The 233,625-nt window shown below is 37.2% G+C and overlaps 20 protein-coding genes, 1 long non-coding RNA gene and 2 pseudogenes across 28 annotated transcripts; 14 read left to right on the forward strand and 9 right to left on the reverse strand.

Moving 5' to 3' along the window:
• Positions 1-1,561: 1,561 nt before the first annotated feature.
• On the reverse strand, positions 1,562-8,376 carry LOC132156521 (CD276 antigen-like). Its single transcript, XM_059565489.1, has 4 exons — positions 8,306-8,376; positions 7,545-7,892; positions 7,026-7,301; positions 1,562-1,679 (listed from the first exon to the last, which is right to left on the reverse strand). The coding sequence occupies exons 1-4, from the start codon at positions 8,358-8,360 to the stop codon at positions 1,570-1,572; spliced, it is 789 nt and encodes a 262-aa protein (XP_059421472.1). The 5' UTR covers positions 8,361-8,376; the 3' UTR covers positions 1,562-1,569.
• An 881-nt stretch (positions 8,377-9,257) lies between these two features.
• On the forward strand, positions 9,258-10,219 carry si:dkey-71p21.13 (CD276 antigen). Its single transcript, XM_059566941.1, has 3 exons — positions 9,258-9,356; positions 9,485-9,832; positions 9,933-10,219. Exons 2-3 carry the CDS (start codon positions 9,493-9,495, stop codon positions 10,217-10,219), a joined length of 627 nt encoding a protein of 208 aa, XP_059422924.1. The 5' UTR covers positions 9,258-9,356; positions 9,485-9,492.
• A 3,839-nt stretch (positions 10,220-14,058) lies between these two features.
• Positions 14,059-15,465, forward strand: tmem234 (transmembrane protein 234). The gene is made up of 4 exons (XM_059565987.1): positions 14,059-14,241; positions 14,340-14,406; positions 14,952-15,044; positions 15,129-15,465. Exons 1-4 carry the CDS (start codon positions 14,074-14,076, stop codon positions 15,233-15,235), a joined length of 435 nt encoding a protein of 144 aa, XP_059421970.1. The 5' UTR covers positions 14,059-14,073; the 3' UTR covers positions 15,236-15,465.
• A 92-nt stretch (positions 15,466-15,557) lies between these two features.
• Positions 15,558-28,653, reverse strand: LOC132156912 (doublecortin domain-containing protein 2B-like). Of its 4 annotated transcripts, none has more exons than XM_059565989.1 (14): positions 27,797-28,653; positions 27,480-27,570; positions 27,084-27,282; positions 26,315-26,372; positions 19,202-19,272; positions 18,989-19,120; positions 18,724-18,873; positions 18,227-18,266; positions 17,847-17,906; positions 17,443-17,620; positions 17,225-17,334; positions 17,079-17,150; positions 16,826-17,002; positions 15,558-16,640 (listed from the first exon to the last, which is right to left on the reverse strand). In XM_059565989.1, the coding sequence occupies exons 2-14, from the start codon at positions 27,559-27,561 to the stop codon at positions 16,545-16,547; spliced, it is 1,425 nt and encodes a 474-aa protein (XP_059421972.1). In that variant the 5' UTR covers positions 27,562-27,570; positions 27,797-28,653; the 3' UTR covers positions 15,558-16,544. The 4 variants fall into 4 exon arrangements, with proteins under 4 accessions (XP_059421972.1, XP_059421974.1, XP_059421973.1 ...); XM_059565991.1 differs by having other exon boundaries at positions 17,847-17,885; positions 27,480-27,590; positions 27,625-28,653; XM_059565990.1 differs by having other exon boundaries at positions 17,847-17,897; positions 27,480-27,590; positions 27,625-28,653.
• A 1,145-nt stretch (positions 28,654-29,798) lies between these two features.
• On the reverse strand, positions 29,799-31,306 carry LOC132156523 (IQ domain-containing protein C-like). The gene is made up of 5 exons (XM_059565490.1): positions 31,249-31,306; positions 30,779-30,922; positions 30,339-30,624; positions 30,117-30,238; positions 29,799-30,012 (listed from the first exon to the last, which is right to left on the reverse strand). The coding sequence occupies exons 1-5, from the start codon at positions 31,288-31,290 to the stop codon at positions 29,974-29,976; spliced, it is 633 nt and encodes a 210-aa protein (XP_059421473.1). The 5' UTR covers positions 31,291-31,306; the 3' UTR covers positions 29,799-29,973.
• A 468-nt stretch (positions 31,307-31,774) lies between these two features.
• On the reverse strand, positions 31,775-38,350 carry LOC132156913 (coiled-coil domain-containing protein 28B-like). The gene is made up of 6 exons (XM_059565992.1): positions 38,159-38,350; positions 36,422-36,674; positions 36,124-36,296; positions 35,405-35,559; positions 33,892-33,914; positions 31,775-33,380 (listed from the first exon to the last, which is right to left on the reverse strand). Exons 2-6 carry the CDS (start codon positions 36,655-36,657, stop codon positions 33,326-33,328), a joined length of 642 nt encoding a protein of 213 aa, XP_059421975.1. The 5' UTR covers positions 36,658-36,674; positions 38,159-38,350; the 3' UTR covers positions 31,775-33,325.
• Positions 38,351-39,076: 726 nt separating this feature from the next.
• Positions 39,077-43,292, reverse strand: LOC132156914 (transmembrane protein 39B-like). Its single transcript, XM_059565993.1, has 8 exons — positions 43,110-43,292; positions 42,784-43,003; positions 42,610-42,693; positions 42,363-42,517; positions 40,988-41,330; positions 40,244-40,431; positions 39,574-39,694; positions 39,077-39,446 (listed from the first exon to the last, which is right to left on the reverse strand). Exons 1-8 carry the CDS (start codon positions 43,238-43,240, stop codon positions 39,213-39,215), a joined length of 1,476 nt encoding a protein of 491 aa, XP_059421976.1. The 5' UTR covers positions 43,241-43,292; the 3' UTR covers positions 39,077-39,212.
• A 2,658-nt stretch (positions 43,293-45,950) lies between these two features.
• On the forward strand, positions 45,951-49,106 carry LOC132156915 (uncharacterized). The gene is made up of 3 exons (XR_009437506.1): positions 45,951-46,214; positions 46,484-46,544; positions 47,250-49,106. It is a non-coding gene; the product is annotated as an uncharacterized LOC132156915 (long non-coding RNA).
• A 3,911-nt stretch (positions 49,107-53,017) lies between these two features.
• Positions 53,018-56,655, forward strand: LOC132156917 (nucleolar and spindle-associated protein 1-like). The gene is made up of 12 exons (XM_059565995.1): positions 53,018-53,211; positions 53,524-53,589; positions 53,676-53,816; positions 53,949-54,138; positions 54,288-54,371; positions 54,522-54,634; positions 55,091-55,141; positions 55,259-55,422; positions 55,598-55,758; positions 55,870-55,992; positions 56,094-56,199; positions 56,479-56,655. The coding sequence occupies exons 1-12, from the start codon at positions 53,137-53,139 to the stop codon at positions 56,564-56,566; spliced, it is 1,362 nt and encodes a 453-aa protein (XP_059421978.1). The 5' UTR covers positions 53,018-53,136; the 3' UTR covers positions 56,567-56,655.
• Positions 56,656-56,832: 177 nt separating this feature from the next.
• Positions 56,833-60,281, reverse strand: LOC132157578 (complex I intermediate-associated protein 30, mitochondrial-like; annotated as a pseudogene).
• Positions 60,282-60,505: 224 nt separating this feature from the next.
• On the forward strand, positions 60,506-72,155 carry LOC132156918 (RNA polymerase-associated protein RTF1 homolog). Its single transcript, XM_059565996.1, has 18 exons — positions 60,506-60,665; positions 62,612-62,722; positions 66,536-66,686; positions 66,788-66,992; positions 67,456-67,573; positions 67,663-67,774; positions 67,911-68,052; positions 68,431-68,608; positions 68,746-68,828; positions 68,910-68,997; positions 69,086-69,193; positions 69,316-69,393; positions 69,506-69,627; positions 70,003-70,060; positions 70,151-70,228; positions 70,304-70,402; positions 70,489-70,603; positions 71,080-72,155. Exons 1-18 carry the CDS (start codon positions 60,582-60,584, stop codon positions 71,184-71,186), a joined length of 2,037 nt encoding a protein of 678 aa, XP_059421979.1. The 5' UTR covers positions 60,506-60,581; the 3' UTR covers positions 71,187-72,155.
• Positions 72,156-72,911: 756 nt separating this feature from the next.
• On the forward strand, positions 72,912-80,257 carry LOC132156919 (golgin subfamily A member 5). 2 transcript variants are annotated; one of them, XM_059565997.1, is made up of 13 exons: positions 72,912-73,079; positions 73,712-74,365; positions 75,163-75,378; positions 76,820-77,039; positions 77,152-77,275; positions 77,369-77,572; positions 77,655-77,822; positions 78,309-78,437; positions 78,607-78,705; positions 78,825-79,047; positions 79,340-79,445; positions 79,543-79,606; positions 79,724-80,257. In XM_059565997.1, the coding sequence occupies exons 2-13, from the start codon at positions 73,723-73,725 to the stop codon at positions 79,802-79,804; spliced, it is 2,277 nt and encodes a 758-aa protein (XP_059421980.1). In that variant the 5' UTR covers positions 72,912-73,079; positions 73,712-73,722; the 3' UTR covers positions 79,805-80,257. The 2 variants fall into 2 exon arrangements, with proteins under 2 accessions (XP_059421980.1, XP_059421981.1); XM_059565998.1 differs by having other exon boundaries at positions 75,190-75,378.
• A 616-nt stretch (positions 80,258-80,873) lies between these two features.
• Positions 80,874-100,482, forward strand: LOC132156920 (thyroid receptor-interacting protein 11-like). The gene is made up of 22 exons (XM_059565999.1): positions 80,874-81,448; positions 83,677-83,753; positions 84,024-84,134; positions 84,244-84,549; positions 84,642-84,713; positions 84,818-84,983; positions 85,133-85,471; positions 85,589-85,629; positions 85,846-85,941; positions 86,162-86,368; positions 86,487-89,222; positions 89,382-89,663; positions 90,734-90,874; positions 91,040-91,233; positions 92,205-92,368; positions 92,583-92,686; positions 92,787-92,886; positions 95,757-95,838; positions 95,957-96,071; positions 98,021-98,143; positions 98,228-98,366; positions 99,137-100,482. Exons 1-22 carry the CDS (start codon positions 81,310-81,312, stop codon positions 99,358-99,360), a joined length of 5,958 nt encoding a protein of 1,985 aa, XP_059421982.1. The 5' UTR covers positions 80,874-81,309; the 3' UTR covers positions 99,361-100,482.
• Positions 100,483-103,807: 3,325 nt separating this feature from the next.
• LOC132156921 (fibulin-5-like) lies at positions 103,808-114,663 on the forward strand. The gene is made up of 11 exons (XM_059566000.1): positions 103,808-104,309; positions 105,267-105,321; positions 105,562-105,610; positions 105,704-106,024; positions 110,293-110,415; positions 111,548-111,664; positions 111,760-111,876; positions 112,025-112,147; positions 112,657-112,783; positions 112,902-113,097; positions 113,772-114,663. Exons 1-11 carry the CDS (start codon positions 104,266-104,268, stop codon positions 113,931-113,933), a joined length of 1,434 nt encoding a protein of 477 aa, XP_059421983.1. The 5' UTR covers positions 103,808-104,265; the 3' UTR covers positions 113,934-114,663.
• Positions 114,664-114,944: 281 nt separating this feature from the next.
• LOC132156524 (tandem C2 domains nuclear protein-like) lies at positions 114,945-123,483 on the forward strand. Its single transcript, XM_059565491.1, has 12 exons — positions 114,945-115,060; positions 115,652-115,727; positions 115,858-116,052; positions 116,184-116,354; positions 116,798-116,871; positions 117,605-117,680; positions 118,317-118,423; positions 118,969-119,085; positions 119,820-120,011; positions 121,361-121,475; positions 121,663-121,862; positions 122,317-123,483. Exons 1-12 carry the CDS (start codon positions 114,995-114,997, stop codon positions 122,425-122,427), a joined length of 1,500 nt encoding a protein of 499 aa, XP_059421474.1. The 5' UTR covers positions 114,945-114,994; the 3' UTR covers positions 122,428-123,483.
• A 2,078-nt stretch (positions 123,484-125,561) lies between these two features.
• On the forward strand, positions 125,562-129,169 carry LOC132156525 (pleckstrin-2-like). Its single transcript, XM_059565492.1, has 9 exons — positions 125,562-125,660; positions 125,763-125,927; positions 126,468-126,658; positions 126,736-126,827; positions 127,615-127,802; positions 127,913-128,014; positions 128,097-128,180; positions 128,271-128,349; positions 128,604-129,169. The coding sequence occupies exons 1-9, from the start codon at positions 125,604-125,606 to the stop codon at positions 128,729-128,731; spliced, it is 1,086 nt and encodes a 361-aa protein (XP_059421475.1). The 5' UTR covers positions 125,562-125,603; the 3' UTR covers positions 128,732-129,169.
• An 817-nt stretch (positions 129,170-129,986) lies between these two features.
• Positions 129,987-134,205, reverse strand: LOC132156526 (galectin-related protein B-like; annotated as a pseudogene).
• Positions 134,206-135,977: 1,772 nt separating this feature from the next.
• Positions 135,978-159,144, forward strand: LOC132156922 (zinc finger FYVE domain-containing protein 26-like). Of its 4 annotated transcripts, none has more exons than XM_059566001.1 (40): positions 135,978-136,271; positions 136,532-136,607; positions 136,720-136,800; positions 137,755-138,244; positions 138,871-138,995; positions 139,217-139,381; positions 140,050-140,138; positions 140,734-140,867; positions 140,942-141,133; positions 141,632-142,222; positions 142,595-142,765; positions 142,843-142,994; positions 143,268-143,511; positions 144,047-144,310; positions 144,383-144,493; positions 144,586-144,756; positions 145,560-145,796; positions 145,895-146,000; positions 146,076-146,911; positions 147,616-147,812; positions 148,152-148,256; positions 148,793-148,915; positions 149,140-149,313; positions 149,407-149,656; positions 149,799-149,891; positions 150,016-150,185; positions 150,331-150,464; positions 151,403-151,431; positions 151,543-151,676; positions 151,807-152,027; positions 152,640-152,787; positions 152,983-153,192; positions 153,309-153,524; positions 154,136-154,333; positions 154,410-154,606; positions 154,837-154,996; positions 156,237-156,296; positions 156,385-156,567; positions 157,949-157,999; positions 158,090-159,144. In XM_059566001.1, exons 1-40 carry the CDS (start codon positions 136,081-136,083, stop codon positions 158,276-158,278), a joined length of 7,668 nt encoding a protein of 2,555 aa, XP_059421984.1. In that variant the 5' UTR covers positions 135,978-136,080; the 3' UTR covers positions 158,279-159,144. The 4 variants fall into 4 exon arrangements, with proteins under 4 accessions (XP_059421984.1, XP_059421986.1, XP_059421985.1 ...); XM_059566003.1 differs by having other exon boundaries at positions 145,563-145,796; XM_059566002.1 differs by having other exon boundaries at positions 140,945-141,133.
• A 631-nt stretch (positions 159,145-159,775) lies between these two features.
• On the reverse strand, positions 159,776-165,323 carry LOC132156924 (retinol dehydrogenase 11-like). Its single transcript, XM_059566005.1, has 7 exons — positions 165,073-165,323; positions 162,413-162,531; positions 161,810-161,965; positions 161,624-161,728; positions 161,163-161,372; positions 160,883-161,072; positions 159,776-160,268 (listed from the first exon to the last, which is right to left on the reverse strand). Exons 1-7 carry the CDS (start codon positions 165,150-165,152, stop codon positions 160,166-160,168), a joined length of 963 nt encoding a protein of 320 aa, XP_059421988.1. The 5' UTR covers positions 165,153-165,323; the 3' UTR covers positions 159,776-160,165.
• Positions 165,324-165,873: 550 nt separating this feature from the next.
• Positions 165,874-172,774, forward strand: LOC132156925 (vesicle transport through interaction with t-SNAREs homolog 1B-like). Its single transcript, XM_059566006.1, has 6 exons — positions 165,874-166,179; positions 167,503-167,561; positions 168,519-168,710; positions 171,560-171,733; positions 171,863-171,924; positions 172,029-172,774. The coding sequence occupies exons 1-6, from the start codon at positions 166,083-166,085 to the stop codon at positions 172,123-172,125; spliced, it is 681 nt and encodes a 226-aa protein (XP_059421989.1). The 5' UTR covers positions 165,874-166,082; the 3' UTR covers positions 172,126-172,774.
• Positions 172,775-177,003: 4,229 nt separating this feature from the next.
• LOC132156931 (arginase-2, mitochondrial-like) lies at positions 177,004-183,658 on the reverse strand. Its single transcript, XM_059566015.1, has 8 exons — positions 183,243-183,658; positions 183,078-183,150; positions 179,705-179,879; positions 179,152-179,311; positions 178,882-178,976; positions 178,464-178,568; positions 178,039-178,175; positions 177,004-177,958 (listed from the first exon to the last, which is right to left on the reverse strand). The coding sequence occupies exons 1-8, from the start codon at positions 183,351-183,353 to the stop codon at positions 177,771-177,773; spliced, it is 1,044 nt and encodes a 347-aa protein (XP_059421998.1). The 5' UTR covers positions 183,354-183,658; the 3' UTR covers positions 177,004-177,770.
• On the forward strand, positions 182,039-200,262 carry rbm25a (RNA binding motif protein 25a). Its single transcript, XM_059566013.1, has 18 exons — positions 182,039-182,059; positions 186,990-187,098; positions 187,185-187,234; positions 187,565-187,738; positions 188,179-188,236; positions 189,649-189,809; positions 190,906-191,094; positions 191,302-191,385; positions 194,680-194,915; positions 195,656-195,767; positions 196,067-196,156; positions 196,650-196,723; positions 196,953-197,103; positions 197,176-197,551; positions 198,278-198,585; positions 198,723-198,821; positions 198,903-198,950; positions 199,423-200,262. Exons 1-18 carry the CDS (start codon positions 182,054-182,056, stop codon positions 199,513-199,515), a joined length of 2,418 nt encoding a protein of 805 aa, XP_059421996.1. The 5' UTR covers positions 182,039-182,053; the 3' UTR covers positions 199,516-200,262.
• Positions 200,263-201,312: 1,050 nt separating this feature from the next.
• LOC132156527 (potassium voltage-gated channel subfamily F member 1-like) lies at positions 201,313-203,745 on the forward strand. The gene has a single exon (XM_059565493.1). It carries the CDS (start codon positions 201,801-201,803, stop codon positions 203,250-203,252), a length of 1,452 nt encoding a protein of 483 aa, XP_059421476.1. The 5' UTR covers positions 201,313-201,800; the 3' UTR covers positions 203,253-203,745.
• The last annotated feature ends 29,880 nt before the right edge of the window (positions 203,746-233,625 follow it).

Genomic DNA, 233,625 nt, shown 5'->3' on the forward strand with positions numbered 1-233,625 from the left:
CAGTCAAAGCAAGTCTCCTTTGTTTATATATCACTTTTAACAATAAATATTGTAACAAAGCAACTGAACAGCATTTCACCATTGAATTCAGTGATGTCATCATCCAGCTCAGTTCAGTTTAAATAGCATCTGTGCAATCCGAAATTGGTACAGAGAACCGTGGGTTTTCACTGGTATTGGTACCGAATACTGAAAAGCCGTTGGTCATACTGGACCCGACTCTGGTGGTCCCAAGTCTAGTGGTCTGATGGTCCCAGAGATTACTGAGCAGCCTGCTCTTCTTGTCTCACCCATGATCCTGGCCCTACATGCTCCACGCAGGCTCCTTGCTTTGCCGGGTCCAACCCTGGTCCTTGTCCTGCCAGCCCCACCTAAGCTCTCTTCTTTGCTGTCCCCACTTAAACTTCCTGCCTTGTTGGCCCAGGAGCCTGCCTCAGAACCCACTCCAGTCCAGGAACCCTCAAAGTCCACTCGTGAACTCACTCCAGTCCGGGACCCTTTAGAGTTCACTCAAGAGCTCGCTCCAGTCTGGGAGCCTTCAGTGTTCATTTATGAATCCGCTCTAGGCCAGGAGCTTTGAGAGTCCATTCCAGAGCCAGCTCCTTTTTTTTTTTTTACTATTAACTACTGCAATAAACATGATTGTGAACTGTATGAGTTATTACTGTGCAATTTACTTTGGTCAACAAACAAGAAGGGGCTTAGACAATCATTGGTTATGCCATCTATTCATTACAAATCCAACCCAAACATCACTGCCTACATACCAACCGTTGCACTCTGTTTTTACACCTTTGACAAATAAGCATCATTCTTAGAGTATTCTAGAAATGTTAACTGTTGACTGTTTAAGAGATTTTTCCTTGGGCCATCGGTGTTGACACAGCAACCACAGAACAATACAATTCTCTGTTCTCTAGGTGCTTGTTCACTGGCAATAAATAGGGAAGAGACTGCAGTGATAACAGCATAGGCAACAGCTTTGATGAACTGTTCATTAAGTAAGCTAGTACACTCCCTAAGCATAATATATCATGGACTGCAAATAATATTTGTGTGTATTTAAGGGTTTATGAGGATGATAAAAAGGCTAAAAGTCCCACAAGTTTTCATTGTTTTTTTTCATTCACATTCAATATTGTGTCTTACAAAAAAATATAGTCCTGTAATCTCTTTCTAGGCATCTCAGTGCAAATCAGCATTTTTAGGAACAGCTGACTCAGCACACGAATAAAATTCCATGACGGCATTTGATTATCATCTTCCTTTATATCCTGGCTTACTCAAAAAAGGATGTTTTGTTGATAAATTTAAAGTATGAGATCTAGACACAACTGACTTCCACTGTACGGTCAAAAAGGTCTTATTTTGTGTTTCCGAAGAAAGTCAGCCGTACGTTTGAAACAGCAGTATGGCAAGTAAATAATCATATAATCTGAACATTAGAACAATAAGCATCAGCTCCTTTTTTTCTTCTTTGCCCTAAACAATGCCAGAAGTTTATTTTGGAGTAATTATGGTTTAACGTGCCATGAAATACCATAATAATGACGACAAGAGATTGGAGGATCATAGGTAGGTCTTTATTTGTTTTCTTAATAGTACAAACATTACAACAAAAAGAATGACACTCAGTATTGAGAGAATAATGATTGCAGTGCTTCCATCTCCATCCTCATCTGAAATTAAAAAAGATGCATTTTTTAGATAAAAGTTGTACATGCAAGCTTTCATAAATCCTACCTCAAGCCATAACTATTGTTAAACTGAGATTAGATAATTTAACTTCTAATTGAAATAAAGCTTCAGAATCGTAATACCTGAAAACTACAAAAGAAAACTGAAGACCCTGCAGAGACATGTAGGATATTCAAAAACAGGCCACAACCAGCTTGTGTATTGAACAAAAAAAATCACCCTTTAGTAGCAAGTGAGTTTTATTATTCTCTAGTCCTGAGTATCCAGGAGTGGAAACTACATTCACACAGAGGCAGCAATATATTTCATGGATATAATTTATTAAGTCCAAAAAAAACAAAAAACAATATTCAGTAAAATTTTTTATATTTTTGGTTGATTTTCTTTTATGGAAGTAAAATAATGACTTATGTCTTTGAAACAAAAAAGCATGCTGAATAGCACTATCTGAAAAAATAATGCATTGAATTAACAGTACTTGCATTTTAATGCCTTGTATTTCCAGGGCTTGCATCTTTAGGTCCTGAAATTTAATAAAGTTGTTCGTTTAAGCTGTGAATAATTCAATTAAAAATATTTCACACACTTTTTTATAATTAAAAAAATCAATAATTCATATTCACGTTCCAGAATTCACTTCCAAAATATTAAATCGGTTTAAAAATACGTTGTATAATATTCAGGTAAAGACAGGCAAATTTCGGTCCATTTTATTTCACTTTCCAAATTTGCTTCCACAAATTCAGTGGTTAAAATTCGGCAGATAATTCGCCCTTTCACATCCGGGAGCTGCAGGAAAAGCAGTAGAGCACAGAGGCATGATCTCCATCTGCTGTCAGTCGCTCACCAGCAGGTGGTGCAAGCGGCTTCTGATGAAGACCAAAGCAACAGGTGGATTAAGTAATACAGTTACAAAAACTGATCTGCAGAAATTAAGCAAGCGCTAAGCAGAAGTTTTGATTATCGGGGCATGTGGAAAAGCTGATTGTGCATATGTTTATTTCAACATCTTTGCTGTTACCAAGTAAGCAGCATTCAAAGGAGATTATAATGGTGTTTTACCCAACGCTGAAGTACAGAACTAACATTACATCTAAGGAAGACATATATTGCTTTCGGTTGTTTAGTTTCCGTAACTTTGTGTCATGGCTCGTGCGTCGCTGTGCTGTAATACTGGGGATCCCCTCACGTCACACTCCAGGATTCCCCAATGACGAGTAACGCTTCTCAATCAATTAATACTGTGATATAAGACCTCAGATCTCAGAATACATTTTATTGATGATTATGCAAACTATATAGACAGTTAAGCAGATGTAAAATATGAACGAACGCTCAAGGTTTCACGCGGTTTCCCTCAGAAATCTGTTAAAGAAAAGAAAACACATTACGTGGCTCAGCGCACTAACAGTGACAGCGATTAAAAGACAAAACTCACATCTAACTGATGATGCAAACTATATAGAGACAGATGAGGATATGAACGCAAGTTAAGGAACAAGAAAAACTGCATGTTATATATATATATATATATATATATATATAAACATTAACGTCTCTTATTGCCTCAAGATATTAAATTCGGCATCTAATTAATACATTACTGTATATTTTATACATTTAAGCAGATGAGCCTCACAAACCACAAAGTTTCACCAAATTTAACCTTTTTTTTTTCGTAAAAAGAAAACCAAGCGCAGTAGTTTTATGTTTGATATTTGCCTAAGATCCTTTAGGGACCGTCTGCAAATATACCTCAAAACGAAACGTAGTACAATAATATATTCAAATGAATCAGTTTACAGTAAATTAATAATTTACTCAAACTGACTAAATATATATGGCCAATAACTTATTTCTCTTTATAAGGACACTACACAAATATTTTTTAAAGGAAAAATTACAATACTTAAAAAAACTTTTTTTTTAAATGGGGGTTTTCGTGTTCAAAATGTTGTATGTTACTAGTATGTTGCTAGTGACCAGACTGACTTGCTACAGTTGAAATTTTGCCAATATCTTCCTCACTGTATATACAGTATATAATAACTCATAAGAAATTACTGTAATTCACATAATTTTTATTTTATTTTATTATGTTCCAAAGGTTGTAGTACATTCTTAGTGACTAGACTGACATACTATAGGTAAATTTCTGCTAACACCTCCCTTGCTGTACATAAAGTACATCAATATTTTATAATACAACATTTGGAACATGAAAAATCCCTTTTGGGGTCTTACGGATTTTGTTTTGGTTTAAATAATTGTGAATGGCACATACACTATAAGGCAGATATTAGCAATTTACATGAACTACGTAACTAACAACATACTAGTCGACCTGTGAAACATGAAAAAATCCCTTTGGGTAAATTTTTTTTTTTTTTTTTTTAAGAAATTTTTGTACTGTACGTAATGTAAGGGAGATATTGGATAAATCTAACCTGTAGTAAGTCAGTCTTGTATCTAGCAATGTACTACAACTGTTGGAACATGAAAACCCTTTCCAGGGATCTTTAATATGTAAATAATTGTATACTGTAAATATATGAAGGGAGGTATTGGCAAAATCTCACCTGTAGAAAATCACTATGAGAAATACAAGATTAAGAATTTGACAGTGTGTTATTTAAAATTGTAATTAAAACACATTGGACCTTTTAACCCAGTCAGTGGAATTGTCAGACGGTCCCTTGGGTGCGGTAGCACGTCAGTAATTTCTTCAGTTTAAATTTTCAGAATTAATATACCTAGATTGTTTTAACTCATTTTTTTATGTTAATATAAATTGGTTGCATATTGTTAAAACTAATCATGGTATTGATATCTTTGTGGGACTGTCGACTTTATAAATCAGTGGTAATGGAAATCAATTATAAAGAAAATGCAGCGCATTGGATTCTTTTTGACCCAATTTGATTGCTTGTATATAGTTTGCATAATCATCAATAAAATGTATTCTGAGATCTGAGGTCTTATATCACAGTATTAATTGATTGAGAAGCGTTACTCGTCATTGGGGAATCCTGGAGTGTGACGTGAGGGGATCCCCAGTATTACACCACAGCGATGCACGAGCCATGACACAAAGTTACGGAAACTAAACAACCGAAAGCAATATATGTCTTCCTTAGATGTAATGTTAGTTCTGTACTTCAGCGTTGGGTAAAACACCATTATAATCTCCTTTGAATGCTGCTTACTTGGTAACAGCAAAGATGTTGAAATAAACATATGCACAATCAGCTTTTCCACATGCCCCGATAATCAAAACTTCTGCTTAGCACTTGCTTAATTTCTGCAGATCAGTTTTTGTAACTGTATTACTTAATCCACCTGTTGCTTTGGTCTTCATCAGAAGCCGCTTGCACCACCTGCTGGTGAGCGACTGACAGCAGATGGAGATCATGCCTCTGTGCTCTACTGCTTTTCCTGCAGCTCCCGGATGTGAAAGGGCGAATTATCTGCCGAATTTTAACCACTGAATTTGTGGAAGCGAATTTGGAAAGTGAAATAAAATGGACCGAAATTTGCCTGTCGAATATTATACATCGTATTTTTTAACCGATTTAATATTTTGGAAGTGAATTCTGGAACGTGAATATGAATTATTGATTTTTTAATTATGAAAAGGTGTCTGAAATATTTTGAATTGAAATATTCACAGCTTAAATGAACAACTATATAAAATTTCAGGACCTAACAATGCAAGCCCTGGAAATTCAAGGCATTAAAATGCAAGTACTGTTAATGCAATGCATTATTTTTCAGTTAGTGCTATTCAGCATGCTTTTTTGTTTCAAAGACATAAGTCATTATTTTACTTCCATATTCTTTGCATTCAAATTAGTGACACAACATAACCTAAATGTCAGTTACTGCACAAACTAGGCTTTCAAACCAATCTAGTTGTATGACTTGTGTAAAAAAAATAATTCACTGTAACCTGATGCCAATGGGGTTTTTTTTCCAATCACAATCCAGCATCACCTTCCTCGTGTTAGCTGTAGCAGTAATTATACATGATATCTTTTTTAGAAAATTAAGCTTGGGCTAACCACTATGCAACTTTATGATTTTTTTTCTTCTTTTTATTACTGCCTTTGTCTTGTTACAAAAGAAATGGGTTAAAAAAAGTTAGTCAGTTCATCTCCTCAAAGTGTGGTTGTCTTTTTAAGAAAATGATTAAGGCAACAGATATAAGTTAGTTTTTTTATGTCACCAGTTCCTTTATGATCTTTTATTTTTGTAATTGTAAGCCAATGAGCCTGCTTTTCAGTTTCAGTTGTAATGTGGTATAAGGATGAATTAACCAGCAAAACTGGTTAAAAACCATGGTTATTCTTTTCCTCCGAGAAGAATATTTTTCTATTGACATACAATGGACTATTAATCTTATGATTATAAGCATAGCCTCATGCACACAAGCATGTAGAATCTGTGCCTGCAGAGAACTGTATTCAGAATTGAATTTACAATAATAAAACTTCCAGCTGCATTTAGCTACTTAAGTAATTTTACATAGTTTCCATTCAGTCATATAGCACATATTCAGTGTCATTTTCACAGGCTTTGAACATCTAATTCTATACAGCATGCATTCATTATAGACAAACCATGATTTCAATGGATGTTATACTTATATTTTCATGGTGTATGGATTTGAATTTTAACCATTTTACATTGCTTACCCCATTTAATATAAAATTCCTTCTGACAACTTAGAAGTAGAACTTTTATCAGCCAAAAACTGTAATCATTTTATGCATTTTGTCTGTTCGTTTACATGACAACAGAATTTTGGGACTGAAAATCCACATTTTAGAAAATTTGTTGTTTATGTATAAGTTATTGTTTCCATGTAAACACCCAATAAATTAATCTTTGAAAACAGTGATGTTATGTGCGTGTGTAGAACGTGTTAGATATGCAGCATGTGTCGATTTTAAAAAGGCAAGTGCGAACAAACACATAACAGACACAACAATGGCGGAGTATCTGGTGCTGTTGTTGGCACGCAATAGTTTGCTAATGCTTATTCAGCAAGGTGTGGATTTACTTCACCAATATTACAACCAACAACGAAGATGCATCATATACAACATATAATCATCATTTCCCTACAGGTACAACTGGACAGGTCATTTCCCTACAGGTACAACAGGTACAAGCAGCGCCAACTGCTGTCCTGGCATAATCATTTTGAAAATGTTGTCCTGTATACATTAAACTTTTAAAAAACGCAAGGAAAAACCGTTTCCGTTTTTGACTACATAATTGTCGTGTAAATATAGCCTTAGTTCAGGATGAAAGAAGGTCTTTACCATAGCTGAGGAACACCAATCTCTGCAGGTTCTGGTTCAGGAGGTGGTTTTTTAGTGTTAATGTGACATTAACCACTGGCTTCTGGACCACATAGCTGCTTTTTATGTAAAAAAGTCCATCTTCTGTCTTGTCTTGGATCTCCAGGTGATAGCTGAGGTTCTGGTTGTGTTCTTCCAGCCAGATTACCTCAGGTTTGGGGAAACCCTCTGTTTCAAACTGCATCGTCACAGCAGTGGAGTTCACATGAATGTTGAACCTGGGCTCTGAATAAAGGGCTGAAACACACACACACACATTCAGAGAGTGACTAAATACAGTAGTAAATATCATGCAGTGACATGGCATTACACAACTCTGTACTGAATAAGCTGTCTGTGTTTGATGCTTTATTTTGTGCGCCATCGGCTGATATTTGTATGGAAGACTATATATGATTAATTAAGCTACAATCATTTCAAGTTATAATAATATAAAAAGCTTTTTAAAAATATTCTGTTTATTTCAAGTTTATAACATACCTCCGTAGTCCAGTTCTATCAGTGCTTTTCCAGTCCCTTTAGCATTGCTCACTTGACACAGGTACCGGCCTGCATCCTTTAGTCCAACTGGATGCATTCTTAGAGAGGCATTTCCTTTACCAAGCTCAGAAATATACAATGAGGTCCGATTGTGATATTCTGGACTCTGTCGGTCCAATTGGTCCTGTTGATAATAGTAACTATGAACAACTTGTGAGTCTTCCTGTCGTTGCCAGGTAACCACCAGACTGGACAGGTCAGGATCAGGTGTGAACTCACAGCCCAGTACAGCTGGACGACCTCGGATTGCCAGCAAACACCTTTGAGGAACATTCAGCGTAAAAGGGGCTAGAAAGATGTGATTATGCAGTTTAATAGATGTTCATTAACAGCAGTCTTTTAATTCAAACATGTCACATCCTATATATATTTTTTTTTTCTTTTTAGAGTTAACTGTAAACATCACAACATTTGCACAATAACTACAACATAACATCCCTGTCGTTACTTTTAGGAAAAGCTGTAAAACCCACGTGAAAAATAAAATATAATAGGCTAATAGATTTGCTTCCCTCTTAAAAAAAGAACACGCGATGAATGTGTTTCGGCACCTATACCACAATGAAAAAAAAACGTATTAACTGTATAAAATTACTAATGTAAGTGATTGTAATAATTATATTATAAATTATGCATAAAACCTTTAAATTATATATATATCCACTTCTATCATAAAAAGCATGAAGCATGTTTCGCCTTACCCACACTGATGATCCAGGCGCAACACAAAGAAACATCTCTGAGACTCAGACCCATGAATGGACAAGTTTTTAGCTGTAGTAGCTATAATGGCGTTTGGTCATACAGGTCAAGCGTGAAATGCCAACGTAAACTGGTTTATAAATGCTGATAACCTGTTTCAGGAAATGTTTCGATGTAACGTGCAGCAGGATTAAAAAAAAGTAACATAGGAAAGATAGCCACGTGCTGCACTTTCACTCCAGGCGCGTGTCAGGTGTGCTCGTTATGTCCTCTAGTGGTGAAATGAATGTAGCGTCACGTCCAGGTGATTTCTAACCACGTAAAATTACCCACCCTAGGAGTTGTTTATACTTTCACTTAGCTTTCACAACAGTCTTTAAACGACCTTTAACAAAAGTACGTGAAGTCTAATTTCATTCTCCATATACACAGCTCTGTGTCTTAGATATGGTAAGGCTAAAGTGTTTATTATTTATATTATTCTTTTTTTTAAATTCTGGTTCCTTAAGCATTTACGTATAATTGTTATGAATGAGTTTCATAATCTGTGGAAACCAGTTTCCGTATAGTTTGTCGAATACAAATGTGTGTGGCTGTGGAGGTATGAAATTAAGTGAAATCATATGGCTGTGAGCATTGTTTTTTATAATGTCTATTTTGTTTAATTTTTCTTAATAGTCTTTCCCCCATTATTATAATTTATTATTTAAAACATGATGACTGCAAATATACTAAATCAGAGAGGGAAGAACTGAATACAATTGCAATCTGTAACTAATGCAAATTTGCGAGACGGATACATTTGACATTTTTGCCATTTTCAGATGTGTTAACGTGACAGTGCCTTCGGTGTTTACATTTAACCATGTGACAAAACACATGACCATGACGTTGCTAAAGCCTGTTGAGTGACTGGAACTGATAGAACCTTGATTTGGAGTATTCTTAAAGTGTTATTTTGATTGTGGGTACTAAGCTTCTACCACATGTTCTCTTTTTCTCTGTATTTGTAGAAGACACTCCTATTTTGCATTTTAGCCAAAAGTGCAGGTAAGATCATCAAAGTTTTTACCTCTTACATATACAGATGAACATCTATAATACAATACAATATAATACATCTATAAATGTTGCTTTGCATATTTTTTTCATGTTAAACTTTTAATCTTCTCCTTTAGCATCTTTTATGGTAAGCACACCAAGTGATCACTTGATTGCAGTCAAGGGTCATCCAGCTGTGCTAGGCTGTCATTTTACACCGCACCCTGACCTCTCCAGCCTGAATATAGTGTGGCAACGCCAGGAGGACTCACAAGTCGTGCACAGATTCTATTATGAACAGAACCAGCTTGACCATCAAAGTCCAGAATACCACAACCGGACCTCATTGTATATTTCAGAGCTTGGTAAAGGGAATGCCTCTCTCAGAATAGATGGAGTTGGACTGAAGGATGTGGGTTGGTACCTGTGTAAAGTGAACAACATCAATGGGGCAGAAAAAGCCAAAATAAAACTTGACTATGGAGGTATGCATGATTTGTTAACACTCACTGTAATTTTTGTATAATGTTATAATGAAGCAAAATGAATAACTGTTGAACAGCCAGTCTCATATGTATTTTTCAGCCTTTTACTCTGAACCAAGGTTGAGCATTCATGTGAACTCCACCACAATAGCAGTGCAGTTTGAGACAGAGGGATTCCCTAAACCTGAGGTGATCTGGCTGGATGAATATGGTCAGAGTCTCATTCATCACCTGGAGCTCCATGAGCAGACAGAAGATGGACTTTATTTAGTTAGGAGCAGATATGAGGCCCAAAAGCCAGTAGTTAATGTCACATTTACACTGAAGAACCACCTCCTGAACCAGAACCTTGAGAGACCTGTGATATATGGTAAAGACCTTTCATAAAGACAGAGTATGGTAAAGACATAGTTTCATGTGTCTCGAAATTTGTGAATTGCATAAAGAAAAGGAATTGGTTTTGGTGTCTGGTCCAAACACTTCTTTGGATCCCAAAAGCAAATAAGAAAAGGTGCTAATGTGCACTCAAGGTGTACTACCAAAAATCATGATCATAAACTTTACTCTATATACTGAAATATTAGTTGACCAGACAGTGATTCTCTATAGTATATATAGTCTGTGTATAACAACAACAGAAGTCTACAAAGTGTCCCCATTTGGATTGTAAATGTGGGTTTGTGTGTAGGGTTAGAGTGTGGGTTACTGTTAGGTTATAATATTTATAACTATAGCTGCAAATAAGATAAGCAATTAGAATTTAGATAGCTATATAGAATTTAGATTGTGTGTGTGTTTGTGTATGTGTATGTTGACAGGTTTAACTGTATTTGTGAGGTCCAAAACTCCCTCACTTTTCAAAAATGTCCTCATTATGTACAGGTGCATCTCAAATTAGAATGTCATGGAAAAGTTCATTTATTTCAGTAATTCAACTCAAATTGTGAAACTCGTGTATTAAAGTTATAGTTTATAATGTATAGTTTAAGTCCTTAGTTCTTTTAATAGTGATGATTTTGGCTCACAATTAACAAAAACTCATCAATTAGAATATGGTGACATGCCAATCAGCTAATCAACTCAAAACACCTGCAAATGTTTCCTAAGCCTTCAAAAAGCTCATAGCTAAAGTTGCTTGAAGTCCAGTGTTAAGTTTCCACAGTCTGTGGTGATTTGGGGTGCAATGTCATCTGCTGGTGTTGGTCCATTTTGTTTTTTGAAAACCACAGTCACTGCACCCATTTAGAGCTTTTGAAGATGCTGATTTCATTTTCTAGCAGGATTTGGCACCTGCCCACACTGCCAAAAGCACCAAAAGTTAGTTAAATAACCATGGTGTTGGTGTGCTTGACTGGTCTAGTTTAAACTTGCCGCATGCTCGCAATTGCTGTGTTCACTGAAGCTTTGCGTTCAAATATTTCAACTCAAATCGATATCTCTTGTCTGATTATTTACTTATGTGGCAAGTAGCCATGTAATAAGCGGCATTGCATCGGGTTTCTGATCACCCTGTCAGGGGTTATTCTGCGATAACAACCGGCTGGATGTACATTATCCCTTACTTAACAATTTAAATTAATTCAGCATATTAATATGTTGTACCATGTGGACTCTGATTGGATTTAAGATATCTCCAAATACATTCTCACTAGTTCTTAATGAGGTTAAAGATGTTTCCAAATGAACAAGGAGTGGTATATATTCTGTTTTTGATATTATCTTTTTATTTCTTATTAGTAATTATTGCAATAGCATAGTACTTATTTTTTAAATACTAGTACATATTCATTAGATTATAAACTATTACCTGTTTAATAGATACTAGTAGTTATTCATTAGGTACTAGTACTTATTTACTAGACATTTGTATCTTTTTTAATTACTACTAGTAACAATTCTAATCTTACTAGTCAGATCTGCTTTTAGTCCAAATGGCTACAGTAGAGTTAAATTAAATAATTTACTAGTAAAAAAAATTACTAGTAACATTGAATAAGTATTAGTATCAATTTAATAGATAATGAGATAGATCTCATGGATAAGTAGTATCTAATGATTAAGTACTAGTAACTTTACAAAAGCATAAACACACAGTAGTTACCAAAGGTGGGTAGTAACGAGTTACATTTACTTCGTTACATTTACTTGAGTAATTTTTTGGGGTAACTAATACTTTTCGGAGTACATTTAAAGATGGGTACTTTATACTCTTACTTGAGTAAATATTGGGGGAAATATCTGTACTTTTACTTCGTTACTGTGGGCGAGGCTCCTCTCGTTATACTTTATCTTAATGCAATAAATGTTATAAATGCTTCAGTTTATTCCAAACGCGCCGTCTACTTTTCTCTGGGCAATGAACGATGCCCATTCGCGAATGATTCATTCTTTTGAGTCAATTCTGTTCAAAGGCTTGATCAAACCAATTGGCAAACGAGTGAATTGGTTCATGAATCAGTTTGAATGAGTCGTTCAGTTCCCTGCCGCGCGTGCTGAGCGTCTGAAGTGGTTCACTCGGAGTTGTAACGTTTAAGAACATCAGCAGCGTTGAAAACGTGGCTGGAACTGCACTGAATTGAAAGCAAATCTGCAAAGGCTATTATTTGCTAGCGATGGAGATCCTTATTAGATGAACACCGCGTGTGCTGTCTACTGTTCAACAGGTAATAACTTGGGCTACATTCGATTACATTACACGATACCACTGTGACATTAGTTTGTTGTATGTGTGTGGCTTATAACAGAGGGGAGTCATGTTGAATGCAGCTTCCAAAAGACAAAAAATAGCCGATTAAGATTTTATTAATTGTAATACAGTTACACCGCTGCGAGTACGATCAGCAAGTCCAGCTGCTAAATTCAGATCTGTGATTGCTTGCTGGCGCTGAGCCAGAGATAGATGCGTTCTTACAGCGCTGCACATTATAACCAATCACACATGATTCTTTTTGAGCTTATTAAAGCATTGGCCAATCAGAGGTGTTCCGAGGAGTCATCGCTAAAATGCCGGTGCTTCCTTCACTCGCTCCTGACTGAATACCTCTTTCTGGCGAAATGGCGAATTCTCTCGTCAGAAACAACAAAGTGCAGATGTGTGTATGAATCTTTAATTAAGATATTGATTTCACAGTGTTAACAGTTTCAGTGATTTTAATGGGAGTTTCTGAGAGTGATTGAAATCTAGACTGTCAGTGAAAATGATCTTTAATAATGTAAATGTTATTTGCTCTCTTTCAGAACAATGAAAGATTAGTAGCAATATTTATATCACATTAACTTTCAATGTTAAATTCACATTTAATATGAAGTCAGTCGTATTAAAAATATGTTATGGCATGACACCTAAATCTGTTACTTAAGTAAACAGACAGGGTTTTATAATAAATTACATAAATTGAAGTAAAGGCTGATGAAATATATACATTTATACACGCACACATACATTACATACATTTTATCTATATATCTAAATAAAAATAGGCTCAGTATATATGACCCAATGTAACTAGTAACTAACTACTTAAGTAGATTTTTTATCCGATACTCTTTTACTCTTACTCAAGTAACTATTCAAGACTAGTACTTTTACTTTTACTTGAGTAAATATTTCTAGAAGTACTTTTACTTTTACTTGAGTTCAGTTTTTGGGTACTCTACCCACCTCTGGTAGTTACTAAATAAGTACAAGTACTTAATGGAAAAGATACAAGTATCTAAAAAATAAATACTAGTGACGTTAAATTATATACTAGTGCAATATATAGATTCAATGTTAAAACGGCTTGCCATAATCTGAGTTAGTTATCAACAGGAAGAAGAAACTGTTCGTCAAAGGAAGCGGTAGTTTACAGGAGGAGAAATCGAAATGGTGTCAACAAGTAAGACTGTTGTGTATTTTTCTGAGTATTTGAAAGGTTTTGGCAGTGTTGACTACAACTGTGTCTAACTAAACTAATAATTGAGTTCACCTCCACACACAGTGCTGAAGATAAATTACAGTCATTGAAAAAGCTGCAAGTGGTGCTTTGCTCGCGTGTCTGGACAAATCAATAACTTTACATCTTAAAAACAAGACTGAATTTGTGTGCTTTTTCTCAGCTGTGTATCGAGTAAACATAAAATAATAATTACAATAATTACGATATCAACTGATCTTCATAGTTTAATGTAGACGCTTCATATCGCTTTAAAAATGTAATTGATTGTTGTTTTAAATGTGTGTAATATAAATTTCTGCCATAATGATGTTCTCTGTAGGTGAAGTGTTTTGTCTGTTGTTGGTCGCGATATTATGGGGAGGCACAAACCCATTCCTGAAAAGAGGCACAGAGGGCATTGAAGGGGTTCAGAAAGACAACAAACTCCTCCAGTTTCTGGCTGAGGTCAAATTCTTGTTTCTCAATATCAAGGTGTGTTTTTATAATTGTTTTATTCGCACATAATAAGTGCTTGTGATAAATGTAGTGTGTGTAATTATAGTTATTTGATCTATTTATTTTTAATATAGTATTTGATCCCATTTCTGTTGAACCAAAGTGGATCATTAGTGTTCTACTTCACTCTTGCTTCTACAGGTGAGAAGTTTATTTTTCTTCACAAGTTTCTGTGTAATTACTATATATGTTCTTATTAGCATAGTATCATATATTTACTGTTTTGACAGTAAATATTAGGCTGAAGCTGGATTTATGCAGTACATACACAGTATACTGTGCACAATACTCAGGTCTTCTGCATGTATGAAATATCTAGATGACATATTACACTGGCAAAAATGAGCAGTATAAAACAGACTAAACTTTTACACACTAAACTTTTTTAAATTAGCCTGCTAAATGATAACATTTTGAGTGACTAGTCGCTAAGATCTAAGATTGGTTGACAATTTCCAAATTAAACACAACAGTGTGAAATGTCTTTATTTAAACTGTAGGAGGCAAATGCTTGCTTTGTATTATTCATTTAGTAAGCTGGTATTCTATTTCAAGCATAACCACTGTGTGTGCAGTCATGAAAAAAGTTTAATTCAAAATATTAAGGAACGTTTAAACTCTTTGTGAGCACACACACATATTAGCCAATACTACTGTTGAATTTTGAAGTGCTGTTTGTTTTGTAGATCTGTCTCTAGCTGTACCCATGGTGAACTCCCTCACATTTCTGTTCACGTTATTAATGGGTAAATTACTTGGAGAAGAGTTTGGAGGAAAAGGTAAGTAGCTTCTGTGCTAGTAACATCACTTTCTCTCTATGTAGCTACACAGGTCTTTGACTCTCTGTGTCTCTGCTCATGTAGGAGCTGTGTTGGGTATGTTACTCATCATGTCTGGAGTGACTGTGTGTGTACTGAGTTCTGTCTCTGAGACAGATGGCGCAGGAGCCCGCAACACAAGCGATCTTTGAAATGTGCCACTGGACTGCGAGGTGAAGGAGGACCATGGATCTGCTCCAGCCATGTGATCATACCTCACACACACATATTCTTTTGACACAATATCTGTGCTGCTCCAATTTCAGTATGTGCCGTGAACTTGTGCTAAGAGGGGGTGATGGATGACTTTATATCTCTACTTGAACCATGTTGATGAAATCCAAATGTTTTGCACTTTAAATGCAACTGTGAAAAGAGTAACTTTTAAGTGTATGTTGATTATACTTATACTAATAGTATATATTGTATTATTAACTGATATTTATATGGATTCGTATTAATAATGTTAAAGTGCCCAGTGTTTAAATACATTTATTTTAAATGTCTTTTACATTCAGAAGTCTTATGTTAAACAGAAGAAATAAAAAAAATAAAAACACTTCTCAGTGAATCTCTGCATGCTGTAAGATCACTGTTACTTTTCAAGGGTACATTATTTTAAATGCTATTCATTCAACAACATTATACCAATTTCATAGTGAACTCCATATTCAGAGAATGTGTGTGGATTGTAAAGGTGTGTCTCTGTCTCCTGCATCATCTTCAGTCTGGAGAGGTCGCTCAGTATCCCTGTCTGTCTGTTCCTCATGGGAACCCCCAGTCTGACACACAGGTGAGCGTGGTTTCACCAAGTAACACATGTTCCTGGATCAACATTCCAATCAACCAATCAAAATTGAGAACTTTTCAGGAAATATCTGTTTGAGGCTTAAAATCAGAGTTAGGTGCTTCTACGCCTTTGTTAATCAGCTATCATTTCCAACTGATTTAAGGAATAAATTATGGGTAAGGTTAGGTTTAGGGGTAGGGCTTGGGTTAAGTCTATATTTTTGCACAATAATGTTGATCCAGGATCATCAAAAGATGTTGATCCAGGAACATGTCTTACTTGGCAAAATCACGGTGACCCTGACACACACACACACACACACACACACACAGAGCAACAAACATTGTGTTTAGATGGTTAATATTTACACTTTTATTAATTTTAACTAAACTAAATATGTCTCCCACATTTAATTTTACTATTTGTAATAGTTCCATCACTGAGGCAGTACAAAAAAGATCTATGTAACTTATCTCCCCCTAAATGGTACATATTTAGTGCCTTTTAAAAAGGTACCAGAACAGTGACAGTTTGGTACATTTTTTTTTAGAGTGTACCATTACATCAGGCTTTTAGTTTAAATGACACTATACAAGGCAAAATAAATTTCAAAACACTACCGCATCATTTGCATGTATGATTAAATGCATTAACTATATTGTTTTTAAAACTTATAAACTGACAGGTTCTTGCTGTGTTACTTCACTTTGTGGAGAATGTTTAGAGACTTTGGGTGATGAAGATCTGGAATGCCTTGACAATGACTCCTAATTTTAAAACAGAAAGAAAAGTCTTTTTACTGTACACAGATGACAGGCCAGAAAAACAATCTGAATGAGTTGATAGTATATTATGTATTCTAAAACATATATATAAACACACACACACACACTTTAAACTGAATCTAAGCTTAAGTGAAACACAAATAAGATATCAATGCTCTAGGTCTTACAGCATCATGTTTGTTTGTATCATGCTGAGACTCTTTGCTGGATGTGTATCCCTGCTGTTCTTCTCTCTGTGGAGCTGACGTGTCGTCCCACGTCTCCCTCTCAGACACTATGAACTCTTTCTCTCCATTCTCACTGGAGAGATCAGATGATGGCCTGTGCAGTTCAGCTGAATCCCTCTTTAATACAACAAACAGTGAGTTAATTCATGATCAAGTCATCATTACTTTCAATTCGTGTATTTCACACACTCACGTGATTTATATTGGTTGTATCAAACAGATCCCTTTCAAGAAGCTCCTCATCCTCTACAACTTCTGCTTCTCTCTGAAATTATAAACATTTTTCAGAAGACCAGATGAGATGAGATGAGATGAGACAAAAGAAGACGAGAGGTGTACCTGGTCAATGTGAAGCTCTACAGCTGTGTTTTCATCCTCTGCGACCTCCTCAGCACCTCGAACCTCCTCCCTCATCCTGCTCTCAGAGGCCTTAAACACACTGGGCTCATCTAACACAAACAATATCACACAAGAAAGAATGCAATAGTTTAATTAAAAAAAAAAAAAAACATTTTAGACACAGTATGAGATACTATTTTTATTTATTCAGGATCCACCTATTGCAGCTCTAGGACGGGGTCTGTTTGTGGGAGGATGTCTGCGGACTCTCACTGGTCTGGCATAGAAAACAGAGTGCTCTTCTCTTTCTCCTCTCCTTCCTCTCCTTTTAACCGGCTGAGGGGAGCTCTCTCGCTCCAATTCATCTCCTGTAGACTTCACACGCCTGCCTTCCCTCTGAAAGCAGACAGCATTTATACAAGATGCTTACAGGATGACTGTGATCATGACATTAACAATATAGTGGGTCAATGATGTGAAGGCTTTGATCTGAGGCAGGAAAACTATATATATAAAAAAATATATAAATATGTATAAAAAAATAGTAAAAAAAATTATAGTATAAACAAGCAGAAATATATACACACACCGCATATATACACACACATATAAATAACAATACCTCAGGTGAATTCATGAGGGTGGAGTCACTCTGGCTGTCCTGAGGAAACATCTTTTTACTCTGAGTTGGATAGTCATGACAGAATATTAAAGAACTTCAATAGAACAATTTGTCTCATAGAAATGTATTTTCCTAACACATTCAAATTAAATATACAGTGGAGTCCATAAGATTGAGACCACATTAAAAACTCTAAAAGTAAAAATCTGCTTTAGACCTGGAAATAAAGTTTTGAACTAAAAAAAAAATCAAAACCTTTTTGTACACTTTTTACTCAAATTAATGTGGTAATTTTTATGATTTGTTATGTTTTTAGTTAAAAAGCTAATCATTTTCTCATATGCATTTCAACTCCATTGTATATTGGATATAAAAAGTACCTCGATTCTTCTCTGTAATCCTCTGTCACCTGCATCATATCTACAGTGAAGACAGACAGGTCTTGTTTTATTTGTATGTACACTACCATTCAAAAGTTGGGAGTCTGTAAGAATTTTTTATGTTTCTGAAAATAGTATTTTATGCTCGCAGAGGCTAGATTTATTTGCTATACAGTAAAACAGTAATATTTCAATATATTATTACAATTCAAAACAACTCTTTTCTATTTGAATGTATTTTAAAATGTAATTTATTCCTGTGATGGCAAGCTGAATTTTCATTATTTCAGTCTTCAGTGCCCCCGATCCTAAAGAAATCATTTCTATAAGTCTTTAAAGAAAAATTTCTTATTGTTATCTATGTTGAAATTGGTTGTGCTGCTTTTGTGGAAACTGTGATATATTGTTCAGGGTTCTTTGATGGATAGAAAGTTCAAAAGAACTATTAGAAATAATAAAAGCATTCATTTCAGACCCCCAAAATTTGCATAACTTACTGTCTATTCCAACTGTTGCCTGTTGCTTTATTCATCAGTATCTCTACATATGGAAGTTTCTTGAACCTCTCTGTTCCCACAGCTACATAGCTTTGCCCGCTCTCCAGCTCCTCTGTGGAGGTCACTGTGAAACCCTCCAGAGTGCAAAGCCTGAGAGGTGAAAGGTGAATTGATTGTGGAAATGAAAAAAACCTTAAACAATGTGTGAGGAAATAAATATGATATGCTTCATAAGCTCAAACAAACTGCATTTGTGACTGAATACCTGCGCACGGCTCCTGTGCGAAGTATGGCTTTTTCAGAAATGAGGCTCAGAATCTGCTCTAGATTTTTCTGCATGTGGCGGTGAATGATCAGGCGCATGGCAGGACTGAGGATGTCTCCATTCCGGAATACACTTTGTGAATGTGAAAAGGAGAATGAAGTTTGGATCGCTTGTGAAAGGAGAAGAAAAACATTTAAATATCTGAGTTCTTACTGTATGATGAATGGCAGAGTGATGGTCTTCCTCCATTTTGCAGACACATTAGGCCTGACAAGCGGTTTATCCTGTGAAAAGAGTTCCATATTATTAATTAGCAATTTATTATATCAATTACAATCAGAATACTTGAATCTGATTAGTCAATCACAGCATTTCTAAGGTCATATGTTTTTATATAATGAAAGTTAAACTGTATAATTGGCCATTTTCTAAGGAAACTAATTTCCCTCAAAGCTTCATGTCTCTCCTATCACTTTGCGTTTGCGGCCTCTTTATTGTCACATAATAAAATAACTGGAAATCAATATTTCAGGACCATTTATTTATTTAACAAAGAGCTGTGTAATAAGCAGGTTAATGTGCAGCCAGGGATTTTCCATCAGCATAAATAAAAGATGCAGTGTGTGTTGATGCTGACTCGGTGTCCCCTGTTTCAAGGCTATTATCAACAGGGGCGTCATGCATTCATGATTTTTGAGGGGGCAGATTTTTTTTGGGGGGGGGGGGGGGGGGGGGTCGGGGGTATAAGTCATTCTACGAAAGCACTGTATAACTGATATAGGCTTATTTTTTTTATTATTATTTTTCCTTTTTATTCAAAACAATTCCAAACATGCTTAATATATCAGGAAATATCTAGTTTCTCAAATATGTGTAGATAAACGCGTTTTGCACCTTTATAGATTGCTATTTGATCAATATATGGAAATGTAGTGTAATCTATTAACTACACATAAAAACCTGACTTTTTTCTTAAGTGTCATATCATGCCATAAAATATTTTTAATATGACTGAATTTGCATTTAATGTAAATTTTAATAACAATATTGTAAGATACTTATTTTAACACTTTCATTTTACAGAGAGTAAAGAACATTTACATTATCAAAAAACATTTTCATTCATTCTAGCCAGAGTTCAGGCACTCTCAAAAACTCCCATTAAAATCACTGAAGCATTTTACATTATGAAACTAATATCTTACTTACATTCGTACGCACATCTGCACTTTTTGTTGTTTCTGATGAGAGAATTCGCTAAATAATTCAGTCAGCGAGCAAGTGAACAAAACATCTCGGTTACGTATGTAACCTTGGTTCCCTGAATAGGGAACGAGATGCTGCGGTGACGTCACCACGTATGGGAACACCTTCGGTGTGACGAATGTCTGAAGCCCTATACCATCCCGCCAATCCTATTGGCCAAATAGCGCGTGGCACCGCCCAGCATGCGTAGGCATATATATACCTGGTGCCGCGCGCCATTTACCTCAGATTTCATGACGAGAAGAGAAGAAAGCTATCAAGGTACGGCACGGCCAGAACCGCAGCATCTCGTTCCCTATTCAGGGAACCAAGGTTACATACGTAACCGAGATGTTCCCTTTCATAGGTCACTTCGATGCTGCGGTGACGTCACCACGTATGGGAACGCTATACCATCACGCCTGACGTACCTGATAGCTTGGATCCAAGGAAGCATCTGCTCAAGCGGAGAGAACCCGGGAGCCAGGAGCCATCCTCACCTCCAGACTGTAAGACCTGATAAAAGTGCTCGGTGAGGACCAGCCTGCCGCAGCACAGATATCATTCATAGAAGATCCACTGAGAAAGGCTTAAGAAGAAGCCACTGTTCTCGTGGAATGACCTTTTACTCCTAAGGGCGAAGCGAGCCCGCGCGCCTCATAGGCCAAGGAAATAGCCTCCACCAGCCAATGGGACATGCGCTGTTTCGTAACTGCATGGCCCTTATTCTTATGTCCAAAACAGACAAACAGCTGGTCAGACTCACGCCATGGGGCAGTGCGATCCACATAAGTCTTCAACGCCCTCACAGGGCAAAGACTTAGATCTCCAGACTCTGTCGCAGCAGGAGAAAAGGCCTCCAGGACCACCTGCTGAAATGAAAAGGATTAGACGCGACCCTAGGAACATAATTAGGCCTAGGTCGCAACAACACTTTCACAGAGCCTGGTGCAAACTCCATGCACGAGGGTGAGACAGAGAGAGCCTGTAAATCCCCAACTCTTTTAAGGGAGGATAAAGCCATGAGAAGAAGTGTCTTCAGAGACAGGAGCTTATCCGATACAGTTTCCAGGGGCTCAAACGGATGCCCTGACAAACCCAGTAACACAATGGATAAATCCCATGAAGGAACTCGCACAGGGCGGAAAGGCCTCAACAGTCGCGCACCCTGTATAAAGCGAGAAACCAGTGGATGACGACCCACTGAAACACCACCTATATGCTCATGGTGAGCTGAGATAGCTGCCACATAAACCTTCAGGGTGGCTGGTGTCAATCCCTCCGAAAAACGGTCTTGAAGAAACTCCAGTACTGAAGCCACAGGGCAGTAAACTGGATCCACATCATGAGTTTCACACCATGTCATAAACAGTTTCCACTTGAAAGCATATAAGCGTCTCGTAGAAACTGCTCTAGAGTTCAGTATAGTCTCGGTAGTTTCAGCAGAAAGACCGGGACATATCAACTCACTCCGCTCAGAGGCCACGCCCACAGGTTCCACAGATCTGGCCTGGGATGCCAGATCCGTCCCTGTGCTTGCGATAATAAATCCCATCTGAGGGGAATCTCCACCGGAGAGCCCGCTAACAGATTGATGAGATCCGCAAACCACGGCTGTGTGTGCCATCGCGGAGCCACCAGCAACAGCTGTCCCACTCTGTCCCGCCGTATTCTGCATAATACCGCTGGGACCAGCCGAATCGGAGGAAACGCATACAAGCTGGTCCTGGGCCAGCTGTGAGCTAGCGCATCCAGACCCAGGGGTGATGGAGGGCTTAGGGAGAACCATAGCGGGCAATGCGTAGTCGTGCTCGACGCGAATAAATCCACTTCCGCTTCCCCGAAAATATGCCATAGGTGATTCACCGTTTGGGGGTGTAATCTCCATTCCCCTTGTTCCAGAGTCTGCCTGGATAATAAATCCGCTCCGAAGTTCAGTCGTCCGGGGATGTGAACAGCCCGGATCGACAGAAATTTGTCGTGAGACCAAAGAAGAATCCGCCTCGCCAGTCTGCACAGAGGGCGAGAACGTAATCCTCCCTGATGGTTCAGATAAGCCACGACCGCAGTGTTGTCCGTTCTGAGAAGCACATGACGGCCGGTCAGTAGACTCGAAAAATACTGGAGAGCCAGAAAAACCGCCAGTAATTCCAATTTGTTTATGTGCCAGCTGCGTTGTGCCGCTGTCCACACTCCGTGGGCTGGGCGCCCCTGACAAACAGCTCCCCACCCGGTCAAAGACGCGTCTGTCGTGACAGTCTCTCGGGAAGCGCAAATTCCCAGCCGAACCCCGGTGAGGAGAAATTCGGCTGATGTCCATTGTTTTAACGACATCACACACCTCCGCGTCACCGAGATCGTTCGATGCGGAGAACAACGGGGTGAAATATTCTGTCGTTTCGTCCACTACTGAAACAGGCGCATGTAAAGCAAACCCAGATGAATCACGGGAAGCGCCGCCGCCATTAGACCTAGTAGTCTGAGGCACAGTCTCACTGTCACTGTGTGACCCGCCCTGAAGTGCTGAACGCATGACGTAATCGACTGAGCGCGCGGGACAGAAAGCTTTGCTGTCATCGCGCGAGAGTCCAAATCTACTCCCAGAAAGGTAATCCGTTGAGAGGGGATTAATACACTTTTCTGGAAGTTTGTGCGTAAACCCAGGCTGTGTAAATGATTTAGCACAATATCTCGATGAGAGTGTGCTTGAGTCTGAGATTGCGCTAACACCAGCCAGTCGTCCAGATAGTTTAACACACGGACGCCCCGGAGCCGCAACGGGGCCAGAGCTGCGTCCATGCATTTTGAGAATGTACGGGGAGCTAGCGCTAAGCCAAAGGGAAGAACGCGGTACTGATACGCTTTGCCCTCCAAAGCGAATCTGAGGAACTTCCGGTGTCTCTCGATGATCTGAATATGAAAATAAGCATCCTTCAGATCGATCGTGACAAACCAGTCGTTTGGTTGAATCTGAGACAAAATAGATTTTACCGTCAACATCTTGAATTTGCTCGACCTGAGTGCAAGATTTAGACGGCGTAAATCCAGAATGGGTCGTAATCCGCCGTCCTTTTTTGGTACCACAAAATAACGGCTGTAAAACCCTGACTCCATCTGAGAGGGGTGTACTTCTTCTATAGCCCCTTTGCTCAGTAGAGCTAACATTTCCTGTCTCAGCACCGCCATGTCCATCGGTTTCATCACCGTGGAGAGAATTCCACGGAAAGGGGGCGGGCCTTTCCGAAACTGAATGGTGTATCCGTGACAAATTGTGCGTAACACCCATTGAGAAATGCCGGGCAAGCGTTCCCACGCGGCCCGAAACAATATTAGCGTTTTTTTTTTTTTTTTGTTGTGTATAATCCTGAAGCGTATCCACGGCAGGATTTAATCCAACAAGATAAACATTGGGCCACGCTGCTAGCGAGAACGCGGCAGCTGTGTGAGCCGTCATACACTGGCCATCTTTGCCAGCCTCCGCGCCGTCCCTCAAACTCTGAAGGCTGGATTGTGCAGAGTGTCTGAGGGGGCGCGCGAATGAGAGCTCAGTTCAATGACGCTCGAGGTGCCTTTGCTGCGAGACAGTCAATGTTAGAGAACATGAAGGAAACGCATGCATCAAACTCGCTGCGTTTCGTTGTGTATAATCCTGAAGCGTATCCACGGCAGGATTTAATCCAACAAGATGAACATCGGGCCACGCCGCTAGCGAGAACGCGGCGGCTGTGTGAACCGTATACACTGGCCATCTTTGCCAGCCTCCGCGCCGTCCCTCAAACTCTAAAGACTGGATTGTGCAGAGTGTCTGAGGGGGCGCGCGAATGATAGCTCCGTTCAATGACGCTCGAGGTGCCTTTGCTGCGAGACAGTCAATGTTAGAGAACATGAAGGAAACGCATGCATCAAACTCGCTGCGTTTCGTTGTGTATAATCCTGAAGCGTATCCACGGCAGGATTTAATCCAACAAGATGAACATCGGGCCACGCCGCTAGCGAGAACGCGGCGGCTGTGTGAACCGTATACACTGGCCATCTTTGCCAGCCTCCGCGCCGTCCCTCAAACTCTAAAGACTGGATTGTGCAGAGTGTCTGAGGGGGCGCGCGAATGATAGCTCAGTTAAATGACGCTCGAGAAGCCTTTGCTGCGAGACAGTCAAATGTTAGTGTGTGGAAACTGCAGTGAGAGGCTTAGATGTGCATTAGCAGTCCAACAGCGCTCTCTGGAGGCGGGCACAGTCCTAAGCAAACATGAAGGAAAAACGCATGCGTCACATTCGCTGCGTTTCGTTGTGTATAATCCTGAAGCGTTTCCACGGCAGGATTTAATCCAACAAGATAAACATCGGGCCACGCCGCTAGCGAGAACGCGGTGGCTGTGTGAACCGTCATACGCTGGCCATCTTTGCCAGCCTCCGCGCCGTCCCTCAAACTCTGAAGACTGGATTGTGCAGAGTGTCTGAGGGGGCGCGCGAATGATAGCTCAGTTCAATGACGCTCGAGGTGCCCTTGCTGCGAGACAGTCAAAGTTAGAGTATGGGGACTGCAGTGAGAGGGTAGATGTGCATTAGCAGTCTAACAGCACTCTCAGTGAAGGGCATAGTCCCTGGCATATTAACATGAAGAAAAGCGTGTGCGTCAAACTCGCTGCGTTTCGTTGTATATAATCCTGAAGCGTATCCACGGCAGGATTCAATCCAACAAGATAACATCGGGCCAAGCCGCTAGCGAAAACGCGGCGGCTGTGTGAGCCGTAATCCACCATTTGAAGAGCAAAAACTGTTGATTAACGCGCTCGAGTGGGGGAGAGCGAGCACATGGAACTCCAGTGCATCACTGTATTCATATTCAAGCCGCACATATCGCCCCTAACCAACACCTCGTGCGGGGCCTCGGCGACCGCAGAAGCGAAACGGTGGGGGTTAGACGCGAGGCGACTTAAGAAATACACTCCAGAGCGCGGATACTTCCTAATGGCGTTAGTGCACAGGGGAAGTGTATGCATATTTTACTGTAGCCATAGGCTATCAAGGAGAGAACCTGTAGAGAGGCTGCAACGAACCTCTCATAAGTGCCTCCTCGTGATAACCCATCATACGGCTCCTACCTTTCGTTGACTCATCGCGTCCGCGGAGAGGAGTATACTGCTCGTAGATGATCGCTGAGAACGCGAGATAATAGGGCACAGAAGATTCGCTTCGTACTGAAGGAATGAAATCTGAGGTAAATGGCGCGCGGCACCAGGTATATATATGCCTACGCATGCTGGGCGGTGCCACGCGCTATTTGGCCAATAGGATTGGCGGGATGGTATAGGGCTTCAGACATTCGTCACACCGAAGGTGTTCCCATACGTGGTGACGTCACCGCAGCATCGAAGTGACCTATGAAAGGGAACACTGCGTTTCAGTGATGACTCTTTTGGACGTCTCTGATTGGCCATTGCATCCATAAGCGCAACAGAATAGTTTCTGATTGGTTATCATGAAGCGTTGAATGAACGCGTCTGTCTCTGGCTCAGCGCCAGCTTTTCTTCTGACCTTTCTTCTGTCAGATTTGAATTTAGCAGCTGATGCTGTGCACTGAACGATCTAATCACATCGCTGTGATTGTATCAAATATATAAAAAATATTCTGCAATTTTTTTTTTCGTTTGGAAGCTGCATTTAAAATCCACTTGGTTCAGAAATCTGAGGGGGCACGTGCCCCCTCACTTCGAATGGGCACGACGCCTCTGATTATCAACAGTGGTTTTAGCAGCTCTGTGTGCACCATTAAGGGGTCAGGCACTTAAACTTGCCCTAACAAGCTTTCTAATATGATAACACTAGCAGTGTGTCTCCCCTGGCCTTCTATTGTTGGAAGGGACAATAACATCCCTCACTTCCTCTGCATGACACACTTCAGCTAAGCATCCACAGCAACAACACAACATAACAAACAAGACACAATGACTGTATCTTTTATGATTTTTGATGCCTGAATTTAAAGAATACCATGATTTACAGATTAATTGCACATATCTGCAATTAACCTGAATAATAAAACAAAATCACAAATAAACAATAACTCTCACATGTATACCTGGGCTGGATACATAACTCTGCACAGTGGACCTTTCTTCTGTCCAGCAGTCAGATAACTAAAAATATACAGAAAAGACAAGCAAAAATATGATGCATCTTTAGCCATCATCACAATATTAACCCTTCTCAACCAGAGAAATTCTGCTTTCCATTTTCTCTATGTTAACACCTCTCTAAAATGCCATTTCTATAAGAGGGGATTTAATTTAAGGGCATTTACATTAAATAAACTGGTATGTAGTTAATGTATGTAATTATTAAAGCATTAAATGTGGAACTGATCTTATACATCTACTAAAAATAATTCTGAGACCAATTGGATACAAAAATTTCATAAAATTAGTACCATTTTTTTTGTAGAAGCCACGTGACAGTGTTATTTTAGGATTATTTATCTACTGTTATAACATTTATTAATATTTTTGATATAAGAATATATTAGCTAGATTTTTTTAGTTTTTGATTTTATTTTTGTAAAAAAAAAATAGCTTTTAGTAAATTTAGCACTACAACTTTATTTAATCATATTTGTATCAGTGAACTGCAATTTCAAATTTTTCTAGTTTTTTTTAAATTTTACATTTTTAATCCTATACTTTTATTTTAATTTCTGAAATAAATAAATAAATAAATATATATATATTTTTTTTTACAATAGCAACACTGACTCATATAATGTTAAGCGTGGCTGAAGTATCCAAACACTGGGGCCACTGATTCTCAGCATAAAGATCACATTTTCTCATTATGTATGAATTGACACTTACTCTAGTTTCTTAAAGCGTTCAAACCCTGCGGCCACATACTGTGCCCCTTGCTGTAGGTCACTAAGGTCAGCGACCCGATGACCATAGCGTGGTGTATAGAGAGTTCGAACAGCTAACGGAGCTCCGATACTGAGAGTGATGTCATTAAGAAACGCATCAATGTTGGAGAGTTGCCTCTGGTTTACCACAAATCTCCTTCCTGATTCAGAAAGACATTCACAAAGAGACATTAAATAAGACACATGAAGTTTCATTTCAGACATATACAAGAGAGCTGTGAAAGTGATGAAATAAAATATATGTTGCAATATATATAATTAGGCAATACAGTAAGATGTTTAAGCCTTGTGTGTGCAACAAAACAACCAACCAAACTGTTTGAGATCAAGATCTAACCTGAAAAGAAGGGGTCTCCATTTCTGTAGACCTTCACTCTCTTGACTGGAGGCAGGTGACTAGTGACACCAGTGGACGCCATCACCCAAAACTAGACACATTAACACACACCTGTAAAAAATAAAACACTGAGAGCAACTCCTACATAAGATAACTTACTTATGTCATCAAAATTTAACCATAATAAGTGTTAATAACACTGTAAAAGTTCAAATCCAAACCTCATTCACACATTAACTGCACAAAAATTCACTTACAGCTCAGAGAAGCATTCACAGGTGTATGCAAGTCCATACACACTTAAAAAAAATACTTACAGAGACAGCGTTTGTAATCCAGTTAATCACCTGGAGAAAAACTCTTAAGTGCTGATTATTTTTCAGTGTATATGTTTTATATTAAAGACTCAAACACCTCCCTCTCTCTCTCACGCACACTGGAGTGTTTTCTGGTTGCCATGGCAGTGTTACTAACTATGGCCAAAGACTTTGCTATGGAGGCGGCCTTTGTGGAGTTTTACAATCAGCAACGCCACCAGAGAGACAGAGACGAGTGTTAGAGAGGGCAGCAAATATACTTAAAATGATTCATCTAGACAATTTCACCCCTATTTCTTGAGAAATGAAAATTAATCCCTTTATTCAGCTTGAATAGGCTAAATAAAAAGGTTTTGAAAATCCGACATTCAAAACGAAAACTTGAAGGTGTTTGTTTGAAGAGGCTGTTCATGTCTTTAGTGAAGTATGCCCCTTATCCTTACCCACAGACAACAGAAACATTTAACACAGGGACATGAAGACCCTGTGGAGCGATAAAGAAGAAAAACAACCCTTATCATTATCATTAAATATAAAACAGCAAGTCAGAAATCTTGTGACATTGTTTAATCAAAAGCTGTCACTAGCTACATTTAACCCATTTAATCCCACCGGTCACAATAGTGACCATAAAACGTTTTCATTGATAAATCTCTAAAAAACCTTACTGACTGATGTTTCAGTGCACTTTCTACAAAAATAAAGGGTCTCAATTTAATATGTGCAGTTTCACATGGTTAGTGCACATTGTCACATGACCAGAGCAGATGACTGCATCAAAACTCCAAAACAAAAGACTAATAAAGTATGTTGACTTAAAGATTATTGACTTAAAGACATTATCTTTAAGGTGTCTAGTATTAATATATGAATTCACATATATTAATTTCTGTTGAGTGTGGTCATAGAATGGTGACTGGTGGGATAACAGCGAACTAGGTATATGCGTATAAATCCAAATGCAGTTGTTAGTGGAAATTACACTAAAATGTTGCAATGACAAATTAAAAGTTCAAATGTTAATAATAATAATAATAAAAAAAGGGTTTACAATATTGATGTTGTAATATTGGTAGCACTAATATACAAATTTGATATATGTTAGAAAAAAGTATTTTTTTAAATTATGTTGCTGTCTGTATTTTTTTTATCCCAGTATTCTTATAAATGTTGTATACATTTTTTTAATGCATAACAGTTACCTTAGAATGTAATCAAACATTTTAAAATAGCTGGGCTAAGATATATAACAATTTTTTTTTAATTTTTTTTATTGCAGAAATATGTTAATTCAGTATACACATTATCCCACAATTATGACCGACCATAAAACATTTTCAAAGAATTTTCAAAAAATAATTATTGATCATTTCAAAGTGTGACACATCACTTGGATATATTCACGTCTGGGGAAAAAAATCGGTATTAAACAGGATAAGTTTGTTCTAATGTAACTGAACAGGGATTCCTGTAATTCAATTATAATATAATTTTGTGGATTGTATGTTGTCAAGATTAATTAATTTTATTTGAATATCTTTCACAACTGTTTCAAAGCAGCCTAACAGACATGTTTATAATATCTATAGTTTTGATATACTGTATTGTGCAACGATATAAATAAACTATAAATTATAAATTGTGCATATTAAAGATAGGGTCAAAATACTGATTATTTAGCCCACCCATAAACTGTAATTAATTGGAAGACTTGCCATAATACTACTTACATATAACATATTGTTCTTAGTAATCGATATATTTAACACCCTGGTGTGCAAGCCAAATGCAGCTCTAGCAAGGCAAGAAAAATACTGGATTTAGAAAAATGGAGGAAAAAAAACTTTGAAAGAATCTAGGCAACACTAAGAGGTAATTTCTCATGTGGTTATACAGTTCAAATATAATGACATTGGCTGAACTGTGAGATTAAGTTTTGGGAGTCTTTGTGATCCATTCAGGATTGAACAGTATGTTTTTTTGTGAAACAGAAAAATGTATGTGCATGTGCATATATTTATTTCTGAAATACCGTACATACAAAAATAAAAATCTTGTTTAACACAAACCTGTGGACTACACAAGCTCATAAATAAATACAATTTACAACAATTCTCAAACATTATGTGCTGTAAATGATAGAATAATAATAATACAGCTTCAGAACTGGTCCAGTATCAGTGTGGCACATCCATTCTCTGTTTAAGTGTAAGATACTAAAAAAGAAGCAGAGCAGAACACGTTTAAAGACTAAAACACACAGAGAGAAATAGATACATACATATAAACATTAATGTTAAAAATATTAAAGTTCTCTCACTTTCTTTCTGCTACTGATGGCTTGTTGGATCCACAGCAACTCCATGGCTAAAGTGCTCCTCTGCTGCTTCAGAGAGTCAGGAGTATGTGCGGTCTCTTTAAAAACTGAATGCAAATTTGGTCCTGCCAAACAAAACACAAACACATAAGTGTCTCAAAAAAGTCCCGTCTGTTTTTAAAAACCTCTGTATCCTATTTGTGTCAAAATCTCTTCTAAAAGCACCTGTCTGAAATAAGCCACCGAGGCTGACATCTGAATTCACGATACTGCAAAGTGCAGTAGAATCGTCCATCAGGTTTCTTATGACCACATTCTGTCCTCTCTCCACAGATGTGGAAGTGTCTCTGCTGGCTGTTTCAGTAGCTTCGTCTTTCTCTGGGACCTGGATTTCAGACTGTGAGAGAGATTTCTCACTGCCATCATTCTCTGTCTTCTGTTCCCTCCCTGAATCACCCAGAAGGTCATGGGACCGAAACCTGGACCGTTCATACTGCAGCAATAGGCTTTCCTGTAGATTACATCATCATCATTTAACAAAGACATCTAAAAAAAAAAATGTCTAAGTGATAATGGAACTTTAAAGCATACTTTCTACTAGTAACAAATAAACAGCCTATGATGTTTTAAAATAATGAGATATGGACAATGACAGAGATGCTCACAGTGTCAGTGAAGTGAGGTCTGGGAATGATGTTTCCTCTCCACTGCAGGTGATCCAATCCTCCATCGGTCTCTTGCACTATCTCTTCAAACTGAGTCTGAACCAAACTCAGACCTTTCCTCATCACAGAACCACGACATTGAGCCTGGAGAGGACGCAATATTGGTTTAAACTAGTCTCTAGTCATGTTGATTATAAAGCACAAATATAACAGAAGTGTTGACAAATCAAATTTCATAGTAATCTATTAAACTGAAAAAAAAAATCGATTAAAGAAAATCAGATAAACACCAACAATTTTATAAACAACTGAAAACAATGAACTTGGGTGACTGTAAAGTTTAAACAAACATAAACGGTCAACGTACCCAGGTTCTTTTACGACACAGGGCAAGTAAATTTGCTTATAAAATACTTACAAAAATACATGCACACTTGAGGGTCTCCAATGATAATAAAAAAAACAAATACCTGAAATCGAGTTAACGTCTGTATCCATTTCTGTTCGTTCATAGCGCCGCTCTGTTTGAAGGGTTGACGCACTGTATGTTTCTTCTCCTATAAACAGGTCGAGCAACAGATTCGCCTAAAGCTCAGTACTGCCACCCGCTGTTTGAAAGAGAAATGCTGTATTTCCAGGACAAATTGGTGAAAATAGAGGTAAATAATAAAACAACAAACACTAGTGAGTTTGAGTGCATCGCCATGTCTCTTGATGCTTCTAAACTTCTAACCTAACAAGGAAACAAACAAAAAAAATATTTAAAAAAATATTATTTCAGGTTTCTTCATGTTTCCTTTGTCCAACCAAAATGCTTTAAATAAATCAATACTTATTTTCCTATCATTACGTTTAATCTTTTGCAATATCCTTTTAATTATTTGTAACTTTTGTTTATGAAAAAGGGACGATAAACATTTTTCCCAACTTCTGTGACTTTTTTTCAACAAACTGCTATGTCCCATAATTGCACAAAAATTCCAAAGTCAAAGTGAGTGAATTGTTGCATTAAGTTTTATTAAAGCACACAAAAATAGATTATAAATAGATGGTTTATATGCATTCTTAAACAAACCAAAACATGGATGAAAAGCAAAGCAAATGTTTTCTTTTTGAAATATTTGAAAGCCATTTTTTTAAATGACTGTCAATGCTTTAGACTCAGGCAGTGAGGGAAGAGGAACCGGCCTGTACATGCTGATGCAGGATCAGAATTTGCCATGAATCATTCTGAAATACATTTTAATAGACCTCCCCTCAAGGCAAAAGTACTGACTGTTGAAATATTCGGAGGTAGGCGTAGCAGAGGTCGGCTGTAAAGTGGTATTACTGCATCATGAAATATAAAAATTTAAACTGGTGTAGATAATTAGCTTTTGCTCAAACCTGTCCATATGTTGTACTGATGGTTTATCACTGAAACTGGTGTAAAATGGGAAGACTGGCTTTTATAGGGACATTAGTGAGGATGTACTATGTATCTTGGACTGTCACCATTTTTTTCCTTCAGTACTTTTGTCCTACATCCACTGTGGCTTGTATTAGTTGTTACTGTACTCTATGCTTTTGTGCTTTGGGGTAGAGACTGCAAATCTACAAGGTTTAAATGCAGTCTTGTGCTCCAAATAATTGAAGAAATTATATAATAAACTAATTTATAATTCTAGAATTACCTACTGGATGTCAACCTGAAATTTGAAATGCCTGACTCCATTATGATTTTGCTTAAGTTTATGCAAAGATAACACACAAATATTGTACATTTCCATCAGTGCCATCAAGAATAACAAACAATTTCTATCATAATTGTTCCTAGATCAACATTAAATAGCAATTTAAAACTCTAGTTTACAAACAATGTATATAACATATTATTTTAAATAAGTGTATGTCTATTTTAATGTACAAACATCTACAAAAAGATCCAGTTCCATCATTTAGAGAGTCTCATGAAAACCGTACAGTGAAACAATCTAGACACTGAGAAGAGGCACTAATTTCAAACAGTCCTGAGTGAGTTTATAGCTACTCCACAGCCATTTACAACATCTTCCCAGAGAACACAGATGAACTAAAAATCAATTATGTTATGATGATTGACTGACAACGTAAATTTTCATCTCATCTTCTCAACTTCTGACATTGTTGATCTAAAATTCTAGATCTCAATTATTTTTTACCTGTGATGAATGAACCTTTGAAATCAACTTATGTAATCCCTAAAGTAAGAATAATTATTATTTATCCAGATAAACCAATTGAACACTGTAACAAAGAGGATGCCATTTAGCATTCAGAATCAAAAGTGGAAAGATAAAAATTTAAAGGATAAGATCAAAACATTTGAAAAACAAGAAGTGCCCTTTTTGCAGTTGAATTTCATTCACATGGAGAACGTGCTTTGATGCTGCTGCCATCCCTTAGCATTGCATTAGACACTGATCACGATGATGGTGCTTCATTAACTTGCAGTTGAGTTGTAGCCATGGCATCTTGGATTTTGGTCGGCACAGTGATTTGATGGTCAGCTGGGTTTGGTTTCCCGCTTCAGGTGCTGGAGGTCTTGGGTAAATCTGGATTTTCCGCTAGGTGGAGTTTCTGTCTGGATAAACTGCATTAAGGAGATATGCGCTGCTAATGTACATCTAATGTACAAGCTCTGGAGCTCCTACCTACTACATATAAAAATTCTGACTTCAGCTTTCTTCCTGCACATATACTGGATATATCCATTAGGCTTCCATTAGGACACAACTGATCTTAGAATAATCTCAGCTAAGATGTTTGGAGAAACACAATCCCTGGTTGTCCTGAAACTAAAACTAAATGCTTAGCTGAGAGCAGTGAGAGCTTTCAGTGTAACACAAATATTTTCTGGATCTTGTGAAAACACCAAATAACCTTTTTCACATAACATTAAATTGACCAGAGTTGATTAATTTGAAAGATCTGTTAAAGTCAATAAATATTGTATTTTATTAGCATAAAATTGAACTTAATTATTATTTTTTCGTTAACATCTTAATGACTCCAAACACTTTGGGGGGTTATTGTCAAAGGTAAAGTAAAATGTCATGTTTTTAACACATGCATTCCGTAAAATGGAAGGATACATTGAGGTGCTCAATTCTTCCAGCTAAGAGGAGAAAAAACAGATTCATTAACAAAAAATCAATATAATCGCTGATGCTTTAAAAAGACCTATCTATTACTGCTGAGCTGACAGAATCAGTATACTGAAGCGACAGACTTCAAACAATGGGTTCTTCTGGAATTCAGCATGTATGTTAACAAAAACTGAGATTGTTTGTGTTTGTGAACAGATTGTCAATTTTCAAAAATTATAAACTGCACTGCAGAAATGCTTTTCCTTACACCATTCTCTTACAGTATACTAATTTAATATATACTAAATTGTTTATTTTTGTTTTATAGGCGTTTTTAAGACTAGCTGTCTATCACCTATCTTCTGTGAATTCCTGGACACTAATTTTACAATAAATGTATTTTACCCCCAAAAAGGAATTAATATTTATTAAGATCATATTTGAATCCTAATTTTAATTATTGTTGTACGATAATATCTAAATAAATATCATATTTATATAACATTAACATTGTTATAAATAAATATGCATTATTAAAAAAAATCATGGTAGTATCTGTAGTGCTGCCTTTAATTAATGCTGATTTTAAAAATACTGTAATACAGTAAGGATAATCAATAATCAATAACATGAATAATGATATTTAAAAAAATATGACACTAAGATGCATAATGTAGTATGGCGAAGCCGGGGGTATGTTTAGTTTTCCTAAAAATACTTTCACAATACAAAGTCTTAATAGTCCTAACATAAGCTGTATGGAAATGTGGGGTAAAACATGACCTTGCTTAAGATTTACCTATTCACTCTGTTATACTAAGTGAACCACCCATAATGAAATTCACACACACACACACACACACACACACACACTATAATCTGCTGGGCTCTCTACCACCGAGCTGACAGCTAGAAGGGAAATACTATCAATAGCAACTGTCCAGCCCTTCACAGACTGATAAAAAAAATACAGTCAGACAGCGACACTTGGATTTGGATGATAATACAAGATTCAGCCACAGGCCTGTATTCAGATACAGGGTATCACTGTCTAGTCCTTTTTATATGTGCGTGAGAGAGTCACAGTGCTTGAATAGCGGAGAGAGAACAAGTAGACTGGTGTTTCATATCCATTAGATCCAGACTCTAGTAATGTGTGTGCCTACTGTAATATAAATTTGATATATACTTGTGGAAAAATGAACATCTGTGGTTTAAGGTTCAGTAAGAATACTCACAAGATTAGGGCTGCATGATTTGGGATAAAAATGTTATTAAAATCGCAATTAAAATAGGATTTTTAAAAAAAAGTTCCAGGTTTGCTGTGCTTGTTTATAGGGCTGCACAGTTTGGTCAAAAATGCAGTGATTATATATCCAACTGACAAAAAAAAAAACTTTAAATTGCAGCCTTTGTGATTTGATAACACACTAAGCCATATCACAATTCAGCTTTATTTAGATTAATTCTGCAACCCAACAAGAGATGCATTATTAAAGAAAATTAAAATATATCTTACATTAGAAAGCAGGTGTTCTAGATTGCGGTCTGAAGCGTTTTTTCTCTGGTCTTCAGACAGCTCCTCCACATGACTGTCCAGACTGAAATGCAGCCGGGCCAGACGTTCCTGCATCTCTCTCACATGCTCTAGTTGCTCAAAGGAGCACACCTTACCTGCAAACACACAGTGTATTACACATGGAAACTGAGAAAGTACATTCCTCAACTTCTGACATCTGACTCAACTCGCTGATGAATTACCATATTTTTCGGACTATAAGTCGCACCTGAGTATTAGTCGCATCAGTCCAAAAATACGTCATGATGAGGAAAAAAACATATATAAGTCGCACTGGACTATAAGTCTCATTTATTTAGAACCAAGAACCAAGAGAAAACAATACCCCACTACAGCCGCGAGAGGGCTGAGGGCCCTCTGGCGGCTGTAGACGGTAATGTTTTCTCTTGGTTCATTTCTTTTAGTTCATTTCTCTTGGTTCATGTCAAATTAATTTTGACAAATAAGTCGCACCTGACTATAAGTCGCAGGACCAGCCAAACTATGAAAAAAGTGCGACTTATAGTCCGGAAAATACGGTAGGTGTTGTAAAGGTGCCACCCTTACACACCTTTGCATTCCTTAAAAATTGACCTGATAACCTCACCAGTAAAGACAGCAAAACAATTCTAATGACAGCCCAAACTACTAAGGCTTTTGAATAAAACCCTAGTACATACCAAAAGCCTGTAGTTTCCCAGAGTGAAAGTCATTGAGCAGGTTGAGCAATCCTCCCTCCATCTCTCTCACATCAGAGACGTCGGTGAGGAAAGAGTGCTGGAGTGGTGAGGAGGACTGGGACACGCGGCTGGGTCCAGCAGGCTGAGGAGCTCTGGGTTTCTCTCTGTGAGGCCTACAAATGGAAACAGAATCACTGTTGGTCAGTTGTATGTGGCACAATTTGGAAATATCAATTACTAACTCAAACCACATTAGCATCTATGATATGTCATTTGAAGAACACACACACACACAAACCTTGTGTTTTTGTGGGGAACCACAGGAACAGCGAGAGCTTCTTTAGACGGACCCATTGCCCCCACCGATCTCTTGAACTTGCCCCTGGGTTTTGGGGAGGGGGGCTGGGGTAAACCCAATGAGAATGTGGTGCTTTTACTCGCTGGTAGAACGGAGAGCTTTCGAGGGTTTATTGGTGGAGGAGGGGGCTGGGGAAGGGACACTTTGGGACTCCTTTTCTTCCTCTTGTCTTCCATGAGGGCAGTGGCACTTTCTAAGACACAAAGACAAGAGCTCTCTCAACTACTGAGATGTGTAAAAAAAACAACATGAGATGATCCTAAACAAGTGGAATATATAGTGTGTAATTTATTTCAATAGGCACCACATGAAATTGCTAATATTTTATTATATTAGTGTTACCCAAACACTGCCATTATTGTAAAGCAATCTACTTTAATGGGAAAAGTTTAGGCTCTTTGGCTATGGTGGGAAGTCAACCAGGAGCATAATAATAAGGGCCCCTACAGAGACTAAATAATGTGTGGCACTAAATGTGAAGGTTTGTCTCATGCTTCAGTCCAGTTGGTATCACTGCACTAAAGTCAATTTCAGCTTTGTTGCTGAGACAGATTTCGATCATTACAGCCGGTCAGTGAGAGCCAGTGCTAAACATTTACAAGACAGTCAGCAATTATTAATATCTGACCTTAAGCTGCTAATAAAAAAAAAATGTCTGACTGCATGAATCTATGTTAACAATATCAGATAACATGCTTAATAAATTTAACTGGTTACCAAGACATGCTTTCTTATTATCCTATTTAAAAACGAGCTTGATACGAACACCACCAAATTTTATGGATAAAGTAAGCCTCTCTGTTATTTTCCGGTTTGTTTATTCTGCTGCTCTATTTCTCACCCTGTGTAAAGAAATTATCAAGCTGCGCTCCAGTGCTGAAATATTTTTAGATGCTTCAGATCTCTCTGGGACTCTTGGGTGCCTGCTGTCCATCCGCCAGGGTTACAACAATATATGTCTACCATCAGGGTATTTTTAATGTTTATTATTTTATTGCAACAATATATATATATATATATATATATATATATATATATATATATATATATATATATATATATATATATATATATATATATATATATATAAATTGCTGCAATTTAAAAAAAAATACCTTTAACTACATGCCTATTGTTTAAGTCCTTACAAGTTGGGAAAAAAACTATAATTTAATTTTCGAGCAAATGTTCTTGCCCACTAATAACTCCAATGGAAGAAGTAACATAAATTATATTTTATTATTATATATAAACCCTGCATACTATAAATGTGCATCGTAGATATTTTTATATTATTGATTGTGTATAATAGCCTTTCCTGTAAAAGATCGTTCATTACCAGTAATCTCTAAACAATCTGGGTCTATCATAGTGCTTTTAGATACAAAAACAAATCACCCGAAACTCTCCATTTTAATTAATGCACTATTTTACAAAAATATTTTAGCGTCGTCCTGTATTATAATATATTGCTAGACTATTTGTTTGTTTTCTCTCTCTCTCTCTCTGCGGTTGTAGACTCTTAGCGTGTGACATGATGTGGTTATCAGTGCAAGATCTAATGCATTTTTCATTTGGCGAAGAGGGTTTTAAATTGAATGAAAGGGATTTACACAGGATGCACCGTGAGGCACGATGCGCACATCTTCATATCGATGAACAAAACGATTTACTCACCGGCTCGAGGACAAGGATGAGGCTCTTTGAGCTTTCCAACGAAAATTTAAGGCGCCCGTGTTGGTTTTTCCATTTCAGTAACTAATGATTTATACGCGGTCCGTTTTAACAACAGATACCAAGTGCTTGCCGTTTGCAGCGTTAGCTCTCGTTTCTCCTACGAGCCTTCCCGACCGACTAGTACTATGGTGAAGCTTCGTTATTAATATTAATAAGACACGCTTTTGCTATTGGCCGGCATTAAAAAAGTGTCCCGGCCATCTAATTAATATTCAAGAGTCAAGCCTCACCGATTGGTATGCTTCTGAGTGACGTAAAAACATCAACATTAATATCCATGAGCTGAACCTTCGCCATAATAAAGAGCGTAATCACAAGACGCGAGCTGAGATCCAGTTTAAGGAACCTCACACTAATTAAAACATCAGCCACACAGCTAGCGGTTTATATAGCGGCTTTTAATAAAACATTACATAACGTTACACCACAAAAACGAAATAGATTTGTAAATACCATAGAGAGTAAAAGTAAATACCAGGATTCATAACGGTCAACCGTTGACCGAAATCTTTACCTTTGAGATGTTTGTCGCCATCTAGAGGCTGTTATGGTAACTTACAGTAACATAAGAAATAAATTTCACATCGAAATCAAAAACCAAGGTGTTAGCATCAATATGTTAGTCTTAAAGGTTATATATAAGGCAGTGTGCTCCAAAACAATTACAAAATTCGCATTTAGAAGATATAATCATTCAAAGCTTGCAGTTAATCTCTTTTGCCAAAAACCCAGCCACCGGAACACACAACAAGGAGCAAGGCTAGTGTTTACTTGTTTTAAATAGTATTTGATTCAAAATAAAGAAAAACCATTTTCTTTGACTAGGTCCTTTAAAAGAAAACTTCAGAGAAACAGCCATAGTACAAAAATATGATTCCTTTTTATTTCATGGCAAGTCAGAACACAGAGAGAAATGCACTTGTAGAAAAAATAAAAACAGCTCTCATGCATGTTTTCTGCTCATTTGTGATGACTGACAATAATTTATCCTTGTCTAACTGACTTTCTGATTGGAGGCACTGGCTAAATACGAATACGCTTTTCCCAAAACGATTCTGTCTCTGAGTAGTTTGTAAAAGGCATAATAATTACTGAATAATATTAGCGCTAATGATATCATCTGATGCCATTTCTCTGAACACATGAGTGAATATAGCTGGTAGAATATCATTGCACCTTCCAGGATTATAAGAATGTTTAATATTCGAAGAGGTTTGTTGAAGAAAAACTGTTAAAAGAAAGGGAAAAAAGAAGGGAACAGTGGTTATTGCGATAACATTCCCATTAATATATTATTAACCCCTTGTAACAATGTTTCTAAAATCTTCAAATGTTCATCTACAGCTTATACTTACATAAAAACGATAATGTGAGACATCTGAGGGAACTGCTACGTTATAATGGCCCATGGCCTTATAAACATTTTTACTGTGCTTGACCAAAACTCCTTGTGGCCACGTGTACTCTTCTGTCCATCTGCAGGAAACAGAAAAAGCAAGCTATTACACCTTACAAAAAAATCAAAAAATGTCATAAAATCATTACATTTGCTTAAAAGCAATGTATTTTGACACAATTTAAGAATAATATTTCATGCAAAAAAACTAATAAAAATAAATGTCATTTAGCAAAAACAGGTTAAAATAATAATGGGACAGAAATCTGTTCTAGTTGTGATTTTTGAAAACCAATGCAAGTATGAAAAATATCATGCTTAAAAATGGCGTGGCTTCAATTTTATTTAACATGCTATAAATAAATCTGTTGTTGACAGCTACACCCAAGATCAAATAAACATGTTGAAACATGCAACACAATGCAGGTATTTTAAGGCTAAGCACCCATCAGATTGTGAACAAGAATTTAAATTAGGTTCTTTTGTAAATGCATTTGGAATTATTCAGCACCTGCTATATTTACATTTTAGCAGTAAAAATAATATTATCCAAAACCCAGCAAAGACGCACACAAAAACCTAACACAACCTAAACTTATGCCAATTCTATAACCCCAGGTCAGACGTACATGTGTTGGAGGACGTTTGAGCAGAGGGAAGGATCGACCTTCTGCCAGCAGCCCAGGTGAGCGGCAGCTTTGTGGAGCAGGTCGCAGTAGCGGGGAGGTAACAGGTGCCGCATCAGAATGACAGAAGTACTGACGGAAACCAGGATGAACAGCTCACAGGACCAGCGTTTATCTACATATTGTGTGCTCTAAACACAAACAGAAAAATTAAGAAAGAGCCATATGCATGTAAAACAATTGACAATGACATTGTCAATGACATCTGATCAAAAGTCACTGTGAAACTATTTATGTTACAAAAGATTTATTTCAAATAAATGCTGATTTAAAACCTGATTTAACATTATTGTTTACATTAAAATATAAAACGAATTGACTGTTAATACTGACTGACATTTCAACACAGATAATATAAAGAAATGTTTCATGAGCACCAAATCAGCATAATAATAAAACAATCTATCACACAAACTCCCTCCAGAGGAATTTTAACAAAACCCATGACGCCGAAACCAAAGTTTTGCATTGAGGGCAGATACAAAGCCATACAAATAATATCTGGGAAAATTTTTTGCGTAAGCTGGTTTAAACACCAAGAATGATTTTTGCCTACAACCAGTCTGATCTCAATTTATCGACTCATTACACATGAATCACCTGTTCCTCATCAAATAAAACCTGTTCTCTTAGTCCACACACTGCATGCGCGTTCATGCCCAAAAGACCACTTGTTGATGCACTCACCTTGACAAACCAAACAGGCACGAACGCCACATAGTAGGCACTGAGCATGGAGCTAACCAACACCTCCTTCATCCTCCAGTTGAAGTCCATCTTCAGGTACTCCACTTCTTTGCGGATGAGGTCAGGAGAGAGACAGCAGGCGTGGGTGGGCATGGGCTGAACACTGTACAGCTGACTGGTGTGCTGCTTCCATGTTTCTTTCAGGACGGACAGATAGTCCCGTCCCCCACGGCCCAATGCAGCACTGCTCACCTCTTTAGAACTCATGCTGCCGAATGGGGACATGGATCCAGTCCTCCGGAAATCACAGCTGAGTCGGAAGAAAGGGATGTACATTCCAAACCTGAGGGGGAAAGATACATATTACAATATAATACAATTGAATTAGTTACAGATATAATATTTGACTTAAAAATTCTGAATGGATGACAAATCTATTTTAAAATAATTGCACATTTATGCACATATAAACCAGCCAAAACATCAAAGCACAATATTTATCTATCTATCCATCCTATAGACCATAAGATCAAAATAATATCATATTATCAGTAGCAAGTCAACCATCATGACCCATCATACATGCATTATAAAAGCAGTAAAGGTGCATTCACATTAGCAAAATTTCATGGGCAAAATCCAATATTCATATCTCACACAGAAGTCACTTTCAGACCAACCAGCTTTCTTTAGGCCAACATGGCAACTTTGTGCAACCGACTTGAACCTGATGCAAAATCTGTGAGGGAAATCTTTCACCTTCACAAGAAATTCAAGTTCATGTGGATTCCTGTTGAAATTAGGGTCGTTTAAACATCGATATCGCGATGTACGAATGCACGATAGTCATATCGCAGGATGTGCGATGTAGGCTGTCGTAGTTGATCCGTTATTTATTAACTGTACGGGCCAGCTGCTCCCCGGCCCTTGACGAATGCGATTAGCGGATTAATTGCACATCTTAACCGTCATAGAGTGAAAGTTTATTTGCATGTGTTTTTAAGTCCTGTCAGTTTAACAGAGCAGAGAGAGAGAGAGCGCGAGAGAGAGAGAGAGAGAGAGAGAGAGGGAGAGAGGGATATCCCTCGCGCATATTAATCAATTGACACGATGGTGTCGATGTTTAAATCATTTAAAATGAGAATGTAAGTGTGCTCACCCCAATTTTGTTTGTAAGAAAAAATTAGCTTAGATTTCATATTGCAATATATATCGCAGAAAAATAAAATATCGCAATGTCATTTTTTTCCAATATCGTGCAGCCCTAGTTGAAATGACTGGATTTCACCCACGAAATCTCACAAAACAGTGGTAAAAATGACAACACCTGCAAACATTCAAATCCACGGCAGCGGATGTGTAGATTATTACTCACGGATAGCAGAGGAAGAGCAGGCTGAGTACAGAATACGTCTTGAAAAGATAAATAAGTGAACGACACAGACTCCATCCTGCAAGAGTCAGAACGGCAAAACGTGCCGTCACTAGGAAGACAGAATGCGGGAAAGACAACTTCCCACTTTGTGATGCCTTTGGAGCAAAGAAAAGGAAAAGAATGCACAACGTATTAATTTTTAACGCTATTAAAATGGAATGAAGAGCTAGGAGATAATGCACATTACCTCTTTTACAATGGCAGCAATTAGCCTGCGAGCAAGCACTATGACGGTGAACACCAACATATTATAATCAATGAGGTGGAAGTTCTGCAGAGACAAAAGCAATTCATTTGTGAACGAAATGAACACTGGAAGCTTCTGTGGAGTTTAATTTAAGACTTACGACATGTGACTCACTAGAGAGGTGTGTGAAGGTGGGTGCGATGGGGGGTACCACCACACAGTTTTGTAGATGTTGACGTAATGCACAAACAGAGCTATTAGATGGCACACAAACAGGTAGAGCTCAAACAGGACTTTCCGGTCCAGGGAGAGTTCTGGAATCTTACAGTGCTTCAGTGGCACCACCGTCTGAGTGGCCAGCGGAGGGCTGGAGATTCCCGTCCCGGATCCATTCCTGATGACCACACAGCATGTTATTTGAAACATTGGCGGTGGATGTCATCATAACAACAGAACATTAGTTCATTATAGTGTACCGTTTTGGTCAAACGTGCCCCCACCTGGTTCGTGATCTCACACCTGTCACGGGTGAGCTGGTGGAGTGGTTACTGTTGCCAATAGAACCTGTCTCACTGCTCAGCGGAGAACGACAATATGTTGTTCTATTCGCTCCTCTTCTTCCTCCGGCCATTCTAGATCCACTCTTCCCCCTCTCAATTTTTTTGCACTTCTAGTTGGTTACACTTTAGATACATGCAGGAAAACAAATAACACCAAGTTCCAAACACACTATAAGAATGAATATTGACAAAACATTTTATCTTATGTAGCCTATAAAAAAAATCACTGCTGATGGAGGGTTTTGTATTAAATACACTATGCTAATATTGAAATACAGGAATTTCATGAAATATTACAGTTTAATTTTTGTATGTATTTTCTAATATAAAATGTAATTTTTTCCTGTGATGGCAAAGCCAGATGTTCAGTAGCCATTAGTCTAGTCTTCAGTGTCATATGATTCTTCAGAAATTACTCGAATTTGTTGCTCCAAAAAACATTTGTTGAAAACAGTTGTGCTATGAATAGGAATAGTTTACCCCAATATTAAAATTGTCATCTTTTACCCCCCCCCCCCCCTCCCCTCATGTCGTTCTAAACCTGTATAAGTATCTTTTCTATGTTGAACACAAAAGAAGATATTTTGATAATTTTTTAAGAACCAAACAGTGGGGACCATCAACTGTTTGATTACCAGAATTCTACAAAATATCTTATTTCATGTCCAACAAACTCATACAAGTTTGGAAAGACATGAGGGAGAGAAAATTATGACAATTTATATTTTTGGGAGAACTATCCCTTTTATAGGTTTGTGAAAACTGTGATTTACAGACTTTTAGAAAGTAAAAAAAAAAAAAAAAAGATTATTGGAAATGTAAGTCTGCTGAAGCAGTGTAAATGTTTTTACTATCACTTTTGTTCATTTAATGCATACATAATATATCAACATACACTTTTTTTTCCAATGCTAGTGTATAATGCATTATTCAAGACTATACTTAGTGTATGCTTTTATATCAGGAGATTTATTACCAAATATTACATTTATGCATTTAGCACACGCTTTTATCCAAAGCGACTATTGCATTCTACCAGTATGTGTGTTCCCTGGGAATCGAACCCACAAATTTTTGCGCTGCTAACACAATGCTCTAGGCTTGCCAATGCACGTGCCACAAAGTTGGTCTCACTATAACAAGCATAAAAAAATTGTGTTATGGTTAGTTTGTATCCTGCTTAAGACAGGGAATAATCTTTCCTGGTCGCTGTGGTGTTTTGCAGCCAAGCTTTTATTGATAGACAACTTTTGCGGAAGCGTTGCTGTTAAATATATAGGTTGAAAGACGTAGTTTTTTTTTTCATTCAGAAACCAAATTGCCGTAAAATGCAACAGTTTCTCGGATCTGGTTGAATCTTAACGCCCATAAAAAACAAATGCATGCTTGTTTATAAGACTGCGGCCTAGCACTGTTGCATCTGCACATAATCTAATTTCAAGAAATCGAAGAAAATCTCTTACCCTTTCAAACGCGGAGTATAGTCCAAAAAAGGTAATTGTGAGATTTAGTTTGAAACGCACTCAATACTTAAATACACACCTAATTACTTGGGATGTAAAGGGTTTTGTTTAATATCTGACAGTAATCGAGGAGAGCTCATTCTGTTGATGTTGTCCCGCAGACGCACGCATGCGCAGAGTGTAGGGGGAGGAGGCAAGTGTGCGTGCTTGTGTGTGTGTGTGTGTGTGTGTGTGTGTGTGTGACAAGAGAGTGAGATCAAAGCACATCATGTGACCAAGCCTCAGGCACATACATTACACAAAACCGGTTTGGAATGGTTAATGCATTCCGTGCTATATGCACATTCATTTAACTTATTTTATTGCATAAAACAGACTAGCTCTGAGTTTAGCCTTAACAGTAGGGTACTATTTTTATTATATTCCTAGTGCAATAAATCTATTGACAGGTTTCTAAATATTTATTTAGTTTAGCTATTTGCATTCCATGCGTTGTATATAACTTATACATTAATTTATTAAATAAATCAATAACATGCCAAATAAACAAATCTCCCTCCACCTGTGTCAGTCTCCTGTTTGATTAAATAGCCTCAAGCTATATATGTGAATATATTCTTATATAAATTGTAGCTAAAGTCCATACACTATTATTTAAAAGTTTAGGGTCAGTACCACTGATCTATAATAGAGAACATATATAGATCAGTGGTCAGTACTATTTTTTTTTAATTATGATATAATATTATTTATTAAGCAAGAACACAATTGATCAAAAGTCATCCACAACGTTTAGAAAAACTGTTTCAAATAAATGCCGTTCTTTTAAATGTATTTATAAAAATAAATTATATATTGATACAAAAATGCTGAAAGAATATTAACCAGCTCAACAGTTTTCAAATTATTAAAAATAATAAAAAACGTTTCTTGAGCACCAAATAAACGTATTAGAATAATTTCCATCACAGTTGTTTTATTTTGTAATCATATTTCACAATATTACTATTTTAACTGTATTTTTGATTAGATAAACCCAACCTTGGTGAGCATAAGTCACTTCAAGCTATCGAGACTTTCAATATCTGGAAGTTTTCCTAAATATTAACGAACTAAATATTAAGTATGTGAATTATTCATGCTTTTTCACGTATCTTCTTATTGTGTTTTTTTATTTGATTTGAGTTTTCTTTTTCTACCTTTTTCTGGGTCTTGGTTGTCATTTATAATGCTGCTGTTTATTATTTATTCGTATATACCAGTAGCCTATAAAAATCTCTCTTCACCTGTAGACCGGAGTCTGTAATTGTCCCAGAGGGCGGGTCTTGTTCGCCTGAAGGATCGCACGGCTGCCCAATCAGAGCGCAGACACCGATGCGCGCCGGAAGAGCGCTGCAGTAGCAGCAGAACACACGGGACCGAAATGGCGTAGCGCGCAGTCCTCCGCCGCAGCAGCGAAGCGGGGCCAGGCTCACTGAACATCTCAGAGCCTGACCAGTCGTACTCGACTGACGAGTATGATGGAGGTGACTTTTAGTTCCAGTTCACTCGCTTCGAAACCAGCACGAGATTACCGGAGACGGTAAGTGCACGACGAGTGTTGACCTGCACTACAGGAGCTTGTCTTTGTCTAATCTTTGTGTTGCAGTTTCGCATGCCAGCACTTGCGTCACTCGGTAGATGGTCATGCATTGTGTAGGAGAAGAGATGCATATTATTTGGTTGTCTATTCATTTTCATTGTTCTTTCAAGCACTTTGTCCTTTCCTTTCATAAGTGCTTTAGAACTAATAACTATATTGTTAAACGAGAATGCAGAGCTTAATTAACCTGCTTTGTCTTCTCAAAACAGTGCCCTTCATATGTCATATCAAGAAGAGAAAGGAACAGTGATGAAATGAACTCATGACCCGGTAGGTAAGTTTGTGAAGCAAAAATAATACAAGATAACTTACTTCCTTGTAGTAGGGCTGGGTATTGACACTGATTTAACAAATTAATTTGATTCGGATTCACCATCTCTTTATTCGATTCTGATCTCAATTCATTTGGGTATATCAGGTACAGTACATTTTATGTACTAATGTTGTAAACTCCAGGTAACCCTGTCATTTAGTACATTTCGATAATATTAAAGGTTAAATGAACAAATCCAAAGTTTTAAGTTAAATTGCTGTTTATTTTTTGCTATAATAACCAACACCAACTCAAATTTTTTATTTGATTTATAGAATATAAGTTAAAACACTTCAATAAAATGTAGGTTGATTTATACAAACATTTAAATTGCTTGTAGTACATTCAAGTTGTACTGTTTCTTTCCATGTTTAATATTAAAGATTGTCAAAATAGTATTTATTGTTTGAATTTTGTGACAATATTGTCATGATTTGAAAGCTAATACTGTTAGGGCCTATTGTGATTATTGGATGGAAGGTGTGCTACAAATAATGTTGAGTGAAGTTTTGTTCGCACATCAACAAAATAGCATAAACTAAAAGATTGATTGAAAAACTGAAATTGGTTTATCAAAATGAAAATTTATTAAAATCAACATTGTCATCCCAGCCCTACCTCCTTGCCTTCTCTGATCTTTTTCATATGTCCATTCTGTGCAGATGAGACCGTCATGCCATTGTTCTTCGAACTACTCCCCATCCTGTTAAGTTGACATTCCTCCAGCATTATTCAAGGGAAATGTTTGTTCAGCATACCAATTGTCATTGGTCTATGAACATATCATCTCTGCACTTTGGAGACAACAACTGAAGTAGTTTTTATCCATGAAAGGACCAAAGCTCTTCATGTCCAAAAAAAGTAACACAATTGTGCCACAGTACAGAGCCATCCTCTGGTCATATTTGTTACAAATAAAGTCCAGTCTAGTATTTATATGGTTGCAGGTTGTGTGTAAAAAAAAAAAAAAAAAAAGTTACCATGGAAATAGTGGAAGCGCACTTGCTTTGCAGGTAATACAAATGCACATTTCAAAACTAAATCATGCAAACAAGATGAAGTAGCTTCATCCAACAGTTTTATTATCTGCAGATTAAGTGCCTAGACACGTCTTTTTTTAAAAAGCTCCCGTCTCCCGATTGTCTGTTTTCATGGCTTAGCTTTAAAACTACCAGTAAAGCACTATTTGGTCATTTATTTAATAAATGTCTTGAAAATGGCTGAAAATTTATTTTCTGAGGCGACAAACTGTAGACAGATAGCTGTTCTCTTAATTCAGAACTCATATTGGTGCTTTTGCAAAACCATGAACCATGCTTTCATGTTTTCTATGTACTGACAAACTGAGACAGACAGTGGCACACTGACCTGAGCATAAGCTTTATAAATTCCACAGTTAAACATTTCTAGTGGGGGTGGGGTGCTGATGAAATGCAGGACATAATGAAATATAGTTATTTTACTACCTCAGAAGTTACCACAGCTCAGACCCACACAGCGAGCACTCCGATCAAACTATACTCGCATGCTTTCCTCACAGTAATGTAAATCGAGTCATTGTCTGTCAGATGCTTTGGAAATCATTTGGAAGAGTGAGCTTCTTTCTTTTCACTTCATTTATGTTATTTTATTAATGGGATTGGGAATATCACACAAATCATATAGAGACCTGTATGGTCAGACTCAGTCAGCCAAAAGTTTGGAATAATTATGTTTTTAACTATTGTGTCCTGAAGGACCATGTTATACTGAAGAGTGCAGCAATATATGCTGAAAATTTAGCTCTGCCATTACAAAAATAAATTACATTTTGAAATATAGAAAAAGGTATCAAATTAACAATATTTTACATTACTGTTTTAAATGTATTTTTAATCAAATAAATGTAGCCTTTGTGAGCATAAAATCGTAAAACCAAAACCATAAAAATTTTGTAAAAAAATCTGAATTATTCCAAAGGTTTGGCCCTCAGTATCTATTTGTCCTACATGTTTTCCAAGAGAATAAATTAGAGTGAAATAAACGTGTCATTTTCATCTAGCAAAGTTCTCATTGTTATCATCCTTATTAGGCTTGAAGGCAGGCAGTAGAATGGTTAAATGTTAGACCCTGGTCACAATGTTTTTAAATTGTTGTTAATAGTTTAGTATGTGTTAATGTATCATCTCAAACAGATTATGGCATGTTGGTCACAGCCTTTGCTCAGTCCTCAGCAACAGTGCACTGTGAACATAGGAATTTTACTTCATCTGTGTTGAGAAAATGTACCCAATTTTTGTTTAGTTTTCACAGTAGTTTCTATCATATGGATTGGTAGAAATAAGAGTGTCATGTACAGAGTATGAATTTTCATGAAAAAAAAAAAAAGAGTAGTGAGGCCTCAGTGTGGGAAATGTGCAATATTTGTTTCTTTCCTTTGTCGTTTTGAGATGAATTTGTATATTGTACAAACAAGTGACAAGTTGTTCGCAAAAACAACAAAATCACCAATGTCTTCCATTAAATGATGTATAGTTTCATCCGCTTGCTTTAGGGTGGCGGGATTTGTAGTGCCAGCATAAACATGGCCATGCATGTACGGTAGCGATGCTTGCTGAGTTTAATAGTCATAGTGACATTCAATATATGCTATAATAAAGTCGTTTAGAAAATAAAATAGGCAGATAATGATTTAGTAGCCACCATGGATGCAGCATCTACATCTTGATCGGTTTGATTAAGAGGCGACTAGGCGAGTCATTTTCACTCATGCTGAGTTTGTTCATTTTAGTTTTTCATCGACAAACACAGTTGTTTATTAACAGGTAATCACTATTAGTTAATAATAATGTGTTGTAGCATGCTGAGGATTAGAAAAATGGCGGTTGATATTGATGTGCGGCTAGCCATGTTGAAATACATATATATGTTTCATAAGCACTGTGTGAGTTTGTCCTAGTTGGTACTGTGCAAAATTAAGTTGACTGATAAAAACGAAAGTCCCTAACGGCAGAAAATTTTGCTTGGTGGCTTTTAAGAAGTGAAGCGTTTCATTTCATACCTGTTTCAAGATGATTCCTTATGGGAATAATTGATCCTGAAACGTTATTTGGTCTGTAATAATCGGACACAAAGAAGACTAAAGTATTCTCGTCCTGATTAGAAAGAGTAACCTAGAACTGTGTTTGTATTCATACCTCAAATATTGCATTCTCCATCAGGTAATGTTGTTTTTTAGACTAGAGCTGTGGGTAGATTATTCCTAGTAGCAGAAACTCTAGATTTTAAAGTAACCTAGTATATTAAGTGGCATAAAGCAATTATCAAAACATTGTAATGTAGATAAATACCTCAGTGACTGGAATGCAAACTATATTTTTAAATATACTCAAAGATATGCAAGCCATGAGGTGTATTCAGTTCAACGTTTAGAAGCAATAACCGGTTTATGCATGAATTATAGTGTCAGAATAGTTCAGTGGTGTTTTTGTGATTTGTGAAATAGAAATCTGTAGCATATTTGTGACAGTGGTAAGCATTTTATCCAGAATATTCCAATGATCATATTTGGTAGCACAGAACTAGCTGTTAACAGCCCCATTATTCGTTGACACCAAATAAATGTGAAGGTAGCACCAAGGGTCTGACAAATAATCTTTTATTTTGGACCAGTGGAAGAAAGTTGATAGGTAGTAAATATATATATATATGCATACACACACACACTCAGGGCTTATGCCCTTCTACTGACCTTGCATGTTTACATACAAACCATTGTGGAACGCACATAAGCTGTATGTACATTTACATCTTATTTTCATTAACAGCAATATGAGCAGTGTTCTGGTAGCAGTTTGTGACACTCTGATGATTCATTTTCTTAGTGAATCCTGAGTGAACAATATACCACAATACATTCACAAAATGAAAAAGATCCATTGGGAATAAACTAGTATTTTTTTTTATAAGAATGCAAAAAACATTTGTTGATGCATGGCAGAAGTGGATGAAAAATAATAATGTGCTGCATGCACAATTAAGCTTTGCTTGAACATATTTATGCAGAAATGTGGTAAATCTGTGAGTGGACTAATCTTGTGACTTTCTTTTCAAATGCATGAAATCCCAAAGGTTTAGCGCTGCTGTAAATTATTCACAGATGTATCAATTAAAAATGTTACTTTTTTGGATTTGAGTATTGTATAATTAAAATGTAACAAGTCTGTGATTCAAGGGGCAAGATACAGTACGTTTTAGCAAAACTAACAATTGTGAGTTTAAATGAAATAAAATTACAAGTTCAATGCAAATAGTGCAGAACATAAGTTTATATGCTTTGATGACATAATTTGCATTGCTGATTTTGCCTCTGAATGTAAAACTCTATGCTTAGTCTGACCTATGCACTACAGATGCGCCCCGCATGATTTTGTACAAAACAATTATAAAGTTTTAGCAATAAAAAAGCAGCATGGTGCCAATCATAAACATGTGTTGTGTTTTCTCTCTTCAGTGTTATACTTCATCTGGTAGTGTAAGAGATTAGATCAGTCATTTTTCTTAAATAATACAATAATATATACTTTTATTTACTGTTATACTATTCCTTTCTCTGCACATAATGTAAATAAAGAAATACAATAACCAATATAGTTAGTACTTCACTCATTTTAACCATTTCCAAAAAATGACATTGTAATTCAATACATAATACAAAAATATAAATACACACTATTTCAGCAGTTATAACAAAGCCGCTAAATATTCCATGCCTGGCACTGCTTTAGCTTACATTGCGTGTGCACAATTTTTCCATCATTCCTTCCAGAATCTTAAATTTAAATCTTAAAACCTGCTTCAGCTTAGCTTCTAAATCCTGCTCCAGCTAGAAAGAGGAGAAAAGGAATTCTCAATGTTTTACCCAAGTGAGTTGAGTAGCTGTAAAGGCAACTTATAATATAAATGAATAAAATATAATGTTGATCCCCTTCTGGAAAATAAATGGTAATTATTTATTGGCATAAGTACTCACCTCTTTAATATTTTTGTCCATGAGTCTGTGTTTGAAATTGATTTTGGAGGCTTTAACACATGCACCACTTCTTAGCATGTAGCTAAAAAGTAAACCATTGGTCAAATAAAAAAAAAAATCTGATTTAAGAATCCATTAAAAGAGTTAAATAAATGGTTCAGCCAAAAATAGAAATGTACATAAATTAACATTTATTCACTCTGAGGCCATCCAGGTAGTAGATGATTTTGTTTCTTCATCAGAAAAGATTGTGAATAATTTAACATTACATCACTTGCTTACCAGTGGATCATTAGCAGTGAATAGGTGCCGGCATGATGACATTCCAAACAACTGACAAAAGCATATCACAATAATTCACAAGTAATCCAAATGGCTCCAGTCACAAAAACATGCAGTTTTACATTTCACAGACATTAACTGGTGGACTGGAGTCGTGTGGATTACTTTTAAATTATGATGATGTTTTTATCCGCTGTTTGGACTCTCCTTGTGACGGCACCCATAATGTAATACTACATTTCTTCAAATGTGTCCTGGAGAAGAAACAAACTCATCTACATCTACATATCTTGAATAGCCTGAGGATGATTAGATTTTTAGCAGGCATGGCAACCAGCACAGTGAAGGACTTGGTGGGTGCTACAGACAGAGAAACCACAGGATGTTGGGACATACACAAGCTGAACATACACTGAAATCAACAGACAACTATACTTACGAGAAAGCCAGTTGACCAATCAAACTCATCTCCAACTTTTTGTTTACCCTCACATCCTCAGTAACTTCTTCAGAGGGAAAGATTAATATGCAGTAGTTATCATCACAACACAGTCATCCACTTGTTTGGTCTTTGGTGCTTTTTACTAAAGTATTCAAGGCTGCATTAATATCTTGAGAATTTTTAGTCTGCGTGTTTTTAAAGGTAACTAGAACAGCTTACTCAAACAAATTATACTCTGGAGGCTTGGGACTTCCCCACAGACGCCGAGAGTCTCCAAGCACTGTGTTGCATGTCATGCATTGTAGAACACTGCAATTCCTAAAGTCTAATACAGTACTGGCTTCTCCGTCCTTCACTGCTCTTAGCTGATCTGCAATTGAACTAGTCTGTGTCGAGTCACATGGGCCGATATCATAAGAGCTTTCGAGAAAACTTCCGAGTGCTGTTCGACATGATTACATAAGTAAGTTTTGTTCTTTCTCATACAAGTTCAAAAGACGCAACCACGTTCATTCATTTATGAGCTTGAACTTCAGGTCAGGTGGCGCCCTAAACCGCTTTATCAATACCCGCCTTTGCTAATCCATGTGACCCAATCAAAACCAACGAGAAATAAACGCCATTTTTATTGGATGTAGTGCTGCGTCGTCATGGGCTTCTCAACCAATCATCTAGCGGAAAAGGGTGGTTTTGAAACACGTTATTTTTCAAACAGCAATCCCCACCTAAACAAACCGAGCTGTAGATCACAGAGTCGTCAATTTCAGTATTACAGTTATATATCTGTAGATTTGACAGTGAGTTTAACCACAATATGGATTTGGATTCGCTTAAATATGCGGAATTGCAGCGTCTCGCGAAAGATGTTGGACTGAAAGCAAATATGAAGGTAAGTCGCGTTTACTAAGCGATCCTGTCCATGTGTAACAATACCAAATGACCTGAATTTTGCATGAGTGAATGTAGATTCCTTAAATATTTTTAATACGAACGCTGTACTAATTAAAGTATGGTAACTCTCCTTTGGATTTTACAGTTAACGTTACGTTGTTGGCGTTTTCGCGTGAAATAACAAACCTTTCATTTAACGTTAGTTAGTTTGTGATTGAACGTTATCTACATTTACATTCATCAGACTCTTTAATCCAAAACCACTAACAATCCAATTTATTTTATTAAATGCTCAATGCTTTTTTTCTAGGCTGAAAAGCTATTGAAAGCTTTAAAACAACACTTTTTACAACAACAACACCAGACATCTGCAAATGTGAGTATTATTTTTGTACATTGTCACTATAATTTTTTTGAAATGGGAAGAGTTGCTGTAACTGAATTACATTGCTTTGGTTACAGGATAATGATCCAACCACCGCGGACGCGCATGATGCCGTGGACGAGCAGGGCGCGCACACTGCAACGTTTGTGACCGAGCGCCGGGGAAAAGCCCGCACTGCCAAGAGACAGCTCAGTGACTCCACATCTGTTACTGCTCAGGTACACATGAACATACGTAGGCTGCAGTTTTATTTTCTATCTGGACTGTTTCATCTTTTACTTTTAGATATACACTTTAAAACCACGTCTAGGGTTTTGTAATTGTTTTTGTTTTTAATATGTAATATTTAGAATGAAGAAAAGCCGGCTCAAGAGGAGGACCGAAGGGGCTCCAAGAGGAGGAAGGGGTCCTCACCCAAGGACACAGAAACACCAGTTCCACCTGAAACATCTACTAAAGAAGATCCCGTGGAGAGAGTTCTAGAATCTGAGGAAACCAATCCAGACTCTGAAAGTGCTCCTGCAGAGCCAAGTGTTAAAGGTGAAAAATGCCTTGATATTAAGTTGCTCATTGAGAGTAGATGTTATTAATTAACCTTTTAATTAAGATCTAATAGATGGATAAGTTACCTTGTGATTTGTTCCTGCACAGCGTATGTGGTGTTGACTATTAAAATGTATATTTTGCAGGTGTGGGAAGAAAAACAGTGGGTAAAATCCCTCGTCTTGAGGGCCTGATGAAGAGAAAACCTGCACTGAGGCCGACAACTCCTAGTAATAAGATCCTTCCAACTTTATACACAAAAACAAAATGGTTTTTTTCCAGTTCCTGTATTATTCAAAATAAAATTTCACTTGAGATCATTACATAACACGTGTAATCAAATATTCTGAGCTATGCATTTGCAAATCACTCTTTCCTAGACTTCAAGAAACTCCACGAGGCTCACTTCAAAAAGATGGAGTCCATTGATTCTTATGTCCAAAGGAAGAACAAACAAATGGATGTGATCAGGAATTCTGTCAAGGAGCTGACGGTAAAAATGAGTGGAACCCTGGTCTGTCAATTAATAACAGCCATTGTTATTGTTCTTAAAGGGGTTGTTCATCCCGAAAAGAAAATTCTCTTAATTTGCTTGCCCTCATGTCGTTCCAAACCTGTATGACTTATTTATTCTATAGAACATAAAATAAATTATTTTCAAGAATGTTGGTAACCAAACAGTTTTGGTTTCCATTGACATCCACTGTACAGAGAAAAAACAATAATAAACTAAAATAAAAACAAACAATGAAACCAAGTTCCACAGAAGAAAATAGGTTAGCAACGAAATGGAGATAAGCAACAATAATTGATATAGCTGTCAAAAAATGTGCTATTTATTAAATATTATATATACATTAATAAAAGTAAAGTACCACTGGCTTGAACAGTGTAGTTTGAGTTCCAAATGTTTTATTTATAAGCGGTATATTTATTTTTGCAATTTCAGACTCTGTCAGAGAAGACACTGATGAAATCGGTTGAAACAAAGGCTCAAACTGTAAGTCACCATGACTTGAATATCAGCTGTAGTGTCAATCTGTGTGTCACCATGCTTCATTGTGAATTCGTTGTCGACCTGAAATCATAAGCAAACTTTGGTGTTGTCTCCCATTAGAAGGTACCTGCTAGCAGAGTGTCTCTCTTCAGTCCTGGAGTGCAGGAGAAAAAAACATTGGCAGAAAAACGGAGGCTCACTCAGCAGTCTGCCAGCAAGTCTGCTTTGAAGGACACCACCACCTTCAGGCCAACTGTCCTCACCACTAATAAAATCAATGTCCGGTAAATACATCAATGGGCTCTAATTCACTTAAGTTTATAATGCTTTAAGTATTGAAATTAAGGTGCTAAAGCCAAGCACAGACAACTAAACTGTTTAAATAGAACATGGTTTATTATAATATAACCAATTTCTATAGCTGTACTTAAATGTTGACTGCAGTGTTTCCTTCCCAAGGTTTTCGCAGACCACTCACGATAACGAATATAAGCGTTCGCTGGTAAAGACTCCAGCTCGTATGTCTCCTCTCATCCCTCTTACTTCCACTCCAGGGAGGAAATCTGATGTTCATTCCAAACCTGAACTTAATAAAAGTGTTGGTGCCATCAAAACACCTGGTAAGAGTAATGCATTTCATTGCGGTAATCATTTATCAAAAACAACTAAAAAATATTTTTTTGAAGCATTGGTTTTAATGGTAATTTTGCTTTTTTGCTTTTTTTTTACAGGAGCTACTCCATTTGTTTTTAATGGGAACAATAGTTTATCAGTCACCCCTGGTGTCACCAAGAAGAACACATTTGATCTGAAGGCCAGTCTCTCCCGTCCACTCGCCTACAAACCACACAAAGGTATGACCACACTCAGACAAATATATGAATGAAATACTCAAACTAACATGTTAGGCAGTGCTTCCTTCCTTGCTTTTCATTGTCTTCATTTACCTCTGCAGGAAAACTGAAGCCATTTGGAGCTCAGCAGGAGAACACAGCACTTGATAAATCTCAGACTGTTCCTTCACACCAGAAAAACTATAAACAGCACCAAGTTAAAACCAGGTGAGGTGCTTATAACGGTTTTCAAAACTGATAATAAGAAATTTCTTGAGCAGCAAATCAGAATATTAGAATGGTTTTAAATTGTAGCAATATTTCACAATATTATTTTTACTGTATTTATCAAATAAATGCAACTTCGATGAGCATAAGAGACTTCGAGCATTAAAAAAATCTTATGACCCCCAACCTTTATACTCTAGCATACATTTGAATTTCCTGTGTCTCATTATCTAAAATGAAACTTCCTACATTGAATATGTTTTGCCTTTTCATTTTCAGAGAGGAGCGACGTGCCAAGCACACAGAAGACCGAAAACAAAAGAAAGATATGACGTTGGGTGCCAGACGAGGTCTGGTCATGGCCTAACTCAAGTTTTCTTACTGTTTTGCTATCTTAGACACTCACTGTACATGTTTAGCTTTCGTCTTCTATTCCAAACTTTTGTACATATTTTGCTCTTCTGTAAATGCTTGGTTAATATGGTAAGGTCTTTTGTTTTTTATACTTCTTAAATTGTTTTGATTATATGTTTTCAAAGAAAGTGTTTCCCCTGATGTGTGTTAAGTCTTAATGGTTATTTGTACTGGGCTTCAACTTATTGTAAAGACAAAAAAGTAAAGCCACTCAAAACATTGGTCAAGCAAAATGTTTATTTGAACTTGAGCGATATTCATAAATTAACATTTTGTACTACTTTGTCTTAAATGTGGTCATTTTTGGTGTGTGTGTATATATATGTGTTAGATTTCAGCCTTCAAAAAATGTCCACTGAAGTTTTATTAATAAATCAGTGTCTGTCTGTCTGTCATCTGATTGCTGAATCCAATTAGATATCTGGGTTTCTCTTGTAAAGCTCCTATGCGAACTCCTCTGTGTGGGCAAGGTCACTGCACAGACCAATGAAATCAATCTCCAGCTGAAATTGGCCATCTGCTTAATCCCCCAATGTAAAACCAATACTCTTTACCTAAGAGCATAAACAAGTTTTGATTTAATATTATAATAAATCATAATGAAAGCGAAAGTGACGTGATATTCAGCCAAGTATGGTGACCCATACTCAGAATTTGTGCTCTGCATTTAACCCATCCGAGGTGCACACACACTGTGAACACACACCCGGAGCAGTGGGCAGCCATTTATGCTGCGGCGCCCGGGGAGCAGTTGGGGGTTCGATGCCTTGATCAAGGGCACCTAAGTCGTGGTATTGAGGGTGGAGAGAGCACCGTCCATGCACTCCCCCCACCTACAATTCCTGCCGACCGAGACTCGAACTCACAACCTTTTGATTGCGAGTCCGACTCTCTAACCATTAGGCCACAACTTCCCCCAAATAACAAACCCTAATGCTCATAAATACGTCACCAGAGGAAAAATAAGAAAAGTTTAATGCTAATATCAATAACCAGACGGGTGAACACTACGAGATGACAAGAAAGTCATGCTGACCTTATCTAACTCCAAACTTTTAGACAGTAAGTGTAAAACTTACTGAACTGCAGATGAAGTGTGTTCTAAATGTACATTCATGTAAATTTCCTAAGACCTACCTTGACATCCTGGCAGTAGGGTCCCCCTCTAGTGTAGAGGAAGTAACTGTAGATGTCATCTCTGATGAGAAAAGGTCTCAGCAAACATGTTTATCATCCATGGTCTTCCATCTCCCCGAATAAGCACATGTAATGTGTTGAAACTTGACCAGTCATAGTATTTTTTTGTCAAATGAGGCCTGCAAAAGAAATTAATGAAAGGTCAAATTACATATTATTGCTCCTTTACTGCTCACTTTAAATGCATGAAAATGTATGCAAATAACAAACCCTAATGCTGTGTTTCTCAATACTGCTCCCTTCTAATATCTTACTCTTATGTAACATGGAACTCATGAATTATAGTGTCTCAAGTGTTTTATCTTTATAAATTGTACAATTATAAATTGGAAACACACCTATAGACTACCATTCAAAACTTCAAGAGATTTATAACATATTACAAGGCTGTATTAAATTAATCAAAAGTGAAAAAAAGACATTTATTGTGTTACAAAGATTTCTATTTCAAATAAATAATGTTCTTTTTAACATTCTATATATCAAAGAATCCTGAAAAATCAAGGTTTTCACAAAAATGTTAAGCAAAACAACTATTTTGAACATTGATGATAAGACATGTTTCTTAATATGTACCAAAACAGCTTATTCATAATTTCTGAAGGATCATGTGACACAGAGGACTGAAGTAATGGCTGCTGAAAATTCTGCTTTTCCATCACAGGAATAAATGACATCTTAAAATGTATTAAAACAGAAACATTAATTTTAAATTGTGATAATATGTGTCTTTAATCAAACACTTGGTGAGCATGAGAGATTTCTTTCAAAAAAAAAATTACCTTTTGAATGGAAGGTCAAGTTTAAGATTGTCTAAACCTTATTTTTCCATGCAATTTTTACAGATCAGACGGGAGTTTAATAAGCAAAGGAAAGGTAATTTAAATGGAATAAGTCATTATATAACAGTTTCATCTACACTTTTCCATAATATTTTAAAAGCACCTGTTGTACCACTAAATTGGTGGCTATCAATGTCATGTACTGTTCAAAGATTAGTCATTAACCCATGCAGAAATAAGAAAAGTACACAAAAAAATGCATAGGAGGTCTAAAAGATGATGAACAAGGAACTGAATAATGGATCCGATGGAGGGAAGTTCGATCTCAGCACTGACCAGGGGCAGTTTGGAGCGCAGAGTGCAGTATCCACTGTATCGAGTCTCTCCATCACAGGGAGGGGTGGAGCACAAGGTCCCATACAGCAACATGTGGTGTTGTTCTTGCCCAGTTTAATGTATGCCCCACTGTGACCCCCAATCTCCTGATTGGATGACACCACCCACTGATTGAGACTCTCTGGTCCAAGGAACTCCCACTGTCTGTTTGACATGTGTTTGTTCCAACATGTGATCTATTAACGGCCTTCCTTCAGGTCCGTCTGGACAAACTCATCCTTCAACAACCCAATATGCTTCTTGATACCCTCCACGCCTTTGGAGAAATCAAATTGTACAGTATATTTTGCCAGGGCTAGCGGGTGTCTTAGCAACACTCATAGACACTCCTGGTGCTCAGTATATCTGAGCATCTCAGGGTAGATGGCAATAACAGAGTCTGTCTGTGAATGACACCATAAACTCCAAACAGAGTTTTTAATGTTGTCTTTGACAGCCATTTGCTAGCAGTAGTTCTTGCTATCAGATCAGGCATCCATTAGAAAATTTAAAACATATTTAGTGAAATGCCTTTTTTAAATTTACCATCATATATCATTTAAGTTGATCTTCTGGTTTAAAATTATTTCACTAATCCAAATCAAGATGAGGGGTTTTGAAACAGAGGACTGCAAGGAAGTGGGATTTGGTCCATGTTCATTTAATCATTAGTAGCCTTTTGTCAAATCATTACACTGCAAAGTAGAATAAGAACTTAACCATGGTATTTGTAAATGTCTATATAGTCTAAAATAATTTAATAAATAACACAGTATAGTAGTACAATAGACAGATTAAAATAATTAAGTAAACAACAATTTATTATTTACACAAATAAGTAAATAATAAAAACATGTCGAAATTAATAACTTAGTACAGTACTAAAGTAAATTATTTAGAGCCATGTAAACAGTGTAAAACTGTAACTTAAACATAATATTTTAAATGAGTTCATGGTATATGAATTTAAATTAGTATTAATTGGGTCTTTACACATGAAACTATATGGCTGTATTTAAAACTTACTTACACGTTGACTTGGATGAGGAATAGATATAAAATCTAATTTGACTTTAAATGGCATTCACAAGTCAACAAATACAACAGCCACTGCGTGATTACTTATTTTTGTCACGACAGTTACTCGTTACAGCTATGTTAAAACACCGCATTTGAGTGTAACCAAACCACATGTATCATAATTAAAAATACATAATTGAACGAATAAGCATACAATATGGCTTGAAAAGCAACTAAGTCTTACCACTCTTGACACTCAAACAAGCTTACAAGCTATTACGGTCCGTCATACATCTGTCCTTACCTGAAACAAGCACTCGTGCTTTTATTCCTACAGACAGCAAATCTCTCTCGCAGTTGATTCCCGCCCACATCACATTTAGCGACTAACAAATATCATTATAATTTTCGCCAAATGTATGTGTACAGATAATACATCATTATTAGATACTGGGGATTTCTGATCCTGTATGTGTAGTCAATGTTTATTGGGGTAACGTGTGCGCATGCGTAGTATAGTTCTAGCGCCTTTGTGCGGAGGAGTGCGGCGCTGCTGTTTAAACACACACACACAGGGGAGCCAGGCAGCTAACCATGGTGAATGTAAAGAAACGGAAAGGTCGGGTCGTGATTGACTCTGACTCGGAGGATAGTGCAAGCGATGATAATTTGGATCAGGTAGGAATATCGTGAATGTGATCCAAAAACCTCGCTGTTTACCGATCGCTGAGGCACTAAGGTGTCAGAACAGTATATGTGTGTTGAAGTCCAACGCTAAGTGATGTGGGAAAGCTAGCTGGTTAGCAAGGGCCTATATTGTGGCGTCGTGTTGTTTTTTAGACAATTGCACCTGATTTTTGCATATTTAACGTGCTTTTTGTGGCCACCTGCAGAACGCGGGTAATTCGGCTTTCCAAAAGTGGCCGCGTGCGTTTGGTTTAGAACCTTTTCAGCTTCATGACGTCACAGCGCCGCGGCTAAACTTCTATTTCGGTTGTAGCTGTAGAAATATGATGAGAGACTAGAGCGGACTGAAGATTCTAAAACACGTCCCAGAAAGCAGCTTTTTAATTGGGCAATTAAGTCACATGATACGTGAAAATAAGAATATGGGGACATAATCATACAATTCACTGTTTTATCAAAAGAGTTCAAACCAGATGTGTTTTATGATGTGCTGAAAATGGCTAATGGCCAATTGACCATTGTTTTTGGTCAGTTGGCCTTTCTTTCTAAAGTTTTAAACATCCCATAATACAAAGAATAAATAATTTGAATTGCGCTGATTAAAGCAAAGTTCAGTTATGAATTTGAATTAATAATGCCACAATAGTGTTTTCATGATTTTCAAAAGGTGATACAATACAAAGTATAGTGTTATAAATGTATATACATAAAAAAAAAATCTAAATATACAAAACTTAATAGGATTTACGATGATGATGCATCATCACAGTCTTGTGAAAAAGTCCATGAACATGTGAGGGGATGTGTGTGAGGGACCACTATCATAAAATATAAAATGCATCTGTATAGTTTCTTGTATAAAGACCCAATTTATATTGTAAATAAATATACAAATACATAAATACAATTTTTTGAAAGGTTTAAAACATACTTTAGAAAATATTTGGCTTCTTTTAAGTTCTGCTTCTACTGTCATAGTACTGTACTGTTTATTTTTGTCTGTTTGTTTCTTAAATATTTTAATAATTTTTTATTTATTAGAATCTAATTTGATCTAATATACAAATCAAACTGTTATTTTATTGTATTTTTTTGTTTTTAATAAAGTTATTTGCTTCTTATAGTCTTCTATAATTTGCATATTTTCATTCTATTAATTATTTTTATTATTATTAAACTTTAGAAACCCTAGCACTCCCTTGCGGCCTCCTGGAGTCCCCGGGCCCTATTTAAAAAAAAAAAAACCTTGTGTATGGTGAACAAATATATTTGAACCATTATACACCCCCTATAGGCTGTACTCTCTAGTACACATCTCAACAACCTGTTTGTTTCATTTTCATTTCAGTAGTGTTGACAAATTACAGAGCTAGCCAGCTAGCAGACAAACAGAGCCAAACACTAACAGCAGTCTGATCACTGTGTTTCATGCACTTGAGATTGCATGCATATGATATGCTGAGTAGTTCAAAAGTGAAAAGCTGAAATGTTATGAATCCTAACAGATTCAATAAGTAACATTTCTCTCAAACACGGGTCATAATTGGACTAAAACCCCATGCCCAGTGGAGTTTGACATCTGTCTGTGCATTAGATTCTGTTTAGCCATATATTAGCTTGTTATTGAGAGTTATGGATTATAGCTATCCCAAATCCCTCTGTGTTATGTATTCTAGTTCTTCAGAATAAAATTAGCACATAAGCAGACACCCTGGCAGGCACTATTCAGCTTCATTAAAATAATAGTAGAACTGCCTTTGTTCTTCATAACAGCTGTACAGCATTATTTCTGCCACAACACATGCCTCTACAAGCATAAAGCAATATTTTGTGGTGGAGGATAGATTCTATTATGAAAGCTTGAGCAATTTCTTTTTTTTTTCTTTTTTTTTTTAAAGAAAAGAATTGTAACTGTCAATCTTCCTCTGCTTTTGCAGGAGCTGCTGTCTCTTGCCAAGAGAAAGCGTGTGGATTCTGATGAACAGGAAGAGCCTGTTAGTAAACCTGCCGCCTCCACAGATTCTGAGACATCAGACAGTGATGATGAGGTATAAAGCCTTTCTATTATTAAATGTTGGTGCTATTTTTTTGGGTCATATCACATTACTTCACAAATAAAAGGACTATGCACTAAATTACCATCACAGTTTTGCTGCATGGTAATACAAATAATACTAATGGTATTCCAGGATGCCTGCTAAATCATTTAATCAGCACCTTACCATTTTTGCATATGAATTGCATACCGTCTGAGTAGGTACTACATTTGAATATGAACAAACTTTAAAATCATTTAAAAAGTATGTTTTATATAGCATAAACATGGATTGTATGAATGAAATTCAGATGTACTAAATCCCCAATGTTGTTATTGTCATGTGACCTACCAGCATCAGTTCCGTCACTTCACTGGCATTTATAAATTCTCTCCCGTGGCCTCTTGGGATATTGTTTGTGTCCATTGAATGTGCACTTCAGAATATAGAATATATGCTCGGAAATAGTTACTTGGGTACTTTCGCATATTGTTAATTCGGACATACTGCTCTTTTGTTGTGCTGTTTTTTTTTTTTGCATACTGTATGATATGGAAAAGTATTGCCATTTGTAGGGTAAACTTATTCGACAACCTGAGGCTTGCTATTTTATTTTTCTCACTGAAGGTTATTTCATGTATAAGCTGGTATTATGAGAAAGCACATTTCTACATTTCAGGATGTTGTGGTCATTTATTTTGTTCTCACATTCTCTCTTGTAACTCCTCACTCACAGTGGCACAGATGACTGAATGGCTCATTATGCAGCTCATTATGCGGCCCTTTGTCTTCTCAGGTGTAAATCACAATGATATTTATGGTAGTTGACGCCTACTCGCATATGACTTTTACCAACAAAAAGTGTCTTAGAAAATTTAAATCAATATATTGTTTTCTGTGAGTGAGTAAACAAGATGATTTTCACATCATTTAGAAAGAAAAATTCTAGGTTACAAGCTCCAGTTCTCAAAAATCCCGGGAACCATTGTTCTTTATGTGTTTTTTTGCCTTATTCAAGCGTTTTAACATTTTTAGTTTTTCACTAACCACGCATAATATTTTTTTTCTCAAAAACACAATCATGTACATACATGCATTTCACATATTATTACAGCCCAGTTTGTGCTGATTACAGTGAGATTAGTCTTTACCCATTTAGATATTTATAAGAAACTGAAAAAAGCACAAATGTCAAGGCATGACAAAACTTCTCCAGGCCCCAAAAATACCCTTAGACTCCAGAGGGTTAAAAGGGTCATATGATGTTGCTAAAAAGAACATTATTTTGTGTATTTGGTGTAATGAAATGCGTTAATGTGGTTTAAGGTTATTTTCCACATACTGTACATTAGTGGTCGACCGATGTGTGTTTTTTTGACTGCCGATATCTTGGAAAGCAGGGAGGCCGATATAAAGCAGATATAATTAAAAAAAATATGAATATTTAAGAAATTTGAAATCATTTGACAATGGATTAAAATATAAATGTTCAAAAGAAACATGAGAGACAGATTTGTACAAATAAATATTGAATAAAAATAGAATTAAAAAGAATGTAAACACTGTAACCAACAAGGCACTCGGTATTCTGGGAAGTTTGTGTGCATTGGGAATCATATTTTTAAAATAAAGCCAGAGTAACACTCATTTTAACATACAGCACACAGTGAAAATGACATGAATACGACAGTGGGCAAAAGCATAAAGTGCAGCATAATTTTAAATCACGAGTTTAAAATTTAAAGCATTTATTTCACACAGACCGACTGTCACGCAGAGAACACATGATCATGCTGGATGCATATTTGCTTAATGCTGACACCAAACGAGAAAGTATTATAATGTTTGACTTTCTATTACTAATAGGCCTAATATAAAAGCAATCGTTATAATACTTTCTGTATACAATAATTCCTTTGTTTAACTGTTCTGTCTGATTATTAGACAGACTTCTATCCATATCAGACAGAACTGTTAAAGACGACGAATAATAGAGAGAGTTTGAGCACTGTGTGTTCAGATGCTGCTGCTCTCTGCGCCGTCAAAATAAAACAGAAGCCAAACAGAAAAATTTATCGGCCTTGGCAATATATCGGTCGACCACTACTGTACATTACTGTTTCTCTTTTATGCCCTGCCTTTCTGAAACGCATATTTTTTTTACAAAGCTCATCGGTCTGAAAAGCGAGGTGTGCTCTGGTTGGCGAACTGTCATGTGTTGTGATTGGCTGAATGCCTCAAGTGCGTGATGGAAACGTTACGCCCCTCAACATATACTGTTATGGCATGTCCTGGTCAGAACACCAGCGTTAAGACAAAAACAATAAAACCCATTACAAACAAGCCATTTGTTTCATCCAGTGGGGACATAATTACTGATTATAATGACTTAAGCCTGGCTCACACCGTGATTTTGGCCACGATTTTGTCGTCAGAGTAAAATCCTAAAAGATTCCTATTATTCTAGGCTAAAATCAGTTGTTCACTGACAGCCTTTGCGATAAAATTTTAGCTCTGACAAACTTCTGGCAGTGTCAGAAGATTTGCTGCACAGTCCTGCAGTGTGACATTTCCTACGACGAATGTCAAACTAGCTTAATTTTTCAAGACAAGTTATGATCAGAATTAATGCTAGACATTTCTTCCAACCGCATAAACTCCAGCACTCACGTCCACCGCTGGAATTCAGGATTCGTTGCCTTTGCTATGATAAACACCGGTTGCGCTGCTGTTTCATGTGGGTGTGTAGTGCTGCTTGCACTATTCTGCATAAATATGCCGGCGTTGCCGCCTTTCATATACTTTTCATGATAGCCAACATTACAGCCCCACGTGCAATGCAGCTCACAGTCACTGAACGTGTATGGATTAATAATGTAGAACTTAGGATGAGTATTCTTGAACGCAGCTGTTTTTAACGTGTCTTGACTGTCGTACAGTCTGACATTAATGACAACTGTCACTTCGTACAGTCTGACAAGTACAATCATAAAGGACTTTTAAAATCTGGGCTTTATACTGTGTTTTTACGCATTGTATCGCTCCTCGTAAACATAAAACCACGTCTGCATTTTTGTTTGGACAAACGAAAAACAACAAGCACTACTCTACACCAGCGGTTCTCAATTCCCTGTCTTCGCCCTCTTTAACACCCCTGATTCAGATAATCATCTCATTAAAATTGAGCTCCGTGCATGAGCTGTGTTACCATTGATATGGTCTCTACACAGTGTTAATTGCTCCATACTCCGTGAGCAGGGGAAATCTGTTGAAGTTTACTTCACTGTAAATATGACCAAACCACTGATTTCTAGTTGTGTCGTCTTTTGGAAGGCTAAACAAAGTAGTTTTGCTTTCACAATGAAACAGTGTCTCCACAACATGGCACCAGCGGCAACAGTGAGAATCAGCGAGGTTACGCCGCCTTTTTTTGCGTGAACATTTGGGCACATTATGCAAATCTTCCCACATTGTGACGTAGATTTAGGGGCGTGTTTAATAGAGGCATTTTAGTGGGGCATGGACGAGTCTTAACTTTTATAAAGAATTTCTCTTTGGGTTTGAGACATGAGTCTCTGCAACTTTACAGACCTTCTTTATGCACCAAGAGCTTGTAACACTCCAAAGAGAAAGGAAAACTTAAACGCATCATATGACCCATTTTAATAGTAACTCCTTAACTAATAAACAGATTGTCATTTTAGGTTTTGATCATTTCAGTGGCAATCAGTGTCTGACTGGGGGAGTTTATTCTGAAAGAAATCATTAGTGTCCATGTTAAATGGTGTTTGTAAATTTAATGTGTTACTGTTATTGATCTGTTAGTGGACTGTCGGAGGCACTAAAACCAAAAAGAAAGGGAAGCCTAGCAAAGGGCCTGAAAAGAAGAACACAGTCAAGAAAAGAAAGGGCAAGGCGGCTTCATCCGGCAGCTCAAATGGAGACAGTTCAGCAGAGAGCTCGGCTCCAGAGGAGGGTAAGGCAGCGATTTGGATTCTGTAATGCTGTGTTTCCCAATACAACACCAGAAACTGGAATAGTAAAGTTGTTTCTCCCTGCTCTACGTTTTTTTTTAAGGTGAGGTGTCAGACTCTGACAGTAACAGCTCATCCTCCAGCTCAGATTCTGACTCGTCATCAGAGGATGAGGTTTTCCGGGACGGTTATGGAGATGATTTAATGGGGGATGAGGAGGACAGGGCCCGACTGGAGCAGATGACGGAAAAAGAAAGAGAACAGGAGCTGTTTAACCGTATAGAGAAGAGAGAAGTCCTCAAGAGGAGGTGAGAAGAATTTCAAAGCTCATATCTTGAGTAACCAAGGTCTGAATTTATAGGTCTTAACGTACTTCTAAGGAAAGGTGGGACTGAAAAATTAGTCTATATGACTTTTTTTTTTTAAGAAAGGGTTATCTCAACTAGTAATTAATTATAGCCTTTTTCACAATGTTGTATTCAATATTATTTTATTATTACTATATTTATATACTATTAGTATTTGTTAATATTTTGAATTAGCCTTTATTTTTAAATGTCAACGTTAATTTTAGCTTAGGTTTTAGTAATCGTTATGTGTGTTGTTTTTTATAAAGCTGAAAATGACTGAAAATTATAGTTTTAATTTTACTTTACAATATCAACACTGGTTCTGTTCTGTGCAGAAATAATTTAAATCTAGCTAAGAATGATAGCAGAATTGAAATAATTGTGCTTGTCAATTAATAGCCTATGTATTTGTACCAATAAGGTTTGAAATCAAACAAAAGCTGAAAACGGCAAAGAAGAAGGAAAAGGAAGAAAAGAAGAAGAAACAGGAGGAGGAGCAAGAGAAGAGAAAACTGTCTCAGGTCCCCGACACTCAGGTGGTAAGTAAACTGTGTAGCCGATTAGTCTTTCCTAAAATATAAACACAAATATGGTGTGATATTCGTGTTTTCTCTGTCTATTCATGTAGGTGATGTCCCATAACAAAGAGAGACGGATCAAGAGGGACGAAAAGCTGGACAAGAAGTCACAGGCCATGGAAGAGCTAAAAGCAGAAAGAGAGAAGAGGAAAAACAGAACTGGTATGATTAATTACTTAACGTATCACTATTCTTAAAAAAATAAAATAATAATAAGTAGAATAAAGTGTCCTTTGCAAAAATTAGTAATCCACAGCAAGAGTTGCTAGTGTCTGATCTGTAACCTCTGACATTTCAGCTGAGCTCCTAGCCAAAAGGCAGCCACTGAAGACAAGTGAGGTCTACTCTGATGATGAAGAGGAGGAGGAAGATGATGATGACAAGTCTTCAGTAAAGAGTGATCGCAGCTCAAGGTCGTCATCTTTTGATGAAGAGGAGGAGTAAGTATTTAGACAATACATTAACCTTCTTACTAGGGGTGACCCCGAATAGTCGAAGATTTTTTGCTTCGATAGGAGGAGCCTGATTCGACTACCAGACTTAAAGTTGAATATTTGCAGAGATGTTATGATGTTATGAAATGTCTGATTTTTTCATAGAACTACCGGTTTTCTCCCAGTATATGAATATAAATAAATATGTGTAAATATTTTCTAAATATATACTGTGTGTGTGTTCTTAAAAAAAAAAAAAAAAAGTAATAAAAAAAATAATTTCAGGTTTATTATCAATGTTAAAAACAGGAGATTTTTTGGGAAAACAGTATTAAAGAAATATAGTGTAATACAGCATTTATGAACTATGCACCTGTATTTTAGGAAAGAAGAGGCTCCGCCCAAGTCCCAGCCAGTGTCATTACCAGATGAACTGAATCGGATTCGGCTGTCCCGGCACAAGCTGGAGCGCTGGTGTCACATGCCATTCTTTGCTAAAACTGTCACTGGTTGTTTTGTTCGAATTGGCATTGGAAACAGCAGCAGCAAGCCTGTTTATCGGGTCAGTGAAAAATGTATAGTCCCTTTCATTTTATAAACATCTCTAGCAGCAATTGCAGCCTGAAAGCACACATTTTAAGAAACAGGATTCAATATTCTGAGTTATTGATTGACAGTTTCTGAAATGAACTCCTGCAGGTGGCTGAAATCACTGATGTGGTGGAGACGGCTAAGGTTTATCAGTTGGGGTCCACACGGACAAATAAAGGCCTTCAGCTCCGGTATGTTTGCAAAAGAAAACCGATTATATATGCATTAATCTCTAAGTCTTCCACCACTTATGTAATGTGTCATGTTTGCAGACATGGAAATGACATGCGAGTCTTCAGACTTGAGTTTGTGTCCAATCAGGATTTCACTGAAAGTGAATTCATGAAATGGAAGGAGGCGGTAAGTTTCATGCAGTTGCATTTTAGGCAGTCAGCCTATGGCATTATGGGATTGCATGACAAGTAGTAACTTTGTTGTCGCCCCATAGATGATATCAGCAGGAATGCAGTTTCCTACTCTGGATGAGATTGCCAAAAAAGAGCAGTCCATCAAGGAGGCGGTCAACTACAAATTCAATGACAAAGACATTGAGGATGTACGTCCCAGTGACATCATTTCATACTGTCTTTAATATAGGATATTTGATGGTTGTCAGTTTTACCAGTGTACAATGTGGATTTTTTTATTTTTTTTATTTTATTATTATTATTATTACAGATTGTCAAAGAAAAAGACAGATTCAGAAAGGCTCCACCAAACTACGCCATGAAGAAAACGCAACTTCTCAAAGAGAAGGTTGTAATGTTTGTGATGTAACACAACAGAAGTAGATATGCCCTTATTTGGTGTGTTTGTTTATGTGTGTATTTGTGATCTCATGCTAATCAGGTGTAATTTGTGTGTGTAGGCCATGGCTGAGGAGAGTGGTGATGGAGAGAAGGTAAAAGTACTGCAAGGTCAGTTGAATGAACTGGAGGAGAGGGCAGAAGCACTTGACCGACAGAGAACCAAAAATATCTCTGCCATCAGGTCAGACACACACATACACTACAACTGCTTTTTAAAAAATACATTTTAAAATATATTGTTTTTTCTGTGATTCAAAGCTGAATTTCTAGAAGTCATTACTGCAGTCTTCAGTGTCACGTGATCCTTCAGAAATCATAAAAAGCTGATTTGGTGCACAAGAAACATTTATTATTATCAATGTTGAAATCAATTAATATGAAAATATTATTTTCGAAATTGAAATCTTTTGTAACATTATAACTGTATTTACTGTTACTTTTGATCAATTTGGTGTGGTCTTGCTGAATAAGTTAATTTATATATATATATATACATATAATTTTTTTTTTTTTAAACTCTAACCTGTCCTCTTCATAATTGTTTTTTCTTTTCCAGCTATATCAACCAGAGGAATAGGAGTTGGAACATTGTGGAGTCTGAGAAGGCATTGGTGGTAAGTGTTCCTGTCAATATTTATTTAGTTTTGAGCTGTTAATCTACTAAGGAACATGCTGGAATCTTAAATTACTTGGTTGTTTTTCAGGCAGAGGGTCAGAACTCGAAGAACCAGCAGATGGATCCGTTCACCAGAAGGCAGTGTAAACCAACTATGGTGTCCAATGTGAGCCGTTTTTCTGTTTTCTGTTGTTTTTTAGCTCATCCTTTTTTGGTCATTTAAAAACACTTTCTTCCTCAGGCGAGAGATCCCTCAGTCCATGCCGCGATTTTGGCTCATCTCAACCAGAAGTACGGTTCCGGCTCAGGCCAAGACAACAGCCAGCAGGCTAATAAACAGGTAACACACACAAACACAAACATGCCCACAGCAACATGATCCTGTTCTGACCCAGAATTCACTTGCTTAATTTGTTTATTATGCAGGGCCAGCCTAGCCAGAAAGACAAAGACGTTACTAGGCCAACCAGTGACCTCTCAGAGGACCTTTTTAAAGTTCATGACTTTGATGTCAAAATTGACCTGCAGGTTCCTAATGCTGGTAAGTTTGTCTCAGATCTGATAGCCATATTCGATTTTAGCACAATTATGCAGTGCAATGCATTTTTTTTTAAAGAACTGGATATGTTTGTTCAGCAAGAACATGTTAAATTGATCAAAAGTGACAGTGAAACCATTTATAATTTATAAATTCTGTTCTTTTGAATTTCTCTTTAGAAAAGAGTCTTGAAAAAGGATCATTTTTACATTTGTTTATTGAGAATCAAATCAATATATTAGTATGATTTCTAAAGGATCATGTGACTCTAAAGACTGGAGTAATGATGCTGAAAAATCAACTTTACCTTCACAAGAATAAATTGTTTTATTATATATATAATAATAGAAAAGTTATTTGAAATGGTAGTAATATAGTAAACTATGACCATTTTCAGACCCCTAACTTTTGAACAGATGTGTATATGATTCTGATCCTATGATCTGTGTCTTAAATTTGACAATTTCAATCATCCACAGAAGCAAAGTCTTTGTCAGTGAGTTCAAATGCATTACCTGTTAAAGACGGGGCACCACGCCGATCTCTCAACCTGGAGGACTACAAGAAGAGACGAGGACTCATCTGACCTACATTTTTTTAATCCTCTCCTGCATGATTGGACACCTGTGCCAGAGGTCAACAGCTGCGGCCACCCCTGTGTGTGTGAGTGTGTGTGGGAAAGTGTGTGTGTGTGTGTGTGTGTGTGTGTGAGAGAAAGTGTATAAAGAAAAGGAATAAGTGCATACCTTTAAGACTGAGTGTGTCTGAGACTGTGTGAGTGTGTGTGTGTCTTTCACATGTTTGTAAGAGGAAATATTGATGAATAATGATAACTTTCAGGTCTTTTCCTGCAAAGGGTCACTTTTTGAGAGATGAAAAGTCCTCTGCGTTATTTACGGCGTGTGCAGACGTGAGAACAGAAATGCATTACCTCTGATTCTCCTTTTCGTACCAGTGTATTCAGCATATTTTCTCCCTCTCAGAAACGTCCCTTTTATATCCAAGCTTGACTATCTCAAAAGGACACTATTAAAAAAGACAACACAAATCGTTTTTATTTTTTTTTAATTTTTTTTTTGGAAAGTTGTAATTAGTTGTCAGTAATGTGATTGGGTCTGCCTCGCTCCCTCGTTTCGCCTGAAAACGCTCTGAAGTTTTTAAACAAGCATTTTCTCCCCCCCCCCCCCCTGGGTTGCTAAGACAGCCCGGTTTAACTCTGCTTGCTGGTTTAGAGGCGGAGGAGTCGACCAATCAGAGAAGGAGTCTGCAATGACATCACACTCCCTAAATATAAACATTTGTTTCATGTAAGACAATGATCAAATAAATGTGTCTGCCATGGACAAGAAAACTTTGAGAATTGATGTATCATTTTGTTTTTAATGCTCTTTTTTTCCCTTCCATATCTCTCTGTCTCCCTCAGAGCTGATGTAAGTGTTAATGACCATTAATTATTGATGAAGTCTTTTAGTCCGTTCTCGTATCGTTGTGGCATGCCTTGTAAATAAGCGATCTTGAGTGAGTTCGACTGAATAAAGGAGGAACTTTTTCATAACTCATGTTTTTGTGTGTTTACTATTCAGACAGCTCTTTTAGTTTAAATTATCAAAAGACATTTAGTTTACAGATGACTTATTGAAATATTTGGGTCATTTAATTTTTTTCTGTATCCTTTAATCTCTATAACTTTTAAAAACTTTTTGTATTTACCAGATTTAAGACCCAACAACCTACTTATACCACATAATTCATTACATGCATTGAAAATACTTGCTCATGTTTGTACTGCTGTTTTCTGAACAAAAAAGATGTGAATTATTGGAGGATGGTGTCATTAAGTAACTATGTTGTGCTAGAAAAGAAATATAAGATTAATTGGATGATATTAAGAATGCACTAAAATCCTATAAATAATTACCAATGTAGATATCCTTCGTAAATGTTTTGTTTGAGACATTTTGATTAGAGAAACCATATACACTGAAAATATTTTGAAGAAATTTCTAGTTTTTCATATTAGAAGTCTGCAGAAGAAATGTCAAATTAGTCAAATATTTACCATATATTCTATTAATATCCAAATTAATAGATTTTGAATGAATATGATTTCCATGCTTTGAAATTATGAGTTTATCTCTCATATCAACATACATAGATATATTACATTTAGGGCATAGAGATATATTACATTATATAATATTATTATAAAAGAGTACTGACCCAATTACAATCAGGCACAGCAACATGATTTAACCTTTTCTAATCGGGCAGTGTGCAGGGCGCACTGTTATGGGTCCTTCGTGTAGTTCCTGGCATGGTTCCTGGTCCACGTCGGTCTGGATCAGTATGAGTACCAGGATAAAAACAGACACCGATAAACGATCAAGGGACGGGTAAACACAATTTCCCCTGAAATCCTCCCAAACATCCCTATGCAAGATTTTCTTACCGCTTTCTGAGAGATCGAGAGCCCCTTCAGGTACAAACATATGACCTTAAATGCAGTTATTGGGCAGAAGACGTGCAGCTGACCATGTTATGGCTAGCACTGTAACGTTTCTGTCATGTTTTAGTGGATTTACACTACAAATTAACAAGTGCAATTTTAATCGATAATTAGTCGAAGTGTAGCGGATAGTAATTTAAAAGTGACAGATGTCAGTTTTGTGTAAATACACCGTGTTAAATGGATTTAGATGCAATATGTAAACAAACATTCATCAGGGAGAACTTTAAAGAAATGTCAACTACAGATGAATAATTATTGCTGGAATATGCTTATTATAATAAATTGATATAACATTTATAAGTGTTTTCATGTTCGAGACTATACGAATTCATGTTTACTGAGGAGGTTATAAACTGGATCTGAAGTATACTTTAAGGGATGGGTTTTGTTTTCAGTTTGTGTTTGCATTGAAGTCAAATATTACAGATATGACTCTTCAGTGTTGGTCTCTCAGGTTCGAAAATGATCTGTTTTTCTAATAATAAATGGGAAATTACAACTTAAATGCACAAAAAATTTAGTTAAGTTGTTCATTGCAAGACACTAGTGTAACGCAAATCATGTCATCACTTTAATCTCTGCATGCATGTTTTCATTTCCAGAAGATCTCAGGATGTCTTGGTTTGTTGATTTTGCTGGGAAGGCAGAGGACTTCCTCAATAAAGTGGACCAGGGTGCAGCCACCGCTTTGACTAAAAGCACTCAGAATTCCTCCCTGTCCTTCAACAGCCCTGACAGCACAGATTCGATCCAGTACGACTCTGCGGCTTACAGCTCATCCCAACAGAACAGGGACTCACAGATCTCCTCCTCATCCCATGGAACTTCAGCCTTCATCTCTGCAGTGGCTGGGAACATAAAGAAATCCAAAGCCACGGTTTTGGCCGGTACAGCTAATGTCTCCAGCACTATGCCTTTGGGATCTAGCAACAAGGCAACATCCAACTTTGTGCGACCCAAAAAGCCAGAAGTAAATGATGATTTGCTCTTTGACTTCTTGAATAGTTCGGACCCACCGCAGAGTGAAAGAAAGGAGGTCCGAAGAGAAACTGTGTCTAAAGTTTTGGGTCCATCAGGTGGGTCAGCTCAGACCCAGACGGCCCCTATTTCTTTGGCTGGTGACCTGCAGATGGGCCCCTCTGTTACTTCAACCCCATCGTCAACCCAGGGCCTGTCCAGAAATTCCAGCCACAGCTCTCTCTCAAACAGCTCACACAGCGTTAAAACAGAGGATGGCTCCAGAGACCAAAGCCAAGGTACAAAACATACATCATTTGGGTCATTGCAATGATCTGAGAGCAATAAATTTGGCCTATTTTAATTTTTTTATATCAATGCAGGTTAACAACTTTTGCTTTGCTCCCAAAAATGACAAATATGTATAATATTTATATTATTTTGTCTTGGAAGTACAGTTAAATAAATTTTTATAGAGATGGTTTGTGTATGCAGAATTGTCTAGATTTTTTTGGTGTGTCTGATAAATTTTAATTAAATGCATTTATTGAATCTTTGTTTGACATGAAATGGCAAAAAAAGATAAAATGGGAGCAAACTTAAATGTTATTTAATTGCCAAGGCAGTATTTTTCATTTTTGTTTACTTTGATGTAAAGTAGTAAAATAACTCCATAAACTACAACTGATAAATAATAATAAAAAAACTATATAGACATAAACAAAACCCCACCAGCAATTGTACTAAAACTAAACTGCTAAATAAAAATACTAAATAAAAGAAATTGCTAATAAAAATACTAAAATACAAAATCGAAATATTAACAAAAGATATAATAGTAAATCACTGATAATAAAATGACATGGATACTATTTTTAACAATTTGCAAATATATAATTTAAAAACAAAAATCAATAACTTTAATGCTAAAAATGCATCACAGTGTTACAGTATGAAAAATTTATATTGATTTTATGATCTGTTAAAGTTTGCATTTAACAGTGTTCTACTGTTCAGAGATACACACCTTTACTACTGTTTTAATAACATGTAGTTCATCCTCTTTGAACTTTCTTATTTTATATGTTCCGTCCAGCTGATGTTCATGAGAGTTTGAATCCAGGGCTGGATGTTCCTGCAGAGGCCCAGCCAGTGCTGGAGGTCCCACCTCAAGAGCTTCAGCAGCAGCAACAGGGTCAAGAGCAGGTGATCTCCAACCTTCGTCTCGAGAACCAGCTTTTACGCAATGAAGTCTCTTCTCTCAACCAGGAAATGGCCTCTCTAATCCAGAGAGCTAAAAACATGCAGGAAGGTGAGCCATGTGTTTTGAGTAAAATACATACTGTTAGTATTTATTAACATTTCAATTTTTATAATTTCAGTTTTCATTTTAATGTAATTATTTTGTTATGTTTTTTTCTCATTTTACATACTTTTTTCTATTTCTATTTAGATTTCATCTATTTTTTATTTCAGGTTTTATCAGGTTTAATTACTTCAACCTAAACAATTTCTTTCAGTGTAACAATTCAACTTTTTCATCTAATATTTATTTTATTTCAGATGTTATTTCAATTAAAGGTCCCGTTCTTCGTGATCCCATGTTTTAAACTTTAGTAAGTGTGTAATGTTGTTGTTAGAGTATAAATAATATCTGTAAAATTCTAAAGCTCAAAGTTCAATGCCAAGCGAGATATTTTATTTAACAGAATTCGCCTGCAAAAAACGACTCGTTTGGACTACATCCCTCTTGTTCCTGCAGTAATGACGTCACTAAAACAGTTTTTTGACTAACCTCCGCCCACAGGAATACACAAAAAAGGGGGCGTGGCCTTGTTGTGCTCAGACGGAGAAGAGAAAGAGTTGCGTTTGTGTTTGTCGCCATGTCGTCGAAACGCTGTTATTTTCATCTCGGAGTCCAATCACCTTTGTTTGGGCTTCCCAGGGACGCTGTACTTGGAGATTAATGGTTACAATTTATGTTTAACTCGGTTCCCGAAAATTATAATCCACATATAAAACTATGTGCAGCACATTTTGCTGAGGACAGCTTCCTCAATCTCAATCAGTTTAATGCCGGATTCGCACAAAGATTATTCTTGAAAGATGGAGCAGTTCCCTCTTTGTCTGGAGAAGGCGTTGTTTATGGACCACAACCGGTAAGTGTATTTTATTATTTAAGTTGGTGCGTTTAACAGTTTCTGTAACTTATTACACAAAGGGCAACGCTGTTTAGCTTTGTTAACTAGATGTTAGGGCTGTGCAAAAAAATCAAATGCCATTTTCATGTGCATCTCGTCAGTAAAAACGATCCTGTGATTATAAGTACATCTCCAGCACATGCTCCTGCCCACTTGTTCTCAAAACTAGTCCAAAACTAGCCCAATCGCGTTTCAGGAGGGCCGCGTGCCCTAAACTGATGTCGAATCACAACACAGGAACCACTTGCACAATCAGAACTCATCACGTATTTCTGAAGGAGGGACTTTATAGAACAAGGAAGTCATCAGCCCGTTTTTATGACAGTGAAAACAGCAGTATACAGATAGGTGAATTGTGTGAAAAATACTGTGTTTTTTTACACGCGAAACATGAACACGTTATATTGCACACTGTAAACACAATCAAAGCTTCAAAAAAGCGTGAAAAACGGGACCTTTAATACCAAATTTTAATAGTTTCAGTTTTAATTAACAATAACAACACTGCTGTGAAGTACAAAACTTAAATGATCAATTCCTCTACTTTTGTAGAGGTAAACCTTTCTAGGGCTCGAGCTGAAAAGTGGAACTCTGACCAGTCTCGCGTTGATCACATGGTTCGAGAGCTGAGGGCGCAGGTTGATGACCTCACAGAAGCCCTGTCTGCAAAAGATGGTCAGCTGGCGGTCCTTAAAGTACGACTGGACGAAGCAGATCAGCTACTGAAGGCCCGAAGCTCTGCCCTGGAGGAGGCTCAGAGCGAGAGGGTCAGGTGGGTTTCTTTGACAATTCACGGAAGCAGAAGAACACTTCTTGTTTAGTTGGAAACAAGCTCTTCTCTTATCTGAATAAACCAACCTCTTTTGCTGTTTTTTATGTTTTAGGATTCTTCAGGATCACAGTGAGGGAAGCAGTCTTCAGTCTCAGGCTTTACAGACATTACAGGACAGAGTAAGAGATGCAGAGGCAGCAGTAAAGAGAGAACAGGAGAGCTACAGACAGATACAGGTGAGTAAACTGGCATCAACCAGGATTTATGTGGTAAACTCCATCTATGGATCTGGTAGATCTTAATCACGTGCCATTTAACATTTCTCACAGAGTGAGTTTGCAACACGACTGGCGAAGGTAGAGTCCGAGCGGCAGCAGTTGGCGGAGTCATTAACAAACACAGAGCGACGGGTGACAGAAGAGAAACAGAGAGCTGAGGAACTACTTCAACAGGTCAAGAGCGCCCGATCCGCAGCAGAGTACACCAAACAAGAGCTTCAAGACTACAAAAACAAAGCCTCACGCATATTACAGGTCTCATTCTTTCTTTATTTTCATGTCACTTTTTATCTCTGTTTGATGATGGTATGGAGGATCATGGTTGTTGTTCCTCCAGTCTAAGGAGAAGCTGATCAGCAGTCTGAAGGAGGGCTCAGGTCTGGAGGTCCTGGAGGGGGCCGGGGCTGGTGTTGAACTCGAAGAGCTCCGTCATGAGAAAGAGCTACAGAGAGAGGAGATTCAGAAGCTACAGGCCCAAATACAGAGCTTACGAACAGAGATACAGGTGCACATGCACGATTACAAAATCTCAGTGTAGAGTTAAACGCTGGCTGATATGGCCTAAAATCCTGATATTTTTTAGCCTTTTGAATGTATACATAGTGTTTGTATTTATATTTCTGAAGGCTGAAGGATCAAAATATGTTTTTTTTTATGCAAATAAAGGCCATAAGTGGTAAAAATCTTGTAATTCTACACTAAATTAACAGCTCAAAATTGGATGTATATTACAGTTATATGTGTCACTATAGTAATACATTTTAATAAATAACAGTTATCTATATCTTTTTTAAGATACATTTTTAATTAATAAACATTAACAAATAATCATTTTTTTCCTTTCTTTAAACATGTATTAAAAATCATTGCAAATATAAATCATGAATATTTGATTTTATTAGCCAGCTGTAACAAACCTACATGGCCCTCTCAGACAAACAGACATTGCAAACACACACAGCATATTTGATTTTCCTTGTGTTTCCTCTAGGATCTGGAAACCCAGGCACTCACAGAGACCGAAAACTGGAGAGAACAGCTGGCAGAAGTACAGGAACAACATGCCCAGCAGATCAGAGCCAAACAGGAAATGGAAGCAGAACTGGAAAGATCCAAACAGGTACATGATTAAGAGAGAGAAAAAAAACAAAAAACAAAAAAAACCTTGAGATAGCACATCCAAGTTTTTAGAGTGGGTATACAGTATTGTGGTTTGTTACACTTGTTTTATTAAAAAAAAAAAAAAGATTATTCTGAATAATGAGTAAATGTTGATACATTTAATGCAGGAACTGCAGTACATTGAGGAAGAGCATCATCGCACTAAAATCACCCTTCAGGGCCGCATCAAAGACAGAGAAGATGAGATCCAAAAGCTTAGAAACCAGGTACCCATGTAGGAATAGCAATTAAGGTTTTATAATAAAATATTTTATAAAAAAAACTCCTGTGCACCTGCTGCAAGTTTTCTGAATATTTATTGTGAATGTTATAATTCCTCTGCAAGCTCACCAACAAGGCTCTGAGCAACAGCAGTCAGGGGGAGCTGGAGGGCCGTCTGCACCAGCTGACAGAGACACTGATTCAGAAGCAGACCATGTTAGAGGCCCTTGGCACAGAGAAAAACTCTCTGGTCTTTCAGCTGGAGAGAATGGAACAGCAACTGAAGAGCCTGCAGGGTGGTCAGAACAGCAGCTCAAACATCAACATGGCTGCCATGGAGGGACCAGGTCAGTGCACTGCATGATGGGAAATTCCAGAAGGAATGATTTGACAAAAAAAAAAAAAATCAAACCAGATTATTATCATTAACTACAATTAAAACTGAAAGTATAAACACATTGAAATCAATTAAATGTTGTCTAAAATTATAATTAAACCAGAGTAAAACAATTTTCATATTAATAATAAAATCAATGCTGAATCGAACCACTCAAACTCTAGCTTTTTTGTGTAGAAAAATTTAACTTTTGATCATTTGAAGCCCAACATGATTGTTTGTGACTGTTTTTGTGTGTATAGGTGCTAGGCAGAGGAACACACCAATCCTGTTTAATGATGCAGACGGACCAGGTACAGGAGTGTATGGGAAGGTTCGTAAAGCGGCCAGCACCATCGACCGCTTCAGGTAATTGAGCCTCTGGAAATCCTTTTTGTGTGTGTTTGCTAAAAGTATTTTAAAGTGCCCCAATAGTATTAAAATGTGTTTTTATATTTTCCTTCAGTATACGTCTAGGAATCTTTCTCAGACGTTACCCCATGGCCAGGGTTTTTGTTATTATTTATATGGTGAGTACACAGCACATTAAGGAATACTTCAAAGTTACAATTAAGAATTTAAAGTTTAAAGAAAAAGCTGGATAAGGTTGTGTTTATTTATGTTTCTTAATCTGTTTTTCTATCCAGGCACTACTACACCTTTGGGTAATGATTGTCCTTTTGACATACACACCAGAGATGCATCTCAATCATCCTGACGGGAGATAAAGGACTTTCTACCTGTAATAACACACAATAATCTGTTTGAGATTAGTAAGGGTTAATAAAGGTTAAGCTTAGGCAATTTTCAGGCTGCTGTACAGAGGCTCATTATGCATTCATCTTCAGTTTGCACAGACATGCTGTTGGCAGTTCTTTCTCTCTTTCTGTCACTCAGTTTCTCTCACATTTCCCCTCATTCCCCTCCATTTTTATTCTCTTTTGGCCCATACATGGTTGAATGCTTTCAGTAAAATTTGGTGTGAGTGTTGAGAACAGTATAAAGTGAAATATTTAAGGTGTAATTTAAAGGTGTGTTTTTATTCCATTGAGAATCTTGGCTTTTATTCGTTTCTGTTTCATGTTAATGTAATCATGACTATTTTTGTTACAGGAAATAACAGATTGTATTCCTCACACTGTAAAGCAGATTTATCTTAATAAATATGAACATGGACATAATCTTGATTCTTTCAGCTTCTTTTGTGACTCTGTTCTTAGAAGTACTCAGTGTGATGAGGAAAATGTAGAAGTTACTACAGTAAATGTATTATTATATTTAATAATTCATTATTATTATAAAAATAGCATTTTATTACCTAATAAATTATACATGCATGCATGATTATATATTATTCAAAGGTTTGGGTTTGGTAAGATTTTTGATTGTCTCATGCTCACCAAGGCTGCATTTTATTTTATTTTAAAATACAGTAAAAGCAGTAATATTGTGAAATATTGTTACAATAAAAAATGACAGTTATTCTTTGTTTAATGTATTTAAATGTAGTTATCCTTGTGTTGCAAAGCTATATTTTATATATTATATTTATATTTAAATCCAGTCTCATGCTGATATGGTGCTTGTGAAATAGATTTCTAGTGCATGTGATATACTTATAAATATTGTAATAAAAAAGTCATCATATAATATATAAATATTTTCATATTTGACACACCCAAAAAAAACTTAGATTATGGCATCAGATATATCATAGACAAACTTGGTTTATCACATGAATGCAGGACTCTTTCTGTCCAGTGGAGTCGCTGTTAAGGCGTGGAAAGAGTGCGCTGGATTGTGTTGGTCCTCCAACGTCCCATGATCCTTCTGTGCTGTCCACGTCTCCGCTGACGGATGATTAGTCCGGTTGTGATGGCCGCGGTCGAGCTGGCATTTAATCCGCGTGAAAAACACAGCGACCCAAACCAAACCCTCACCAGAAACCCGCCTGTCCATATGTGGATATAACCCGTCGACCAGGTCTTCGTGATTCCTGTGGATTTAACACGTTTAACCCGGCGTTTTGTCTTTGTTTATGTCATGAAGTTTTGAACCAGCTGGGATACGGATCCGCCGCTGATTAATTATTATTACGTATATGAAAAACAAACTAGCGTAAAACGCTAGTTATTATTAATTAGCTTGAGTACATGAAGCCCTCGCTCGCATTTATGTGTTTGTCTGAGGGGCCCGTGTCGGTGATTTAGGGTTCGATCCGGTTCGGCTCATCATGTCGTCTTGGCTGGGAGGGTTAGGCTCTGGCCTGGGTCAGAGTTTGGGTCAGGTCGGGGGAAGTTTGTCTTCTTTCACCGGCCAGATCTCTAATTTTACCAAAGATATTCTGCTGGAAAGCGCAGAGGAAGTGGGAGGTGAGTTGACAACAGTCAAGATCATTTCACTTTCCATACAGACATTTAGCACTTACGGTATGGTCAGCTGTTTTGTTATATAATTGTCTATTATACATTTATATTTAGTTATTATCACAACTGTATACTATACTGACTTCAGCTATGCTTGATTTGTATAATTACAAGTTAATCTAACTCTGAAATGTGCTAATTGTTTTTGTCTGATTGTTGAGATGTGATGTGACGACTATACTTTAGTAGTTTTTTTTAGATGTGGTTTTGTTTACATTGGCATCTGGTCGAAGAAATAAGGGAAGTGCTCTCAAAAATGAAAATGAACACAAAAAACACAAAAGGAAATGTTAGGGATCTGGAGCCTCTATTCTATGTAATGAAGGTGAATAATGACAGAGCCTGTCATTCTGTCTATCTCCTTTTGAGAAGAAAGTGACACAAGTTTGGAAGAAACAAGAGGTTAGGGTGTGTAAATGTAAATGAGTTTTAATTTTTGGTTAAACTCTCGCTTTAGGATTTCCATTGTCATTCTCTTCAAATGTCATATGATGCTGCAGTGGTCTGAAGTAATTTTAGTAAGACAGAGTAAGAGGTTTGTTTGCATACAGCCGCTGAATCCATATTAGACATGTAGATTCGGCTTCAGTTTAGGCACTTGATCTTAATCCAGAAAGTGCTGGGTGTTTCTTTCTTTTATAAATGGTCACTAAATATTAAGCACTTTGGTGTGTATCTCTGCCTTGGTCCTTGTATCTAGCTCAGTAATTTTGCAAACACAGAAGTACAGTTTATTTTTATTTTATTTTTTTTTACCAACAATATGCCCTGTTTGACTGTTGGAGGAGTGGACAGACACACACAGAGCACACCGAGAACTTTGATCAGCAGCTTCCAGCAAAGCAGACAGACCTTGAGTCAATATGTAATGTCTCGACCTGCCTTTTTTAAAGAAAACTTACAAAAAAATGACCTTTCATATTGTGCTGTATAAAGGTGGTGTCCACTTTACCAAAAGGTATATTTGTTAACATTAGGTGTCATGCGAGCACTGATAAAGCATTTAATAATAAAGGCTCATTGTAATATTATTTATTGTTAATTCTAGTTCATTCCTTGTACATTAAGTAATATTAATGTTAGATTAAAAAATATTGTTTATTGCTATTTCATGTCTATTGCATTAATTACTTTTAACATATATAAACTTATTGTAAATTGTTACAAGTGGTATATTGGCAATGATTTTAGGCTGGCTGTTTGGAAGTGGCAGGTGTGACACCTGGTAGGGGTTTGTCCTCTTCAACAGCAACAGAGATCCCCTACATGCAATGTGCCCTTGAGAAAGACAGGGCTTCAGATAGATTGTCTGAAGATAAAGATATGTCTGAACATATGTTGCTTTAGATAAAGGCTTTAACTAGATAGACTGCAACAGTTTGAGCTCAAAATCTTGGTTTGTGTTCTGCTGAAGAAACAAAGTCACCTACATCTCGGATGCCCTGGGGGTGAGCAGATAAACATCAAATTTTCTTTTTTGGGTGAACTATCCCTTTAATGCTCAAATGTAGTGAGATAGTTTAGCTAACTGTGTTTAACCACAGACCTGCTGCGGTTTATACTAGTTTTTCTCAAATACATATTTAATGCATTAAATAATGAAAATAAGTTAATGTTAGTCTTGTTTGCATACATGAGATTTGCAAGTGGGGTTGAAACACAGTATGCTTTGTGTGTAAATAACTTGTTTGGCATGTGAACCTGAAGTGTGTTGAAATAGAACCCTACTGTTTAGAGATTGTGGACAAAAACTGTCAATGAAAATAAGCTGTTACCTATAATTGTTGTTTTTCAACTCTCAGCTGTTTAATTTATTTTGTGTTTTTTAATAGCTTTAGTAATTTGCTTAGGTGTCTGTATTTATTTAAGTGTACTTGTTGGTTATAGGTATGTAATATCTGCTGGGGCTGTGCAGCTGCTAGGTTAAATAACTGAACTTGATCCTCCTGCAATGTTGGTAGCCTATTTAAAGGAACAGTCACCAAACAATTGAATAATGTGTCCTTTAAATGTGAATGTAGTACTAGGCTTTTGGTGGTTTAGTTTGATATTTTTACTTTCTGTACACCTGGCAAGGATTGTTCATCTTTATCCTTCTCATTCAGTGCAGTCTTGTAGTTAGTCTGTGTTTTTTTCTCTTTCAGAGACTTAGAAATGATGTTCCTTTCTTACAGATGCTGCCTCTGAGCTGCAGGTCTCCAGCTCTAGACTGCAAGAACTGGAGACTTTATATGCAACACAAAAATCAGAGGTGATTAATCTAGCAGAAAAAAGTCCTAGTCTAATACTGAAGATATTTCTCAATTGTGTCATGAGACCTAATGTTTCGTGTGCTTGAAAATGAAGACATTTCTACTTTTTATTTGCACATATTGTTTTTTTTATTGTTTTTTTTATTTTGTTTTAAGCCTAATTATGCACCACAATTCATTGTTAAAGGATTAATTGTTCAAAACATTTTGTCAGTGCATTGACATCTGCAATTACATTTTTTAAAATGTATTTGCTTTTTGTGGTTTAGTATGAGCGTTTGCGAAGAATAAACTCTGAGCTGGAGGAGAAGCTGGAGGCGGCAGAGATTCAGGTCAAACAGCAGTCAGTGGAATACAGAAGCCTCCTGCAACAGAAAGAGGTTTGGGCTCAAAAAAAGAATTGCACTTGACTTATCTAATTATAGTGGGAGAATTTCAAAAGTTTAGAATCATACTGATGATATTGTTTGTATGTTTATTGTTGTAAAGGTGGAGATCAGTCACCTCAAGGCCCGTCAGAGCGGTCTGCAGGAGGAGGTTCAGAAACTCCAACATTCTGCTCAGGCTGCAGCCAGCTCATCCTCCTTTGATGCTGCTGTACTAGCTGTTACCACTGCTGCCACTACCACTACTCCGTCTTCCTTTCTGCACCGCTCTACAGCTGTCCATCAAGGCTTCCATGGTGATGAGGTGGACCTCAGTGATGTCCTGTGGTCACAGCAGGAAATTAACCGTCTTTCCAATGAGGTGCATCGTCTAGAAGCTGAAGTGGCCCACTGGAGGAGAGTTGCTCAGGTCACTTTTAATTTTACAATTATAGAATGCGAGAGCTATAAACTAGAATTAGGTTTATTTATTATATATTTGTTTACATTTCAATTTACCAGGCATCCAAGCTACCAGGACTTGATGGTAACGGAGACCAGGGTGAAGTTCTGAATATGCAAAGAATGATCAAGGTGAAAAACCTTTTCATCTGTAACAAAGAGTAGGTGCTTTCCTGTTGGCCAGTGCTTGGGATCTGGTTCTGTTTTTAAACCAACTAATGTTCTGACCCAATCAGGAACTTAGAGAGGAAATGGCACGGGAAGTGGATGAGCACCAGCATGAACTGGCAGCATTGCAGGATGCCCAGAGGCAGAAAATGGCTGAAATCTCAAAACGCCACAGAGAGGAGCTGGCAGAGTATGAGGAGAGAATCGAAGAGCTTGAGGAGCAGCTTCAAAGTGGTGAGGAGAAACATTGATGGCTATAAGAAATAAAAGTCATTTTTGAACTTTTTAAATGCAGATAATGTGTTCGGGTTTTGTATTTGGTAGGTTTGAAATTAACAGTTGAATTTTGAGTACAATGCTGTGTTTATCTCCCTCTTCTTCAGAAGGTGCAAGTGTTGTCCAAAAATCAACCACAGTACAGGACTCCGCCAAACTTCAAGAGTTGCAATCGACCATACAGTCTTTACAGGAGGAGGCAGAGCTTCAGCGCAAACAGCACAGCGATCTATTGGCAAGTTTTGAGGAGGCAGAGCGTCAGAAGGCCAAGCTAGAGAGGGAAAAGGAGGAGACTGCAGCAGAAAATACAGAATTGTTGCAGAATTACAGTCGCCTTCAGAAGTCTGTAAACGAACTCCAGGCTAGAGTACAGGAACAGGAAGGGAAGTCTATGCTGAAAGCCCAGCATGACAATGAGATACACACCTTGAAAAAAGCTCTGGCAGGTATAGAGAACACAAGAAATTGTGTATGATCAAATCATATGTTCTTGGATGGGGAAAATCTCTGATATTGCTGAGACTGCACTCTCATATTTCTTATATTTTTGTATTTTATTTAAGGTGCAGAGAAAGAGATGGCTAGATTGAGGACTCACAGTGAGGTAAATTTGCTAAAAACCTTCCTCTGTACAATTTAGAAGTTTGTAGCCAAGTAATATTTAATGTTTTTATCCATGCTGAGGATTCAAATATAAAACAATTGATAAAATGTTCAAAAGTAAGAAAGTATTTGGACTCTTTCTTGTTGCCTCTGCAAATAAGTGTGGGATGAGTGTCAAATACTAAAAAAAAAAAAAAAAAAAATTAATTTAATTCAGAGCAGTCCTACAGAAGTAGAACATGCTGACATACTGGAGCTCAACACCATCATTGATACCCTCAGGAAAGAGAAGCAAGAAGTGGAGAGTGAAAAGGTATGTGTATATTGACAATATTATGGTACACACTAATACCCGTTTCTTCCTGTTTTTGAACAGAAGTTCGGTATCTTTCAAATAAAAAAAATCTTTGAAGATGGGGCCATCAGTATTTCCGTAGCTTTTTGAAAAAGGACATTTGCATGTTATCATGTAAATGGTAATTTACACTTAACTTACATTAGTTTCATACCCTTTTTTTCTTTTTCTTCATTAGCTTGCATTAGTTGAGAGACTGACCCTGGCCGAGGAGAAACACAAGAAAGGAGAGTCAGAAAGTGTTATGGAACTGTCACAGGAAAATTCAGACCTAAAGAGTCAGCTAGTCCAACGGGAGCAAGCTCTAAAGCAAGCCCATCTTGATATAGAGACACTCAGTGTTGAACTGGAGGAACTGGACAAGCAGAACCAAGAGGCCACACAGGTACTCTTTTTGAACCAGTGCATGAATTTTATTAGACAGAATACAATTATTGGATCTGTTTAAAGTATTTAAAATTTGAGTTGATATACTTCATACTTAAACAGTTTTCTTTCTCCAGCATCTTATTGCAGTGAAGGAACAGCTGTCCCTGCAGAAAACCCAGGCTGATGAGGAAAAATCCTATCTTCAGTCAGATCTCAACTCCTCCCTTGACCAGAAACGTACTCTTCAACTGGAGCTGGAAGCTCAGGGGGAGAAGCTAAGTCAAAGTGCCTTCTCCTTGAATGAACTGCACATGGCAAAGCAGCAACTGGAATCTACAGTAAAAGAGTTGAGGGAAAAGTTGTACAAGTCACAGGATCTGGGCAAAGAGCTGCGGCAGGAGTCCTCTGACCTCAAGAAGACGCTTCAGGAAAGAGAGACAGAACTTACTGAACTTCATGAGAAGATAAGTCATTCTGGGGAGCAGGGAAATGCATTAGAGGTACACAGGAAGGTACTTGAGACAAGGGATAAAGAGATCCAGGACTTGAGAACTCAGTTAGCAGAAGTAAAAGCCTCCTACGAGAGGGCCGTTTCAGAGGATTTTAAATTGAAAATTGAAAACAGAAAGTTGAAAGAAGAGAGCACTCAGGCTTTAGAAAAGATTGACCGTTTGGAAAAGCAGATCCAAGATGGTCAAGCCTCTCTAAGCAGGATGTCCCTGGAGAAAGAGACCCGCATTGAAGCCTTGAAACTAGAGAAGACCCAGTTAGAATCTGAGCTAAGCCAGACTGAGAAGCGACTATCAGATCAGGCCAAACAGTATCAACAAACCGTTGACGAACTAACCAGAGCACGCTCTCTGGATTCTTCTGCGCTACAGACCGAACATGAGAGAATGGTGAAACTGAATCAGGAAAAAGATCTCTCAATTGCAGAGCTCAAGCGTGAGATGGAGCAGATGGTCTCTGACCACAGAGACACCAGTGAGATGCTGGACATCACTGTGGCAGGCCAAAATCAACTCACTGAGCTTTTGCAGGAGAAGGATGCCTTTGCCGAAACCTTAAAAGCTCGAGCTGCAGAAGCACAACAGGAATTAGAGCGCAAGTTCTTGGGAGCAACTCAAGAGTGCGACTCTCTAAGAAAGTCGGTGGAAGAGAAAGACAAACAGCTTGGAGCCATGAAGGAAAAAAACAGCCATCTAAAAGAAGAGATCGACCATCTGAGGGACCAGCAAAGCAGAGCACCATTATTGTCAGAGCCACGGACACTGGACATCATCACAGAGCTTGAGACTGAAGTGGCCCAGCACAAAGCTTCCAGAGATCAACTTGAAGAAGAGGTCCAATCATTGAGAAAATTATCAGAGGAGCAGCAGGCTACAGCTGTGCAATCCCAGCGTTCTCTGCAGGTGCTACAGAGTGAATTTGAGCAAGCACAGACAAGACATGAACAAAGCTCACTCAATTACGAAAGGCTCATCACTGCTAAGGATGAGGAGATTGTCCAGCTTCAATCAGAAGTGGAGGGCCTGAGCACACAAGGACAGAGTCAAATACAGTCCATAGAAATCCTACAGGAAGACAAGACCCAGTCGCTGAATGGCGAAAACGGTAACGAGAAACATGACCTTTCGAAGGTGGAGATTGAGAAGCTTGTGAAAGGCATCAAGGAGAAAGAGACTGAGATTAACCAGCTAAATGAGAAGAACCTGTCTCTAACCAAACAACTCGACCAGCTTGTGGTTTCTCAAAATGAGCTGGGAAAACTGTCGCAGATGGTGCTTCAAAAAGATCTAGAAATCCAAGCGCTCCACGCTCGAGTATCTGGTGGCCATGGTCAAGATGTGGTGGTCATGCAGCAGCAGTTGCAGGCGTATGCGGTAGAGCGTGAACAGGTGTTGGCCGTGCTCAACGAGAAGGCCAGAGAAAACAGCCAGCTGCGTTCAGACTACCATCGAATTATGGACATTGTTGCAGCCAAGGAAGCTGCCTTGTTGAAGTTCCAGCAAGAAAACCAGCGTCTCTCCACTATGAGTGACCCTTCAGGCAGTCAAGAGATGTTTCGAGAGACCATTCAGAACCTCTCCCGCATCATTCGTGAGAAGGATATTGAGATTGATGCCTTGACTCAGAAATGTCAGACCCTGGTCTCTGTCCTCCAGACATCTAGTGCAGGCGATTCTGTGAGTGGTGGCTCCGGGGGTGTTAGCAGCAACCAGTTTGAGGAGCTCCTACAAGAACGTAACACTCTCAAACAGCAAGTGAAGAAGATGGAGGAGTGGAAGCAGCAGGTGATCACGACTGTGAGGAACATGCAGCATGAATCTGCTCAGCTTCAAGAGGAGCTGCTCAAGCTGCAGGGACAGGTTTCTGCAGATAGTGACTGCAGCTCAAAGCTCTCGGTGGATTACTTTAGACTTATTCAGAGCTATGAGCAGAAAGAGAAAAAGTTGGGATTGTTGAGTCAAGAGTTGGCACAGGTGCAGCAGACCATCAGCCAGCTAAGTAGTACCAAAGACGTCCTGCTTGGGAAGCTTGGCAGTGTCAAGCAATCTCCAGAAGCTTCCGCTATGATGGCCACCCAGGCTTTTGCCCCTCCAAACCTGAAGGGGGCACCACCAGGCCAAGATGAGAACCTACATCAGGAGTTGCAGTCAATGCAGATAATTTTAACAGAGAAGGAGAGCATGATAAGAACTCTGCAGGAAAACAATCATCTCTTGTCGAATTCTGCATCACTGTCTGAAAGTGAGCAGAGAAGCCATGCAGAGGAGCTCAAGCAGGCCAGAGATAAGCAAGAATCGCTACAGCGCTCCCTCAGAGAGAAAGATCTGCTCATTAAGACCAAGGGAGACCAACTTTCTCAGGTGACTTACAATTCTGATGTGTTGAATGGCTGGAAGGAGTAACATGTCAGTATTTGAGGAAGAGAAGTTTGCACATGAAATTTTAGATAAACTTCAAAAAATCTCTGAATAATTTTGTTAATTCTAACCTAATGTGATATTTTTTCTTGTACAAACTAGGTGAGTGAAAGTTTACGTAATCGTGAAAATGACAACGAGGTCTTAAAGCAGGCAGTGACAAATCTGAAGGAGCGATCCCTGATCCTGGAACTCGATGTGAAGAAGTTAAAGGAGGAGAATGAAGCGATAGCAGCAAAAGCTCGTGAAAAAGAGACCGAGTTCCGTGCCCTGCAGGAAACCAACATGCAGGTGTCACTACTGCTTCGGGAACGAGAGTTTCAGTTCAGTGCTGTAAATGAGAAGGCCACTGCCATGGAGAAGATGCTTAAAGATAAAGAGCAGGTTTGTCTGTTTGTGGGGTTTTTTTTAAATACAAAATACATTAAAATCCTTTTAAAAATGTTTAAAAAATTTATAAAAGAATTCAGCTTTGAAGACATAACATTTTAAAATAATAAAAAATATTATATTACATTTTATGTAATTTTTCACAATATTACTGTTTTTACTGTATTTTTCATCAAATAAATGTAACCTTATTGAGCATAGGAGACTTCATTCAAAAACAATATTATTGCTCCTCATGCAGTTTTGAACAGTAGTAACGGTTTCAACGGCAACAACATAAACAAACATTACTGCGCATGCTTTTGTGGCCCTAACTTAATTTCCAGTAGACTTCCAAATAGAATCAGTAACAACAGCCAAGTCCCTCTAGAGTAGATATTTTTTTTGATAAGAAACAAAATATGTTTGCTGCGTAAATCAGGTGGACTTAATGAAAATTCAAATTAATTATTTCCGAGAAGGAGATGCATAAAGTGCGAGAAATAGAGGTTTCCCCAGTAACAGCTGTAAACAAAGCAGAGCTACGCTCACAAACGCTGCGTTATCAGGCATATAACATGCAAGTCTTCCTTCAGAAATGGTGATCTAAAAACACCCGTGCCTCGTTTTGATATTTAAACATATAAATGTAAGGAATTATTATTATTAAATGTGCAGTACTCAACGTTACTCATGTTTATTCAACGAAGCCTTTTCGAAAATAGATCAGTTTTAAAATCGTGACAAGTCTCCAAAAATAAATAAATGTATGGGAAACACATCCCACATCACAACCACCTGAGCCCTTTAACTGCGTTTGTAGAAGGCACCGCAGCCAGACCGATATACACAACACAGACCGGAAGTTAACTTAGGGCCAGGCGTGTGCGCCCGATTAAACAGTCTATAATAATTATTATTATTATCATTTAATTCTCTTGGTCACCCACTCTCCAAAATAATTGCAGTGGGAACAATTCACATTTATAATGTTAATGCTACTGAAGGCATACAACTTGTTCTGGACTGTTCTAGTTCTATAGGTGTTGTGAAGTTGACCTATTCTGCCTTTGTCTGTACTGCAGGGTAAATCTGGTGAGCTGAACCAATTGTTGAATGAAGTTAAGTCCATGCAGGAGAAGGCAGTGTTGTTTCAGCAGGAAAGAGATCAAGTGATGATGGCTCTCAAACAAAAACAAATGGAGACGACTGCTCTTCAGAGTGAGGTAGCAAAGGCCAATATTAAATTGCTGTGCTTTATTGCCTTACTAAAACATTGAAAACATTAACTCTTACCTTGTCCCAATTCAACTTAATACCCAGTTGCATCCATTAAAAATAATTTTTCATTTGGGAGAATTGCTGTACTTTCATGTACTTTCTGTTTATAGTTACAGCACACCCGAGATAAAGAGCAGCGCCTGAAGCAGGAGGTGGAGCGTTTGCGCAATCACCTGTTAGAGATTGAGGATTCGTATACACGTGAGGCTTTGGCAGCTGAGGACAGAGAGGGAGAGCTGAGACGCAGAGTGGCACTCCTGGAAGAGAGGTTAACATCTTCCTCCAGTGCTGTGGAGAGTGCAAGGTGGGTCTATTTTAGTCTGTTCTTTAATCTGTTTCCGCTTGCAGGAAAGTTCTGAAATTTGACATAGATAGAGGACTGTGTCAACATTAACCACAGCAAATCTGCAGTCTCTAACTCAAACCCTCTAGCACCACCAACAGCTCAAATTTGCACTGATGTCTAGGCTAATAACTTTTTAAACCACAAGTGCTAGAACCTTGAAATTATTCCTGAATTCCCCAGCTCATACTGAATCAGTCACACCTTATAACATAATCTTCTGTTTTCCGGTCGTTTTGTATGTTCCAAAAAAATGCTTTTTAGAGTTTTTGTTCTAGATGGTTTGTCTGATTTTCACCATGCTTTGAATGATAAAACTATTTTTTTAATTACTTATCATAAAATGTCAATGGCATGATGCCAAACTGGATCTGAGGCTGTATTTCCACAATGCTTTGGCACAGTGGTTCCCAATCCTGGTCCTAGAGGCACCCTCCAACACTGCATATTTTTAATGTCTGCTTTCCCTGACACACCAATTTGTGTTTGATTAAGGACACATGTAAAACATGCAGTGTTGGGGTGCCTCCACTGCCAGGATTGGGAACTACTACTTTGGCATATTGACTGCAAACTATGTGTCATTGTCACCCAACAACACTAACAACACCAGATCAGTTTGGTGACAGCACAACCTGTTGGTCAAAAGTAATTGGCCAATAAGCAGTTGTCACATTACAAGTAATTGTATCTATGAGTTTTCATCCATTTTGCTTAAAAACATCAACAAATATCTTTAGTTATCATTTTTTTCAAATGGTCTGATGCACTCATTTGTGCTTGGCCCACAGAAAGTTTTTATTTCTGACATGGATACAATAAATGTGAAAATATTGAGACATACTCATTATACTGAATAATATATAATAAGTATATATATTATTACTTATATTGGTTTATCCTAACTAATGTCTCAAACTGTGTGTGTGTAGTCAGCAGGCTAGCCTGCAGGTGGAGTCTCTTCAGGAGCAGCTGAATGGTGTTGTCAGACAGAGAGATGAAGCTCTTATTCAGCTCCGTGCTTCTCAGGATCAGGTCAACCAGTATGCAGTGTCACTCTCTAACCTGCAGATGGTGCTAGAACAGTTTCAACAAGGCAAGTGCACACATTATTTGCTATTCCAGTATTATTGTAATTTATTAAGAAAAAAATATTTCTTGTACGGAATGAAGGCTATTAAAGTAATTACAAATATAGATTGGAGTGTAATATTCAGATATTTATATTTTAAAAATGTTTGGATTAAGAGAGGAATCTGCAATAATTCTTCACTCTTGAACAATGTTGACATTTGTATCTCTTTTCACAGAAGAAAAAGCCATGTACTCAGCAGAACTTGAAAAACACAAGAGGGAGAAAGAAGAGTGGAGAACGAAAGCAGAAAATCTTCATGATCAGGCAGCTGCTCTGCAAGTCAGTCCAAACAGACTTATGTACAAACCTCTGTCCTTTCTGCACCGTGTTTGACACAAGTATTTATGTTAATGTTCTGTGTCTGTGTGTGTAATCTTAGATAAATCTGGATGAAGCAAACGCAGCTCTAGAATCTGCCTCTCGCCTCACTGATCAGCTGGACCTCAAAGATGAAGAAATAGAAGATCTGAAGAAACAAGGTAAGACCAAATGTCACCAATTGAATGACTGTTGAAATCAGAGCTTGAATATCTTCCTAGAAATGATGGACAGTGGTTCTCAATGTTTTGACTTGAAGGCCTCCCATAGTGGCTAAGATAGGGGCTTTAGGTTGTAGTTCTAGGAATTGGCCAGCATGGTGGTACCTAGAGGTACCCACCTCTTTCCCCACCTTGAGCCATTTTCCTGGTTGCATTCGCACCGCCAGCAGGAACTCTGAAGTGGTTGAAAGCTACATCTTCATTCATTGCATTTTCAACCGTCAACAACCAGTGAATGGAGATCGCTGTGATCAGAGCTGTTTTTGCTGTGTGTCGTGGGTTTCGTGATAATGGAGATGGAATGTAAATACACGGTTACTCGATTCAAAAAGGGCATGAAAATGTGACTAAATTGACTAAGTTGGTTGTTTTCTAACTTAGGTAACAGAAACTCAGTGTTGATGTATTACATTAATTAAAACCAATTTATTTTGTGATTTTATAAGGGTCGGTGTGATTTCAATAAAGATAATAACTATTTAATGGGAAAATATTAATTTACATCTTCATTTTTGTGTTGTTAGCATTTTAATAAGGTTTTGTCCCATTGGACGTTTGCTGACACACAATTCAAATAAATCAATCATAGCAGTTCAAAGGCTGGGTATCAGCATTTATTTCCTGATTCAGTTTGACTCTGATTCAGAATCTCAGAATTTATTTGAATAAAGAAGGATGCAGAATACAGAAACACGAAATGAAACACATTCTAATTAAATGGCCCTTAGAGACTACTCAACCACAGGAAAAAAAAAACTTAGACTGTGTCAGTTTGATTCTTGTAACTTATTTCATTCAGTTGGATTCAGAATGCATAATGAGTTCATGTTGTGGTTATTGGTTAAAAAAAAAAAAAAAATATATATATATACATTAAAAAGAAGCATTCTATTTTGTAACTTTGCTAATTACCCTTATGAACCTGTGTTGCACAGCACGTATCATATCCATTACAGCATACCCAATCCCATAAAACACTAAAATACGCCACAAAAATGTTTTGCGAAAAGACTAGCTCTCAAGCCGAGTTGTCTCACAACTCATGGCACATTATCTTAGATTTTCTCAGATTTGTAGCGCTGTAAACCATATGTCTGAAGAGAATCGTGAACGTCAATGGGACTAGGAACATCAGGAACCATTAAATTATATCTTGACTCTCTAAGACTGTGCTTTATGTAGTGGTTTAAGTTTGATTCATATCAGTGCATACATTAAGAAACACACATGTTTGTGTTTGTAAGAGAGATGCGGAGAACAGCCAAGTCTGTAGATGGTATAGATGTTTAGCATTCCTTCGCATCTCCTCTCTGTCAGAGAGATAATATTTATGGCATGTCAGTAGCCAAATTGTGTAGACAAAATATTCTCTTCTTCCATCGACCCTGTCTTTCTATCTCACCTATCCCTTTCTTCTCTGTCCGTATCAAGCCCCAAATCAACAATACGGTGCTGTTGGTCTGAGAGGGAGAGGAGGTTGAGAGATGAGTGTTGGGATTTTTACTGCATCTGTCAAAAAACGACTGAAGAGACTGTAGACTGAATGCTTCATTTTTGCTTAGCAAAGCACAAGTGCAGCCGACAGACATTCCAGGGTGTTTAGCGCAGACAGGAACTCTCTCACCCTTTCTTATCGCTCCGCTCGTGTGGTCTCAGGAGGTACAGTCTCAGAGGAGAAGGGTTTTCAAGAGCCAAATGGTCTGGACCAGCGAGGGGCGTTTGTGATAAATGCATTTAGAGCACGTCATATTCTCACACTTCTTTGTTTTTACTCCATGAGACATTCCCAGACACACTGAACCCCATACCACTGTTTTTACTGTTTATGTTAAGCTACAGACACACATACTTATTCTTTCAGTACAAACACTTGTTCTCTACTGTTTGCATTAATGCATAACAAAGTCATATACCACCTCCTGCTGAAAGCTCTGTCTGTATCTCACAAACACAGTATGTGCATGTAAAATTGGCTTTGTCTGGAAATAAAACCTACTTGCCAGTGGCTTGTGACTTTATAAGGAACTTCAGCATGATAATGTGGCATTTTTTTATTTATTTTTTTATTATTATTCTCACCAAGGCTGCATTTATTTGATAAAATAATTACTGTGAATACAGTAATATTGTGAAATATTATTACAATTTCAAATAACTGCTTTGTATTTTAATATATTTTAAAAAGTAATTTATTTCTGTGATGGCAAAGCTGATTTTTTTTTACTAGCCATTACTACTAATTAAGTCTTCAGTGTCACATGATCCTTCAGAAATCAGTCTAATATACTGATTTGGTGCTCAAAAAATATTTCTCATTATTATCAGTCTTAAAAAGGAGACATGATAGCCACGGTAGCCATGATACATTTTCAGGGTTTTATGTTAAACAGAAAGTTCAAAAGAACAGTATTTATTTGAAAAATCTATTTTATTGTAACATAAATATTTTTACTGTCTCTTTTGTACAATTGAATGCCTGTGCTTAACAAAAGTAATAATTTCTTTCTTTCTTCCTTGCAAAAAAAAAAAAAGTTTTACTGACCCCAAATTTTTGAATTGTAGTGTGTATAAAGTGTATAAAGTTCAGTTATTCAATTTCATTGCCAGAAATAAAAAATAATTGTGTGTAGTAAAAAGTTTTTGGACCCTTAGACCATATCTGACAGAAGCCAGACATAAGCAAATTAAATAGTTTTTTATTAATGTGTTGGTTTTATGAATAAGCCCATAACTCTCGTGCCTAACTGTGATGGTAATGTATGGGAAAATACCACAAAATATTTAGACTTGCACCTGCTTGTGTTTTGCAGTGGATGTGAGACAGGAGATGTTGGAAGAGGCTCAGAGAAAACTGATGAACCTCCTGAACAGCACCGAAGGCAAAGTGGATAAGTGAGTCCAAAACACATCTGCACTGGAAACATATTTCATATATACATATGTAGATCCAAATATTTTCAAAAGGGTGTTCCTGTGAAATATCATCTAACATGATTTACTTCTGACACAGGGTTCTGATGAAGAATCTTTACCTGGGCTATTTTCATACCCCCCGAAACAAGCGCTCTGAGGTGCTGAGGCTTATGGGTAATGTGCTTGGGTTGGACCGAGATGAGGTGTCCGAGGTGGGTCAGCGCTCTCTGCTTCTCAAACTGTGGATTTGTCTTAATCCTCCCTTTTGAATTGACTTTTTAAATTCAAGTATTCCTCTTCGCAAATGTGCATGTGCCTGCATATATTTACATCACCAGATATTGTCAAGTCCAATTTTTCAAAGAGAAGGAGCAGCCATTCACCATTCTGGAATTCCTCCTGCTTTTCATCACTCTCAAATGTGGCTCTGCTCCAGTTATTGTCTCACCCTTGAAACGTGACAGTTAAACGTGTGGGTTTAATATTTGACCTCCTGACTCCTTATGTTCGGTCCTCTAACTACATTTTTCCCCCCAATTATCTCTGTTTGATGTCAGCATGAAGGTTTTTATCAGATTTTTCCACTCATCTTACCTCATGTGTTTAATTTGGCACAAACCTCAAGCTGCCCATGCTGGTCTTGTTGAAAAAAGTCCTTGTTTGAGACCTTTGAAGGATGGTTTCGAGTTGCATTCAGTCCTCGCTGGTAATCTGGGTATAGAGGTTTCTGGTCTTGTTAGGACAGCCTGCATTAAATGTCACATCAGCATCCCCAGAAACTCTGCACACATATGACTGCATTCATTTGGCAGACTGCTAATAGAGCTGATTTGTTTTCTGTTCGAACTGCTGTTTTTCCGTTTTGATCCTGGCGGGGCTGATTTTCTCAATAACAGGAACAGATCAGTTCTGACGATAAAGCAGGATGTGGCTTAATTTCTTTTTTTTTTCTTGGAAAAGCCATAATCATTTTAGCTATTGTCCTCAAAGGGTCAATATCTGTGTGGGGTTTTTCCTTTTTCAAGAAATTGTGCTCCAGTTGTTCGCTACCCATTTTACCTCCATAATGTGTTTTATTTCCAAGTAAAGCTGGATATTCAGTGATGGACAAATGGGAATTAATTTGACTGTGAAACGTGGGCGTTACATACCAGAATGGGAATGCAAGTTTGCTTAAACTTTAATTAGCTATTTGGCTATTGAATAACATTATTTAATATCCTGAGCAGCCTAAGTGACATGGAAATTTATTTCAGAGAGAGTATTATTTTTCGTTTTAGCATGCATAATAAATTGTTCACAGTAGGACCAGAAAAGGGCATAAAGAAAATCATTAGTTATTAACATAAGACAATGCAACTTTATAGAATTTAATACATACCCTCACACCTGCATACATTTTGTCTTTCATTAATATACTTTTTAATATATTTCATTAGTATGCTCGTATATTCAAATTTTGTCATAAAAACATGTTTCAAGTCCAATCCTGATGGTTCTTATTACAGATGACAGATGGAAATAAGGGATTGATAAAGCATGCAAACAATATGAGACACAGACAGCAGGCAGAAATCAGCAGTTAGAGACTGCAAGAGACAAAGACTGAATTAGATGACGGGCTCATGCCAACCTTACCCCAAAAGCATTTCCTTACCCACAATTCCATAGAAGTAGACTGGAGTCTGGCAGGAGAGACTCACAACTATTCAGCGAGTTGTGAGCAGAATTACCCAACAGCCCCAGAGAAGAAAGAAGGAGAGAAGGAAAGTAAATATGAGTGTGTGTGTTTCTGGGTCACACAATCCACTTTCCATTTCAACCCATATTTTCTTTTTCCACTCCACACCTTTCTCGTTTTTTTTATGCTGCACATCAGGTTTTCCACTCAAGATCTCTGTGTTTACAACTCTAAAGACTAAAAATAATCCTAGTCTGCTTTTTTGGTTAAAACGTCTGATGCAGTGGTTTTATTTCAAAGGTTGCATTCATTTGCTCTGGTCTGAGTGCTTTGAGGACAGGGGCTTTTTTGTAGCAGTATCTCTTTGAACTTTACATAGTTATGTTGGGATTTTTACACGCACAACCAAAGACCACACACACACACAAACATTCCCTCTGACCTACTGTCCTACTGACTTACTGTTCTCTATTTCTGCAGTTGTTACAAGAAGAAGGCAAGAGCGGGGTGACCGGATGGGTCTCGAGTTGGCTGGGAGGCAGAGCTGTTCAGAGTGTACCCAACACTCCCCAAAGGCCTACCCATGCACAGAACCTTAATTCGGTAGGCATGCATAGAAATGCATGAAAATACACAGATTATTATACACATGCATCTTCCTCTTACACTAATGTCTGTGTTTTACAGTCCTTCTCTGAGATGTTCGTGAAGTTCCTGGAGGTGGAGTCTACTCCTGCCCTTCCTGCCCCTAAATTACCTGTTTATGACATCAAGCCTCTGAGTGCGCCCCCACCTGGCCGGAGTACTGCAAGCACACCTGCATCAGGTATAATGTCTCACAAAACCTAGGAATAAATTGTTAGCATATTACTTTTATTATTATTTTTTATTATTGTTATTAGCCCATATTAGTTTTTCTTATTTAATTTGACGGATCTTTACAAATTATAGGTTAAAAATTTGTATTGGTAGAATTTTTTTTTTTTAGTTATTAGTCTTTTATATATTTATTTGTATCACTATTTAATGTAATACATAGTGCATCTAAAGATAAATAGTTTGCAATAAAAAAAGATTAAACATTTAATTAAAATAATTATTATTTATAATATTATAAAAATATTTATTTTTATTTTGCCAAAATGGTATAAAATGTAATATGAAATTGTTGTTATTTATCAGGTTTGAAATTCAAATCATTTTCAATTTATCGTTACTGGCCAAAATTTTAATATTGGTGCATCCATGATTAAAAAAAAAAAAAGAAAACTTTACATTTTATAGGTCAGGCCCATTCATACCAGGGATGTTAACCAAAAAGTTTTAATAATTGTTCTTATTCTTTGAAAATGTGGAAGTCCACTACACAGGTTTTATGATAATAACAGAGAGGGACAATATTGTTTGAATGGCTTTCAGAACAAATGTTTTCCTCCTGATAAACGATGCACACATTGCCAACCAATTAGGATCCATCTGATTTTAGATTTTACGTTTTGCGATTCATTGTTGGTCTGAACACATCTATAGTTATTATCATAACTATCTTTCTTGTTAGAAACTGGTCTTGTATTTCTATGATCTGTGTTCTTTCAGGTGTTTCAGGCCCAGGTAAGCGCACTGGGGATTCAAACCCCTTCCTGGCACCCCGGTCTGCAGCCGTACCCCTTCTCAATCCCACAGGTGCAGGCAGCACTGCAGGTGCTGGGGGCCACCTGCTTATGAAGCCCATTTCAGACGCCCTGCCCAGCTTTACACCTGTACCTGTGTCGGCTGAGGCCAGTGGTGGAGCTGTGCTCAAAGATTTGCTGAAGCAGTGATATCAGCCACCTGTACTGCCACTCAAAGCACTTTAGCTTTACAGGACACTACATTCCGGCAGATGGAAACAGAAAACTGGGCCATGTCATGAAGTAAAATATTTACTAAAATGTCTGATTCCCATCGGAATAAAAGAAAGATAAATCATCTAAGGGCTGCCGTACTTGTTCAATTTGACTAAACTGAGGCCTAAGTTTGACAGAATTGAATTCTGTTTGCAAGCTGGGGAAGATTGCATTATCGAATAGTCTTGTGACCTTCTCCCAACATTTATTTAATGTGGTGCAAACATTCAGCTTGTTATTTTTAGACAGAGAGGTGTTTAATGTTTTTTCTAGTGTGTTGAGAGACTGTCTGATGCTGTCTGGCATCCACTACACAAATGGATTTATTAAACCTTTTCCACTTCTGCAAAAACGCTAAACAGATAGTCTTTCAAAATCCTCCCATTTTAAAGGAATTGTTGGCTGCATGGTATAGCAGGTACAATAGCAGTTAATCAAGAAGTGACATGTGATCTTGGATTTAGACTGCTGCTCATGCTCCCATGCTATGTTATATATTTGTACATCAATCATATTTTTCACTGTTTATGCAGTGGGCATAAGAAAAAATTTATCTGCAATATTCAGACCTTTTTAAGGTAGAAAGAAACATTATGTAAATATAGTTTGGAAAACATGCACACACAAAGGAAAATGAAACTGCAAATTAAGTGTAAAAATGTTTTTAAAATTGTTTAATAAACAAATAATAAACCTCTGTTATAATAAACATTAGTTTATTAACACAGGAATCCTTATTCAGTGGGTTTCTGCCAAATTTTTAAAAATGCCATTTCCTTGAGGCCTAATATGAAGAATTGTTTTTTGTTGGTTTTATTTTATTTTTTTGTTGAGAAAATGGCCTTAGTAATTATCTTTTTGGTTACTATATTTTTCATAAAAGTTGGGTGCACTTAAATATTTAGATTTAGGATACATTTATACATTTTAGGGTATATATTTTGCACTGATGTTTATTTAAAGTTAGTCAATCTTTTTTAAATTTGAAAGACTGTTCATGAAAGTAGTAGTCAACAACAGTGTTTCTCTTTTCTGCTAAATAAACTATTCTATGTATATTTGCATTTTCGCTTTTATTTTATTTAATTTAGAGCTTTTTTTTATATGAAGTTATTACAGTTCACTTGTAATAGTGTTTTTATTTAGAAATATGGCTCTTAATGATAACTATGCAAAAGGAACTCCTGCTGTTCGGTAATTAATAATTAAATCTAATCCTTAAATTGTGCAGTACTTTTCCATATACAAGACTTATATAAGGAAACATTGCATTTGTTGATCTTTTGCATCTGTGTTTTCTTTTTTCCCTGCAGACTGTATAATCACAAAGCTGTAATTTAAAAGTGCTTATGGAGGCAGTGGTCTAGAGCATTATCAGACCAGATTAACCTCAAAAGGGAATGTCCGTCTTTCCCAATATGTCTCTAGGGAAAACCCTGTCTGGAATTCCAATTGTAGTGTAACCACATCTAATCTGGTGTATAGATTCTTGAAACATTTAACCAGTTTAAATTAGGGCTGTGCGATACTGAAAAAAAATGCTATATACGATAACTCAAATAATGAGATATATGATACGATAATGTGTCTCATGCTCTGATGAAACGGTTTTACTCATCTGTTGATGAGTCAGTTCTGTGAACTTCTATAACTATCTTGTCATACACGTATACATACACACACACACACACACACACACACACACACACAGTGTTGTGAAATTACTCTAAAAAGTAATTATTAACTAGTTACTAATTACATCTTCAACAGTATAATTAGATTACTGTACTAATTACTCAAACAAATTGCATTACATAATTTTGCACACACACACACACAAAAAAGTATTTGCAATACTATTGCATTAATAATTACTTTCTAAAGCCCTATCATCCCCGACCAGTTGAACAATACAAGGATTGCATTTCTTTCAAAAAAATAAAATTGCATAAATTATTCTTGAACTTACCAAAATATTTGAAGGGAGATGGTTACATTTAAAACCATTACATAAGAGGTTACATTTTGATGTAAACTATTGTTTTATATAGAATTGAGCTGTTGTCTATACACTGTAATTAAATTACATAAAAATGAAAAGTAATCCCCTAGTTTACTTTTTCAAGGGGAAAGTAATTAAATTACAGCAATTAATTACTCAGTAATGCATTATACCCAAAACTCTGTGTGTGTGTGTGTGTGTGTGTGTGTGTGTGCGTGCGTGCGTGCGTGTGTGCGTGCATGCATACAGTGGCATTCGAAAGTTTAGGAACCCCTTGCAGAAAATGTGAATAACTTTCACAAAATAAGTACATTTTTATTTAGTAGTACTGTGTAAGATATTTTACATAAAAGATGTTTACATATAGTCCACAAGACAAAACAAAAATGCTGAAATTATTAAAATAACCTCATTGAAATGTTTGGGAACCCTTGGTTCTTAATGTGGTTTCCTGGATCATGACTGTTTTTTTGCTTTGTGATGGTTGTTCACGAGTCCCTTTTTTGTTCTGAAAAGTTCAGCTGAGCTCTGTTCTTCAGAAAAATCCTCCAGGTCCTGCAGATTCTTCAGTTTTCCAGCATCTTTTGCATACTCGAACCCTTTCCAGCAGTGGCTGTATGATTTTGAGGACAATTGAAGGACTCAAACACAACTATTAAAAAAGGTTCAAATATTAACATGAAAAGTAACATGGAAGTATCTTCTGTTGTTTCAGTACTAAATGAAGGGCAGTACTAAATGAAAAAAAAAAGATTATTTCAACAAAATAAGAAAAAATTCTAACATCATCCTGTTCAGAAGTTTTCACCCATGGCTCTTAATCCATTGTGTTTCCTTCTGGAGCATCAGTGCATGTTTGAACCTTTTTTAATAGTTTTGTTTGAGTCTCTCAATTGTCACGGCACATTTGAATCCCAGCGAGTATCTGTGATGCTTTAAAGTAAATGCATTGTGAAACACTTTGAGGGTGTTGGATATAGTGAATGTAAGCAGGTGTCAGATTTTAATGCGAACTCTCCTCACACAAGCACTCACAAAGCCAGACAAAATAACCCTGCCCTCACCAGGGAACACCTGCTTTAGCCTCCCACATTCCTTGCAGCCGTTTTTCCTGCTGTTAGATTGTGTTTGAACTATCATAACTCTGCTGTCTGTTTTATCAGCGTCCGATCAAGTCTAAACCTCTTTTATATCTCAAGATCTCAATCCAAATGGGCTTTTGCCTAGAGGGTGTGTTAATCTGGCAGACTTTGATCACTTCGAACCAGAAAATGTTTGTATTAAAGAGTCTAATGAATGTCTGAGCAATTATAAAAAAAATCTGTAATGTATCGCTGATGCGTTTAATGGCTCATTGAACTTGTAACTGATGCAACTTTCCAAAAAGTTGCTCTTTTGCCATACTGTAGTAAGCCTGGTTACTGAGTTCACACAGCTGCCACTGAATGGTTGAGTTTTTTTAAGAGAGCAGCAGAGAGGGAGTGTGGCAGTATGCTACCCAGTGATGTGACCACTGACTCCATCGTCTAGCCTAATCCATGCCAAAATTCTCTGATAAACTATTTTGGTCTCCCAGCACAGTCTTCCCTGCTGAATTCAGTCCACATCTGGACTGCTATGCTGCCAAACCTATTCTAAACCCAATTAATCAATAGACAAAAGCAAAAGCAAAGCTAGTTGACATAAAAGGATACAATCAAAACAAATTCTGCCTGTGTATGTGCAGCCTAAGTGTGTGGGCAGATTGTGTCAACAGCACAAAGGTTAGGTACAAGGCTATTTCAGCAAATTTACACTGGCCAATACCTAATTAGATGCAGGTCAGAGTGACACTTACCATGGTAATGTCCAATCAGTGGGCAGAAATCAACTTTTTAAAATAAATTTAAATGGGCCCTTGATCATTTTTGACAAGAAATCTATTAAGATTCCATGTTTTTAGGTTAATAGAAAAATAGCTTAAATTAAGGTTTTAAAAAATGTTTAAGGTTCCAAAAATTGTGACAAATTGTCATTTATAGTGTCACTCTGAGCCATCGGCTCTAGTGTCACTAACACAGTTTAATGTTTATTTAATTTCATCATAAATACTTTTTGTGAAATAAACTATTTACAAATAGAATATAAACTAGCGTTTATTTTATGTAAATACATGTTCTGTCTGTCTTTTACACACCTAGTCGGAATTGTATGTCCTTAAAGTAACTTTTTCATTTTATTTTATTGTGATGAAGTTTAAAGGGGTCTGTCTGACGTGGAACCTCCACACCATAACGTACAGTAGTCTCCTCTGAATTTAAGCAGGCTGGTGAGTCTTACGATTTAATGATGCGTGATTTGATAGATTCTTTGCTCGGTTTTCCTCACTGCCTTCTTCCTTCTCCTCGTTTGGGTCTGTGGCAGCTCCCCGCGCGCGCTTTCGTTCCAAAGGGGGCTGTCTGTGTTTGATGGGATCCAGCTGTTGGCCAAGTGCTCTGGGGGCCCGTTTATTTGCATTGCTAAACAATCCGTGGAGTGGGCCGAGTACGGAGAAATACGGCAAGTTTTCTCTTTTTTATATAGTAAGACCCATCTCTTACTATTGGTCAATGTTCTCACACGTTCCTGCCATCGGTCGACAGAGCGGCCGCATCGGGTGACCAAAGCCAAGTGTCTCGACATTCAAGTGAACGCGCGTACGCGGAGGGAGCGCTTTGGGCACTTCGTTTTGCGCTTTGGGTCCTGCGAGACCGTAAAGATAGTAAAACCACAAAGATCAAATCGTTTCCTACTGCCAGGGGTTTACGGGTCGACGGTGTGACGTTCTTTCCAAGGGAACCACAAGGATCCACATAAACATGTTATTTGAACTACGTGGCTTGAGTTGGTCAACCAACAAAAGGTGAGTTTAATTTGTCAGCTGGTGCTTCACTTCAAGCCGTTTTAGCATACATTACTTAGAACTAACTTGTATCTATTTTATGCCATAGTGCTTTTTTATGACTTGCTACTAAGTAATCATATACCTTTCAACTGACTAAGCTATTGATTAGATACTAGTACTTATTTCAGTAGTGACTAATATCTATTCAATTAGTCAATAGTACTTAGTCATTTGCTGTTAGCTACCATTTCAGTAGTGACAAGTAACTATTCCATTGTAACCAGTGACAGTTGCTAACTGCCATTGATTCGATTCCTTTTCTTGCTTGTCATATGCTTATCTAATAGCTTGCCATATGTACCAAGCAGTCTGAATGATTCATATTTATACTAACGTCCAATAAATAGCTGGCTTTAATTTCTATAGAACAAATACTAATACCAATGGATAGCTACTGTAGTGAAACTGGAAAGGATAGTAGCAACAATTGAAATAGCCTACCTACTAGACAGAAGTGAGCAGTTAATAGCGAACCACAGATCCCCATTGTGGTAAGACATTTCTATTTTGTTACCAGCAACAATGGAATAGTTACTTGTCACTATTAGGATCGCAACTATACCAAATTAAGAAATGCTGGTATATGATGATTATGTAAATTAATTAATACTAGTCACTATTGGAATAAGTATTTTATTTACCTAAAAAAAACAAGAAGACCCTACTAGTGACATATTTAACAGATGTTAACACATATTATAAAATTTTAAGGATTAAATGTTATCATTGTCATGGTGCTTCAAAAGAATATGTAAACCATGAAAATAAGTTTGTAAAAACTTATCGAGGAGTGTTTGTTCATATTTTTGGTTTAGAATGGACATTAAGTGTTTATTCCAATGAATGAAACTTAAATATTTTCGTGTTTTTTATTTTCACGATGATTTACAAAGGTATTTTGTTTTTTATTTATAGAACATTGTCCTTTTTAATATGTATCATATGCTGCATTCACTGTGGGAAAAGTCAGGTAAGTGAATTTAGTTTTGAGTCATTCAAGCTTGGCTCTGTTGCTCACTGTATGTCATAATAAGAGTGCCTTACTTGTATTTGTTTTTTTTCTTTTCCAGTTCTGTTGTACATCTTTGACATAAACATTAACATTGACATACGATAGCAATATCAAGCTACTTCAACATAACTACTTAAAGAACTCCATAAACTGCTGTTTATCTATTGGATTGACTATAAAATGCCTGTTTCTCTCCAGACTTGCACAGATGGATTTACTTATGACCACCGTGCCAGACAGTGTATCGGTTAGTGACACTTCTGCCATGTTATTAAAGTGTTCATTGAAACTTGTGTTTCATATACAGCTGTTTATGCCACCTCTTAACATATGCTTTCAGACATTGATGAGTGCCGGACACTGCCAGACCCATGTCGGGGTGACATGCAGTGTGTAAATCAGAATGGTGGATACCTGTGCATCCCCCGTGGACTCTACTCCCAACCCTATGCCCGAAACAGTCCACGTTCCAATCCTGAGCCTTCCTATCCCGAGGAGTCGTACCCTGACAGATCATTGGGATATTCTGAACCATTCATTCCTAACGTTCCTCCTGTTGGAGCAGGTACTGGTCCAGGCTCTGGTCCAAGCTACCCAATAGTGAGCCGGACCACTCCCTGCATCCTTGGATATACACTTGGTGCCGATGGCACTTGTGTTGGTAAGTTTGCTTCATGTTCCTATACATTCCTCTATCCTCTATCCCAGACTTATTGATACTGTTAGTTAAAGTTGGCACTTAAAAGGTTGCAAGTTCAAACCAAAAGATTTCATACACATTGATACACAAATAACAAAACAGATAATTACATTTTAAACGTGATTATGCCTTGTCATAGTGCTTTAAAACAATATGTGATACATGATAGAGTACTAAATCCAAGTTTAGTGCACAAGAAGAACTTCATGCATATGCAAAGCCATTTTTTGATAATAACTTAAGCTAAGAATAGGACTCTTTGAGACATGGTCGATATTAACTCTGGGTCACATCAGGTTGTGGTCTTATGTTTACTTCATTTTCTGCAATGCTCCATGGGTCTTCTCGCTCTGAAATGAGGCAAAGACCCAGGTCTGTGCTGGACTGTAATTTAGTAATGGCTGTGGTGGGCTGAGTGGCATCTTAAAGACTTCAGCAGAGTGAATCTCGTAATTTGGACTGGATCAGTCATTAGTGTGGAACCACAAAATACTGTGGAACCTCAGAACAAACTACATCTTGTGAAGAGGCAGGAAGACACACAGGAACTGGCATTTAGCCCTGCTTACTGGGATCCAACTTTACAATTCAACGAGACTGTTTTAGAGTGTCTTATTCACCGTCCTAAATTATCAGTTTGCAACTGTCTCTATGTGGTCTGCTTCTGTTGAAGCTGTTGAGCTGGTTGTGGTGTCTGTGATATCTTCTGGGATTTATTGCTGTGATCTAGATAGGTGTTATATATTGTTCTGTCTGAGTCTTTACGCATGTCAGTGCGGTGACCTATTTCACGTGCCATATGATAAATGGTAGCGCAAATGACTGCTTGCTGTATTTTTCGATATTGTCTGCGGATTTGTCTCGAATTGGTGCCAGCCTTTGCAGTTAATGCATTCTCCAGTCTTCTCTTGCTCCTCTGCAGAATCACAAAATGATAGATTTGTTACCTTTTAAGCCCCAAGACAGTCATGTTATAAAAAAGATACACGCACAGATATGCTCATGAATGTGCGTATGCGGAAATGCACATGTCCTGACCTGGGAAAAACTTGGACTGAGTAATGAAGATGAATGTTATGTGCTGTGTTCAATTTTGGACACAGATAACGGTCTTATAGAGCCACTGAGACATTCAGTACAACAGCATTTCGTAAAGACAAACCACTGTGATCTCAGCATCTCGTGCCAAACATGAAGTCAGGTTGTTGAATGAGACCTGTCACTGAGCAATTTGTGTTCTTTGTATGGTGTGTTTGTTATTTATGTTAAGGGAAGGGACGCTGTTATGAAACAGAAATCGTACAGGAAGTATGTAGTGTTACACCATTCCATTATTCATCTTAATGTTAGCATGTGTGTTTGTGAAAGCCAGGGAATGCCCTCTTCTTGCCAGTGGCGCTAAGACTTGAAGGACTAAAACAGTCAACCCAGTCAGCGCCTGAAATGTGCCATCATAAATCCCATCAATCCTGTGTTTAGCCTCAGTAAAGCTCATAGGCACTTCTAAAATCCATGCAATCCTCTGAAAGACAGTTCAGGAGAAACTTGAGAAAAGAAGATCTAAAGCTTACTTGTGATTCAGGAATGTGGATGCTTTGCATAAAATCCAAAATTCAAGAGCTTAAATTATCTTTTTCTGGGTGGGAACTTGAAAAATATCCAAAATTGTTTGATTTGTCAAGTTGAAGCTTGCCTACTCAGGCTGTAGGACTGTAACTGGTGTCTGTCAGCAAATGTGGAGTGGGTCTAGTACCGCAGACTAATTAATGTGCTCTAGCTTTGTGGGACGTCTGGAAATTGAGGTATGATGTCAGTATTATTTCTGAGTCATTGAACTTTATATGTAATGCTTTTTTTTTTCTTAAATATACACTAGCATTCATAAGTTTGGGGTTGGTAAGGTTTTTTTTATGTTTTTGAAAGAAGTCTCTCATGCATTTAAATGATTAACATACAGTAAAAACAGTAATATTATGAAATCATAATTTTCTGTATTTTTGTAGATTTAATGTTGTAATTTATTCCTGTGGTGGCAAAGCTGAATTCTTAACAGCTGTTGCTCTGAAAACAGTTGTGCTGCTTAATATATTTATGGAAAACCTGATATAGTTTTTTTTTTCATGATTATATAATGAATGCATTCATTTGAAATAGAAATCTTTATTTAAAAAAAAATGATTTTAAATATATTTGTTGTAACTTTTGATCAATTCAATTAATTCTCACTTAAAAGATGTATTAATTTCTTGAATTATTTTTTTTGTATCAACAATGCATCTTGTATTTTCTGTGTAAAGTCAGTGTAGGATGGTGTAGATCAAGCTGTAAGAGTTGAGCAGCTCCTAAGAGTTGCAGGAGATATTTCAGATTCTTCAGATAAGGAAAATTTCACCATCTTATTGCACTTTTCGCTATTGTATTGTTTTACTGTATTTCACTTTCAAACAAGACTCTCCTTGTGGCTGCACTAGACATTCCACACTAAACATAGTTGCTACCATGGCTTTCTGTACACCTCACATTAGTTTAATGATTCCAGCTAATTCAAGTGTTGCTTGACCGGCCTGCTTGAACTATTGCAGTGGTGGACTGTAAATGCCTTTGATATAACTAAAACAATCAGTGTGTGGCTCTGGAATGAAGATTTGCATATAGAAGCAAGAGTTTTGAGTTGGTGCCAGATTCCTGGGTCCTGGATTGACCTCAACCTGTTTGTTCCTATTAATCATCTACACATTTTCCATGCCTGAAAAGTTATTTTTTTTTTTTTTTTTGATTGATGACTTGTTTTGCTTAAATAAGACAAGCATGTTGTGTGAGCATGAATTATAATTCCCGTCACTCATATAAATTCCCCATCCTCTTGCTTTTTTGTTCGTTGATTTTGCTTTCAGCTGGCAATTAGAACGTTATTTACCATGTGTAAATCCATTTCACAGAATTGCAGATTTTCCAAATGTGAGTTGAGTCTTTAGATTTCGTCTGGGCTTACTTTTAAGGGACTGAATATCTCTGATGTGAAGATTAGATTTAATGACCTCAGCAGCATCTGGTTTGTGGGCCTCCTGTTAAATTTAATGAATTGTACTGTAGTAAACTTGTTAAAAGTCTAGTAAAAGTCACGATTCTGACCACATGAATTATATGACCCGTCAGCATTTTATATCATTGATCTCTCTTCCTCTTTTAAATGCAGACACGTTTCCCTCTCTTTCATTTACACACCATGTATTTCTTTTAACCCTCTTTTAAATCTTGTGCAAAATTTACTGCACAGTCTCTGGATCAGATCTGATCTCCAAAATGCTGGCATTCCCAGAATGCTCCAGATCCTTTCACCTTAGATCAGATATGTGTGATAGTACATAGCACATGTAATCCAGATGCTCTCCTTCACTCTCCGGGGCCCGGCTGGGCCTCATGTCTCATGTGAACACGTCTCTGCTATCAGACCTTGCTGTAATGATTCCACCTCATAATAATGCTTTGTGATGTCTATAATAGTTAAGCATCTGAGCTGCTAGCACAAAAGTTCAATTACACCTTTGCGATTATACTGTACAGTCAGATGCTTTCATTGAAATGCCAAATGCAAGTGAATGGGTTATTTTAAAGTGCACAAGTAACTTATTTTAGAATTTCAGCTTGGTTTGCCAGGACCCACTGCATCACTCTACCCATATAGTAACAGTGGGACTGTTGGCAGCTTTAACCAAAAGAAACAAATTATCTGGCTTTCACATGGTCCCCCAAATCCATCACGCCCTCATCACTTTCATAGTAACGTTTGCTTACTTTTAAAACATGTGACTTCATGGTCTGAGAAGCAAGGGTGCTTTTTCTGGTATTTTTAAAGCATATGATGCCCTCATAAGGAATTGTGCTGATTATGTGTGAGCGAGAGTGGAACAGAGAGATATGAACTCCAGTTTTGGAAATGCGTTTTGTAAGATTAGCTATTTGTGTGAGATTTGATAGTAAGGTAAGATTTATGAGGTCGAGATGGGAGTTCGAGGTGTAACAGACCTGCTAAGCTTAAAGTAAAGAACATCTGTCCACAGAGGGCAAGCTATCAGTGGGACAGATTAAGTATTCTGATAAAAATTAAACATTTAAGTGTTGTGAAGTTACATACAAGAAGATTAATTGTTTTAGGTGAGTTTCTAAAGCGGATAGTGGTGGGAAAAGCACAAGTGGGAGCTGACTGTGGCTATCTTTCATTTTTATAGATGTTGACGAATGTGAGGCAGAGTCACACCAGTGTAACCCAACTCAGGTGTGTATCAATACACCCGGTGGATATACCTGCTCATGCACTGAGGGCTACTGGCTGGTGGGTGGACAGTGCCAAGGTAAGATTTACAGACATTATGAATGGATAGTCTGATGTTATATGCTTTAATTTGTGGTGTCTTCATGTGACACAACATGTACACAGTAAATCCTTTAACAAACCAGTTTTCATTATGTTAAAGAGCACTTCTGTTCAAAACACTGGGGTAAGTAAGATTTTGTTTAAAGAACTAACTTTTTTACTCAGCAAGGATGTATAAAACTAATCAAAAGTGACAGTAAGGTTACAAAAGATTTCTGTTTCAAATTAATGTTGCTCTTTTGATCTTTTTTTTCCTCACAGAATCCTAAAAAATGCATCATGATTTCTACAAAAATATTAAACAGCGCAACTGTTTTAAATATTGAATAATAAGAAATGTGACCCTGGACCACAAAACCAGTCTTAAGTCGCTGGGGTATATTTCTAGCAATAGCCATAAAACACTGTATGGGTCAAAATAATCGATTTTTCTTTTATGCCAAAAATCATTAGGATGTTAAGTAAAGATCATATTCCATGAAGATATTTTGTAAATTTCCTACCGAAAATATCAAAACTTAATTTTTGATTAGTAATATGCATTGCTAAGAATTCATTTGGACAACTTCGTAGACGATTTTCTCAGTATTTCGATTTATTTGCACCCTCAAATTCCAGATTTTCATAGTTGCATCTCGGCCAAATATTGTCCTATCCTAACAAACCATACATCAATGGAAAGCTTATTTATTCAGCTTTTAGATGATGTATACATCTTAGTTTCGAAAGATTGAGGTCCAGGGTCACATATTAGAATGATTTCTGAAGGATCATGTGACATTGAAGACTGCAGTTATAAGTACACTAAAATAGAATAATTTATTTTACATTTTCATATTTCACAATATTTTACTGTATATTTGATCAAGTAAATGCAGCCTTGAAGAGCGTAAGAGACTTCATGTAAAAACTTTTAGAAAAATTTAAATTATTTTTTGAACAGTAGTGTAAAATAAAATCCAGTTAATGTTTGTTCTAAGGTTAAATAATATGACCATTCAAATTGTTACTTTGTTTGCTGTTTAAACAATGAAATAATCTTAATTGACACCAATTTAGTTGTGACTACTGTTTACGTATTTAGTGCTCTCTAACTCACCTTTCTTTAGACATTGATGAGTGTCGCTATGGTTACTGCCAGCAGCTGTGCGCTAATGTCCCTGGCTCATATTCCTGCTCCTGTAGCCCTGGATTCCTTCTTAATGCTGATAGCAGGACATGCCAAGGTGCACACATACACAGGAACATCATTATTGTTTAGTTTGAGAGTTTACTGAAAATCTTGACATCTCCCATCTTCTTCCTCTTCCTGCCTTGCCAGATGTGGACGAGTGTGAGACAAACCCATGCTCTCACGGCTGCTTGAACACATACGGCTCATTCATGTGCACCTGTGATGAGGGCTTCGAGCTCGCCTCTGATGGGACCACCTGCAACGGTAATAGAGAGACGATAAGAATAGAGAGAGACAGGGGACCCAGAACAATTTAGAGCTTTTAGAGACAGGTTTAAGATGCGTGTTGCTTGATTTTGTATTTGTAACTGTGTGCACTGATAGTGTGTGATGTATCACTACCCATCCTTAGATCTGGATGAGTGCAGTTTCTCAGACTTCCTTTGTCAGCACACGTGTGTGAACACACCAGGATCATTCTCCTGCATTTGTCCACCTGGATATTACGTGTATGAGGATGGAAGGAGCTGTGAAGGTATCGCTACATTTTTATTTTGTGTGCTGCTTTCAATGTGATTTTGTTGAATCATTTATATTTTGTTATGTTCGTAGGTTTCACATTTTTCAAATTAAACTACTAAAACAAAAATATTTCTTACCATTTTTGTGACAAGTGTAGTTTTACAGAGAGATAAACCGTTTTGTGTTGTATATGATGCTAATAGTAATGACTTGCATCATTTGCCTTCAGTATGCATAATATGCATTATAACTATATAGTAACATATATGTATGTATGTATAGAGAGAGGGACTTTTAACACAATACAATTAAGAAGGTATCAAGTAAAAAAATATTTATGGCCATTTTCTTAGTTAATTTGCTTTTGGCATTAGCTATTTAGAGAATTTTTATGAACACAAGAGTATTTCATATCTGCTGCACCATTTAGCTTCCTTGACGTTGTAGTTATTGTTGCTGCTGTTAATGATCATTATGATATTGATAACCTGACTTCTGTCTGTTGTGTGTTTGATTTTCAAGACCACAATGAATGCGAGTCTGGTAACAACACCTGTACAGCAGCACAAGTGTGTTTCAATTTCCAGGGAGGTTACACATGTCTGGACCCTCTTAGATGTGATCCACCTTACATAGAACTCAGTGAGAAGTGAGTTCATGAATGTTGGCAAAAGAAAACCTGTTTGCTTTTGTCAGTCATTTGACTTTTTGTTGAACAATTGCAGCATGTTCTGAATATACTTGAATATACTTTCTTTTTCTCTCAGTCAATGCATGTGCTCTGCAGAGAATCCCGCTTGTCGGGAACGACCCTTCACTATTCTGTACAGGCATATGGATTTGTCTTCTGGCCGCAGTGTTCCTGCCGATATATTTCAAATGCAGGCCACCACACGTTACCCTGGAGCATTTTACATCTTTCAGATCAAGTCTGGCAACGAGGGGCGAGAGTTTTACATGCGGGTAAATGGGCTTCTGTTTGTATAACTGATGCCTGTTGTAAAACAATGACATTACTTATCGAAAGTTTAGGGTCAAGTAAAGTCATTTATTATGTTACAAAATATTTGAATTTACTGAACACTGAAGACTGAAGTAAAAATTACCCTTTGCCATTACAAGAATAAATTAAATGTTATAATATATTCAAATGGCAAACAATTATTTAAAATTTTTAGAATATTTTACAATATTACTGTATTTTTTATCGAAAAAATACAGCCATGGTGAGTATAAAATACTTCTTACAAAAACGTTTAAAACATCTTACTGCATACTTTTTAATGTTAGTTTATATATAAAGTTGACCACTAGAGGGAGCTGTAGGATTTCTGTGAGCCTGGTAAAATTACTCTGGAGCCAATCCACAAAATTTCTATGGGTGCTAGGAGTCCCTTAGCTAATCAAATATCATTTGAAATGGTTGAAAGAGTTTGTTTTCATATAATTTGTCCATGTGGGCAAGCAGTGTTTCAGCTCTGAATAGAAAGAGTGACAAATATGAAAACATTCAAAACATTGGGGGTGACCCCAAGCAGTGGAAGCTTATGTCACTAAAACATATTCCTTGTATGTGCAAGCATACTTGGCAATAAAGCTCTTTCTGATTTCTGATTCTTTCCCTTCTTTTTCCACAGCAAACCAGTAATATCAGTGCAACTTTGGTTCTGGCCCGGCCCATTAAAGGACCGAAGACCATCGTTCTAGATCTAGAGATGGTTACGGTTAACAACGTCATCAACTTCCGAGGCAGTTCAATCATCCGCCTCACAATATTTGTCTCTGAACATCCATTCTGAGGCTTTACTCTGACCTCTCACCTCTTCATGGCCCCATACCTCTATCTTGGACTTCCTGTTACTGCACTACCCATCAGGCAGCTGCATTTCTTCATTTCGTTTGTTCTGTGGATCCGGACTCTCATGTGGTCATCACCCTCTCTGTCCGCTCTTTAGTGTGCTGGTGTTTGATATTTCATAATGCAGGTTTTTCATTAGGCTGCTTGGCTGTCATTGTCATCTGCAGTCACACGCATGTATCCCTACACAGAAGAATATTTATGTTGTGTTCTAGTTTGTTCTACATTACCCATTGTGCTTTTGCTTGCAAAAAAAAAAACTGCAGATCCTTAAGTGTCTTGTTTTGTTGTTGTTTTTTTGCTTTTGTTGTTTTTTTGTAAAGCTGGATCTGTTTTTCTACTTTTAGTGGCACCTGTGTCACATTTTCTCAAAGTGAATGTGAGTATTTTAGCACCCCTTTCATTTGTTCTCGACCTTTGGTGACCCCAAGCAGTAAGAGAGCTGCCAGGCTTGCACGTACTACAAAATCACATTTCTGAAAATGTTCTAAATATCTGACAGGAGTCTGCAGCGCACCTTCAGCACCCGTTTCCCCGGGAAGTCTAAAAGGTCTTTATTTTGGCTCAGAATTTCTTATTGCATATGTGCAGAATTTCCTCTGTGTAACTGTTTTTGTTTGACAGGTAAAGAGAGACTGGTCAATCAATAAATACAAATTTGATGACCTGAACTTTTGTTGGTTTGTGTTTACTATTAGCAGATTTAGATTTATTCATAAAAAGTTTTGGCATTTGATCAAATTTGACAATTATTATAATAAGGACCTGCATTTTGATGTAGCACTACATATTAGTTATCACAAGAGGTCAGTAACAACGAGGTTTTGAATGTGTCAAGATTTGAAGAATCAGTATACATAATATGCGTGACTGTGTGGGAGTGTTAGCTTTCGTTTGTGCCACAGTGATCAAAGAGACAGTGTGGTGTTTTTCCTGAGCGGTGTTATTAGGAACCGCCGGACACTAGGACCCAGCCGCAGGCGAAGTTTTGCCGTTCACTGGATGCTTCAGAAGCACCTGCAGCACCCAGAACTCAGAGGTTTCATCTCCTCGCGGACAGCAGCACAAGTAGGCTACGTACAACCTTATACACAAACATGATATTCTTTGTTAAATCTTGATTGTAAAAAAAAAAATTTTTTTAATATATGTTCAGGCTTTGTATGTATTTCTGCAGCTTTGGGCTACTGCGAGCACTTTTATTCTTTTTTTGTCTGTTGTTAGTGCCTTAATCATTCATCAATTGCCTCAATCATAATTTTTTGGATTGTTATGTTTTTGTAACGTTATCCCAAAAACAAAATACCACGAAAAATCATTATTACATGAATAAAACGTTGATAATCTAATGAAATCAATTATTCAGGGGCATCGTGTGAAAAATCTTCAGCTCATATTTTCAGTCATTTTGAATGTGTCGTTTATAGTTGTTGTGTTATTTCCACTACAGCAACCAATGTTTCCATTTATTCTCTCTCAAAAATAGATTTCCACCACAAAATTCTACTACACACAAAACATAAGTTGACGTGATGAAATTGACATTGTTTTGGAAATGTTTAGTGACAAGAAATGATAGATTTCTGTCCAACGTTGTACAGTTTCTTGTAAATTCATATAAGTATCTTTTTACGTGATTAGTTTGTGATTTTTGTGCAGATCCTCAATATGACGGAATATATTAAAAACTGCTGCAGGACATTTATGTCCAAGAAACATGAACCAGAGATTCAGAGTAAGTCTCTCTCCCCATACCTCCTCATGAGTGCAGTTTTCGTTTGCAAGTACAGAATATACTGTATATAAATCTAACTACATATATGAGTTATGAAAGGTGTATTTGTATACAATTAAATGTTTTATAGTGATTAAGGTTCGACCTCCTGGTAAATTAACTGCTGAGTCTAATGTGAAGAAGAATGTTGGAGTATCAGAGGATTATCTGTTGTCTAAATTGCCTCCGGACGGCCGGGACGTTCCATTCATCATCCCAACCTTCAAACCCTCCTACATCCAGCCAAGAGGAGCACAGTACTCTGGCTACAACATTGGGCAACAGAGTAAGTAGTATGACTTAGTTATTTATTTAGTCAGTTTATTTTAATTAACTAATTATATTTTTTATTTTATTAAATTATATTTCATTTTAAAGTAGGCCTACATATTTAAGTAGAAATTTGAATGATTTTAGGTGCCACAAGGACCACTTTTGTAGAAAGGAAGGCAGAGCTCGCAGGAGGCGGTCAAGTGATGTATGACCCTGATTTGACATTAAACAGCAGTCATATGCTCAGCTACGTGTCACCAGGTTCACTGAGACGCCCCACTCTGAAAAACAAACCCAACAACAGTCCTGGCACAGGTGAGATACTTTAAGATCTGTCTAAAACCCCAAGCCTGTTAATTACTTGTATGTGTTGTATGTGTTGTTTAAAGAGTGCAATTTCACTTCCTCATAGCATCACACAGCAGCACGTAACTTCTCAGCATGTAACCTCAAATATTTGCATTCCTACCCACCTGTGCGTAATCCTGTTTTATTCCTGCTCCTAAATCCCCAATTGTTCATGGCAGATTTGCTCTAAATGTCCCAGATCATATTGTTGAGAGGCCATATTCAGATCATTCTAATGCTTTACTGTGGCTGAACGCTCATTTGTAAATATCAAACTGAGGAACACATTTTAAATGGAATCACTTTTGTTGCATAATCTGATGTACTGAATCAACCGCAAAAGTGAAAGTATTTAAAACTCTTTCTAAGAGGAAAATGAATTAAATGATTTGTGTCTGTTTGTTTAACAGGTTTGGAACACAGTGGCAAACAGAGACTCAGTCTCTCCATGTATGATTTGTCAAACCCTCAGAGCCACGTACAGGTGAGTTCACACACACACACACACACACACACACGTCACATGATCCTTCAGAAATCATTCTAAAATGCTGTTTGGTGCTCAAGAGACTTTTTTTATTATTATCAATGTTGAAAATGATTGTGTTGCTTAATGTAGTTATGCAAACATGATAAAAATTTTTTCACAATTTTTTATATATTTCTTTGTATTAATTTATTTTTAAAAATCCTAACAATTGGCAAACTTTTAAAGGGTAGTGTATATTATAGAGGTATATAATAATTAGTAAACATTATTATGACTTTTATTTATAATGATTTATATAAACACAATACTAGTTAGTCTGGATATCAAATTTCAACTTTAAGGCAAGATCCATTAACTGCTAAGTTTTATTCAAAAACGTTTTGTTGCATTTGTTACTGGAATATTTAGCTCAATGTTTATCTTAGTTAATAACTTAATAATAAACTTCCAATGCACGGAAGTAATATGATTACTAAGGTTAATAATTATTAATAACTTTAGTAATCATACTACTTCCATGCATTGTTAGTATCCCAGAAATCATTATTACCATGGGATCTCTATTTCTATTTCTTTCTTTTTTTAAGTCAAAATGTATTTATGTTTTTTTATCAATCAGATCAGATTAAATTCCTAATTGAAGTGTGGTGTATACATACTACAATGCTATTTAATGATTAGCAGTGCTGTTGTTTAGTAACATTTATTCCTCTCTTGTTCCTCCAAGCGTTATGATTCTGTATCCAGTGTCCAGAGCAGCACATCGTCCATTCAGGATTCCTTTGGGAGTAGCCGTAGTCTAGGTAACCATTCATGACGGAACACTGAAGTCGTAACCATTGACAAGCGCATTCCAAAAGAACCCTCAAAACTCCCTTCCAGTAGAACTCTCTGGAAAGGGTTCCGCTCCACTATCGGCTGGAATTTCCACTACAGTTTCATTTGTTTGATTTTGCTTTTGTTTTTTTCAGGGTCTTTTTGGACCCTTTATTTCCCAACAATCTTACCCCCTCTCTCCTCACCGTGTACACACATAAACACAGACTGTCAAGCAAACTCACACACACACACACACACAGGACAGACTCAGATGACTGCAGATTGTGAAATCGTAAAGGGCAGACACAGTAATTACTTCCAAATGTTTTCCCTGAAGTCCTCAGATAACTTTCAGAATGCAGGTCTGTGGATCTTTACACACATAACACAAATAATAAACTCAACTATATATTGCATTTCTGTCTACCATTCTACTTTTTTTATTTAATTGAAAGTGTATTACATTAACACTGAGCGGAAAGTTTTTGAAACTAAATTTTTTATTTAGTTTGTCCCTCTTTTTCTTGATTAACAACAGGATTTATGAATGTTAAACAGAATATTATTTATAAAAAAAATTGTATGTGTTTTTGCATGGGTGTGTGTGTGTGCGTGCATAGAGTCCATCACGCTGTCTGGTGATGAGCGGGATTTTGAGCCGGGAAAAGTGTGTGTGCACCTGAAGTATGAAGAGGCAGTGGAGCAGGTGTGGATCACCTTAGTGAAGGTATGATTTCATCCAGGAGAGGCTTTGCTAGTCTACAACAGGCCATTGTGTCCCATCTAGAATCCAGCTGAATGGAGCCTCTGTGCTGATCTGAGAGACCTTTAACAAGTGATCACATTTCCAACCAGCTATTTTTAATCTCTTTTTTCAAATAATTGAAAAATAACTCATTGTGTACATCTGTCGGTCTTTGCTTCTTTATTTTACACATAATATATAGCATATATAATATATTAATGCTCATTTATTTGCGTGATTTACTATATGTTTGGAAGTTACCAAATGGGGTTGTATCTTAGAGTGTGAGTTGTTTATAATATTAACACACTGCTTGATCTCTTATATCATCTTATTTGTTTTGTTTTATTTCTGTCAATTATTTTCTAATGGTAACAAGGCCCTGCCTCCTTTCCTTCTCTGAGAAATGCCCTTTGTTGACATACAGTAGTTTTAGTGGTTGTAAAAGCTCATAAACTGTGCATGTTGCTGTCGTCCTTTCTCACCGTTTCTCATTTATTCTCATTTTGGTACTCCCTCTCTTTTAGTGTATGGACTTGAGTGTGTATAGTGATGCAGTGGAGGTGCAGAAGATTGGGGTTAAAGGAGTCTTCACCATGACCAAGCCAGTGCGATTTAAGAGCACCATCAAGGAAGCATCAGCAGTAAGTGAAATCAGCCGTCATAAAACATACAACAGCCAAGATTCAATTCAAGCTTCAGCATTGGTGATATCAAGGGGTTAAAATGATTAGCATTATTCCCTTGCTAGATGCCTGATTTTCAAAAAAAAAATCCATCTGCTTCTAAAAGGTACCTTTCTGCTTTGGCAGCCATTCAAAACAACCATGTACTCTAATTAAATAAAATATTTTGCAAGCAACATACACTAGATTTTTAAAGAAATTGTTTTATTCAGAAAGGATGCTGATACATTTATAAAAAGTAGCAGTAAAGAAATTTGTTATAAAAGATTTTAGTTTCACATGAATGTTTTACATTTTTTATCATCATAGTATCCTGAAAAAATGTATCATAGTTTGCACTGTTTTCAACATTTAAACATAATAATAAGAAATGTTAAAATACCCAAATCGGTCAATTAGGATGATTTCCAAATGATCATGTGACACAGAATTTTTTTATATATATAAAACTGGCAGCTCCGTCATCATTTAAATGAATTGTGGTGAATTATTCAGCCCTCCCTTCAGTCCCTCCTGTGTTTCTTGAATAATGACCATTCCAGCTGGACTGAAAAGTCCCACACAACCAAAGCTGCATAAAAAAAACATACTTCCTCAGAAAAGCAAAAACACATGTAGAGCTTGTAGTATTGTTTTGTTGCGGTTTTAGTTTGTAGCTAATTATCCCTCTCAGTATATCGTCTCGCTTTCAGGACACTGTCTTCATGGAGACATTCGTGTTCACTCTTAACTTAGAGCAGATACGCAGATCTGCACTGGTGCTGCGCTTGCAGGCTCACACACCACGTAAGCGTACACTGGGAGAGTGTGTATTATCTCTGCGAACACTTGGACCGGAGGAAACAAAGCACTGGCTGGAGTTCAAGCCTCCCTCTAAAACACACGTGAGTCTTCACCTGCTGTATCTCTTTGTGACTGCATATCTAATCCCAAATGTCTTTCCCTTTTACAGATCCCTCCTAATTTGATAGTTAGGTTCTTTGAAAAAAACTTCCACTTGCAATTTCCCACAGTGCTGCACTCACCCACTGGACCACACATTTTACTTGCATCACAAATTACACAGCTGCACTAGTTCTGCTGAGGTCTCTCCTGTGATATTTAGGTCACTGGGGCTGAAACAGACAGTGAGAGGAAGAAATCAATGTCCTGGAACCAGACATTTCAATACTGCTAAAAGCACTTCTTGACCCTTAAAATACTGATCTGTCTAAAGCTTATGGAAATAAAATGTTACAAAAGATTTCAATTGTTAATTTGTGATTAAGTAATGTTAATGTTAATTAATGTTGTTTACATTTCTATTGATTAAAGAATACTGTAAAATGTTTCGTAGTTTCCACTAAAAAAATTAAGGACGTCTGTTTTCAACATTGATAATAAGAAATGTTTCTTGAACACCATGTGACATGAAGACTGGAGTAATGACTGCTGAAAATTCAGCTTTACCATTAAAATATATTAAAATAAAATGCAGTTATGTTAAATCCTACAAATATTTTAGAATTGTACTGTTTTTACAGTATTTCAAATATATGCAGCCTTAAGTGAGTGTAAAAGGCTCAAAAACAAAAAAATCTTACCAACCCCGATTTGGACAGTAGTCTGGTCACATACACTTACATGTTATTTATAGTTCACATTTATATGCATGAAATTGTATAAATTGATCATTAGTAACATCTAAATACATATACATAATGTATATAAAATTTCTGATATTTATTTCTGCAAGATGAGAAATGTTACTGTGTCCCTTTATCATCTTTATACATAATTTCTCTGTAAATAGGTCATCAAAACATTGTTTGGCCTACTGAATGCTGCCACACACACATACAGGTATCAGATATGGCACTATTTGCTGATTTGGCCAACTTTTTGTGAACATTTGTAAATGGATGGTTCAATGCGTTTTGCATGTGTGTGCATGTGACTGAAACCAAACACTTGACAGGGAAAATAGCTTTTTTGAAAAGAAAGTCTTTTCAATAATGAGGTGTTTGAAATTGACAGAACTGTGTTCCAGAATGAAAATCTGGTCTAGAGGAAGTTTTTTTTTCATGAATAATGGCTGTGTGTGGTTGTTACTGGGTCAGAAATTGTTCTGGGTTTCAACTATGAATCAGTGAATCAGTCACAGCAGGTAGTCTTCCATAACACATACACACACATGCATCATAACACCTAACCCTATTGTGGATTATTTTGTTGTCTGCCTGTGTTTCTGTAGGTGTGTCATGCTGAGATTCAGCTGGCCTTGTGCTTCCAGCCAGTGAACAGTCGAATGCAACTCCAGATCCTTAGGGTGCAAAACCTTCCATCTTCTTCCTCACCACTTACACAGAGTGAGTGCACACTCTCAATAACATAACTTTACATCCTAGTCCATTTGAAATATATACGGTATATGTTGTTCTCCTGAAAATCCTCCTATTTCTTATTTCCCTCCTTAGTTTATTTTTGTGGAAGAGTGAATATGACAAATATGACAATGTTGATAAAAAGAACTTTGCAAATGATTGTTCTCTTTAGATTTCTTTGTGAAGGTTGAGTTGTTGAGTGAGGCTAGGGTCTTACTGAAGAGGAAGACGAAGGTGAGGAAGTCATCAGGGGGGCAGATCCAATGGGGTGAAGTGCTTCACTTGCCCATCACCAGCCAGGAGCAGAATCTGCAGCTGGCAGTAAAACTCTACAGCCGTGGCTCTGTTCGGAGAAAACACCTGCTTGGACAGGTCAGTTTGGAGCAAAATACATACAGTACTATAACTCACACCATTTAGTATGGAACAGGTTCCAAGTCATTTATTTGATAAAAAAAAAAACAGCAATATTGTGAAATATTAAAAAAATATTTTTTATTGTAATATACTTATGGCAAAGCTGAATTGTCAGTAGCCAGGATCCTTCAGAAATCATTCTTTAATATGATGATTTGGTGTTCAATAAACATTTAATATTATTATTATGTTGAAAACTTTTTTTTTTGTAGAAAACATGAGTCTTTGATGAACAGAAAGTTCAAAAGAGCAGAATTTATTTGAAATATAATTTTAAAATCATTATACATCACATTACTGTCACTTTTGACTGATTTAATGCATCCTTGTTATATAAAAGTTTTCATTTCATTCATAAATCTTACTATCCTCTAAGTTTCAGTCTTAATATGTATTCCTTCATTTCCAGGTCCTCTTGGGTTTTGACAACAGTTCTCCTGAGGCAGTGGAACAATGGAGAGATTCCATGGCTAATCCTGAAAAAGTGGTGACGTCTTGGCACAGACTTAGTCGACTCTAAAGTGAGAGGATGAAGAAAAGAGCTTTTTTAGCCAGGTGGATTTAAAAAAAACTTTCAAAAAGATTTTGGATAATTAAGTATTGTATGGTTATTTCAATTATAGTTACTGTAGGGTAAAAAAGTGCTTGTATAAAACTCTCTTGTAGAAATGACTCACTAAATTGATTTCAGGTCCAACTGAGTCACACACCCTCTGCAGATCCTAGTGTAGCTAATCGTGTATTCTGCTTGTTGTAGATTTAACGTTCTATGTTCTTCATTGGTGTAACTTTGAAAATACGCAACGGTCTAAAGCATAGCACAGGAACAGGATACGTAGACATTATGTGCAATAAAATGTATTATCCAGAGCTCTACAACTCCCAGTTTAGTAGCATGGCCAAATAAAGAGCAGACAGTCAGCTATTTAGCTTATTTTACAGAATTTGTAAATTAAGTATTACATTCAGTATTTTTCTCTATCATCTCCATACAATTTCAGTGCTGCTGAGTTGATGTGAATCTGTTCTCAGAAGAACAATATATTTGCATTTTCTGAGCAATGATGAAGATTGTTGCACTTTTGCTTGCTTTTGGAAGAAGATAAACCTGTTTTTAAGTACAGTAAAAACTGTTGGTATTGGGGTGAACACTATCTAAAAAAAGCTTTTATTTTTAGAAGGGTTTGGGTTACATTCCTCTTCATGGAATTCAATCCTTCAAATTGTCCCCTATTTCCTTTCACAAATACAAGAAAAAGGGAAAGGCCACTAGAAAGTGCAACAAAGAGACTTTTGTTGTCACATTTCACTTCTCTACATCCTTTGTGCGAGATTCGAGGTGACCTAACTTTCTAGGCCTTATTTCTTTTTGCACAGGTCACAGTAGTTTCTAAAAGTGTTCTTTGTATTCATGTTTAAGTACACTTTAATAGTAATGCTGTAGTTCAGGACATTATATATATTTATAAAACTGACATTTTGTTCATATTGACTGTATTGTGTATCCATACAAAAAAAGATCGTTTGGCATCCTGATGTTATAGAAATAAAAAAGATAACATTGCTTGTAAAAGAATCCATTGTGTTAAATTTTAATGGGATTTTGTGTAAGTGTATGTTCATAAAAGACACTTGCATTTACGTTTTATATGATTTGACAACTGTACTACGGCTTAATAACAGTATATAGTGATTTATTACCACCATTCTCCAACACTGTAAACAGACAAAGGATGTTTGTGTGGGTCTGAATGTTTGTGCTCCTTAACCCCTCTGATTGTGCTGCTTTTTAAAAGGCTTACATCCGGGTGTGATTTTTAATTTACGTCAGAACTTTTGGGATCGCTGTTTGAACAGTGTTAATGGTTATTTCTGATGACACAACCCCAGCTGCAGCAAATCCCAGTAAACCAGTTGATCTTTGTGTGTGAAAGTATTTGTGTCGTATCCATAGCCACCATACAATCAAATACTAAAAATGGTCATATAAAGGACGATTTATTTTTTACTTATTTACTTGTTTAACCAGGAAGGTCATATATAAATAAAATTAGCAGTCAAGTGTGAAAAAAATAAAAAATAAATAAAAAATATATTAGAAAAAAGTATATGTGATAAAATTACCTAAATAGGGCATAAATGTTTTTCAGTCTCTCTCTCTCTCTCACACACACACACACACACACACACACACACACACACAAAACAACTGTAACCAGGGGGCTGTGTATCTTTGTCTGTCCTGTGTGTTTCAATTAAAAGTGGATCAGCAGGTCCGGGATTTTAGCTTTGTGTCCAGGATCTGCAATACTCACAAACTTGTTCAAACTGGGAATTTGCATCATCTCACCAACTACACGTTCTCCAACCTAAAGTTTTCACGTTTTACACGCTATATGTAGGCTACTTTTACAAGGACAGATATCAATAAGGGGATTTTTTTTGTTTATATTATGGACTGGTATAGTTTTACCCTAAATAACAAAAAACAGAAGCGGTGCAAAATTTCCCAGAAGTTTTCAGTTTTGAGCATAGACCAGGGTTGGCGAACGTCGGTCCTGGAGAGCCGCAGCCCTGCAGAGTTTGGCTTCAACTCTAATCAAACAGACCTGAACAAGCTATTCAAGGTCTGAAGGGTTATTAGACAGCTACAGACAGGTGATTTTCAGTACTTCCCGAATACTCAATTTCTGCGCTAGAGCACCATCTAGTGCACTGCAGAAGTGAATGAACAGTAAAAGTTATTTTTTTGGTAACTGCGGTTTGGCCATGTTCCCGTATATTCACGCCGTTCATGTAGGAACACGGGTGCTAATTTCTGGACATATGATCCACAGATTGTGCAAGGATGTCTCGGCACATCTATTCGTGTCTGTTAGCAAATTCCAGTTTTATTTTCAAATGTGTGTGAATTTAGAATTTTAGAATATTTTCCTAGCTTGTTTACAGTGACGATATCATTTAGAATTCAGTAATATTCTGAAGAAACATTAATACAAAATACTGACAGTTAAGGAACAAAAGAAAGGAAAAACAACTGACCAGTTCCTCTGTATATGTACACTATTTACAGTTCACAACATTTATAACAAATCTGAATTAAATCTAAACATGGGACATAAATATTTAATATATATGGTTATAATGTAACCAATTGTTTGCCTACTGTGAGATGTTGTACTGTTACGGTTTATTAAGGTAAAGCTTACAGTTTTTACTAAGGAAATACAATTTGTTGGCCTACGTGAGTTTTAAAATGTTATTTTCATGGATAAGCTGAACTGCCATAGCAACAAACATCCGGTCACTGAATAGCTGAATCTCACATGAACCAGTTCAATGACTCAGTCTGACTGCGTCTTGGTGACTCATGATAGCTAGCCCCCTACAGGAAAGTCCCAATGGAGAGTTCTGTTTATTGTAATATTTAATAGACTCAAATTAATTTAATTATATATTTGCCTAAATCAAATTTACCAATACTAAATCATTTAGTTTTTTTATTTTACATTTTTTTTTATTTTCCCCATCAAACTCACGCCCAGACAGTTTTCTTGCTCAGCGTTAATTGTGTAGCCTATCTAAAAGCCGGGGGCGCTAATAGGAGGTGCCCGCAATGACGCACATTCTGAGGAATTCCACAGCTATAAAACACCTGATGAAGCGCTTACCTGCTTATTGAGACTACAGTTAGACATGGGCACTGAGTCCGAAAATAACGGCGTCCTTAAAGAGGGCTTTCTGGTGAAAAGGGTAAGATACTTTTTAACTTTTCTTTTATCTATAGGCCTACCCACACTGGCAAATTCATTTCTAATTCTTATTGGTTTATTATCAAATGATGTTAATTTTTAGGGTCATGTGGTTCAAAACTGGAAAGTTCGTTGGTTTGCACTTAAATCGGACAGACTTCTGTATTATAAATATGAGGGCGGCAAACGGGATTCCTGCCATCGAGGGACGATACTGTTGAGTGATTGCAAAATCACATGTCCTTACCTGGAGTACGAGAACAGACCGGTAAATGGTGTTTTATGCTATATATTTGAGTAACCACAAAACTACATGACAAGATACAATATAGTGCCGTTTTTAAAATCTGCTGTAAATGAATTAATACAAAATAACTGCATATTTCAATATAATCCAAGGTCAGTTGGTTATTTCCACTGTCTACAAACAGATAGTAGGCTATTGAGAAGTGGCTTATCGGTGGTTTAGTTAAACCAACACTGGGAGTGTCTAGTATGTGCTTGAAATGTTCACAGCCTCTGGTTATGCTTGAATTAACCTTTCATTATTTTGTTTTGCAATGTCCACATGCACTAACATGTCAGAAGCAAACTATAACTTCTTAGTTTTATATTCCACGTTGTGTAACAGCTGTAATCAACACATAGTGATGGGGTTTTCTGTGGCATGCTGTTTGTGCCAGTTTCATTTATTCATTTTTTCTTACAAAAGTCAGTGCTGAGCTTATCGTCAACCAACTAAAATGTTTCTTTAGCTTTATGACTGAAGAACTATTCTGTCTTAGTTACCACATTTTACATCCTGCAGTTGGTGATGAAGCTGCAGACCAGCACTTCAGAGGAGCATTTTCTGGAGGCTTGCACAAGAGAGGAACGTGACGAATGGGCTACAGCGATTAGTGCAGTGGTACAGAACCTCAACCCACATGATGCACAGACCACCTCCGCTTCACAAGTGAAAGGATCCACATCACTCCAGCTTCACAATGTCAACCTCAGGTAGCGATGTATGTAGTTTGTCAGTATATGTGAAAATGTGTTTGGACGTCATATCTAAATGTGTGTCTGTATATCAGTCAGGTGGTGGACTCCATGTATGATGTGCACACTGGTGTCCGGCTGTGCAGTCATGTTGAGCAGGGCAGCTCTTACACCAACTGTTTCTCAGGTCAGATACTCAAAAACACTGATCTCACACAATAAAGCATGAATATGCATTATTAAAGACATTACATTTTCTCCTGATGATCTTAATTTTTATAAAATACTGTTCAAATGTTTAGGAATGTTAAGATTTTAAAATGTTTTTGAAAGAAGTCTCTTGTGCTTAACAGAAAAACAGCAATATTATTTTACCATTTACCGTTAAATATTTCAACCATTTAAATTGACATTTAATGTTTATTAATGTTCATTGCTAGGAACCTCATTTGGACAGCTTTAAAGGCGATTTTCTCAGTATTTTAATTTTTTTGCACCCTCCGATTCCAGATTTTCAAATAGTTGTATCTCAGCCAAATATTGTCCAATACTAACAAACCATAAAAAATGTACACTTAAGACTGGTCCAGGGTCAAATAACTTGATTTGATAGTTTTGTGTAAACTGGGTACTTTTCAGAAATCTTTGTTGAATAGTTCTAAAGAACAGTATTTATTTGAAATATATATATTTTTTACAATCTAAGTCACTTCCTAGCCCCAGACTTTTTTGTGTGTATGATGTTCAACTGTATAACATGATTCCTTACCTTTTAGACACAATATCACTAGTTTGTCTGTTTTTTCTTCTTCCAATGAGTTGCTTGTTTTTTCTTATTTGATTTAGTGTATTTGCACCAGTGAATGATTGACTCATAAATAGTGACTTGTTGCCACCTACAGCATACTGACTGGCAGCCTGTCTGGAACTTGTGAACACAGACAATAGAATTATTTTTGTTTGTATATGTGTAGGCTCAACAGTGGTGGACTGGCTTGTGTTTAATAAGCTGGCTCTGACCCGTGTGGAGGCAGTAACATTAGCCTCTGCACTGCTGGATGAGGCCTCCCTGCGACCCATTGGGATCAGGAGCGCAGACGCTCTCCGTAACGCAGCTCTAGGAGAACAGTTCCTCGATGACTCCACTGCACTCTACTGCTTTGTAAGTTTCAAATCTCTTTCTTCTTGTTTTATTCTCTATTCAGTGCTTTTGTAATTATTTATACTAAATACAAGATGTCCTTAACCAAATGGATATGATTTCACAAACAGTCCCAAAGCTTCCAGAAGCGAGGCAGTGTAAGAACAGAGAAGTCTCGGTCTGCTGTGGAACTCAGTGGAAAAGTGGTGAAGAGAGGTTACCTGCTCAAACAGGTGAGCACTCCACTATAATTAGATGTTTTGAGCTGAAAAGTGCTTTTCTGTGATGCCAACAGTCTTTTTTTCTGTGTGCCAGGGGCACAAGGTGAAGAACTGGAAGGTGAGATTGTTTGTTCTGAGAGCGGAGCCTGGTTTTCTGCACTATTATGACCCCAGCAAGGTGAGAGCACTGACCTGCAATTCACAGACTGTATAAGTACATTTTATGCTAGAGTCTAAAATCTGTTTATTTTTGTGCTGACTTTCTAAGGATGAAATTACTCCGGTTGGCAGTATATCTCTGCGTGGCTGTCTGGTGTCTGCTCTGGATGATAACGGCATACCGTCAGGTGAGTGAGTCAGACTTACAACTCTTCTTTGGAAGTGTCTGAAGTCTGATGACTACCTGTTTCACAATGTATATTTACAAAGCAATTCCAGATGTGAATCAAAATTAAGTAAAGACTTTGTCACAGACCGCAAACACTGAACAGTGAAGCAGTGATTTGGATCTTGTTGTCAAGGTAGCAGTAATATTTACAGGTAAACACTGTGAACTAATGGTGAACTAAAGTGCTATTGGTCACTTTCCTGTAATCTTCAGGTGTTAAAGGTAAAGTCCAGGGGAACCTCTTTAAAATCATCACTCAGACGGATACACACTATTACATTCAGGCACCAGCACACGAAGAGAGGATAAACTGGATCCAAGCTATTAGACAACTGAGTTAATTAGGTCATTGTTGTTCTTGTTAATTTGATTGTTTTTGCTAAATGTATATTTGTCTGTCTGTCACACATCTATTTAGAAATATTGTGCTGTTTTAATAGTTGTAAATGTGGTATTTTTGTATGTGCAAAGAAAATGGATATACAGTGTTATAAAGCTAGTAACAAATAAAAAATATTAAAATAAAGAAGTCATAATAAAATAGGTAATACACATGAGGCCAGCATGAGGCTTCATTCAGCATATAGAATATTTCCATATAAAATTTTGATTTCCTCAAAGAACAAAGTTTTAATGTCCCTGATAAATCTGTAGCTAATGTTTGATATAATATACAGGTGGTAAAGTTTTTACATTCAGTGAATGTCCTTTGAAAGCATAAAGTATGGTCATTGTGAAATGTATTTTGTAAAATAAAAGTTATATTTGTGTAATTGTCATCTGCAATCATATCTTTGATGTGAAAACCTGCCAGTTTTGTTATGGACCATTAGCATGTTTTTACCTGCCTTGTGTTTTGTCAGTTAACAGAACTGACTTCATGTCTTCCACAGATCTATTGGTTTGTTGCTATGGTTTAAAATCACACAGTGCCTCTCTCTCACTTTCAAACATTCCCAAATACTCACTTTGACACACACACACACACACATTAAATAATGTAAATGATAAGATCTTCTTAAAAATTATTTTAGAAAAGTTTACTGTTTACAGTACATATTGCAATTATTAGATGTTTAAAGACATTTAAGTAAACCTTTTAATACATGCTTCATTTGCAGCTTTAAGTGAGTCAATTCACAGCACCAAGTACAGGCTTCAGATGGACTTTGAGTCCTTTTTCTTCAAACCAATACAATCGCAGGGAATTGCATTTTAAAGTGAACATTCAGGTGTCCGTTATGAATCCTTAGGTTCCTAATACCATCAAACCTGTTCTGCAGCACATTCAAATGAACAAAGGATAAACACAAATGTTTATCTTATGATTCTGAGTTATTCTGTTGTGTAGGAATGATTTAACAAATGTTTTAGACAGGCAAACAAATAACATTCCTGTATTTCAAACTGTAGAGGATGTCGCTATCAACATCAAGATTATGGGTTTGATTAAGTGAATGCAAGAACTTATTACCTTGTATACCTTGAATGCAATGTAATTTGCCTTGGATAAAAGGATCTGCCAAATGTGTAAATGCAAGTGAATTTGAACTACAACAATTACTGCTACAAAAACACCCAAAATTCTCTACTGTATAAGTGCATCTCATGGAACCAATGAAGGCACTTTTGCTTCTGTATCAAAGAGCCAAAGAAACTAAATATCGAATCAAAAGCAAAAAAATAAAAAAGGCAGTACATTATGTATTATAAAAATGCAACGAAAGAAATCTTCTATCTGAGCTAGTTTGTGGAAAATAACTCTTATTTCAAATGTGTATGTTATCTGGATTGATTAAAGCTGGTTCAGATTATCCTTCAGAGATTTTCTACTATAAATGTGTCCAAACAAACGCAAAACCATTTTAAACTGACATTTGCCACGACAAACAAAAATCACTAGAGAAACTTTACAAAACAACCAATTAGTCTACTAAAACAAACACAGACCCAACCAAAATTAAGTTCTAAATGTTTTAAATGAACTGAGGGAGTTCTGGTACTTTAAGACAATTGTGTACAGTACGCTCAGGATTCTAAAACCTGAATAGTCTGTGTCATCATGGCAGACAATTCTTCACTTGCTCAAGCCACTTTGGTGAGTTGTAGATCTCCATGGACTCTAAGAGCAGTGAGAGATGCGAGCTGAGTTATTCTGTGAGTGAAACCACACAACGGCTGCCCATCCACCAGAATACGGAACTGCTGGTGCTCACACACAATCTCCATCTGAGAGAGACAGAAGATAGAAACAACATTATAGTGACAGAAAGGTGGGAGATTACCAAAGACTTAAAGGGTTAGTTCACCCAAATAGCAAAATTATGTCATTAATAACTCACCCTCATGTCGTTCCAAACCCGTAAGACCTCCATTTATTTTTGGAACACAGTTTAAGATATTTTAGATTTAGTCCGAGAGCTCTCAGTCCCTCCATTGAAGCTGTGTGAACGGTATACTGTCCATGTCCAGAAAGGTAAGAAAAACATCATCAAAGTAGTCCATGTGACATCAGAGGGTCAGTTAGAAATTTTTTGAAGCATCGAAAATACATTTTGGTCCAAAAATAGCAAAAACTACGACTTTCTTCAGCATTGTCTTCTCTTCCGTGTCTGTTGTGAGAGAGTTCAAAACACACAGCAGTTTGTGATATCCGGTTCACGAACGAATCATTCAGTTCACCAAATCGAACTGAATCGTTTTCGACACTCCCTCTGAGTTCAAACAAACCAATATCCCTGAGTAATTCATTTACTCAAACAGTACACTGACTGAACTGCTGTGAAGAGAGAACTGAAGATGAACACCGAGCCGAGCCAGATAATGAACAAACGATTGACTCAATCGTTCTCGAGTCAAGAACCGTTTCTGTCAGACGCATCCGATTCGAGAACCTAGGAGCTGATGATACTGCGCATGTGTGATTCAGTGTGAAGCAGACTGACACAGAGTGTCTGAACCGAACTGTTTCTTTTGGTGATTGATTCTGAATTGATTCTGTGCTAGTGTTATGAGCGTGGTAAATACCGGAACCGGATATCACAAACTGCTTTGTTTTGAACTCTCTCACAACAGACACGGAAGAGAAGACAATGCTGAAGAAAGTCGTAGTTTTTGCTATTTTTGGACCAAAATGTATTTTCGATGCTTCAAAAAATTCTTACTGACCCTCTGATGTCACATGGACTACTTTGATGATGTTTTTCTTACCTTTCTGGACATGGACAGTATACCGTACACACAGTTTCAATGGAGGGACTGAGAGCTCTCGGATTAAATCTAAAATATCGTAAACTGTGTTCCGAAGATAAACGGAGGTCTCACTGGTTTGGAATGACATGAGGGTGAGTTATTAATGACATAATTTTGCTATTTGGGTGAACTAACCCTTTAAGCTTTATTAGCTGTAATCACAACCTCCAAACACACTTTCTGACTGTTTACCTTAAAGGGCTCCCCTGGAGCAAAGGGGAAGAAAGACAGGGCAGTTTCTGAAGCGCCCCACTTTCCTGACAGACGAGCGTTACGAAGCACAGCCTTTTCTGAAAAAAGTTCACCTTCAACTCCAGGCCCACATCACTCTCGATTTCCTCATCCCCCTCTCCTTTAGACTGGCATACCAATAACACTACCATACTAAAGAGACAGAAATAGATTTGTAACATCAGTTTAAAAACAAGCATCATTTTAACAGACTGCATCAGTTCTGGAATCAGAGATGCTCCAGACCAAATCACATTATGAACCAGCAGTTTCTGGGTAAACCTTAGTTGCCAAATATGGCCAGAATTGTCCAATCTGTTTTTTTCCTACTTCTTTTTCCCCCCCCACAGATCAGGCTGGCTAATTCTTCATGGGAATTGACCTTTTTCCCACACTGTCAAAGATAAGATAAGAACAGCTGGAAAACCAAACGTATTGCACTGTAAAAAAAAATGTTCCTGAAATTAATGTTAAAATGTTAAAGTAAAAACCCATTAACATACAAAAAACCTTCAAGTTACCAGACAACACAATTTTACAGTATGTTTTCAGAAGTAAAAAGAATACATTTTCTTAATTTGCGGAGAAAATTTGTATTCCATGTCAAAATTCCCTACCCAAACAGCACACTTTTTTTTATTTTATTTTAAAAACTTAGTTACTTCATATTTTTGTTATACACTGTAAAAAAAAGTGTTAGATTTGTTGACACATTCATCTATACAGGTTGTTTCAGAGATGTAAATATTTTTTACTTAAACTAATTTAAAAGTTAGCACTTTTTTATGTATGTAGCTACATTATATAGTAACACACACTGATGGGTCACTCCTATCTAATAAACAAGTCTGACTTAGTCATTTGCATGAGTACAAATCTTAATGTCAAAGCATGTAGTAATATTCTAGTGAATTGTGTGCTTCTATTTTTTTTAGGAACAGTTTGGAAAGGACCCTTTTCTGTTCTAACATGACAATGCCTAAGACAAAAAATGATTGATTCTGTCACTGTAGAAGAACTTGACTGGTCTGCAGAAAGCAAAGTCCTAATCCCAGCTGAACACCTCTGGTGTGACTTTAAACGCAGACCTTGAGCCAAAAACTCATCACCAAACACCAATGACTTGGACATATGGGTACACTCATTTTAGACACTTCCAAACTGTTGCAACAGAGATGGAAATACAATTTTAAATACATGATTTATATTCTTTGTTGCCACAGTTTTGAAAGAATTTTGTGTCCCAATACTTTTGTCTATACAGTGTATGTATAAAGTAATAAACTACACTATATAAATATGTTTACATAAAAACAGATGTACTAATATTGTATACACAAACATAGATACACATACGTGGTATTGCAGTTAAATGGGTGTTTTCTTGCATTTAAAATGAGTATGTCTAGTGTTCTCTGTTGGCACCCATGTTTTCTATTGCTCCTGTGTGAACTGGAGACGTTAAAACAGTTTAATCCCCGATACAACTAGCTCATTGTGTTACTGCAGTGAAGGCGAGTCATTCAGGATGTGCGGATGTGACATTTGACAAATGAACGCAAGTGCTGGAGAAGACACAGACAGGTGTGTCTGATACGAACCTTTTGGGCTGCTTGTGAACAATACCCATCACTACCAGCTTCATGGTCGGCCGTAGACCCCCTTTGATCTCCCCAACATAGTCCTCCTCCTGCAGGAATAGTGCTCTACTGTCATTCAAATGTCTAATGCTATAGTCAGGCAAAATACGAATGATATTTATTAATGTAACATACTGATACTTAAAATTATTACGATATCTTAATTGTTGCTAGACATCATTTTCACAGTTTACATGTTATTGTAATATGCTAATTATATTTTAATATGTAAATTACCGAGTCGTATCCTTTATAAATGTAGAAGTCTCGAATATAGGCTAAATTACATATTTATCAGTCAAATATACAAGTAAGAACGTCACTGTGCCAGCACAATCAATCAATCTCATTGGCAGATAAACTCAGAAATCATCGTCATTATACTTACGTTTCGGATGTTCTCCTTATCTGTCATGCTTTCTTCTGTCGCGAAAGGCTTTAGTTCTTAGTCGTGCAAGTGTTGCGTTTCAAGCGCGAGGACAATAGCTGCCACGAACGGAATTGATCATCGCAGTGCGCGAGACCGTCGTCGAATCCGCGAACCCCGCCTCGCGCCACTGCGTTGCCATAGTAACCATCACAGGCAGTGAGTGATGATGACAAAAATACAGTAGTGACTCCGTCACATATCAAAGTGAATGTATGAATCTCTGCTCGTTATGATAACATATAGCCTACCAAGCCTCGTGATTCCAGAAATACTCTAGCTTACAAATTACGCAAAAACAGGTAAGTTTTGAATTCTTTATTCGAATAAGTTGAACGTTAATTAATCTTTATTCTTATACATTAAATGCTCAAATTATACCAAAATAAACCCTAATTCACTTGGGAATAAGATCATATAATGGTGGAATCACACACATCAACAACAAACTCAAGAGACATAAAAAGCTTAGTCCCAGACACTGCAATATGTTTTCACCCAGAGAGAGTTTCCAAGACTCATAACTCCAGATTACTGATCAGGTGTCTTAATGTCATTCTCGAGGTTTTTGAGCGTTTTTAATTCTGGCTGTCATTACAATTTACATTTCTCAGTTCACATTAAAATTATTTAATCTTGCCAAATATGGCTTTTGTGGCATCAATCCAAATAATCTGTATTAGAGTGCAGCAACAGAAACAAGAAAATATTTATGATTTAAGACCTTCAAGACGATATTTACAGACTGTTACGACATTCATTGTTTAAATTAAATAAAGTTACAAAATAAATTTATGAATGAAACATGCGCACTTTATATCTGCGTAAAGCCACGTCACTAACTATCAAAACATTTTCACAATAACTCCCAAAGATATTAGGTCACAACAATCATCGACCAAAAAAATAACTGCAGATATAATACTGCGGGAGAAATTGCCTTATTTGGACCTCTGGCAGACAAATATTGCACGAAAAATAACCTAATTGTCTTCCGCCAGGGGTCGCTTATTATAGTCGAGGAGAGAGGTGCAACGTTTGTATGCGTTTTTTTAAATTATTATATTGGTTACTTTTGAACATCATAAAATGTATTATGTAATTTGTCAATCCAAATGAGTAGTACCTACCTAGATTTAAACTGAAATCAACTAAAAGAATGTCAATAAAATGTTTTTTAAATCCTGTATCATAAACGACTGTGATTGGCTCATCTATCCAGCGCTGAGAAAAGTAACAGGTATCACTTGACTACATCAGCAATCTTAGAAAAGTTAATTCTTTTTTTAAATAATGAGCAGCAATTTAATTGTCACCAAAAATTAGTATTGCTATTTCATCAAAAGCCCAGCCCATTGTGATCAACAGTTTCAATGCATTTGCCATTCCTACCCCCTCTTTCCTTTCTATTGTTTTGACCCTTGAACTGACATCTCCTGGATCAGCTGATGGAGTCACATGACTCGGCTCTCTCATGGCCACACACAGCTGATGGCAAGCGCATTTGAACGCGCTCTTCTTTAGTCTGGGATATAAACGACAAACTCAAATCGTGAGTGCTAATTTAATCATTCATCTGTTCTTGTACGTAAGCGTAAAACGATGTAGGCTACTGACGTTTGACAGTGTAGTTAATTTGCTCTCTTCCAAACTATTTTAAGTGGGCAGTGTCTGTTGTTTTGCTGTCATCGTTTCGCTTTTAGGAGCTGTTACATAAACCAAAGTTTAAAACACACTAATTGCAATGTAAATACGTTATAGAAGTCGTTAACAGACTAAATCCAAGAAATGCTGACATCAATTCTGTAACTTTTTCTGCTTTAGGTTTTAACCGGTTCAGATCTTCTTACTTGAAGTCTGTACATTTTTGTTGGCTTTGGGTTTATTATTATTATTATTATATCTTATAATTGTTATTTTATTCAAAATAAATGCTTTACTGGACCTTTATAAAAATGTGTGCATATATTGTGAATTTAATTTGATCTCACTTATTAGATGGTTACAAAACCGCTCATGTTTTTTTTCTTTCAATTTCCATCCTCTCTTATCTAAATGTGGAATACTTCAAGGCACATGTGAGGTCAGTAATCTTTACGTGGACCCCAACAGACTGCTGAATCAAAGCGGACTATCTATCATGCATCCGTTTGGCCGTGAAGAAGAGACCTCCAGACGCGAGCTCTTCGGATTCTTCACGCGGTGTTTGACGCGCGGTGAGTGGGAGCTCGCGGCAGCCTGCGTGGGTCAGCTCGGCGATTCGAGCGGAGATGATCCTCATGGCCCACACAGTATCGTTAAAGCCATCGTTACCCACCCATACCCGCTCAGGTGAGTGACTCTGACAGGAATAAACTACAGGAATGCTCATTAAAGTCATAAATGACATGAACCAATGCTGAGAACAATAGTGTATTCAAATCCATTTTCCTCTTTCTGTGGATAGTGGTTACAATAGTTATAGTAGCTTTTGGTGGAAACTGTTGTTGTCATTATAAGAGGTACTTAACATTTCATTATGTTAAGGGTTCAAGAGGCTAAAGTTAAGATTTTTTAGGAAACGCATCTGTTTTTCTTTTGTTTATACCTAGATGGGAAACAGTGGGCAGCCCTCACAGACTGGCCTGGTATTGGCTTCAGGTTCTGGAAAAACATACTAAAATAAAGGTGTGCGTTTTCGCTGGATTAAATTTTTCATGTATGGTTCACGTCAGAAGCATTCATCACTGTTGTCGGTAACTCCTTTTCCTGATGCAGATTATGGTTACCTTTTCTGCAGGTGAGTGGGTCTGTGAAGAGAGAATTGGAGTTCATGTTGCTTCTAGAGGAACTTGGAGATGTGCCACTGTCTGTGCTTAAGGTATGACACATTTCAACTACTGTATGCTGATACCAAGTATGTAGCATATAAAGTAAGTTAGTGCTGACACTGTTGTAACAACTTTATGGTTTTTTATTGACAAACCTAAGATTATATCTTTTGCTTTGAACTCTGATAAGGTTCTACTCTATCGGTTGCTGTTGTGCACATGTGCACAGTTGAGCAAGACACTATAATAACATTTTATTTTTGCATTCTTTTTTTCCAGTCTGACAAATATTGCATCCCTTTTCCATGTTTAAAAATCCTAATGTAGCAATAGACACTTTTTAAATGACAGTGTTTCCAGAAGTCTAAAAAAGGTCCATTGTTATTAGTGAAAGTGATGTATGAAGTGCAGCTTACACAGAAGTCAATCTCAAACCAAGCAGTTTTTCTGTTGGCCCATTCAACCAAGATTTGCAAAACCTTTTGACTAAAAAAAAAAAAAAAAAAAAAATTCAAAATTTCATGGAATCCTTTTGAAATTATTTTGCCCTTGAAATATTGCAGGACAGTGATACATGTAACTGCACCTTAAGGCAAAATAGCTTGCATGCTTTGTGGAAATTTCTTTTACTTTTTTAAATTTCTTTTACTGAGATGTATATCATCTCTTTGATGGCCTCTGTAGACATGATGTGTGTGTCCTGAAAGATTTATACACTATAACTAAAAGTCATGTGTTTGTTTCAAATTAAATTCATTTTAAATTGTCCAAAATGTGCTCTAATAATGTTTTTTTTAAAACATTAATGTGGCTCCCCTTATAACAACATCTCTTCTCTGTAAACAATCACAGCAAGTAACAGCAATCCAACGATCCAATAAATTCTACAAAATCAAGTGTCATCTTAAATTATTTTCACATTTGATATATGTCGCAATAAAGAAGAAACAATGATCACAATTTGTGTTTCTTGCCGTCTTTACTTGGCTCTATGTCTTCAATAGGAGCTGCATGAAGCCTTTCTGTACTCTGAGGAAGTAAAGGGAAAGATTCCAGGTGTTTGCACCCCTCCACTGAGCGCTGCTGTTCTATCCTGCCTCCGTTCTCTTTTAACCCGCCAGCAGCCGCGGCTCTGCCACTCTCTCATCAGCTTCCTTCAGCACTCAGGCCACTCTAGAGACCACGCCTTACAGGACGTCTTCATCCAGCATCTCACCGAGCGAGTGAACGTGCCTGTGGAAGAGAGGAGCAAGAAATGGGTGGAAGAGGTGTGTTCAGCACTGGCCTTAGCACCATGGGGGCCAGATAGGTCAAATGCTCAGCTAGAGACTCTGTGGGAGGGTTTGTGGTCAGCTAGAGAAGGGCCCATGACAGAGGAGAGGATTCTGGGATGTCTGTTGAGGCCGCAGGGCCAGGCTCTGTTAACGTCGTACAGCTCCACAGCAGTCAGACTGCTCAAAGAGAAACTGCTGAGAGAGGCTCCACATACACAGGGTGAGTCAATTAAATTGACTGTGATCATACACACAACCAGGTTCAGATTCGCATTTTGTTTCTGTAATAATCTGTCATTTTTTTCTATGAATCTTGAAGCCAGATACTGAAATTGAAACTATAGTAATAGATTTGTCTGATTTGTTAATGATTACTGTGTAATATATTTTTTGGAAATCGCAATAAACTTTGAGTAGAAGAAAAGTTCAGAAGAACAGCATTTATTTGGAATCATTTTTTTTTGTGAAATTATAAATGTCTAATTGGTATTGTTTCTGGAAACTAAAACTAGATCAGCTGTATGTCAACTGTAATTTAAAGTCTTAAAAGGCAAGTCTGGGCCACCATAAATAGTGGTATTGATTCCAATGTTCCAGTGTTGTGTTTTAAGGAAATGAATGAGGTTGTTACTGGTGTGTGTGTGTGTGTGTGTGTGTGTGTGCGTGCCACCTCCTCTACTTTAACTTTTCACACTTCTGCTCATGTGGTTGTAGTTCCCTCCCAAAGCATGTTCAGTTGTCACACCATTTGCATGTGATGTATTTTGTTTTATTTTGTATTATTATTTTTTAATAGACATCATTGTGTTGTTGATTGTCAAAAACTCATCCCTTATTTCCTTCTAGTGGACTTACCTGATCTGGAAAGGGTCATGCTTGGCTTGTGCTGTCATGGTGACAAGCGTTTGGTGTGGAAAGCCATTTACTTTGAGTGTTTGAGCACTGGAAAGCACTTTCTGGAGCAGGTCTTGGTAGGTGCACACACTCAGGCAAACAGAAGCCTAGAAATAAGTGAATGTGTAAAATAGAATTTGTCAGTATTTTTCTGCACTGTTTCAAAGTTAGTCAGTGAGACTTATCAAGTTAATAAAGTTTCATTCATTTGAAAACATTATTTATATAATAGTATAGATGAAAGCAACACATTTTTTCCTGTTTTAGAATTGCAGTGATATATTCTTGTTGTTTGCAGCTTACTGGTTTAGATCTTATAAAGCGGGAGGAGTTTGCCAAACTGGAAACACTATTGCAGGCTGAGTTTCAGCCTTTGTCCCGCCTCTTGCTGTTATTGGGCTGGATGCATTGTCAAAGCCTGGATTCTGCCAAAACCCTTTTAAGAGTCCTACATAACCAACAGGTCAGTAGTCAAATATGTGACTGTCAGTACAAAGTCACTTAGGTGCTTAGGGGTTGATAGAACAATAATACATTGGTTGTAGTTGCACAGGAATGTTGGACTATAACCAGCTGCACAATAAACACCTACAACGCATTCATTGTAGCAAACCAGTACTTTGTAAACATAACATTGTCAAAAAATCACCATGGATAGATAATCTTGAAATATTAGAAAAATAATGCACACCCAAGGTGGTGATGTGGCCACGACGCAAAGCGGAGTGTGCATTATTTTTCTAATATTTCCAGAATAATTCAACGGCCCGTTGTCAATTATTCCTTACTAATGTTACAAGAAAGTGTTGTGTTGTCTAATAGGGGCCACACATGCTTTGTACAGTTAATGTTCAGTGAGAGCAGTCTAATTTTTTAAGTCCATATTTACTTAAAAAAAACATTTACTTCAAAAATTCCCTCCAGCTAAAGGGTGTTCTTTACATCTAAATTAGTTTGAGTCTATTAGATATAGTAGTTGACATTCACAAGAAAAGTGTTCTTTGTTTATCTATCTATCTATCTATCTATCTATCTATATATGAATGTATGTATGTTTATATATATACATGTATATATTCCACATTAGTATGTGTCAATGTGAATGAATGATTGAGTTCTTTCTTTCTGTAGCCCCAGACAAATGATTCAGTATTGAGTGATTTAGCTTGCACTCTGTCCTCTCAACTTGGTGTGCTGGAATGGTGTGACCAGAACAACCCGTGAGTTAAAACCCTGTTGTAAGCTTTCTTTTTTGCAAAAAATGTGATTTAACCTAATGTATGTCCAAAAGTTGTAAGTTATGTAAATTATTTCTGTTTATGGATTAATAGCTATTTGTTCATCTACACTACTATAAAGTCTTGTGCTCACCAAGGCTGCATTTATTTGATCAAAAAGACAGTAAAAAGCAATATTGTGAAATATTATTACAATTTAAAATAACTTTGTTTTAATATTATTTATTCCTGTAATGGCAAAGCTGAATTTTCCACAGCCATTACTCCAGTCTTCACACAATCCTTCAGAAATCATTGAATTGGTGCTACAGAAGGTTTTCTTCTCAATATAAAAAAAAATTGTGCTGGAAAAGAGATAATGGAAAAAAATATTTTTTTCAAGATTCTTTGATTTTTTTTTTTTTTTGTAACAATATAAATGTTTTTACTGTCACTTTTGATCAATTCAATGTATCATTGGCAAATAAAAATGTTAATTTCTTGCAAAAAAAAATAACAAACAAAAAAACAACTTACTATCCTCAGTCTTTTGAACAGTAGTGTATATGTTTATTAATTGGTATGCATACTTGTACAGAGGGATATCTCATGATGCCTTGCTGAGTCACTTACACATGCTGGACCATCACTCTGCCCTCTATGTGCTGCACACCCTGACACCCCTCGCCAAATACGAGGAGCACAGAGTTCTGGAACTACTGCAGAAAACAGGTATGAGACACAGGGGGTACATTTGAATTCACATAGAACTGCAGAAACATTAAATCTTTGTTCTACTTTTGTAGCAGATCCTTCATTAGTGGACGCAGCCAGCAGCTCTGTCCAGCGGAACATCACTCTGTTTCGAGGCTTCTGTGCCATGAAGTATGCCCTTTATGCCATCTGTGTGAACGCACACACGCACCCCGGCTGCCTGGACTGTGAGCCACTGCATCAGCAGCAGACAGAGGTGGGACCGAGGGAGGAGCCAACCGAAGGTGACAGTGCTGATTATCTTTTTTTTAATACAGTAACAAAAATGTACCATGGAGTTATGTTTTTTTAAGGTTTTGATAATTGTCTAAATGCCATAGTGATTCCATGAATTGGGTAATTAGTTGGTGTCAGTTTGTTCTGTTTCTTTATGTTATTCTATACCGATGGATAATGATGAGATCAGATCTCTGTGTGGAGCACTGGCTGTTTTCAGACTCCTTGTGCAAACAAAAATCTCACTGGATTATTACAATTAATGGCTAAACGAATGTTTGGAAATGTAAACTGATATTTCCTACTGACGCACTACAGCAAAAGATAAGAATAACTGACTGAAAACCATTTTTACCTGGTGAAAATACTAGTGTTCTAATCATTTTGGCCATCACGGTAGAATGGTATCCCTTTTTACAAGGGATTTTTTTTCCTGTAAATGTGAATGGCAAAGTTTAAATAAATATGATAACATAAGTTTATCTTTCCTTCTTTACTCTTCCCAGGATGCTCTGATCTATTCCAGCACTACCTATCAGAATGTCAACTGTACCTGGAAGCTGTTCCACCATTGTTCCGTTTGGAACTCTTGGAGAACATTTTCTCCCTCATCTTCCTTTCTGACTTGGACTTCAGCCCACAATCAGATCAGATCAGCACTGGAACTGAAACCAAAACAGACACACACACAGAGAAAATGAAACCAAACAGTGCTAAAAGTATAAGCACAGCTGAGAGTGTCTTAAGTGCAGAAAAGCAAGTTGGAATGATGGAGGAATTGATAGAAGAGATCCAAAGTAGAGATTCTGATCAGATGAACCCTGAGCTGGGCCACCTGTCAGGGTGCCGGGGGTTTCTGGTGGATTTGAGTGTAATGGAAGGGATTCTGCGTCTGGTGAAGGAGGGCTTGGAGGGTGTGTGTGGAGTCGGGCAGGAAGACGGCAGGGCGCTTGCAGCTGATGTGGAGTTGGCAGAGAGTATAGGATGTTCTGTTACAGCGGAAACATTCAGTGCCCGCTTACAGAGATTGTCTAAATACACGGCCGAAGCCCAGTGGAGATTGCAGATTGTTACTAGCAACCATGACAATGGGAATGGTGAGAAATGCAAAGTAGCATTGATATTCATGTTGCAAGGGTTTAATACATATACTACCATTAAAAAAAATTGGGGTAATGAATTTATTTTATTTAGTTTATTCAGCAAAGAGACATTCAAATTAATCAAAAGGGACAGTAAAGATATTTATAATGTTACAAAACATTGCAAATAAACACAGTTCTTTTGAACTCTCTATTTATTAAAGATCGTCAAAAATGTATGACTGCTTCCACAAAAATATTAAGCAGCACAACTGTCAATAATAATATATTTTACAGTATGTTTGATCAATTAAACGCAGCCTTGATGAGCATAAAAAACTTTTGAACAGTAAAACACTGCATGTATGTTTGTGTGTGTTTGTTTAGATGGCTTGTGCCTTCCATCTCCACTCCCCAGTCCGGCACCTCCACTGAAACGCCAGGGCAGTGGCAGCAGCAGTTCAGGTGTTCGGAGGAAGAGAAGAAACCATAGACACCGCTCTGAACATCACGCCTCAACTGAACGTCAGAACGGGGAGGTCAGCACCAGCACCTCAGGTCAGTTCACACATTTACTAAAACCTCCTTCCCACATCCTGGCTAAACACTCACATTGATCATTGCTTGTGCTGCAGATGGCGGAGTGTGTGTTGGGGCTGTGTGCCGTAGGAATGAAGTGTGTTCATGTGGTGGACCCCACAGTTGGCTGGTACCTGCGATGCTCTCCCCACCTGAGTCTCTCCTCATCGCCTGCATACGCAGAGGAAACTACATAGAGGCCCAGCAGGTAAGATATGATGTCACTTTTTACCACAAAACCCCAGAGATGAAGTCATTCTCATGATGATGAAGGCACTGTATGTTGACACATTACCACCCCTTTCTATCATTTAAGGGTACAGACAGAATATACGCAGGTCTAAAAGGAATCTGGGAAACATTCTTAGCATTTTCTGCACTAATTTATTCTGTGTGGACCTCATTAGTCAATGCTGGTGGTCCAGATCCATCCGCTTGGGCTTCTTTAATGGTATGTGTTTGTGTTGTGTGTGTTTATTAGGTGATTGCGATGTACGGCTTGGAGAACTCTGAGTGTGCAGGTGAACTGGTCTTTATGGACCGGTACCGGGAGGTCCTGACTGAGCTGGCTCAGGTGGAGCAGAAGATAGAGAGCCAGTCACTTTCTTCATCGTCCTCGTCTTCAGAGGGTCTGGGCACAGTGGGTGTTGCTCCAGGGGGCAGGACCAGAATGGGCAGCAGCAGCAGATTAACACTTAAAAGCATTGGGAGCGCAGCAGCTGCAGGTATTGCACAAACACATTTACCTAACTAAAGAGGACATGCCATAGACTTGAATTTTTTTATATAGCACAATGCAGTCCAAAAAAAAAAATATTCATCTGTTTTGCAAAAAACATTTTTATTAATATTATGAGTTCTATTATGTCAAATAAAAAGTTTACATTACATATGTTTTTTTTTTTGTTTCACAAAATAAGAATTTATTTCAGTTAATGTTTATTTAAATTTCGGGTAATTAAATATTTTTTTAATGGTTTTAATTTTAGTTTCAGTTTTTGTAAACTAATATCAGAACATCATAATTTTTCTTTGTGGTGCACATATTTTGTGAAAGAGTGTGATGTGCTAGGGCAAAACAGGCATTTTTTAATTTTTATTAGCACCCTAAAATTTGTAAGAACGTATTTGGATTTTATTTAACAAATATGATACAGGGTGGTATAATTACCTAAGGCTAACCCATAAAAAAATTAAGTGGTCGCATTTTTGTGAATTACTGATATCTATAGACCTACTTACTGTCTACTTATTTTTTAGGCATGGCCTTTTATTCTATCTCTGATGTGGCCGAACGTTTACTCAGTACCTCAAGCCGGCCAATACTCTGTCTAGAGGACAATTACTGGCTCTCCCAGCGCTCTGTAGACTCCCCAGACCTCGTCCAACCCCTGCTGGAAGAGTTGAGCCCTGCGGCTATGGCAGCCTTTGACCTCACCTGCTGTCAGTGTACACTGTGGAAAACTTCAAGGCAGCTGCTCGAGGCTGCCGAAAGAAGACTCAGCGGCTTTCTGGAGGCCAGAGGTGAGCCTGCATCAAGCAACTTTACTTAGGCCATCTTTATTGCCGAGTCCTGACTTATTTTGCCCACCGCAGGTATGCGAGTAGATCCAAAGGTTCTTCACACCAGCGGTATCAGAGGCTTCCCTTCAGTACTGCAGCAAATCAGCAAGGTCCTTAATAGAACCTCCACCAGCAAAGGAACAAGTAAAAAATATTTTTTTGTTTACAGTTGCATGCTCACTTATATTTTTGTTTACTTTACATAGCCTCTTTATTGTAACATCGTTCTACTCTAGACTGTAATGGAGAGGAGAATGCTGTCTACAGTCCCTTCGGCTGCAGTGCTCAGGAAGTGCTGCTCTCTTGTCATTCAACATTAACAGAGGAGAGTATCACTTCCCGGCTAAACCTGAATCAGCGCCTAGAGGTCACACTTCAAACCCTGACCTCTGCCACCAACAGCTCAGGTATTAGCAAAGTGAGCTTGGCATTATCTTTGTGCTCATTTTAGCACATCTTTGGCGCAAAACATGATGATAATCATAGATTTTGTTCCGGAATTGTAAAAATTTTTCTCAATGTGTCGTAGTTAAGCACTTTACAGAAAATATTCTAGTCTAAAACATTGTTTTTTTGTGCCCTGTAGACTACAGACATTTAAGGGGGCCTTATAAATTATTAAAATGTTAAATCCTCTTTAAAAATTGGTTCGGTAGTCTTTTTACCTCTGAACCATATATATATATATATATATAAATATTATTTTGTTATGTTGATTCTCATTGGCTGATTTTAATGGAAGCCTGTTTACAAAACCATTATGACATAAAATTTGAAATTATTAGATAAAAAATGACAGTTTTTACAAAAAAGACAAAAAAGCTGAAATTGTGATTTAAAATATAGGAGTTTTGACATAAAAGTTGAAACGGACAAAGTCAAAACTATGAGAAACAGTAATCACAACACAAAAAGTCAATCATTACAAAAAGATGAAATTATGAATAAAAAATATGTATATTCAAAACTGATATAAAATGTAGAAATCAGTAATTTCAATTCTTAAAACACTGTCATCATTATAATTCATTGAGAAAGATGTTATTGCAGCTTATATTCATTAAATGGTTTGGATTAATTGCGGAGACACTTTTAATTCTTGATGCAATAACATCATATTATATCAAATACAACTCTCATTCCAAGGCTTTTAAATTTTTTTTAAATGTAATTTCTGTTATTAATTTTGGCTGCTTCTATTCCCCTGTAGTAGATGGTCTGGCGGGGAGCTCTCTCCTGACGGCGCTGACTGAACAGGCTGGTCTTAGGCAGTCTGAACTCGATTCCCACCCAGTACGGACTGCTATGAAACAACTCCTACAGTATGTAGACCAGCTCTGCCCGTCTGAGCCTGACAGCACCCCTGGCAGACCAGATTACATACGCAACTTCCTTGATTATGTCAATGTGTTGGCTTCAGTACTGGTGCGCAGTCTATGGTCAGAAGGTAAAACTATACAGTAGGCATGCCATTTCAGTAATTCTGTTGACTGTAATCTTTAAGTATCATGAGCTCTAAATCTGATATTTGTGGTCTGACCTTAGATCAGTCCACGGAAGTGAAACTCGGAAATCCTCTATTACTTTTGCTTCAGTCGCCCAGCCAGCTTCTCTCTCTCCTGCTGTTTGACAGACAGGTGTCACCTGACAGGTAAATAAGGAACTGTCTTTCTTAAAGTGCTGCATTTTACAATAACATATTAGTCATATATGTCTCTTTTTGCAGGGTTCTGCATCTCCTGCAGCAGGAGCGGCTGCGTTTGAGTGTGCAACAGGTTGTAGTTCAGCGCTGCTGTGAAACTCTCGCTCTCTGGGATTCTAGGGCTATGACATTTTCTCAGGGGCAGCCGAGGATTGCAGGGCTCAACAATGGGGCGTTCTGCCCAGCCAGCATTGCCTCAATTCTCCAGCAGTATGTTCTGGAGTGCGCCCCTTCTCTTGACCTCTCTGACCCCGCCACAACCTCTGACCCCAGTTCTGAGTCTGAGGTCTCTGTGGAGGACATGTCTGCTACATCCACCAATCTCTCCACTTCTCCGCCCTCGCCGTTTTCATGCCCTACTTCTTCTTTTCTCCTCACTCCATCTGCGCTGTCTTTCCTGAAGTCCCGTTCCCCCCTCGTCGCCGCCCTGGCTTGCCTCAGTGCCAGTCGGGGTGGTGTGACCCGAGCTGCCTCCTCTGGCTGGTCAGGCTATTTTCGCGGATCTGGACGCAAAGAAGTGGTTTTGGATGGAGACCAGATCTCAAAGGAAGGGGAATGCCTGCTTAAAAACTTCCCTATCCTGCGAATGTACCTACGGACCATGGCTGAGCCAGTTCTAGGGGTCTCGTTGGAAGCAGATGAGGGTCTTGGGGCAGCTCTCTGTGGGAAGCCTGTGGTGGGAATGTTGTTTTCTGGCTTGCAGAGCAATGTGGGACAAGCAATGGCTGCTGAGGCTTTTCAGCAAGCCCTAAATATGGGGGATCTGAACAGAGCCCTAGATCTCCTAGAGCTGTATGCACAACCTTGCAGTCAGGAGGGGGCAGTCCGGGACAAACTACTGGCAGGCACTGCCCTGCAAGGTAAGATTTACCTGGGTGACACAATGTCTGGTACAGTTTTTACTTTCTACTAAGATTTACTTGTTTTACCATCAAAAGTTCCATAAAGTGACAAAAGTTACATATCTTGGAGTCAAAAAAAAAAAAAAGTCAAAAGTTAAATATCTTGGATGTTATATTTTAGGGCAAAAAATGCCCCCTTAATCTATATTCTGTTCTATTCTGGGTTTTGTGCCTCTGCAGAGAGTTTAGTGACCTGTAACAGTCAGATTTCTTTATTTTCTTTATCTCTTTTATCTCTATTCTCTGCCTACATCCGAGTGAAATTAATTATCAAAAAAGAAAACGGTAAAATCTTATCTCAATGCATCAGTTCATTGGATGTTAAGATATGGGCGTAGCATTTCAAGGAGAGGGGTTTAAGCAGACTAAAAGATTGGAGAATATATGCCAGTCATTTAAAACCGAGTAATATTGGTATCATGTGTATTATTTACAGCTTCCTTTGTATTTGTTGTCAGACAGAGAATTAATTTTAATCAATTGATTTCATTTATTCAGTTGAAGTATCTGACAGTATGTTCTATAAATCTTTGGTTCAAAATAAACACATTTTGGGGGGATTAATCTCATAAATAATCATAACTAAATAGTTCTGACAGTCTTTGACAAGACCATAAATAAGGTTGTTTTATAGATGTCTTTGTGTTTGTCTCTTTGTAAAGAATGCAGCAGTGCGGAGCAGTTGTTTCGTGTAAGGGACTGGGAACTGCGTGCACGTGTGGTCCTCCAGGGTTTGGACCGCTGGCCTTTACAAGTGTGTTTAGAGCTGGTGCAATTCTGTATCAGTGACCAGAACACCCAGGATCCATTCAGAGAGCAGCTACAGCAGAGAAAACATGAGCTGGATATGTACCAGCAGGTCAGTCTGACACAGCAATACTCTTCTTATTTACTGTATCAGTCTTAGAATGGCAAGCAGAATTCTGTTTTGCTATGTGCTTGTATTTTTACCCATGTATTACCATGTTCCCATAATTTAAATATCTTTGTTAAGACACTTTAATGTGCATAAACATGCTAGTAAGTATAAAAAAAAACTGCAGTACCATGTCATCTTCTGTCTGTTTTTATAAGCTCCAGACAGAGGCTGAAATTACTGTTCTGTTTTTGGATTACAATCAGTGCCAGTTTTTGTGCACATTTAAACTGTAATGTCCATATTGCAGAAGTTGGCTGTTGACATAATCCTGTCATTTAGATGCTGAGTTTGCAGCAACCATTGCCATGGGAGACGTGGCAGGAGTTGAGAGAGGAGTCTACAAAGAATCCTGAATCTGTATTCAGTCTAATGCTGGAGGCCAGGGTAAGTCTATGGAAAGATTTGAAAAACAATCACTGGATAGTACAACTGTAATCTAATATGCTGTCCTGTCAGATTTGCTGTATATGCTTTCTAGCATATAAAACAGAGTAGGTTAGATATCACCAGAGGGAATTTGGGTAGCATTAAAGCCATTCTGTGTGAAATTATGTGTGCCATTTTTAATGAAAGAGACAGAGGTAACGGATTTCTATAAACTCTAATGCTACCATGTTCTGTGACCTTGCTGTATATGTTTCATTTTCTTGGAGGTTAGGCATCATGAGAGGGATTTCAGGTAACCGCCATTCTGTGTGAAATAGAGAGAGGCAATTTTTCTTCTAAAACCTATTACACTGTACTGTGTCTGCAGCTGTTCACAGCAGACCAAAATGTGTTCTAGAGTAAGAAACAAAGGATATTGGATATCATCAAAGAGTGAATTTTTATAGAGTGTTTTGTGTTTTTGAAAGCATTTTGTCATTTTAATAAAAAAAAGATTTATTAGATTTATGAAGGATAAATGTGTGTGTTTTTAGGAGTTTGAGTTGTGTACCCAGTGGGTGCAGCTGTATTCAGTCTCCGATCAGTCTCGAATGCAGCTGCAGACCGAGCACCTGCTATACCTCCTTGAACAGAATCACACAGAAGATGCTTTTCAGGTGTGTATGTGTTTTTATGTGTTCTCTTGGCTACCATTGTATCTGAATAAAGTTATTTAGTTTAGTTTGTAAATTAATTTCATGCCAACAGTGACCCCAAATCAGGCCCATATTATTCATAAGCATATGGATATTGACTAGCTTTGTGGGTGCTAACTGTGTAACTAACTGTGCATAACGCTATAAGTAAACAGACTTGACTCTGTGTGTCTCTCTGTATACAGCTCTTGGAGGCTCTCTCTGATTCAGTGGGTTTGGAAGTTAGTGAGCGAGCCCTGGATCGAAGACCTGGATTAGCTGCCTGTCACTTCCTGTCAGACTACCTCACCCTACACTTCCAGAGTCAGATGACCCCAGCACGAAGACGCCACATCAATGCCCTTCACCTTGGCTCCAAGGTAACAATGTTTGACCTAACCAAATAACACACTGATTCAGATGGAACAAGAAGTGTGTGTGACAGAATAGTGTGGTGTGCTTACCTGTAACAGGTTCTACTCACTCTGCCTGAAGCATCACATCAGGACTATTTTTCCCTGCTGTCTGATCCGCTTCTCATGCTGGAGCAGCTGCTGATGAATCTTAAGGTAGACTGGGCTACTGTTGCCATCAACACTCTACGGAGCCTTCTGCCGACTCAGGACGCTGGCATCACCAACCAACACATTGACACCCTACTGGCAGATTACGCCCGGAAGGCTCTTGATTTTCCATATGCACCCAGAGAGTGGTCACGTTCGGGTGAGTTTGAACGGTGGATCCGTCCTTTAACCGAATTGTTAGTTGAAAACAAGCATTCCTGTCTTATTAGAGGTTTTAAATCATTATATTGGAACTTTTCTTTTCATTAATCTATTTCTCTTCCTCTCTCTTTCTGTCTCAGACTCTGTCATTAGTCTGCAAGATGCATTTCTGCAGTGTCCAGCCCAGGAGAGCGGCCCCTCTTCTCCAAGCCGCACCCCTCCTCCATCAGCAGGTATAAGCCACACCTCTTTCGCTGACCATGCTTTTTGTCCTTAGCCACACTCTATTTAGCATGCAACCCGGAAGGTGAAAATACCTTCTAGTTTATAAGTCATGTTTGCACACACATTCTTCAGGCAGCACACCCATGCATACACCCTCCAGTGAGAGACGCTCCAGTGAGAAGAGGATCCGGAAGCTGGCCACACCTTTCACCCCTCCTGAAAAAACCCCTGACCGCAAGGACTGGATCCCAGACCACAAACAGCACATCTGTATGGTCTGCCAGAGGGAGAGATTCACCATGGTGAGAGAGGCAGAGTGTAGGAGTGAAATAGGCTGTGAATAATCTAATCTGATAGGATGTGCTCCTGCTGTGATTTCCTGCTCTGCTCTCTATTAGGCCTCTCTTTAAGAATTAGAGTTTTAACATAAATCTTTTCCTGTGTCAGTTTAACAGACGGCACCACTGCAGACGCTGTGGCAGGCTGGTGTGTCATTCGTGCTCCAGCAGGAAGATGGTTGTAGAGGGCTCTGAAGAGCCTGTCAGGGTCTGTGACCAGTGCTACAACTTCTTCCACATGGAGTAAGACACATTAACAAACCCTTTTTAAAAGCCAGATCATACTTTTGTATTCGTCATTGAACTTGTTATTAATATGGTCGGTAACTATGAACCAGTCGTACAAGAGTACTATGATTCCCAGATGAATTATTCTTATGAGCTGATTTGTTTAAGTGAATCAAACACATGCAGCTTAAAAATGTACTTATGTTATGAAACTTAAATCAGTTTAGTTACTGTACCCGCTGTTTGATTTTAAAGTACTGAACAGCAGCTAATTTTGTCAGAGTAGATCAAATGGAACATTGTTACACATATTTTGTTGTTATTCATATTGATATTGATATTAATTTTTATGTATATATATATATATATATAATATTAAATTAAATTAAGGTGAATTATTGTGTTGTATTTATGCCACATCTAAACAATGAGAAAATGAAATTGTTTTGGGTCAGCCAGATTTAAGAAATGAATAGTTTTTTTCAGCAAGTATGCATTTAATTGATGCATTAAGTTGTTCATCAAAGAATCTTAAGAAAAGAATCAGTTTCTACAAAAATATTAAACTGTAGTTTTTAAAAGTTCACAATAATAAGAAATGTTTTCTGAGCAGCAGATCAGGATATTAGATAATTACAGGATTAGGATTGTATGACACTGAAGACGTAATGACTGCTGAAAATTCAGCTTTACCATCACAAGAATACATTTTTATTTGAAAATATATTATACATAGTATAATATATGCAGTATTGGTGAACATAGGAGACTTACTGGCCCCAAACTTTTGAAGATTTCTTTTAGTGAAAAGTACTAATAGAACCATTAAGTAACCAGAGCTATTAAGAGAAATCAGAATAGGATCTAGTTGTAGCACACCTGAAAATGTAATGCTTCTCACCCTAATCTAGGATTTTTATGTACATTGATTTCTCATGTTGTGTTTATTGCAGCTCAGATGAGGAGCATGAACAGGGGGAAGGTAAACTTGTCTCTGTTTGGTTCATTTCACATCTTATGGTTGTATGGCAAAATAATGATACCTTTACTCAGATGATGATTACGAGATTGTAAACGAAACTTTTCTCAGTAGCTGGCAGCCCTGCATCTGTTGATGGAGTCCTAAATGGGGTTCTCAGTCTGCCTGAGGTGCCACGAAAGCAGTACCGCCTGACTCCAAACCCGGCAGAGAACCAGCAGCTGAAGAGCGAGTTCTACTATGAGCAGGTGTGATTTTCTACTCCCATTGGAGCTGAAGGATTGCTTGTTTGACAGTGATTGGTTTAAATGTGATCTCTTTTATATTGTCTCATTTATATTTGATAAATATATAAGTTTTTCTCTCTTTATGTTAAAGGCACCCAGCGCATCCCTGTGTGTGGCTATACTGACGCTACACAGTGATCACGCAGCCTGCGGGCAACAGCTGATTGGCCACTGCTGCTCACTCTCCCGCAAACTGACCAATCCTGAGGTGGATGCGCGTCTGCTGACAGATGTGATGCGACAGCTGCTGTTCAGTGCCAAACTCATGTTTGTGAACGCAGGATGCACCCATGAGCCTGCACTCTGTGACAGGTGAGAAACACACACCTTTACATGTCTAATCTGCAGGTAGTATCTTTTTTCTGTATTTTAATATTAAAAGCATTAAATTGATTTTATGTTCCAAAGTCTCTTATGCTGCTGTGTTTATTTGGTAAAAAAAAAAACACAATAACAAAAAAAGAAAAACAGTAATATTGTGAAATGTTTTTACAATTTAAACGGTTTTCTATTTTAATATATTTTAAAAATAATATTTTAATAAAATATTTTCCTGTGATAGTAAAGCTGAATTTTCAGCAGCCATTACTCTAGTCTTCAGTGTCACATGATCCTTTAGAGATCATTTTAATATGCTGATTTGTCACTTGAGATATTTCTTATTATTATCATGTAAAAAATAAAATGGTTGTGTTGCTTGCTTAATATTTTTGTGCAACCCACAATACTTTTTTTCAGGGCACTTTAATGAATACATTTTGAACATTTAAATGATCAAAATATTTGAAATTATAGAAATTGTTTGAAACATTAGAAATGTCTTTTAATGTTTTGATAAAAGTATACAATTATTTTTAGAAACTAATTTGAAAAACAATGTATGTACCTTTCACTTGTTTTTAATTCTTCTCTCTCCATCCACAGCTACATCAGTAAGGTGGATGTGTTGAAGATCCTAGTCAGTGCAAACTACAAATACATTCCATCTCTGGACGATATTCAGGAAATGACTGCAGTCACACGTCTGCGCAACCAGCTGCTGGAGGCCGAACACTACCAGCTAGCTGTGGAGGTGAGATTTAAATTAAAGGTTTAATCAAAGATGACTTTCATGTCATCCTTTACTCACATTCATGATTTTCTTGCTTCTGTTGAGCACAAAAGGAGATTTTATACAATAAAAGAGAAAATGGTTTTTAATCTAGTGACCTGTCATGATTTTGGGTTCAGCTATTTTTTGCAACCAGTTTTTGTTTATTATGCTCAGGTTTCGACTAAGAGTGGACTAGACCCGAATGGAGTTTGGCAGGCGTGGGGTATGGCGTCTTTGAAGGCTGGAAATCTGAGTGGGGCCAGGGAGAAGTTCGCCCGCTGTCTGAAAGCACCAGTAGATCGGAACCAGCTAAACCATGGAGGAAGACTTCTGCAGGAGATCGTTCAGCACCTGGAGTCCACAGTCAATCCCACTCTGAGCACGGTAATGATACACCCGGACACAGAAGACACAGACTTGACTTGTTGAGATCCTTGACGTTCCTTACAGGGAAATGCACACTCATCGTCTGCCTTTTTTTTGTTGTTGTTGTCATATAGACGGTGGATGAGGACATCCTGGCCTCCTTGCGTGAGCTGGAGGAGGCTCTCTCTGATTCTGCTCCTCTAGATGGAGCAGAGGGCAGAGTTCAGCAGTGCAGCTATTATCAGGAGTGTCTGTTTTACCTGCTCACTTATGGCACACACCTAAGCCTCATCAGCTTTTACCTGCGGCACGACTCCCTGAAAGACGCACTCACCCACATACAGAACAAGGTTCTGCAAAGTTAAAGAGCACTTTAAATCTGTTTTTTTTTTAAGAACTCCACTAATGTATGAAAGAGAAATTTTTTTACTTTTTAATTATCAAAAGTGATAGTAAAATTTTTTTATAAATGCCTGTTTCAAATAAATGCTGTTATTTGAACTTTCTATTCATCAGAAAATACTACAAAAATCTATCATGGTTTCCACAAAAATATTAAGGAACACGATTGTTTTTAGCATTGATAATACATCAGCATATTAGAATGAATTCTGAAGTGTCTTTAACACTAAAAACGGGATTCATGGCTTCTGAAGATTCAGCTTTGACATCACTGAAATAAATGGCATTTTAAATGATCATTAAATAGAAAACAGTTATTTGAAAACAGTAATTATTAATAATTATTCACTGTATTTTACAGTATTTTTGATCAAATAAATGCAGCCTTGGTGAACATGAGACTTCTTTCAAAACACAAATTATTGTCTAATCCCAAGTTTATGAATCACTTTGTATATGTAATCTGATTTTTTTTAGCAGTATGTTTTATATGACATACGAGGAACATATTTATGTTTATACATTTTCTGTCTTGTTTTTTCTCTCTGTCTGTTTCTAGGAGTGTTCAGAGGATGTGTTCCTGGAGGGCATATTTCAGCCCTGTCTTGAACGTGGACAGCTAGGGGCTTTGCAGGGTCATTTAGAAACTCTGGACCCCACACTAGAGACCTGGGGCCGTTACCTTCTTTCTGCCTGTCAGTTGCTCCAGCGCAGGGGACACTACCATTCTCTGTACCAACTCCAGCAGTTCATGATGGTGCTTAAAAAAAACATGCACATATTTTCCCTTCTTCAATAGCATTCCGCTATAATTTTCTCCCCTCTCTTTGTAGGATCACATTCGTGCCGCTATGACCTGTATCCGCTTCTTTTCTCACGGTGCTCAGTCATATCTGCAGCTGGGAGAACAGCAGCGCTGGCTGATCCGAGCCAAAGAGCACCTTAGAACTTACCTGCAGGAACAACAAAGCCGCAGGAAATCACACAGCTCCTCTTTCAGGAAGAAAATGAGCTCCACTGATGTCTCCAGGTATTTTAGTCAAATCGATTTTTGAATTATATTGGAGAGAAATGAAACAGCCAGATGCAAACTGTATGCCAACTTGTAGCTAATATAATTTACTAGTATTTGCATTATGTATAATAACATACATTGAATTTAAATATTATATAATCAGTACTGATAAGAGTTTCCATTACGTTCCTCAGTATTTTGGCTTTGGGCAATTTCAATGTGGTAATTGAACATAAATGTTGCAGACACATGCACACAATTGAGCTGCAGCTGGAGGTGACACGCTTCTTACACCGCTGTGAAAGCTCACCATCCAGGACAGCTGTAGGCCCCACCCTCACAGGGAACAGTGCCCCACCCACTCTGTTTGGAAACAGCCCCATGAAAGTGGATGTGGCCTGCAAGGTGAGCCAAGAAAACATGTTCTTCAGTATAAACACAATCTAGTCTGTTTCTAAAGGTGTGGACTGATTTCTGTCAAAAGGAAAAGATTTCACCTTTGAAAATTCACAGAACAATAGTAATAGTAACCAAACCTGATTTTTGAAGGTTGCATTCAAGACAGTTTTTCACGTCCTTGCATTTATAGGATAGATTGTATTAAAGTGAGGGGAGAGTGGAAATGCTGCATATCTATTAATTTTTTAAAATAAATATTTCAATGAACTATTTAAAATGGATAAATAAATCAATACATTTCTGCTCTTTTCTGGTCTGTGATGTGTGTATATTATGTTTGTAAGTGTTTAACTGTAAGTATTTCCCTGAATGGATTTTACCCTGATTGCACGAGCTGATTATTTTGAAGTGTGTATGAGTAATGCATATTGTTGGAAAAGGGATATGTATGGATATAGTTTACAGCATTAACCTTACAGAATACTGAAATAGATTATAGATAAACTGAAATATTATAAACATAAAAATAATCCTATTTCATAACATTTAACCCGCACATTATGCTTAAAGTGCTGTACTCTGAGGCTGCAATTATACTACATGCATGGCCTAATGCAGATTAGATTTTTTCAGTGACGTAATATAACATTTTAAACCAGATTTGAAAGTGGCCCAAATCAGGTGCTTTTGCTGTTTATATGCATGCAACAAGATCTGGTCTGTGCCAAATATGTACACTACTATTCAAAGGTTTAGGGTTGATTTAATGGAACTTCTTTGAAATAGGTTTCTTGTTTATTGGATTGAAAATACAGAAAAAACAGTAATATTGTGAAGTAAAATTATTAAAATGTAAAATAACTTATTTATTCCTGTGATGGAAAAATTTTCAGCATCCATTACTTTAGTCTTCAGTGTCACATGATACTTAAGAAGTGATTACAATATGCTAATTTGGTGCTCAAGAAACTTTTATTGATTATCATTTAATAATAAATCATTTAATATGATTGTTGAAAAATGTTGCTTAGTATTTTGAAATATATATATATTTTAAAGCATGAATTATATTTAAATAAAAAATAAAAATCTTACTTAGCCCAAATTTTTTATGGTAGTGTATATACAAAAAAACAAAAAAAACCTCAAACCTGGTTGACAGTGCATTGTGGCATAGATCTAATTGAGACTAAAGATGAATTCAAAAGGAGACAAATATAAACATACCTCTCTGCATATTGCACAGGTGATGCTGGGAGGCAAGAACATTGAGGAAGGTTTTGGCATTGCATATCGAGTAATACAGGTAAGCACTTATGACACAGCTATTACAGACTGAATCTTTGTCTTGTTCATATCTGACTCTGATTCTCTTCTTCATTAATGTGATGCAGGACTTCCAATTGGAGGCGCTGGCAGTGTACATACGTGTCGGACAGTGCCTTGTCCGGCAGCATCAGTACTCGTCTGTGCGCCAGCTGCTGAAGTGTGTAGGGGAGTCTGGGACAGCCTCTAAACATGACTGTGACGCTATTGTGCTCAGCTGTGTCTCAGTAGCTGATAAGAGTCCAGCTGATGTGAGTTCCCAACCTAACAATCTTTCTGGATTTGCGTTACTGCATTTGTATTACACATACATATATATATATATATATATATATATATATATATATATATATATATATATATATATATACGACTATAAGTCGCATTTATTTAGATCCAAGAACCAAGAGAAAACATTACCGTCTACAGCCGCTGCTCAGTGCTCCTGTAGCCTACCACTGAAAACAACTGAAAACTGTTAACTGTAATATTAACTCAATTTATTTAACAAAATCCAAGACCAAGGACAGATATTGGTAATCTGGAAAGGCAAGTTATTCAGCTAACGGTACAAAATAGTACACAGAACAACAGGCTGAATAGGTGCCCAGTATGTTAACATAACACATTAACAGTGAGCTACACAAAAGCATAAAGAACATACCCGGGAGGCTGAATAGTCTTAAATTAACATAACAAGCCAGGGAGTCCAACAGTTACCGGTAACGTTAAGCAAATTCATCAAGCTCCCACTTTACCATTTTCATTGGTAGGCTACAGGAGCACTGAGCAGTATAGAGCGCCCTCTCGCGGCTGTAGACGGGAATGTTTTCTGTTGGTTCATGTCAAAGTAATTTTGATAAATAGGTCGCACCTGACTATAAGTCGCTGGACCGACAAACAATGAAAAAAAATTGCTTTAAATTACTGCTTTAAATTGCTTTAAATGACTTTTTTCCCCTACATCATTCTGCACTCTATACACCATAACGACAAAGCAAAAAAACTGTTTTTTAACATTTGCAAATGTATTAATTCCATTGCATAAGTAATCCTGTGACATCTGAAATTTAGCTCAGGAGGATTCATATTGCTTGTACAGTAGATGTTACTACACTTAAAGTGAAGATGACCTGTGGCAAATTCAATTGAATGCTTATGATTTGGAAAGACACACGTCTTAATAAAAGGTCTAACAGCTGAATATGCATATCAGAGCAAAAACCAAGCCCTGAGCTCAAAATAACTGCCTGTAGAGCTCAGACAGGATTGCATCAAACCAAACATCTGGAGAAGAGTTCAGAAAAAACCTGCTTCATGAAGGTTCACAGAATCATATAAACTTAATTATCCATAATGGAAGACGTTTGAAACAACTAGAACTCTTCCAAACTGAACAACTGATATTACTGTGCTTGAATGGCCTGCTAACTCGCCTGACCTCAACCAAATCGAGAATCAAGAAGCTGCTATCAATGCAACCTTGGCTTCAATAACACCTGTTTTGTAAATCTTTTTTTATCTATCTATCATATGTGTGTGTGTGTGTGTGTGTGTGTATGTGTATGTGTATATTGTATAATATAGAATGTGTATGTAAATTTTTTTTTAAAAAGTTTTTCTTTTGTTTAGGCTAAAGAATTAGAAGGCTTGATTCTAGAATCTAAGAGTCCAGAAAACAAGGTGTGGTTTCTCTCTTTCTCAGTCTTTCTTTTTTTTCCTCACACACTTTCTTGCTCTCATTCACACGCTTTTCTTACTCTCTCTCTGTAGATAAAGGCATATCTTCAGTGCAGTAAGCTGCGGGCTGCGTATCTCCAGGCTGTGAAGCTTGAGCTTGTGAAGGCAGCTCCATTTGTACAGGATGTGATGCGGGCCGCTGAGAGCTCAGGTGACTCTGTCATGCACGATATCTGCCGCCAGTGGCTCTCGGAGCATCAGGAACGATTGTCACGGCAATGACATAGCAATAACTGATAACCACTAACAGTTTCTATTGTGAACTCTAATTCCTGTTGGTCACTGGGGTATTCTGCTCTGCTTTGATTGGCTGGAGTGAAACAGTATGCCAGGAAATGAATCACCATTGTGCCACTTTTGTTACATCATGTCTATTCACAATCTAGCTTATGATGGACCTTATCCACTGAGAATCTGATCCGCTCGATCTATCGATCCCCGTCAGAAAGAAAACTGCTTAACATCACGAAACATTTTACAATTATGGCAAAATACACATCTGTGCTTTTTACTATTTGACTGAGCTTATTCTCTTACCTCAGGAAAAGGGATTTTTCTTCTAATCACTGTGACTAAATCTTATCCTGATGGAACAAGGTCATATGGTAGTGAAGTTATCTGGAGTCTGCCATTAAATTAATTCTTATCTGAGTTCATGGCAAATTTGCAGTGGTGTTACTATAAATTTAGTGTCACATCAGCTCTCTCTCTAAAAAAAAAGGCAGTTTATTTTGGTCATCAGTGAGAGATTGCAATCTGATGTGGTTAAACTACAAAATGTATTGTTAAAAGGGAAGGTGTGAATTACAGGCATTATGATGAGGGAGCGCTGAGAACAAATATATGCAGTGTCTTAAATACTGCGAAACTCTAACAGTTACAGTGGGAAACTAAGGGATTCTGGGTATAACGTTGCGATTTTCGAATTATACTGTATCAGTGAAATGTTGTTTACGTGTTTGTCTATAACACAGATTACCCTATAATTAACGCCCTGAAATTATGTGCACGATTTATAAATGTGTGTGAGAGAGGGTGTGTGTATATATTTACAGTATGTTAATCAGATTAAACAGTCTCTGACCCTCCTTTAATGTTTCATAATGTCAACTCTGTGAATGTGTATAAATTCTTTGTGTGAAGTTAATAATTTTAAAAAGGTGGTTTACTATTTTTTTAGGGATATGTTAAAGGGATATTTCACCCCAAAATTAAAATTGTCAAGTCATTTACTTATCTTCATATTATTCCAAACCTTTCATCTTTAATCTTATTTTAATGTTCCAGAGACGGAAGTAAGTCATACAGGTTTGGAATGACATGAGAGTGAGTAAATGATGACAGAATTCAAGTTTTTAGGTAGACAATTCCTTTAAGAAACTACGTCTGTTTACAATGTCTATGATGTACTAAAATCAATAAGAATGTTACAGCAATGTGCCAAAGAAAAGGATATACTTGTGTCTGAATCCAATTAGACTCACAAACAAATGTCTCCTGGAGGGTGATATTAATGTTATTAAATTATAATTAAAAGTAATTCAAATACAATTATATATATACAAAACAACCATATAAAATATATACAAAACAATACTTCAGTCTAATTATTTTATTTTTAATACATTTTTTTATTCATTTTTAATAATGAACTTGCTTGATCTATCAGTTGTCCTATTTTTATATTTTAGCAGAAAGGAAAATACAAAGATTATACTTTTTATTTTATTTTTATTTTTTTAACTGTATATATTTAAATATTCATCTCTGGTCATGAATGTACCACATTAGTTTAAAGCACATGTGTTTAAAAGACTTCAGATATGCAGCTTTATGTGACGATGCTGAGATGGGAGTTAAAGCAGCGTTCAAAATACAAACAGAATAAAACAGTGAGTTTAAAATTCTTCACAGATTTGTTCTAGAGTCAAAGAAACTCAAACTTGCATGTCACAAGGGCATGATAGCAGAAAGAACAGGGTGGGTTGTGCTGGCATTGACTGGAGAAAATATAGACAAATGTATTAAACAAAAAGTAAGACAAAAGAAGTCTAATTACTGAATATGGAGAGAAAAAAAATTAGAAATAAAGCAGGTCAAATGAATGTTTCAGTCCCACTCGATCCCTAGTAATTCACAGCTTACATCCCAGAGTTTCCGTGCCGTCTCCTCATTACGTCCTTGAGGGGCCACAAAAGCAGGGGCACAATCGCTGTGTGGGAGAGACCGAGAGAGGGAGGTTTAATAGCTGCCAATACCTAAGAAACTACAGATGATTTTTATTTGGCTTGCAATATAGTGAATGCATTCATGTTCACCCCAAAATGAAAATTCTGTCATAATTGTCTCATCCTCATGTTGTTCCAAACTTCAAAGCAGATAATCATGAAAATGCAAATGCTCTCCTCTGAATGTAAACAAGGCCAGCATTTAAGTGAATCGGAAGGAAGCATATGATCGATGATATAATACTCTCCAAAACGGCGGCATGCTACTGGATATGGGATAAGGAGGAGAAGAACTGTTGAATAAAGTCATTATTTTTGCATACAAAAAGTATTCTTATAGGGCACGTGTTGATGTCACATGGACTATTTTATTGATGTCCTTGCTACGTTAATAGGCCTGGGTACATTTCAGATGTGTTGTTATGTGTGGAGGGTCAGAAAGCTCTCGGATTTTATCAAAAATATCTTAATTTGTGTTCTGAAGATAAACAAAGGTCTTATGGGTTTGGAACAACATGAGGGTGAGTAATTAATGACAATTTTCATTTTTGGGTGAACTATCCCTTTTAACTGTAACCCATTCTAAAGTGTGCTGTACCTAAAATGTTTGCCTGAGATTGACTGGAGCTCCTCGGCGACGGCACAGTAGACAGACGTCTGAGCTCCTTCCTTTGGGGTCTTCAGGAACATGGAGAAGACCGCAAACAGCAGCGACATCGCAGTAGAATGACGCATGAGCTCTGACCTCACCGTTCCTGGGTGCACAGAGTTCACGGTCACGTTTGACCCTGATGAAAGACAAGTCAAAATGACATCATCTTTAAGGTGGGATTCCAATTTTCTTTTTAGATTCTTGTTTGATGTACAGCAGTACTCACCGTGGAACCTGCGGGCTAGCTCACGGGTGAAAAGCATATTAGCCAGCTTGCTCTGGCAGTAGGCAAGGCCGCTGTTGTAGCTGCCCTGACTGTGCAGGTCATGGAATCGAATCCAGCCAAAATTATGTGCCAGTGAAGAAACAACCACGATTCGTGATGGAGCACTATGCTTTAGCAGACCAACGAGGAGGTGTGTGAGCAGGAAGTGGCCTGAATGAAAAGTGCAGAAGTGCGTTGTATATTTATGCACTGAATTTTGTTTTTATCATATCTCCTGATTTTCTTAATACAATGCATAAAATGTGCCAATTAACTGACAGATATTACTATGACTTGTCCTGAAATCATTCCTGACAGGCCTGTGCTGTTTTGTTTTTTACAGTAAGAAAAGCAAATGCCTGTGAAAAAAATCAGGTTTGCTAACATGTATTAATATAAATACAAGTATTAGTCGCACTTACCCAGATGATTGACCCCAATATGCATCTCAAAGCCATCGACTGTCTTCATATAAGGACACATCATGATTCCGGCATTATTGACCAGTATGTGCAGGTGATCAACCTCTGAATGAAGAAACAAAACTCACATATCTGGGACTTCTGTATCTTGGTTGTTGCACTGCATTGGATATCCTAAGGCAATACCTTGCAGGAATCTCTGAGCGAAGGCTCGTATGGAGCAGGTGTCAGCCAGGTCCAGCTCCCTCACCTCCACTTTACCTCCACCCACTCGTGTACGGATCTCTGTCGCCGCCTCTTCGCCCTTCTCCACATCACGACATGCCAGAATCACACGCGCGCCTGTCAGCAGGCAGAACTGAAGTGTTAATGTGTATTTAAACTAGTGCTCTCAAACAATGAATTGCATCCAAAATAAAAGCTTTTGTTTGCATTATATACATTTGTTTGGTGTATATTTATTATGTATATATAAATACACACATTATATTAAATAAAATATTATACATTTAAAAAAAGTAAAATATTGACATCTTTATATTGATATAATTTATATTATATATAAATATTTAATATAAAAAACATTTTTCTGAAATATATGCATGCATATGTGTTTGTGTGTTTATATATGCATAAAAATATATACAGTACACATTATGTAAACAAAAACTTTTATTTTGGATGCGATTAATCGTTTGACAGCACTAATTTGAACTGAATTATTCAAATTGTATCATTGGCCATTTTTAAAGATGTAAGGTATATAATATAGACATCGAAGAGTCAGACCTCGAGAGGCCAAATCCAAAGCCGTTTCCTTCCCGATTCCTGAGTTTGCGCCTGTGATCAAGGCAACTTTTCCATCTAACCGGGCTGTAGATGGGCACACTCCTCCTGCTGCATATTTTCTACACAGACATTCAAATATATTATAAAGAGCATCACAGAAAAGCTGAAAATAAGCGAAAATACTAAATTTTTTCATGGCTCTCTGATTGGTCAGTTAGTCAGGGTTGAAATATCTGAAACATGATCCTAACAGCTCATCCAGGAAACTTCTGTCATCCATGTTCTCTACAGTTCTCTCTCTTTCTATATATATATATATTTTTTTTTTTTTGTATTCAGTTTGATTGATTGATTTATTATTTCAGAACAGGCATCCCTAATCAATCATATACAACCCCTGGCAAAAAGTATGGAATCACCCCTCTCAGAAGATTCAAATTCAAAACATTCAAATGTTTAATTGTGTAGAGCAAAAACCAAGCACATATATGCCACAAAACAATTTTCACTCAACAAAACAATATTCTGGCTGTATAAAACACTTAAAAAAACAACAAAGAAAGATAACTATAGTCAATTACAACTGTTTTTACAGATCAAACAGAGGAAAAAAATATGGAATCACACAAATCTGAGGAAAATTATATGGAATCACCATGCACTTTGCATTTCTAAAACAAACACCTGTATCTGATTACAACTGCTAATTAGTCTGCAGTTAAAAACGAGTGCTTGCACACATTAGTGATGTGTTGAACCAAGATGATTGACATAACTCAAGGCTCCAACACGAGAGATGTCAGTTGAAACAAAGGAGAGGATTATTAAACTTCTCAAAGAAGGTAAATCTTCATGGAATGTTGCAAAAGATGTTGGTTGTTCCCAGTCAGCTGTGTCTAAAATCTGGACCAAGTACAAATCAAATGGAAAGGTTGTAAAAGGGAAGGGTACTGGTAGACCAAGAAAGACATCAAAGCGCCAAGACAGAAAACTTAAAGCAATATGCATTGAAAACAGAAAATGCACAACAAAACAAATGAGGAACAAATGGGCAGAAAGTGGAGTTCATGTCTGTGACCGGACTGTAAGAAATCGCCTAAAAGAAATGGGATTTACATACAGAAAAGCCAAACGAAAACCATCATTAACATCTAAACAGAAAAAAAACAAGGTTTCAGTGGGCTAAAGAAAGACAATCTTGGACTGTGGATGACTGGATGAGAGTTATATTCAGTGATGAATCACAAATCTGCATTGGGCAGGGTGATGATGCTGGAACTTTTGTTTGGTGCCGTTCCAATGAAATTTATAAAGACAACTGCCTGAAGAAAACATGCAAATTTCCACAATCATTAATGATATGGGGTTGTATGTCAGGTAAAGGTATGGGAGAGATGACAGTCATTACATCTTCTATAAAAATTTATGTTGAGATTTTGGACACTTTTCTTATTCCATCAATTGAAAGGATGTTTGGTGATGGTAGCATTATTTTTCAGGATGATAATGCATCGTGCCATAGGGCAAAATCTGTGAAAACATTTTACAGGAAAGACATATAATGTCAATGGCATGGCCTGCAAATAGTCCGGACCTCAATCCAATTGAAAATCTGTGGTGGATATTAAAGAAAATGGTCCACGACAAGACTCCAACCTGCAAAGCTGATCTGGCAACTGCAATAAGACAAAGCTGGAGACAGCTTGATGAAGTATACTGTTTGTCATTAGTTAAATCCATGCCTCAGAGAATTCAAGCTGTTATAAAAGCCAGAGGTGGTGCAACAAAGTACTAGTAGTGTTTTTATTTGGTGATTCCATATAATTTTCCTCAGATTTGTGTGATTCCATATTTTTTTCCTCTGTTTGATCTGTAAAAACAGTTGTAATTGACTATAGTTATCTTTCTTTGTTTGTTTTTTTAAGTGTTTTATACAGCCAGAATATTGTTTTGTTGAGTGAAAATTGTTTTGTGGCATACATGTGCTTGGTTTTTGCTCTACACAATTAAACATTTGAATGAACATCTTCTGAGAGGGGTGATTCCATACTTTTTGCCAGGGCTTGTACATTCAGCCAACACTTCTAGTTGTCAAGGGATCCATCCCACGCACAAAGCTTTCACCAAAAACTCTGGAGCCAATGACGCAGCGTCCCAAAGCGGATGGGCGGGGCGACTCCGCCCAATCCGCCATCCTATTGGTCGGTTTCTAGAGCAGCTCATGTCATGTGGAGGCGGGCCCACCACGGGACAAACATCAAGCGAATTTTACACTTGATAAATAATATCTCGTTAAATGTATAGTATATTACTTGTTGTTTAAATGTCGTGTTGGGTTCGATTAACAGATTAACACTATTTAAATTGATTTTTATCTAATTCATACTGCTCTGGGCTGTACGCTTCAGTGGCTGCAATCACTGATCTATATATATATAATATATCTATATTATAGATCAGTGGCTGCAATACTTTCTTTACATCCATAGACTGTGTTTTCTGTCGTAGTCTCTCACCTCATAATGTTTTCATCCTTTCTGCACTTTATGCTCTTGTGAATGTATGCATCTTGCCTGACTGAATGTATGCATGCATGCAGTGCTTTTTATTCTGATGAATAGCATTAATTTTTCTCGACAAAAAAAGACAGATTTGCTTACCTGATTTGAGGAGAAAACAACCTTAAAATCAGCGCGACCAGCCCTAAACCAGCCACAATAACCACGAGCACAAGCATCATGAATCTGCCTCATTTACTCCAGTCTGTTTCTGTTCAGCCTCCCACTCACATCTACAGCTGTGATCCCAGGGAATGATGGGATTGTAGTTTCCATGGTCTTGACAATAATATACTATGGATCGCCATGTCATGGATGTCATTCTTGTTTAACATTTATTTTATTTTCAGATTATTATTTGAGTTACTACATTAATATTTACTAATACATTTTTGTTATATTTATTATTATTATTATTATTCTTTTTTTTTTACATGTCTCGTGTTTGTGTGTGTGCGTGTGTGATTTAAAAAAAATGGCGATAAAGTGTCTTGAAAATGAAACTAAAATTTGTTTTCCAGGAACTAAAATCATAAAAAATTAACATGAACGTCTATTATTTATTTATTTGGGTAAAGCCATATTATTTATAAGTCGTTTATGAAAGTTAATTACAGATATGTGATCTCGTTTTCCTCTGTCACTCAGTTGAAGTGTAATCTGGCCGATCATTTTTCCAGAACCTGTTTATTTGGGTTTAAACTACAGATCCCACAATGTATGTATGACGCAAGCTGTCCATAGGTTTGCCCTTTTGAACAGTCCCACACATTTGTTGCATTTTGCAATATGAGGTATCTTAAAGTATAAGTAATACACATACATATTATTATATAACTGCGTTTTAGGGGTTTATATATTTTTTAAATAAATTATTGGAACTTTTTCCCCTGTTTTTGTTTTTAGGCAAAAACAAAGCCACCTATAATCACGAGGTCCGACGAGGAAGCTTCTGCTTCTGTCCCGAGGATCTTGGATGTTTCTTGAAAAGTCGATTGTTTTCACTATTCACAGACAACAACAAACGCCAAACTGCTTTTCTTTTATTATCTTTTCATTTACTTCGAGAATTACCGTTTCTGTGTTTTAGGCTTCGATATAATCGCTCTAATATGTCTTCTGAGGAGTTCGAAAAGCTGCATGACATGTACAGATCTCTATATGAAGAATTTAAGCTGATGCCTGAACGAGCGCAGAGGTGCCAGGGAGGTAAATAAACTCTCTATACCTATAACTCAACCATGACAGCAAGATTTGACCTTTCAGATGTTTATATTGTTCGTCTTTTGGACTCACAGAGAGTATTCAGACAGTTGAGTGCATACACTGATATACAGGTGCATCTAAATAAAGTTGAATGTCTTGGAGGAGTTCATTAATTTAAGTAATTCAACACAAATTGTGAAACTCGTGTATTAAATAAATGCAATGCACATAGACTGAAGTTTAAGTCAAGTTAGGTCAATTTTTGTGAATTGTTGGCCTTCTGGAAAGCTTGTTACTGTACATGTGCTCAATACTTGGTAGGGGCTCCTTTTGCTTTAATTACTGCCTCAATTCAGCATGGCATGGAGGTGATCAGTTTGTGGCACTGCTGAGGTGGTATGGCAGCAGGTTTCTTTGACAGTGGGCTTCAGCTCATCTGCATTGTTTGGTCTCTTGTTTCTCATCTTCCTCTTGACAATAGCCCATAGATTCTCTCCGGGGTTCAGGTCTGGTGAGTTTGCTGGCCAGTCAAGCACACCAACACCATGGTCATTTAACCAACTTTTGGTGCTTTTGACAGTGTGGGAAGGTGCCAAATCCTGCTGGAAAATGAAATCAGCATCTTCAAAAAACTGGTCAGCAGAAGGAAGCATGAAGTGCTCCAAGATTTCTTGGTAAACGGGTGCAGTGACTTTAGTTTTCAAAAAACATGCTTGGATACAGCACTCTGTGAACAGCCAGCTTCTTTGGCAATGAATTTTTGTGGCTTACCCTCCTTGTGAAGGGTGTCAATGATTGTCTTCTGGACGACTATCAGATCAGCAGTCTTCCACATGATTGTGTAGCCTAGTGAAACAAACTGAGAGACCATTTTGAAGGCTCAGGAAAACGTTTGCAGGTGTTTTGAGTTGATTAGCTGATTGGCATATCACCATATTCTAATTTGGGTTTTTGTTAAATGTGAGTCAAAATCATCTCAATTAAAAGAACCAAAGACTTAAACTACTTCAGTCTTTGTGCTTTGAATTTATTTAATACACAAGTTTCACAATTTGATTTGAATTACTGAAATAAATGAACTTTTCCAAGACATTCAAATTTATTGAGATGCGCCTGTATAAGATTATTATTATGTCTTAAAAGGCTACAGATTCAAGATTGTGAACCAGTTGTCTCAGTGTAATCTGCATTGTGTTATTATAGTATTAGTGTTTATATGTGTATATATATATATATATATATATATATATATATATATATATATATATATATATTAGTAAATACTAACACATTAATGAGATTCATTTACTTTTTTTTGTTGTCCAGAGGAAAGGAAGAGGATTGTCAGGGACTTTGATGAGCGCGTGTCAGAGGCTGAAGAAGTGGTAAGTTAGTTGTCCATCCTCTATCTATCACTCTGTATATGTAATAAATAACTTTTGATTTGCCTGCTGTTATTAGCTTTAAGCAGTAGTTAAGATGGGAAAGTTTCATGATATATTGTTATTAAAATATTTTGGCATTGACAAAGAACCGTTGTATAAAAAAAAAATACTTTTAAATTGTGACAACCTTAAGGACATTTGCAGACGCTTTTATCCAATGCGACAATCAAATGAGGGAACATAACTAGCAACTCATCACAAAGATAACTGTATTCATACGAGTATATCATGCCAAGTTTATTAGAAATCTAGATGAGGAAACAAAATTGTGATGGTCTCAGCAGATTGGGTGTAGGTTGACAGCTTATTCAACCAGAGAATTATAGACTATTGTACTATTGAATTTTAGACACCAGGTGGCAGTAGTGCTTCAGACAACCATTGACAGTCATCCTTGTCAACACATACAAACCAGTCAGTGTGAAGTGTTTTGAATCAATCACATTGTCTGAACAAGTTACTATTGTTGCATTGTACTGCTGTTATATTGTATATGACACAACTGTTATTTAAACGTGAAATGTAAGTATATGCAACTCTACAAAACAATTACACAGGACATCATTTCATTCATATTATTCTTTCTCGCACTATTCTGTTCAAAAGTCTGAGGTCAATGAGATTTTAAAAAAATAATTTAATGCTTTTAGTCAGCAAGGATGCTTTAAATTGATTCAAAATGGACAGCAAAGTCATTTATAATGTAAAAAAGAATTTAGATTTATTTTTGCATTTTTTATCAAATAAATGCTGAATTGGGTGAACATAACAGACTTCTTGCAAAAATATTTTTGACCTCAGATCTTTGAACGATAGTGTATGTAGATACACAGTAACATGAGAACCGACTGACCACCTCTTCTGAGTTTATCAGTGAATATGCGATGTCTCTCACAGCTTCAGGGCATGGAACAGGAGCTGTTTGGTGTTCCATCATCCTTCCGAACCTCCATGTCAACAAAGATTCGACTGTACCGACGAGATCTGGCCAAACTGCAAAGAGAAATACGCCTCTCAGCAACACCAGGGTTTTCTAGTCACATTGGAGATGGCAGACAAGGCATTTATGCCGCTCAGAATGACCAGAGTGTGAGTTGAGTAGTTATCTATCTATCTATCTATCTATCTATCTATCTATCTATCTATCTATCTATCTATCTATCTATCTATCTATCTATCTATCTATCTATCTATCTATTTCTCTGTCTGTATATCTATCTAGTCAATAATGAAAATTCTGTCATGAATTACACACACTTGGGTGTACACTTTCTGTGGAACACAAAATGCTTCACGGTGGAAGAAGTTCATACATTGAGGCTAAGCAAACGATGCCAGTTTTCTGTTTTGGTTGTACTGACCCTTTAAAGACAGCAGAAAACAAATTTATAAAATGAGAAACTTGTGTTACTGAGGATAGACAAATTTGCCCATCTTTAATTTGTCTCCTTTCTTGCTGCTTCGTAATTAAAGTGTTTGTTGTGTTTGTTTTCAAGCTAAATTTACACTTTATTGGTCACGACTTGTTCTATTGCACAATGGTGATTTCTAAAAATTTTCAACATCTTTCATGTTGGATCTTGTTCTCATCCAGCTAGAACTGGCTACATAACGACCCCCCTTTTGCACCACCACAGCTAGGGATTCCTACAGGAAGTACATAGACGTGTTGACATCTTTAGATCTTCCATGTGTGTTTTTTAATGTCACACCTTAAAGTTGCTTGCATTCCTCAAGTTACGTGATTCACAGTAACAGCCTGTTCACCTCAGGCTACAGGTAATGCTGTTGTGAGTGAATCTGGCTGCTAACATGCCAGTCTCTGTTTAATAACAGCGACTGATACACTTTAGGGATTGTAATCTGATGTGAACCCATATCAGACATTGTAGATTTTTAGTTTTGTTTGATTAAGGTGAGTCTTAAATGTGCATTCAAAATAACTGTCAGTCTATTTTTTATTATATAAATTAATTTTTGTTTTAAATTTGTATATATATATAATTTTTTTTTTTCTAGCATAATTACTCCAGTCAATTATCCTTCAGAAATCATTCTAATCTTCTGATTTTCTGCTCAAAAAAACATTTATTATTATTGTTGAAAACAGCTGTTTAGATTTTTTTCAGTTGTTCCTTTGATGAATAGAAAGTTTAGAAGAACAGCTTTTATCTGAAATGGAAATCTTTTGTAACATTATACATGTCTTTATTACAATCAATTTAAAGCATAATTTCTAAATAAAAGTATTAATTTATATATATATATATAAAAAAAAAAAATGTAAACAGACTCCAAGCTTTTGAATGGGATAATGTTACAAAAGCTTTTTATTTCATTTATAAAGCAAATCAGCATATTAGAATGATTTCTGAACGATCTTGTGACACTGAAGGACTAATGATCCTGAAAATGTAGCTTTGATCACAGGAATAAATTACATTTTTCACTGTTCAAAAACCTTTGACTGGTAGTATATTGTTTAATGTATTGAGTTTATTGAGAATTATAATGTATTGAGTTTATTGAGACACTGCAAATGTATTACAAATATTACAACTTGTGCTTCTAATGATTACAATATTAGGATAATATTTTACAGTTGTGTATATTTATCAAAAGTTAGTGTCAGTGTTATGTAATTCAAAAAAATAAAACTGGTTACCTAGGATCTAAAACAGATCCATCTGGTTTGCCATAAACACACAAAGCACCACTCTACAAACAAAGATGCCTGTTGCACTAGAATGGAGCGATTTGTCTCTGTTGCGTACGCACAAGGTTGCCTTGAGCAAGGTCATGCATTATGTCCAAAGGGTCCTGTTTCTAAACTCTTTGAAACTGAGGAAGTGAAGGTCATCAGAAAGGCCTGTAAAGAAGAGAATATGCTTCCTTTTGAGTGGACATTTATGAGTCTTTTTGTGTATGAGGTGTGTGTATTTGAGCACTTGGCATTCAATGGCAGTCAAAAGAGTCAGCAACCGTTACGGCTCACTTTTTCATCAGTTTTAAGTGTGATACATATTTTTCCCAGAAATTTTTTGTTGTCTTTCTTCAGAAAGAAATTCAAGACAAGACAAGTTTTGAACCACATCAATCAGCACTGACATAAATAACTGCATTACATAATTTAAATCCAAGCCAAAAAGGTATTTGGAAATCAAACAACAATACAAAGACTCATCCCATAATGCATTGTGAGTAAAGTAAATGATCCAGGAACAAGGATACATTATAACCATTATATCATATTGTATTATGTATTATATATTTTTAATTACACTATGTCTATTATAATTACATGTACATGTACACAGACATATTTGTAGATTATGAACAGACATGGTTGTATAAATGTATTCTATTTAATCAACTGTAATCTATTAATATATTGTTTTTATGGTAGGTCTTATCATAAAAATGTTACTTGCATTAAAACTATTTTAAGACTAAAATATTAAGTCAAGTCAAGGTTGATATCTGCCTTGATTGCAATCTTTAGAATTCCCAAAGTTTGGACTTGGTTTTCTTCTAGTCAGTTAGATGTACCAGCCTTTTCATCATTATTAGCTAAATTGAAGATCTTATTTCTATGAAAGTACACCAAACCTCCAGGTATTTGTCAATGGTTTGAAGTTACTATTTATTTTTTGAAGCTGGAAAAGATAAGGAGTTCCTGGTAGTGCAGATCTAGTTCTTTCCATGATAAATGCCAACGCTTCATAACATATTTTCACTCCCTTGCTTGCTGACTAATTTTTTTTTTGACTGTCATGTCACTGTCGCTTTCAAAAAATAACAGAAAATTGTGCTCTGTTGAAGTAATGACTGCATTTCATGTCAGTAAGTATGAGTGAATATGGTTTACACTTGTATTATAACGGAGTATGTCTCAGTTAAACAGTGACTAATTTTTGAATTGTTGTTTGTTTTTGCAGACTCATCTGCAGTCTCAGCGTGCTTTGCTTATCCAGGGGACAGAGTCTCTAAATAATGCGTCAAAGAGTATTGAGCGAAGTCAACGGATTGCAGCAGAGACCGACCAGGTTGGCACAGACATCATCGAGGAGCTTGGAGAACAGAGAGACCAACTGGACCGCACCAGAGACAGAGTAAGGGAGAGATATCTAGACCAGTGCCCAAGCAGATAATAAACTGCACAAGCAAAATGTCTACAATTAATTCACTTCCATTTATCTCCTCTTACCCTCGCAATTTCTCTTCTCTTACTCCATCATCAGTTGGTTCACACTGGCGAGAACCTGAGCCGCAGTAGGAAAATCCTGCGCGCAATGTCCAGGCGGTAAGACTTCCACTATTATGAAACATTTTACCTCACTAGAATTGTTTCCAAATCTCTTTTTGAGAATAAACTGTGTCAAACCTCTTCCTTCCCTGTCATTACAGACTGGTGACGAACAAACTTCTACTATCAGTCATTATCATCATGGAGCTGGCCATCTTGGCAGGGGTGGTTTACCTGAAGTTCTTCCGTAAGAAATGAGACACACAAGACTGTATAAGACTTCACCTTTCCCTCTTCTTATTTCTGATGATCACAGGTGTCTGGCCCAATGACAGTGTGCTGGATGCTTTTGTGACTGTGAGTGTCACATGGACGTGTATGCATGGTTATTTTAAGCGCTAAACTGTATTAGCGTAAGTACTGCTCTCGGGGTGAAAAGAAGATGGTGACCATGTCACATTCAGACTGTTGGAGGATAAGGACCTGTACAAAACTGGCGTGATGGGTTTACCCCATTTTAGCTGTCTTGAACAAGGTGCCATATCTAGTGGATGTACTGTATGGATGGACCGTGTAAACAGAAGGATCCAGCAAAAGGAGTGAAAAATAATATATATGCAACCTGTCTGCATTATTACATGCCTCAATTGTTTTAAAGTAATGGATCACTGAAAAATTATCATTCTGTCATCATTTACTCGCACTAATGCCATTCCAAACCTTTTATTGTTCATACAGTGAAAGAACAGCTCTGGACCCTGCTGACTTTCATTGTATGAACAAAGATTCATTCTTCAAATGTCTTCCTTTCTCATTGGCTGGGAATGACATGGGGGTTCATTGTGTAATAGACTTTTTTTGTGACAAGTGTTAACTTGTTATTAAAGGTAGCAGCTCTTGGGTTTCATGGGTGTGTTTTCCTTTATTTTTTTCCTCCAATCAGTCAAAACAGAGCTGAGTGTACTCCAGGCCGAGAGAATGACAGCTATAAACATGCATGTCACTTGCTTCACAAGCCCTGGTTGGAAGAGAAAGGGGTGTGTTTAGCCTGTCAGATAGTGGGTAGTGATTATGGTAAACATGACTGAGAATAAAGTGACACCAACACCTGCTTTAGTGGAAAGACCAGTGTCCAGGGCTATTGGGTCACCTTGACAAACTGACTCTTTGCCAGCTGACTGATGGCATTTCTAGTCATGTTAGGGCAAAACAGCAGAAGTATCAGTGGAGAGCAGTCATACACAGTTGTGTGTTTGTGATTGATCTGAGGTGTGAGCAGGTCATTGTTTATAATCCCCATCACATAAAGATGACGTTAACCCCGTCACGAGGGGATTATATGTGGGGAGTAGCATCAGTTGTGGATTGAGTTATTAATTTATTTTTATTATTTATTAGTGTCACTTACTAATAAATTACAAGGGAACATTGCTGTTACTAATATTTAGGTTGAATGATTTGAGCAATTAAACTTTAGTAATAGTAATAAATTAGTTTACTAATCAAGTTAGTAAGCCTAGGTGTGTCTAAAATGAAAAAGTTTCCACATTGTCTTAATAGGTGTCTGAATAGCCTTCCAATAAAGTGAATATTAAATTAAGATTAATCTCTAATCTAAATGCTCGTTTTGTCATAAAATAAAAAAATGATATGATTAATTAAATGTGAAAATTGCAAAACATAAAAAAGTCCAGAATACGATTATAAGGTCTGCATATCTTCCAAATACTTTGTTTTAATGTAAATACTTTTTCTAAAATTGTAATGAATGATTACTTAGCCTAACTTATTTAGAACTGCTGATTAAACTTACAGTTTCATTGTTTACATTTTCTTTAGTATCCACCAAAAAATTGCCAAACATAACTTGTCATTCTAAACTGAGATATAATAGAGAAACTGAGTTTCTTTCATTTTAAGGGATCAATGGTAGAACATAGTTACAGGCCTAGAGTACTGGGGGGCCAGGAATGCGATTTCAATTGAAGACTGAAGCAGTGACTTACACAAGCAATTTCCTAAATTACAAGGTCACTGTTTAGTTTTATTGGAGGTTATCCTAGCAAGAATAAAATATGTTCTGAAGCACAGTATGGACAACTTATTTGAAATATTTGAAAAAGAACACCCATCAAACTTAAAGAACACTTCCAGTTATTGGTGTCAATCTGGCACTCAATTTCCGTAATCATCTGACAAACCCCATTTAACTGGCAGCCTAGCTTTCCTGTTTTTACTGACTTTTCAAAATGGTGAGCCATTCTGAAGTGATTTAAAGCCTTCTGTATAGCAGGATGTCCATATGAAGGCCAATAACAGCCATAGCAAGAAAAGTTGGTCAATTCCAAATCTCAGATTTCTCGAATATTGCATTTTTACAATGTCACTAACTCATTTAAGTCCTTCAAAAAGGCATGTCATCCACAAAAGACAAATGCACGAGAGGACAGGATAATGCAGGGAATCTCAGTGGGGAATCGGTTCAACACAGCAGCTGGAATTGCTTGCCAATTCAGTTTTGGCATACAGTGTCTCAAGAGAATTTAGACCGAAAGCTGACTCTGCAATGACCAAACCTTTCTTCACCAGAAAGAATTAAAAGGCTAGGCTAACATTTGCTGGGGAGCATGTCATGTGGACAGATGAGAAATGGCCCAAAGTTCACTTTAGTGATGAAAGCAAGTTTATTTATTTATTTGGGTCCGATTAGAAACATTATGTTCAGTGGCAAACTGGGGAAAGACTTTACCCAAAGTGTGTAAAGAAGTCAGTGAAAGGTGGAGGAAGAAGTGTCATGGTTTGTGGGATGTTTTCTGCAGGAGGATTTGGGCAGAGAGAATGCAAATGTTTATCAGAACCCCGTGGTTTTTCTGTGTTCATGACCCAATAAGCCTGCAATTTTCATGCAGGGTAAAGTAGTTCTGTGAAGCTGAAAGGATTAAAATAATGAAATGGCCAGCCCAGACTAAGAGTCCTGATCTTAACCCAACTGAAAATGCCTGGGAAATGTTTGGTGACAAACTTATGGCGAAGAAGCCCATTACACTCACCACACTCTGGAAGAGATTGGAAGAAAAGTGGTCCAAGTTTACACCAGCACAGTGTGAGAAACTATGTCCTGCGGCCACAGATGTGCTGAAGTCATTTAACACAGTGGTTCCCAAACTTTTCCATTCCACGACCCACCTAGACAAGTGTAATCTATTTCATGACCCACCACAATATTTGAGGAAAAAAAAGGTTGATATTACTTTAAGCCTAATCTTACTTAAAAGTTTGATGACAGAAATGAAGTATTTAAGAAAAAAAAACTTTTTATTTTAGAGTAGGCCTACACCTGAAAAAAATCACTATTAATATTTAAGTTTTAATTTTTGTTTACAGACTTTAGAATATGTAGTGTCCATAAAAACGTTAAACAGGCTCACTCCAGTGAACTGTAATCTGCGCTGCTGTGTTTTGTTGCAGAAAATGCATTCACGATCCTTCCGTGTGTGTCGGTGAGAACGGAGCACAATCCAACACTTTTTTTAGAAAAAGCATAAGAAGCAAAGCAGAACTATCTAAAACTGTTTGGAGATTAAAATAATTGTGAAATAGGTAAAAAATAATAATAAACATGTGTCTCGTTTTAAATAAACAAAAAAAAAAAAAACTGGATGACATTAAGTTCAGGCAGAAATTTATTTTAGCAATGGTTAAATTAATGTTCAGCAATATCTTCAAAAGATTTCTGAACTTTGGCAAATTTTTCTCTAAAAAGAGATGATACGTCAAGGAGTATTGCATTATTTTTTTGTGCATTTTGTTATGTGGAAATGTTTAAATCTTGTAGTGTTACAATTAACCCTGCGTTTGTGCACTGCTCACCCTGTACATGTGAAATGCTTTTTACAAACCGTTTCCCGAACGAAAAAAGTGCACAGAGCTCAAACGGACGATAGAAATGAATGAACATGGCCTACCTGAAACCGTTTTCGTAACATTTGTTTTCTGGTGTATGCAATCTCATGCGGAATATAGTGTATTGAAGTGAGCAAGTTTTTCTCTTTTAATAATGCGGACCGATTGAACCTTTTAATGACATTGCTCTGAGACCTTCACTGTTATTACAACTCGTGCGCGCCCGCGCTTCAAAACACGCAAAGCACGCGGACTTAATTGCAATTCGAAAATCACACTAAGGATATTGCAGTCCTTATTAATGTTGGTGGGCTATATCATTGTGACGAGTGGGTTCCCGGTTCCCGCCTCCTCCTTCCCGTGATTGAGAAGTTTTTAATGTGTTAGACTGGTGCCGAAGCCTGGGAGGAAGGAGGGACGCGCTGCCGAAGATCCCTCGGCACTGAGGTGAATCCGCAGTGCCATCGAGTAGGGCGAAGGAGGATGCTCGAGGCGGTGGGCTGGAGTGAGTTGCCGGGGAGACGGACGCTCCTCTTTTGTATCCTTCCGATCTCCTCCGTGGTTCTCGAGACTGGTGAGTCGAGCAGGTGTCGCTCAATTCCAATCACTCCACCGGCCTCGCACCGTTCCCACTCGTCACTTTCGTGCAGCCCTAGACTGAACTGTGTGTGTGTGTGTCATTGAAACGCAAATTTAGCTGCAGCCAAGTGACTTTGTGCGACCCACCTTGTTCCATTCTGTGACCCACAAGTGGGTCGCGACCCACAGTTTGAAAACCCCTGATTTAACACAAGGTCCTCTACACTTCCTAATTTCTGACTGCTGTAACCTTCAGAAAGTTTTGTTGTAATATTTCTTCATACTAGTGGTTACTGTTTTCAGTGATGTAGGCTTTTTGTTTAGTTATTTTGTAAAACATTGTTCTACTATCATGGTATAGCCACAACTGAAATTCCTTAAAATTTTGAATTAATTTTACACTTTACATTATTTCTGAAAAAAATTAATAAATCATGTCTTATTAAATTGTTCTTATTAAATTATTTCCACTGTACATGTGTTCCATGTATATCTGTATGTATATTTTATTTTCATATAAATATTAGATCAAGTGGATATGAACTAACAAACAAGAAGTTTTGGATTATATTTAAGAATTATTTTAGGGTTAAGATTATTCGTGAATGTTATCATTTGTCAATCTAACGAATCAAAGATGAGTCAAAGTCTGTCTCCAGTACATTTGTTTATTGCAACAAAACATTTTTAATGAAACGGAAAAATGTGACAAATCAGACTACCGTTCCCTAAGAAGATACTGGTGGTAAATTCAGCTCTGAAAAGGTGTACAAAATGCATCCATACTTGATTTTTCAAAGGTTTATTTAAATAGACATGAAAATTACTAAAATAACTTACTTCAAATGCGCTATTTAAAAAAGATAACTCAGTTTCAACCTAACCAAAACTGTTGGATTAAATTAGCCAGTAAAAGCATTCCTACTATACAAAAACAAACAAACATAGAAATACAATAAAATACAGTTATGGTCCAAAAGTGCAAACATGTTCCAAATTAAAGGAAAATCAATCAGTCCACCACAGTAAAGAGTCACCTCAGCCTGCAAAAAATATGTTAAGCAAACTTGCTTTTAGATCATTTTTTCCTGCAGTAAATCCCAGAGAATAATCAGGGTTACCCGCTAATCCCTTAACAGCTGACAAATGTTAAAATTTTTTTTTTATTTCTGCATAGAGAATCCAGATCTCAGCTCTTTTTTAGCCAAAGCAAAATTAGTCGTAGGTATAATAAAATAAATCTCACCCATGTGCTCATAGCAGCACTTCACCAGTGAGGTGACAATTTTGTTGACCAAGACTACAGTAACCTTCAAATTAAATCTTTAGTCTGGTGCTCAGTCTCTGCAAACCCTTCAGTGTCATTCTTTTAGACTTTGGAATGCAAAGTTTGTCAAAGTCCTCAATGAATATCTTGTACTCTAAAGCCGCAGCTCGGTGTCCTCTTTTGGCTCTGGAATCTTTGGGAAGGCGACATGTGCACCTTCGCGTGTCTGTCCGAGAGCAGATGCAATGACATCAACAGCTAGGCTAGTTGTTGCCTCCACAGCCTCAGGTGTCGCTCCTAGAGTGGGGTTCACTTCAACCACATCCATAACAGAGAGTAAACCTGCGTAGAACGAAACAAAACATACTAGCATCATAGGATTTATTTCATTCCAAAGTCATCCGTTATGTGAAAATCTGTACCTGTGTTATGGATCTCCTCTGTTACATAGATGCCCTCTCTATAGGTCAATCCTCCATTAACAGGAGTTCCAGTGGCGGGAGCCAGGGACGGGTCAAATGCATCAATGTCAAAGCTGAGATGGATTGGCCTTTGTTTCCTGATTTAAAAATAAAATAAAAATAACAGTGACCAATTACATAAGTTGTTTGATTGTGATGTAGTATACACAGATTAAACAGAGATGTGCTACATTGTATTTAAAGATGACATTAAACAAGCCACTTGTGAGCTCTCCAGAAAACTACACTGCCCCATTTACAAAGTTCAATAGCACACAGGAGGACTACATGGAGAATAAACAGCAACATGCAATTCCCTGCTGGTTGTTTACAGAAGCAGCACTACTAGTTAATAAGTGTGTATGTTTTTCGCAATATCACTATACCTTGCCAAGAGGTGATCCAAAGTGACCTCCATTACCCTCTGAATGCCCATTCTGTCTATATCCCGCATGGAGAAATATTGGATTCCCAGGGTCTTCAGGATTATACTGAGAGAGAGCAATAAAATCAAAATTGGTTAGTACAATAAAAAAGCGATGCTGTTTTCTCTTTCTCATTATATAAGCATTACACATAGTTTAAGCATTATAGTGGATTCATCACTGAATTGTGTCTGATTTAGTCTTTGTATCATGTTGACTTCATCATAAACATTTGATTTTGTGCCCTCTTGGTGGTTACAGGTAATGTCACTTGTATAAATAGCCTATGGATTGTCACAATTGGTGATTTAGTAGCATAGGCTTTAGAGAACAGGCAACAAGGTGCCAAATCCTGGATGACAGAACATAGTGTGCTTACTGCTCGCCTGGATCCACATCTCTGAGGCCAATGTAGACCAGATCTCTGGCAGACAGGAAGGGCTTCATCCAGGAAAATCCAGGAACTTCTGGCATCTGCAGGTAAGAAAGCAGAAGATAATGGATTTAGAAGTTCTATATGGTTTTCTGGAGCCAAATTACTTGTAGGTGGAAAATTCATGTACAAGCAAAGAGGAATCATGTCAGAGATGCTATGATATCAACATTTCTTTTAACTGTTGATGTAATTTTGTGCATGAATGCTAATCACCTTGTTCTGCAGGTCCTTGAGTAAGAATGCTACAGACTGGCCGTGGAGGTTTCCAGAAGGTGACGTCAGAGGAGTGTTGATATCTGCGTGAGCGTCCACCCATATCAGACACAGGTCAGGGCACTGCTGAGCATGACCTTCTACTGAACCAATCGCCAAGCTGCAGGGACAAAAGCATTACAAATGTTAATGTTTGATGATTTAGGCTTTTAATAGAACAAATTCAACACAGTTTTAGATTACATTGAATTTTTTCATTTGTCAGAATTTTTAGATTAAGCTAGCTGGAAATACAAACAGCTTCTTGTGTCTTAAGAAGACTTCTTAAGAGTCTTAAGCCTTCAACTTTCAAAAACCAAGTCATAAAGCTGGACTAAGTTTAGCTGAGGGCTACAACATTCATTTGTGCTTGTGCCAAAAGACTAGTGGAATAAGTAACTAATTATAAGCACTCATAAATATACACCAAGATAAAAGGGTTTGTAGATAAAAGTGTGTATTTTTGTATTTTTTTTAACTTTAAGACTTTAGATAAAGAAAGAAAATAGTGTACCTATGGTCTCCCCCCAGCATGATGCAGGTGTGTCCTGCCCCCACTGCACCGCTCACAGCTCCCGACAGCAGCTGATTGGCATGTCCAACTGTGCGTGGGAACGGCACGTGCATGAAGTGCTCATCTTTTTCCAGATGCTTGAAGGTCAGGTCTCCAAAATCATGCACAGCGTAGTCTACAAGAAGACAGGACATATAAATAAACTAATGACATATCAAGGTTTTCTTCACATGACTATTTTATATGAACATTGGTCTTAAAGCTTCCACACTTTCTGCCTACTCTGACCAAGCACATGCTTCTTTCGAAGACTGTTTGGTTGACAGGTCACAGATATGTCACCGAATCCCAGCATGAATCTGACCATGTAATGTCATATAGAAATGTAGGTAGGAACCCCCATAGGTGGACACTGATGAAGGTCTAAACAGCTGATGGGGCCCAGGATGACAGAACCAGACCAGCCGCGGTGACTTCGTGACAGTGTTGAATTACTCATCAGATTTTAAATGACCAATGATGGACTTGCATACCATCTAGTGGCCTCTTAACAGGAATAGACTGAACACTGTGGCCCAGTTAAAGTTTAATATGTGTATTTAAAATACTAGATGTACAAGCAAACAATGAGGGAATAAAGGAGTTGGCCATGATAGAAGCATGATGGATGATCATCATAAGCTAAGACAGAGGTAAGTGTTAAGTAAGTTTGTGTTGACTTAACTGCATTTGAAAACTTCAAGTTCATGTGCAGTACTTGCTCAACCATTTGTTTTTTCATCTTGTGAGTGAATATATTAAATTACAGCTCTTTTGTGAAATTGATGGAAAGCCTTAACATGATTTGCAAGACGTTTACAATCAACAGTTGGTGAAGAGAGCAAGGCATATCTATATTTGTTGCATTGGATAAGGTAAGCGCTGATATAGTTTGGTCTAGAATGCTTGCCATATAAGGTGCTATGGTTATTTTCACAACTAGAAACACGTGGTGCCTGCTAAGCTCCTGATAAAGTAGTGTTAAAGTAAATAATCATTGCATCACTAGCTTGTGTGTGTGTGTGTATATATATATATAGAAATATATAAAAAAAAAAAAACAATTAAACGGCTGTACAAAAAAAAAAAAAAGCTAATGCAACAATACACACACAGTGCCCGATTTTCAGCGATAATACGGCAAAATCCTCCACAGCTAAGGTGAAACGGGGTCTTCGAGGTTGTGTCATAAATCATTCGTTCACAACCGCCGACGGAAAAAATCTTAGGCTTAAGATAGCAGGAACTATCGCATTACACGGAGAACGAGGAGTTACGTAAAGCAAGCCTGCGCTCTGCTCGATGTTAATGTGATTAACAACAGCTGACTGACTGCAGGCGAGACTGACGAAGTGACTTGCACATTCCAACTAGTAATTATGGAATGTGATGACTCTGAAGCATTTGGCTTTAAAGACGAATTACGCCTTCTTTTCTGTTATTTAATTTTTACTATTTGTAAAAGCAGTAGCCGTTAGGCGTGACGGTAATGTGGATGCTCGCGTGCTTTTTTACAGTCAATGGCACGGACAGATACACCTCAAAATTAAGTGAAATGCTCTTTTTCGCATATCAATGCGGTATAATAACGGTATAATAACAATTATTATACTAAGGGAAAACTACAGTCGTTTGTGGAATAGAATATTTCGCATACATGACCTTTTAATGCATGAATGATTATAACTGAAAGAAATAAGCACTGTTTTGAATTCTGATTTGTGTATTCTCTTCTTCTCTTTTGCATTCTGCCCAAAACATTGCTGTCGTCGTGACTACTGTAGACAGAGGAAGTTTTTTCTTTCCACCTCATTCTTTCCGTGAAGAAAAAAATAATGCATGCCACATTCATTGTTTATTTAGTTCATAAGAAATAATTAATTATGGAAACTTGTAATGAAATACCACGAATGTTCTCCTGTAATTTGAAGCCACCCGTCCCGGGGCTTTTGTTACAGGGTTTACAGGCAGCGGTTAATCCACAGCAGAAATCCCATGACTTCATCAAATTCATTTCTGACAAGCTGGAGCGACCCAAAATAACATCTGCCTGCATTACTACACATCTTTTTCTCCCCTTTTTTTTCTACATGTCTGCAGCTTGAGTCAGCTCATCTGAAACTGTATTCTCAATACAATCGTAATGGCACAAACATTAAGAAATCCATTAAACATATGATCCCCCCTCTCCCTCTTTCTGTTATCTCGTCTCTGCGCACTCTTTCTGAGGAATTCTAGAATTTTTTGTTTCACTTCTAACTAATGTACCTCGGTGTTGTTCTATAAAACCATGTGCTTACTGAACGCAAGATGCAGGTAAGATAAAATACTTGTAACTTAAGTTCCAGAGACACATTATTTAACAGTTGACAGTCGTGTTTTTTTTTACCTAGAAAAAGACAATGGAAAATCAGCGTTCTGTGCGAATGGGCCCATATATCGTTCCTGAATTAAACGCTGCTTTGAATAAATGCGTTTGCTACATTATGCAAGTTCCCTACTGCGCCATCTCCACTAAAGTCTATTGTGAATGATAATACCCTATTGTTATGTGCCTCGGCAGGTCGTCTCATAGCTTCTCTGAATGTGTGGAGGAACAGCAGTGACTCGAACATACTGTAATCTACCCTCCTTTTCTCTCTCACTGCAGAAAGGACAACATTCACAATTTATTCATTGACCGTAACGCTTTCACTTACAGTATTCCAGTCATAAAATACTACAGCCAAACTATTATTGCTACATAAAACAGATTGTGAAGTGTCATTGTAAATTAATTCACGTTTGGACCGTTGGATGATGTAACAGATAACCCAGCGCCCGCCACTAATGTATTTAAAAAGATAGTTCACCTCCGAAAAACGAAAATGTTCACGCTTAGTTAAAGTCTAATAGATTTACCTTCTTGTTTCAAACATGCAGGACTTCTATACAAAATGATTTAATAAGCAGGATGACAACCTCACTTGGTTACCATGCAATTTTAAATGCATCGAAAAATGATGCAATAAGTGAACGGTTACTTAAGCGGTCAGTTCCCATCCTTTGGAGGATACATCCATGATGACAGAATTTTCATATTTGAGTGAATTATCCCTTGATATTATACACACACACACACACACACACACACACACACACACATATATATATATATATATATATATATATATATATATATATATATATATATATATATATATATATATATATATATATATATATATATGTATGTATGTAATTTTCCCCTCGAAGTATTTAGAGTCTTAAAAATCTATAAATCTAACGTTATCTTCCTATATCTAGAGAGATACATAAATATTGATGTACTTACCGAGACTCGAAAGTCTCTCCACCAAGCCCGCATCCCGGATGGCTTTGGGTCCATGTTCCACCCCTCTCCTTTTCTGAGTGAAAATCGTACAAATACCGTCATATCACTAAACCATACATCAGGGAGTTTATGTGAGTTCTAGCTAGATAAATCTATAACTCTTACCTGTCCTTTGGAAAACGGAGCTCCCAAAATGGCAACAGATTGCGACCGGTTCTGCTGGGATGAACTCAGCGTGGATCTCAGTAATCTAGACAGTGGTCCTCTCAAGGCCATGCTGACTCAACCGGAGAGGTCTGAAATAAAATGCAAAAACTCAGCGGAAGGTTTTCGCAAATGAATAGTCTGTTGCCCGATGTGGCTTCTATTCTTCTGGCTCAAGACTGGCTGTTGAATCTGCAACGACGGAAGTCTGCCACTTAATTCATATTCATGAGTTGGTGAATAGCGGGAGGTAGAGCTCAAAGCCACACACTTTGGGTCAAATCTCAAGACAGCCCCCCAAAATCTAACAGTCCTCCAGCATCCAATTGTTTTAGACAGCCTCGTCCGCTCAGTGCGGCGTGGACGGGCGTGAACCACGTTTTTCTATTCATAGAGCAGACAAACCTGCGTCACACCCGATGACACACCTCCCTTCCAGCCAATCAGAAGCTCCGCCTGCGTGGGTTTGTTTCGATGAGCGTGGTTTTGGCCGCATGAGTGGCGTGAGAGATGGGGTGCCTTTTTTGTGGTGTTGGAAATTTCCATCTCTGCACTGCCGACTGCATGTGTTATTTGGCTTGCCTAATGTCTCGTCAACAAATTCCCATCTTACATATACAGTGGATCAAAACAGATCCAGTGTCCATAGCATGGCAACTTGACTGAATATTTATGTTATATAGAAATGTCTGGAATACCGTTATGATGAGGTGAAGCTAGTTGTTGACAACGCTGGCCTAATTTCAGTGTTTATATGCACTAGCAAATGCAAAGAGGTGATTTATAAACATAACTACATATTCAATATTCAAATATTCACTTTTTCGGTCAAGTGTGTTCGCATAGAGGTTTTCAAGAGCTGGTGTGAATAAATATGGATCTAAACTCAAAGAGACAGGACAGTCTGCACATGACCAGAGATTTTATTCGGACCCAGAAGGCGAGATGAACATCACGGAGCGCTAAACTCTCATGCAGTGTGTGTTTCATTCATACTCAAAACTGGAGGGCGCCCTCACGCAGAAATTCATACCAGGAAACTCCTAATATGACAACGTTGTCCAGCTATTGCTGTATGAAAACAGTTATTTTCTCAGAAAAACAGACACTTTTGGAAACACGAACACATTAAACATACGATTGCGACAATATGGGTTTTCAAGTCATCTCCAGCAGTTGATAAATAAATATGTGATAAATAAGTATATGAACAATGCAGTGCTGTTACAGTATAAAAACTATTCTGCCTTATTATGTGATAATTTTTTTATTATTTGTTATTGTCCAGAAGTTATAGATTTCTAAGCCAATTCAAAGCTTGAAATTATATAAAAATTGTAAGTTGCCTATACACTACCAATCAAAAGTTTTTGAACAGTAAGCTTGTTAATGTTTTTTAAAGAAGTCTCTTCTGTTCACCAAGCCTGCATTTATTTGATCCAAAGTACAGCAAAACAAAACAATAAAATTTTGAAATATTTTACTAGCCTATTTAAAATAACTGATTTCCATTTGAATATATTTCAAAATGTAATTTATTGAGATTTCAAAGCTGAATTTTAAGCATCATTACTCCGTTCACAGAAATAATTCTGCTATTCTGATTTGCTGCTCCCAAAAAAAATAAAAAAAATAAAAAAAAAATAAAAACACTTATTATGATAATGTTGAAAACAGCGGAATAGATTTTTTTCAGGTTTCTTTGATGAATAAAAAGTTCAGAAGAACAGCATTAATATGAAATAGAAATCTTTCGTAAAATGACGTCTTTATCATTACTTTTGATCAATTTTAAGAATCCAAAAAAAAAAATTATACTGACTCGAAGCTTTTGAATGATATAGTGTTGTTGCAAAAGCTTTTTATTTCAAATAAATGCTGATCTTTGGATCCTTCTATTCATCAAAGAATACTGAAAAAATTTACTCATATGTTTTAAATAATGATAATCAGCATATTAGAATGATTTCTGAAGGATGAGACACTGAAGACTGGAGTAATGATGCTGAAAATACAGCTTGGATCACAGGAATAAATTACATTTTAAAATATATTCAAATAGAAAACATTTTTTAAATAGTAAAAATATTTCACAATAGTACTGCTTTTGCTGTATTCTGGATCAAATAAATTCAGGCTTGGTGAACAGCAGAGACTTCTTTAAAAACATTAAAAATCTTACTGTTAATAAAACTGTTGACTGGTAGGCTCTAGATTACAGAAATTTTATATTGTAATGTTTTATATTATATTATAATGGCAGCAAAATGGATATATATATATATATACAGTACAGACCAAAAGTTTGGAAACATTACTATTTTTAATGTTTTTGAAAGAAGTTTCTTCTGCTCATCAAGCCTGCATTTATTTGATCAAAAATACAGAAAAAAATGTAATATTGTGATATATTATTACAATTTAAAATAATTGTTTTTAAATTTATTATACTTTCAATTATCATTTATTTCTGTGATGCAAAGCTGAATTATATATATATATATATTATTACAATTTAAAATAATTGTTTTTAAATTTATTATACTTTTTAAGAGACCTTGTGTCCTCAACAGAAGACATAGCATAAAATGTGAATAAAATAGAATTGTTCAAAAATGTTATTTTTTATATTTTTTTCTTATGCTCTAAACAATGTAATGACATGAAAAAAAATACTAAATTTCACTTTTTTCCCCCTGGTTCTAAATGGAGGCATATTTCTCTGTACTTTGGCTCCATCTGGTGGTGTTTTTATTTTTAGGTTTTTTACAAGGTTTCGCTGCTATCACATTCATTCATATGACATAGTTACATGACCATATTTTGTATTTCATGTCATTTTGAATTTGTGTTTATGTCAGACTGCCTTGGTAATGCATTATTTGGGCGATAATATTGCATTTTTGAAATAGTATACTTTTTTCTGTAAAAAGAAAGTCAGCTGGACGGTTGGTGGCGCTGTAAGCATTAATGTGATGTTGTTTGATGCATATCAAAGCATTTCCGGAGATATTTTTTCGTTGGGCGGAATGCATTTAGTATTTTGCCTATGCAGAAAAGTTAAATTCCTCTAGTGGACGCATGCTGGCTCAACATGCCGAATTCTCAATTCGATCACATTCAAATCTCCGGATGTTTGTATTATACTGAGCCCATTATCAATCTAAAAACGGTATTAAAATAAAATAATTAATTTAAACGAATTTTGAATCCGACATTGTTAACCCCTCATCCATACTAGCTCACTAAGCCCCGCCCATCTTTACCAGCAGTTTCACGCTGAATTGCCATTCTTGTCGCGGACGATATTTTTTTTGGATTTTCTATGGATGCTCTTTATTATCAGAGGAACGCATGACCAAATCATAAGAGAAACATTAAATATTTTACTGAACGTGGCGTTATATATCCATTCCTGTAGCGGATAGGGGGTCTTATTATTTATAGCGGAGTTGATACAAAATCGGATTTGGTGAGTCCTAATCAATAATATAGGAAATGCAGAGAAAATATCTTTATTTTCCAGCCGGCCTCTTTATTCAATTAGGGTATAATATAATATATAGATGTGTTGTGGATGCAATGGATGTTGATTCGTATGATTCATATTATACCCAGGGTGAAATCAGTTAAGATGATTTTGATTTTGATGAACATGATTTTGTATGACTAAACGCTCTTTGAAACTGATATAAATCTCCCTGACAGATCGGTGTATCATCAGACATGTCATTCCCTCATCTGAACCAGATGGCCCAGTTGCCCCCTGGCATCTCCCCCACACAGTTTGCTGGGTTTCCCACCACTGTTCCTACAGGTACGTCATGAAGATAAGAAATATGTACATTCATATATATTGACATTGAAGTTCTTAATATTTGTTTATTTGTATTTTTTCCTTAGCAAATCCGATAATCCCAGTCCCTGTGGGAATGATGACGACTCCTCCAGCGGTATGCAAAAAAACTTCTTTCTTTTGTTTCCTTCATTAGATTTGAATATTAACCCTGTTACCAGCCTGAGAATAATTTCCTGGAATATTTCCAAGAAAATCAAGTTTTACAATGTGCCATATATGCGTAATGATTGTAGGCTATGTGCTATACACAGATCCTAAATACAGAGAATATACCAGAATTTCTTGTGCTTCATTGCTGACCATTTAAAATAATAAGCTTGCAAGCCTGTTATGCATCCAAATGCAGATGCATGGATCTGTTAGTTTGTGTTTATTATACTCTGTGCAGTTGTACTTTACTGTTTGTTCCTGAAATATGCTGCAGGTTTTGGTACAAACTGCAGTGCCAATGGTTCAGAAGCTGCCTAAGGACTTCATTGGCACCCGTAACAAGGACTCGGAGGAAGGTACGGGAAACAACACAGGACCGACCACCACAGTGTTTGTGGGAAACATCTCAGAAAAGGCCTCTGACATGTTGGTGCGGCAGTTATTGGCAGTGAGTGTTTGGAATTTATTCTACATCTTTTATCTGCACAGTAATATTAAATCTTTTAGACACATTATATGTATAGAATTAGTTCTCTCCAGAAGTAAAATTCTGTCATCTTTTACTCACTCTTATCTCATAGAGCACATCAGTTGTTACCGAAAATTCAAACTGATTTACTTGACGCATGAGAACCAATGAGGTTTGTTGCTGATTGATGTGCTCGATGTATGTGCGCTGATCAAAAATATTCTCACTTTTGTTTGGAAGTTTATGTGAGTTTTGAGAAATATGAGGGTGAGTTAATAAGGACAGAATTTAAATGTTCGTCTTAAGTTGATTAACACGTTCTTTATTTGACTTGATGTTCATGGGAATGTTGGTGTTATGTTAGCTAGAATGTTTTCATTGTCAGCTTGTCACAAAATACATTTTCCTCTCTTCTGCAGAAATGTGGTTTAGTCCTCAGCTGGAAAAGAGTCCAGGGGGCTTCTGGAAAATTGCAAGGTATAAAGAAAGATTATAATAATCATCAGTGCATAGTGTGTCAGTCTTTTGTAGTCCATTGTTATTGACAAAGATGCTATTGGTAAGTTCTAGTAGGGATATGCCGGTATCATATTTTCCTGTTGCGATTAATTGCTAATGCTTTTATCACAGTATATGGTATTATCACGGTATTGAAATTTAGTTTAAAAAAAGTGGTCACAATACAGTATAACAGGTTAAATATCTTTTTTCTTATAACTAAAATAACTTAACATTTAAATACAATAAAGCAATACACAAATATATATAAATTTAAAAGTTTTACAAAGAAGTGCAAAAGAACTATAAGGATCGATAGGTATCACTTTACAATAAGACCACATTAGTTAACCATTAACATTCACAATGAGCAATAGCTACATTTGCTACAGAAGTTATTAATCTCAGTTAAAAAAACATTTAGTTCATGTTAGCTCATTAAATAATACAGTTGCAACTTTAGATTTTAACATTGTGTTATTAAATATTGGAATACCTAAGATTAATGAATGTTCCGAAGAGTTTTTCGTTGCCAGTTTATGTTAACTAATGAATTAACTAAAGTTAACTAATGAAGCCCTAATGTGAAGTGTGAATTAACAATAAAGAATCAAAAAACGTTCAAACAATATCTAGGGCATGTTGTAGTCCAGATTAAAATAAAAATAAAAAAGTTAGAAAAAAAAAGCCTATTTAGTCTAAATACTTAATTATTTGGCACTGTGATGAACATCATAGCAAATACACAAATTTGAATGGCTATTTAAATCTATTTAAATACGTTTTAGAAAGTAGCGAAGTTGCTTTATTTATGGGGTTTCCAGGATAACTGCTGCATGTTCTGCTGTTTAGCGCCATCTGCTGTCAGAGAGTGAATGTGCTTTCATTACACGTGTCTCTCACGTGTTCCTCCATGTGCTTCTCATGCATGCTTGTTTACATCAGAGCACACAATCTTTCAAGCAGCATACAGCAGAGTTGTGCATTTTTACCAGTTGATTGGAAAATTTGTAAAATGCATTCCAAATTCTAAATTTATAATATATAATTATTCACATATTTCGAAGTACCTACGATAACAATTTCATGCATATTCATTACCGTGATATATTGCATTACCTAATACCTGGGCTTGTCTAAGTTCTAGCAATACAATCTTTTTACTTTATATTTTCACATTTAGTTTGACTACTTTAGGCCCAGCAGTTTAGATATTTTTAAGGATCTCTATCCAGGATTGTGCTATTATTTGATAACATGGGCTGTCTCAGGCAAACAGGAATATGTTTTAAAAAAAAGACCTTCAGCTGCCTAAATTTGTGTCATCTGTCGCAACTGTCTGGCCCAATGTTTTGAACTTCATAAATTTTTATGTGTTTTTTTATGTGCAGCTTTTGGTTTCTGTGAGTACAAAGAGCCTGAGTCCACGCTGAGAGCTCTCCGACTGCTTCATGAGCTGCAAGTGGGTGACAAGAAGTTACTTGTGAAAGTGGACGCAAAGACCAAAGCTCAGCTGGATACCTGGAAGGCCAGTCAGAGGAGACAAAATGGGGTACACCAAAAAAAACCATGTGTACTGTGTTAACCTAACTGAGACTTGTTATAGCACTTATATATCATTGCTCTCTTTGTTGTTTTTGATTGCTTCCACTGTCCTCATTTGTAAGTCGCTTTGGATAAAAGCATCTGCTAAATGAATAAATGTGAATGTAATAAAATGTAATGTAAATGTCTGAAAGATCATGTGACACTGAAGACTTGAATAATGGCTGCTGATGTCACAGGAATAAATTATATACCGTAATTCCTCAAATAAAAGCCGGGGCCTTTATTTACCTGAACTGCAGAAGGTAACAGGCTTTTATTAGAGGCAGGCCTTTATTTCTAATTCCATCTGTTTGATAAGTAATTGTTTTAAATAACCCGTTTTATATTATACGATAGCATCCAGTGGACAGAGATCATAACATTAGTACAGAATCAGTTCAGAATCAATCACCAAAAGAATCAGTTCGGTCAATCTGCATCATGCTGAATCACGCAGGCACAGTATGATTAACTCCTCGGTTCTCGAATCGGACGCGTCCGACAGAAACAGTTCTCGGTGCAGTGTACTGGTGATCCGAAAACCGATGCTACCGGTTATTGACTTGAGAACGAGAAACGCTCCGGCAGTGGGCATGTACTTTCGTTATCTGGCTCTGCTGCACAAATTTTCCCCCAGCCTTTATTTAAGACCGGCCTTTATTTGTCAGTGTTGACCACGCCCCCAGCCACTATCAGAGGCCCGGCGTTTATTCGACTACCGGTTTTTATTTGAGGAATTACGGTATTTCAAATATATTAAAACAGAAATGTAAGTAATATTTAACTTTATAACTGTTTTCATTGTATTTTTGTTTAAATAAATGAAGTGTTATGCAAAAGATACTTTCAGACATAAGAGAATAAAAAAAAAAAAATTACATTCTAAACTGTTGAATGGTAGTGTACTCCACATCAATATTAACACATCTTTCATGTGAATGCTTCTTACCTGTTTCATTGATGCAAAGAGTTTGTTGGTGCATGTCAGTCTCAGAGAACGTCCCAGTTTAAAAGAAGTTTGTAAACTGTCTGTCACATACAAATACATATTCCCTATACAGGCTCGTCAGACTGGAGAAGAGGCTAAAGATGAAGAGGAAGAAGAGCTTCTGGACGAGGAGATGAAGCGGCGAGATCAGATGGTGAAAGGTGCCATAGACAGTCTGATCCGGGAATACTCCAGCGAGCTCTCAGCCTCCTCACAGGACGCTGAAGCCCATCAACGCAAGAAACGTAAAGAGAAGAAGGAGGTATTTTTCCTCTCACCATGGTAGCCATACATGGTAGCCATACTGACCTAGCAGCCCTGTCATAATGACTTAACTGAAATTCTGGGACATTTTTAATTTAATTTTACTTTGTGAGATGTATCTTATGATTGCTCTTACAGGTCATTTATTAAGATTTAATTGATCTGCTCACGTGGTCTAATCAGTTTTACTATCCCTGCCCCCCAGGATGATATAAATGCCATGGAGCTGGAAGATGACAAGCGAGACCTGATTTCCAGAGAGATTAGCAAATTCAGAGACACACACAAGGTAACACAGTACTTTCTTTTTTTTCCCCTTTCTCCTTTTCTTAGCCTAGTCTGTGGACTGAAGACGGCCACATCTAGAGTACTCTAAACTCACATTATTATAACTGAAACTACACCTCAGTAGAGTAACTTCACACAAATAAATCTGTAGGAATTTGAGGTATCCTGCCCATTTTAGGCAATTTTTTACATCCAAGAAACAACATTGTTCACGTTTCTTAGAAGAAATAAGTCCTCTTTTGTTGTGTTATTTCACCTAGCAGCATCCATGCAAAAGATTTGTCAGATAACAACTTTAGAAGCTGTTCTCTGAAAGAATGATTATAGAAAAGAGATGGCTGAAGCTTCTTAGATTGTTTCTCTGAGTGGCAACAATGGCAGCAGATGGGCAGGACCAGTTCAGGCTAGATTTACCACACAAAAAGTGCATGAACAAACTGTAAACCTCCCTCTAAAGCTAATCTGTTCATTAAACCCCAACATTACGGTAGAGGTCATATGGTGACTAAAGCAAGATGAATCTCAGAGCTTTGGAAAAAGTTGCTGGAATAGAGGATGTAAGTAGGAGCTTCCTTTTCTATTATTCATATCTTGGGCGCCCCCTTCTGGAGGATCCGCAAAGGTGCAACTGGCTCTTAATCTCAGAAATGTGGCCCCGAGGATGCTGTAGTGTTAAAAAGACCAGCTGAAATGTAACACACTTTGATGTATTGATCTCAGGAGACAAACTGTAATCCTGAGTGTGTGCGTTCAGCAGAAGTTGCTCAATAAACCATATTTTTGGAAGGAGTTATGTGGGCAGAGCTCAGTGAACCTTTGTGAGTCCTCTGTGTAAAAGCGTGGTTTTGGTGAGAAATGCAGTACTGAATAACCACTGCAGTATTTTTCACTGCAGTCTGAGGGGGGCGCCCTTCCACAGCACGCACAAAGCTGAAGAGTTCTCAGGTAAGAAGTCATATTTCTTTCTTGTCCCATTCCCTCTTTCTCTCTGTTTCTATCTGTTGATTTTTTTTCTACATCACATTTAATACAATAATACAGTACAACTCTGATATATTTTCCAAATAGAATTTGCTCTTATCTGTGTTTTTAAGGCAGTCATATTATAAGGAATCAAATTTTCCTTGATCTGCTTGATTGTATGATGGCAACAGACTGATTAAAAAGGTCTCTAATTGTTTAACAATTTAATTCCAGCTTATTGAGACTTAAAACTATTTTGAACCTGACCACAAACTAATAACTTCAGAGACAGAAGTAAAATAGCCCTAAGGGTCAGTGCGAGGGTAGAAAATGGGGATTTGACAGGCTATTTAAATGTGTAAGTGGAAAAAATTATTCATAAAAGGTATTATCTATGACCCCCCACCCTTTCAAAATAGGAGATATAAAAATAATAATATAAAAGCTACTGTCTAAACTAGTTGTCATTGTTTATTGAGAGGTAAGTTCACTAAAAAATATACTTTGCATATAAATTTTTTTGGCTAACTAAATTTCAGCATAAGTCCCTCACCTTTTAAATCCCACTTTTTTTGTACATATCTTTTGGTCATGCTCCTTTATGGTCATTTCCGCCCCCTTTTTTTTCTTGCATTTCCTCTCTTTTGACAGCGTTCACCATTCGGAGCAGAGAGTTCTTGTCCTCATCAATCATTCCCTAAAGCAGACAATATCTTTTCTATTGCCATAGCTATTTGAAACTAGATATTGTTGTTTTCTGTAACCTCTGTCTCTGCATGGTCAGCGTCTGTATTTATATTTGTTTGTATTTGTTGGGCGACTGAGGCTTGAGGGACAACAGAAGACGACTCTTGGGTGAGATTCCACCTCTCTGATTTCATTCATTTTGCCAAAGTGAATGTATTTGGATGATACAGTGTTTTACGGATCTCTGCAAAAACCGATTTAAAAATAAATCCGTGATTGGAAATAATGAACATCGCTTTAAAATCTGATGTTGAATTATAAGAGAAATACGCAGAGTTTGTTTGGAGTAAGAATGTACAAGTTCGATACTAACATGAAGTGCAGTGTCAGTCAGTTTGGTACACCATGACTATCTGACTGTGACCGGTTCATTTGTCTGAGTCTGAATGGTCACGTCTTGGTCAAAATGGCCTTAAAGAGGTATTCATGTAAAGGGTCAGTTTGTCTTAAAGGAATGGACAAAGAATACCTTTGAAGTGTAAATTCAGCCAAATAGATCTGTTGCGGTGCATTATTTTGTCATTATTTATCACATACATATACACATACATATAAATAAATATATATATATATATATATATATATATATATATATATATATATATATATATGTATATATATATATATATATATATATATATATATATATGTATATATATATATATATATATATATATATATATATATATATATATATATATGTATGTATATATATATATATATGTATGTATATATATATATATATATATATATATATATATATATATATATATATATATACATATGATTTCTGTTATACATAAATATATATGTTACACGTATTTCTTACATATATACATGTATGTGTGTGCATTTATATAAACATAAATATACACAGTTCACACACATAATGTGTTAACACAAACTTTTATTTTAAACGTGATTAATTGTGGTTACTCGATTTGACAGATAATACATATATCCACACAATTTATTTTTTAAAGAACACATTTACACATTAGTCTCGCCAGCACCAAACGTTTGAACACAGTGAATTTATAAAATATATTTGCTTTTGCTGTTGCAATGAAATTGATATTATACTCATATTGGTGCAGACTACAGATTTATTTAAATATTTATTTATTTTAGTATCAGAGCAATTCTGGTAGTGAGTATGTTTAAGTAATTTTGTATGTATGTGAACTAATCCACCCTTCCTATTTTAAAGGCCTGGCAATGAAACCATCTCTGAGCAAAGAGATATCTACCACAGACAAATGTGTAGTCTTTTCATATCATTCATATAGAAAGCCTCTGTAGTGCAGTGTGGCTTCTTTATCCTGCCATGAAAATTATTTGCTTTTGTTTTTTTCATGGTTTTCTCCAAAATCATGTGTAGAAGGATGAAACTTTATGTGGGAGAGGAATATCTATTTGAGTGTAAGTGTTGAAATCATGAGATTTTCACCATACTGAGACACTGGCTTCATTATTGAAACTCTTTCTGTTTCCAGGGAGATTCTGGAACTTTGCCCTTCTTCTATATGTGTGTTCTCACACTTACATGAACTAATATCTCTCTTTCCCCACCGGAACCCTGCAGAAACTAGAGGAGGAGAAGGAGAGAGAACGGGAGCAGACTGAAAAAGAGAGGAGAGAAAGAGACAAAGAGAGAGAGCGAGAGAAAGAACGACGTGATCGGGAGAGAGAGAAGGAGCGGGAGAGAGAGAGACAGAAGGAGAGAGAAAAGGAGCGAGAGAAAGAGCGAGAACGAACGAAGGAGAAAGAGCGGGTGAAAGAGAGAAGTCGTGATCGCAGTAAAGACAGAAGCAGATCGAGGTTTGTATGAATCTGTACAAGCATCTGTATTTTTTTCCTGAAAAAAACTTTGACCAGAATATTGCTTAATAAAGTTGTGCAAACTATGACAATGTGCAAGATTTTCTTTCTTTCTTTTTTTATTATTTCCTGTTTCACTTGAAAAAAATTCACACTACCTAATTCATTTGTAGTGAAAACCGTTCTGTTATTTAAAAATACATCACAGAATCAGAATTATTTTGTGGCTTTTAGTGCATGTCTGTCCTAATGAAAATTCAGCTATATACACATTTGAAATGTATGGGCATCTGGGAAAAACAAATGAAAATAACTTCATTTGTATAGCACCTTTCAAGTAGTGTTTCTAATATTGCTTCATATGACATAATGTGCAGATCACACAAAACGGCAGTTTACAAATAATTAAAAGAAATACAACAATTTTAAAAGTAAGAATGAAAAGAGTGAATAAAACAAAAACTGTCCATAATAAAATATTAATATAATGTATTTTACATTAAAAAGATTATAAAATATGAAAAAAAGGTTTTAAAGGTGTAAGATAAAGTTAATATTTGTAATATTTCATTTCATGGGGTTTAGTCTCCTAAAGTAGAAATTTTAGACATTTCTAAAATGTTCAGCTAGAATCTTTCCCTATATCCTTTGTAAGTGTTTTTTATCTTCTGTAAGCAATTTAATTGCTAGTTTCTAATGTACAGAATAAATGTTGTGTGTGGGCGCGTTGTGTTTTGAAGGGAGAAGAGTCGAGAAGAGAAGAAACGAGAGCGTGAGGAAGATGAGGAGGAGGCGTACGAGCGACGGAAACTGGAGAGGAAGCTGCGTGACAAAGAAGCAGCCTATCAGGAGGTTTGGAATCAGAAATGTACTGTGTTAGATGATTATAACGGAAAATCATGGATTTCCTTGCTCTTTGCACTTTGCACAAAAATCTGATCTACTCTAAATGGTCATGTTAAACTAATGTATGAGGTTTTGGTTGATAAAAGTGCAGAAAGGCTGGTGAGAGAAAATTTGTGCCATTCCAGAGCCCTGCTTCTATCTCTGTTGCTCTGTAGTGTCGGGCTTCTAGATCATCTGCCCTTTTTTATTCTCAAATGCAGGACAAACAGGGATGTGCTTGTAACCGATGTGATTGTCTTTTACAGCGCCTGAAGAACTGGGAGATCAGAGAGAGGAAAAAAGCAAGGGATTACAGTAAAGAAACTGAGAGGGAAGAGGAAAGGCACAGAGAGATGGCAAGAATACATTTATAAAAACTATTAGCTATCAGTCTATTTATACACAGGATCATAAAGGTAAAAACCTTTTTTTGCTATGCATTTTTTTTTTCCCTCAGTTGGACGCACCATAATTTCAAGCAGCGGAATAGATTTAAACTGTGTAATGCAAGAAGTAATATGACTATACATGTCTTTCTTGTAACTTGAAACTTTTATTTCAATTTAATGCATTATTGCTGAATATAAAATATTAATTTCTTACAAAAAAAAAAAAAAAAGTATTTCTGTACCCAAGCCATTTAACGGTAGTGTACAGTACATATATTTTTACTAAAACATTTTCGCCATCTTTTTGTCTGATATTTTTGAGTCATAGTACAAGGAAGGAAATTAGTCTAATGACACACTCTGTAGGAAACTTAGTGGCTACAAATTCGTCAATATATGACTTGGCCCTAATTAGTTCCAAGAGAAAATTATTCCAATAAAACACTTTTATTGCCTGCAGACTAAAGAAGCCAAGCGCCTGAAAGAGTTTCTGGAGGATTATGATGATGACAGAGATGATCCCAAATACTACAGGTACAAACCCAGTGAAATGATTCAAATACTTACATGTCAAGGTAGGTGAATAACAGTAATGTAGTTTTTACCCTTCAAGATTATGAAAACGGTCTCAAAATATAAGTATTTTTAATTCATCATTTTATGAGACCATAGTTGACGAAAACCCCATATATGCTACTGTGTTCAAATACATTATTTTGCCCTGTCTATAATTCTTGTCTTGCTCTCTTTTTGTCTCTCTCAGGGGCAGTGCATTGCAGAAGCGATTGAGAGATAGAGAGAAAGAGCTGGAATTAGATGAGAGGGACAGAAAAAGAGAGAAAGATGAGTTGGAGGAGATCAGACAGAGACTCCTAGCAGAAGGACACCCAGACCCTGATGCTGAACTTCAGAGGGTGCGAATGTGTGTGTTTTTATGTCTGCATTCGTTTGCGTCTGTGCGTCTAACTTTGTTTTTTGCCTTAAAGATGGAGCAGGAGGCCGAGAAACAGCGGCAGCCTCCTCTAAAGCAAGAGCAGAGCGAGGAGGTGCTGCACATCTCCCATGAGGAGAATCAGAGAAAAGAAGATGTGGAGCAAGAGGCGTACTCCTCAGACAATAACATCACAGACCGAGAGGAAGACGAAGAGGAGGACGATGATGACCGAGAGGTCAAGCCATGCTTGAAGCCCACACTCAGGCCTGTTCCATCGGCGCCATCTATCTCTTCAGCCAGTGGCAATGCCACGCCCCTCACACCTGGCAGCGAATCACCACACGCCGTCACGTTGCATGAGAACACTTCACATGAGGCCCCGCCCACAGAAGAGCTCAGGCCTAAAATAGGCCTCAGTCTCAAACTAGGTTTGTGTGGTACTTGAATGATTTTTTCTGTAAGGATTTGACAAAAACATTGGAGCTGATGTGCAAAAAATTCAGGGTTAGTGAGGCATTTCTTATACAGGAATATGAATATAGGAATTACTTTATTATTATGGTTGAGATTGACCCCTGACCCTTGTTTTAAACATTTAAATCTCAATTGTAGTTACTTCAGCCTGAACCACTGAACAACTCATTTCAGATTTTTTCAGAATTTCATCCTTAAATTTTTCATAATTCTATCTATCTGTCTGTCTTGTCTGTTTATTCTGTTTTTATTTAGTCTATTTTTATTTACACCACCATTCAAAGGTTTGGAGTCTTTTATTTTTTTAAAGACATTAATACAGCAAGGATGCATTATTGATCGAAATTGACAGTAGAAACATTTATAATGTTACAAATGGTTTCTATTTCAAATCAATTCTGTTCTTTTGAACTCTCATCAAAAAAATTACTTTTAAATAGAAAACAGATGAAATTGGAAAAAATATTATATTTCACAACATTTTTGTTTTTACTGTATTTTTGATCAAATAAATACAGCCTTGGTGAGCAAAGGAGACTTTTTTAAAAACAAAACAAAAACCGACTCTAAATGTCGAATGGTAGTGTACATTGATAAGATATTCAGTATTTAGAATTTTTTTCAGAACGTTTTTCTTCTCATTTTCATCAAATGGTTTTAAACTGCTTTTTGTCTCTCAGGTGCTGCAGGCAGTCCTAAATTGCCCCAGGCAGGAAGACGAAAGGCTCTTGCTGCGGTGGACAGCGTCTTTAATAAGTTTGATGAGGAGGAGGCGGAGGAAGCACCCAAAAAGAGGAAGCTTGTACCTCTGGACTACAGTGAGGATGAGAGGGGAGGCCTTAGCCTAGATGGAGCAGAGGTCCCAGGGTCACGGCCTGGTGTAAACACAGAAGAGAAACGAAAACATATTAAGAGTCTGATTGAGAAAATTCCCACAGTCAAACAAGAGCTGTTTAATTATCCACTGGACTGGAACATGGTGGACACAGTGAGAGAAAAGCTATTAGACAAGCTATTAGTCTGACTGCTTTAAATGGCTGTTTATTTGTATATCGTATCTTATATTGAACAGTTTATTTATACGTATGTGCATGTAATGTATTGACGACTCTTTTGCCCACACAGACATTGATGGACAGGAGGATCCGCCCCTGGATCAATAAGAAAATCATAGAATACATTGGAGAAGAGGAAGCCACACTAGTTGACTTTGTTTGTTCAAAGGTTTATTTTTTCTCTCTGTATCTTAGTGGGAATATTGTCTGTTTTCCATTCTTTGTATTAATGTGTTTTGTCTCGTTTCAGGTCATGGCTCACAGCACACCAGATGGAATTCTGGATGATGTTGCCATGGTAAATAGCACATTTTAAAAGTGGATTGATATTTGCACATTCTCCTAAAAAATAATATTGGGTGAATCTCACAAAACCTGTCATGTCAGTATCACATTTCACCCTTTTTATATTATATTATATTATATTATATTATATTATATTATATTATATTATATTATATTATATTATATTATATTATATTATATTATATTATATTATATTATTTTATATTATATTATATTATATTATATTATATTATATTATATTATATTATATTATATAGTAGACTATGATATTTAGAATATATTATATAATACAAGTCAAATGTAATATTTATTTTCATAACAATTAAGCACATTTCTCATTACAATTAAGCATTTTGTAGAAACCCAGTAAATTTTTCTCTTTTCATTTTGAATTATGACCTGGACATGTTAATGTTAGATTCACCCCTTTACTGTGTGGATAGTCATGGGTGTGTTTCTTACAGGTACTGGATGAGGAAGCAGAAGTGTTTATAGTGAAAATGTGGAGGCTTCTGATCTATGAAACCGAGGCCAAGAAAATCGGCCTGGTGAAATAACATGAACTGAGAGTGATAGAAACTAGCAGGAGAGAGGATGAAGTGAATCTGGCTTCACTCTCCTGCTTTTAGAGCCTTTTAAATTAAAGTATGGTGGATGAGCACCACAGACTGATGCACTTCAACTCTTCCTATATACTCCAGAGGACTAACTGCACAGCTACTGGTGCGAACGAGTGTATGAATGTGTGTGTGCATGTGCACACTGGTGTGTGTGTGTGTGTGTGTGTATGATAGGCATGTGCCAGTTGGTCTGACTGCATTGCCAAAACCATGTAAAAGTCTAAAGCTTATTTTAATGCCCAGATTAAATGGGGAGTCAAGTTTGTCTGGCTGTTTTCCATTTGACTTAGTTGTAGGTTTTATTTAATTATTTTCAGTCTCCAATTTTTAGCACAACCTATTTAAATCAGCTTACATTTTTTTTCTTTTTATTATTTGAGTGAACTCAGTTAGATTTTACTGTCTACCTGCCTCATTACAGGAAAGTATGATGATTTTGTGTGCTGTATTATTATACAAACAAACAATGTTTGAATATTTAAAATAGGATTAAATATTTCACTGTAAACAAGATGAATGAAGCCATACCTGTGGAGATATGGGATTTTCTCCAGGTTTGTCTGGTTTTGCAGCAGTGGTTTTGAATGTGGTGTATTTTGCACAGACCAGCCCATCTGAAGGTTTGTTTCCATGGTGATTGATATGACTTTGAAATATTAAAATGTCTGATTTTCTAAACTAGAACCACTTCTGTTGCTACTTTTATCTTTTTGCTTTTACAGTTCTCAGATTGAAATCGTTGCTGACCACAGGAGTCCAAAAAAACAATTGACATTATATAATGTATTTTTATGACTTGATGGTTAATGCTAAACAAATCAGTGCTTCGATGAATTGGGCAGACTAGGGCAAGTTGTCACAGGTTAACTAGATTTGAAGTCGAAGGTTCAGATACTAAAGTACCTTTTCTCTCATTGTGTTCTCTGGACAAAGAAATATTCATGTCATGTTTGTTTTATATGATTTACTAATTAATTAATGTATTTTTTGCCTAGCAGAAACTACTTTTTTTTTTTTCTTTTTGAATCTTGCAGTTCCATTGATGGTTTTGTCCTCCTTAATTTTTTATTTATTTATTATTTTGCTTAAAATACATTAAAAATCAGCTATTCAATGCAGTATCTAATAGAAGGTTCCCGCTGTGACAAATAAATATTCAGCGTGTCAGTATAAATTCCATAGGTAATGATGGGAATGTTCAGTTGTCAGTCAATTGTTAAAAAAAAAGATTAAAACATCTCTTCTTTATTGCAGTTCTAGTGAAATTTCTAAAGGTGGCGCAGTGACTCGGGGATGCCTGTGAGCGCCTCTCCCCAACAAACAACTTAACGTCGAGTGACTAATGCGAATTCAGAAACGTTCTATTCAGTGTTTTTATTTAGCACATACTTTCTTCCTGTGAAAAATGCCTGTGATGTATGAATCAACTTGGACTTTATGGAAATTTCCAGTATCTTGTGGGCTGTGCAATAACAGGTGAGTGAACAACCGTGAATAAACTGTTTAAGTCGGAGCTCACAACAATTGCCTGTGAAAAGATAAAAAAAAAGATTATATATGTTTACCACAAAAATCGCAAAACTTTACGACAAGATTTCCCCTCTTTACAACCTATGTTTTAGTTACTGCACTATTGACGGAGAATTACAATTTGCGTTGCGCGAGAAAAAAAACTGTTAAAAAGTATCAATAATAAGTGAGCCTGAAACAATATATATAAATCCTTATAAAAGTTCAACACCCACTCCCCCATTTTTTAAAGTCGCTCTCTATTCAATATTATTGGTCTTTTGTAAGTTGGGCAAAATAGTTGTTAAAAACAGGTTGGAAATGGCAGGAAACAGCAGGCGAGAAATATTAATAAAGGATCGGGGGTTACGAGAGAGAAAGAGAGAGAGAGAGAGAGAGAGAGAGAGAGAGAGAGGTGCTCAGGGAGGAGGGGGGAGACCTGTTACTGCTGTGCCAACTGCGCGCTTTCACTGCGCAAAAGCGCACAGAAATGTTATCTACTTGAATCAAGATAGAATTCTCTTGATTCTTTTTCTTATCAAAGCTTTTTTTTCCGAGACAAAATGTATACATTTTACTCTCTTAGAATGTCTTTAGTATTTACGAAGTTGATCAGAATCCTCTTTTGACAAAAGAGGTCTCTTCGTCTCCATGCGCCTTTCCTTACAACTCACCGTTCCTAACATTTAACGCCATTTAAATGTTTTGAGAGGATGTGGACGCTACCGAGGACCCGGTTCGCGCACTGTAACGGCTCGTCGAGCAGCGACGAGAAAGAAATCGCCGTGAACATAGGCGGCGTGCGGCTGGTGCTGTGCGGAGACATTCTGAACCGTTATCCGGACAGCAGGCTCGCCGAACTAGTGAACTGCTCAACTCGGAGTTTTGATGTCATTTCCTCGCTCTGCGATGATTACGACCCTGGAAAACGAGAATTCTACTTCGACAGAGATCCCGACTCGTTTAAATGCATCGTGGAAGTGTACTACTTTGGAGAGATCCATATGAAGCGGGGGATCTGCCCTATTTGTTTTATCAAAGAGATGGAGTTTTGGAAGATCGACTTGAGCTACTTGGACGAATGCTGCAAGAGTGACTTGAATGAGAAGGAGGAAGAGTTGGCAGAGATTGCTGACAAGGTGAAACTGATCCTGGATGATCTGGACTGTGACCCTAACGTGAGCCGCACTGAAAGGTGGCAGAAGTTCCTCTGGAAGCTCATGGAGAAACCAGAGTCCTCGCTCCCCGCACGCGTAATTGCAGTCATGTCCTTCCTGTTCATCCTAGTGTCATCTCTGGTGATGTGTCTCGGGACCATACCGGACCTCCAGGTGGAGGATTCCGAGGGGAACCGCGTTGAGCACCCGACCCTGGATGCTATCGAGACGGCGTGCATCGGCTGGTTCACGGTAGAATACGTGCTGCGCCTCTCATCATCCCCAAACAAGGTGCGCTTCGCGCTCTCTTTCATGAACATGATAGACTTCTTGGCCATCCTGCCGTTCTACGTGGTGCTGGTTCTCACGTACCTCGGCACGGCCATGATGGAGCTGGTTAACGTGCAGCAGGCGGTGCAGGCGCTCCGCATAATGCGCATTGCGCGCATCTTCAAGCTAGCACGACATTCTTCTGGCCTGCAGACGCTCACGTACGCGCTCAAGCGGAGCTTCAAGGAGCTGGGGTTGCTCCTCATGTACATGGGAGTGGGCATCTTTGTGTTCTCCGCGCTCGGGTACACCATGGAGCAGAGCCACCCGGAGACGCTGTTCAGAAGCATCCCCCAGTCCTTCTGGTGGGCCATCATCACCATGACCACCGTCGGCTATGGGGACATTTACCCAAAAACCACCCTAGGCCGGTGCAACGCGGCCATCAGCTTCCTGTGCGGGGTGATCGCCATAGCGCTGCCCATTCACCCCATCATCAACAATTTCGTAATCTATTACAACAAGCAGAAGGTGCTAGAAACCGCCGCCAAGCACGAGCTGGAACTCATGGAGCTGCGCGCGCACGAGCTCGAGGTGAGAAGCTCCTCGCGCCGGTCTGACGCGCCCGGGAACGCGTGGGAAGGTGCCATGCGCGCGTCGCGTAGCGATACATACATCCCGCTCCTTTCGGGAGCGCACAGAACTGAGCCCGCGAAGAAGAAGAAAAGCCTGACATAGGCCACAAGTGAAATAAACTTTCAAAGCAATTTACGTTTCACGAGAGCTTGTGTGATTTTGGTCATTGTGCGCTATGAACTGCTGTGCTGCAGTGTGACCGTCAAGCTGCTTGTGATGTTTTCACTGGACATCAAAAGTCAGTTCCTCTTCAAAAGTGTTATTTTGTATTTATTAAATAAAGTGCATGTCAAACTTCGCGCGTATGTGTTTTAGATAACCAAAATATCTACATGTACAAATACACATGTACAATGAGCTACAGGTGTGAAATCAGTATCATCCACGACCACCATCCTCCCGAGGTGACTGTAGAAGTTGTAAGTGTAAAAATAAGAAGGAATTACATGACAGAAACCAAATTTGAGGTAAGAAAGTATAATTTAAATTTTTTACATGTTAATGGATGGTATATGATTACATTGATATTGTGAATTGCAGTTGTCAAAACTGCGATGAGGTATAGCATAACAATTTATTAGCAAAATTAAATTTCTATACATGTGTAGGCCTATTTATTTATGTATTTATTTATTAATGTATTCATTTCTTAGTATTAGTGTTACCACTCTTCCCAGTAGTGGGTTAGAATTTAGGAACATCATTCCTTGAATTTGACATTAACTTTTGAAATATATATTTTCTCAAATGCAGATTTTATTGGTTGCTAGGAAGCAACTCTGTCTGGTGACAAACACAAACCGTCTGTCTGGTTTTATAATACTGGTGTTTTTTTTTTTTCATTCTCAGTATTATAATGTAGACATGAGAGAGATATTGTCAGAAATTCTTTTCTGAAAGGAAGAGTGTGCAGCTCAGGTGTTGGTGGAACTACAGGTGAGTCTCGCCTTTTAAGCAGTGAATCTTCAAATTAAATAATTTACACTGTCCTCAATTTTCTCGTTCTCTCTCTTCCTCTCTATATCTGTCTCCTAACCTCTACTCAGTGATCAAATTTCAAGTGGCCAGTGCTAAATAAATACAGTTGTAAATTTGGTCCAAAACAAATTTGGATTACTTGCAGCATTTTTGCAGGTACTCAGAAATGCATGCAACCACAATGTAAAATAACTATTTAATCTTGCATTATAGTTTTGTTCACAAGTGGACTATTTGTTCAGGTTTGCTTAAAAGCATACTGCTCCTGTGTAAGCGGTCAGCACAACAGGTGTTCGAAAAGTGAGCTGAGATTCTGAAATGATTCCTTTTCACCATTTTGCTTTACATCTTGAGAGAGTTTACTCTCATCCTTATGTTGCTGTTTCCTGATGTCCAATTCCTGACTCAACATTTCAGCACAGAGATAAAAACAAATGAGTCACAGAATCCACCCAAACATGCCGGAATTCAGCGAAGGGCCACTGGAGGCTAAGAATAGGACCCCCAGCATTATGTGGGCTGGTGTCAGTCAAGAAAACCGATACTGAGTGTTTATGGAGGGAATGTGTGTCTGGTTGTTATATAGAGAATCATTTGAACATGTCTGCATGGCAGGGGGTTCTCACATACACCCTCGAAACGCTCCATCAAGATGGCTTCCCTGGCACCTACAAGCGTGATGAGAACTGACATGGTTTAGATTCGCAGAGCGAGGAGTATGGGTGTGCTTCTATGTGGGTTTGTGTGAATAGTTGAAAGGTTTCTTTTGGGGTGTACATTTATTTTGTTCTCTGAAATGTGTTCTTCTTTGTATAACAGTTGTAGTGTTTCTGAAAGTTTATCTTGGATACTTTTAATTTTATTTCTGTACTTGTACAGGTTTGAGGTTTTAATTCTTGCACAGTGAGTTGAGCCCACCTGCTGTTCTCTTTGGCTCCCATCAACATCACTAAGGTTAGAGAACATCTGCCAATTAACAGGATCTAAACAAAGCTCAGCCATGATTCCACCAGATTTTGTTCTGATGGAGAATAAGAATGTTTACCTAAGTCTGTTCCATAAACTGTTCCATAAACCCAGGTATTTCAGAAAATATACAAAAAGTGTTTTATTGACATTTATAGAAATCATTAGCTGTAGATGATAAAGGTAATAAAAGGTCTAATCAGAAAATGGCAATATCAAATAAGTGTATACATCTAACAATGACTGATTTAGTAATTTATAATCTTAGAGCCATAAACAGGGTTTTGTAAATTTTTATAACTTTTCCTATAAATATTTACATTTATAATGCTCACACACTCTATACAATTCATATTTTTTATCTATTTGTTTTATTTTATTTATAAAAACTTGACCCTCTAACACGAGCAGCTATTCTATTTCTTTTTTCTTTTTTTTGTTATAAAAAATAATGTGCACAGACATTTTGAGGCTCAAGTGGAAAAAAGGTTATTTTGTTTATCCTATTCATCTACAATGCCTTGTGTCAAATGAATGCACATTAGAGCATTTTAATTACGCCTGATTTGCATATTAGTGTGGCGATTCTGATGTCGTTATTAATTGTACTGTATTCAGCTGTCATTTCTCCATTAAGTTAGCCTGTATGGCCATGATATATTGTCTTAGCTAAACTCTAGCTAACTTATTACATCTTAGCTCATGAGTCATGGATGTTAGCAAGACAAATTAACTATATTTGCCTTTTGTCTTCTGGATAATTAGCTGGTAGCTTAGTCTATTTTTCATCACCACTCACCTCCACACCAAGACAAACACAACTGAAAAGGGAGGGAGGGCTTCAGTTCTGCGGCTCTCTGCCTGAATGTGATGTGCTGATCAATGTGTGCCACACTGCCCTGCTGCGTGGAGATGGAGAGGGGAAAAAGGCATCGGAACTCGGCCTGACCTGATATTTTGATGTTTTATTTGGTTGACTGGGAAAGCTGTGCACAAACAGAAACCCTCACATGCACATATATACATATATTCATTTATTAGAAAAAAATGACCCTTTCTCTCAAGGAAGGAAAAGGGCAGGTGCTCAAGCCCCCTTTGATGTCTATGTGTGCAAGTACCTGCTGACACTAGCATTCTGTACTCTCTTTCTCCTCCACCTGCTTGTTTTCTTTTTATCATCTTTTTTAATTCTTTTTTAAAAAACTTGCTATGTGTGCTGCATTAGGCCAACCCGGGACTTGTCACAGCACTTACTTATTATTTCTCTTTTTTGGTTTGATTGCTCTGTTGTCTTCACTTGTAAGTCACTTTGGATAAAAGCATCTGATAAATGAATAAATGTAAATATATGATATTATGACAATTTTTGGGGAATACAATTTACCCTTTTTTAATACCTATATCATCTATAATATGATATGTTATCTTAATTTACTTACCCCATTGGCAACTTTTATATTTGTCTTTAAAGTTTATGCTTAATCAAATGTTTATTCTTTAAAAACAATGTTCAATGGAATAAGAAAGATGTACAGTATATCTACAAGATTTGAATACATTTGCATTTAAACCATTTTGCTTCCGTACAGTGTATGTGTGAATCACAGTGCAGTTAAGAGAATGAGTGAGATTCTGTCTACATTGTGAACATATTTCCAAATTGCAAGTATGCATATGGCTGTAATTTTGTACCTGTGAGTGCATGTGCATTGCATGTCTCACATAAGCATTGGAGTGGCCAATCTTGTGCTGGAATCCCTACAGACACGAGAGCATTCACACTCATTGTGAGAGTGACTGCATGCTTTATAGCTCAAGATTACACTTTCCAGTTAGTGCTAACATGATTACAGCTGTTCCATTTGCGGAAATAGTTTGAGAGTGTGCTTGCGTGTTCACAGCTGAGTATATTTTAACCAGAAAGTTTTTTCCTCATGCCTGCTCACAGGTTAGAAAGTGAAGTGTATTTGTAAAAGGCAAAAAAAAAAAAAAAAAAAAAAAAAAGGAAGTAAAAAGAAAACAGCAGCTACTGTAGATTTACTCTAATATTTTAATATTAGATACTAATATTTTGTAACTTTTGCTCATGAAATATTAGAATGGGTACTTTTAGTCAGCTCAATTTTGTTCACTCACATCAGAGAATAAGTGTTTTTGAGAGTAATGCACAGCTGAAAATGGTGTTCCCTTGCTGAAAGAATCTGAACCATTTTTTTTCACTAATTTATCCATGCAATTTATTAATTCCATCCATTCCGTTATCCTCCGGGTGCGTAACTCATGTGTTTGTTGACATTTAAACGTCCAATTCTGTGTACTCTCAAGCACTTAATGGCATTTAATGCTTTGCTAAAAATAAAATTGTTTTGGAATTATGCTAGATACAGAAAAATTAATTCCAGTATAAATGGAGATGTCTAATAAGAACTGATTCTCAGAATTCTGCTGTTGCTAAGAAAGGTAAATGCCTCTTGGGGGAAATCATTCATCCATCCGTTCTTAAGTTTACTCAACGTCTTCAATCTCATGAAAGAAAAATCACAAATGAGATGTCTTTTCCTCAATCTTTAAACAGCAATCAGATGTGAAAGGTTTGTGTGACCAGACTTTGGTTCAGCCGCACTCTGCTTGTTTTCGCAGGAAAGGTGACATTGCGGAGCGCAGCTGTGTTTTTTGTGATTTAGAGCTTGGCTGAATGTGTGTTTTTTTAGTGCAAAATTTAGGAGACTGTCTGATTGTCAGTGATCATTTGTAAGCACTGATCTTGCTCTGCTAGCAGCCGCCAGCTCACGCCTACAGTTCTGCTGCTCGTTAGGGTTATAACAGCAAAAATAATTAGACCAACACTCTGGCAATTCCAGTCCGAGATAATTACTCAAACACAGTGCAGTCCTTCACACAACTTGACCTTTTACTTCAAAGAGCGCCAGAGAGAAAACGAGTAATGATTGTCTTTTATGAGACAGAAAAAACTGCCTTTTCCCATTGTGCTCCTAACCACCTTACCCATTAAGGAAATTAGATGAATAAAGAAAAAGCTGCATGGATGAATGATTCCTGTTTCACCTGTGTTGTGTATATCGTATTTCTGCTGTGTTTCAGACTTGTGCCCTGGAGAGAGCAAGGTCAAAAGGTACTCCACAGGGGCATTATGGGTATCATTATGAACTTCCTCAGCATTGTGTCTATCTGTATGGAGGATGTGTGTGGGTTCAGCTTTTGCCATAATGGTTGGGATCAAATTGTGCCCACAAGGTTAGTACAACCTGTAATTACCTACATGTCTGGGAACAGCTAATGGTCCCTATCAGCAAAAATGGCTTTAATAAAGCATATTTAAAAATGCCTTAAATGGAGAGTTCATGGGATCATCTACGTCCTTTAGTCACCCTCATCTTTTAGAATTTATTATTTCCCTCTGTAACCCCACAAAAGGAAAAGGCAGGACATTCATTCAAATCTTTTCTGTATAATGAAAGTGAATAGTGCCCAGGGACTGTAGTGTAGTGTTGTGATGTGAATGTCATGTACACTACATTCCAAGTTTTCTGAAGCGGTTGTGTGTAACAATGTTGAAATTTGGCATGTTGCGATTAGTTATGAGGATTATTCATGGCCATTGATATCAAACCTGCTGTTTGGTTGATGTGTGCAAACATGTAAATGATTTGAGAACTGTGGTGGAAGAAATGTTCTGTGATTTACATTTTAAGCACCATCAATATTCTATAAAGGTAAGTATAGTTCAAATCTGTTAGCATATTTACTGATATATCGCTCGAGACTTAGGCTACTGATATAAAATTATAATTAAACTTTATTTGGAGGTATTACCTATGCACAATGTGCATTTCTTAATATTAAGCCTAAATTGTGTCTTCATGTCTTGATAAGGATTGTATGATCTTTGAATAATAGCTCTCTTTAAATGCAAGATATAAGAAGTGTACCTAAAGTCAACTTTCTATAGTTCCACTTTAGCACAATCAAATGTACTTCAGTATATCTTTAGTTGGACCTCAGCACTACTAAGCATTTTGTTCACATAAACCTGGACCTTTTGTACAATTGACTAGAAGCTCACATTCAGATCTGCCTCTATCAAAACAACAACCAATGAACTGAACTAAATTCCCACCCATATATAAATTTTTTCGATAATCTGTTTCACTTAGATACAGAAAGGATCTATCTTTTACATGGCACAGTTTTTACATCATTACTTCTTTTACTTGGCAACTTTAATTTTGAAACATTTATTTTAAAATCCAAAAATATTTCTGCAAGGGTTAGATTAAAGACTAAAGGATAGAAAATATAAAATGCTCAGCTTAAAACAGATGGAAGCCAAAGAAAAGTCCCCATGCACTGTAATAGAATGCGCGTTGTTTGTGTGTAGCAGAGAGAACCAAAAAACATGCTAGATGGCAAGATAGATGTGAGTGTGTGTGGGCTGTGAGAGAAAAACAGTCAGGAGGTTCAACTCATGGATTTATTGACTGATTCCTGGACAGACAGACAAAGAATAATGTTGGTGTTTGTTGACACAGCCTGGATAGCGAGCAGCAGAAGACTGATGAGGATTCATTATTTATCTAAATTTAATCTGGTATCTTTAGAAAAAGAGGATCAGGAGAGAGAATGTTACACAGATGGACAGAACAATGATTGACTGATCATTTCCATTAACCTGTTTAGTGGTGCAGGAAGTGAGACTGTTGGGAAGATGATGGGAAGTCACATTTAATTGGTCCCGAAGACAGTGTGATTACTTGCTTCAGTACCCAGCTGACAAGAAGAGACAGTGAACAATCTTGCAAAAAAAATGGTGAAATAATGATACCGTATTCTGCTAGCATCTTGTCCTGACTGTGGATTCCTGAGCCATAGAGAAAGACAAAAAAAAAGGTGGAAGTATCACATTGAGATCAATGATAACTTTTGAACAGCATGCAGGTGTCTTATGAACTGCCTAGACTAGGCAGAGCATGAAATAACAGTGCAGCTTTCGATACAAAAACAGCAACAGGGATGCTGAGCTCTGCTTTCTAAGATGCTGCTGGTTTCGGAAACGCAAACAGTAGGTGTGGATTAATGGGAGTGGGAAAGTGGATGGGCCATATCTGTCAATGATAATAAGGTAAAGGTGTCTTGTTTAGAAATGTTCAGGGCTGATTGATGCAGATAATCGCTATTTTTCCTGCATGTGTCTGTCTCTTATAGCTTACTGTACACACTGCTGGGAACCATTAATCCATGATATATATCAGTAATTGTCTGCAGTAATTATCGTTTTATTGTATGTATGGACTACTTGGGTTGTTACCGACATCTGGTGAACATTTCAAGTCAACAGCACCTTTAGAAATATATATTTACTGAGAAAAATGGTGACGTGTTCAATATGTATTTTACCCGCTGTACTATTATGTTCTTTGTTAACATGCTGGCCATGTATAAGGGTTAAAGAGTTGGATGTTCTCTGAGCATCTGCTTTACTCTCGTCTGCCCCTCAGGTCTGAGTGGAGTGGCATCCTATAATCCTTTTCTAGATTGAGATCTGCATCTTCAGCCTTTTTCAAAGATTACATTTGTTTCTGTGGGTGTGTGTGTTTAGATTCTGAGTTGAGAGTGAGAAAGATGGTGGAAGGGCTTGTTGAGTTAATGGTCATGTCTGTTTGTGAAAAAGGAACATTTTGAGTTTGATGTTATTCAGGGATGGACTGGGACTACAAAACTGCCTATAGGACCTTTACCAGCCAAATACAAACCATGCCTGCTCTATTATTTAGTTCATTTACAGGTATATTGTTTTAGTATGTCTGAGATAGTGTTGGGCAGTTTGACCAGAACTCTGTATCAATATATATATATATATATATATATTTTTTTTTAGGATTCTGATGGTTTCACAGTTTATCACAGTTTCCCCTGATTGTGCCTTTATATGAATCAGAATGCATGAAACAGTTGCAGAATCACTGCATTTGAATCAAAATCCAAACAAACATGTAACATTTAGCATGAGCAGTTTTGATATAAATTATTAGATAGTATAATTTGAAAATCTGAAGCAAAAACATAATGGTCTGACTTCAGCTTTGTAAAATTATGCTACATAAAACATCGCTGCAAGAAACAGAATCAGACAGGCTAAATGAGAATGCAAATTAACTCTCTGACAGCAGGGGGCACTTATGGAACAGTAGCACAGCGTTTCATTTGTTACTGCTGTAAACAAAGCAGCACTGAGCTTTTAAATAGGCTAATACATTAAATGAAAAGGTAAACCATATATATATTTTTAAGTATGTCTCTTATGCTTTCCAAGTCTGCATTTATTTGATTTGAAAATACAGTAAAAGCAGTAAAATTTAGAAAAAATATTGTATTAATCTATTTTGATAATAAAACACATTTTAAAATGTTTTAAACCTTTGTACAGAAGTGTACATTACACAGCTGGACTGGACAAACACTCGACAAACAATATATATTTTTAAATGTCTAGAATGAGAAATACATAATGCAATGTGATCATAGCACCATGTTTTAAAATCCAACAGATGTGGCTACATTGTTTTAAATGGGCTGGTGTGACAATGTTTCCCTTTAAACCTTTTTCCTTTAAAATAGTTGTGTACTTTGTTCCTAAATTTGGTCACGACAGCTGAACCGCAAGTTGACCAGCCCACATGGGAAAAGTCCCAGTGCTCCCCATGGTCAGTCTCCGTTAACTTTACTGATTGATTGGAATTCCCTCTCTGTCTAACCTCTGTTCTTGTGGTCCTGTTGTAATTGAACACACCATCTCATGCCCTCCTCTTCGTTTTAGCTAATAAAATCATCAGTGTTTATGTGTACTGTACATGAAATACTTTTATTCAGCAAACGTGTAATTAATTGATCAAAATTGACAGTAAAGACATTTACAATGTTTTCAGATTTCTATATAAATAACTTTATTTTCTTCATAGAATCCCGAAAAAAAAGTGGTTTCCACAAATATACAAATATAACTGTTTTCACCATTTACTGAATGTTTCTTGAGCACTAAATCAGCATATTAGAATTATTTCTGAAGGATCTTGTGACACTGAAGACCGGAGTAATGATGCTGAAAATTCAGCTTTGCCATCAGAGGGAATTATTTTTTTATTTTTTTTATATTAAAACATAAAAGTGATTTTAAATTGTTAGATTTCACAGTGTCACTAAATAAATCTATCCTTGCTGTGCATAAGAGACTTTTCTTGTACTGACCCCAAATGTTCGGACCATGTATTGTATATTGTTGGCACTAAAGCTGTAGCATGTTTAAGTCATAAATCTTCCATTCATTTTTTTTTTCTTTAAATCTTCCATTGTTGTTTGGATTCTAAACTGCTGTGTAGATGCGTTTCTGTCTGCTCAATGATTCATTTCCATTTGGGAGCTACAATGCATCTGGAATTTGGTTACACTGGCATCTCTTCAGAGTGTGTTGGTTTCTTACTTGCAGGAATGAACTTAGATGGATTTGCTTAATCACAAGCCTAGACAAGTATTTGGGCATCCTCTGAAGTGTTGACCTCATCCATCTCTCCATTCTGTCATTTATTGGTATCGCTTCTTATGTGTGATTCACTTGTGTGATCTGTAAATGAGCTTAATGTAGGACAGCAGTGGCACATATGTAAGTGCGATGTTGACAAAGCACACAATCATGAATGTGTGTGTGTGCATGTAAGACGGTCATAAATCACAGAGATTAATGCTGGCTAACAGAGCGAGAAGTTCAACCAATCACTTACATTGATTCACTCTTAATCTCTTTGACACACACAGAACCACATGTGCTGTCCAATCTGTTGAAGCCGATGTTAGATTAAATCAGGAAGTATCATAACCAGGCAGAAGGTGTGTGTAGTCAGTTTGTCATTCATCTGTGTCTGTTTGAGTCTGTTTGTGTGTGTGAGAAGAATGTCTGTGTTTTTTGTGTTGATTCTGAATAGCGCAAGGAAGAAACATTGGTGGATTTTTCACTTGTAGCCTTTTGTGTGTTTTATTGTATTTTATTTGACATGAATATGTGTGCACCAACAAGTGGAGTGAGTAAGAGTCTGTAGCTCAAGGAACTATGTTTTTGATATTATCTTTTTTTTTTAAATAGATTTACACACAGTTACTTTGCTGTACATTATGTGTGCAGTGAACAGCAAACAGAACTTCCTAAAACCTCCATACATTTTATAAAATAAGTATTTTCTTATAAATAAAATAATACTGTACATCAGTAAGAGCGATTTAAATTTAAAGGACAATATAGAGTAGACAGGAAAGTAAGGAGAGAGGGGAGGAACAAGATTGGTCACGGCCCAGGTCGGATTCAAATCTGAATCCCTGTGATCCAACAGCTTTTGTGTTGTGTGTTGTGAGAATGTGTACAGCCCACAGTACCACAGTTCCAAATAAAAAAATATTAAATAATTTTAAGGTCAGAATTCTTCTTGAGTCATTATAGTAAGCTTTATATAAAAACAATAGAAGCTATGTCCTAATTTAGGTAAATGTACGTGTGCATGTGTGTGAGTTTAGGGAGGCACAAGCCCTTATTATCATGAGAGTAAACTAAAGGAGAAGAGTCTTATCACATAGAAACAGGTGTGAAAATGACAGTGTGGGGGCGGAAGCACTTGCGCACACACACACACACACACATACACACACATACACTGTGAGCAGGCTTTGAAGCCGTTCTGCCTGCAGGCTTTCTGTCCGCCCTGATGCACATTTATTTCTTGGTAGCAAGTGGTCTGATTGGTGTATGTGTGTGTATGACAGGGCTTTTCTTCCTCCTTTCTTTCCTCTAACAATAGTGTATTGCTTTATATTCACATCAAATCAAATAAGATTTATGTAGAAATCTTCTTTAAAGAATCTAAGCCCAGTACTAAAGACCAGACGGACGTACAGAAGTCTGAGAGCACTAGTGAAAATGCTTCTCTGTTACAATCATTTCTAATTGAATAAAACATACAAATTATATTAGCATGACCGTTTAAGTGAAAAGTTGAAGTGAAAATGTTTTTTTATTTTTTTTTTTTTTTTACGAATTACAAATTGTCTATGTATTTGGTTTGTCCCTCTTCCATGTTAATGACAGCAGCACTTAAGCTGTATGAACGCCACAAGTTTGTGTGGAACTGCAAAGCATCCTGAAAAATATCAACAGAGTTGCCCATATCAGAGTTGTCACAAAAATCCTTAGAATCCAGAATATTTATTTGGATTCTATTTTTTTGTTCCCAGTTTAAATGTTATATATATATATTTAAAAGGTTTTCAACAATGTGGTCTTAGACTTTTGTGTCCCAAAATCGAATCACCAATTCAAAGTCATTCAGAAATCTACAGGTGTATTTGGACATACCTGATGCTCACGGTTTCCTGCTGTCTTTGGAGTGAGTTCCGAGAGCAGCAGATCTCTTGGGAGTGTTTGTTGTCTCAACGGGGTGCAAAAATGTCGTTTTATGGGTACCGGCAGATCCCTGGTGTAGTTGAGCTGTGTGTGTTTGTGTGTGTGTTCGTGTGTAAACTCTTGCCGCTCCAACAGAGTGTGTAGCAGTGATCATCCAACAGAGCCCTGGGTCGACAGCACAGGCTCAGATACACAATACAATACAATATATCAACAACACAAAGGGATGCACATATCTCTCAATCTCTCTCTCAGTATGATGTCTTAGCCCTGCAGAGTGTTTTGTTTGTGTGCATCTCACATATCTTCTCTTCCGCCAGACAGATTGTTCCATCTTTCCCCCACTCTGTAATGTTGCAGCAACGCAGCAGTATCTCGATACTCTCTGGCAGCACATTTTTCTACTTTTCAACACTTTTTAAACTCAGTAGTAGTAAGTGTATTTTTTTTTTAAATGAACCTTTTTTTACTGTAGTGTTTTATTCATTGATGGTTTAGTCCGATACTGCACAAGAATAGGGTCACCAGCGTTTTAATTGTGAATTGTTCTCCCTGAAAAGGAAAATAGTTACAAATAGTTGCAAATTTATAAGTAGTTACAAAGAAATGGCAAGTAGCACATTGTATTATGCATGAAATTTAGAAGTTGAAAGAGTGAAATAGTTTAATTTTACTTTTTACTTTTAATTATTTTTATAGTGAAGAAAATTCAAACAAAATCTTACAGTAATTTTCTTTACAGTATTTATGAATTCTCATGAGATTTGGTTAGATGTTCTTATTTTACATATTACAGTGATTTTACCATAGCTAAGGGTCTTTCAGCACATTTTTGTCACAAAAGTTTTGTCAGTATTTTGGAATGCAGTGATCTGGTAGTGAATTGAATCTAATTTGTACTTTTCAGATCAGGGGTTTCTCTTTCTACTGAAAATCGTTAGGGAAGACTCTGTGTCGACTGTTTTTTAGTTTGTGTGTTGCTTGACGCTTATTGCACACAATGCTGGATGCTTTAGCTTCGTTTGGAACTATTTTAAAAGCTAGAATTCAATATAGGAACTGTCAGTTTGATCATTTTTAGAATTTCAAATGGATTGATTCATAGAAATTCCTATTACATCCAAGGTCATTTGTCTTGAGGTGATTTAATGGATTATCTACCATGGTTGGATGTTTAACATGGCATTGGACCCACACAGCACTTTTACTTTTAGGTCTGTCAGTCAAATTGAATTACAGTCTCTTTAGCTCTTGTTGGCAAGCTAAATCAGATTTACTGATGTTGTATTTAAATATTTATTAGATATATCTATTAAATTCTCAGTCTGAGAAACATCAGCCATTAATCACAGTATAAACTGTTAAATATGCAACATGTAAAATAATCTCCAGCTGAGACTACTGTGCAGAAACTCAAATAGTATTTCAATGTTCTAAATCCCACGTCAGCTCTCTTGTGTCCCCTATCAACTAAAAGATCCTAAGTTTATTTGTCATCTCTTCTCTATCTCTATATTGCTCTTTCTCTCTCTACATGACTTAGCAATTGTGCTTTGTTTGTGCATGTGATTGGCGGCATCCTCTGTCTACTTAACTGCCATCATCTAATGTTATTTTTTCAGTCTCTGTCTTTGTGTGTGCGCGCCTGTCATTTTCTCACTTAATGAGGGCTTGTTTTTTTTCAGTTCCCATAGTAATGTCAAGATAATGATGCCTCTGTGTCTTGTCAAGACGTCTGACAACATGGTGAGTTGTCTGTGACATCCAAATTAACACAGCATTGTGGGAAAAGTCCCATGCGAGCGGCACCACATCAGCCATAGTCGAAGAAACTAGAGGAACTCTATTTTATTGGAGTCTGTTAAAAAGACAAAATGGGGACAGATCGGAAGATACAATGAGGGAGAAAGAGACAAGTATTTTTCTTGTTAGGTGTAGTTCTAGTGGAAAACTTGCTTTTTTAAATCATGACAGCTCTCAGTTTCTGTGTTAACTTCTGTGTTTTTTTGTAACTCAGGTAACTTAGTTTTTGTATCAATATACTGTATGCTCATTCACTACAGTTTCCAGCCAACACAAAAAAAAAACAGTTTTATTCTTGCTCACATAAATGATAATTGTAGGGGCTGATCATCTATTCAAAACGGGTAAACTAATACATTTTGAGATTTGCATTACATTAATAGCTCCATATATATGGCTTTTCTGACATAGTAAACTTGCTCAGTAGCTCGCCTGGTACAGCATTGCACTTGTGATGTGGAGAGCACTGGTATCCTGTGAAATGGAGTCCTGTGAAACACAAGTCACAATAAAAGATATCAAAGACTTGCTGAAGCAAGCTAAAATGGACTGGTTGCTTCAGCAAATTATTTTTTCAATTTTTTGCTTTTGTTAACACTATCAGATAGGTTTAGGGTACATTATTTTCAAAAGGATAGACCTCTCACTGGACATTTTATTGTCGAACTGCTGCCATACATACAACAAGCACAGCAATAAAATGTTGAAAGGTTCCATTTATCTGTTTTGAATAAAACTGAACACAATTTTAGCACCACTTACTGAATTTTTCACTTTGAATGTGTCATAAACACAAAAAGTAATGTAATATCCTTTTGCAGAATGTATTCCTCATTTGTAAGTTGTTTTCAATAAAAGAGTCTACTAAATTAATAAACATTACTCACTAACCGAAAAATAATTGAATTGGGTTTTAAAAAGTTAATATAGAAATGACAAAACTTTAAATTTAAACTAGAACCATGCATCCACATCTTGACATAAAGAAAGCAGAGATAGAGAGAGAGAGAGAGAGAGAGAGAGAGAGAGAGAGAGAGAGAATAACTCTGCTGGATGAACTAAAACATGATATGCAAATATGCAAATGCAATATACAATATGCAAAAAAACAAGCATCTGTGAGACATAATGAAAGAGTAATAAGAGACAAAAGAAATCACTGTCTCTTGTCTTCTTTCTTTGTTTTTTTTAAACTCATCTCTCATTTATATTCAGCCCAGTCATCAACAGACAAACACACAGCCCATTCACATTCACAGTTAGGCTGCTCATACTGATCTAACATCAGAGAACAAATGCACACCTGATATGAAACGCAGTGGCAGTCCGTTTTGTGTTAAATTAACAGACATTCAGGGACAACGGGTTGTTTGTCAGTGCCAACAGGCAGGGATAGTGTTCTATTCAGAGGAGAATCCAGTGGCGATTTAGATGCACGCTCATGCACACACATGAGATGAGGGAACATCATCCCCTGAGTGAATCTTTCATGGTTCTTCTATTTATTCCTCCTAAATAAAACTCTCTGCTGAAATATTGATGCTGTAACTTTTCAGAGCTCCAGTTCTGTCCTCTAAAACCCCCAATAATGCTCCTTAAGATTCTCAGCAACCCTTGAAAGACTTTTTCTCCTGACTCATTCACTTCTTCAAAGCACTTTTTCTGGAGAAGAGAAAGTATGACTGCAGTGTAGCTGAGACTTTGTATAGGGGCAAGTGGGTCACTGGCTTGCAGCTTTATAAACCGTGCCTGTTCTGTGACGTTTGAAGTCGTTTTTTGGGATTTTTAGTTTTTATAATTTTTTTTTTTTTTTTTTTGCTCCAAAATGGAAATGTTCTGTAGTTCAAAGCCCATATGATTTTCAGTTTTCCATGCACCATCCTTTCTGCGTCGCATCGTCAGTTGAAGCTATTCTAAGTTAGATGAAATCACTTTTTTACTACCTTTCAAAAGTTTGGGGTCAGAAAACTGCGGAAAATTCAGCTTTGCCAATGGAATAAATTATATTTTAAAAGATATTAAAACAGTAAACGGTTGTTTTTTTTTGTAATAATATTTCATAATTTTACTTTTTTTTATCAAATAAATATGGCCTTGGTGAGGATAAGAGAATATCGTAAACATGAAAAACATTACTGACCCCAAACTTTTGTACATTTGTGTATATGACTACCATCCTGCCAAGATTTGTTGTGATTCTGTTTACAAATATAAAGGATTCATGGGACAAAACTTATTTACAAGTACAATTTCACATCTGGTATCATCTGAATCAGCAGGCTTTCTTCTTTGTTGTCCTATAGAAAAAAAAACCACACACACAAGGATATACATGTTGAAAACAAAATCTCCCTTACTTCAGCAAAAAGCAATGTGGTGAGTTTGAGTGTGTTTGATCTCACCATGCCATTTGAGAGAAGCTATTATAATAAGGGTTTATGAATGAGAGCTTGTGTTGTTTTCTCTCTGTCTCTGAACATCCTGCAGGCTGAAAAACAACCTCATTCTCTGCACAACAAACAAATGAAAGGCACAGTGTGTGTAGAACAAGCAGAGTGAATCCATAAAGCCATCCTCTTGACAATAAGCCTTGAATGCTCTGAAGTATACAGGCGCATCTCAATAAATTAGAATGTTGTGGAAAAGTTCATTTATTTCAGTAATTCAGCTCAAATTGTGAAACTCGTGTATTAAATACATTCAATGCACACAGACTGAAGTTGTTTAAGTCACTGGTTCTTTTAATTGTGATGATTTTGGTTCACATTTAACAAAAACCCACCAATTCAACAAATCTCAACAAATTAGAATATGGTGACTTGCAATCAGCTGATCAACTCAAAACACCTGCAAACATTTCCCGAGCCTTCAAAATGGTCTCTCAGTTTGTTTCACTAGGCTACACATTCATGTGGAAGACTGCTGATCTGATAGTCGTCCAGAAGACAATCATTGACACCCTTCACAAGGAGGGTAAGCCACAAACATTAATTGCCAAAGAAGCTGCCTGTTCACAGAGTGCTGTATCCAAGCATGTTAACAGAAAGTTGAGTGGAAGGAAAAAGTGTGGAAGAAAAAGATGCACAACCAACTGAGAGAACTGCACCCTTATGAGGATTGTCAAGCAAAATGATTAAACATTATAATGAAAATATTATTACATTTTTTTGCTGTCTAATACTGCTCGTAGTTCAGTATTAACATTTATGAGTTGTTTAAAAAAATTTAAATTCTCTTCTCTACTTAAACCTGTGTTGTAAGTTTTTTTCTTATGTAAAACACAATAATATCTTTGAAAATCTTTGAAGAAAGTTGCAAAAAAGAAAGTAATAGAAAAAAACCACCATAAAAGTAGTTTATGTACAATATTCTGACAACAGATAAAAATTTTGGCTGTTAGTCACTAAAAATCTTTAGTGAACTTTTATTTTTTTACATTCAGGATGTTGGTGGTGCGTGTTTGATTCGAGTCTGTGTGTGGAATACGGATCAGTGAAGCCCATGCAGATCGGATCAATTCTAATTAGCTGCCCGGTGATTTCCATATTGCAAGGCCACTAAGCAGCTGGGCATTTAATCACATATCTTAAAGTGGCCGACCTGAAAGTGACCTTTTGAAGAAGAACAGTAACTGCTCGCTTTAGCTCTAAACAGTAGACTGCTATGAACATCACTGAACCATGAACAGAAAAAGCATCTTTTTCTTCCCGCTACCATTTTTTTTGGTCATACTTAAATATCAGCTTCTCCTCAAGAAGCAGAAGTATATGTTCTTTGCCGAAGTGTATGAGACTTAAATGTCAAAAGGCTGTTAAAATGATACGGGGAAATGGCTGTAATCACTATGATTCTCCTTCTTTATAGGCCTTTCTCTCCGCATTCTATACTTTATTCTCTTTTCCCCTCCATTTCCTCTTCCTCTTTAATGTCACTGTATAAAGTCAACATTAAACACGCACCAGTCAGCCAGAAGCTAATGAAGACTCTCTCACACAGTTGTTCTATACTCCAGTTCTGGAGAAGCTGCTTTAAATTAAGAGCAGCTGGTAGCTTGACAAGTTTCAAAGTAGGTTAAAGGCATAGTTCACCCAAAAAATGAAAATTATGTCATTAATGACTCACCCTTATGTCATTCCAAACCCATAAGACCTCCGTTCATCTTCGGAACACAGTTTAAGATATTTTAGATTTAGTCCGAGGGCTTTCTGTCCATCCATTGAAAATGTGTGTACAGTGTACTGTCCATGTCCAGAAAGGTAAGAAAAACATCATCAAAGTAGTCCATGTGATATCAGAGGGTCAGTTAGAATTTGTTGAAGCATCGAAAATACATTTTGGTCCAAAAATAGCAAAAACTACGACTTTATTCAGCATTGACTTCTCTTCCGGGTCTGTTGTGAGCGAGTTCAAAACAAAGCAGTTTGTGATATCCGGTTTGCGAACAAATCAATCGATGTAATTGGATCTTCTTGAACCAGTTCACCAAATCGAACTGATTCATTTAAAATGGTTCGCATCTCCAATATGCATTAATTCACAAATGACTTAAGCTGTTAACTTTTTTAATGTGGCTGACACTCCCTCTGAGTTAAAACACACCAATATCCCGGAGTAATTCATTTACTGAAACAGTACACTGACTGAACTGATGTGAAGAGAGAACTGAAGATGAACACTGAGCCGAGCCAGATAACGAACGAAAGATTGACTCGTTCACGAGTCAAGAACTGGTTGCATCAGTTTTCGGATCACCAGTAGTGATGGGAAGTTCGGTTCTTTTCCGCAAACCGATTCTTCCGGACATTTCGATTCAATAAACCGGTTGAAGAAAATGGTTCACCAGTTCTTTTGCGCTCGACGTAATGACGTCATTGGTGTTGATTGCCATTCATTCAAGCCTTCGGTTTACCCGCGCTCATAACATTAGCACAGAATCAGTTCAGAATCAATCACGAAAAGAACCAGTTCAGTTCAGACGCAACCAGTTCGGTTCAGACGCTCTGTGTGTCATTCTGCTTCATGCTGAAACACATGCGCAGTATCATCAGCTCCTCGGTTCTCGAATCGGACGCGTCTGACAGAAACGGTTCTTGACTAGAGAACGAGTCAGTGTTTTGTTCATTATCTGGCTCGGCTCGGTGTTCATCTTCAGTTCTCTCTTCAAAGCAGTACAGTCAGTGTACTGTTTAAATAAATTAATTACTCCGGGATATTGGTTTGTTTTAACTCAGAGGGAGTGTCAGTCGTATTAAAAAAGTAAACAAATTAAGTCATTTATGGATTAATGCTTATTGGAGACGCAAACCGTTTAAAATGATTCAGTTCGATTTGGTGAACTGGTTCAAGAAAATCCGGTTACATCGAGTGATTCATTCGCAAACGGATATCACTACACTGCAGTGTTTTGAATTCGCTCACAACAGACCCAGAAGAGAAGACAATGCTGAATAAAGTCGTAGTTTTTGCTATTTTTGGACCAAAATGTATTTTCGATGCTTCAAAGAATTCTAACTGACCCTCTGATGTCACATGGACAGTAGACCATACACACATTTTCAATGGAGGGACTGAGAGCTCTCGGACTAAATCTAAAATATCTTAAACTGTGTTCCAAAGATGAACGGAGGTCTTACGGGTTTGGAACGACATGATGGTAAGTTATTAATGACATAATTTTTCGGTGAACTAACCCTTTAACTACAGTTAAGCTTCTATTTAAAAATCATTTAGTTGTTTTGTTTTTTGGGGAATGAGTAGGGAAGCTTGTACCTTGCTGCTGGAAAGCTTCAATACACTATTGTACTGTAAAAGCTGCATCATGCACAAGCGGTGACAACTGGTCAGCGAAATACTATATTCCATATAAAGTTACAACAGTTCATATTTCATATTTTTCAGATCATATTTCTCTCTTGATCTCACCTCACTGTCTCTTCTTCATCCTTTCATGGACACTTTCAGCTTCCCTTTACATTCATAATTCAGTTCTGCCCCATATTCTCCCAAGTATTTATAGATTTAAGTCAGCCGTTAGTGCTCTTGTGTGCCATTCACTTTAAGTAAACAAAATATTTAATTTCTGTTTAGATTGGATTTGCTTTGTTTAAAAGCTGATGAAGAGAACGCTGACATTGTGACTTTAATAATCAGTCAATTTGAGTTAAAACAGTACATAAATCAGTATAGATGACCCCCAACTGAGATTAAAGAACTGAGTTCATTATAACACAGTCTTTAACTCCGACTGTGCTAAAACATTCAAACAGGAAGCTTAAGTTCCTGGCTTGTGAATTCATTTGTTTGTACTAACGTCATGTTAGACTTTCTTCCTCATTCACCTTCAAACCATCTTTTAAACAGTCAGCTATGCACTGGAAGTTCCTGTGTCATCGACATGGGACTTCCTGTCATTCTAGCCACATCGCTGCACTGATTACTGACTCAGCAGTGTATCAACATCTGCTTGGTATCCAAGCCCAGAAACCCAATACCACCTTTTTATGTCTCCTGGATGACCTTTTCATTCCTTTCTCGGTCTCGGATAAATGTGTTAATGAGAACTTTTTCAGAACTTTTTACTTTTCAAACTGGTCTTGGGAAGATTGTGTGTGAGAACCGAAGCTTTATTCTGTGTTTTAGTGTTAGAAAGTCCTAGACCTATTAAAAAACTTGCAAAAAATGGCAACACTTTACAGTAAGGTTCTATTTGTTACAAGAAGTATGCATTAATCAATATGAACTAACAATGCAAAATATGTAAGCCATTTATTAGTCTTGGTTAATGTTGAATTCTATTAATGGACCTGAGCTAACATGGACTAGCAATGAACAGTTGTATTTTCATTATCTATTGTTAAAAAAGTAAATATTGTAAAGAAAATGTTGCACTAACTATTGGACCTTATTGTAAAATATTAGCCCAAAAATTATACAATGATACTACTATGGGCTTTTGGACATAGTACTAAAACCATGTTATTTTTGAACAGTTAGCGCTAATAGAAGTACTTTACTCTCTAATTTTGTTCATTAGTATATTTTGACATCTTGATTACCTTTTTTTTAACTTCTAATATTAATTTCATTTATTTTTCAAATTTTACCCACATTTAAACAGACCAGTCAGCATGGATGCCATGACTTAGGTCCTTTTCCCCAACATTCTTTGAACTCTCTAAAGAAGCAGCATATGTATCTGGCAAGACATTTTTTATTTCAGATATTTACCAAGTTGGTTAAAATCTATTCAGTTCCAGTCGATTCAAGTATCAGTTTTCCCTTATCAAACAGAGACTGTATAAAATGACAAATCTGAAGGTATTTGAAGATATGGGTTCTCGGGATGTTGTATTGATCCAATATCTGCTGCAAAGATCTTAAGGTATTTCCTATAAAAAGCAAGATACTGTATTTGAGAGAGATCTCTATTTTTAACCAGGCCAAGAGACCAATGTTTTTCAGGGCAGCTGGAAAATCAGGACTGAAAGCATGGGGAATAACAAAGAAAGACAAGCCAGTATTCTAATATATGACTTAAAATCTTTCAATGCCAAGAGAGTGCCAAACACTTTAATTTTACCTAAAAAGTAAAATTTTGTTGTGGTACCACCACTGTACTGTAAATAATGTTATTCGATTCTGTGAATTTAGTTTAATATAAAAGTATGATGCATTAAAAGCTTTTGAACATGCTTCTCTATAGCCTCTGTTTGAACTTTGTTGGTTGAAATGAGTCTTTATACCAAACCAGTATGAAAATGTGCAAGTTTTTACCACAAAATTGCTGCCCTTTTATGATTAGTTATAGAGATGGACTGAGAGAGAGATGCTCAGCTACTTGTTGTGACAAGATGTGCATAACTGAGTCAGTGGAGGTTTACTGTCTATTACTGCAGCACACATACACACATGAAATGTGAACGTGTGTGTATGTTCAAGTGTCTTTTTTAGCATTGTCCCTGTGTGTGTGTGTGTTGAATTGGATGTGTGAGATGCAAATTCCTGCAGTGTAACAGCTCTAACATAGCAAGACCTGCCGCAATGCAGTGCATGTGTGTATTTGTGAATTCAAAAGCCATAATCTCTTTCAAATATATTGCAGAACAAAATGCAATCTCATTATCACTATCCCAGGCCATCTGTAGATAAAATGAAAATAAGTCCTGATGACCATTTAAATAAATAAATTTTGAGGTGGTCCACTTGATTTTCCCAGCCGTGCCATAAAGATGTTTTTTTTTTTTATGGTTTCTTTGAGCTGTTTCAGCCACAGAACAAGCGTTATCGAAGTGCTGTGGTTGTTGATTTTATCTTATATCCTTGTTCTGTATTGAGCTCGTAATTGACTGTAACCCCATCACGCCCTGAGTATGTACTTCACACATTGCAGCATATTTTTATGTCTTTTCTGAACTCATTACTGCTTGTGGTTGGCAATGTGTCTTTGCAGAGTGGAGATAAGGATGTAATCCACCACTGATAAATTCATTATGTTATTATAATTTTTTTTGTACTTTCTAACTTTTTTCTTTGCATATATAATGCTGTTGCTTTTATTAAATTGTAATATTTTTTAAATATATATATATAAAAAAGTTAAATGATATTAGTAAATACTTCATATTTAAGTGTGTGTATGTGTATATACAGGTAATATTGTGAAATATAATGACTATTTAAAATAACTTTTTTATTTGAATGACTATTGACTATTTAAAATGAATTTTTATATATTTTAAAGTAATGAAAATCAAGTTTTTAACGTTATTTGAGACAAACCATGTGCTAATTAATCAGTCAACACCATGTGAGCATTTTCCTCCTCAAAATCGGGGTGTATCAATAGCCCCTTTCACACTGCACATCGGACCCGGAAAATTGCCGGTTTGACTGTGTGAAAGCAAACACGTCCCAAGATTGATTCCGGGATTGATCCCGGGTTGGGGACCTAGTAACATTGCCAGGTTCAGTTCCGGAACGAGCGCTGTGTGAACAAAAGCCAGAACTAATGCCTTAAAGGGTGTGGCGTAGTGATGATGCGTGATATTGAAGGCAGATATTTAGAGGCAGATCAACATACGCAACAAAAAACAAATATGTGCAAACTGTAATGAAGCAAAGATCAGTTAGTTCCTCACTATCCGCGCTGAAGCTGGGATCGTCCGCTAGCTTAAGTGAAAGTAAACGTGTCTAGTGTGTTCACACACAACCCGTAAAGACACGTGACATCAGGGTGTGACGTGTAGTGTACGAGTTCAAAACGCTTGGCACGTTAACTTTCACTTAAGCTGGCGTACGATTTCAGCTTCACTGCTTCATTACAGTTTGCACATATTTTTTTCACCGAGAATGTTGATCTGCTTTCAAAACACCCGGTAAAAGAGTTGCTTGATAACGTGCGTCATCACTACGACACACCCTTTACGGCATTAGTTCTGACTTTTGTTCACGCAGAGCTCGTTCCGGGACTGAACCCGGCAATGTTACTAGGTCCCCGACCCGGGATCAATCACGGAATCAATCCCGGGACGTGTTTGCATTCACACAGAAGGCGACCCGGTAATTTTCCGGGTCCAACATGTTGTGTGAAAGGGGCTAATTTAGTCACGCAGAATACACTCACCAATCAAAAGTTTTTGAGCACCAGGAATTTGTTCAGTGCTGAGTTCCGCACGCTCGCGAATGATCTCATTATACCAAATAAAGTGTAGTAGATGCAATGTAAATTTAGAATAGGCTTGTTTGAGGTGTGTCGGCGCTGCGGTTATTAAGTGGTGACGTAAGAAACACTATTTCTGGGTCCAAGCCTCAACAAGCTTCACTTGAGAATACAAACTCAGCAGTCATTTATGAGCACTGTTTATTCATAATAAACATTTAGGTTAAACATTTCCAAACTTACGGTAAACTACAGTCTCCGTGCTCACAGCATCCCAAACACAAATAATTTCATTATTTTATCAATGAAAAATTTTCGGTATGGAGTTAAAGGTTAGGATTATAACTTTCTCTGTAGAATTATATCACATTGTGAGTTTATATTAGCACTTTTTGTAGTTTTCTCGTGGTATCTGATAGAGCGTTTGGACACGGAAGCGGTGCTACGTAACATCAGACTTAACAAGTGAATGACATTGAAGTACCGCGAGAGCAATTCAAACACATAAAGAGATGTCTGCTGTCCAATCGCATAATAGAGCTTCACTGAATATAACAAAACTTTATGAAATCGCAATGAACTAATATGAGTGTAGCTTTTAGTGATTAAAAGGGGAGCACTCTTGGCATGCTATGTATAATACATTCAGAATTTGAATAAATTCACTCTCTCACTCAATATTTTTAAGACAAGGTTCCTCTGGTGCGAAAGCCCCTAATGGATCTGCATATAACGAGGTAAGTATGTAAAGTTACATTTAAGCCATTTTGAGACACAGAGGATGTCATCTAAAGATGTGAATATGTGAGGGATTGTGGCAAAGGGAATCGCTTGAGGATTTGTGAGAGATGTCATATGGTCCATTATTAGGCTAATTCAGCATTATGCAAATTATACAACCTTGATATCAGCAATGTCTTGCCCTGCTGATAATAGCAATCTTAACTCTCCCTTCTCATCCTTTTCTTTGCCTCTTCCTATTCTTCTCACATTTTACAGCTTCCTTTGAAGCCCCAGTAGAAGCAGAAATAAAAATTCATTCAGATTGCCTTCAGCTTCGAAGCCAGAGATGCTTTTGAAGAGCCCGTTTCCACAGGAAAACTCTGACCACCGCACATGGAAGTTCTTGTGCTGTTAGCATTTTGAGTTTCATATTGAGATTACTGAAATAGAGCCGCATTCAGCAGTGAGTCTTGGGTAAAGTTCATCTCATCCTTTAATATCCTTGGAAATGAAAGAAGAAACCTCTCTTCTCCATTTCACCTCACACCACTGCAGTATATATTATTACAAATGTTTCTATAGATAACTTTAATAGCTTTAAAATAACTTTAACTGCATTAAATACTATATAATTCAAGGTCTTGTGATATGTAGCCAAATAAATGCACTTAAAGCCAATATATATTTGAATTGGTGAAGTGGAGAACTAGACAGATGCCATTACACTAAATACACATTGCAAATAAATAGATGTTATTCCCATTGTGTAATTATTTTTAAATAATACTTTGTATTTTTCATTTGAAATTAACACCTCTGTGAGCTTAGATGGGAATATGGAGAAAATGTTATTGAAAAAAGGCAGACTCAAATTGGTTGCATGAAAAGCCCCCTACTTTATTTGGTCTGTCGGACTTGGTGTTTAGTGTTGATATCTAGTATGATGATATCTGGAGTTTTGTGGTTACCATTGTGCTTGGGGAGCTCATGCTTACCCTGTTGGTGGCTATGTGATATATTGCAATATATAACTGTTCCTGCATTCAGTGAGCAATAACTCTGCTAATGCTAGTACTGAGACCAGTCTCTTCTTACTTGCTCATCTGATATTACATAATGGTAATAAATGTAATTGTCTTTAAAATGCTCTTGCTAGTTAGTAACTGAAATCTATTAAGTAGGTTTGATAAAACATTTGTTTAAATGAACTTGTTTTAGGCTTCTTATACAGCCCTAAATTAATTGCATGTAAAATGTTTCCTTAAGTTTATTGAAGAAACAATTTTTTTTTTCAGACAGTGATGGATTGAGTTTGAGTAAATAGCCAACTGGCTACACTCTAAGAAAACGTAAGTTAATGTGAAGGAATTTTGAAGGATTTTACACAGTTTAAACCGTATTTTGGATTGTTTCATGTTTTAAGTGAAGTCAAGTCACCTTTATTTATATAGCACTTTATACAATATTGTGTCAAAGCAGCTTTATAGTGTTAATCGATTCAGTGATGTCATCATCCAGTTAAGTTCAGTTCAAATAGTATCTCTGCAATCAAGTCGCCAATATTGACAGAATTAAGTAATTTAGAGCTAAATGAAGTTACCATTCCATTTTCCGTGGATTTTTTATTTGCACTTATTTAAAAAAACTCTTTAAAGTACATGCACTCTTTACATATTTACATTTTACACACATTTTACACAATTCTATGCTGTTTCAGAGGAAGAGAAAAAGTTTTGTTAAAAGATTACTGGAACCAACATTTTTTTTAAAATGAATGTCATGCGTAAAAAAGTAAAGTAAATTTGATTACAGTTTTATGATAAGCTTTACTCTGCAGTGAATAATGCACATGCATACAAACACCCTCTCTTGTTTTCGCACTCTCTTTGTGTTGTTTGCTTTACATGATCTGTTAGAGGACAGCAGGTGAAATTGGATGGCTATTATATTTTGACCTTTACATGTCCTCATTCCAACCTCTATCAGAATCTCTCTCTCCATCCCTAACAATATCTTTCACTCTCTTTTCCTTTCTCCCTGACTCACTTTCCATTTAATTTCTCTGTTCAATGGTTTGGTGGTATTTAGAGTTTCCTGCTGAGCTGAAGAAGATGGAAAATGTTCAGAAAAGAGAAAAGTGCTTTTTCTTTCTTTCCTTCCTTCCTTCATTTTTTTTTTTTAAAGAAAGGGTCTATATTTTGTGGCCTGTGCTCTTTACATTGATCAATAATCCATGGGCTCAGTGGAGAGGTTGCTGTGTGTATTTCAGTGAGAAAGAAAAAGAGTTTTTCTCTTGCAGATGGACGTGGGGAGCAGCAGGAAGCCTTCTGCCAGTCCACTCAACCTTGGCAAAATCATTTCTCTCTTTCATAAACAGATACAGACGACTCAATTTACATGTTTTTAATATTTAGTGAGAGTTTCCAGAGACATTGTGCCGGTGGCTGCTGCAGCTTTTAGTACATAATATGTACAGCAATGCTCTTAGCAGATTTGCTCTTACCAAAACATTTTAGAATGCATCTAAAATGCAAGAAAATGCATCTGTGATGTCTGTGAATATTACTGTGTGTTGTTTTTAAACATTCAGTATTACCATTGTGTGTGTGTGTGTGTGTGTGTATATGTATATATATGGGCTGTCAATCGATAAAAATTAATTAAAATTAATCACACACTTCATGAAATTAAGCATAGACCATTTATTTTGTTTCAAATGTTTATTTTGTCATCATTTGCTATATCAAGCAAAGTAAATCAAAAGATTAAAGGGTGTTTTGACAGACATCTGTATTTTCTGCAAGCTTTTTTCTTTCCTAAAAAGGACACTTAGAATCTCCAAAAGGACACCAAAGGAGCCCATATAAGCACATATGAAAAAAGAAATCTATAGTATGTGTACTTTCAAGAGCTTTTTTTACATTTGAGAGAAATCAAAATAACAAACAGGACCACATGGAGATAAAAAACAAAAAAAACAAAAAAAAAACTAATCCAACCGCCCGCTGACTGCATATATCTACAATACACAGATCCATTCAGTATAACTAAACACAGCAACATAAACATGACATATCAAAATATTATCGTGAATGTGAGTAGAAACAACGTGAATGTACAGAAATGTGCTGTGCATAAATACAATGCGATCAGTACATTATACAGAACTCATACACGCATTATTATAAAGGACTCACGCGTGCTTAATGTACGACTCCTGTATGCCACCGCAATCTTCTTGACCTTGATTGCAGTATTCATCCATTAAAACTCTATTAGCGAGACTGGTTATCCAGTTGAGAAACCATAGTTTGTGTCTCATCTGGCCATACAGCAGTGGGATGTGTTGACAATCTGTTCAATCTGTAGCCTACTTCACGCAGCGCAACGTGTGAGAGCTCGCGCTCTTCAGAGACAATAACTATGACAGAGCTCTGCAATCTCTGATGTAATCAGCCTGGTTTCCTTTTTATTAGCACTGTTTTGGATGGATTGTTTGAATGCATTTGGTTCCTGGATCATTGGACTGAAAACTTTCCCAGAGTTAACTAGCTTAAAATGATCACTGTGAATTCAAAAGCCATAATCTCTTTCAAATATATTGCAGAACAAAATGCAATCTCATTATCACTATCCCAGGCCATCTGTAGATAAAATGAAAATAAGTCCTGATGACCATTTAAATAAATAAATTTTGAGGTGGTCCACTTGATTTTCCAATGATCGCAAGCAGAGAAGCAAAATTGGGTTAAAGGGTTAGAATAGAAATTGCGCTTCAGCAATTTTGCCTTAAGTTTTCATGACCGAAATATATTGCAGATAATGCTCACTGAATATAAGCCTAACAGACCACTCAGATCATAAGGATCGAGTCAGTTAGAAATACCAAGGGTTCACACAAAACAAGGGGAGTTCGCTTTTAGTTACTATGCCGCCCGCAGTTGGAATCAGCTTCCAGAAGAGATCAGATGTGCTAAAACACTAGTCACATTTAATCTAGACTTAAAACGTACTTGGTTACTAACGTAACCTCGGTTCTCTCTAGAAGAGGGAACGAGTACTGCGTCTAAGCTAAGACGCTACGGGAAAAGTCTCTTTTCACGATACACTGAAGCAAAAAATTATCCTTCATTTTGAATTATTGTAAAGCGCATTTGCAGCAGCACACAGCCATAGGCGAGACGGCTCGCTCGCTCATTGGCTGCTCTGCGGCAACTGCATAAGCCTATCGAGCGCAGGCTGATGCAACATCAGACCAATGAGGGTGCTTTGCGTTCCCGCCGAAACGGGTGTGGCCTAGCCCTATAAAGGGAGCTCGAAAAAGGCTGACTCACCTGATTTATTTCATCGCCGAATCGAACCAGAGTGAATCGTACGCACGGCAGAGAACGCAGTACTTGTTCCCTCTTCTAGAGAGAACTGAGGTTACGTTAGTAACCGAGTACGTTCTCTTACGAGAGTTCTCTCGTACTGCGTCTTAGCTAAGACGCTACTGGAACCCAATGTAAAGCGCCGTGCGTGCAGGGATCACACACCAATAAACTTGGAAGCGACGCCCAGGATTTACAGTGCACAATCACCAGAGGGACTCACAGAGAGTCCTAGAACAGGAGGGGGGGGGCCCTCCGTCCCATATCTAGCAGCGTCCGTAAACGCGGCAATATGACATCACATAATCAAGGCAAGGCCTGACCAATGTGGTAATGTGGGTCTTACGCAATACTGGCCATATTCACCGAGAGCGCGTGCAGGTCACCCACACGCTTCACTGAAGCGAGAGCCAACAAGAACACTGTCTTGAATGACAGATATTTGAGGCTAATCGTTTGGATAGGCTCGAAAGGGGAACCTTTCATGGCCTCCAAAACCATCGAGAGGTCCCATACAGGGACTGACGGAGGTCTGGGAGGATTCAGCCTCCTAGCTCCTCTAAGGAAGCGGATGACCAAATCGTTCCTTCCTATTGACTGACCGAGCGTTGTCTCAGAAAACGCTGTGATAGCCGCCACGTAAACTTTGAGCGTGGAGGGGGCTCTGCCCTTATCCAACAGCTCCTGCAGGAAGGAGAGAACCTCCGTCACCTCACAACTAAGGGGTAAACTTCCCCGAGCTGTGCACCAGCTGGAGAATACTGACCACTTCGAGGCATATAGCCGTTGAGTCGACGGAGCTCTAGCCTGAGTGATAGTATTTAGCACTCCCACTGAGTGATCAGCGGGTAACCGTTGAGCGCCCACACATGGAGGGACCACAACACCGGTTGAGGGTGCCAAATCGAGCCCCTGGCCTGCGAGAGGAGGTCCCTCCTCAACGGCACTGGCCACGGGGCAGTGCCTGCTAACTGCATCAAATCTGGAAACCATGGTTGGTTCTTCCAAAGTGGTGCTACAAGCAGTACTGAGTCTTGTTTCCCTCACCCATTCTATCACCTGCAGAAGGAGGGAGACGGGGGGAAAAGCATAGAGTGGGCAGCGCGGCCACCTTTGTGACAGCGCGCTTTCATTCTTGGAAAAGAACGTGGGGCGGTGAGCGTTTTCGTGGGACGCGAAGAGGTCCACTTCCGCCCTGCCAAATCTCTCCCACAGCAGCTGGACTGTCTGTGGGTGTAGAGACCATTCGCCCGTGGGAATGTTGTTTCTGGACAGTCTGTCTGGACCCAGATTCTGTAGCCCAGGCACATGAACTGCTCTCAGCGAGCACAAGTTGCGCTGAGCCCAAACCAGGAGGCGTTCCTGACACCATTTTCACTTTCGAGGAAGTGCCCAGGCTTACACCTGATTGGTACCAGTCGTTCGCTGTCCAGGGTTTCAAGGCTGTAACACAGCTCTGATTGACCTTGAGACGCAACTGACCGGATATCCACGCTCTGCGCGGTACTCGCGCTTTCAGCCAGAACTGCAAGGGGCGCATGCGGAGCAGGCCCAACTGAAGAACTGGTGATGCTGAGGCCATGAGACCTAGCATCTTCTGAAATTCTCTGAGCGAGAAGGTCGCGCCGTCATGGAGCGTGAGTCCAGAGCTATACCCAAGAACAGTATCGTCTGACTGGGGTTCAGCGAACTCTTCGTCCAGTTGACACTGAGACCAAGTTTCTCGAGGTGATCGAGTAAAATGGCCCTGTGTTCCACAAGCTCTGATCGTGATTGAGCCAGAATCAGCCAGTCGTCCAAATAGTTCAGCACTCGCATGCCTCTGAGTCTGAGAGGAGCGAGCGCTGCGTCCATGCACTTCGTAAACATACGAGGAGCCATGGACAAGCCGAACGGCAGGACTGTATACTGGTATGTCTGGCCCTCGAAGGCGAATCTCAAGTATTGCCTGTGACGTGACGCTATCTGTATTTGAAAATACGCGTCCTTCAGATCTATTGACATGAACCAGTCTCCTCTGCGAATATGCGCAAGGAGTCTCCTGGTTGTAAGCATTTTGAAACTGCGTTTCGCCAATGCTTTGTTCAGCTGTCTTAGATCCAGTATGGGTCTGAAACCCCCGTCTTTCTTGGGCACTAGAAAGTATCTGCTGTACAGCCCCCTTCGCTTTGAGCTTGAGATACAGGCTCCACAGCCCCTTTGCTCAACAGTTTTGATATTTCGGCTCGAAGTAGGTGTGCTACTTCTGTTTTGACCGTAGTTTCGACGCACGCTAAAAAGCGCGGAGGGCGTCGAAAAAACTGTAGCGAGTAGCCTCTCTTTATAATGTCTAGCACCCAATCTGAAACCCCTGGAAGCGCTGACCATGCGTCTGCATGAATGGCTAAGGGTTGGATGCGAAGCGCACTCTGTTGGCTGGGCAACGGCAGCGCTTCGATGTGCTGTAACATGGGCGTTATGCCTGTGACATTTGAGGCGGGGAGCGCGCTGATCACAGCGGGCAGATCGCTCGTCCTC

This window comes from Carassius carassius, chromosome 14, assembly GCF_963082965.1.
Source record: "Carassius carassius chromosome 14, fCarCar2.1, whole genome shotgun sequence".
Classification (NCBI taxonomy): domain Eukaryota; kingdom Metazoa; phylum Chordata; class Actinopteri; order Cypriniformes; family Cyprinidae; genus Carassius; species Carassius carassius.

What these genes read in the sequence shown, in the direction of transcription:
- LOC132156521 (XM_059565489.1), bottom strand. Translation starts at nt 8,360, where the DNA reads ATGGGTCTGAGTCTCAGAGATGTTTCTTTGTGTTGCGCCTGGATCATC. An exon ending in CGCCTGGATCATCAGTGTGG is followed by an intron (nt 7,893 to 8,305) that starts GTAAGGCGAAAC and finishes ACATCTTTCTAG; the next exon opens with CCCCTTTTACGCTGAATGTT. An exon ending in GATAGAACTGGACTACGGAG is followed by an intron (nt 7,302 to 7,544) that starts GTATGTTATAAA and finishes TGTGTGTTTCAG; the next exon opens with CCCTTTATTCAGAGCCCAGG.
- si:dkey-71p21.13 (XM_059566941.1), top strand. Translation starts at nt 9,493, where the DNA reads ATGGTAAGCACACCAAGTGATCACTTGATTGCAGTCAAGGGTCATCCA. An exon ending in AATAAAACTTGACTATGGAG is followed by an intron (nt 9,833 to 9,932) that starts GTATGCATGATT and finishes TGTATTTTTCAG; the next exon opens with CCTTTTACTCTGAACCAAGG.
- tmem234 (XM_059565987.1), top strand. Translation starts at nt 14,074, where the DNA reads ATGATGTTCTCTGTAGGTGAAGTGTTTTGTCTGTTGTTGGTCGCGATA. An exon ending in CTTCACTCTTGCTTCTACAG is followed by an intron (nt 14,407 to 14,951) that starts GTGAGAAGTTTA and finishes TTTGTTTTGTAG; the next exon opens with ATCTGTCTCTAGCTGTACCC. An exon ending in AGAAGAGTTTGGAGGAAAAG is followed by an intron (nt 15,045 to 15,128) that starts GTAAGTAGCTTC and finishes CTGCTCATGTAG; the next exon opens with GAGCTGTGTTGGGTATGTTA.
- LOC132156912 (XM_059565989.1), bottom strand. Translation starts at nt 27,561, where the DNA reads ATGGCGTCCACTGGTGTCACTAGTCACCTGCCTCCAGTCAAGAGAGTG. An exon ending in GAACGCTTTAAGAAACTAGA is followed by an intron (nt 26,373 to 27,083) that starts GTAAGTGTCAAT and finishes GTATATTTTTAG; the next exon opens with TTATCTGACTGCTGGACAGA. An exon ending in TAGAGCTTCACATTGACCAG is followed by an intron (nt 17,151 to 17,224) that starts GTACACCTCTCG and finishes TTATAATTTCAG; the next exon opens with AGAGAAGCAGAAGTTGTAGA.
- LOC132156523 (XM_059565490.1), bottom strand. Translation starts at nt 31,290, where the DNA reads ATGAACGAACAGAAATGGATACAGACGTTAACTCGATTTCAG. An exon ending in GACCTCACTTCACTGACACT is followed by an intron (nt 30,625 to 30,778) that starts GTGAGCATCTCT and finishes TGTAATCTACAG; the next exon opens with GAAAGCCTATTGCTGCAGTA. An exon ending in CCATCAGTAGCAGAAAGAAA is followed by an intron (nt 30,013 to 30,116) that starts GTGAGAGAACTT and finishes CTTCTTTTTTAG; the next exon opens with TATCTTACACTTAAACAGAG.
- LOC132156913 (XM_059565992.1), bottom strand. Translation starts at nt 36,657, where the DNA reads ATGGAAGACAAGAGGAAGAAAAGGAGTCCCAAAGTGTCCCTTCCCCAG. An exon ending in TGGGAAACTACAGGCTTTTG is followed by an intron (nt 35,560 to 36,123) that starts GTATGTACTAGG and finishes GTGTGTTTGCAG; the next exon opens with GTAAGGTGTGCTCCTTTGAG. An exon ending in GAAGAATTGAGCACCTCAAT is followed by an intron (nt 33,381 to 33,891) that starts GTATCCTTCCAT and finishes CAGTTTATCCAG; the next exon opens with ACAGAAACTCCACCTAGCGG.
- LOC132156914 (XM_059565993.1), bottom strand. Translation starts at nt 43,240, where the DNA reads ATGGCCGGAGGAAGAAGAGGAGCGAATAGAACAACATATTGTCGTTCT. An exon ending in TCAAACGTCCTCCAACACAT is followed by an intron (nt 39,695 to 40,243) that starts GTACGTCTGACC and finishes TGTTTCCTGCAG; the next exon opens with ATGGACAGAAGAGTACACGT. An exon ending in TCTCACATTATCGTTTTTAT is followed by an intron (nt 39,447 to 39,573) that starts GTAAGTATAAGC and finishes TTCTTTTAACAG; the next exon opens with TTTTTCTTCAACAAACCTCT.
- LOC132156917 (XM_059565995.1), top strand. Translation starts at nt 53,137, where the DNA reads ATGGATTTGGATTCGCTTAAATATGCGGAATTGCAGCGTCTCGCGAAA. An exon ending in TGCAGAGCCAAGTGTTAAAG is followed by an intron (nt 54,139 to 54,287) that starts GTGAAAAATGCC and finishes TATATTTTGCAG; the next exon opens with GTGTGGGAAGAAAAACAGTG. An exon ending in TGGTGCCATCAAAACACCTG is followed by an intron (nt 55,759 to 55,869) that starts GTAAGAGTAATG and finishes TTTTTTTTACAG; the next exon opens with GAGCTACTCCATTTGTTTTT.
- LOC132156918 (XM_059565996.1), top strand. Translation starts at nt 60,582, where the DNA reads ATGGTGAATGTAAAGAAACGGAAAGGTCGGGTCGTGATTGACTCTGAC. An exon ending in ATGACAAAGACATTGAGGAT is followed by an intron (nt 69,194 to 69,315) that starts GTACGTCCCAGT and finishes TTATTATTACAG; the next exon opens with ATTGTCAAAGAAAAAGACAG. An exon ending in AGTCTGAGAAGGCATTGGTG is followed by an intron (nt 70,061 to 70,150) that starts GTAAGTGTTCCT and finishes GTTGTTTTTCAG; the next exon opens with GCAGAGGGTCAGAACTCGAA.
- LOC132156919 (XM_059565997.1), top strand. Translation starts at nt 73,723, where the DNA reads ATGTCTTGGTTTGTTGATTTTGCTGGGAAGGCAGAGGACTTCCTCAAT. An exon ending in GGCTGCCATGGAGGGACCAG is followed by an intron (nt 79,048 to 79,339) that starts GTCAGTGCACTG and finishes TTGTGTGTATAG; the next exon opens with GTGCTAGGCAGAGGAACACA. An exon ending in AGCACCATCGACCGCTTCAG is followed by an intron (nt 79,446 to 79,542) that starts GTAATTGAGCCT and finishes ATTTTCCTTCAG; the next exon opens with TATACGTCTAGGAATCTTTC.
- LOC132156920 (XM_059565999.1), top strand. Translation starts at nt 81,310, where the DNA reads ATGTCGTCTTGGCTGGGAGGGTTAGGCTCTGGCCTGGGTCAGAGTTTG. An exon ending in ATGCAACACAAAAATCAGAG is followed by an intron (nt 83,754 to 84,023) that starts GTGATTAATCTA and finishes TTTGTGGTTTAG; the next exon opens with TATGAGCGTTTGCGAAGAAT. An exon ending in TGAGGAGCAGCTTCAAAGTG is followed by an intron (nt 84,984 to 85,132) that starts GTGAGGAGAAAC and finishes CCTCTTCTTCAG; the next exon opens with AAGGTGCAAGTGTTGTCCAA.
- LOC132156921 (XM_059566000.1), top strand. Translation starts at nt 104,266, where the DNA reads ATGTTATTTGAACTACGTGGCTTGAGTTGGTCAACCAACAAAAG. An exon ending in GGTGGGTGGACAGTGCCAAG is followed by an intron (nt 110,416 to 111,547) that starts GTAAGATTTACA and finishes ACCTTTCTTTAG; the next exon opens with ACATTGATGAGTGTCGCTAT. An exon ending in TGATAGCAGGACATGCCAAG is followed by an intron (nt 111,665 to 111,759) that starts GTGCACACATAC and finishes CTGCCTTGCCAG; the next exon opens with ATGTGGACGAGTGTGAGACA.
- LOC132156524 (XM_059565491.1), top strand. Translation starts at nt 114,995, where the DNA reads ATGCTTCAGAAGCACCTGCAGCACCCAGAACTCAGAGGTTTCATCTCC. An exon ending in CCATCAAGGAAGCATCAGCA is followed by an intron (nt 119,086 to 119,819) that starts GTAAGTGAAATC and finishes TCTCGCTTTCAG; the next exon opens with GACACTGTCTTCATGGAGAC. An exon ending in AGCCTCCCTCTAAAACACAC is followed by an intron (nt 120,012 to 121,360) that starts GTGAGTCTTCAC and finishes GTGTTTCTGTAG; the next exon opens with GTGTGTCATGCTGAGATTCA.
- LOC132156525 (XM_059565492.1), top strand. Translation starts at nt 125,604, where the DNA reads ATGGGCACTGAGTCCGAAAATAACGGCGTCCTTAAAGAGGGCTTTCTG. An exon ending in TGGAGTACGAGAACAGACCG is followed by an intron (nt 125,928 to 126,467) that starts GTAAATGGTGTT and finishes TACATCCTGCAG; the next exon opens with TTGGTGATGAAGCTGCAGAC. An exon ending in GAGGTTACCTGCTCAAACAG is followed by an intron (nt 128,015 to 128,096) that starts GTGAGCACTCCA and finishes TCTGTGTGCCAG; the next exon opens with GGGCACAAGGTGAAGAACTG.
- LOC132156922 (XM_059566001.1), top strand. Translation starts at nt 136,081, where the DNA reads ATGCATCCGTTTGGCCGTGAAGAAGAGACCTCCAGACGCGAGCTCTTC. An exon ending in AGACAGGTGTCACCTGACAG is followed by an intron (nt 146,001 to 146,075) that starts GTAAATAAGGAA and finishes CTCTTTTTGCAG; the next exon opens with GGTTCTGCATCTCCTGCAGC. An exon ending in GGCAGGCACTGCCCTGCAAG is followed by an intron (nt 146,912 to 147,615) that starts GTAAGATTTACC and finishes CTCTTTGTAAAG; the next exon opens with AATGCAGCAGTGCGGAGCAG.
- LOC132156924 (XM_059566005.1), bottom strand. Translation starts at nt 165,152, where the DNA reads ATGATGCTTGTGCTCGTGGTTATTGTGGCTGGTTTAGGGCTGGTCGCG. An exon ending in TATTGGGGTCAATCATCTGG is followed by an intron (nt 161,373 to 161,623) that starts GTAAGTGCGACT and finishes CTTTTCATTCAG; the next exon opens with GCCACTTCCTGCTCACACAC. An exon ending in ATCTCAGGCAAACATTTTAG is followed by an intron (nt 160,269 to 160,882) that starts GTACAGCACACT and finishes TCTCCCACACAG; the next exon opens with CGATTGTGCCCCTGCTTTTG.
- LOC132156925 (XM_059566006.1), top strand. Translation starts at nt 166,083, where the DNA reads ATGTCTTCTGAGGAGTTCGAAAAGCTGCATGACATGTACAGATCTCTA. An exon ending in TGTCAGAGGCTGAAGAAGTG is followed by an intron (nt 167,562 to 168,518) that starts GTAAGTTAGTTG and finishes TGTCTCTCACAG; the next exon opens with CTTCAGGGCATGGAACAGGA. An exon ending in CTGCGCGCAATGTCCAGGCG is followed by an intron (nt 171,925 to 172,028) that starts GTAAGACTTCCA and finishes CTGTCATTACAG; the next exon opens with ACTGGTGACGAACAAACTTC.
- rbm25a (XM_059566013.1), top strand. An exon ending in AACGTAAAGAGAAGAAGGAG is followed by an intron (nt 191,095 to 191,301) that starts GTATTTTTCCTC and finishes CCTGCCCCCCAG; the next exon opens with GATGATATAAATGCCATGGA. An exon ending in GATGATCCCAAATACTACAG is followed by an intron (nt 196,724 to 196,952) that starts GTACAAACCCAG and finishes TGTCTCTCTCAG; the next exon opens with GGGCAGTGCATTGCAGAAGC.
- LOC132156931 (XM_059566015.1), bottom strand. Translation starts at nt 183,353, where the DNA reads ATGGCCTTGAGAGGACCACTGTCTAGATTACTGAGATCCACGCTGAGT. An exon ending in CTCCGTTTTCCAAAGGACAG is followed by an intron (nt 183,151 to 183,242) that starts GTAAGAGTTATA and finishes ATTTTCACTCAG; the next exon opens with AAAAGGAGAGGGGTGGAACA. An exon ending in ATGCTGGGGGGAGACCATAG is followed by an intron (nt 179,312 to 179,704) that starts GTACACTATTTT and finishes TTGTCCCTGCAG; the next exon opens with CTTGGCGATTGGTTCAGTAG.
- LOC132156527 (XM_059565493.1), top strand. Translation starts at nt 201,801, where the DNA reads ATGTGGACGCTACCGAGGACCCGGTTCGCGCACTGTAACGGCTCGTCG.